This window comes from Phocoena sinus, chromosome 13 (genome assembly GCF_008692025.1).
Source record: "Phocoena sinus isolate mPhoSin1 chromosome 13, mPhoSin1.pri, whole genome shotgun sequence".
In the NCBI taxonomy this organism is placed as follows: domain Eukaryota; kingdom Metazoa; phylum Chordata; class Mammalia; order Artiodactyla; family Phocoenidae; genus Phocoena; species Phocoena sinus.
Window position 1 is genome coordinate 570,846 of NC_045775.1, and position 288,358 is coordinate 859,203.

At 48.4% G+C, this 288,358-nt stretch overlaps 2 protein-coding genes across 2 annotated transcripts; both read left to right on the plus strand.

Annotated features, from left to right (window-relative positions):
* The first annotated feature begins 17,354 nt into the window (after positions 1-17,354).
* SNTG2 (syntrophin gamma 2) lies at positions 17,355-225,453 on the plus strand. Its single transcript, XM_032652007.1, has 17 exons — positions 17,355-17,447; positions 87,930-88,067; positions 100,790-100,846; positions 100,935-100,992; positions 110,230-110,273; positions 110,386-110,427; positions 118,087-118,174; positions 123,409-123,500; positions 156,918-157,045; positions 172,745-172,874; positions 174,462-174,500; positions 183,187-183,303; positions 194,647-194,718; positions 200,819-201,025; positions 211,116-211,208; positions 218,681-218,791; positions 225,186-225,453. Exons 1-17 carry the CDS (start codon positions 17,376-17,378, stop codon positions 225,315-225,317), a joined length of 1,620 nt encoding a protein of 539 aa, XP_032507898.1. The 5' UTR covers positions 17,355-17,375; the 3' UTR covers positions 225,318-225,453.
* Positions 225,454-236,620: 11,167 nt separating this feature from the next.
* On the plus strand, positions 236,621-268,857 carry TPO (thyroid peroxidase). Its single transcript, XM_032653007.1, has 15 exons — positions 236,621-236,657; positions 237,483-237,577; positions 242,754-242,838; positions 246,285-246,454; positions 248,947-249,079; positions 252,222-252,351; positions 253,849-254,055; positions 255,161-255,676; positions 259,560-259,812; positions 260,357-260,527; positions 261,665-261,902; positions 262,416-262,624; positions 263,213-263,383; positions 267,889-268,020; positions 268,754-268,857. The coding sequence occupies exons 2-15, from the start codon at positions 237,484-237,486 to the stop codon at positions 268,855-268,857; spliced, it is 2,613 nt and encodes an 870-aa protein (XP_032508898.1). The 5' UTR covers positions 236,621-236,657; position 237,483.
* Positions 268,858-288,358: the final 19,501 nt, after the last annotated feature.

Genomic DNA, 288,358 nt, shown 5'->3' on the forward strand with positions numbered 1-288,358 from the left:
TGGACGAAGGGCCTTGCGAGCCACAGCCTGAGCGACGCTAGGCCTGCCCTCCCCAGGCTCGCTTGCCGGTCCTCGGTCGGGTGTGGCTGATGGGTCGTTCTCAGCTGGGGGCAGCGCAGGGTGATGAGCCAGTTTGTGGCGAGGCCCGTCGGCAGCGACAGCTGAGGATTTGCGAGTCTGCCGTCTGGTCTGTGTCTGGACACTGCAGAGAGGGACGTGGACCTGCCTTGCGGTGTGTCTGTGTTTCTCCACCCCAGGCTGAACCTGAGGAACCAGAGCCGCTGCAGGTGCCCTGCGAGCCTGCACACCTCTAGTTGGAAAAAGGCCTCACCTGCCACTGTGAGATCGTCCTGCCTCCAGAGTAATCAATACATTAGACTATGGGGCCCCTTGAGACAAAGGAGCCCTTCTCTGGCTGGTTTTAGACTACTAAGTGTTTGCATAAATCTAATATTCCTTGAATTCCAAGAACATTTACAAAAAACAAAAACGGAACTGCTAACGCCTGAACTGTACTAGACTTCAACAAAAAAATAAATAAAAAGAACAAACTTTTGAGAAACTGCTAGCATGAAAGTATGTTTTCCTGTAAGAAATCGATTCAAACAAAGATAAGCCTTGGACAGATCAATTTGGTTTGATCATTTTGATTTAAAATGTCGTGCAATATATTATAATTTTTCTTTTCTTTTTTTTAAAGATGTTGGGGGTAGGAGTTTATTAATTAATTTATTTATTTATGGCTGTGCTGGGTCTTTGGTTCTGTGCGAGGGCTTTCTCTAGTTGTGGCAAGCGGGGGCCACTCTTCATCGCAGTGCGCGGGCCTCTCTTGTTGCGGAGCACAGGCTCCAGACGCGCAGGCTCAGTAGTTGTGGCTCACGGGCCTAGTTGCTCCGCGGCATAGTGGGATCCACCCAGACCAGGGCTCGAACTCGTGTCCCCCGCATTGGCAGGCAGATTCTCAACCACTGCGCCACCAGGGAAGCCCTATAATTTTTCATTTAAGCTGTTATGGGGTCCGAGTTTTCTCATGACAAATCTAGATAATTTCTTACACTGATTTACTCTGGATAAACTAATAATACACCTATATCATCTTTAAGATTAAAAAAGATGCACACTTTCGATTAAATGCAGTTATGATTCCGACATATACTTTCATGGCAAGAGTGATTATGTATTGTGGTGCGTGACCTACAAAATAGTTGTCAAGATCATCAGTTAAGCAAAGATCTTGGAACAATAGAATTCAGTTTGCGCTTGTTTTTTTATGATGGAAAGGGGCTCTACCTCTGGGTCATGCTAACGAATGCATTCACTTTTCTGTTTCAAGTAGGTATTAAAAAAATGGGTTTGGCTGTAAAGAGTGAGATTAAGTGAAGAGTCTGCATTCCAGGGCCTTTTTGCTGATCTTCCCATTTGTGCATCTGAAGCCGTCTGTGGTTTTCAGAGTCCTCACAGCCACACAGCACGCGGCCAGGGCTCTGCTTCCTTCCCCACCGGCAGCCCCAGAGGCACCAGTTAAAACTCAGGTAGGGAGAGTGGGAGGGAGACGCAAGAGGGAGGAGAAATGGGAATACATGTATAGCTGATTCACTTTGTAATACAGCAGAAACTAACACAACAATGTAAAGCAATTATACTCTAATAAAGATGTTAAAAAAACAAAAAACTGAACTGGACAACCATAGCTCTAAAATTTCCAAAACTGAATTGAATGCTTATTTCAACTGGTGTTTTGAGGCTTCCAAATATTATCGGGAGCCTAAAATTGCCTCTGCAAAATAAGATTTTAAAATTAAGTGAGGTAAACAAATGATTAAAGAAAAATAACATGGCTTCCAAAGCTTCAAAAAATAAATAAATAAATAAACCTCAGACAAGCTGTACAGGGCCCAGCCTCAGCCACGGATGAGTCGCCAGCTTCTGTGTTTCAGGATGAAGTTCTCACCAGCGTGTTCCTCACCACAAATAACTTGATGTCCGTGTTAATCTGGTATCTGGAAATCACCACCTTGATGTATGTTGTGGATTGACCTGTTTCTCCATAGGAGATGTTGAAGTCCTCGTCCCTAATATCTGTGGATGCAACCTTATTTGGAAACAGGGTCAACGGAAGTACTATTAGCTAAGATGAGTTGCACTGGAGTGGCGTGGGCCCTAATCCAGTAGGTCCGGTGTCCTTAAGAGAAGCCGAGTGAAGCTGGAGCTACGCTTCCCAGGAGGTGTCCCCAGAAGGTCGGAAGGGGCGGGTCTCAGGGGGGCGCGGCCCTGCCTACACCTCGATTTTGGGCTTGTAGCCTCCAGACTTGTAAGACCTTAAGGTCTGTCGTTCTAAGCCGCCAGTGTGCTGTGCTTTGTTAAAGCAGCACGAGGACACGAAGCCAACACGGCAGGCGGAAGACACAACCATTTAGAACAGGCGCCTTTTAACGAAACTTCCGCTCCCAGAGCCTGCGGTGCGGAAGCTCTCTGCTTTCTTCAAAAGGCATTGCACAGGGCTTCCCTGGTGGCGCAGCGGTTGGGAGTCCGCCTGCCGATGCAGGGGACGCGGGTTCGTGCCCCGGTCTGGGACGATCCCGACGTGCCGCGGAGCGGCTGGGCCCGTGAGCCGTGGCCGCTGAGCCTGTGCTCCGCAGCGGGAGAGGCCACAGCGGCGAGAGGCCCGCGTACCGCAAAAAAAATAAAAAGGTATTGCACAAAACCCTTGAAAGAGATTCGGTCCAGGGCTTGTTCCCAAAGAAAATGTTTGGTAAACACCTCCTTTCTTTATTTTTAATGTCTGCTCTCTCTCTACGGGTCTCCTCGTTTCTTACATCTGTGATGTACATTTGTAAAGCTGGAGGGGTAAACTTCCACCCACCAGGCCGTGGATCATGCTGCAGAAATGACTGTTTCAACACGGCCACTGTATGAGGGACCATGAATTACATTATGGAAAAGGTTAGCTCCTTCCCTAAAGAAAGAACAGCTGTGATGAAGAGAAGTGATATCCGTTAACTACGCTTTCCATATTCACACATAAAAAAAGAGTTATTTAAAATAAAATTCAAAGTAAAGGTAATTAGTACCACTTGAAAATAAGAGAAGTAAGAGCATAATAGATTCACGGTTGGGTAAAAGAAAACTAATAATGAGATCTAAAGTAAATGAACTTCAAGATAAAAATCTAGGAACTCAGTAAATAAATGATACAATATTATAATTAAATAGTTAGAATATTAATGAGAGAAAAATTAAAATGAGAGCAGTGGGTAGAATTAAAGATTAAAAACGGGAGTTAAGAACCTTACAATTAAGATGGATTATGGAAAACATATCTGAAAAAAATAGAATAAGAAATTTGAAGATTAGCGAGATCAGTATACTAATTGAAATCATGTTATGAAAAAGAAAGATAAAATAGAATAAGCTGACAATACAATCTATAACAAGAGCAGAATGATAGCTTTAAACGTTACTTGAAGAACCGAAATATTGTCTTAGCAAAAACAAGGTGCCAGATGTAGTGTCATTAGTGTCAATGCCAGATGGTGGCAGAGGGGCCCATGACCAGATCTGGGCAAAGATGCACGTTCAGGGCCGGTGTGAGTGGTGTCAGGGCTCTTTTCCTCTGGTGAGGCCCACACGCATGTACATGCAGCCGGATCAGGAATTAAATCTTCATTGTGTGAGGGATGCAGATTTGGGGGTGGTGGTTAATACTGTAGACCCACCCTGACTGAAATAGGAAATGGGACTACAAGTGGGATGTCCACTGAGTGTGATCACAAAAATATATTTTAAAAGCATGCAGGGAAGAAAGCAAGCGCAGGTGGAATAATTGGTCCCCAAACACATCCACATCCTGCTCAAGGCCCGTGGTTACGTGCGTAACGTGGCAAAGCAAGTGAAGGTGGCCGGTAATCAGCTGACCTCGAGAAGGGAGGTCATCCCGGACCGTCAGGGAGGCGGCGCGGGCAGTGTGATCACAAGTCCACGTATGTGATGAGAGGGTAACGTGTCAAAGTCCAGGTGATGCAGGTGAGGCGGTGCTCCTGGTCCAGGTGGGAGGAAGGCCAAGACGCAGACAGCACGGCAGCCCCTGGGAGCTGGACCCTCCCCTGGCACCTGTGGAAGGAGGGCAGCCCACCAACACCTGGCTGTTAGACTGTAAACCCCCTTGGAGCCTGGCCTGCAGAACTGTAGGAATTAGGTCTGTACTGTCTCAAAGCTGGTGGACAAGGTAATTGAGAGGCCCTACGAGTTGTCCCGGGCAACTGAGGCTCCTCACCTCTGACCCTGGGATGTTTGCACCATCCCCCCCCGCAGACACAGCCTCGAGGTGAGGCCGTCTGGACAGTGAACCTGATGGAACCCAGGTAAGCCCCCTATAAACTTCTAAAATCTGGCGGTGGGTGCAGGTAGCCACTTGTCCTGCGGTCCAAGGCAAGCCTCATGAGTAAGCCCCCTGCGGGTTACACCTGCCACCCCCCTGTCTGGAGGTCTTCCAGTTTCTTTGGTCTCTCCCTGTCCTCCTGGGGACGGGGCCAGTTTATGAAGCAACAGAAGCCACCAGGGTTGTGACAGTCTGTGACGGCGACCACGGGAAATTGTTCTGCCGTGATGAATACTTAGAAAGACCGTCACTTACAGAAGTTGGAATGTAGATAATTTTAGCGGCCAACCTGTGACGCACAGCCTGGCAGGGAGCTGGTTAATTTCAGTGGGTTGGGATGGTGCCCTCTGAGTCTCCTCAATTACACGACTGTCTCCAGGAAACGGGCTAAGGATGTGGTTCCCACACACCTGCTGGGCGGCCCTAATACCAGAGCGTGGCTATTGTCGCAAGGAGCCCCAGATAAGAGGCTCGCCAAGAGTTTGAAATAGGTGATTGTAGAAGAAACCCTAAGCCTCAAGAAGGTCTGTGAGTGCCAGAGAATTTAAATCGATCCCTCTCCCACAGCGGTGCAGGCTGGGGGGAGGCAGGTTGGGGGTCACAGGCCGCGCCGGAGGTGGGGATGCAAAACCAAGGGCGTCCCCAAAGTGCAGCCACAGGTCACATCCAAAAGGGAGTGCCTGGCAGGGAACAAAATGGGGACCCATTGAGGACCTTTCCTCCCAGGCGGAGGGCCCTGACCTGGGTGCTTCTCCCTCTGAGGGTGCTCAAGGCAGTGAGTTTGCTCCCGTCCGGCTGCACAGAGAGGAGGGAAGGGAACCTTCTCCTTAAGAAGCAGATCCAGGTCTGCAGGCCGAGAGCTGCCGCAGCAGGAGCTGAACAAGAGGCAGCAGCGTGAAACCTCCGGATGCCAAGTCGGGCTTCCATCCCCGGGGTCTGAGGGGCCGTCCTGCTGTCCTGGGCCGTGCAGGAGCCCGTTCGGCCTTTGAAAGCATGTGAAGCTGTGCCGCGCACCTGGGCAACTTTGGAACTGGTCACTGCCCCTGCCGGTCAGGGCACAGGGCCGGTGCCCACCTGAGCAGGGAGGGGCTGCAGGACTAACTGTGGACATTGAGTGTTGGCAAAAGTGGTCGAGGTTCCTTTAGGACGAGCCTTTGATGACACTGCCAGACCCAGTCTGTCCTCACCTCCAGGCCTGTCTTCACTTCCAGGGCATGTGAATGTGTATGTACGTACATCTGTGCACGTGAGTGTGTGTGCATAATTTACACTAGCACAGATCATGTTTAATAAGTACCAGCCTAAAGGTGTTTACAGACGGCCACAGAACGAGGGAAAGTGCTAACAGTGGGAGGAGGATTTCTTGAAACCAGCCTGAATTTATCCTGAATTTCTACTCTCAATTTACAGAGCAAATGTATTAGCCATTTTATAGTCATGTATTTTTTTCTGATAAAAGACGTCTCATTTGTTTGTACTTTGGGCAATATTTGCCCGCAGGACAGAGCTGTGCGTTATGATCTACAACCATATATCTTATGCTTTTTCAGCTGGACTTAGGCAATTATAAAAAGATACAGAATGAAACAAACCCACAACAACAAAAACCCTCTAGGGCAGTAAAATGGCACTCCCCCACACTCACCTTAACACATTCCTACTCGGCACGTACAAAGCGTGTTGAGAAATAACCGCGCTTCGAAGTAATGCAACATCTGCAAAAACAAGCTGATGGCAATTTCTAGCTCAAGAAAAGTGTAGCTCAGTCCTTTCTATTTTTTCCACCATCTTAACCAAGGAAATGGGGAAAAAATGATTTTTTAAAAGGCAATTCTTAAAATCAGTTCAAAAAATATTATCAGGCAATTAAAGAACGTTAAAGATCTCCAAATTAACAAAACCCTACGGGGGTTGGTGTTCTGCTTATAAGCTTATCAACTCTAACGGAACAGGCTGCCTTTGTGAGCTCCAGCCATAACTAAGTAGGAGTTATACTCACAGCAGATCAGAATTACTTTCAATAAAGTAGAAGGGGCTCTAATACAGAGTCTGAGAATTACTATTAGGAAAACTTGTTTGCAAATCTCATGCCGAATAGATAGTTTTTTGCGTCTGGTTGTATGCCAGAGGCTAATTTTTGCTAAAGCAAACAATACTTTCTCCCATTGAGTTTTCACATTATAGTTTACTGAAGGGCGAGTTAGCAGAATTATCATAATACGTAATGAAATGAAGAGCCCGTTAAAAGCAAAGGATTGTGGGCAACACTGTAGATTGATTTCTTTTTGGCGTTGCAGCACACTTTCTGAGGGAGAAGTCATCTGTGTTTAAGGGGAGAGGATGTGACGCTTCTGAGTCAGGTCAGGACTCCCAGCCTATCTGTGGTGGCAGCTATTATGTCTACAATACGACTAGCTGTCACAGCAATTGATGAAATTTGTAATAATTATGGTGAGTAAACTTATTGAGCTCCTTTTATATTCCGGATGACACCAGACGTTTTACAAGTTAGTTATTATAGCACCTCTCCAAAGTAGGCGTTAGGATTTTGGCTTTGAAATCGAAGTTCAAGGAATAAAGTACGTCGATTCGTTACGCGCACAGACAGCACGTAGGGCTCCGTGCTAAGGCCACACGCTGTGCTCCAACCGCAGGTCCCTGCTCGCCAGCCCTGGGTCAAAACAGGCCTCCACCCCTCGTCTGTAAAATGGGATGAGACTGGCATTGAGCTCACAGGGCTCCAGAGAAAATACCGTGAGCTTATCCACAGACGACACTTAGCTTCTGGCCCATTGTATAGAAAGCTCAGGAGAACCTTAGTTGACCCTAAAATCAATTATTGTTACCACTGAAGGTATTCTGGGGGGGGGGGGTGGTGACATTAGGTCCGTGCAGCAACAATTTCTGTCCTGCCCAGCACACCACTATCACGCATCACACCAAACACCCTGCAGAGTTTTGAAAGACCAGTGCAACATTTCGGGCTCCACTTTTTTAATTCAAATCATTGACCACTTAAGAAAAGGAGTTAAGCTTCCATGTTCTGAAGCCTTTTCACAAAATCTGTAAATACCTCTCAACATTCAAAATTCATGTCCTCCTTCTTTAGAAATAAATTTGCAACGAGTCTTCCATTGTTCTTTACTTGCTGCCTTGACTCATTTTACAATCAAAGTTCCCAGTATCTGAAATTCTGGAGTGTAGTAAGCAACAGGCAGAAAGATCGCTGGGCAAAAGCAAAGCGATTGTTTATGAGACAGATTTGAAGGCTGGGTTTGGATTTTTTTTAATGTACCGGATTTTCTGTGTAATTTGTTAATACTAAGTGACTTACGTGTTTCAAAGACGCTCCTCAGGCATCCACAAGGAGAAAACGTGAAAGGGATTTTAATCACAATGTTGCTACGGAAGCAAAATTCATACGTAAACTAAAGATTTACCCTTTATTTATCTGGCAAATAGACAAGTAAACTAGTGGAATTGTATGAAGTACTTGAGATAACGCATTGTTTATGTGTCATATTAAAGCAGCTCAATATAAAAAAAAAAACCCAAAATCAAAAATGGGCAGAAAACCTAAACAGACGTTTCTCCAAAGAAGACACACAGGTGGCCAAGAGGCACACGAAAAGCTGCTCAGCATCATTAATCATTAGAGAAATGCAAATCGAAACTGCAATGAGGTATCACCTCGCACCAGTTCGAATGGCCATCATCTGAAAATCTACAAACAACAGATGCCGGAGAGGGTGTGGAGAAAAGGGACCCCTCTTGCACTGTTGGTGGGAATGTAGCTTGATACAGCCACTATGTAGAACAGTATGGAGGTTCCTTAAAAAACTAAAAATAGAACTAGCATACGACCCAGCAATCCCACTACTGGGCATATACCTGGAGAAAACCATAATTCAAAAAGACACATGCACCCCAATGTTCATTGCTGCACTATTTACAATAACCAGGTCATGGAAACGACCTAAATGTCCATCAACAGAGGAATGGATAAAGAAGATGTGGTACATATATATAACAGAATATTACTCAGCCATAAAAAGAAATGAAATTGTGCCATTGCAGAGACGTGGATGGATCTAGAGACTGCCATACAGAGTGAAGTAAACCAGAAAGAGAAAAACAAATATCGTACATTATTGCATATATGTGGAATCTAGAAAATGGTATAGATGAACTTATTTGCAAAGCAGAAATAGACACAGATGTAGAGAACAAATGCATGGATACAAAGGGGGGAAGGGGGGTGGGATGAACTGGGAGACTGGGATTGACATATATACACTATTGATACTATGTATAAAATAGATAACTAATGAGGACCTACTGTGTAGCACAGGGAACTCTACTCAATGCTCTGCAGTGAACTAAATGGGAAAGAAATCCAAAAAGGAGGGGATATACATAGAGCTGATTCACTGTGCTGTACAGCAGAAACTAACACAACATTGCAAAGCAACTATACTCCAATGAAAAATAAAATAAAATTTTACTAGGTTTAAAAAAAATAGTTCTAAAAACATAGTAAGGTGGAGAATGTTAGAAATAGAATGATTTCTACAGCAAAATACCACACACACACACACACACACACCCCACTACATATTTCCAAAGAAATACATATATAAATAAATATGCATGTAAGATAGGGGATGGGCATGGAGATAAAAGAAGAGGAATTATTGTGATATAAAGAAAGTCCCTCAACAAACCAATGTCGATTATTTAAGAGGAGTTGTCTATTACCAGCTCAATCCTGTCAACCTAAATCCTAAGCAATAAAAACAATGCTAGAATATGACAGGTTGATCATTCACACATTTCCCATCCTTTTAGAAATCCCACTGAAACAGAACTATACGTAGATTAGAGGAAAATTATAATCGTAGAAATAAAATAATAAAGAAATAGTGATGTACATGTCAGTAAATAAAGGCTGGTAAATCTCTCAGGATTGAATGTGGAGAAAAGGAAACTTTTGTGCGTTGTCAGTGAGTATGTAAATGGTACAGCCACTGTTGAAAACAATATGGAGGTTCCTCAAAAAATTAAAAATAGAACTGCTATAGGATCCAGCAATTCCACTTCTGGGTATTTTCCTGAAGAAAATGAAAACTCTAATTCTAAGAGATATCCACACCCCAGTGTTCATTACAGCATTATTTACAATAGGCAAGATATGGAAGCAACCTAAGTGCCCATCAACAAAAGAATGGATAAAGAAGATGTGAAATATATATATATATATTTATATATGCCAGACTATTAATAATGGAATATTACTCAGCCATAAAAAAGAATGAAGAATGAAATCTCACCATCTGTGACAGGATGGATGGATATAAAGAGTACTATGCTTAGGGAAATAAGTCAGACAGAGGAAGACAAATATGTTGTGTTCTCATTTATATGTGGAATCTAAAAGAAAAGCCCAAAGCAAAACAAATGAACAAACAATACAAAATGAGAAAAGACTCATAGACACAGAGAACAAACAGATGGTTGTCAGAGGGGGTGGGGTGGGGGAATAAGTGAAGTAGGTGAAAGGAATTAAGAAGGATAAACTTCCAGTTATAAAATAAATAAGTCATGGAGACGTAATACACAGAACAGGGAATATAGTCAATTATATTCTAATAACTTTATAAGGTGACGTATGGTTACTAAACATTGTGGTGACAGGTTTGTGATGTAAATAAATGTCAAATCTCTTTGTTGTGCATCTGAAACTACTATAATATCAATGAAGTATAGTATGTCAACTATACTTCAAAAAAAACGAAAAAAATATGTTAAAAATTTAATGGGAGAGCAAAACAACTGAGTATTTGCATTTGGTATATTTGGTGTACATTTTAAAAAAATATTATTTTATTTTTATCAAAAGGACTTTTAAAACAAAAATAAATCTACTCTCACTGTCATTTTTAAAAGAGAAAGGGAATTGTCTCTTTTAAACCTCACAATCTGGTGTTTAAAAATGTGTGTCCTCCAGGGTCAATATTGAGGGGTTTCAGAGCCGGGGCTCCAAATGTGACTACTGGGTGTGACTCCCTCCCTGCCCTCAGACCAGATGACCTCTGCAACTTACCTGCATCCTTCTTCCCAGGTCACCTCACCAGGGAAGTGGAAAGTGAGGGACCAGCTCCAGGACTAGGTGGGGAATAAGCATCACGACTGGGCCACTTCTGAGGTGGGAGTTACTTCTGTGGTGGTGATTTGTATAAATAGTCTCAAGAGTATTTATTCAGTTGGGTGGATCTATGGGTCAATTAACCTTCGGAGGTTCACAGGGGAATCAAAGCTTGTCAATATCTTGTAGCCACTCACCATGGATGAGAGAGTTCAGAGGTTCCCGACATGCTCCAAAATCTTTGTGTTTGGAGAAAATCCCAATTGATATTCACTCTCTATGCAAAAACATTCATGATGTGTTAAATACTTGCCACTTTTCCCATATTTTATATATATATATGTGTGTGTGTGTGTATAGAGACTTACAAAATACTGATGAAAGTCAATGAAAGTCAAAGAAAATGAATGACTTGAAATAAAAGTCTGTATTTTACATAAAATTTCATAAGGAATTGTAAGTAATAGTCTCCGATGAAACAGTATGCGTACTAAATCATGTTTGGAAACTTGCTGTAGAGTTCAGTTGAATATAAATTCACATGTATTTTTTCCAAAGGAAACAACTTATTTCTGGTAGTGTTTATCATGTAGTATTTACCGTATGTGTACTACATATAAAGCTATATGGTACCGATAGCATATAGAACTGTATTGATATACAGGTACTAGCTTTTCTCTTTGAAAAGTGAAAACTACAAATTTTATGAAGAATGAAATAAAAGTATTCTTCATAATCCCATATATTTCCAAGGCAGCCACCATCCTCACGTCTATGGAAGTACAGATGCTAACACGTGTACACACACCACCTTCTCAGGCGCTGGTACCCTGACTGGGGCCAGGCTGCCAACACGCCTCTCCACGCCCGGAGGACTTGGGGTTCTCCTGAACCTGTCCCAGAGCACACCTTACTTAATGCGTTCTCTATTACATAAATGGTACTCCATTTTTTCATAAAGTGTATTATTCAATATATACATTTTATAACTTTGTTTTCTCTTAACGTATTGTAGACTTTGTCTACTAGACATAAATGTAAATATACCTCATTCTTGGTAACAGCTTCATAAAAAATGTGTACGGATGACATTTTATGTATAAAGATGGTGTTCTGATATTTTTCTGTTTTAGTAAGGCTGTAATGAGCAGTCCTGTATCTACATGTGTGTGTGCAGTTACTTTTATCATGTACTATGATACATTCTTACGTGTGGTATTGCTGAGTCAAAAGCTTACATATCAACCTCTCAAGCCCTGGTTTTTTTCCTCAGATTGGGACTATGATACCAGCACTGAAAGTTACTGGAATGACTGGGTAAGTGCACGGCTGCGCACAGAGCTGTCCTGTGCGCAGATATGGACGCTACCTCTTCTGCCACCGTGCCTTCTGAAGGCCCGGAGACCAGACCTTCTTCTCTAAAGATGAGCAGGGAAACACCACGGACCTGGCCTGGGAGCAATGGAACTGAAAGTGTGTGTTTCCCTTTGTCCAGGTTAATCCTGACTGTTGGCCCCTTTCCAGGAAAAAGAACTCTGGTTTTCATTTTCTGAGGATCACCTTGTAACTGGGCCTTCAAGTAACTACAAAGACTTCGTCATTTTTCATTAATTGATTATTCAGGTTGATATTCACTCAAGTTTGATCAGATCCGTGGGGGACCCTGTTGTGCTGACCTGAATGTCTGGGTGGAGGGGGGCTGTCACTGGAGCCCTGAAGGAGGCTGACTCCTGGTGGCATGTGGATAAAGCCAGCTGGAGAGGATGGAGGAGAGCCTGAGGTGGGGAGTTAAAGCTCTTTGAGAATCTGGTTTGTGAGGGAGCTGAAAATGGGCAATTCCTCCGGAGGATGAGGGAGGGGGTATGGGGGGGGGGGAGGAAGGGGTACTGCAGGAAAAGGCGAAAGTGACAGGTTCCTTAGCAGTTGGGGTGCAGCGGACTATCTTCCATAAGGCAGGGCAGGTCCCCTGAGAAGGCCAGCAGAAAGTGTCCGTGGAGGGAACAGAAGGTGGGCGGATTTGATTATAGGGTGGGAGACACATGAGGTAGCTCCTATCTAATTGTTTCTAGTTTCTCTTTGAATTAGAGAGAATATCTGCAGCAGAGTGAATGGAAGTGGAGGGAAAGGGGGAGGCGGGGGGGGGGAGAGAGAGAGAATATGGGAGGGAGGAAGGAGGGAAGTTGTTTTAGAGCCTGGAAGTCAAACCCACCGGGAGGGGTGGCTGAACCACAGGAGTGACTGGGCGCCTGCTTGAGATGTGGTCCTGGATGGAAACAGACCAGTCGTTAGGGCTCTGTGGTTTTCCCTCACGGGGTTCAGGTGTTTGGGGAAAGGTAAGGGACAGGTGGTTAGTTGGGCTTAACCAGGTTTGTGGTTTCACGAGGCAAGTATGACAGCGAGAAAAACTGGGGGAAATTAGGAATGTTTGTAAAAGACTGATGACAGTGGTGGATTTTATAATTTAAATGGAATAAGGAAGAAATTGAAGTCATTTTTGAGGGAGGGGTCAGTGGTTGCCAACAGATTATTTGGCCGTAGGTGTAGAGTGAGACACAGGGGACATGCAGAGGAAATGAGCTGGGGGGAGGGGTACTGACAGTGGGACTGCAGGTGGTTGGTTCCTGGGGCTGGTAGGGCAGATGTGGGCGGTGAGGACCATGGCGTTGAGGGAGGGGAGACTGAGGAGACTGGACAGAATCTCGGGCATCCCGTACTCACTTGCCAACTAATGCCAAACCCCTTGGCTCCCACTGTTTCTGCTTACGCTTCCGGTGCTGTATTCTGCACACTGGACCAGAGCATGTGGTCTCTGTTACCATCGTGTTTGTCCCGTGTAGCACAAGCCTGATACATAACACAAGCCCAGTGCATATTTTTGAATAAATAAGGAAAGGGGTAAACAAATGATTATCTTATTAAATTATGAAACAAAAGGATCCCATATTCTTGGTTGTAGGTGGGTGTTTTACTAAAGCACTTTCTTATAAAGAAAAAAAACTGTAGATTGCAAGCAATTTTCTGCAAGAAAAAGTACATAAATCAGAAATTCAAACTTTTCAAAATTCATACACTTTGTACATTTCTAATGTACTTATTAAGAAAAAGAAAGTATTAAATGAGAAATTAGCCTCATTGTTTCTGTCACAGCAAAAGTTGAGGAGAATCATATCATGTTGCTCAAATTTCTATTCATTTCTCTTAAGCCTATGAGAATCAAAGTATCTTTGTGTTCAGAAACGAATTCTCTCCTCAGAGCCTCTGTACACTTATATAACTCTGAAAATCAGATTTGGGACTTGGTTATGAGTCAAAACTAAATGTATTCATGGTTTATTTCTATTTGGAGACCATTCTAAAAATTCAGGTACATATTTGAATATTACAATGCCTACTGGATATATTTAATATCTTCTCCAAATATTCTTACTCAGGTAAGGATACGTGACATAATCAGTTTTGAGTTCACTCATTCATTCTCAAAGATACTTAACACGTATGCTGAGAACCTGATTTGGGAAGGACATTTTTATTACATGGGTAATAAAATGTCTGTAATCCATCAAATAAGGGAGGCAGTAATTTTATGTCCGTGACCCACTAGACTCTGAGCTCCATGAGGAGCTGGTGGTCTTACATTCATCACATCCCCAATATCTACTAAGGCATCTAGACATCGGTCAGCAATCAATTGTTGTTGAATGTGTCAATGATTGAAACAAATATTGACTATTAAAAGCGGTAAAAGATATACATATTTACATATAGTTAGAGGCATTCACTGATCACCTGCCTAAAACCCACTCTTGGACCATGACTTAAAAGCCCTTGCGTTATCCTGCAGTTGCACAGGCCCCAGGACCCTGGTGCTAGCCCTGGTCAGTTTCTGAGTCCTCCGAGGATCTGCCGATTCTCAAGGGCCCCCAACAGCCATGGCTCCCCTGGGAGAGGTTTCCTACAGGAATCCCCTCCACTGCTGTGGAATCTTTCTCTCCTTTCTCCTTCTTCTCCTCCCTCCCTCCCTCCCTCCCTCCTTCCCTTCCTGTTCTTTGAGTAGCATATTAGTGTCGATTATATCACACCATCCTTTTTAATGTGAAATGTCATTTTTTCCAAAAAAGTCTCAAAAATAGTACTCACTTCAACTCCTTAGCACACAAATATTAACAAATTTCCAAAACAATATTAATTTAGCAGTAAAATTTATTATCTGAAGACTGGGAAAAAGTGATAGCTGCTCTACAATGTAGTTCTTGTGAGTTTTAGTTGTAATTCATATTAATATCAGGTTTAAAAATAGAAATATGGTAATGATCATGTGATGCTCTTTTTCTTAAATAATTAGTTGTTTTACTCTTTAGTGAATTTCTAGTTTAGACAACATCGAGAAATTATGGCGTATGTAAACACACTTCTTTTGTAGCAAATATGGTTTTAAAAACACACACAAAGAGCTTCCCCGGTGGCACAGTGGTTAAGAATCCACCTGCCAATGCAGGGGACACGGGTTGGAGCCCTGGTCCGGGAAGATCCCACATGCCACAGAGCAAATAAGCCCGTGCACCACAACTACTGAGCCTGCGCTCTAGAGCCCACGAACCACAACTACTGAGCCCAGGTCCTGTAACTACTGAAGCCCGCACACCCAGAACCCATGCTCCACAACAAGAGAGGCCACCACAATGAGAAGCCCGCGCACCACAATGAAGAGTAGCCCTGCTCGCCGCAGCTAGAGAAAGCCCGCACACAGCAACGAAGACCTGACGCAGCCAAAGATAAATAAATAAAATAAATTTTAAAAAACCTCTGTTAAAAAAAAATAAATTAAAAAAACAAAAACACACACCAGTTTTCTGCTCATAGGAAGATGGAGAAAGCAGTATGGAAGTACCTCGAAAAATAAATAAAATTATTATTATACCCAGCAATCCCACTTCTGGGCGTATAACCAAAGGAAAACAGGATATCGAAAAGATTTATGAACTCCCATGTTTACTGCAACATTATTCACAATAGACAAGACATGGAAACAACCCAAGTATCCAGCAACGGATGAATGGATAAAGATGTGGGGTGTGTGTGCCTGTGTGTATGTATATGTATTGTGATATCTATCAGATATATATGTGATATATATGTGCCTATGTGTATATGTATGTATATTATATGTTCATATAATGAATATTATTCAGCCATCAGAAAGAGGAAATCTTGCCATTTTGCAACCACATGGATGGACTTTGAGGGCATTCCGTTAAGTCAGAGGAAGACACATGCTGTATGATCTCACTTAAATACGGAATCTAAGAAAGCCCAACGCAGAGAAACAGAGTAGATGGGTGGGTACCAGGGACTGGGGAGCTGGGGGCTGCAAAGACGTTGATCAGAGGGTACAAACTGTTCAGCTATAAGATGAATACATTCTGGGGGTCTAATGTATGGCATGGTGATTATAGTTATCAAGACTGTATTTCCCACTTCTGAAAAGAAATGGTAATTATGTGACCTGGTGAACGTCAGCTAACCGACGGTGGTAATCACACGGCGGTATAAGTGTATCAAGTCAACACTTTGTACACCTTAAATTTACACAGTTATCCATCCATTATTTCGCGATAAAGCTCGAAAAAACCAGTTTGCCGTCAGAAAGAGCAGCGTCTCTCTTGTCTGTTCCACCGCCACTTGTCCGCCATGCATCAGGCGTTCCACTCGCAGAGACGGGGTCACGCCGGTCCTGCCACCTCGGCTTTGGCGCTTTCCCGCCTCAGAGGACAGCGAACGGGCTTCCGCAGATGAAAGACCGCGCGCGTCTGCGCCCCTGAGAGTTTGCGCGACCGGGAGACGCGGGATTTGGAAAGGGAGGAAAACCCACGCCCTTTGTAAAGGTTGGTAGCTTCGGGGGTGGGGGTGTTTTCCTGATTTATGCCAAACTTTCGTTTACGCTTGAACGAAGATGACTTGAGTCTACGCAGCCCGATACTGTCCTGAGAGAGCAAGGGAATCGCCGACAGGCTGCTGCCCCACTGCCGGGAGGTGCGCCCAGCTCCGCGCCCCAGGGCGTCCCCGGGTCCGCAGGGAGGACACGGGCGCCGCCGAGCCGCCAGCCCGGGGCGCGGGTGGGGCTCGCGGGCGCGAGAGGCGTCCTTTCCTTTTCTGGACAGTCCCCAGGGTCCAGCACCAGCTCCACGTGACGGGGAGACCCCGGCGGAGGGGTCCCCAGGGACCCGGCAGGCAGCTGCCCTGCGAACATCCGAGGGTGGGGAAGGCCCGGAGGCACCCGACTGCGGACGGGGGGACGCCCCAAGTCAGATCCACCGGGGAGCAGGGGCGGGGAGGGGCCGCCGAGCGGGAGGAGCGCTCGACCCCGGCCCGGGGGAGCGGCAGCCCCCACAGGCTGTCACCTCTCCTGCTCTCCCCCGGAGAGCCGCAACCCGGGACACGTCCCCGCCCCTCTGCAGCCGCGCTCCCCTCTTCTCCCGGCGGGTCGCGTGGGCGGCGCTCAGGGCGGTGGGCGGTGGTCACGGGCGGTGGGCGGTGCTCAGGGCGGTGGGCGGCGCTCACGGGCGGTAGGCGGTGGTCACGGGCGGTGGGCGGCGCTCAGGGCGGAGGGCGGTGCTCAGGGCGGTGGGCGGTGCTCAGGGCGGTGGGCGGTGCTCAGGGCGGTGGGCGGTGCTCAGGGCGGTGGGCGGCGCTCGGCTCCTCCCGCCGCTGCCCGCGGAGCCAGAGCCGAGCCCGAGCGGCGCCGGAGCGCAGAGGGGCGCGGACGTGGCGCCCGCGGGGCTCTAGGAGGCTCGCGCGGGGCCTCGGCGCTGAGCTCGCGCGGCCCATAGCGCTGGTCCCGCCGAGTGGGCGGCGATGAGCGCCGAGGGACCCTTCCCCCCGGCTGCCCCCCGCGGGCGCCCCGGCCGCCTGCTAGTGCCCGCGAGGGTGAGTGCCGGCCCTCCCGGCCGTCTTTTCTGCGCGCGCCCCTCCTCTCCCTGCGCCCCCTTCTCCTCTGCACCCCTTTCTCCCTCCAGGCCCTCCCCTTCCCAGCGCCCCTGTCTCTCCTCCGCGCGCCCTCCTTATCCTCCGCCCCCTCCTCACCCGGCGCCCCCTTCCCTCTTGCGTCTCCATCCCCATCTCCCGGGGCGGCTCGTGCGGGCGGGCGGGCGCAGATCCCCTGACCCTCTGTCCTCCCGGCCCAGCATCCCAGACGGAAACTTGTAGGGTCTGCCTTTCCCTGTCGTGAAGGTGCAGCGGCTCCGTGGCCCGTGGGAACCAGGTTCTCCAGTGTTGGGGGTTCGGGGTTCGCCCCTCATGTCTCCCTGCGAGCGGCTCCCGGCCTCAGGGGCCGCGGCGGGCGGCCTCCTGAGCTCAGCTCCGTCTTGGGGGGCCTCTGCCCGGTGCTGGGGTCCCCGCCCGGCCGAGCGCCCTGCTACTTAGGGGACAGCTCAGCTCTGGACGCCCACTTCCGTGATACCGATTCGTGCGTGCGTGTCTGTGTGACATCGCTTCTTATCCCTGCCCCAGACGACTCTCTTCCACCCTCTTACTTTTAAATAACTTAACTGTTGGGGGAAAACAGAAATGTGGCTCAGTCAAAAACGAAAAGTTCTTGCAAGCCTTCGCGTCGCCACCCCCAGCATAACCGAGTGTTCTGGAAACAGTATAGGAACCGCTGCCGAGGCTCCCCGACTGATTGACTAATCTGGCTGGAACCGCCTCCCTTCGGGTTTGTCCTCACAGACTCCCTAAGCCCGGGAGCGACAGTGAAAACCGGAGTGTGTCTAGCAATCCTTTTCAGGATAACCGAGAAATGTTTCGGAGACTATGGGTTGAAGGCTTTTATAAATTCTTGTGTGTCAGGATGCTTCTAAACCAGGGCAGTAGTACTAATGACTGTATGATTTTCTTAAAAAAAAAAAAAACCTTATGTAGAGACAGTTGCTTCTTCCTTCAAGTTGTACAATTTTGGGGTGTTTCCACAAAATCTTGAAATTAAATTTCATGTAAAGTTCCGCGCTGATTGTGTAAAGTACTTTGCCACAGAGTCGTTTTCCAGCTACTGCAGATGGAAATCAAACCGGGAAGATGTGCTTGGAGTAATTGGAAGTAAACTGCTTAAGAAAGAGAGGCTGGGAGTTCTGTCGCTGCCTGGAGTCTTGGAGCCGTGCCATCTGGTTAGGAGCTGCCCATCTGCTTGAGGTGCTCTTGCAGCCGTCCTGTTTATAACCACTGTAATTATAGTGGAAGAGCCAAGTGGGTTGATCACACTGCGTAATTGACCCAGTGGACGAGTTATTGGCAATAATTTAAGCTTTTAAAAAATATATCAACTGCAGGTTCTCAAATAAGTACTCTCCAGGGTGCTAAATGTTGACTGCATTAAGACACTAAATTGAGGGCTCGGAAAGGGGCTCCATACCCCATTTGCTGCGACTGTAATTAGTGCTTATTTGTAATAAGAACCTTGATTATAAGATGCATCCTATGTGCCTCATACTGGGTTTGAAACGACTTTCTTGTATGTCATCATTTTTCTAATTAGAAGCACTAAGTTCTTCTTAACTGAAATGATTAAATAACTATGTAAACTCAATGATGTTATGGATCGTTACTGATACGAAAAGCAGCAAATCTGCATGGTTGTCTAGATGCCAAGGATTCAAGTGAAAAATTTATGGCCATCAGAGGTCCATAGTGCAAAGATGTTTAGGGCCATTTTCCAGCCAAGGTTCCAGCCATGATTGTGTTCCAGCCAGGAAGTTCTGTCAGCACCAAAGGACAAGTGTTGGAATAGTAATATGGGTCCCGTAGTAGCAGGAATGGTCCCTCCGGTGTCCTAAGTAATCAGGTGTGCTCGGATGCTGCGTGCTACAGCCTACAGCAGGGCTCAGATTCTTGCCCCCTGTTAACTGTTCTGTCTACACATGTGTCTTTTAAAACAGGAGAGTTCATAGCTCACAGTCATGGCTGGAACCATGTTCTTTATGACTGCTGGTTTGAATCATGAGAATTTGGCCACATTTGAATGTCTCTTGCTCAGGATTGGAACTTCCTTGTCTCTTTCGTTTTAGGTAGCCGTTCCCTGTTACTTGTATTCCCTAAGTTGAGCCAGTTCATATACCTGTGTCCCTGAGTCTCCTGTGTCCCTGTGGTTAAACCCCTGGTGGAGAACCGCCAGTGCAGTGTGTAAAGGTGTCCTGCTTTCCTGTTCAACCACTGCTGCTGGTTTGTGCTGAATGCAATTTTCTGTTTTTAATTAACATCACTGCTTCAGTCCAGGGGCTGGAAGCCTGGGAGAGCCAGTCATATATGTGAGTTCTCACGGTGAGCTTAGCGACTGGAAGGTGAGAGCATGTCAGGTCATTTAAAGAGTGCATCTAGTAGTGTCACCACTTCGTCATCTAGTTAGAGATGTGAGTTATCGCAGGAGCTAAAGGAAACAGGTAATCTCTGGGGAAGGATGTCCGTTTGTTCTGTGCTTTTGTCACGTGTTTCTCATCCTTGCTGACTCATCTTTGATTTCAAGTGTAGAATTTCTGATGATGTCTATGATGTCATAAGCAAGATTCACATATTTTAAGATGGGGAATTACCTGATTTTACCAGGAGATAGGTTTCCTATCTTGGATCGGTTTCCAAGATCCAAGTTTAATTTAGTGCCATGTCCCTAGATGTCCCAGGAGACACACTTAAGAAGAGTGACAAGAGGGCAGCACTGATGTGAGTTCCATCAAAGGACTGAGTGGCAGACGGAGACATTGAGCTGCTTTATCATTGGGTGGAGGGAGGGGAGCTCTTGTCGGTGAGTTTACAGCCGGGTTCCCTCTCTGTCAAACGGGTACCCCAGCTGCAGAATTATGAGAGCAGCTCGCCTGCCACCACAGGAAGCAGGTGGCGTCAGGCACGTGAGGTCTGTCTCTGTACCCCAGGCCCCCGCGCTGTCCTTCTCCAAGCAGACACTCGCTCTGAGGTACGTGGACACGGGTGATGGGTGGCCGCTGCACGCGGGACGGGGACGGGAAACCGTGTGTCCCCTGCCTCCCCTTCACCCGAAGAACCTGTGGTCTGGGTTCTGAGTCACTTCAGACCTGATTCCAGCATCCTCAGAAACTCGCTAATTAGAATCGACCTGTATTTTTTGCAGTGTACCAAGGCAGGTTAAAGAAGTGCTTTTAGGGGAAAAGTGCATGCGAATTTCATGGAAAAAAGTATTTGTGTTTAGACTGGCGTGTGCTTTTCCTTAGTATCAGCTGGTTACTGCGTGTTGTCATTCAGATTGTACCTTTGGAGAGCTTTGGGCTTGTTTTCAGGGAACACTGGATGTCAGTTTCCCCCAGGCCACTGAGGTCCCCGCCCATTCTGTGCCGAGCTGCAGAGGCTCCGCGCCCTGGACGCCCACCCTCCGGGCCTCCCCGCAGCCCTCACCTCCTTCCTCTCTTGTGTTTCATCTTCAAGGCTGTTAAAAAAGTGTGGCGAATATTATGCTGTTGTGATTTCTCAATTAAACTTGTTGGTGAGACAGTTTCTGGTTTCTACGGAGGCCGTAGTTTTACATCCATAAATATTGTTAACTAGCTATGTTTTAATTAAGCAAAGAAGTAGGACTTTTAAAAAGTGAATGTGCCTCTTAGCTTGCTTAGCGGGCCGCTCAGCAGGCCCTGTTGGAAACAGTTAGAGAAGGCCAGTTACGTGTGGGCACCGAGCTGACCTGCCGTGGAGCCCTGGCACCGGCGATGACCTGCTTCTCCTGTGAGAGTTTCCAGAGCGGCTGTGTCTCTGCGTTTTGCACTCAGCGCTGTCTGCAGGTTATTTACAGTCACACTTATTATTCTGAGTGAATAAATCTGACTCTAAACTGTTGGCATTCGGCATCAATTCTAGTTTTTTTTTTTTTTTTTTTTTTTTGCGGTACGCGGACGTCTCACTGCTGTGGCCTCTCCCGCTGCGGAGTACAGGCTCCGGACGCGCAGGCTCAGCGGCCATGGCTCACGGGTCCAGCCACTCCGCGGCATGTGGGATCTTCCCGGACCGGGGCACGAACCCGTGTCCCCTGCATCGGCAAGCGGACTCTCAACCACTGCGCCACCAGGGAAGCCCCAATTCTAGTTTTGATAGGCACCAAAATTCATTTGAAATTTGGATGAATCTCATTGTCTTATGGCGCTGAATTGTACTATTATAAATACGATCATATAAATGGTAAGGTTCAGTATTGTAAATCTCATGGTGTTATTAGCATTCATACTACTTTATTTTTCGTGCTGATTTTAGTTGAAGGCTGACTCCCCTCCCCTTTGCAGTGAGTGGTAATTGCATTTAAGCGTTGACGAAAAGAGAGGTAACTGTAATTATTTATATTTTAATCGAAGTAGTTTGAATGACAAATCATTGTAAGAATCCAATTCCATTTCTAGAATGACTGTGAATGCTCTCAGCAGGTCTATATTTTATTGTCTATTTTATGAATTAGCATCAGTAAGAATATAACCACATGAATGCACCCAGATTCTACATTAGGACATTTTTGTTCATTGAGCTAGCGTTGAGGAGAATAATCTGTATTTATAAAGTGTGACATAGCTGCCAGTTATTCCTATCAGGAATTACAACACTTTCTATTGACAATAAATGTCGCATTTGACAATGTTCGCACACATTTTGCATGACACGACTTTCAGAAACTAAGTGCGGTGGCCGTCGGGTCTTTACAGGGAAACCAGCTTCCCTTGCTAAGTCAGAGTCCAGGAGGTGGAAGGGGAGCTGATCCCACCTCCCTGACTCTTTCCCTCCGAGTGTGTTGCCCCTGGAGCTGTCCCTTTGTGGTCCCTGCCCCCAGCTGACCATCTTCACCTCTGTCCCTTCGACACTCAGGCTGCCATGTCCCCAGGCCCCAGACCTGCTGCCCACTTCTGGCTTCACCTCTAAGTGGTTTGAGCTGCTGACGGCTCACCTGGCACACCTCCCTCCCCGACCCTCTGCTTTTCTTCCTTCTGTCTCCGGCTCTTTGGGGACCTAGTCCGCTGCTCTGCCTTTCAGAGTGGGGTGTACAGACCTTCTTCTGTAGGTTCTTTTCTCGCTTTATGTTTCCAGCTGGCCTCACCCACCTCTGGTTAACCCACTGATGCCCAACGCGGTGCCTCGGTGAGCCCTGCTTGGCTGTTCAGTTAACACTTCCAAGATCCTACACCTAATCTTAATCCTGAAACCCCGTTCTCTCCCTGTGTCTACGTGTCAGACAACGGCAGCACTGCCCACCCAGCTCAGGTCTTTGTCCGATGTGCTCGTGTCCTCGAGGCCGCCTCAGGGCCTCTCCCTGGACATTGACCCCATCCCTGGCCTCTGTCCCAGCCTGCATCAGCCCTGCTTATTCCCAGTCACAGTCACACCCCTTCTCTCCTGCTTTCAGAACCCACCTTTGTCTGGGTATCTGGTGACCGTATGTTTTATGGGCCTCATCCCACCCTCAGGTGTAAATATGGACCAGTCTAAGTCAACGATTGCTTGTGAGTGAGGAGGGAAGTTCCCCTTTCTTTCAGAAAGAGACACAAGACTGTGTGAATAAATTACATGCCTGGTACGTAACAGCTGATACGCACTGTTGAATCATAAGTATTTATCTGAATTAATGGTATGTCATGCTGTAAGAGGGAGGAAGATCTGTTTCTTGCTCTTGTACTGAGAATTTATATTTATGATTAGCTATTTTGTAAATTTATTTATTTATTTATTTATTTTTGGCTGCGTTGGGTCTTTGTTGCTGCGCGCGGGCTTTCTCTAGTTGCGGCGAACGGGGGCTGCTTTTCATTGCGGTGCGCAGGCTTCTCCTTGCGGTGGCTTCTCTTGTTGCAGAGCACGGGCTCTAGGCGTGCGGGCTTCAGTAGTTGTGGCACGCGGGCTCAGTAGTTGTTGCTCGCGAGCTCTAGAGCGCAGGCTCAGTAGTTGTGGCGCACGGGCTTAGTTGCTCCGCAGCATGTGGGATCTTCCTGGACCAGGGCTCGAACCCGTGTCCCCTGCATTGGCAGGTGGATTCTTAACCACTGTGCCATCAGGGAAGCCCTGATTAGCTATTTCGGGTTTGAATAAAATTGTGCCTTTATATTTTTATAATAGCTGCATTTTTTTTTTTTTTCGGTACGCGGGCCTCTCACTGTCGTGGCCTCTCCCGTTGCGGAGCACAGGCTCCGGACACGCAGGCTCAGCGGCCATGGCTCACGGGCCCAGCCGCTCCGCGGCATGTGGGATCTTCCCAGACCGGGGCATGAACCCGTGTCCCCTGCATCGGCAGGTGGACTCTCAACCACTGTGCCACCAGGGAAGCCCTATGATAGCTGCATTTTGATATCAATTTAACAAATCAGCATAACTGTTAATGGTAAAATATACCGTATTCTCTTCTCGTTTCTATCCTGCTGAATATTATCCTTAATGATTTCTCTTCAGATAATTATACTTTACCAAATGGCTTCAGTAGTTGACTCTTCACATTACAATTATCTTAAGCTTTTGTTATGTGCCGAGGAGTATAAAATTACTCATCATCTGTAAACCTGGGGACATTCGGACCCCATGAGGCGGCAGCAGTGCTTTGGGGAAGGTGTGTGGCCTCGGCGCAGGCAGTGCCAGTCCTGTCATCTTGGTGATATATCCAGGCTGTCATGGCTTGTGTGACAAGGTAGACAAGTAACAGCTTCTGCATTTGTGGCATTAGAAACGCCAGAGGTTTCACTGCCTTCCTGCCGGGGAGGGCAGCCAGGAGAAGTGGTGCCAGGCTGGCCTTTTTCGCAGGCTTGAGGCTTTTCCTGAAGGGATCAGGACTTTATGAACGTAAAATTAAATGTCATTTGGAAAAGTGCTTTGTGGTTACAGATGTGTACATACCTGCACCTGCGTGCACACCATTTATGTGTGTACATCATTAACAGAGCAAAGTCTGAGCACCTGTTAGGAGCTGTGTAGGCAGTTGAGAGGACAAAGCAGGGCAGAGGGGTCCAGACCCAAAGTGCATGCCAGCGAGCACCCCCCAGCTCCCCCCCACCCCCATGACCACTAGAGGAGGTAGATTCTGGAAGCGCAGGCTTTGGGGCGGGGCAGGGGAGCACGAGTGGTCGGCGACAGGTGCTTCCTCCCTGCCCCGAGTGTGGTGACTGCTGCTTGTTGCTGGGGGTACGACTGTGGCTGTGTGCACAGGAAAAGCGTGACACACGGAAAACATGATCGCAGATGTTTATGGCTGTTGTGAGGGAGAGAGACACGACCTTCAGAGAATATCGTGTGTGTTAATCATAAGTGCTCAGCTTGGCGTCTTGGGAGGCTGCCCTGGATCATCAGTTGCCCGGTTGTACCCTGGCTCTGTGACCCCAGAGTCTGGGGCCTGGATGCTCTCAGGTGACTGTGACGGTGGGCAGGTACCAACTTCTCTGTGACTCACCCGTAAGGTCAGGAGAAAAATAGGGAGGATACTCATATCACTAGAATAATGACTATCAATTAATTCTTTTTGGGGGGGGATTAATAACAAAAGATCCAGGTGGGATATAACTGATTACAAACAGGAGCCAGTGTGTGCGTGTGTGCGTGCACATGTGCGTGTGTGTGTGCGTGTGTGCTAGAGCACACTTGGAAAAATCATTTGCTCTTATTAGTCATCTATTTTGTACATATCAGTGTATATAAGCCAATCTCAATCTCCCAGTTCATCCGACCACCGCCACCCGCCCCCGCTTTCCCCCCTTGGTGTTCGTATGTTTGTTCTCTACATTTGTGTCTCTATTTCTGCCTTGCAAACCGGTTCATCTGTACCATGTTTCTAGATTCCACAAATATGCTTTAATATACGATATTTGTTTTTCTCTTTCTGACTTACTTCACTCAGTATGACAGTCTCTGGGTCCATCCACATCTCTACAAATGACTCAATTTCATTTCTTTTTATGGCTGAGTAATATTCCATTGCATATATGTACCACATCTTCTTTATCCATTTGTCTGTCAATGGACACTTAGGTTGCTTCCATGACCTGGCTATTACAAATAGTGCTGCAATGAACATTGGAGTGCATGTGTCTTTTTGAATTATGGTTTTCTCTGGGTATATGCCCAATAGTGGGATTGCTGGGTCATATGGTAATTCTATTTTTAGTTATTTAAGGAACCTCCATACTGTTCTCCATAGTGGCTGTACCAATTCACATTCCCACCAACACTGCAAGAGGGTTCCCTTTTCTCCACAACCTCTCCAGCATTTACTGTTTGTAGATTTTTTGATGATGGTCATTCTGAACAGTGTGAGGTGATACCTCATTGTAGCTTTGATTTGCATTTCTTTAATAATTAATGATGTTGAGCAGCTTTTCATGTGCCTCTTGGCCATCTGTATGTCTCCTTTGGAGAGATGTCTATTTAGGTCTTCTGCCCATTTTTTGATTGGGTTGTTTGTTTATTTTAATATTGAGCTGTATGAGCTGTTTATATATTTTAGAGATTAATCCTTTGTCCATTGATTCATTTGCAAATATTTTCTCCCATTCTCGGGGCTGTCTTTTCATCTTGTTTATAATTTCCATTGCTGTGCAAAAGCTTTTAAGTTTCATTAGGTCCCATTTGTTTATTTTTGTTTCTATCTCATTTCTCTAGGAGGTGGGTCAAAAAAGATTTTGCTGTGATTTATGTCAAAGAGTGTTCTTCCTATGTTTTCCTCTAAGAGTTTTAGAGTGTCTGGTCTTACTTTTAGGTCTTTAATCCATTTTGAGTTTATTTTTGTGTATGGTGCTAGGGAGTGTTCTAATTTCATTCTTTTACATGTAGCTGTCCAGTTTTTCTAGCACCACTTATTGAAGAGACTGTCTTTTCTCCATTGTATATCCTTGCCTCCTTTGTCATAGATTAGTTGACCATAGGTGTCAACTAATGGGTTTATCTCTGGGCTTTCTATCCTGTTCCACTGATCTATATTTCTTTTTTGTGCCAGTACCATACTGTGTTGATTACTGTAGCTTTGTAGTATAGTCTGAAGCCAGGGAGTCTGATTCCTCCAGCTCCATTTTTTTCCCTCAAGATTACTTTGGCTATCCGGGGTCTTTTGTGTCTCCATACAAATTTTAAGGTTTTTTGTTCTCGTTTTGTAAAAAATGCCATTGGTAATTTGATAGGGATTGCATTGAATCTGTAGATTGCTTTGGGTAGTATAGTCATTTTCACAGTATTGATTCTTCCAATCCAAGAACATGGTATGTCTCTCCATCTGTTTGTGTCATCCTTGATTTCTTTCATCAGTGTCTTAAAGTTTTCTGAGTAGAGATCTTTTATCTCCTTAAGTAGGTTTATTCTTAGGTATTTTATTCTTTTTGTTGCAATGGTGAATGGGATCATTTCCTTAATTTCTCTTTCTGATCTTTCATTGTTACTGCATAGGAATGCAAGAGATTTCTGTGCATTAATTTTGTATCCTGCCACTTTACCAAATTCATTGATTAGCTCTAGTAGTTTTCTGGTGGCATCTTTAGGATTCTCTATGTATAGTATCATGTCATCTGCAAACAGTGAGTTTTACTTCTTCTTTTCCAGTTTGTATTCCTTTTATTTCTTTTTCTTCTTCCAAAGAAGAAGCACTACATGACAGCACTATTTACATAGTTTCTTCCAAAACTATGTTGCATAGGAGTGGCAAGAGTGGACATCCTTGTCTTGTTCCTGATCTTAGAGGAAATGGTTTCAGTTTTTCACCATTGAGAATGATGTTTGCTGTGGGTTTGTCATGTATGGTCTTTATTATATTGAGGTAGGTTACCTCTATGCCCACTTTCTGGAGGGTTTTTATCATAAATGGGTTTTGAATTCTGTCAAAAGCTTTTTATGCATCTATTGAGATGATCATATGGTTTTTATTCTTCAATTTGTTAATATGGTTTATCACACTGAATGATATGCATATATTGAAGAATCCTTGCATCCCTGGGATAAATCCCACTTGATCATGGTGTATTATCCTCTTAATGTGTTGTTGGATTCTGTTTGCTAGTATTTTGTTGAGGATTTTTGCATCTATATTCATCAGTGATATTGGTCTGTAATTTTCTTTTTTTGTAGTATCTCTGTCTGGTTTTAGTATTAGGGTGATGGTGGTCTCATAGAATGAGTTTGAGAGTGTTCCTTCCTCTGCTATTTTTTGGAAGAGTTTGAGAAGGATGGGTGTTCTAAATGTTTGATAGAATTCACCTGTGAAGACATCTGGTCCTGGACTTTTTTTTTTTTTTTTTTTTTTGCTGTACGCGGGCCTCTCACTGTTGTGGCCTCTCCCGTTGTGGAGCACAGGCTCAGTGGCCATGGCTCTTGGGCCTAGCTGCTCTGTGGCATTTGGGTTCTTCCCGGCCCAGGGCACAAACCTGTGTCCCCTGCATCGGCAGGTGGACTCTCAACCACTGCACCACCAGGGAAACCCTGGACTTTTGTTTTTAATCACAGTTTCAGTTTCACTACTTGTGATTGGTCTGTTCATATTTTCTATTTCTTCCTGGTTCAGTCTTGGAAAGTTACACCTTTCTAAGAATTTGTCCATTTCTTCCAGGTTGTCCATTTTATTGGCATAGAGTTGCTTGTAGTAGTCTCTTATGATCCTTTGTATTTCTGCAGTGTCTGTTGTAGCTTCTTCTTTTTCATTTCTAATTCTATTGATTTGAGTCCTGTCCATCTTTTTCTTGGTAAGTCTGGCTAAAGGTTTATCAATTTTGTTTATCTTGTCAAAGAACCAGCTTTTGGTTTCACTGATATTTGCTCTTGTTTTCTTTGTTTCTATTTCATTTATTTCTGCTCTGACCTTTATGTTTTCTTTTCTTCTACTAACTTTGGGTTTTGTTTGTTCTTCTTTCTCTAGTTCCTTTAGGTGTAAGGTTAGATTGTTTATTTGAGATTTTTCTTGTTTCTTGAGGTAGGATTGTATTGCTATAAACTTTCCTCTTAGAACTGCTTTTGCTGCATCCCATAGGTTTTGGATCGTCATGTTTTCATTTTCACTTGTCTCTAGGTATTTTTTGATTTCCTCTTTGATTTCTTCAGTGATCTCTTGGTTATTTAGTAATGTATTGTTTAGCCTCCTGTGTTTGTGTTTTTTATGTTTTTTTCCCTGTAATTGATTTCTAATCTCATAGTGTTGTGTTTGGAAAAGATGCTTGATATGATTTCAGTTTTCTTAAATTTACCAAGGCTAGATTTGTGACCCAAGATATGATCTATCCTGGAAAATGTTCCATGTGCACTTGAGAAGAAAGTGTAATCTGCTCTTTTCAGATGAAATGTCCTATAAATATCAATTAAATCTATCTGGTCTATTGTGCCATTTAAAGCTTGTGTTTCCTTATTAATTTTCTGGTTGGATGATCTGTCCATTGGTGTAACTGAGGTGTTGAAGTCTCCCACTATTATTGTGTTACTGTCGATTTCCTCTTTTATAGCTGTTAGCATTTACCTTATGTATTGAGGTGCTCCTATGTTGTGTGCATATATATTTATAATTGTTATATCCTCTTCTTGGATTGATCCCTTGATCATTATGTAGTGTCCTTCTTTGTCTCTTGTCACATTATTTATTTTAAAGTCTATTTTATCTGATACGAGTATTGCTACTCCAGCTTTCTTTTGATTTCCATAGAATATCTTTTTCCATCCCCTCACTTTCAGTCTGTATGTGTCCCTAGGTCTGAAGTGGGTCTTCTGTAGACAGCATATACATGGGTCTTGTTTTTGTATCCATTTAGCGAGACTGCGTCTTTTGGTTGGAGCATTTAATCCATTCACATTTAAGGTAGTTTTCGATATGTTTGTTCCTATTACCATTTTCTTAATTGTTTTGGGTTTGTTTTTGTAGGTCCTTTTCTTCTCTTGTGTTTCCTACTTAGGAAAGTTCCTTTAGCATTTGTTATAGAGCTGGTTTGGTGGTGCTGAGTTCTCTTAGCTTTTGCTTGTCTGTAAAGCTTTTGGTTTCTCCATCAAATCTGAATGAGATCCTTGCTAGGTAGAGTAATCTTAGTTACAAGTTCTTCCCCTTCATCACTTTAAATATATCATCCCACTCCTTCTGGCTTGTAGAGTTTCTGCTGAGAAATCAGCTGTTAATGTTATAGGACTTCCCTTGTATGTTATTTGTCGTTTTTCCCTTGTTGCTTTTAATAATTTTTCTTTGTCTTTAATTTGTCAATTTGATAATTATGTGTCTTGGTGTGTTTCTCCTTGGGTTTATCCTGCCTGGGACTCTCTGCTTCCTGGACTTGGGTGGCTATTTCCTTTCCCATGTTAGGGAAGTTTTTGACTATAATCTCTTCAAATATTATCTTGGGTCCTTTCTCTCTCTCCTCCTTCTGGGACACCTATAATGCGAACGTTGTTGCGTTTAATGTTGTCCCAGAGGTCTCTTAGGCTGTCTTCATTTCTTTTCTTTCTCCTTCCTTTATTCTGTTCCACTGCAGTGAATTCCACCATTCTGTCTTCCAGCTCACTTATCCGTTCTTCTGCCTCAGTTATTCTGCTATTGATTCTTTCTAGTGTATTTTTTATTTCAGTTATTGTATTGTTCATCTCTGTTTGTTTGTTCTTTAATTCTTCTAGGTGTTTGTTCTTTAATTCTTCTAGGTCTTTGTTAAACATTTCTTGCATCTTCTCCATCTTTGCCTCCATTCTTTTTCCAAGGTTCTGGATCATCTTCACTATCATTATTCTGAATTCTTTTTTATGGAAGGTTTCCTATCTCCACTTCATTTAGTTGTTTTTCTGGGGTTTTATCTTGTTCCTTCATCTGGTACATAGCTCTCTGCCTTTTCATCTTCTCTGTCTCTCTGTGAATGTGGTTTTTGTTCCACAGGGTGCAGGACTGTAGTTCTTCTTGCTTCTGCTGTGTACCCTCTGGTGGATGAGGCTATCTAAGAGGTCTGTGCAAGCTTCCTGATGGGAGGGACTGGTGGAGGGTAGAGCTGGGTGTTGCTCTGGTTGGCAGAGCTCAGTAAAACTTCAATCCGCTTGTCTGCTGATGGTTGGGGCTGGGATTCCTCCCTGTTGGTTGTTTGGCCTGAGGCGACCCAGCACTGGAGCCTACCTGGCTCTTTGGTGGGGCTAATGGCGGACTCTGGGAGAGCTCACACCAAGGAGTACTTCCCAGAACTTCTGCTCCCAGTGTCCTTGTCCTCACGGTGAGCCGTAGCCACCCCCGACCTCTGCAGGAGACCCTCCAACACTAGCAGATGTGTCTGGTTCAGTCTCCTATGGGGTCACTGCTCCTTCCCCTGGGTCCCGATGTGCACACTACTTTGTGTGTGCCCTCCACGGGTGGAGTCTCTGTGTCCCCCAGTCCTGTTGAAGTCCTGCAGTCAAATCCTGCTAGCATTCAAAGTCTGATTCTCTGGGAATTCCTCCTCCTGTTGCCAGACCCCCAGGTTGGGAAGCCTGACGTGGGGCTCAGATCCTTCACTCCAGTGGGTGGACCTCTGTTGTTTAAGTGTTCTTCAGTTTGTGAGTCACCTACCTAGGGGTCATGGGACTTGATTTTATCGTGATTGCGCCCCTCCTACCATCTCATTGTGGCTTCTCCTTTGTCCTTGGACGTGGGGTATCTTTTTTGGTGAGTTCCATTGTCTTCTTGTCAATGATTGTTCAGCAGTTAGTCGCTATTCTGGCACTCTCCTCAATTAATTCTTGAAGACTAAAGTTTTTAAATATTTTTCCTTTTCCCTCAGAACTGTTTTTCTAAGTACCTTTGTTTCAGCATATTGAAAAATTCAAATTCAAACAAACATTTTCAAATTTCAGTTTAAAATTATAAGATCAGTTTAATAAATTTGGAATGGAATTTTTTGGAGAGTTTCCTTTATTATTATATGTTAAACATGTATTTGTAAATAAAGTATTTTTGTTGTTTAACTTTTACTCTCCATCTCATTGCAGTGATAACTGGTGAATACATAATGCAAGATCTGGATGTAAAATGTGGCATATTTTTAAATTCTGCAAAGAAGTGACATTTTAGTGAAGCTGGGCTGACTGAAGCTTTGTGAATTCCCTGTAATTGCTTTAGAGAAAAACTCTAAAGCCACTTATCTGATTTGGTGTTTAGGATTTGAAATACAGTGGGAACCAGGATTTACAGCTAAAATTTCTTGTGATTGAAATCAGTGGCATTTTAAAAAGAAATTGGTCCATTTAAAATCCGGAGAGATGTAAAAAAATAATTTGAGCTTACAAAATGTTTTAACTTTAAGATGCAATATAAGTAAAATGTATGTATTTTATATTTTGATGTTAATATAGTTAATAAGGTCAAACATTCTAAACTGACATTCAGGATTCTGGAATAATATTCACCTAAAACCATTGTATTTCTCTAAGATTTAAGAAATTAAAATCGAAATCTGAAATTGCTAATAACAAAAGATAATAAAAGATGAATAATGACATGATCTCTCACATACTCTTTCTCTGTATATAAAATAGATTTGTTCTAACTACCAAAATGAAATAGGAAGAAGTAACTAATGATATAAATGGGAAGTGCAATGCTTAGATAAGATTTAATCACATTTAAAAATTAATTTATAAATTGGATAATGTAATTTATTACTTTGTTATGAGCATATATAACGTGGTATGTTATATTAAGTAGCAGATTATTTAATAGAATGAAGAGGGAAAAGCTGGTAGCTAAGAAAGAGTGGAAGTAAAATTGAAAAGCTTTCCTGTCAGGACAAGATACAAAACCCTGGCTGCGTCTAAGAGTGACGTGCCTTGTACGTTCTCTTCCTGATGTAGGTGGGGAACAGCCCAGATCTTTGAAATTCTAAGTGCTTTGTGCATTAAAATTATTTCCTTCCTACGCTTTATCAAATTCCATTGTGACCTATAGGTTCTTTTCACTTTTATCAGGTGGAATCAAAATGCTTTTAGATTTGTAATTTCCATTTTCACAGGTGGGAAGGAGGAGGGGCAGGTTTGGGAGGAATCTGCACAGCGGGTTCTGGAATAACGAGCCCAGTCCTGGGAAAATGAGAAACAGTGGCTCAGCCGGGAGAGCCCCCACGGGACGGACACGCGGTGGTGTCACCACGTTGGCTGTGAAAGCCTCGGGCTGTGCTTGGGTTGGAGGGAGGAGGGGAGGACTGAGGTGACGGGGGATGAAGCTGGACATCCGCAGCAGGGTCACGAGGCCCCGCGTGGCAGCACGTGGACGAGGCTGCATTGAGCCCCCTCTCCGGTCCTTCCTGTGGGATTCTGGCTCTTTCTGTTACCTCCTTTGGTTTAAATACATTTGTTTCACATTTTGGTATTTGTGTGAATGGTAGCATAATATTCCTGCCTCAGCGTGGAAAGTGTGTAAAACATTGAACAGCCTAAGAAAGAGTGTGACCTGGACATATGTGTATGGCTAGCATTTCATACACCTCTTCTGGCCTTTTTTCACTATGTATCCTATTAGCTGAAACCATCCTTTAGATGCACTCTTTGTCCTGCATTTAAATTTTTCTCACTATAACAATGATAATTTTCACACTTTTTAGACACGTTCGTCAATATTGTTGAATCTCTGCTCAATATTCTATTGTATCAGCAGAGAGGCTTTGCAGCTGTTCTCATAAGAAGGGATTTAATGATGAATGTCTGCTTTTGTGTGTGGAAATCAGCACCAGCCCATCCAGATCCTTCTTGCTGGCTCACTTATCTTTGGCTAAGCTGACTGTGTTCCTTAGGAATACGTGTTAGCACTTAAGTTTACTCACAGTTTATAATCCCATGAGGAGAAAATTCCAGATTTCTGAATCCCACAAGGCTCGCCAGTTCTCAAGCTGTTTGTTTTCATTTGTCAGAAATGCATCAATAAATTATGTTTTCAGGGTGGATTTGTATGGTTCATTTTCTGATTCTGACATCTCACCACCGACTGGAGGGAAGAAGACAGTGGGATGGTGCTTTCCAAGGTGCTGATGGAAGAAGAAACATTGTTAGTCCTGCCTTTTATACCCAGTGCAACTGCTCATCAAAGCTGAAGGTGCGATAGAAGCAGGTCCTTGTGGACGAGAGGGGAGAGAATAGGTTCCTGGAAGGAGACCCTCAAGGCCACGGGAGACGGAAACCCATCGGCTCCAACCCACTCATGCCCTGCTGTTGACATGATGTGTGCTCTCTTGTTTTCTAACTTCAAAAGTCAGACTTAGGCCTGCTTTTTCTACAAGCTCCTCCCTCATCTTGCGGTTTTCTCTGTGCTGTTCCTCTGTGATCACAGGCATTCCCTCTGGGATCCCTGTTCATCCTGAAGGACATCCCTGGAGGTTTCAGTGGTGAGGGTCTATTTAGGACTAAAATCGCTCATTTTACCACACTCGCTTCCTGAAAAAGTTACAGAATTCTAGTTTATTTTTCATTGGTATGCTGAAGGTATTATTTCCTCTGACTCACTGTTGCTGTTCAGCACTCGGCCATCAGTGGACTTGTCGCTCTGGTCAGGTGACTGTTTAGTGTCTGAAAGACCTTTTTTCCTTCGTAGTCTTAGTGTCATGGTGTGTCTGCATTAGTTATGAGCAATCCTCAAGGTGCATTTTCTCTGAGAATTCTGCCCCTCTTCACAGTGCCTGTTCTCTTTGTGGGGAATTCCACCTGAGTGTGATGGGACCTGAAGCATCCTCACTGTCTGTGGCCTCTCTGCTTGTCCATGGAGGTGGGCACTCAGGTTTTCCCTCAACAGCACCTGGCTTGCTGCCTCCCCACCAGCAGGAGTCCTGGGGCGGGATCCCCTCACAGGCACCTTTCTCAGGTGCCCTGTTGTCTGGGGTGTTCAGAGAGCTGCGCTGGGGTCCCAGGCTCGTGCTACCCACCCTCCTTCCTTCACCCCTCGCCTCACAGCCCTCAGACCCCTACCTCACACCAAGCCTTCTCTGCCTGCTCTCGCTCCTCCCACCCCTCACAGGTGTGCCTGGACCCCTGGGTGGGTGTCTGCTTCTAGAAGGGACTGAACCAGCACACTGTCTTTTTTTCCCACTTCTCTGTCTCTCTGTGCTGCGTTCCATGTAATGGCTTTAGTTTTACTTTCCTGGTTGTCAAAACTGGTTGGTTTTGATAATTTTTTATTCAGTCATTTCACTTACAGTAACTTCTTTTATATGTTTAAATCTATAAATGTACTTATTTTATATTCTGCACTTGATAATTTTAACCTCTGTAACCTTTGATTGCCTGATTCTGCAGTTTGCTAATTTTGCTTAACTCCTGGAGTATTACTTATTTTCTTGTGTTTTTAATAATTTCTCTTTGTGTTTCTTGGAAATCTGATGGTGAGCATTCTTTAAGGAATATATTCCTTTACACTTTGTCTCTGAGGGTTCTAAGATTTGGAAAGGCTTTTATAATGTAGAAGCCATAAGGAAAATGCAGACAAATCAGATTACGAAGAAATGTTTTTTAATCTTGTAGGAAAAAATAGATAAATTAGAAAATAAAAACAAATTCAAAACAATGATATAGAAAATTATTTCTAATACAAATGACAGTTGAAGAGCTATATTTTTAATTTTAAAAGACCTTGTGAAATTGCAAAAAAAAAAAACCTAAGAGAAAAAAATGTACAAAGGATTTAAACTTGCCTTTAAACAAAAAGAATTATAACTAGTCATAAATATATGAAAAGACACATGCTGTCCCAACCAAAACAGTGGGAGAATCATAGATTCTGTGGGATTTTTTTTTATATTGATGATCGTGTTGTCTGAAAATAAGGATACTATTATTTCTTCCTTCGGAATCTGTACTCCAGTATTTATTTATTTTGTCCTAGTAAGTGGGTGGGACACAGGTACAATAGTGAACAGAAGTTGCCTTGTCTCTGATCTTTAGGAAAAAGCTTCAGTTACTCATCATTAACTATGTTAATATATGTCTTTTGTAGATGCTTTTTTCAGGTTGAGGAAAATCTCATCTCTTGGTTTATTGAGATTTTTATCAGAAGTGGTTGTTGAATTTTATGGAAAGTCTTTTTCATCTGTTGAGATGACATGCTTTTTAGGCTGTTGATCTAGTGAATTACATTAGTGATTTTGAAAGTTGAGCCAACCTTGCATTCTAGGAATGAATTCTACTTGGTCACTATCTTATCCTTTCATATATCACTACATTCAATTTGCTAAGATTTTGTCAGTGTGTATTTGTGTCTGTGTCCACGATGGGTATTGGTTTGTATTGTTCTGTTCATATAACACCATTTGGTTTTTTTTTTTGGTTTTGGTATCTGGGTATCAGTGTAATCCTGGCCTCAAAAATGAGTTAGGAAGTGTTTTTCTTCTACAATTTCATAAACTTTCTGTGGTTTTGTATTATTTTTCTGTTGAGTAAAATTCATACTGAATCCATGTGAGCCTGGGGTTTTATTTGTGGGATGCTTTCTGACTGCAAATTAAATTACTATAAAAGATAAAGCACTATTCAGGTTATCTGTTTCTTCTTGGATAAATCTTGGTAGTTTGTGTCTTTTAAGAAATTTATCCTTTTATCTAAGTTATAAAATTCTTTGCAATAAAATTGTTTGCTGTATTTCTTTATTAATGTTTTTGAAGTCTGTAGGTTCTGTAGTGCTGTTCCCTCTCGCACTTATAATACTGGTGATTTGTGACTTCTCTGTTTTTTTTTTTTTTTTTTTTAATTATTTTTTTAAAACCCCACAGTTGTTTATTTATTTATTTTTCTGGCTGTGTTGGGTCTTTGTTTCTCTGCGAGGGCTTTCTCTAGTTGTGGCAAGCGGGGGCCACTCTTCATCGCGGTGCGCGGGCCTCTCACTATCTGGCCTCTCTTGTTGCGGAGCACAGGCTCCAGACGCGCAGGCTCAGCAGTTGTGGCTCACGGGCACAGTTGCTCCCGCAGCATGTGGGATCCTCCCAGACCAGGGCTCGAACCCGTGTCCCCTGCATTAGCAGGCAGATTCTCAACCACTGCGCCACCAGGGAAGCCCGACTTCTCTGTTTTTTATTGATCAGTCTCTCCAGTGTGCTATAAATTTTAATGTTCTTGACAATGACACAGTTTTAATTCCAGTTTGTTTTTATCTTCACTGACTTGGTTCTTCTTATTTTCTTCCTAGAGCATGATTTTGGGCTTCCTTTGCTTATTTTTTCTTCGTTCTTAAGGTGGAATCTTAGACTGTTGATTTAAGATGTTTCCTGGCTTGTATTATAAGCTTTTAATCCTACACATTTGCAAGTAACCGCTATTTTAATTGCTTCCCACGGGTTTTTACATTTTGTGTTTTTACGTTTTACAAGAGTCAAGAGAGCAGGTCTGAGACTTCTGGTCCCTTAGAAAGGTCTTCTTGCAAGAGAATCAGACCCCTGCTGGGCCCTGGGGACTTGTGTTTCAGGGTGTCGCTACCCTTTTCTTGCTAATAAGGGCAACTCACTGTTTCTGGGCTCCTTGTCCAAACAGCACGACTTCTGTTGAGCACTTGCTCTCCTCTGGAAATCTGGAAATTTGGTGTGTGGCAGGCAGAGGCTGCCTATGTGACCTGCCCCCATAGGAACCTTGGCCTCCATTCTCTAATGTGCTCTGGACGCAGAAGGGTCATATGAGGGCTGCATCTCCTTTGCTGGGGAAGAGAGCATACCATGAGCCCCTCGGGAGGGTGAGAGCATGCGGGGGTCCTCTGCACCGTACCTATGTGTCCCTGGGACCCAGCTGTGCATCCTCCCAGTCCCGTCGTGACACTTCTTAGCCGTGAGCATGACTACATCAATACTTATGGTGAACCTCCCAACAAGGGCGGTCCTTGGGGATGCAACACGTGTGCATTCAGCCAAAATATTTTCTAATTTGCTTCTTGATTCTTTCAGTGACTTACTGGTTTACAAGGAAATACGTAGTTCACTTTCTAAATATTTGAGGATTTCTAGATACTTATGTTTAGCTTAATTCCGTTGTGAGTGGGGACATACTTTTGTCCACCCTTTGTCAGGGTAGAGATTTGTCTTAGGGTCCAGAATATGGTTTATCTTAGTGAACACTCCATGTGCACTTGAAAAAATATATATTCTGCTGCTGTTTGTTGATGGTTCTGTAAATGTGAAATAGATGAAGTTATTTGACAGCGCAGTTCATAGGTTCTGTTTCTTTTTCTATTTGTTCTGGTACTTATTCATCTCTGGAAATAATTCTTATTCTGAAGTCCACTTTTTTTTTTTTGCGGTACGCGGGCCTCTCACTGCTGTGGCCTCTCCCGTTGCGGAGCACAGGCTCCGGACGCGCAGGCTCAGTGGCCACGGCTCACGGGCCCAGCCGCTCCGCGGCATGTGGGATCTTCCCGGACCGGGGCACGAACCCGTGTCCCCTGCATCGGCAGGCGGACTCTCAACCACTGCGCCACCAGGGAAGCCCCTGAAGTCTACTTTTTGATATTAATGTATATACTCCAATTTCTATTAGTATTTGTATTATATATAATTCCAAAATTTTCACTTTATTAAATGAAAATTATAAAATGAAATCCATTCATTATATTTAAAGTGGCCTCCTGTAGATATGATAGAGTTGAATCTGGTATCTTTTTTTTTTTTAAACATCTTTATTGGGGTATAATTGCTTTACAATGATGTGTTAGTTTCTGCTTTATAACAAAGTGAATCAGCTATACATATACATATGCTCCCATGTGTCTTCCCTCTTGCGTCTCCCTCCCTCCCACTCTCCCCATCCCACCCCTCCAGGCTGTCCCAAAGCCCCGAGCTAATATCCCTGTGCCTTGCGGCTGCTTCCTCCTAGCTATCTACCTTACTACGTTTGTCAGTGTGTATATGTCCATGACTCTCTCTCGCCCTGTCAATACATTTCCCACTTTTTGCTGAAACTCTCCATCTATTTGACAAAGAAATCATAACAAAGAAGGTACTATGGGCTCTCGTTTGGTGGGGCCATTGTCTCATGTCTTTATTTTACACAAAAGACAGAAACAAAAACAAAATGGAGCCCAAATCCAAAGCTAATCTCTTCCAACTTCTTGACTCTTACATCTTAGTTACTCAGCACAGAGAGTGTGTGGAGCACATGTAGGAGGACAGTCCCTTGGGTCCTGGTGCACACGTGCACATGCAGAAAATCTGTTCTCTAAATCGTAGGCTCTGAAATTTCTCCACGGATGATGTCAGATACATCTAAGATCTCATATATAATAGGTTCTAAAAATAGATAAATTAACGAGTAAACAAATAAAACCGAAAACAAACCCCGAACAACCTCTTCTACGCGTGCACACACTCCCACAGTTTTATTGTTGACAAAAATACACAATTTTTTGAAAGTAGTGAAATAAACATGTTCAAAGACTAGAATTAATTATGTGTTCACCTTGAATGTATTTAGTACATTTTGGCCTTAAATATGTCAAATTTGTTTTTCAAACCAGTAAGTTGATAAGAAAGGTTATTACTCTCTATGGGCACAGCCCTCATTATTACTCATTTATTCTCCAAAGATATTCTTGAAAATTTTATGTTGCTGGCGGTAACCTTTATTAACGTGCTGTAAAGATGCCCTAGTATGTGACAAAGAAATCACGACAAAGAAAGTACGCTGGTCTCTCATGTAATCTTGGACATAAAACGAAATCTAGACAGAAGTTGTCTGGGTTGCATACAGTCATACCACACACCAGCAATATGAACAAGTTCTCCTTCTACTGGCATTTTTTTCTCGAAAGAGGAGCCTTTGGCTTGAGCTAAGAATAAATTGGAAGAGTTGTATGCAGTGGCTTTGGGGGCACAGATAATGGACCTGGTGTTTGTGGTTATTACTATCATTGAAATAATTAGAGGCAGAATATTTTTAGGGCAAATATAAGAAAGAAACAGTGAAAGGGAAATTTCTGTAAACTCGAGAAATGTTAATTACAAAATAAACATTTTTTGAGTAGTATTTTGTGGTATCAAGATTTAAACCGTTAATAAAATTGTTCGGGAACTTTATGAAAAGTTCCTTTCTACGGAATTGTGAAATTATCACTTTTTCTTTCGAATTTCGTGGGTAAAAGCCATCTGATGTTTTTCAGGGACCATATCCAAAAGGTTAACTCTTGTCCGATAGGGAACTTGTCTCCAAAGTTAAATGAAAGGGGCAGTTTTTGTGGATGTCATAAACTTAACTTAGCCTGGGTTTAATCTGCCTTTGCTTTAGTTTCCACCCCAAAGCTATTAAGATGCAAATCTTTTGCCTGACATTTTTACCCTGCTTTTGGCTAAGCAAAGCTTCCCTGTGGTCCGTGGCACTCACATGAGCTAAAGATCATTGGGAAGAGACTTTTAAATTAGAGACATTTTGACCATGTGGACGTTTGTGTGTGTGATGCGTGTGGTGTGCACCAGTACCGTTGTCCTGAGATTCGAACACATCTAAGCAGAAGGATGAATGGGCACTGGGCGGGGCGGGAACCCGATCTTACACTTACGCTCTCCACTCTGGTAGACAACCACGCAAGCTGGGGTAGATCCTTACCTTAGCTGTGCTAGTTCACTCATCTGTGAAGTTGTTTACAAGGACACACCTGGTTGGTGGTGTTAAGTTGGACTGTTGAAGGCTGCGTGTTCACGGGGCACCTGGTGCGTGGCTGCTCAGTGCCAGGCACTGGGGATCCATCAAGGGCCCTCTCGTTACCTCCATCTCAGGGGAAGGGCCCGAAGCACAACTCAGAATATCACCAGAAACCTGTGATGCGCTGGCCCCCTGGCTCCCAGGGCAGATCAGAGGGAGGGAACAGGCTGGTTCGCTGCGTGAGCTGATCCTTGTGGGGTCAGTGCTGTGCATGGCCGATTTCAGGCTGCCGGGGTTTAATTGCCAGTCGGCGACGTGCCTGCTCTCCTCTGCCGGCCCAGTGACGAATTCATCAGATCATCGGCCAAAGAAGGGGGCAGAGGGAGGGCCAAGTGGGCTCCCTGGGTCTGGGGCAGGTGGGAGCTTCCTCACCTGCTCTGTCTCACTGACCCCTTGACCCCGTCGTGCTGCCCGCGACCCCTTGTCTTCTGGATCGTGGACTAAACGGGGTGTCTCTGTCACTCGCCAAGTCACCTTTGGGGGGCTGGATGGCGTCTGAAACATGCCCCGGGGTTTTGTACTCAGGAGTGTCTTCTTTAAAAAGTGGTATTAGGAGAACCGCACCATTGCTTGTGATTTTTTTTCTGTTCTCCCTTAAAAAGATATTTCCCTTTCTCAAAACTGCAAGAATAGGAACAAATCAGTCCCACTTATTATGCAGATATGTGGGTTCCTTTCAAACAGCTGCTAGAGCAATTTTCCACTTAAAGATCTTTTAACTCTTAATGGCATATTTGCAACTTTCTAACCCAATGCCCGCAGAGTGCTGAAGCCTTCTAACCAAATTTTTGCTGAAATATACAGAAAGACTCTCATTCGATTTAAATTACATTCTATTAAATAACTTTATGAAAGTATTGTATTACATTTTGTTAAGGATTAGGTCCTTATTAATCCTTAATTATAATCCTTAATTATATGTCATCATTCAGAATTTCTAGTGGAAGAAATCTTTCGGAAGTCAGATCATTTATGATTTTGATGCTTTGTACGCAGTGTCCCTCACCTCCGTGGGACTTGCAGGTTTGATACAGCCTGTCTCAAATGCAGAGTAATCGGATTAGCCTCCTTTTTATTTATAGTTAATTCTTAATCTCTCACACAGACACCTACCAGTCTAACCAAGTGTCACTGTGTTAAATGCTCTGGACCAAGTTTTCAGTCACAGCTCAGGCTTAGGGTACCTATTTATAGGTGAACAGATGAGAGAGGATGATTTTCATGGTAAACACCGAAAACAGGAAGCGTCTAGGAGTAAACTAAAAAACATCTGAAGATGAATAATTCATGGAAAATTCTCTGTTTCCTACAGATGTGGGGGAAAGGCATTACCTGAAGGAACTGTAGTGTTTTTGGAGTCACTGGGACTCCAACACAGAAAACAATACATTTTGGATGATAATATCTGCCTTTTCATCCACTGTTTTATCTTTAATTTAAGGTAAAGTGAAATGTTGGCTTCTCCTCTGTTTTACCGAGAGTACAGTGGTCTCTTCAGAGCACATATTTTCTACCAGACGTGTAGCTGGAATTTTAGCCTCGTGAGCTGTCTGATACAAGTGTAATGAATGGATCGATCTGGTATTATTTACTTTTTAACAAATAAAAATAAAGGTATGTAATGAAACCTTGACTTAATATTTGACATCACAAAGGGAAAATACTTTTAGTTTCTCTTGGAAGGCATTAACTGACGAGGTGCTGAAAGATAGCAAATTTTTTACCCAATCCATCCCTCCCTCCAGGCCCTGGTCTAAGGACTGTTTCATTATCCTGACAGGCGGTTAGCGGACCTGCTCTTTCCTTGTTTTACATATGGTTTCCCAGGGTTAGAGCTGTGGCTTTCAGGGCTGCGATTCCAGCCACCTCTGCCCCGTCCTCAGCTCAGCCTTACCACCATGGCATCTGCACCCACCTGTGGAGTGTGACCCTGGGCAGCGGGCGTGAGCGAGTTATGGGGACAAATTCCCGTTCTCCTTGAGAACCTGCGGCATCGTGGAAGGGAGTGACGTGGCCTGGACAGGCTGCTCACAGGACGGATACTTCCCCTGCTGGTCTGATTCCTGTGTCCAGTTCTCTTCTCCCCCCGCCTGCTTTTTCTGCCTGTTAGGGCCACAGGCACGCACACGCATGTGTATACATAGGCATGCACACACGAGTGCACACAGGCATACAGACATGCACATGCAGGCATGCACACACAAGTACAGAGACGCATACATGCACACACAGGCATACGTACATGCACAGACACATGCATGCATACATGGGCACACACATGCATGTATACGTGCACACACGTGCACACAGGCAGGCATGCACACACAGAGACACATGCATGTATACGTGCACACACGCAACCAGGCTTGTCCTTGGGCTCCTCATCTCCTAACAGAACAGCTGTCTGCAGACATGAATTCCAGTCTTTGCAGAATCGAGCAGGGTTACTCGCCTGTGTTGGCATCACCCTGACTAGAACTCCAGTCTTCTCATTCCCATGAGTTTTATTTTTAAAATTCACATAAAAGTCACAGTCTCCTTCATACTATATAAGATTGTTTTAATATAAAACAAGGCTTAGAGTTACTTAAAAGTTAAGGGGGGTCTTCCCTGGTGGCGCAGTGGTTGAGAGTCCGCCTACCGACGCAGGGGAGACGGGTTTGTGCCCCGGTCCGGGAAGATCCCACATGCCGCGGAGCGGCTGGGCCCGTGAGCCATGGCCGCTGAGCCGGCGCGTCCGGAGCCTGTGCTCCGCAACGGGAGAGACCACAACGGCGAGAGGCCCGCGTACCGCAAAAAAAAAAAAAAAAGTTAGGGGAATTAGAGTTGACCCTTGAACAACAAGGGTTTGAACTGCATGGACCCCCCCTTTGTGGGAGGCTCTTCAGCGGTAAACAGTGCAGGGCTGCGCAGCCCGGGGCTGGTTGGATGCAGAGCCTCGAGTACCGGGGGCACCTGTGAGTTACACTCGGAGTTTGATGTGCAGATGGTGGGTCTCCCTAACCTCCAAGTTGTTGAAGGATCAGCTGTAGTTTCCCCCACTTTTCTTTGAGAATAATGGATGGTTCAGAGGTGCGCTGCGCTTCCTTGGCTGCGTCATGTACACCTGGATGTGGGGATGATGAGAGCTGAGCCCAGCGCTCAGCTCGCGGGTGCCAGTGAGCCTGCAACGTGCAGGAAAACCCTGTGGGTCTACGCTGCTTTTCTAGATCATCTTTGGTCCTGTTCCCTCGGGGTTGGGAGTAAAAGTGAGGAGGAAGTAACACACTCATGTAAAATAGGAAATGCCGTTCCAGCCGAAAACTTCTTAAAATCGTGAAGCTTACGCCTTAAACACAGCCTATGACAAAGTCAACAGTTCATACATTTCGGTTTCATTCTTACATTTCAGCCTGGGAGGGGTGCGTCCTCCATGCAGGCGCCCAGATCGCTCTGACTCGATGGCAGCCTTGCTGTTCTTGTCGAGCTTGCTGTGCGGCCCCTACTTAGCCCTGCGTGGCTGTAATCTGGTTACTCAGGGTGGATTTTGTCACTTGGTAGCCGGCTCCCCTGAGGTGGAAGCCCCCGGCGCAGGCGCTGTTTTCAGATCCGAGGCTCTGGTCCCTGAGGCTCGTCGACCCGTTCCTCGCACTGCTGGGAGCATAGTGAGGAGAGAGAAGGCGGCCGTGCGCTGATGCTGGTTCAGTCTGCTCGGTCTAGGGAGTTAACTTGCTAAAAGCCCTGCAAGCCCCCAGCGGGCGTGCTGCGGGAGCCCCCAGGCTCAGAGGACCAAGAAGAAGCCCGGGGTCCTGGTTCTTCTGCCAGTTCAGCCCACAGTCTAGAGAAAGCAACCGGAATGGGACGTAGTCCCCTGAGCGGGCCGGGGGAGGCCCCACATTTCCAGCTCGTTCCCGCCACTCAGGCAGGACCTCTGTGTTTCCGTCTGTTCGGACCACAGTTGGGGCCTCCTTCCTCTCTGCCGGGCATGACCCACCCCCTCCGTTCTCAGCGCCTTGCCCCCTGCATCACTGGCTGTTCCGTGCCCCATGGCTCTGTGCTCTAACCCCGCACGGCCTCCTGCAGACCCGCCTCTGCTGTGGGCGTCCTCTGTAACAGGCACCGTTAGGTGGGCAGAGCCTTGTCCCGAGGATGAAGGACAGCGCCGGGCGTGTCAGCAGTTCTGAGCAACGAAGCAGAGGCCAGGGGTCGCATTGTTCAAGCTGAGGATATAGTCACAGCACATCTGAAGATACAGCAAACATACACCTCGTTTTCAGTTCCTGAGCCCAGACCCGAAGTCTGCAAGTCCAGTGCCAATTTTATGATAGGAGAGAGGGAATTTTAGTATCAGAATTTAACAAGGATTGACGTGGACCTTTTTGTTCCTCGTACAGGGGTCTCTTCAGTAACAGTAGAAAAGAGATGTTATAAGCTACACAATTTGCTGGGAGAGATTTTCTGGGCACAAGTACATTATATGTCGTTTTTGTTCCCAGGAAACTTCTGTTCATTTTTTCCCGAAAGCAGTCACCTCAATTTGTGAAGATACAAAATCCAATCATCCAGTGTTGCCAGAGAGCCAAGTGTATATAAATCACATTCATTCTTGGACACAATCTGGTTTCTAAAGAAAAGAAATGTCTCCTGAAGAAAACTTCAGCTCCCATAGAGTAATTGCCTTTTCCTCAGTGAATATATATGAGATACCAAAAAAGAAAATCTACCAAAACGTGTGCGCCTGTTTCCATTAAACATAAAGACTAGTTGCTTTTCTTTTCTTTTCTTTTTGGCACATGTAGAAACTGGCAGGAAAGCATTTCATGCTACAGCAGCTTCTGTAATTAAGATATTTCCTTCCTCCAGAATAGCATGGTTTGTGTTCACTGACAGATGTGTCTTTCTGTTTCTCTCAGTAGGCCTTTTCTTTTCTAGGTTGTGGCAAAACCAGAATCTCCACTTGAATGTTGGGGCCGGTGCTGGTGACAGCCATCACCCCTTCAGCTCGCACGGTGGTCCAGGCAGAGATGTCCCCAAAAGGACTGAAATCTAGCACCCGAGGCCACTGTGTGATTTAACTTCAGCGCATGTCTACAGAATAATTTTCTTTTAAGACAGAGACTGACTCCTGGTAAATTGGCCTCTCAGGACTCCAGTCAGAGCCCGGCTGTCTGTGGTGATGTCACAGGAAGGCTTGTCCGTCCCCACAAGCCTGCAATGGCCCCTTGTCTGTGCAGGACCTGGGACCTTCCCCCAAGGAGCCCTTCCTGGAATTGACATAAATGTTGCTGCTTTATCATGAACCCTCGTAACTGCTTACCTGAATTTTCTCACAAGAATTATTAATACTGCTGCAGGCAGGTGTTATCAGAGCTTCATGGATGGGAAAGACAGAACAGAGAAAAAGGTCGTGTTCAAAGACCCAATCTAAGCAAAGCTGAGGAAAGAGGAGAGAAGGGGAAGTGCCTCTTATCTGTTTGCATCATTTCCAGTGTGTGTGTGTGTGTGTGTGTGTGTGTGTGTGTGTGTGTGTGTGTGAGTGTATTATGTATTATAAATTATAGATATAAAGTGTGTGTATTTTCCTGCAAATAACAATAAAATATAATTTTTTTGAGAGAGAGATGGAGCTGAGAGAATTTTGTATTTGCTAAATGTCCACTTTCCTCTCACACCCTGGGCTGGATCACTGGGGCAAAGCACAAGGACGTGTGGCCACGGGCAGGATGATGTCCGCTCGCTGCCCCCTTGGACCTGAGCCCTGCCAGGGGATCTTCTGGGATCTTCTATTAGGGGATCTCCTGGGATCTTCTATTAGGGGATCTCCTGGGATCTCATAGCAAGGATCTTCTATTAGGGGATCTCCTGGGATCTCATAGCAGGGATCTCCTGGGCTCTTCTATTAGGGGGTCTCCTGGGTCTCATAGCAGGAATCTCCTGGGATCTTCTACCACGGGATCTCCTGGGATATCATAGCAGGGATCTCCTGGGATCTTCTATCGGGGATCTCCTGGGATCTCCCAGCCACTCTTCTCACAGGCTCTAACAGGGTTGTTTTGGAGAGAGGAACTTTACCCTCAGAACAAGAGAAAATCTCACATGGGATCAGGTTTCTGTTTTCATTTTCATGTTTGTGAAGACGCCCTGTACGTGAGTTGACCTGGACTCAGTAGCAGATAATGTAAATTAAAATCATTAAACAGTGCTTTCCCTGGAGAGGCTGGTGTTTATCAAATGCCCTGAGTGAGGCCACCGTGCTTGGTTGCAAGGAAGGAGACGAGATGAAATAAAATACATAGAGCAGTATTTGGAGCTCGGGACAAGGCAGGAAGAAATCCATTGGCCGGGTGGTACCTGGGGCGGGCATCTTTTTAAATAGCCCCAGATCCTTAAAGACGCTCAGTAATTCTGTGAGAGATCCAGGGAAAATTGCTTCCTTACTGAGCGGGACACTTTTTTCTTCCGTAAATTAAAGGATTCATTCCTTCAGTAAAGACAAAATGTAGCACTGTTCGAATTAAAGCACAGACTGTGTTGTTTAAAGAAAATGTCCTTGGCACTCCTGAAAGGTAAAACATGTTAGAAAAGCTAATAAATGCTTAGCATTTTCAGAGTGAACAGCTAAGGGCTAAATTTTACAGAATATTCCTAAAATACAGTAGCTCTTCCCTCATTAATAGCTTTATATTAAAATGGAAATTTTTTTGTAGTTAGTAAATGAGTGACATATTATACTATACTATATTATATATATACGTTTACATATATTGTTTTTGACAAATAATTTTTGGACACAAATTTTTGGAATGTTGATTATTTACTTAACACTGTGCCACATGGTTTGGAAAATGCACAAGTTATGGAAAATATGGTCTGCATCCCCCGGGAGATGACACTGCCTGGCCAGGGAGGCATGTCGGAGTGACAGCCAGTGACACAGGCGCAGTTGGCAGGGCCTGGATGTCCTGTGTGAGCCAAGAGGAGATGGGTTTTTGAAGCCAGGAATGGTCGTGTAAGGATGGTCTGAGAAGGGACTGTGGGTCCAGATGGCAGGTTGGATGTGAGATGCCCACGTCCTAATCCCGGAACCTGCGAATATGTTTCTTTACATAGCAGAAGAGTGTTTGCAGCTGTGATGAAGGATCTTGAGTTGGGGAGGCCACCCTGGACCATCCAGGGGCCCGAGGTCACAGAGTCCTGTCACAGGGGAGGCAGGAGGGTCAGAGTCCAAGAAGGAGAGGAGAGGATGGACCAGGGCTCAGAGTGACACAGCCATGAGCCGAGGGACGCGGCAGCCTCCAGACACTGGAGGAGGCCAGGAAGGACCTTCCTCTAGAGACTTTAGAAAGAACAAGCCCCCCAGTCCTTGCTTCTGGGGCTTCTGTGCACACAGAAAAAAGTGTGTAGTTTTATAAATTCTGACAAATAGAATTGGGGAACCACACCATGACCAAGATAATCCCCTTTGCAGTTGATCCCCTTTCTCCACTTCCTGGCCACTGGTGACCTGATTTCTGTCCCTACAGTTGTGCCTGTGTCATAAGGTCATATACGTAAGAGTCTGACCGTGTGCAGCTTTCATGGTTGTTTGGCCAGGGTTCTTTCACATAACGCGATGCTTTTGAACTTCACCCAGGAGTTTGCAAGTATCAGAAGTTCATTCCTTCATTGCTGGGTGTGTACCACTGAATGGAAATGCCTCCCTTTATCTTTTCACCAGGTGATGGACTTTTAGTTGCTTCCAGTTTGGAGCAGTTACAGATAAAGTGGCTGCAGTTCTTCACGAGCAGACTTTCTGCAGACACACATTTTCGTGGTTCTTGGGTAAATTCTTAGGAGCATGATGGCTGGGTCTTTCTTTCGATGCGTTTATAACTTTACAGGCAGACTCCAGGCCACTCTCCACGGGGCTGGATGACTCTGGTCCCCAGCGATGTTTTCTGCCGGAACCTGACCCTTCCAGCTTCTTGGCTTCAGCTTTTCCACGTGGTGCGTGGTGCTACATCCCTGCGGTTTTAATCGCGTTTCCCTAATGAACTAGGACGTTGAACATCTTTTCAGTGTAAGTTGTCCACATGGGTAGCTTCTTTCATGAAGCATCTTCACGTATTTGCCCATTTTGTGTTGTATTTTTATAATTAAGTTGCAAAATCTCTTTTCATATTCTGATAAAAACACTGTATTTGATTATCTTTTACTCTTTTTTCTTCAGTACACGGGCCTCTCCCTGCTGTGGCCTCTCCCGCTGCGGAGCACAGGCTCCGGACGCGCAGGCTCAGCGGCCATGGCTCACGGGCCCAGCCGCTCCGCGGCATGTGGGATCTTCCCGGACCGGGGCACGAACCCGCGTCCCCTGCATTGGCAGGCGGACTCCCAACCAGGGCCGCCAGAGAAGCCCTACTCATTGAGTTGTAAAAGTTGTCTGTATGTTCTGGATGCAGCTCCTTTCTCAGACCTTTATTTTGCAAACTTTTATTCCAGTCTTGGTCTGGTCTTTTCATTTTCTTAACTGTGCCTTTCACAGAGCACACGCTTTGAATTTTGGTGAAATCCAATTTATCAAATTTCTTTCTTCTCTTTTTTCTTTTCTTTTCTTTTCCTCTCTCTCTCTCTCTTTTCCTTCCTTCCTTCCATCTTTGGGCTCTGGCTTCTCTTTTTTGTGTCATGTCTAAGAAGTATTTGCCTCACCTAATGTCATAAAATTTTCAGTTTTGGGCTTCCCTAGTGGCGCAGTGGTTGAGAGTCCGCCTGCCGATGCAGGGGACACGGGTTCGTGTCCCGGTCCGGGAAGATCCCACGTGCCGCGGAGCGGCTGGGCCCGTGAGCCATGGCCGCTGAGCCTGCGCGTCCAGAGCCTGTGCTCCACAGCGGGAGAGGCCGCAACAGTGAGAGGCCCGCGTACCGCAAAAAAAAAAAAAAAAAAAAAAAAAAAAATTTTCAGTTTTGTTCTTGAAATTTTATAGATTGAATTCTTATGCTTAAGTCTGGGATCCAGTGTGTGCACTTTCTGTATAATTAATGAAGTATGGATTGGGATTCTTTTTTCACATATAGTTCTCTAATTGTTGAAGCAACATTTTTTGAAAAGACTACCCTTTCCTCATTAAATTTCTTTGCCACTTTTATTAACAATGTATTAGGCACATCTGTGTGGGTGTGTTTCTGGCTCTGTCTCACTTGTCAGTGTGTATTTCCTGATGCCAGTAACACACACTGCCCATTATAGTAGCTTTACAGTAAGCCTAGAAATCACTTAATGTGAATTATTCAGGTTTATCCTTTATTTTCAGTATTGTTTTGGGTATTTTAAATTTTTTGCATTTCCATATAAATGTAGAGTCACTTTCTCCATTTCTATTAAAAAAATAAAGCCTGCTGTAATTTTAATGGAGACTTTTGTTGAAAGTATAGCTCAATCTGGGGAAAACTGATATCTTAAAAATACTTAGTTTTCCAACTAAGTTAAGTGCATGACATATGAACATGAAATAGTTCTTATTCAGGTTTTTCAGATTCTGCCAGCAATGTTTTGTAATTTTATGTCTATTCAATATACTTCATCCTATTGTAAAGTTTTTTTAGTTTCAGTTTACAAATTTTTCTTGTTTTTAGCATATAGAAATATAACTGATTTTTGTATATTTCCCTGCAATCCTGTGACCCTGTTAAACCAACTGATTAGTTTTAGTAGCTTTACTTTTAGATTTGTGGGGATTTTCTATGTAGGCAGTTATATGATCTGTGACAAAGACGGTTTTAGTTCTTCTTTCTTTACCAGTGGGTGATTTTTTTTTCTTTCCATGTTGCAATGGCTGGAATCTCTAGTAAAATGTTAAAAAGAAGTGAAAGGGGATATCAAAGCTTTATTTCTGACCTTGGGGATAAATACCGATTGTTTTCATCATTAATTATCAGATCAACTATACAGATTTTCTTTATCAATTTGGGGAGGTTCTCCTTCCATTCCTAGTTTACTGACCATTTTTATCTTGCATGTGTTGAATTTAGTGAAAAACTGGTTTTACATCTGTTGAGCTGTTCGGATGGTTTTAATTTTATAGTCTGATGGTCCATTGCATTGATTTTCAAATGTTTATGGAAACTTGCAATACTGGTATAAATCCCAGTGGACATTAGGTATGATTCTTTTAATAACTGTCAGAATTGATTTGACATTAGTTTGTTGTGGATAGTTGCAGCTGTGCATATGAGGGATATAAATCTGATTTTTTCTTTTAGTATATTCGTTTGGTTTTGATATCTGAGTAATTCTGGCATCGTAAGATAAGTGGGGACATTCTGTTCTGTTATCTTCTGGGAGCTTTTCAAAGAATTTACCAGTAAAACAACGGGCTTAGAACTTTCTTTGTAGAAGTAACAATTCCTTTAATAGACATAGGGCCATTTGGGCTATCTGTTATTGAGTGAATTTTGGTAGTTTGGCTCTTTTAACTAATTTGTCCATTTCATCCATGTTATTCAATTTAATGGCATAAAGTTGCTCACAATATCCTCTTATCCTCTCAGATCTTTGGAACTTCAGTTACGTCCCTCTGTGAACCCTGGCTGTGGTCATGTCCCCTCTCTGCCTCTCTTCCTCTTCCTCTTTTTCTGGGTCATTTAGCTAAACGGCTATCAATTTTGTTGATCTCTTCAAAGAACTCTCTTTACTGTTTTTCTCTATTTTCTAAAAAATGCTGATCTCTTTTATTTTAACTTATTTACTTCTTGTTGCATGCTTTAGGATGATTCTTCTTTTAGTTTCTTAAGGGGAAAATTAGATCACTGATTTGGGACTTTTCTTTGTTTTTAATTTAAATATCTAATTCTATTAATTTCCTCTAAGCAGTGCTTTAGTTGCATTTCACAAATTTTGATATGTCACATAAAAATTTTTATTCCATTCAAAATGTTTTCTAACCCCCCTTATGATTCCTTCTTTGACATATAGGTTGAACATGGTCCTTTTTGGTTCATATTTCACGTGCACTCAAAGGAATGTTTGATGTTATTATAGCCGTTCAAGCTTTTGATGGGTGTTTGACGGTGTACACTTTCCGGTCCTTAACAGAGTGTTATAGGAGGACTTATTGAAGGTTTGAAAACAATAGTAGGGAGGATGGGGGAAGGGAAGGATACTATTTTAAGGTTCTTACATTGTATGTGAGGTCATATATTATCTGAAGGCAGACTGTGAGATGGTGGTAAGTTAAAGATGTGTAGTGTCAATCCCGAATCAGCCACATACACATTTAAAGAATGAGTTATAAACATAAAAAGCCAAAACCAGAAATAAAATTAAATAATAAGATTACTGAATCTAAAAGGCTGGAAAACAGGGAGAAAGACAGATGGAACTAAAAAGCAATTACTAAACCATAAGGATAACTACGTTACATTCAATTTTAATGGCTTCAACCCGTCAATTTTAATGGCTTCAACCCGTAAAAGACGGAGAATGACAGATTGGATAAAAAGGCAAGATCGACTGCTTTTGCTTTAGACAGTTATCTGTTAAGGAGATTATAAGAAAGAAAGCCATAGCTCATGGATCCCCTTATTTCCGTCTCTCTGGTGCTCCGCATTTCCCTGTGTGGATCCACATCTCCGCCCTGTGTGAATTCACATCTCTGGCTGTGAATTCTCCACTTTTGTTCAACTAACACAGCTCTGCTTTGCCTTCACTTTGGAAACACACCTTCCTTGTGTGGAATCTGGTTTGATGCCTCCTTGTTTCCTTTCCGTGCTTTGATGGCATCGCTGGGTCATCCTCCAGCCTCACTGTCTGGGGACCGTGCTGTCTCATCTTTGTCTCTCAGAGTGGCACTCCTTGTTTCTCCGGATCTTTGGGTGTCAGCAATCTGACTATGATGTGTCTGGGTATATTCTCCTCTATTTTTCCATCTTGGTGATCTCTCTTTAAGGTCACAGATTTTTCAACCTGAAGCGTTTAGTGTGTTGACAACTCTATAGAGGAATTTTTAAAAAGCTGTATTACAGATTTTCCCTAGAATTTCCAGTGGACTTGTTTTTTTGTAATTTCGGTTTTTTCTGCTGAGATTCTCCTCCTGTTCATTCACGCATCCAGCTTTACCAGTGGATGTTCCTAACTTCTTCATCCTAGCGCCTTTAAGGCCGCGTCCACACTCACAGACAGGTGCCTGTATGTTCCACTGGTGACTTTATGTGGTGACAATGGCTTGTTTAAATCTCTTGCTTCTGTTGGGAGGAGCGCAGCCTTTTTCATGGACTGCTAGGCACCGAGCAGAAGAAACCGAGATGACTGCTTCCCTTTCCCTGGGGGGCTTGGCAAGGACAAGGGAGCTGACCCAGCCGGTGCTCGGCTCTGGGTTTCCCTCTTGCCATGGTCCCTTGCTCTGAGGGCTCAGCCAGCCTGCGGCAGCGGTGGCTTTACTTCGCGCCAGGTGTGATGCCCCAAGCACCCCTCCCAGCTCCCACCAGGACCCCGCTCACCCTGCATGGGGCGACCCCCCCCACCGCCTTTCTCCGTGGTCTGCCTCCTTGCCGTACTCCTTCCAGAAGTCTCTCGAGGGGTCTTCTCTCTCCCTTCTCCTTCACCAGTCTCTGGTGAAGCCCGCAGCCCCAGTCTCTGAAGCGCTGTGCTTAGACCCCCTCTTGGTGTTGCGGCCCTGCCCCTCTGGCAGCAGAATCGGGGGTGTCCTTCCCCCAGAGGCGGTGGCTTCCCCGGGCTGGGGGCGCCTGGGAGGTCTTCCTGTCGCTTCACCCAGGGACAGATGGTTCTGCTTCAGGGGAGAAAACAGATGCCGGGGGCTCCTCATCCGCTGAGCACAGCTGGGGTTCAGGAAAGCCCTGGAGGGCACCCCCTCCCCTGCGCCCCACTCAGCTTTATGCCCTTGTTGGCATTTCTGGGTTTTGTTTTTCCTGGTTTTATTTCCAACATCTTTCCTCCTGGTTTTTGCCAAAGGCAAAAAGTTGATGAATTCCACCAGCATCCAGGGGGGCCTGTCATCCTGCAGCTTGGTCCCGGGCGCCTGGGAGCCTCAGCTTCTGTGCTGGGGTCAGAGCCGTGGGCTCACGTGTTCTACGTCCTGACCAGAGGGGATTCCGTCCTAATAAGCTTAGTTATACATCGTGGGCATCTTTTTCCTTGTTCAGTTCCATGCATTGCTGATGTGCATCTTGTTATTGAAATTGAAGAGCGAGCACATTGCTAAAATACACCCAGTAAAACTGCAGTATAGTAACTCGTTTTATAATATTATTTTGGAAATGTCGTCCTAAGCTGGGTTCCCTTTTCCTAATAATGTACTTAATGAATTTTGTATATCCTTTAGAGCAGGGGCTCCCCAACCCCCAGGCCACAGACCGCTAGCAGTCCGTGTCCCGTTAGGAACCGGGCCACACAGCAGGAGGTGAGCGGCGGGCGAGTGAGGGAAGCTCCGTCTGTATTCACAGCCGCTCCCCATCGCTCGCATCACCGCCTGAGCTGCGCCTCCTGTCAGATCAGCAGCGGCATTGGATTCTCATAGGAGCTCGAACCCTACTGTGAACTGCGCCGGCGAGGGATCTCGGCTGCACGCTCCTTACGAGAATCTAATGCCTGATGATCTGAGGGGAGCTGAGGCGGTGATGCTGGCGCTGGGGGGCGGCTGCAAATACAGACTGTCATCAGCAGAGAGGTTCGACTGCACGGAGACCATCATAAGTCAATCGCTTTGTATAATTATTTCACTAAATATTACAATGTAATACGAATAGAAATAAAGTACACAATAAATGTAATGCACTTGAATCGTCCCGAAACCACCCCCACTCTGGTCCACGGAAGAACTGTCTTCCATGAAACTGGTCCCTGGTGCCAAAGAGGTTGGGGACCGCTGCTTTAGAGACTCCATGGAGATTGAATGTATTTTCTGGTATTTGACTGACTAAAGAGGAAATCTGCTTTTAAAGTCATCGACTTACTTTTTATTTCTGCAGACCAGAAGGAAGGTGTAGCTTATTTCATAAGTGAGATTTGTATGGTTTTTCATTTTACCACAGCTCACTGTCCTTTTTTTCTCTCTCCTATTTACTCATGGAATAGTTACCATCCAAAGACTAGTCACAACCTTCAGATATGCTGATGGCACATGCCTCTTGGCGTGCTGTTGAGAAAACTTGCTCTGAATTTGCATGTTTCTGCTAGTAAGCAGATAATTTAATACTAAAGACAGAGAAAACCAGATGATGATTTTATCGTTCCTTAGCTTTAGGGATTAGAGCTAGGTCTCCCTGGAAGTGTGTTCTAGCTATTAATACCTAATGAATTTCAGGGATGAATGCGAGTACCTCCGAGAAGCGATTCAGTTTCCTAAGTCAGGCATAACTGTTCAATCCAGGCAGCATGTTAATTGAAGTTCTCGGGAAATGGGGCTGGATGAGGGGAGGTATCATCTCTGTAACATCCGAAAACACGAAGCTGTGACTTTAATTCCGAACTGACGGGACAATGCAATGGTTCGCTCCCACAGCCTGCCTTCTTGTACTGGAATATTTATAATCAGCAACTCACTAGAGTCCTTCTGGCTTATTTTCCATAACCCTCTTATGGCTTTTGACTTAATAATCACGTGTTGGGTTGTGAGACAGTTTTCCCCCAAATAATGACAGTAGCGTGAACCAGTGCTGTGCGGCTTTGAAAATGCACCTACCGTATGTAACGTCAAAAATAGTAAAACCCATCAGAGTGGGTCCCCTTGGCTGCTCGTATAATGCGTATTCCCTCTAGAAAAGGAAAAACACAGACTTCTTCTGTTTTCCCAGGAATGATTTTCCTTGCTGTCATCATGAGACCGGGCAGCAGTTGTGAGAAGCTATCCCCATCAGTTGATTATAACCACTGATAAATGATGAGAAATTTCCTGAGAGATTGTACACGTCGCATTACCCGTAAGCTTACGTTTGGGAGGGGATTCACTTTGTAGTAAGACGGACTAGTGGGGAGAGGACGGAGCCCCTGGCTTCAGCTCACCCGCTGTTCAGGGAAGGAGCCAGAAGCAGGAGTGACTTTGACTCAGTGGGCGTGTGTGTCCGCGGTCCAGGCAGGCCACGCAAACGCCAAGGAACATCCAGCAGGATTTCCCACAGAACACGACATACTTTTATATAAATGATCAACACCCAGTATCAAACTGAAAAGCAGACACTTGACTACTTTATAAAACAAAAAGCTTAAAATGCAGTAGCAAAAATAACTAAGCAGAAAACAGACAGCCCTAGAAACTGAGTTAGAGATACTGAGAAGGTTACTGATTTCTGTCAATACGGAGGGAAAAGATATACACAAATATGAGAAAAGTAAAAGATACGGAAGGCAGAACAAATGATAGATATTCCTGTTGAGAAGGTCTAGTAATGGGACAGAAGCAAGAATCTAATTATAACTACAAAACGTTCTTGATTCAGAGTTTACTTCTGGCATCTTCAGAGATATAATGTTGACATTAGGAATCTCAAAAATAAATAGAATACTTGGGGAACTCCTGCAGGGCAAAATAAATAGATCAATAAAATAAAAAAGGAACTAGATTATCATCAACTGAACAAAATCCACCTTCCCTCGGAATTCGCCTGTGAAGCGCGGACCTTTCGCCTGCAATCTCAGCGGCTCTCTGCTGTCCCAGGGCCTCTGCTCGTGCCCCTGCTCCGCCCCACGTTCTCCCTCCTCTCCTCCTCTGCTCTCAGGTACCCGCCCCTGCTGCGTCCTCAGATAAGCCCGTCCAGGACTCTCTGACCCGGTCTTTCCCTCCCAGATCCCACAGCAGAGGCCGCGAGTCAAAGGCACGTGTCTGTGAGGTCACTCTGGTCGCTGGAGTCGAGCCCATGGGGAAGCTGTGCCCTTCCTCACTCACCTTGGTGTCTGTCATGCCCTGAGCGCTCGACACATGCTGACTGCATAGAAATAGTAGGTCCCACGCCACTTCCTGGAGGTCGACACTTAAGAACGCAGAAGGCGTCGGAGGAGGCGAGGCTGCAGGAAGAGGTTTACAGAGCAGGTGGTCCCGGGCAGCTGCTGAGGTGCGAGGTGCCGGGATGAGGGCTTGGGCGTCCTCAGCCGTGAGGGCGTGAGACCCATGTGGTCCCCTAAGGCTGCGCAGCCAAGGTGAGGCCAGCACGTTAGCCAAGAGCGCAGAAGCTCTAGATTTTCTTGGGATGGTACTGCCACCTCTGTCTCTGTCTTAAGGAAGTATAAAGAGATTCAGCATCTCTGTCCACGTGTGGACAGCCTTCCTTTCTTGTGCCTTAGTTTGGGTGTTTTGGCAGGTGAGAGTGGGGGAGATGACACTCCCAGGGGCTTCCCGCTTGTGACGGAGCCGTGCCCTGAGCCGTCAGTGGTCGCCCCCGCCCCCTTGTGATGGGCTTGTACACATCTCTGTAATGGTGCCTCTTAGTTCAGTTTGAAAACTTTATTGCTCGAGATGCACACTTAATGTAACTTTGTTGAAACACCATTTTTCTTTGTACATAGCCTTTTTATTTCTCAAATAAGCAATTGTGAATTGTTAAGCTCCTTGCTTTGATTTACCCCTCACTGTATACTGTACTGCACGCTTCTAAATTCCCAGTGCAAACTCAACACTTCATCTTAATACCTGCCGTGACCTAAATGGCTTTGCCTAGGAAGTGAGTTATTGCAAAGCAGATGCTGTTAGAAATGAAACTCTGCTGCCTAGTAATACTCATGCAAACCCCCCGAAAGATACAACATATATTAATTTTAATGTTTAGAAAATGATCCCTTTATATTTAATCATAGCGCTTGACATTACTGTCACGTGACAGAAATTACGTCCTTAGTCTCTGTAGCAGGGAGGTGGCTGTTCATAGGACTTAAATTTTAGTTTTAACTACTGAAGTCCTTAGGCTTTTGTAACAAACTCAAAATGATCCGTGCTCTTGCCACGTAACAGAGGAAATTTTCTCAGTAAACCAAGTTTGCAAGATAAAAAGCTTGTATTACACTCATGAATGGATTCCTGACGAGTTTCTCTCTGCATGGACCAGCCATGTGGCGTTTCAGGTCTGTTGATACGGTTTTATTGTATCTGTCACTTGGTCTCTCTGGTTAAACACTTAAAGGCTGATGTGCTGTGATTATTGTGGCTCTGAAGTCTCCTGGGGGTGTGTGTCTTATAAACACCAAACTCCCGTCTTCATTTGCCCTTTAAAAATAAAGGTGAATTATTTCCTAATATGCTTGAAATCTCTGCTTAAAAATAACACCTTTTCTTAGAGACGCAGATGCAGAGAGCAAACATATGGACACCAAGGGGGGAAAGTGGGGATGGAGTGGTGGTGGGATGAACTGGGAGATTGGGATTGACGTATACACACTAATACGTATAAAATGGATAACTAATGAGACCCTGCTGTATGTAAAAAAAAAAAAAACAAAGCTCCTTTTCTAAAATAATTACATGAGATTTGCAGTCTAAGGATTGATCCTATAATACAAGAGTTATTTTTTTTTAAGTTTTACTCGTTATAGCCGACAATGTGAGTTTTTACAAGTAGACTTAACACTAACTTTCCTGATATACTAGTTGGCGGTAGGTATGAAATTTGGTTGTGAGTGTTATTGGACTCTGTTTTTAGGTTGTGGGTACTTTGTGTTTTACTTGAGCGTAACTGGGTCTGCACTGTTTATCGGTGAGCCTGGTGTGCGGCCCGTCCACTGCAGAGTGGACCTCAGGACTGTTTATTACATTCAGGACAAATGACAGCTAATACAAATGGATGTTAAGTTTATCTTACAGTGATTTCCAAGGAGGATTCTTAATTTTATTGGAGAAGCTTCCTTGCAGCAGTTTTTTTCTTTAAAATCCATTTGCATTGTGCCCTGAGTCAAATCTAGGTCAAAATAACATACTGATCTGTGTTTCTGTAAGTAAAGTTACTTCAGTTATTTGGAATTTAGTGTGTTTATAACCTTCACAATCTCTAAGTGGATTCTAATAATCTTATCTCTTTATTTTATTTCACATTGGTAGATTAGTATCGCGTATTTATAGCCATTCTTGATTATTTTCAGTGCTTCACAAAAACTATAGTCATTTCTGTAATAGTTTTATCACTTTTTTTGAGATGCACAAAGAAGGATGTTCAGACAGCCCCCATATAAAAACCATCACATACCAATATGTAGCTCTAGTACTGTGAATATTTTCAGTTCAAAAACACAAGCTATACTGACTCAAGTACCAGAACTACAGACTAAGTGCCTGGGTGTCTACATGATTGAACAGATTTTATTTGCTATTTGTCAGCTTCACGGAGCTGACCAGAGGTGACGTAAATCCTCATTTAATGTTTTAGTCACAGTTTTGATTGTGGAAAAAAAAATACAATGATAAGAAAGGACATCTGATTTGGAGAAGATTTGGATAGTAATTATTTTTTCTTTTACATAAAAATACATACAGGCTTATGAATTGCATATATTTAAAATTGTTCTTAAACTTGATTTTTTAAAGTTTCCCACCCAACATAATTTTCAGTTCAATCTTCTTGGACAGACTCTAGGTGATATAATAGTACATGTGACAGCAAGTGCTCTTTCAAGTTATTAAACGTCAGTGTGGCAGGAAAGAACGGCATTTATGACAACACAAAATTACACACATATAATTGTCTTTCAAATTACCATCCTTAAGAAGGAAAAGACACACTGTTTAGAAAAAAAAAAAGCACCTAGGAAAATCTGCTTTTACAGAGAGACTACTGTTGCCGGGCAGTCAGCTCTGTGGCTGTCACACCTGGCCCTGGGAATGTGTGTGCCTGAGCCACACCTGTCACCACAGAAGACTCGGCTGCCACACACACACACGCATACACACACACACACACACACACACACACACACACGAGTTTATCTTCATTTAAGTTTGCCTAATCTCAGGTTTATGGTAGGGAGTGAGGGTCTCTCCTCCCACCCTCTCTTCATTCTTTCGGTTTTAAATCGGATGCTCTGACTAGCAGGGAAGAAGCCCCGTGAGGATGGTCCCTGTTCGCCGCCGTCGTGACTGGTGGTGAAGCGAACTTTCCTGGCTGAAAGGCCAGGGCTTTTGCTGGCGTTGTTGTGTCTGAGGTAAGAGGTGATGCGCTGTTAGAACATGGACGAGGGGGCGGCCAGCCCGAGGTGCACAGGACACGCGGGCTGGAAGCAGGCTGTGTCCCAGGAGACGCGGGCGGCCCCTCAGCCCTGGACCTGGTTGTCTTAGAGACCAGCTCTGGGGAGACAGCAGACGCCATCACACATGCCTTTTAACAGAAAAACACACACGTGTGTGTACATCCGTGTTTATGGTATCAGTGAAGATGTCATAAATCTAGTGTTGGATAAATAGACACACATCATAGTTTTAAAGTTTGCCTCTGAGCTCACACAAACCCGAAATGATTAACAGAAGTCAGTGGCTTTGTCCTCCTAGGTTTTGTTCCCCATCACAGGGAAGCTGTGATCCCTGGCAACTGAATATTGTCTAGTAGGATTGTTACGAGCATCAGAGATAAGATACACGCATAACCTTCCAGTTTAGATCATGTGGCGGGCGTTCTGGGAATGGCCGGTTGTGAGTTAAGTGCTGCGACGAAGAGGCACGTCTGCGTCCGGGCGGGAGGTGCCCCCAGCCCCACCCCCGAGCCCCCTGCACCCTCACCCTCCTCTCCGTACCCTGATGTGTTTCCTGGCGTGTATACGGCATCCACACATAAGAAATATGTAGCCACTTGTGGGTCAGTGAATTGTTTGGAACAGATGTGAAGCTGAGTGCAGGGTGGAGCCTCGGTTGACTCCCGTGCAGGACCGCTGGGCTCTCAGGGTCTGAAGACGACTAGACTCACAGAAGCTCTTAGAATCCCATTAGAGCTGGCTGAATTCTGAAGAGGCTCTTCAGTTCTGCTGAGCGCCAGAGAGAAGGAGCCAGGAGGGGCGTTCCTGGTGGTCCGGCGGAGACGGTCTCCCGGCCCCGTCTCAAGCGTCGCTGCTCCTGAACGATCTCCTGGGATTTAGGGAAGTGGCCGTGGATGTGCGAGGAGTGGAGGTTGGGAGCAAGGGGTGTCAGGTGCCTCTTAGGACCTGCTGGTTGGAGGCGGGGGTGGTGTGGGGGGATGCCCAGGCTTTCGGCCTGAGCCAAGCTGGGGTCCTGGGCCAGTCTCCACGGCACAGGCTGCAACCGCAGAGCCGGCGGCGGGCCTGGCTCTTCCGACCCCACACCTGGCACCTGCATGGGCCAGATGGCCACGGAGAACATGCTGGACGGGTCAGGCAGCAGCGCGGCTCTGGAGGGCGTCTCCGCAGGGCCCCGGGGTGACTCGCTCTTCCACAGGGACTGCTCACAAACCGTTCCTCACCAGCACCCTCCAGACGGGTCTGATTGTGCCAAGTCCATGTGCCGATTCCTGCGATTCTTCTCCAGATTTGTGTCGATGAATATTTGCTGAAACAGAAAGGTTGAAAAAATAATCCCAGTAAATGCCCGTAAACCCATCGCCCAGATTCCACACCCATGTTCGTATATACTTTCTTCATCCGCGTGCGTGTGTTTTGCTTTGTTTTTGCCCAAGTGTTGAAAAGTCATTCGCGTATGTTGTGAATCTCAGCCACAGTCGTGTCAGACTGCCCACCTCGCTGGCAGCTCTGTTATCCCTGATCTGAATTCCTGACTTGGTTCAGGGCGGGACTCTGATTACTCTGGTTTTAACAGTACAACTTTTCTTTTTTTTTTTTTTTTTTTTTTTTTTTTTTGCAAATACTAAGTGGTGGCACCACGAAAGCACACTGTTCACCAGCAGTTTTTCGACTAATGGATTTAGCATTTATTGATGATCTTTCTGATGAGCTAATCCATTGAATATGGCCAAATGGTGGCTTTCTGTTCCATTTATCAACGGCCTCTCTCCTCTAAAGAAGAGCTTTCTGTTGTCGACTGGAGAGGCACCACTGTCCCTCGTGAAATGTCAGGACCGGTGCTTGTTTCTGTCTCCTGAGTCACAGCTTTCACGGGAAGGAGGGGAGATGTGACCTGATCCCTCCCGTGTCTGCCTCTCCACCTCCTTCTCTTTAGCCTCTGAGAACTGTCGTGGGTCCAGGTCGCACGTTTGTTCTGTGAATCACAGTCAGGTATGTCTCTATAAGGTGGTCAGTGGAGGGTCCGCAGGCTGGTTTCCTTTAACCTTCGGGCAGGTAATACTTGTCGTTCTGACGATAAAAGATTATCTCAGGCTCACCCTTGTAACCTCTTCATGGATCTCCTGTTTCCTAAGGACTTGGAGTTGCTCTTTTTTTTCATTTTCAGCTGAGTTTTTAGAAACCAAAAGCTTCCAAGACCATTCCCTGGACAGAGTAAGGGAAAATATTTTTAAATTTTCATGACATGATATTAATAGTGTTTACTCAAATTTCACATGACAGGTTTCTTGCCTAGACTAGGTTTTTTTCTTTTCTATTTTGTATTTCTTCAATGAAGATCTTGAATCCTAATAACCTTTTCACCCTTACTTACTTATTAACCCCCTAAGTACGTTAAATATTTTCAAAATTATATCAAAATATGAGCTCTAAAATTATTGATCAAATATTTATTTATTGCTCATCTTTGATCTTTGGAATGTGATCAATTATGAATATACAGGTCAGTATAGTGTTCCAATTTTTTTGAGATACGTATTATCTCTCTGTAGTTTATTATGTAATTGGCTTTAATATTTAAATTATTTCTAATATTTGAGTTTTAATATTTTTCTTTTCACTTAATTTAATTTTTGAATTTGTAAAAATTTACATTGTGAAACATTAAAACTATAAAAAGAGAAAACTCAGAGAATTCTCACTTCAGTCCCTACGCTCTCAATCCTGACACTTCCTGCACCTGTTGGTAATCATTTTGGTTATTTTCTGGGTAAATTTATATTTATGATACTTTTGAAAAAAGTAACTATGTATTTTCTTCCTTTTCTTATATGTTCCTCTTCTTCAGATGCAAGGTTATCTGACTCTGTCGGCACTGCCCTGTGCCCTAGCATGTCTTGAACTTGAGTCCACGCTGATATGCTGGTGTCCCCTCATTTACGCTGGGCCGCACGGTAGTCATTGCGGGACGGTACAGTGTATGTATTCATCCAGTCCCCTATTAACAGACACTTGTATTCTTCCCAGGCTTTTGCAGATGCAAACAGTGTTGCGGTCAGTATCTCCGTGCATATGTTGTCTTCTGTAGGTGACGGAATCTTGAAGTTAGAATCCTAAAGGAGGTGTTGCAGGGTCAAATGATAGATGCGTGGTTTGTTAGGGGATTCGAGTTTCTTTCCCTGGGGTAGTAGGCTTTGCACTTAGCTGAACGATGTATTTCCTTCAGGGGTTCACCAGTGGGACTGTGGTCACATGTTTGTGTGTTTATGAGTCAGAGCTTTGACACACGGCTTCTCAGGTGTGGGCACAGGGTTTATGCTTCTGGCTGAAGGTGTGTATTTTCACCTTCCCGTGCAAATGTACGTTTACAGTATTACCTGTCTCCTGGTTACGCTGCTGATACATGGGCTGTGGGTAATTTTACCTGCTCTCCTTGCTAACCTCTAAAGTTTTTGAAAGATGTCTATCAATTTAAATTTTAAAAGCTACAGTTTTCCAGTGGGAATCTGAGATTAATTCTCTGACTTCATTGTGGAAAGGGGTTTTCCCATATCTATGGTAGCATTGCTGTGATCCTATCATTTAATTAAATGTTGACCAAACATGGCTCTGATGATAAATGTCACTATAGAAGGTATCATCTGAGGATTCTGATGGCTAATTCACTTCCGTTGCCTCAGACAGCAGGGAATTCCTGCTGCTTGTAAGGCCGCTGTGGAGCATGGACCACAGAGGTGGTGGAAATCCGTCATCTTCCAGGGAATCTTGGTAAGAACTTCCCAAGGTGGCTTCTGCTGTCAGCCTGTGTTCTCTGCCAGATATATTCTCAGGTATGAAAAGTCTGCTCTGTGCTACCAAGTCGAAGCACATATTTTAGAGTTAGTGATTATGTCTAGTGTACCATTAAGGAATTAAGAAATTTCATTACAGTATTATCTCTGGATGATTAATTGAGCAATGATTTAATTTATATCATAACATTATAAGCGATAAAGTACAGTGAAGTGGTTCCAAAACTTGCCATTAAAACTTCAATTTGCATTAGGTAGTAATTGGTCTCTACTGAAAAAAATGTTCAGAATTTGCTATCTCTTGAATTCTACTGAACCACTGTTTTTAATACTAAATGATAATGAATCAGGCAAAACCCATTTTTAGAATTCAAAATTACGATGATTTGCTGACACGTAGTCATACGTAATTAATAAATGCCTTTGAATTTAGACCATGTGATTTTTTGTTGTATGAAGTCTCATAGGAGTTTTATTTACATCACACAAAACAAGCTTTCGGGATGTTGGGAATGGTTTGGGCAATCATTTCTAGAACATGGGGAGTTTGGGGATATCCAACCCCACCCCCGTGTTTATATAATTAGCTGGCACAATGAAATAATTTTGGCATTGGTTCTACATTTGTACTTTGTACTTGAATCACATGTATTTGGAGAATAAAAGCTAGTATGTTCATTTCATATCTTAACGTCCGATTTATGTCCATAATTTTTGTTAAGAAAGAGTGAGTTCTCTAGTAAGAAGCATGATATTACGTGAAGGAAAAGCCCAGGACTACAGGTGTTACTGTCAGTGCCCTGGGATATTGAATTTTATTTTTAAAGTAAACTAGTGAAATGAAGTATGTGTGGTTAGTACTGCGTGGCACGGTGAACTATTTAAACGGTTTATTGAAAGTTAAGGGGGAAAAATGTCTAACATGAAGTTATCTAATTCAGTGTCCTGAGAGGTATGATAATATCAGTCTTGAAAATTAGCTGGGTTTTCTCATGTACATTTTCCCAAAGAAATTACAGAAACTGTATAGAAATTTAGTGACAAGGGCTTGCTTCTCAATATGGCAAAGGTTCATAACTAAGACAGTGTCTCCAGAAGAAAGAAAGCTATCTTCCATGACGTTATATTAGCTCACATTATCAGCACTTCCAAGTCAGGAGTTGTAATGATGTTAATTGGGAAAATGTTATTCCTTTCCTTCAAGTCAGAAAAACGCGCGTTAGATTTCCTTCCTTGGTTCAGTTCTGATTCTACAAATGAACAGACCGAGTTTTTGCGGAGCAAACAGCCAGTTCAGTGGAGAAGCGTCAGCTAAAGGCTGCCGAGTCCGAGCAGGTGGGTCCTGGCCGACGGCGTCCTTCAGGCTGTAACCCCGGTTTCCGCCATGTGGCCCAGGTCCCCACTGGCCCACGAGAAAGACCCCTGAGTGTCTGGGAGGGACTTACCTGCACAATGACCCAATTTGATCAGGAAGCTCACCCTTCTAGGACCCAGGGTCAAACCAGGCCCCCTGAGTGGGAAGCGAGGGGCGGTGGCCCTGGCTTGGTCCTGGGGGGACGGGGCCGCTTTCTGGCGCGTGTGTTGCGCCGTGTGTCTGGAACGTGGGGCAGCTCCGGCGTGTTTAGATCAGTGCAGGGTGTGTGCGTGCGGAGCCGTTTCCCCCGTCGTGCGAGGACCACACACCCTCCTCCCTCCTGGCCTGCGCTTCCCACCCTCGGGTCCCACCTGCCCGCCAGAGTCTGGGCTTGGCGAAGCCCATCTCATCGCCGTGGAGGTGGAAATAGACCTGCAGAGCGAGCCACCAGGGCACCTGCACAGTCAAGGTTTCCTTTAGGAAGAGAGGAAACTAGAGGAGGAGCCCGGGCTGGGGGGAGGCTGCGGACCCGCTGGGTCGGCGGGCGGCAGGTGGCCCTGTCTGCTGCCGCCACCGCCTGAGCTCGGACTGTGGTGGCGGGTTTACTGTGTCACTTTATGTCTGAGCCACTACCAGTGACGACGGGATTCGCTTTCCTTGCTTCTGCCGCCTGCCCTGTTGCACAGGTGGGCGTTGGGCGGGGTTCACCTTGCTTGTCCGCTTGGACTGAGGAAGCTGGCTTGAAGTTCGGAGCCTGGATGATTACTTGGCCCGGGGGCGTCCTCCCCTCAGGAGCCCCCCCCCCCCGGGGAGGGGGAGGGGGAGGGGACTAGTCTCACTCCTGGAATGTTCTTCTGCATTTAAACAGCAAGAGGTACTTTAAATTGGGTGACTTGCCCGGGCGTGCTGGGTGTGCGTCTGGACGGTGGGAAATCTATTTTTAAAGCAGCTCTCTGCAGTCAGAAAGTGCACATAGATGGTGTCGAGTCTTTGTTTTGGAACACGGAGATTAAACAGCTTTAATTTTTTTGTTAAACACAACGTTTTGTTAAAGTATAAAATATAAATGTATGCCTCAGGTAGGTAGTAAGTTACTGTTAGAATGTTCGTGGCGTCGTAAATCTGAAAGTTTGAACGGTGGGTCGTGCCCGCAATCCGATGGCCACTCGAAGGGTCGGCCTCACGGGACAAGCTGTCAGACTGACGGCCCCGACCCCAGTGATCATCCCACCTGTGAACAGCACCACTTGGGTGACCCACGTCATCCAGGCAGCTCTGGTGACGATGCTGTGGGACCAGCGGGCTCAGTGTCAGCGGTTCCCTGGGAAGGCCCCGTCACTGTGCCCGTACAGCGTCCCAGGTGTGACCGCATCTCAGCTCCATGACCTCTGCTTCCCGACCAGACCCAAAAGATGCTCTTGGAAGTCGGTGTGCGAACGCGTAGCTGGCGATGCGGGAAAGTTAGCATGTGGCTTGCACTAGTGGCAGCTCTTTAGGGCAGGGGGTGGCAAACTTTTCCAGCGAAGGGCCGGATAGTAAACACTTCCCACTGTGGGGCCTCTGAGGCAGGGATTCCATCCTGCTCCTGCAGGGGCACAGCAGCCGCTTTGGATGGAGAGTGAACGAGCGGCCGTCGTATGTGCCAGTAAAACTGCTCACCCGTGAAGTGTGCCTTTGCTTAGCGTTGTGTGCAGCGAAATGAGTCAGCCGGAGAAAGTATTTTCCGTGAGTCCTCTCTTACACGTGGGATCTAAAAGAGCTAAAACCAAATGCACACTCATAGATACAGAGGACAGAGTGGTGTCCGCGAGAGGTGGGGTGGGGGGTGGGGGTGGGGGAGGAGAAGTGGGCGAACTTGGTATTTTTTAATTTTAGTAAATTGAATAAAAATAGAACAGGTGAATCCTCACAGAGGTACAAAGCGAAGATTTTCAACAGGAGGATGAAGAAAAATTGTAACATTGGAAAGGTCGCGGGTAGTTGGTCTCTTCCCAGAAGTGAACAGGGATGAGTTGGTGGAGAGTCTGGGGACTGCTGTGCGGGGTTCATCTCCTTGTTCTGTGCAGGCACCTCGGACCCCTGCTGGGCAGACGACGTCCACTCCTCCCCGAGGTGCTTCTGGTTCTTCATCTCTCCCTCCTTTGACAGTTTTAAAATTTCAGTTAAATCAGTCGTTTAAGAGTTTGCTAAAATCACTGCTGGTGTTCAGATGCTGTATCTGAAGGCTGGATCTGCTGCCTCAGGTGCGTCCTTCCTCGTGTCTGAGGAGTTAAGGCATCAGGGGTCACAGTCTTTCCTTGTGTTTGCGTCAGTTTCTACCTTATCCTTGGAGACATTTTATCATCTTTACAAAAGTATCCAGGGCCTCAGGATCGATTTGTGTGTATATACATACAAATATATGTATTATATATATATATATATATATATAAATCAGGATCGATCCAGTCATCAAAACCTTTACAAAGGGAACTGTTATCATCTTACTGTAAGGATTTTTGTGCATTATTTATTTCCCTTAGAAAATTTAGGCAAGATTGTTTCTTTTGTAACTACATTCTCACAGAGTGAATCTGTAAGTTTCTATTACCAGATTGGAAAAAATACAACAAACAAATTATTGTGGCACAAAAAGCAGTTGGGGCACGGCTGATTCTGCATCTGAAATAGAAGGTGACTTCTCAAGGATCTTCCTGGAAACCCTTCCCTTGGAGGACGTCACGTGCTGCCCTGTCCTTGACCTCAGTGCTCGGTGGAGCCGGTCCTTCCCATCAGCCAGTCTCGTGCTCACGTTTAGTAGCGTCCAGGCTAGGCATTTGTGCCATTTTCTTTTGCGATATTGTGAGTTAAAATGTAAAGAAATTCAGTATAGTAAAGATGGATCTTAGCTATTATACAGGAGGATCTGTCTTCTGAAGAACTCGGTTATTAAATGTCTCAGCTGCATGATGGTTTTGACGCGTGCAACTCAAGTTTGCTTTGTAACAAGTTTACAGAATGTTCGAGTTGATGCCGTGAGGACTCTCCTAAATTCAGTAACTAAGGTTTTCGATATTTAAAGTGAGAAGCATGTACCTGATTTATTTTCAGAGTCAAATGTGAAGGACATCTCCACCGAAATGCAGGGCACACGTGAAACATTTAGACACATTGAGCTTTTTCTCCATTTCCACCGGCTGTTTGCTCTTCCCGCGTGAGCCCATATTTGTATGTTCGTACCTTTTTGCAGAATGAAGTCTTCACTCAGACTGTTAACCTTGACAGTTGGCTCCTTTTTGCAAGTCCATAGGTTCCTGTAAAGTGTGCAGAGCTGGTGCAGACCCCTGGCTGAAAGCGCCAGTCTCTATCTAATGGGGTAACGAGAGTCTTCGCTGCCACTTTTGGACGCAGAGATAAACCCCCTCTTAAAATACACAAAGACTTGTTTGAACAGCTTCGGGAACAGTGTCCGAGGGACTGACAGCTGAATCTGGTAATGAGAATCGGCGATCCATTTATTTTGCTGTGATCGTTCTAATGTCTTGTATGACTTTTATATGTGTATACATGTCTCTTTTTCCTAAGCTTTTTCTCACGAGTAGACTTCATGTATAACTGATTCACTTTGTTATAAAGCAGAAACTAATACACCATTGTAAAGCAATTATACTCTAATAAAGACGTAAAAAAATAAGAAATAAATAAAATACAGTTTAAGCAAGTAGATATCTATTTTAAATAACGTTGAAATGCTTTCTGTGTGTCAAATCCAAGTTATTCAAATGTTATGCCATTTTGGTGAGTCTTTTGATCTTTGGGCCTCATTATAGCAGTCTATTTTTGCAGAATTAGAAATCATTCAACAGCATGGAGTCCTACCTTTTTTCCCTCAAAAAGTGCATCCTAAGTAGGTCATTGTTGACAGATCTTGCTCGTTTCCTTTGATGGCTATAAATTCACTGGGATGATGGAATCAAGCAGACATCTGAGTGGCAGTTACAAGGTCAGTATCACTGGTCGAAGTTTGGCCCTAAACAAATTTTCAAACAGAAGATTAAAATACTTAATATGACCATGTGAGCTTTTTCCTGGATTATGGGAAAATATAAGCCCTGCTTCTCAGCACCACCGTGCAGCCGTGTCTCTGGGCATCACTCTTCCTGTGGAAGGACCGGGTTTGTGTTCAGTTCTCCCGCGACCTCGCGCAGACTGCTGGGGGCACTTGCTACTCAACCCTGCGGCCCGTCAGGCCGTGTGGGGGGCTGTCTGGATCTGAGCCATTGGGTGGATGGAGGGCGTGTCACGGAGGAAGTGAGGGCGTCTCAGTCAGCCCAGACCTACCCCGCGGGGCCCTCGTGCAGACCCCATGCCCGTGGGGGCCACCACCCTCCTGCTTTTCATCTCCAGCCCCCTCGGGGGGCCTCTTGCTGCCTCTTCATCCTCAGTTTCCAGCGGGGTCGTTCTCAGACCTTCCTGCCCAGTAGAGTCACCCAGGGAGTTTGCAGACCCCTCACCGCTGCTTGTGAGGCCAGGCTCTCTGGGGGGCCCCGGGGGCAGTGGTTTCCGAAGCACAGCCGGGACTGCCCCCAGCGCCCTCTCCTGAGCTCCTGGCCTCAGCTTTTCTCTCCGCTCTCCTTCTTCAACAGCTTGGCCCCCAGCCCTGCCAACCCCATCACCCCCAGCCTTTTCCCTGCGGCTCCTGGGGGCAGCCCCGAGGGCTCTTTGGTCCTACAGCTCAGAGAAGTGCGGGGGCTCCATATGGAGTTTCTATCGGCCGTTGCCGAAGTCGGGGTGGACCCACGGATCGCACGAATCTATCGGTGATAGGGAACCGTTGTTTCCTAAAACATGAATTTCCCTTTTTGTGTTCCAGATTAAAATAATTTAGAGATTTTCTTTGCAGTTAATATCGTACCTGATGGCATGTCTCAATTCCCAAGAAGTGATGGAAACCATCATTTCTGAGGAGGCTGGAAAGAGTGACAGTGTAGGCAGTGGAATAACCGCACTTTCCTCATCCTGCCGCCCTTGACTTTGACCTTTATGCTTCAGAAGTACGCCTGTGAGACTGAGCACAGGTGTGCCCGCAAACGAGCGTTTGGTTTCTGAGTTTGCTTCGTGTTCACTTCGCTTTTTCTGTCGACTTTCAGTCAAGCGAGTGGGTGGATTTTCAGCAGAAACTGATGTTAATTTAAACTCAGAGGCTTTCAGAAACAAAAGTGAGCGTCTGTTGTTAGGTGAATCCTGGGAGGCGGTCGGGGTGAGCTTCCTGCGTTGGCCCCGCAAACCTGCCCACCTGTGCCGTATGTTCCAGGCTGAGTTCTCTCCTGGGTCACGGTCCCTCTGCCCAGGGTTGGTTTGTGTCACCATCAGCAGGGTCCTTGGATGAAAGAACATTTAACCGTAGTGTATGCAACAGTTTCTCCCCACTTAGTTTTGGGTTTTGTGCCTTGTTAGGAAAGCATTCCTGAGTCCCAACCGTCCAGAAGATATTTATTTCAAGTTTTCAATTTCATCTTTAATGCACGCGGCATAAATAAGGGTCCAATGTACAGGTTCCTCGTGGAGTTAATCCGTTGTCCCAGCATCCTGTATTTTTGTTCCTCACCGTCAGCGGTGCCGGCCGACATCCAGTCTCCAGGTTCAGAGGGACTCTGGGCTCTCCTCTGTTCTTCTGGTCGTTTTCTTCAAACCCTGTATCATTTTTTCCACAGTTTTAATTGTTATAACTTGGTGATGCCGTATCCTTCAGTTATAAGATGCAATTAACATCAACATACCCCGTTATTTTTTGTACCACAAAGAACATCCATTGTAATATACACCTTGATTTCACAGATGCTAAATTATGAACAGAAATCCATGTTAGACCCAGTGGCAAACTTCAGATACTGGTATTTGACAGGGGGAGGGTCCCACCACTTCTTTTCCTAATGATGCTCTAACTCTTCTTGGCCTTGTTTTCCTTTTAATCAGCGTCTTTTTGTCAAGGTCCAAACTGATTCAGATTCTGGTTGGAATACAGTGACTGCATAGACCGATTTGGGGACAGTTTTCCCATTTACGGGCATTTCTCTATTTAATCAGTATTTCTTTAATGTCTTTCAATAAAGGATTAAATTTTCTCCTTCGCAGTCTTCAAGATGTTTTGTATATTCCTGGGCATGAATCATATTGATAGATTGCAGTTTTATCCAGCCGTATTGCTAGATGTTCATGATTTCTAACATGTCTGTAGAGTCTTTGCTTTTATTTGTGGATATGAATACCGTCTGTGGGTACTGCTAACGCCATTGAATTTTTATGCCTTTCTCCTCCTGTCTCATGGTAAGCGAGGTAAACAAAATGATGTTTACTGGAGGAGCTGTAACCAGCTGCTCCATTACAGACCCACAGAATTAGTATTATTCTTCCTGATTTTGGAGTTCTTTATATGTTCTGCATCTGAGTCTTTATCAAACATGTGTGATGCCAGAATCTCTCACTTGGTGGGTTCCTTTTTGCTCTCTTAATAGTACCTTTTATTGAACAGAATTTCTCGATTTTAATGCAGAATACTTTATCAATTTCTAATTTATGGGTAGAACTTTTTGCATGATGTTGAAATAAACTTTACTCCACGTTCATGACGATATTTTCGTTTGTTTTTTCTTTTAAACATTTTATTCTTTGCCTTTTGTTTAGATCTTACGTCCAATCAGAATCTTTTTTCTTTCTTTCTTTTTTTTTTTTTGTATGCCGTGAAGCAGGGTTCCAGGTTCACTTTTCTGTGTGTAGCAAAGATGATTCTTTCCAGACTTCACTGCAGGACCACGTTCGCGGCCCATGACGTGATCGTGTGTGTGTGTGTCTCTTTCTGGATCCTGGATTCTGTCTTTCCCATTGAGCTTTTTTCCTTGAGCAGATGCCCCGTTTGCTCTTGTGATAGTTCTTGATATCCGGCTGTGTACGTCTTACGCTTTGTTTCTCTTTTCCAAGGCTGCCTTGACTGCACTTGCGTCTTGTATTTCCATTTAAAATTCAGAATCACTTTATCAATTTCTAGAAACTTGCTGAGGTTATGATTTTCTATTGTTTTGAATCTTAGATTAACCTGGGGAGAAGTGACAACTCGCCGATATTAGTTCATCCGCTTCACGAGCACGATCTATTCTATGATATTTAGATCTCCTTATGTCCTGTGAATAACGTTTTTAAATTTTTCAGAGACCTTGGACGTCTCTTTTTTTTTTTTTTTTGGCTGCGTTGGGTCTTCGTTGCCGACCGCGGGCTTTCTCTAGTTGCAGTGAGTGGGGGCTCCTCTTCATTGGGGTGCGCGGGCTTCTCACTGCGGTGGCTTCTCTTGCTGCAGAGCACGGGCTCTAGGCACACAGGCTTCAGTAGTTGTGGCACGTGGGCTCAGTAGTTGTGGCTCACGGGCTCTACAGCGCAGGCTCAGTAGCTGTGGCGCACGGGCTTAGTTGCTCCGCGGCATGTGGGATCTTCCCAGACCAGGGCTCAAACCCATGTCTCTGCACTGGCAGGCGGATTCCTAACCACTGCGCCACCAGGGAGGCCCCAAAACCTTGTACGTCTTTTATTAAATTGATTTCTAGATGTTGGTGACTTTTTTTGTTAACATCTTTATTGGAGTATAATTGCTTTACATTGTCGTGTTAGTTTCTGCTGTATAACAGAGTGAATCAGCTATACGTGTACGTACATCCCCATATCCCCTCCCTCTTGCGTCTCCCTCCCACCCTCCCTATCCCACCCCTCTAGGTGGCACAAAGCACCAAGCTGATCTCCCTGTGGATATTGGTGACTTTTAATGCTGCTGGAAGTTGTATCTTCTTATATCTTTCAGTTGTTATACTTGTTGCTGATGTGTTGACATGTACTTTCAAAATATTGACGTAGTATACCATTAACTGGCACCTTTATTAATACCATGACTAATCATTTATCGATTTTCATACTTTAAGATTATCTCTGTGCTCAGTAATGGCATCTGTGGAAAATGCTTTGTTTTTTCCTTTCCAACCTTCAGGCCTTGTAAGTGTACAAAGGCAGATGCTGGCTGGGAGCTGCAGGGCATGGCTGCGGGGAGGTGGCGGGGTGAGCATCTATTTCTCAGTCCCCAGGAGGAAGTTCTCCGGATTCAACACTGAGGGCCACAGATGCTCTGAGTCTTTCTTAGAGGTTTTCCGGAAGGTCAGGGAAGGTACCTTTTATTAAAAGGCTTCGCCATGAATGACTTTCATCAAATGGCTTTTTGAGACTCGCTCATGGTCACAGGAGTGTCTCCGTGTTCTGAGCCAGTGACGGGGTGCCTCCCAGGAGCCCTGTCCGCCTGCCCTGTGTGGTCCTGTCCCACTTCTGTCCAGGGCTAGTCTGCGTGTCCATAGTGTTGGGCTGATGTGGCGATACTCAGTTACAGAAACCCCGCTCCATCTTGGGGGCAGGTCCTTTCTGTCTTGGATCACGCTTTCTGGGGGATGCTGTGCTGTGAGTGGCCAGCTGGAGCGGCCCCGGGGCCCAGACGGGGAGCTCCCGGCCGGCAGCACAGAAGCGGGTGGCGGCCGACCTGTCACCCGGAGCCCACTCCCACCTGACTGCTGCCCCCATGGCTGACCGCAGCCGCAGGGGACCCGCATCCAGATCCCAGAAGCTGTGAGGTGTTGGATGTCTTGTTACGCGGAGGTAGGTAACTGTTACATGGAGGTGCAGTTACTTTCAGATGAGAAACTACAGTCCCTTCCTTGATTCACTTGTTCAAAAAGTATTTTCCTTCTTATATTTTTCTGGATTCAGTTTGGTAACATTTTCTTTAGGATGTTTACATTTCTGTTCAAGAGGGTGTTCGGTAAGTAAATGTAACTTATTATAACCTCCTTACAGGTTTTAGAACTAGCTTAGCTTGGGGTTATAAATGAACTAAATGCTGTTCCTTTTTTGTTTCTCTGGAAGAGTTTGTATAACAGCATTATTTTTTCCTGAAATACGTGGAATTAACTGCTGAAGCTATATAGGCCTAGAGTTTACTTTGTGAAAGATTTTTCATAGTGAATTCAGCTTTTAAAACGTAGTAATATTTGCATGAAAACAGTGATGAACAGGAGTAACTGGGTGCGTGTGGCTATTCCAATAAAACTTTATTTACAGAAACAGGCCTTTGGCTGCCCTGTGATTAGATCATTGATTTTCAACAGCTTTTTAAAAATAAATAATGCATTAAAAGATGTAAATTTTCTTTGAAACACATTTCAAAGAGTTGTAACTTCATTATCCATTCAAAGTACATTTCCACTGTGATTTTTACAACATTGACCTGTGGTAATTTTGAAGTAGACTGCTTAACTTTGAAGGAGAGGAGATTTTATGTTATCTTTTTTGGCTCATTTTCCACTGTAGAGTATGTGAAAAGGACACAATCTGAGTGATTCTGACACTTTGACCTCCTCCCCCTCCTCTGTCCCTTCCCCCTCCCCCACTTCCCCTCCCCCTCCCCCCTCCCTTCCCCCCCCACTCCTCTCTCCCTTCCCCCGCCCCCTCCCCATCCCCCCTTCAGTTGTCCACATCCCCATGCCCCCTCTTGCTCTCCGGCACTGCACTGAAGCTCATCCTTACAGGGGTTTAACCCACACTTTGTTGGCCTACAAGCCCCAGATCATCAGATCACCCTTCAGGAATGTGTGCTTAGATTCAGAGAAACATAGCGTTCCAAGTCTGAGGAATTCTAGGTCAGTTGTCAGAACCTTTCCTCTTTTTTTGCTCAGTTTCACAGTATCTTGAGAAAGTGCATCCTGTGTTGTGATCTTTAGCTGTGCCATTTCTTTATTTCACCGCGGAGGGAGAGGGCTCGTCTGTGTGTGTTGCTGCTGGTGGTTCTGAGGGGGGAGTGGAGCTGGTGGTCCCTACGTCTCCTTTAGTGACGCCTGCCTGGGGTATAAGTGCTGCGCCCTCACTCACAGGCGGCAGTGGGCAGTGCACGCCCACCTCTCTGACACTCTGGGCCCCCTACTGTGAGGCCAGTGGTGTGGACAGATGTGGTGCCTGACCCTCTGGTGCTGACCTTGTGGTCAGATGCGGGGACCACGCAGGATGAGGAGGTGCTCCCTGGAGGCTGTGGTCCTGAGGGCAGCACCTCCGGCCCCAGCCTTGCTGCTGGCCCCCCTGGGAACCACCATCTCCTGGAGGCTGACCCGGGTCCGTGCCCTCTGTAGCTTCTTTACTATGAGTAACCTCCTCGAAGGTGTTTGGAGGGCAGCCCTCCTGATGCCATGGAAATGTTTAATTCTTCTGGGATCCGAGTTTTTAATGCTCTGACTCTCTGTTATAAGTAGAGGGCTGGGGTTTTGTGTACAGACATCACTTTGATGAGCTGAAGGATCCTGGGAGCAAACCTCAGCCCCCACTGCAGTTTCCACTGGTCCTTCCAGCAGGACCTGAGGTGCAGCCTGAAGTGGGTGGTGATGCTGACGAGCCTGTCTGGATGTGAGCCTGTGTGAGCCCTGCTGGGGCCTGCTGGGTCCTGGTTGTTGATTTCATGAGGGATTTTGTAGAGGTGATGTGTTTCCATAAATCCTCAAGAACAAAGCAGCATTAATGACCCCCGTAGCAATGAATAAATCTTCTATACAAACAAGTAGGCAATAATATCACATTTCTTATGTTATCTGAGGTTGAATTGATGTATTTTATGGATTTTCTTAGAAGGTACATTTTCAGTTGAAGAAACTAAATTAGGAAGACAAACAGGGTAAAACTGAATCATATAATAACTCATTTCAATTCAATAAAAGTTCACCTGAAATACACGTGATAAAAATTAGGCATTTTCGAAGTTAAAAAAAATAATACCTCCAAGATGCGCTGTTTTTTTCTTCTTCTTGATCCCTTTCATTTTTATTTCATTAAAAAAATGTTTGTTTCGCTTCCTGACTGTCGAGCCTGTGTAGGTGCCAAGTACACCAGACTGTAAGTGCTGTCACAGGGACCTCACGTTATAAGACATAATCCAGGACCTCACGCAGACCGTGCATTTGCTGACTTACACTGCTAACCAGTGAGAGAAGTGTGTCTCCTGTCTTCCACCAGCATCCGTGAAATCCCAGCAGGTTACTTTGCTATCTTGCAAGCTGGGTCAAACCTCAGAACCTCCGTCAGTGTCAGTGATAAATTTCTTGAATTTGATCATTAGAATGGAGTGATATAAAAAATGTTCATTTTAGTATTTAGATATATAATTACACATTTATGTATTATTTCATAATGTCTTTGTGTAACCAGAATGAACCAAAATATAAATTAAAATAGTACATAGATAAAATGATGTATTTTGGGGTCTGTGACATGGAAGTGACCCATGGGAGACCAGGAAGGACAGGAGGGAGTCAGAGGGATTACATTCTTACAGTGTTCACGAAGCGATGCCGCTTGGTGGTAGATGGTGATACAGGAAGATGTATGTTTCCATATCCAGAGAAAACACTTAAAAATAGAACAAAGCTATATGGTTAAAACAGTTTTTTTTTTAAATTGACGAAATGGAAAACTAGCACATACTTAAAATTCATCCAAAGATGGCAGGAAAGAAGGAACCAGAGGGATGGAGAACAGATGCCCAAACAGAAAACAAGACCAAACATGGTGGAAATAAGTCAGACCATGTGGACAGTCACCTCCAGGGCGAAGTCTGAGGGTTCATTTAAAAAGCTGGAAACTTGACAAGACCCCACTTTGCGCTGTTTACAGGGATCACATTGAGACAGACACAGAATGAGAGAAAAGGGTCTACTCAGACTTAGGTCCAGCTCCTCTGAGGACGACGGGGCTGGGGGTGAAGCTTCGGCAGGGGGAGGGCATGTACACGGGGCCTGATGACCTCTGAATCGGTCTGTCCTCGCGGGTGGGGAGGTGGCTTGACAAACCCAGCTCATCCTGCTTCTGCTGAGAGGTCACCTTGGTTCCAGCGGAGGGCCACTCCCAGGGTCCCGTTTTCAGGAGCTGTTGGGCGCCAGGTGTCCGCACTCCGCAGGGAGCCTGGAACTCACTAGGTTGGCCTTGTTTTTAGCAATAGTTTTCCTGCAAGTTGAGCTTACATGTAAGTAGACGAAGAATAAAACATTCCTCTACTCTCTGAGCGCCCTTCCTATTCTACACACTCAACAGGCCCTAGGAACACGACGGAATTAACATGCTTTCCACATCCAAGGTGTTGCAGTCAGGTGAGTGATTAAGGTGATTATTGTAATTGCTAGTCCTGGATCCATCACGGCATGATTGTTCCTTATGTGCTTAGTCTATAGTGTAGTGATAAAATGCTGTAAAAATCAGAAACACACTAAAGACAGTGGCAATTAGATGTTCTGATTTTCACAGCCATCTTCTGTTTTGTTATTTTCTGTACACTGACCTACTACCACGTTTCAGCTCCAGTGTTCGTAACAAAAACCGTTTTGGCATTTGCTTAAAAACACGCACCACTTACTTTAAATTCTTCTGCTGACAGCACTGGTGGAAGGCATGACATGGAGACTTGATTTTATTTATACATTCGGAGCTGCACGTGGCTGACGGTAGTGGATCATGTGGAATTAGCTTGTGACCTACTACAGCGCTCATAGTAATTAAACAAGACATTCGCTTTCCAGGCATTAAGATCATGTAGCTTGAGAGCCAGCTGTTTACCACTGAATCATTGCAAGGCCACTGCCTTCACTGGAAACGGCAGGGGTTTTCCTTGGGGCTGTTTAGAACGAAGCTTCTGAGCCAAAATGTGCATTTGAAAAGACAGACGTTGTAATACCCATAACACGTTTATCAGTGCATTACATTGTTTTATAATTTTGATGAGGGGTGTTCTGTAGAAGCTTTAAGGTGGAAAGGGCTCGTTGTAGTTGATCATAAAAAACATATCTGTGTTTGAACGTATATTCAGTATTTCATAAAATGCTAAATACCTTAACAAATAAGTCACGACATAAAGGCCCATCCTGTGACAAGACTGTTACTTTTTCACATGCTGAACACGGACAGATGTACCCAGATGTATGCGATGGACATTCAAATAGCCTGAGTGTCTTTTTATACGTTTAGAGTTTTTTATGTAAGTTTATGTAAGTGGAAAAATCTTTGTCTTCTAGTTTACATCCTAAAATTGTCTGACCTGTCTGTGAAAATGAACTATATTCCCATCAAAGTCCTGGCCACCGATTATGAAAGTGGGAATGTGAGTGTGGGCTCGTCCTGGAGGGCACCCTGAGTCTGGGAGAGCACCACGACCCAGGCCCCTGGAGGAGACTGATACCACCGTGGCCACCATGGGAGGGCGGATGGGTGTGGCAGGTGCTGGCTCTGGGGATGTGGTACCCAAGCAAGCTCTCATCTCTCTGCCCCACTTTTCTGGATGAAGGAGGAGGAGGTTGTTGGCTAGAGAGATATCCAGCTTCCTGGTGGCAGGTGTGAGGCAGGCAGAGCTTGGTCCATCTCAGATGAGCGATGCTTCCATGTGCCTTACCTGTGGGAAGGGTCGTTTATGGGGGTCTCATCTGCAAAAGGGGCCCTGCATACCTGCTGTTCAGCCTGGGGCCGCCACAGGAGATAACACCTGTGAAAACAGCACACTGTAAGCTCTAAAGCACTGTGACCTCACCAGCTTTGATGGGTTTTTTTTTTTTTTCTCCTGACATTTCTTTTTTGGCCAAAATATACTAAGTTAAGTCTGTTCCCCCTGGGAACTTGGAAGGGGTGGTTAAATGAAGAGATTTTAGGAGTGTCTCTATTTTGTAATTAACTGCCTTTAACCTGTAAACATCCCTAAAAAATTTAAAGGTTACTGTATATATAAAATGCCAAACACACCCCTACAATTTTACATTATAACTTTCTTAGGAAACATTTTTCAAGAGTAAGTGCAGTGTGAATTTAAAGCAGCTCAAATCCTGATTTAGCAGAACTTAAATAATTATTATAACAGGTACTGCTTAAATTAAGTCTAGCTTCAGCAAGAATGTCCTAACAGAAGCAATGTTGACAGTGTACCCCTTTAATTTTTATTGTACTTTGAAGTCTTTGAATCACTTTTTTTTTATATAAATTTATTTATTTATTTTTGGCTGTGTTGGGTCTTCGTTTCTGTGCGAGGGCTTTCTCCAGTTGTGGCGAGCGGGGGCCACTCTTCATCGCGGTGCGCAGGCCTCCCACTGTCATGGCCTCTCCCGTTGCGGAGCACGGGCTCCAGACGCTCAGGCTCAGTAGTTGTGGCTCACGGGCTTAGTTTCTCCGTGGCATGTGGGATCTTCCCAGACCAGGGCTCGAACCCGAACCCGTGTCCCCTGTATTGGCAGGCAGATTCTTAACCACTGCGTCACCAGGGAAGCCCCTGAATCACTTTTATGTATGTATCTTATTTAATTCATTGTTGCATTGCCATGTGGGTCAAAGATAATGTCCTTTTAAATCAAAATGAATAAAATAATCATGGAATCACATGTTACATGCAGAATGGACCATAAGGGTTCATTTATCTCCCAATATAGATGCCAAAACTGATGGCCAGAGAGGAGTGATAACTTACAGAAGGTCACGTAGCCAAGAAAAACAGGTCAGGTGAGCATTTCCGATTAAAGCTACAGATGTAGCTTGTGTGTGTGCATTTGTAAGCCAACTCCCGCCTGTCCGAGGCACTGCTCGGCTGGTGAGGACATGACCTCATGGTGGTGAGCTGCCTGGGGCGTCCTCCACAGCAAGTCTCAGCACGTGACCCAGCTTTCCTGGGGAGGTCGTTTGTGTCTTTTTAAAGAAGATGTGGCACATATACACAATGGAATATTACTCAGCCTTAAAAAGAAATGAAATTGAGCTATTTGTAATGAGATGGATAGACCTAGAGTCTGTCATACAGAGTGAAGTAAGTCAGAAAGAAAAAGACAAATACCGTATGCTAACACATATATATGGAATTTAAGGGGGAAAAAATGTCATGAAGAACCTAGGGGTAAGACAGGAATAAAGACGCAGACCTACTGGAGAACGGACTTGAGGATATGGGGAGGGGGAAGGGTGAGTTTTGACAGGGCGAGAGAGAGTCATGGACATATACACACTAACAAACGTAGTAAGGTAGATAGCTGGGGGGAAGCAGCCGCAAGGCACAGGGATATTAGCTCGGTGCTTTGTGACAGCCTGGAAGGGTGGGATGGGGAGAGTGGGAGGGAGGGAGACGCAAGAGGGAAGACATATGGGAACATATGTATATGTATAGCTGATTCACTTTGTTATAAAGCAGAAACTAACACACCATTGTAAAGCAATTATACCCCAATAAAGATGTTTAAAAAAAAAATAAACTTCAAACTCTTGCTTTTATGGACAGAATATTACCTGTTTCTCCAGTGTAAAGCTTTCTTTTCTGTTGGTTGGTATAAAATGAATGCATTAAGGTCCTGTTTTTCTTTACCCCTAAGAGGCAAGCAGTAGTTGTTTTGATGTATTTTTAGTGGAATATTGCCTGATTGTCATTTTTTCCCTCCGTATCTGAACTCTTTGGGGACATTTGCTTTTTATTTAATTGGGGTATAGTTGTTTTACAATGTTGTGTTAGTTTCTTCTGTACAGCGAAGTGGAGTTCCTTGCGCTATACAGCAGGTTCTCGTCAGTTATCTATGTTATCCGTATTAGTGTATACATGTCAATCCCAGTCTCCCAGTTCATCCCACCCCTCTTTCCCCCCTTTTCTTTCTAAAATCTTGGCTGTGGATTTTCCTGGCGCCATGGCGCTTCCTGGCTGTCTGCCCACTGATGCCTTTATCCTTTCATCTTGTGTGAAGTGCTGCAGGGCTAACGAAGTCGACTTTTTCTTTCTGGTACTGAAAGTGGCTTCATTTTTACTGATATGTAAATAGTGTGAAAAGATAACCTACCCGGAAAACCCCTGGATTGCATTCACCTTCTGCTGGTTTGAGACAGGCTATTAGAAACTTCCACAGGTAATGTCTCATTGACTCATTCTATCACCCAGGGAAGTTGGAATGATCTAATTTTACCCATCAGGAAACGGCGGCTCAGAGGAGGAAGGTGGATGGTCCAAATGTGTATGGCCAGCATGTGACAGAACTGGAATTAATTTTTATGTCCTCTGATGCTTTTTCTATGACATGACTGCACTTCTCTACAGGATCTTTTCCTTTTTTACATATTGCAAAAGTAATTGCTCAAAAGTACATAAACCTCACAGTTTCAGTTGTACCGTGTATAGAATGTCTACAGCCTTTCAGGGAATATTTTGTATGATCTTTCATATGCATTAGACCCAGTAAACCAAGATCAAAGAGACGATATTAGAAGTTTAGAATTCTTTATAACAAAGTACTACTTATAATGCCCTTAGGTATGTATTGCTAAAAACTGGACTAAATTAAAAATCCATCCCTGTCTTTCTCGCCGTGAATAAACTGCTAAGGGATACAGATAGACTGTCTCCCTCCTCCGTGTGTTTTCATAGCTCTTTGTCTTTATTTTTGCACTTGATATTCATTCTTTAATTCATCTGTCAACAATTCAGTGAAGAAAATATGCTTATTTCTGTATAAACAAGGAAAATGCATTAAGACTACTTGTGTACAATGCTCTTTGGTAGAATAGCCATGAGCACCTGGTGGGTGAGAGGTTGTCCACTGTGTTCTGTTACAGAACAGGCTTCTGTTTTGTGTGGTTCTCCTGGAAACCTTCAGCTTTGCCACACTCCTAACACATACATCACGGAGTGATTTGAGAGGGGTGTTCTTGGTTGTATAAGTAAATTAAAAAGCTATAAAATAGTTAAGTTTAGTTTTTATGATTTTTTTAAAATTAGCGAGCAGACTGCTTCTTGCCACCTCCACTCATATGAAGGGCAAGCCATTTTAGCAGCGAGTGTAAGAGTGGCCAGATTAAACCATCCATAATAGGTGATGCATAGACGTATATGAGAATTGTGGACGTTCACATAAAATGTTGGTTTTTTGTTTGTTTCTTTCTTTCTCCTTTGTTTTTTAACATCTTTATTGGAGTATAATTGCTTTACAATGGTGTATTAGTTTCTGCTGTATAACAAAGTGAATCAGCTGTACATATACATATATCCCCATATCTCCTCCCTTTTGCGTCTCCCTCCCACCCTCCCTATCCCACCCCTCTAAGTGGTCACAGAGCACCGAGCTGATCTCCCTGTGCTATGCGGCTGCTTCCCACTAGCTATCTGTTTTACGTTTGGTAGTGTATATATGTCCATGCTACTCTCTCACTTTGTCCCAGCTAACCCTTCCCCCTCCCCGTGTCCTCAAGTCCATTCTCTACGTCTGCATCTTTATTCCTGTCCTGCCCCTAGGTTCTTCAGATCCTTTTTTTTTTTTTACATTTCATATATATGTGTTAGCATACGGTATTTGTTTTTCTCTTTCTGAGTTACTTCACTCTGTGTGACAGACTCTAGGTCCATCCACCTCACTACAAATAACTCAATTTCATTTCTTTTTATGATTGAGTAATATTCCATTGTGTATATGTGCCACGTCTTCTTTATCCATTCATCTGTCAGTGGACACCTAGGTTGCTTCCATGTCCTGGCTATTGTAAATAGAGCTGCAATGAACGTTGTGGTACATGACTCTTTTTGAATTATGGTTTTCTCAAGGTATATGCCCGGTAGTGAGATGGCTGTGTCATATGGTAGTTCTGTTTTTAGTCTTTTAAGGACGCTCTGGACGCACAGGCTCAGCGGCCATGGCTCACGGGCCCAGCCACTCCACGGCATGTGGGATCCTCCCGGACTGGGGCATGAACCCACGTCCCCTGCATCAGCAGGCGGGCTCCCAACCACTGCGCCACCAGGGAAGCCCATCTTCTGCCCATTTTTGGATTGGGTTGTTTGTTTTTTTGTTATTGAGCTGCATGAGCTGCTTATAAATTTTGGAGATTAATCCTTTGTCAGTTGCTTCATTTGCAAATATTTTCTCCCATTCTGAGGGTTGTCTTTTTGTCTTGTTTATGGTTTCCTTTGCTGTGCAAAAGCTTTGAAGTTTCATTAGGTCCCATTTGTTTATTTTTGCTTTTATTTCCATTTCTCTAGGAGGTGGGTCAAAAAGGATCTTGCTGTGATTTATGTCACAGAGTGTTCTGCCTATGTTTTCCTCTAAGAGTTTGATAGTGTCCAGCCTTACATTTAGGTCTTTAATCTATTTTGAGTTTATTTTTCTGTATGGTGTTAGGGAGTGTTCTAATTTCATTCTTTTACATGTAGCTGTCCAGTTTTCCCAGCACCACTTATTGAAGAGACTGTTTTTTCTCCATTGTATATCCTTGCCTCCTTTATCAAAGATAAGGTGAGCATATGTGCGTGGATTTATCTCTGGGCTTTCTATCCTGTTCCATTGATCTATATTTCTGTTTTTGTGCCAGTACCATACTGTGTTGATTACTGTAGCTTTGTAGTATAGTGTGAAGTCAGGGAGTCTGATTCCTCCAGCTCCATTTTTCTTTCTCAAGATTGCTTTGGCTATTCGGGGTCTTTTGTGTTTCCATACAACTTGTGAAATTTTTTGTTCTAGGTCTGTGAAAAATGCCAGTGGTAGTTTGATAGGGGTTGCATTGAATCCGTAGATTGCTTTGGGTAGTATAGTCATTTTCATAATGTTGATTCTTCCAATTCAAGAACATGGTATACCTCTCCACCTGTTTGTATTGTCTTTAATTTCTTTCATCAGCGTCTTACAGTTTTCTGCATACAAGTCTTTTGTCTTCTTAGGTAGGTTTATTCCTAGGTACTTTATTCTTTTTGTTGCAATGGTAAATGGGAGTGTTTCCTTAATTTTTCTTTTAGGTTTTTCATCACTAGTGTATAGGAGTGCAAGAGATTTCTGTGCATTAATTTTGTATACTGCAACTTTACCAAATTCATTGATTAGCTCTAGTAGTTTTCTGATAGCATCTTTAGGAGTCTCTATAGTATCATGTAGGATAGTATCACATAGTATAGTATCATGTCATCTGCAAACAGTGACGGTTTTACTTCTTTTCCAATTTGGATTCCTTTTATTTCTTCTTCTTCTCTGATTGCTGTGGCTAAAACTTACAAAACTATGTTGAATAATAGTGTTGAGAGTGGGCAACCTTGTCTTGTTCCTGATCTTAGTGGAAATGGTTTCAGTTTTTCAGCATTGAGAATGATGTTGGCTGTGGGTTTGTCATATATGGCCTTTATTATGTTGAGGTAAGTTCCCTCTATGCCTACTTTCTGGAGGGTTTTTATCATAAATGGGTATTGATTTGTCGCAAGCTTTCTCTGCATCTATTGAGATGATCATATGGTTTTTATCCTTCAACTTGTTAAAATGGTGTATCACATTGATTGATTTGTGTATGTTGAAGAATCCTTGCATCCCTGGGATAAACCCAACTTGATCATGGTGTATGATCCTTTTAATGTGCTGTTGGATTCTGTTTGCTAGTATTTGTTTTTTGAAATTCTGTCATTCTAAATTTTCTCCATGCATTTCTTTACATTTATATTTATGTACAAACTTAATTTTTTGTATCTTAGGTGCTGCGTGCTCTTTTGCTCTTCGAGAATTGATATCTGTGGACACTTTCCTTGCCAAGAGATACAGAACTGATATTCTAAGTACATCAGGTGTGTTAAGTCTGTTAGGCTCACGCTTAGTGTCACATTAAAGGGTAACACATTCTAACCGTGAAGAGAGTGGGGAACAGTGGTTCGCATAACTCCCAGGGCGGCTGCCTGGCTGCGCCTGTGGGTGGATTCCTGGAGGCAGAGACACCCGATTCCAGATCAGGCATGACAGACGCCCTCGTTATTCCCGGACCCTTTCCAGGAGGCAGGTGGAGCCTGCACCAGCCACACGTGGGCCAGCTGCTCCTCCAGGTCCCGTCCACACTAGGTACTGCTGTTCTTTTTAAATGTTTGCCTATCAAATAGTTTAAAAATCATAAATCAGGGCTTCGCTGGTGGTGCAGTGGTTGGGAGTCCGCCTGCCGATGCAGGGGACACGGGTTCGTGCCCCGGTCCGGGAAAATCCCACATGCCGCGGAGCGGCTGGGCCCGTGAGCCATGGCCGCTGAGCCTGCGCGTCCGGAGCCTGTGCTCCACAACGGGAGAGGCCACAGCAGTGAGAGGCCCGCGTACCCCAAAAAAAAAAAAAAAAAAAAAAAAATCATAAATCATTGTTGAGTAACTGTGAGTCTTTGGGTTACTGGTGAGCTGGCATCTCTTTTCAAATGTATTGTTCATTTTATTCCTTCTTTTGGGAATTCCTTTTCATGTCTTTGACTCAGTTTTTATAGGATGTTCACTTGTCTGTCTTCGGTTGTAAGAATCTTCCTGTTAACCTCGGGTCTACAATATGCCTATATTTTTGTATATGGAGTTCTTGTCATACAAAATTTTATATTTCCATGTAGTGAATTCCATGAATCTTTTTCTCAAGAATTTCTGGCTTTTGTGTTAAGCTAACCTGGTTAGCTTAACAGTTTGTAGTTTTTCCACACACACGCTGATATTTTCTTCAAGAACTTTTGTTTTTCTGTGTTTTTACAAGGGTTGATCTCTCTGGGAGTGTTTCTGACACAAGGTATGAGAGCCATGTTTGCGGTAGTCGAGATCACTAGGCAACAGTCTCAGGGTATTTGGGGGTTCCGTGGCGGCCCGGTGGTTCGGATGCAGCACTCCCACTGCCGAGGGCCTGGGTCCAATCCCTGGTCGGGGAACTAAGATCCGCAAGCCATGTGGTGAGGCGACAAAAGCAGAATATATTATGAACTATTTCCAATGATGTAATCAAACTTTCTGGAGCCTTCCTTTGCCTCTTGCATCCGGCCGTTTAGCACCACAGTATGTGGTGGGCTTAATGTTTTATGGATCAGTTACTTCCCACAGCACCAGTCTTATTTCACAAAATGTAACTTTAGTTTATCCTGGTAAGTTTCACAGTCGTCTTCATGGATTGTTATTGGAATTGCGTGGATGTGAAGATTCATTTGTGGGAAGAGGGCGGCCTTCCTACTTCACTTGTTTACAGAGCATGCCCTGTGCCCCTGGCCGACGGCTTCTGACGTGAGAGTTGGGAACCCGGCAGTGAGGCCGGGATGCCTGGCTCCGGCACGAGGCCCACAGTCCCGTGGGCTGAAGGGGGAAGACGAAGCCGGGGGCAGGGGTTAGGGCCCTGTGGGTGGTGGGGAGGTCTGTCCACAAGGCCCGTCTCAGCCAAGACCTACAGGTGACGAGAGGGGCCGCGTGGGACTCGGAGGGACCAGGGGACGCAGGAGCCGAGGACCAGATCCTGGGCCAGGCTGGGGGCCACCGCCGGGCTGGGACGGGGACCCGGGCCAGAGGGAGAGACTCTTCAGGCAGCGAGCGGCCCCGCGCTTCTGGGAGGCCGTGTCCAGAGGATGGGTGGCCTGTGTGGACGGTGGTCTGACGGGGTCAGCCTGGGTCGGGCAGGGCTGCAGTGGGGAGGGCGGCAGCCCAGGTACTGAGCGCAGCGTGGTCTCTGGACGTTTCGTAGGCAGGGGCTGCGGGATGGGCCTCTGGCCTCACCGTGCGGGTGAGGAGGGCGGGGCACGGGGGCCGCCGCAGGACAAGGACACAGCGAGGGCTCACCACTCACTGAGGCGGAGGCCCCGCACGGCAGGTGTTCGTTTTGTTCTGCATTTGAGGGGAGTTTAGGTTTGTTCTTAACGTTTTTGCTTTTGGGTATAGTTTTGTTCTTAATTTTTTTGGCTTTTGAATGGCAAAGACCAACATGTAGTTTAAAGAAGTTGTTTTATTTCCGAGAAGTGTCAAGACAGTGTGTTCAGTTCTGTAAAGCGGGGACCTGCTGACCGCGTCTGGTGCGAGGTAAGAACCTGGCTCGGCGGTCCGTCTTCTGTTCCTGCCTCTGCGCCTCTGGGCGGGTCCCCTGAGGACGGCGGTGCTGGGATCCCGGGAAGGGGGCTGTTACGTTTATATTACGGGGATATTCAGCTCTGGCGCACTCGTCATTTGACAGAAGAGGAGTGATTTTCTAGAAGAAAGTGATGAGAAGAAGATTGTGGTTTTGAGTGGAATGCTGAATGCTCTCCAGCTTGGTCACGTTCCTGACTATTTTTCAACAGTTTGAGCAGCAGTTGGCTTTACTTCAGGCAGCGTCACGGGGTCAGATGGCACCTTAAGGCAACAGATGACTCGACTTAGTTCTCTACTGAATCCCTTTGCTTTCAGTAGCTGACTCTTTAAATGTCTAACACAGTTTAAATACTGTGTTTAACTTGTTAAAGCTCTGCCACCCTTCCTTTGTTCTCCTCGTGGGCCGGGTGGAGGGGGTTTCGTCCCCAAGACAACAGACTGGGAGAAACGTGGGTTGGTCGGTGATGAATTAGCTGGAAGTGAACACTGTACGTGAGCGTGTGCTTTACACATCGATAGAAATGGGTCGAAGTTGCGCCTCTTTGATGTGAACCCGAAACGGTTCTCCCTCTGAACGACACGCAAGGATCAGCCCTCTCACTGCGGGGCTGCCCTGGTCTCGGGTTCCCTTGGGTGCTGGCTCCCTCCAGCCCTGGCCCCACCAGCAGCCACCCCGGGTCCTCTCCTGAGTGTCCCCACCGACTGCACGTGGCCAAGGCCCCCAGGGAACGGCTGTTCCGTGAGGTCAACCCCACAAGCGTGTTCGTGGGTGCATCCGTGACTCGGGAGCCGGCGAACCTCCTGTTCCCACAGAGACGCCACGTCCTGCTGGATTAAAGCTTGTTCGATAAAAGGATGCATGATGACCTCTGACCCCGCAGTAGGAATAAAACACCTCCTTGCAGACACTGCCTCTTAGTCTTTTTTTTTTTTTTTTTTTTAATCAGCCTTTGGTTTTACTTTGAGTTCAGGGTTCCTGAGCTCACAACTGAGGGCTTGTCTGTGTGAGCCAAACCTCATCGTCCTGCCCTGAGCAATCACAGCACACTGACACGTATGCTGCGTGCCTCTGCGTGTTACGTGTGCGTGTGTGCATGTGTGCCTGCTTGGACGGCAGGGGGAGAGGCCGCACCTGGTCGCACCCTCACTCCAGTGAGCCCTGGGGCCGTCTGGTCCTGGCCTGAGGACCCGACCCCTGCGGCCTTTCCCTGCATCTCGCCCCTCCTCCCCCGCTCCTGGCTGCAGGGCTGTGTCCGAGGCCGTGTTGGCCGGAGCCCTGTGCAGGCACAAGAGGGACGGGAGGGCCGTCCGAGCGCTCGCCTGGGACCCGTGCCCACCTGTGTGACCGGGCGCCGCTCAGTCGGGGGTGGGTCGATGACTTCACGCGGACGAGGTGACTTCTGATTTATCCGAAGGTGCCTTTCTGACTCATCGTTCTCCACCTGCTAAAAACATGTTTTATACAAATCCTATAAAAACTATTCAGGAAGAAATATTAAAAATGCCATTATCTTGTGCTAAGTTAATCAAATCCTAGTCAGATGCATGGGTATGTGATAAATACACAGGCGTGTTTCAGGAGGTTGTGAACAGGGGCAGGCGTGTTTTGTCAGGGTCCGTGCTCTCCCGTCCTCACACCCTCTTCGTCTCTGTTTTGTTTCAGACTAAAACCGGGACTGCCTTGTTGCACGATGAAGGGTCTGGACACGCCTATGACATTCGCCTGAAGCTAACGAAAGAGGTACTGACAATTCAAAAACAAGATGTCATCTGTGTTAGTGGCAGCAGTCACAGTGCAAATGTAAGTGCTTCTGCGTCTGCAGGCCCCAGGGGTTTGTCTCAGAGCGTGTCTCGTAGATCAGCCCAGAGGTCTCCCCGGACGAAAGCCCCCTAAGAGTGGTCCTGCAGGACGTGGCCTGACAAGGTCCTCAGCCGTATCTAAACGTCCCCATTATTGCAAAGCAAAGCATCTTTTCAAGTTTGTATTGTTTACACTCTCCCTGACTTTCTTAATTTCTTCATTAATGTATTTTCCTTGAGCAGCTTTATATTAAAAATATCCCCAGACACCACAGCATGAGATTGGACATATTCTCATTGGAAACTAGAAAGACATGACTTGACAGATAATCTAATTCCTGAAAGAATAATAACTTGAGGGTTCCCATCTAGAACGACAGGCAATGAAAGATACAGCAGGTGTTTTTCAGTATCAGCCTGGTCCCTGCCTCTGTGGATACAAGTAGGGATTTTCACGTAAAGCTTGGTCCTTCTCAGCTTCAGTCAATTACAAGTGAAATTTTCTAAAGGGTAAGAAACTTATGTATTAGATGTGTTAGAATATTGAATAAAGATGAGGGAAAAATGCTTTTGCAAGTTTTATCCCCAAGTTTAACTTGGGACTATTGCAAATGATGTATATGTGTATACAATATATTATACTTGAAATTTCCTATTTTCCTTCCAGTGGACTTAAATGGCTGTGGATATACATGTGCATTTTGTGTTACATATCCGCATATATGACTATATAGAGAAATTATCAACATCAGTCATTACTCTTTCCTTTGAATAGACCTTCCCATTAGCTATGAAAATGATGAGCAGGAAACCATGTAGAAGAAAGGAGGTTCCCTCCGTGTATTTTTGGAAGATCCCTGAAGCTCTTCCATCCCCAGGTCACGGCTGGCTCTTCTGGAGGCTCTGGAGACCCTTATTTGTGTGGGTTTCTGGGTCCTCACGACCTTTATGTTGGAGATGACGTAAACAGGTCCATCCGCAGTCCTGCAGTCAACGTGTCCTCATCAGGGTTCCCTGACGTCAGGTGACCTTGCCTCTGTGTCCACACACACAGCACTTTATGACCCTCAGCACTCATGTCTCCACCTGGATGGCATCCTCTTCCTTCTGTCCTGGAGCCCAAGGCCACCCTCCACGTCCCGTCGCCTGCCTGCTGCACCCATTCTGGCCGCCGGCCTTGATCGAGGGCACCCCTTTGGGTCCAGGGCGGTGGAGCCACACGAGGAGGGCGAGAGAGAGGACACCGTCCTTCCCAGGGCTCCTCCCTGGAACCTCAGGCCCGGATCCTGCATCCCGACCTCCAGAGCCCCCGGTGCGCCCTGCAGAGCCCCACCCCGGCGCCGGCTCTTGCTAAGGCTCCTGCTGGCCCCCAGTCTGATCTCTCTAGAACAGATAGAGGAGTCTTGTGCTCACCTTCTCTGGCCCCGTCACTGACCTTCCCTGTGCTAATTTCCCTCCACGTGTTCTAAATACCACACGGGACGGGGGATGGTGGGGAGAGGGGGAAGCAGGGGCATTTTGTGAACACTTAAGTGTCACCCTTCTTAATAGTGAATTTGTACCCTACAGAAAATCGCAGACAAGTTACAGTAAAAGCAGGTAATGTTTCTGTGCTGTATTGTCCAGGAAAAATAAATTACACTTTTTAGAATTCAGCGTTGGATTCTCTGCCCAAGGTTATGTTCTTGATGAAAATTATCGGCTCCTTCATAAGAAAAATGGGTGAGTGTTCAGACCTATAAATTTATGTTTACAATTTCAAGTGATTTATTGGCGCCTAAAGCTCGATATTAGAACTCCCTGCTCTAAGTTAGAGGGTGGGTCACGTGGATTTGTTCCCGGTCTCTGCCAGCTCCATCCCTACTGGTCTCTGCTGATTCCTTAGGAAGCCCTCCTTTGTAGGAAAGGAGGGAGTATCTCCTTGAGTAAACATGCCTGTCTGGGCTGGATAATTGGGAGGGAGATTCTGAGGACATTTTTGTACCTAGAAGAACATACTCAGCTACTGAGATCAGAGTGTCTACTCCACCCCAGATACAGAATCACATTGGGTTCAATCCCATTACTCTGAGGAACAGCTGAAACCCTGTGTTCTTCAGATGATTATAAAAATAAAGCTAACCTGGACATGGGAGTTTATCGTGTGTTTGGAGAATGAGAAAGACGACTCTTAACAAAGGCCACGGCTGTTGGTACAGAACCAGGACACCTCTAAGGGGGTCGGACCATAGCGATTCTCTTATATTCATATCGTTGACTGTTTCCACGTTAACCTCCGCCAGAGAACCTGGTGGAGAACGGTTATTTTCCACTGAAAATACGCTGAGGGGCAGGAAAGGAAGATGGAATCGTGATGATTCCTCAGCCGATCAGCAGCAGAAATGAGTGTGAATTTTACATCTCGCCAAACCTTGAGTCCCTGGGATCCCAGGAGATGAAAAATGTATCATCAGATTCAGTTCAACACACATTTACAGATGGTAAAGTCAGGCAGTACCTGGCTTGTCGCTGGGACCCCAAGGCCCAGTTAGTGCCTTAGAACAGGCACTTCACTGTTGTGTGGACGGCTCACACCGGTGCTTTGATTTTCAAGATCAGTTTTCTTAATAGAAAATAATACTGATGGTCGATTCTTACATTTCAAGCTCTATTCTCAGTGGGAGGTATATGCTTGCTTCAAAATCAACACACTTTGTTATCCAGCACTTACTCAGAATGTGAGCCTGGAGGGAATTTGGTTCTCTCAAAACCTAAGAACTCTACACCTTGGGTTGCACTTATATTCTTTTTTTTTTTTTTTTTTTAATTATTTAATCATTTATTTTGGGCTGTGTTGGGTCTTCATGTCTGTATGAGGGCTTTCTCTAGTTGCGGCAAGCGGGGCCCCTCTTCATCGCAGTGCGCGGGCCTCTCACTATCGCGGCCTCTCTTGTTGCGGAGCACAGGCTCCAGACGCGCAGGCTCAGTAGTCGTGGCTTACGGGCCTAGTTGCTCCGCAGCATGTGGGATCTTCCCAGACCAGGGCTCGAACCTGGGTCCCCCGCATTGGCAGGCAGATTCTCGACCACTGCACCACCAGGGAAGCCCCTGCGCTTATATTCTTGATTGTTTGAGAAGTCAGCATTAAGGAGTAGACTTGTATTTTGTTTTCTTGAAACTGCTGAGAAAATAAGCATGATATCAGTTAAGAATGGATGTTACTCTTATCAGGAAAGAGGGAGAGGAAACTCAATTTATTCTTTAATAAAAACCAATAGATTCTCGAATCTGCTGATTCATTATCAGACTTTAGAGTCGGTGACTTCATATTTCGCTTATATTCCTATCCGTTCAGATCACCGTGGCACTTTGAATGCTTAGAATCTCCGGGTTTTCTAATTATCTCCTAAAGAGAGTGTGTGCTTTGCACTATGAAAGAACTGGCTTGTTCTCACATTTCCGAGTTTCTGTCTAGATTGCTTTATTTTTGACATACTGTATTTTTCTAAACTGTAAGTTTACATTTGTGGTTTGAGTATAGTGAGGGAGTTACATGTAAAGAAAAAAATTTAGAAGATCTCTGTGTTGCGTTTGGCCCTTTAAGTCATGGCACATTTATGGTTGGAAGGTATTCTGGAGAGTTCCATACCCTCATTTTACTGTTTGGGAAATTAAGATTCAGGAAGAGGACGTTGTTGGTCTGAGTTCACAAAGTTAATTACAGAATTAGGCAGCATCTTAGCTATAACGTGCAGTCCAGGGATGCTGCCTGGTAAATTCTCAGGGTAACGCAGAGCCGTGCAGACAGCCCAGGGCAGCACAGGCATCACTGAACCCTGAAAATGCTGGGCGGCCGTTCACACAGTGTGAGCTGGACTGGGTTTGCCACCCCACGCGAGCTGGGTACGGCCGTCAGAGTGGACATCAGGAGGCAGCCTGGGCCAGAGCCAGAGGAGGGGACAGACCGGACTCTCCTAAGCCCCACCTGGAGGAAGAAAGCCCCAGGTCACAGGTTTAGAGTGTGAACTTGGGAACCAAGTCCTTCCCACAGAAGGGGCAGTAAGAGTTCTTGCCTGGCTGGGATTGGCTTCAGAAGGAAGAGGGCCAAAACCAGACAATTGTCCCCTGAGGACCCCTCCCCGACCTCCGCTCACTTGGGTCTGGTGCTGGAGTTTACACGTCCCATGTGGCATGAAGAACCTCAAGCTGAAAACGAAGTTCGAGGTCAGGTGTGTGGGTCCCCAGGTCCACACGGAAGGAAGATGCAGGTCCCTTCTGGAGGAACACACTTTCAGGTCTGAGACGACTCCCAGCTCCAGGTTCACGGGGACCTGCGGGGATGAAGCCACAGGGAGGAAAACCACCGTGAACCAGAGACGCAGAGATGGGCCTGTGGAGACTTGGGGTTCTGAGAGGGTCAGGTGCATTGCATGCAAGGTGCACGTTCATTACATATGAAGACTAAACGGGAGGTTCTAACAGTCGGACAAAGGAAGGAGGGTTGTAAAAAGGGAGCCAGCCGATGCGAGACCAGCCACAAATGGTCAGTGAAATCGGAATTTCAACGTATCAGTTAAATAAGAAACGAAGCGTCCGAGCTGTGAAGTAGATCTGAAGAAATCTCCGGGATGAAACATCAAGAGCTGGAACACATAGATGAGTGGTGTGGAGGCCCCGTGGGCAGCAAGGGAGCTGGTGGGTGGACGCGTGGAGACGCAGGGAGAAGATGGGGGGAGGGGAGTCGGGACCAGACGCCCCACGAGTCCCTAGTTGGTGAAGGACCTGGATCTGGGGTCTGGGACCCCAACAGATTCCGAGAGGCGGAGGCCTGCTCTCCTTTTCTGTCCCCTGCTCCTCTGGTTTGCGATCAGGGACCTCGCACAGAGCTGGCGGTGTCTGCTCTGGTCTCTTTCCAGAAGCGTGTGTGTCCTGTCCGTGTTCGGTCTTCTTCATGGGTCTGTCTGGCTAATATCACGAACCTGCGAACTGATTGTAGAAATCAGAATCGGGCCCGGAAACGTTTTGCTCTGTGTTCCAGGCACTGTGTACGCTGGCCCTGACCTGACCTCACGGCCTTCCACTCGCTTGTCCCCTGTGGACACACATTGGGTCGTGGCCCCTGTGCTGTGGACACGTGGGCGTTTGCAGATGTCTGTGAGCTGGCCCTGCCGCTCTCTGGGGCTGTGTGCACCCTCCCACCCAGGAGCTGGCTTGCTCCCTCCTTGGTTTCCCACTTGCATCTTTGCACCTGTGTGGGCAAGTGGCGTTTGAGCAGAAGTAGATGCACTTCCGATCACGTTCGTGAGGATCGCTGAGCACAGGTGATGCACTGATTGGTGGCCACGTGGTCCTGAGCCCGCGAGAGGCGTCTGCAGATTGTCCAGTACATCCCGATGGTCCACGGAGCCTGTTAAAAGCATTTTCAAAATGTAGGTTTATGGCTTACGTAACAGATCCTGTGAAGAGTATCAGCAAATTGCTATTTTGGTGTATTTAGTGTATTGATTAAAGAACTAAACTTGGATTAAACTTTCTGAAACAGATGAATTTGTTCTCATGACACTGCCAAAGTAGTGGCCATTTCTGAAAGCTTCTGTACATGGCGTACAATACACACAATTCGATAATTGCTTTTTGTTGTACAATAAATGCCTTATTACTGCTTTTATCCACTTAAACTGATACCCTTTCTGTAGTCCGCTTTTGCTTCCTATTCTTTGGGTCCATAAATCAGGAGTAGGTACCACCTCTATCTGTTTTAGTGTTTAATTAAATTTTTTTTTGAATTCTTTAATTTGAATTGAATTAATTGAATTTAATTTCTTTCTTTGAATTTAATCTTTATTACAGTATTGTATTTTCTTACACTAGTAATTATTGATTTCCCATCAGGCGTTTTGTCATTCAGCCAAAGTACCAGTGACCTAGTAACAAAACACTCCTCTGAACTCATTGGATACATTTCCTCAGCTTTATATATTTCCCTGTTCTTGATATCTGTTTACTGACAAACATTCATTAGTTTAATTTTTTCCAATTTTCCAGGACCTCAGCTGAAAATCCATTTTCTTTTAGTTTCTGAAAATTGGTTTCTATGTGTATATTCACACTGTAAACTGGCTCTGGGTCTCTAAGTGCTGCCTCCTGGGTCTTAGTGAGTTCCTGGTCCAGAAGGTTCCTGCATTATCCTGCCGGGGAGGAGCGAGCCCCAGTTAGGTCTGTGAGATGCAGGTCACTGGACCCCTAGGCCATTGCTCCAGCCAGTTCATCGATGCCGGGCAGATACTCCTACTTGCAAAGTGAAACACCACATAAGAAGGATTGGCGATCGTTCCTATAAACTAGGATACCAAAGACAAAACCACCTTCTGAGTTTTCATTTTTCGATGATTAACCCACTAGTTGAAGAATTATATACGATCTTTGGGGTGGGCCTGTATGAAAAAGTTAATATGAATGATTCACTCATTATTAGTACCGTTTTGTCCCAGAGGAAATCTCTCTCTATATATATATTCTTGTGATTGACTGACTTACTTTTAGTTGGAAGCAATCCTGCTCATGGAAATCACTGACTAGCCCTCTGCACGTGCTGGCGTTAGCGATTCGTTCCTGTTTGAAATCTGTGTGTCGTGGAAAGGCCGCCTTTTTGCTCGGGAGGGTCATTTCCAGAAGAATCCTTTCCATAGCTGAGGGCTGGGTGGTGAGAGAGGGTGCCCTTGTGTGGAAACAGATCCAAGACACAGAAGGAGCCCTGGAGAGTGCAGGTCCGTCCTGAGAAGCGACCTGTGAGCCCTCCCGGGTGAGGGAGTGGGAGCCGCGGAGTTTAGCCAGCGCTGCCAAAGTCGTGCCCTCAGGAGGAGGGTGGGCAACCTCTCCAAGCACCGAAGTGCAGGTGTCAGCCAGTAGCCAGGAATTCCCTCCTGCCGCCAGGACAGTGGCTGACTCCTGACTTGTGGGATTCTCCCGGGCCCTGGCCCTCAGTGCCGTGCATTTGCTCATTAATACGCTGACGATTCGCCACGTAGTCAATTCCACCGCAGTAGGGTGGTTCTGGCTTTAAAAATGTGAAACCTTGAACTACGGAATGGATGGGGCGAATTCGTTATAAAGGTTTATACCGCGACTTAGTTGAAGGGTAAAATAATAATTTATACATGTTTGTCTGTGCTTGTGTGCACACAGCCACTGTGTAAGGAAATGAAATGCGAAAATGTCATTCAATGAAACTTTGAATAACTAAAATCATAATAGCAATGTATTTTGCGTAATCTAAACATTTTTATTACTCTTTCCTTTAATTATGTAATTCTTCAACATAGAAAAAGTTGAAAAGTAATACGCAGAACCCCATGTAATTATCATCCATATTTACCATATACCAACATATTTGCTTTAAATCTCTCCACTTTTTTTAAAGAAATGAAATGTGCAGATACCTCTGAAGCCCCGCCATACTGATACTCGTATACACTGTTCCATTTAAATTTTCATTCTTACTTTACGTGGACTTTCCACAGCCAAATGGTGCTTTTCAAATTTATACGAGTGGAATGACATTGTTCCTTCACTTGCAAATACTGTGCTATTTAAGCTCACCCGTGATGCTATGGCGACGTGGTACCTGTGGATGGTTACTTCATCCCTGTGGTGACTGCAGACTCCCCTGTGAATAACCCAGAGCTGACTGATGCCTGTCCTGCACATTCTTGTTTGGGTTCAAGCCCCCAAGAAGAGTCTGTGTTGTAAATTCAGCCAATATTTTGATCTCAGGTAACTTACTTCCCAATAACGCATACATTCTTCCAGAAGCCATCTTTGACCCCAGTGCGGTGAACTCTCTGTGTTGAGGTTTTGAGGGATGAACAGGAAGATGACCGTGCAACGTCTGCTTAGCTGCCGCTCAGCTTCGTGCGAATAGTAACCAGCCGAGCTCAGAGGAGCTGGCCAATCGGATGCCAGGGCTCAGAATACCAGTCAGGGCAACGAGCGGACAGTGAAGGCTGAGCCTGTATCACTTGCTGTGATGGCGCAGGCAGAGCTGGCGGCGGGGGTGGGGGGGGGCGCCCCCCATGGCTTCCGATGCCGGGTGGCTCTGGGAGGGTCCCTGCCCACCGGAGCCCTGAGCAGAAAGTTCCTGTGTTTCATGGGTCCCGGGGGTGTTTGGGGTGGGAGGGTCCTGGGTGCTGGCCCAGCCCGGGTGGAGCATCTCCGGGCTCCCTCCGCCGCAGCAAGGCCTGGCCGAGGCCTCAGACGAAGGGCCCCCGCGGACGTGCGGGGCAGGGCGTGCAGAGTCGCGGTCGTGTATGAGCCCGGCCTCGGGGCGCCGTCGGTGCGCGGGTCCGGGGTGTGGAGGGCCGCTCCCCCGTCACTGCCGTGGTCAGGCCTGAAAGATCACACGTAGTGTCTGGCAACTCCTCCCGAGGCCGGACTACTGTAGGGGGTTTCGGTATTTTTAAATTCTAGGGATTGTGGTACATTTTTGGAAACTCCGAGTCTGGTATATTGATTTTTAAGTCCTCCTAAGGCGGATTTGAGGCCGTTGCCGAATTGAACGAATATGCACGAGAGTTTTCAAATAACTATCATTGTTTTGAAATACTTACCACAATTCATGGAGGAATAATTTACTCATTTCAAGTGGCAAATCCAGACTCTTCACAGATTGAGGGAATTTCACTTGAGTGGACGGTTTAAAAAGAGTGGAGAGAGGCCCTGTCCTGAAAGACACCTTCCAGGTGTTTGCTCCCTGGAGAATCCCAGCCCTGTGGACGGAGGCCCCTGGGGTCTGACACCCCTCCTCTGAAACCCTCCTCAACATCAAAGTCCAGTAACACTTTATTTTCTAGAAAAAAAATAATTTTTAAAAAAATGTTTGTGTGTATGTGTGAGAAAGAAAATACTTCAGAAAATTCTTGCCCTAAGTTGCTAATTTTAAAAGTTGCTCTTTCAGGCCCTTCAATTATGTCATGGAAACTCGGGCTCATGCCTCTGTCACTGTTTTCCCAGCTGCTGTCGCCTTTCCTCCTTGAGCAGCAGGTGTGGCTCAGGTGGTCCCGATGGGGTGCAGGTGGGAGCCCCCCGGGGAGGGGCGCAGAGGCCGCACTTGGAGTCCTCCACTGATGGGAGGTTCTTGAGTGAAGAAAGCCCAGACTGGGGAGAGGGTATCTGGCCGGCTGGCACAGTCCCGCAAAGGCAACTTTTATTTTAACCGCTGTCTGAAACCCATCTTTCTGGAGACCGCAACAGTCAGTCTGAACATCTGTTAACAGCTGTGACAAATTTGAAGTTAGTGTTAAGTCCGCACTTTAAATGCCTGAGTAAAAACGTGTGGCCAGATCGTACATATGCTGCAGCAGTACCTGAAGATCAGTAGTCTAGAGCAAGACAGAGTAGGGAATCCAACTTTCAGTATCCCCAAGTCGCTTTCTCCTATAATAGGTAAGAATTGTCTCAAAATGTTTACAGGCAGAAGATAACATGGGCGCAGTGGAGTCTTGCTACGGTGATGGCAGCTCCAGCATGCAGACGTGAATGACCGTCAAACATAGCTGGGGGTCAAATGATAAAGTGCAGAAGAATATTTGCTGAAGGACCTTACCTCTTACGTTGGTGAAGAAAGAAGCGCGGGACTGAGCTGAAGAGAATCGGTTGGATGGTTATTTAGGTTCCACAGCTCATCCTCCAGAGGTCACATCAGTCAGTCTGCTATGCTCCGGACCCTCGGGCTGGCGGAAGAGCCCGGATTACAGGGAGGGAAGACGCGTCTGAAGGGAGCGGAGGCCCCTCCCACACTGTGTCCTCTTATAACTGAGCCTCTCGTTGGGTCATATCTGGTTCCCGATCTTTTGGGCAGTTGATCCTGCAGAGTGTGTACTGAGTAAACTGAAGAATGGCCGTTTGGTTTAATTAGAAGATGCCTTTGATAACATTAATTCTGCCTGGATCGCTGACAGAACCACGATGGAGCATTCTACGCCGGACCTTAAGTCAAAAGGATGAGCCCTGGCTTGGCTGTGAGGCCGTGAGTGTCAGGACGCAGAAGGAAAAGTGACTTTGGGCTGTGCCGTAAAAGGTTTCAGTTAAAAGCTGCAGAACTTTTGTTTCCTATTTAGTTTTCACCATCCACTAATTTTTACAAATTGTGTTTTGAAAAATAAGGTGCTTGTATGTGATACTGTTCCACTCTTTTAGAACCTTAATATCGGTACTTATGTAATCTTCATTGAAGAGAGCATGGATTAGCTGAGCCTCTTCTCCCAACTTTAAAATATTAGATTCTGTGATGCTTGAATGAGGGGGTTTTAAAAGATAAGGAAGAACAACTTTTCATAAAAGAGACTCAACATCCCGGTGTTTTTATGAAACTCGACCGTTTGCAACATTCCTTCCCATGATTCTCTTGCTTGGCCTCTGTCTTGTCAATTCAGGCCGCCCTGACAACATACCGCAGACGAGGGGGTAGACGGGGGTGGGGGTGGGGGTGGAGCTTGAACAACAGACGTTCCTTTTTCTCACTGTCTGGAGGCCAGAAGCCCAAGGTCAAGGGGCGGGCCAGGCTCTGGCCAGGTTTCTGGATGCCCTCTGCCAGACGTCTGTCCGCTTGCTCTTCCTGTAGGACCAGCCCCTCCGTGGCCTCATTTAACCTTAGGTTAAGCCTCTGAAAGGCCCGATCTCCAGATACAGTCAGCAGGTGGGTAGGGCTTCAGCATAGGGATCTGGGGGACACAGTTTGGTTCACAGCAACTTCCTGTGTAGGAAACTCAGAAGCGTGCAGAAACTCAGCTTTGCCGAGCTTTAGATGCCGGGACCACGTGTGCGCAGAAAGGACATCTCAGCAGGTTGCATAGAGCAAATATTTGGATAAGCAGCGTTCTGGCTTGGCCGGAATAAGCAGCACACAGAAGAGCTTTATGGCATAATTTCCTGTCCTCACCAGTTAGGCATATGAGAACAGATCGCTGGTGTGCATTCACACGCTTTGCCACAGTTGTGGCCATTTCCTGACATTTCCTTTACATTGTCTGCCCAAGATCGAGAACATGAATAAAATGATGGATTGGAAAGGGCATTTTTTTGGTGAGGTCAGTTGAGGCAGAAACCAACTTACTCCTTCTCAAAATATATTTTCACCAATATTTGCCCTCAGTGAGGTTCAAATGCTTATATTAATGGCTAAAATGAAAAACATTATCGAATGTTTTGAGAAATACTGTAGAGATTCCTGGTTGGTAATCCAACTTTCTCATCTTCTGATGCTCAGGAAGTTTCCTTTGGAAGCATCAGTGTGACTACGTCACACACGGGAACTTCCTTGTGCCCACTTTGGGCACAGCTGGACCCAGAGTTCCCCCCTCCGCCCACCGTGTCGGCTGTGCTTTGCCTCTGTGTAGGTGACAGGAGTATTCCTGGAACGTGGTCTCGATGTCACCTGGTGTCCCTGTCACACGAGTGTCACCTGCTGGTCTCCAGTGTCTCACTGGGAGTCCAGCCCAGGACCAGGGAAAAGGCAAAACGATTCTTCTGATGCCAAAGTCCCGAATTATAGCTCTTTTTCCATGTATGATTATATAAGTATTTCATCAGTTCAAAATGTTACATGTGCGAAAGAGCTCAGAATTATAAAATGTGTTCCACGTTTACACTTTAAAATAGTTTTATCTGCTCTAATTTTTGGTTTCTTTACTTTAAGCTTATAATGTATCCGCTCCTGAGAATTAAATTACAAGTGGATTTTAAATACTAAGATAATAAATAAAAATAATATGATAAATACAAATAAAAACTTGTAATAAGATTACAAGTGGCTCTACAGTTTCCGCGTCTCTTCTCACTGGTGGTGAGCGGGCCCCAGGCTCGGGCAGGACCCCCCAGGCTCGGGCAGGACCCCCGGCTCTTCCCGGACCCCTGACTCGCTCTCTGCTGTTGCTTTGCAAACACACAGGCTTTAGAGTCATTGAGTCTAAAAGCGCTTAGTTTTCCCTTAATAATCACAGCAACGCATGTCCCTGTTTTATTCCGATAGTACCTTTTGGAGGTAAACACACTTCCTACACCCCTTCATCTAACCCCAGGCCGCCCTACTCATGCCCTCTCAGCTTCACAACTATCAAATAGTCGGTTGAGACCAAAATAAAATACGTTACATGATTGAGCATGTAAGAGATGGAGACCCTGACCAGCCCGTCAGACCACAGGGGCAGCGTGGATCTTGGCTTCTCATCAGCAGCGACACCTTTAAACAAGGTCAGGACGTGAGATAATCGATCGTTCATGAGTTAACATTGATTACTTAACAAGTGGACTAAAAGCGATTGAAGTGTACAGAGAAGTGTGGAGCAAAGGGAGCCCGTTTTGGGATTAGTGGAAAGACGGATTTTAGAAACAGAGCTGAGTGTGTACTCTGCAGCCTCACCGTCTGTTACCTGGGGAACCAGGGCCGGTATTTCCCTCAGGGGCCTCACTTCCTCGGACGAAATGGGGGTAAGATGACCCCAGCTTTGCAGGAATTTTGTGTAAAGAATGCCCCTAATAGGGTCTGTTCTTATCAGTATCTTTGTTTCCATGTAATACTGCAGATCGGAGATTTGAAGTGGTGCCATCACTGTAGTAACTAAGCAACGTCCCTTTGGAAGTATAAACAGTCACTAAAGTTTTAATTAAGAAGTTATATATACGTTTTGCATTCACTTTCTGATTGTGCATTTTAACCTAAACTGGGTTTGTTTTCTAAATTTCTTAAAGCACAGAACTGTTACGCTTCGCAGACAGCCCGTGGGCGGCTTGGGCCTGAGCATAAAGGTATGAGCGCACTGGATGTTCCTCGACGCACTTTTCCATGAAGGTCCCCGCGCTGATCTTGACTGCGCTCCTGCTTCCTGTCTTGCAGGGCGGCGTGGAGCACGGAGTCCCGGTCGTCATATCGAAGATACTCAAAGACCACGCAGGTGAAAGCCGCTGAGTGACTGTGAGCATGGCAGCAGTCTGGACGGCAGTGCACTGTCTTAAATGAGAAGATAGCAGCTGTGTGTGTTGCTTGGTTATCTGCCTGCCGTCTTATTTTGTAGCTGTCCGCTCTCCCATCCCTGGTGCCAGGCGGCCCTTTTTCGTTTCCCCTGATCCCGTGAGCCCTTAAGAGAGATACTGACTCGCAGCGTGGTGTCAAGTCATCCCCAGGAGACACGGACACGGCAGTGGTTTGAGCTCTGGTTTCTCAGGAAAGACAAAGCACTGGGGGGATGCAGTGTGCACAGAGTCGGTGGTGGTGAGGTTTCTCGTGTAAAATGGCATCACAGCCGTGAGCGAGAGGCCTCTGCGGTGCTGACGGTAGCTCGTTAATCGCTGACACAGTGAATCGATGGCTTTGGGAGCGGATCAGTGTGTGTAGAAGTGAGAGTGGGGATGGGATTCCTTCTTGTAATGGGCAAGTGGAATGTTGTACAAACCAAGTGCAAACAGTTGTACAATCAAGCACTGCAATCGAAAAGCTTGCAGGAGCTCAGAGGTCCCTGCGTTTAGAGTGAGGGTCTACGGGGAGAACGAATCAGTTCGGCACTGAACCCGGAGTGTTTAATCATTTCTGCGAGACCGTAACCACCTGGCTGGCTGATTAATACTTGAAGGAAGGATTTGCTCAAATCTGCTTCTGCTCCTGTAATCCTGTGAGCATTCTCAGTTCTTTTTTATAAGTAAAGTTTTAAATTTGTGGATATGAATATAAGTTTCAGAAAAGAAAGGGAATAAGATTAAAATCAGAAAAGGATTTCACGCTCAGCTCAGGAAGCGCGTCCACCTTCTCTGCAGAGGTGTGAACAGGCCGAGGAGGCCGCACACGGTGACAGGTGACAGGCTGCACCTTCTCTGTGGGCTGGGGAGCACACTGGGCTCCCGGCCGCCTCAGCAGAGTCCAGTGGTGCAGATACGACTCTCTCTTCTGAAACGGAGACTCTGCAGCGTCTGGGACGCATCTCGAGCAGCTCAGACCCAGCGAGTCCCCAGAGCAGGTCCCCATCGCCCCCTGCGTCTCCTGGCCCCTTGTCTCCATCACCACGTCCTGCCTGGGGCCAGGCTGGCCAGCAGGCCCTCCCCTTCCCTCTGGGGTCCTCTCCATCCGCTGCGGCCAGAGTTAAGGTGTTTCCCACTGATGTCTTCCTTTCTTCACTGTGGGCTTCTTCTACACCCGAAACTCTTGCATTAAATGCTTAGTGAACTGTGAGCTTTCAGGGACCTGGGCTTGGTGTAACTTAGTTCGTATGTTCAGGGTCTGGCTCAGGATGTGTACCTTACAGGCAGGGAGCCCCCTGGCTGAGCTGCCGCGCACGTCGGTGTCAGGAGGGACCGTAGCGTGCGGGAGCCTGGGCTCCGGGGAAGCTGGGCCATGCACAGGAGGCGGGCGCACACGGCACTGGTAACCTGATAACCATCCCACTGCAACCAGCAACCCACCGAGTCAGGGTTTCTCCTGGGAGGCAGAGCGCTCAGGGGAGGTGACAGAACTGGGGTCCCTACTGCTCCTGTGGGGGCAGCACCCTGCTTCAATCCCCCCCCCCCGAGGAGGGCAGGTGCCCAGTCGTCCCAGGAGAACAGTCCAGAGGGGGAGAGTTTCCCTCCAGCGCTCACCGTGGGGACCAGCGAGGTCGGCGGCCTGCCATCCACCTGGCACTGCGTCTAGGAATCGGGCAGCCGCGGACTGTTAGAGCAGAGCAGAGTGTAACCCGTTTATTCAGTCATTCATCCACAGACGGACCTGGCCGCCTTCAGCAGCCACCGTGCGGAGATTGAACTCTGCTCTGGGCATTCAGGGCGAGCGCTGCCCGCTTCCGCCCACCCGTGTCCCGTGGGAGAAAACAGGCGGTAAATGAACAGGTCATAGTACGCGTTCAGACAGTGCCAGCTGCTGTGAGGAAAATTAATCAGTGTTGGGGTGTGCACAGTGATGGATAGAGCATCGCTGTTTTTATAGGGCGGTTGGTAGGAATCTCTCTGTGGGCGACATTTAAGCAAATATTTGAATCACCCAGAGTAAGGGGTGAGCAGGCCCCGCCGCCTGGCCCCGGGGGGGAGGAAGGGTGACAGCTCGGTGCAGGGAGGGGCATGTTCGCTCAGAAACAGGAAAGCCAGCGGGGCAGGGGCGGCTGAGGTGGGAGGCGAGGGGAGGGCATGAGATTCGGGGGGGTGGGGGCTGCAGCAGGTCATCGGGCCTCGCGGTCCTGGGGCAGGACTTGGATTTTCTTAAGGAGGTAGAGGGGTCGTTTGAGGACTTCCCAAAGCAGGGTCATAAGGTAGGTCTTTCGTTAAAAATATCAGTCAGGCTGCTGCTAGGAGAATACGTTCCAGCGTCCAGGGCGAGTTAGGGCACCAGCAGAGAACTGGCCTTGGAGTCTGGAAGGAAAAGCCCAGTGAGGTCCTTTGCCCAGTTGTGGCTTCATGCCCCTCATTGCAGGGTCACGTTTGGGTCAGGTCATGGGGTCCTTCTCGCTGAGGGCAGGGAAGCTCCCCATCTTGGCCGGGGAGCCGGACGTCGTTCCTGGGTCCTCGGGCCTCACAGAGGCTCTCAGATGGCCTTGTGACCGTCCACCCGGAGACTCTGCTGGAGAAGCAGGTGATGGTCTCGTCTTATCCCTGTGAGAGCTCGGCCCCCGGCTGGGCTCTGACCAAAGGCTCTGCCCGTCCAGGCCCTGCTGGTGGTCCGGGGTCCTGCTGTTTCTGGTGGATTCCAAGGGGCACAGGACTCGTTGCTGGCAGTCCTGGGTTCTGTGTGAGGTCCGGCTCAGCTGCTGGGCCTGTCAGTTCTCGGGTGCACCCTGCACAACTGCAGTCCCGCTCCTGTGAGGTGCTGAGCGCCCCTGCCCAGGCCCAGCTGCTCCAGGGACAGACGTCCTTGCCCACCAGGGCGTCCTGCCCAGGTACCCATCAGGGCCAGTCACCAGGAATGCTGTTAAAACCCTAGAACCACCAGGGGCCATAAGATTTAATGCCAGTCTAGAAAGGTCACTGCCTAGGTTTTGTGTGAGTGTGGTGCCCATACTGAGAACGCAGACTTATGGCCTCTGTCCACATTCTTTGTACTTAATGCTTCTGTGTGGCTCTTCCGTCCCCTTGCCCAGAAGTCTCCCCTGACCCTCTGCTGCTTACGTGTTAAGTGCTCAGGCTGGACATCTGAGCCCTTCTCCGTGTCACTGGTGATTCTGCAAACCCAGACGTGAGCCCTGCCCCCGTGTGAGGCCTGGCACCCCGGTGCCCCTCCTGTGCCCCGCCTTCACGCCCACAGAGAGCTCTGCTTCCCGCACACCCGACCTCGCCCGCAAGGCTGCACACGTGCTCTGTGATAAATACACGATGGGCACGCGCACACGTGCACACACATAGGTGTGAGGTATCTTGAGTTAGACACACATCTTCTTAATAACATTTCATGTTTCTGGAAAGCAAAAGCAGTGTTGGGCCGTTCTCCAGTCCTCCTTTTAATTGTTGGTCACAGTGGCTCGCTGTTAGTAATTACCACTTTGTACTTTATAAAAATAAGCAAGAATGAGGAGTTTTTCTACAACTGAATGAAATTTAAATATATTATTTCTAATACTGCAAAAACTTAGAAACCCAAAACAAACTGTATGTAGCAAACAATGAAGAGAAACATGGATGACAAAGAGGCTTAGAGTTAGAAACTGTCATCTTAACAGCAATATCTTACATTGGAATAATGCTTGTGTGACATGGAAAGGACTTTCGTTTTCTTTTTCTTTTTTTAACTTTTATTTTATATTGGAGTCTAGTTGATTGACCATGTTGTGTTAGTTTCAGGGGTACAACAAAGTGATTCAGTTATACATATACATGCATCTGTTCTTTTTCAAATTCTTTGTGTTTTCGTCGGGTCTTCATGACTGGACAAGGCAGATGTGGCTGGCTGTTCACACTCGTAGGTCAGGGAACAGAGAAACGGTGGTTCGCCCAGTCTCACTCTGCCAGGGAAGGGAGGCTTAGTTATAAATCAGATTTTTCTGTCTCAGAATCCAGTTCTTCCTCCATACCGTGTCATCACATTATGTACTAGTAAAAATCCGTTCACAGCCGAGGTTTAATTCAGTTATCATCATAACGTTTCAGTAAGGATTTGGACGGGCAGGCCTGCACCCTGTGACAGGTTTGGTGCTTGTATCCAGGAGACAGATGGGACAGTTAGAATATATCCAGAAAATTGAACTAAAACGTAGGGAGGGGGGAAGTTTGTCCCATTAGGACGGTAAAAAGAATTAGGATCCTTTAGCCTTTTTTATGTGGAACAGTCACCATTACCTGCAGCTGGATGGTGGGGTCACAGAGGACGTTTCTGTGACAGCTGAGTGTGGATGGAAATGGGGCGGCTGTGTCCCTTGTGAAGACGCTGCACATTTGCACAGAATGACCGTTACTATCATCCAAACACAGGTATCACCCCAGGGCGAGAGGACCAAGCCCATGCCGAGGAGCTGCACGCTCACCCCGACCGTCCCAGGGCCGGCGGGGTGAACCTGAGTGCAGGGGACCTCCGCCTTTTGAAGCCACGGCCTCGAGATCTGTCGAAACGGGACTCCTCACACTTGCTGAGCCAACTTCAGGGGGAGGTCGGAGCTTCCTGGGGTGTGAGGTCCCCTGAGACGCCCACTTTTTATTTTTCTCTAGAATATTCACCTGTATTTGGTGTCTTACAGCCGTGAAATGCCGCCGTTATACAAGATTTGTGATTAACTTCTTTTCACATCTATGGCGTTTCATTAATTTCATTTTGCTGAATTCAGTGGAAACCTTTATCTTCCCCTTGATCTTTGCATCCCTCTGGTTCCCTCCCCTCCGTCTACACGTCAGCCCCTCATCTGTGTTAATTCTGAGGCCACGTGGCACCCCTCCCCACTGCATAGTCCAACTACGTGGTCCAGGCTTAGGGAAGCAGAGGTTGCAGAGCCCGGGCGACCTTTTCAGAGAATGCGATTGTCTCACTGCCTGTCCCACTGGTGTCGGGGGTTCAGACAGCGGGCCTTTGCCTCTGTCCGTGTTAACTGTGCAGCCCCTGACCCCAGCAGCAGGGCCTGCTGTTGCGCCATCTCATTTTTGTGCTGCAAAGGACACAGCTTTGGAAACGTTAAGATCTGACACAAATATTCGGGCCAGTGTGTCTCGCCAATAGTTGCTGACTTCTTTCTAGACTCTTAATATTTAACAGAGTCCTATTTTAGACGGTGTAGCCCGGATCCGACTGAATTTACGTAGACGTAGAGAGAAAGTCCTCTCACCTCGGGAAGAGATTGTGGTGCCGGATTTGGAATTTTTAGGTCAGGCTTTCCTGACCCTGCTTCCTAGAACAAATCAGAATCTGCTCCTTTTGCCTCAGGAGCTGGATATAGGGTGAAAGGAGACCCTTCCCACACCCTGGATCCAGGTGGAAGTGCAGCTCCTTGAGTGAAGAATGTTTCAGCATTCCTTCTCCTTCATTGTTAATGAATCAATGAAAATATGCTTTTAAAGCTCTCCAAATAAGTAGAACTTGGAACAGACAATAAAAATTGACTTTGTAGCCGAATGAGGAATGTTGGAACCTGGACAAGACATACTAGATATATCAGGATCTTGGAAGGATGCATGTTAAATGTTGCAGGTTTAACTGAAATTCCACGTGGGAAGAGCCGTCACCTTCGGTAGCTGATCGCTGAGAGCGAAATGTAGCAGAGAATCTGGCTGCCGGGCTGCCAGTGTGTTCTTACTGTTGAATTCTTACTGTTGAAGGAACACTTGATGTTAGGATCAGAGGGAGGCAGGTTGGCAGCGAAGAATCCAGTTGCTATGGCTACGGAAGGTGTGTGAGAGGCTCTCCGTACAAGTCCTTTCTGTCCTGGACCCACTTTGTCGTTGCTCCTTGACTCCTCCTAATACCATCCACTGTGTCAGCTTCCACAGTTGAGGGCCATCCTGGAAGATGGAAGTGCTTTTTAATTTTAATTTACAAGATACTTTGAAATGGCTGAAATCTCTTGAGTTACTTAAGGAATTTAACTCCCCCCATTATCAGTAACACATAACCTCCCGGGGCCCCTTGGAAGACGGGAAGAGAAGCCTTGTTCGCACTTCATGGATCAACCTTTAATCCCCACTGGCAGTGAGGTAATAGGATAATCTCCCTGTGCAGGGGGGCAACGGAAGGTTGGAGAGGGAGTGAGCCAGGGCAGAATGTGGAAGTGAATCCTGCGCCCCTGAGTCTGCTTCTGAGGCAGAGTAAGCGGCTGGCCCCTCGGAGGTCTCCCCAGGGTGGGGTCAGCCCCGTCCCTCTTCCCATCGACCGCTCCGTGGTGACGATGTCCACACGTGGCCGGTTCTGGGGCGTAAAGGACTCGGTGTTTGTAAAGGATGACGAAGAGGGTTTTAGTCATTATTAATCCAGATGTTCAGTGCACGTAAGACTTTTTAAGAAGGGTTCTCATTTTCTAATACTACCCAGAAGTTTATGTGAATGAATATTTAACAAGCGTCTGAATTTTACAAAGACTAATTAATTTGCAAAAAGAACAGTTTCTGTTATAACACACTTGTATTGCAAACAATGATTAAATTTACACAGTCTCACATAACACTGTAGTAATAGCGATTAATTTGACTTGAAAAGGCAAGTATAACAGAAATAGAAAATACCTCGTAGCTAGTTTGCATGTTTGAATATTTATGTGGTTCAAATACATTACGCTATATTTCCATTTTACGTCCTGATGTAATGGTAAGATTACCACAGAAATAAACTAGAGCCATTTTACAGCTGAAATCTCCAAACCTAGCTTAATCTCACCAAAGAGTTTATTTAGGAACATTAATTAAAATTTTTAATTAAAATCAAATTTCCATGGTTTTATTTTATCATCCATTTTACCACTTTTTAATTTGTCTCTTTAGGACTAAAAGTGTCCTACAAAGAGAAAAACATTTCAAAGATTTAACTGGGAAGTCTTTTTAATTAGCTTTGCTTTAACGACAGAGACAGAGAGACAGACGAGAGACATAGACAGAGACAGAGAGACAGGCAGGGAGAGACAGAGATAGAGACAGAGATAGAGGCAGTGAGAGACAGAGACATAGAGAGGCAGAGACAGAGAGAGGGACAGAGACAGATAGGGAGAGACAGAGATAGAGATAGAAGCAGTGAGAGACACATAGAGAGGCAGAGACAGAGAGAGACAGACGCAGAGAGAGACAGACGCAGAGAGAGAGAGAGAGACAGAGACAGGCAAAGAGAGACAAAGACAGAGAGATAGGCAGGGAGAGACAGAGATACAGAGATAGACACAGTGAGAGACGGAGGCACAGAGACGTAGAGAGGCAGAGACAGAGAGAGAGGCAGAGACAGAGAGAAAGAGTGACAGGCAGAGAGACAGAGAAGACAGAGACAGAGGCAGAGAGAGACAGAGACAGAAAGAGACAGACAGACAGGCAGAGACAGAGACAGAGGTAGAGAGAGACAGAGGCAGAGAGAGGCAGAGTCCGAGAGACAGACAGAGACAGAGATACAGGCAGAGATGGGGGAGATTCTGAAAGGGCCCCCCTGTGGAGCTAGAGGGAGTGTAGATCTCATCTAGTGGGTGACAGAGGTTTTCTGGGCAAAGGCTCAGTGTAAATGATAACTTTATTACCTAAAACCATACCATTAAATTCATTAATATAAAGACTGTACTTTATTTTCAATAAAATTTAATACTAGTTAATGACTAGAACTAATATTAACAATTGACATTAAATATTTACCTGGAATTTAAAGAATTCCAGTGTTAATCACTTATTATTTCCAATATTTGACCAAAGACTTATAAATTAAAACAAATCTAGAGGAAGGCAAAAAAACCTGTGAAAATGTGTTTTCTGCAGGTCTCAGCCTGTCTCTAACCCGTGCTGTGGCGGGACCAGCCCTTGTGGCTCTTATTATGGTCGTACGATGCCTTCAGCAGTAGCCATGAGGGGACTGAAAAAATAAAGGTTCGTTGCTGACAGGACCTGGAAATCACACAGCACCCCTGGGTCACACGGCAAGATGGAGGCTGCCAGCAGAGAGCGCGAGGCCCGGGGTCCTGCTTTCACTGGGGTCGAGGCCGGGGTCTGGGGTTTCCTGGGATCACTCTTTATTGGTGAATTTAAACATAAAGGTGGGAATTTAAAGCACAGGAAGAGGAAAAACGAGGGGCCAAATGGTCAGTTACTGAAATCAACCAAGGTCTCTAAAGCACAGGGGCCTCATTGCGGCTCAGGGGCCGGGGCCCTGGCTCTGTCTGGTGTGTGGCTGGCAGACTCGTCGAGGGGAGCAGAGCTGAAGTGGGCACTTGGCGTAACAAAAGAGAAAAAACAGCTGTCAGTGTTTACACTGCAAAACGCTTTACGTTTGGTGCGAATTCGTTCAGTCTTATTATTGAAAGGAGTTATCTCTCTGCCTCTATGAAAATAGAAAAGTGAAGTGGAATAATGCTGTAGAGATTATACTCAAACTTTACAATACAAAGGTTTTCTTTCCTTTTTCCTTTAATATTCTGGGCACATTTTCTTTAATTAAAGCAGTCTATGTAAATGTGTTCCCGAGAAAGGGGAAAATGCTGAGTGGCTTCTGGGATTCCTATTTTATTGTCTGTGTCGACTTAATGAAAAATGGGGATCAGACTTTCCACACATGTAATGAAATCCTTCATTAGGAGGCAGTGACATTTGTGCTTCTCATTGAACAAGGCTCTGCGTTTACAAAGTAACTCTCTTAACGTGCTTGAAATTAGCTGAATGTTTAGCTTCACCAGCCGGGCGAGGGGGGCGCTGGGGCTGTGCTGTTGGCGTTTCCCCACACTGTGTACACACGTGCATGTGAGCACACACACACACACGCACACGTGCTCACATTCTCACACGTCATGCATGCGAGCGTGTACACACACATGCACGTGTTCACCCACAGAGACTCCTGCATGCACAGACATCCACACACACGCACACATACCCACACTCACGCACGCGTGCACGCACACGTGCTCACACATGCACACGTGTGCTCACACCCACACTTCCAATGCACACGTGTGCGCGCACACACAATGCCAGTTGCTGCAAACTCTGACCCTAAACCACTGCCAGGAGGAGCACGATGTCTCTGAATCTCTCTTAACACTGTTGCCCCTTTTGCGACCCTGCAGCCCACCAGACAGGGATGTTATTCGTAGGGGACGCCCTCCTCCAGGTCAGTATTTTAAACTTCAGTCCTTGGCTCTGTTGCATGTTAGTTCTTGTTAGTTTTGAATTGAGACTCATCAATTATTATCCTCAAAATTCTTAATTTGTCATCTTTTCAGGTTAATGGCATTAATGTAGAAAATGCAACCCACGAAGAAGTGGTAAGTGTATGATATTTTATGTTTTTTGTTCTTTTTATTAGATAGCCTCTTATTATTTTTTTCTCTGAAAGTCCATTTCACGGAGTGTATTCATAGAGACAGAGCTTCAGAAAAGCTTAGAAAGTTTAGCAAGTCGTGTTTCAAAGGGGCCTCTGTGCCACGTCCCTTCACAATCCACACGTCGTGGGCCCTCTCCAATGCTATAAAAGGTAGATTTGGTGGCTGCTATTTTAAAGATGGGAGGGTTGAAATTCAGGGAGTGGGGACCCCGCCCGGGTGACCGGAGTGGAGCCTGTGAGGGTCTGCACACCGGCTCCCTCTGGCTTTGTGTGCTCGTCGCCTTGGAGGACGTCTCAGGACGCTCGCCTCTGGTGTGTGTCTGGGATGCTGGCCTGTGGACATGGGGGTCACAGGCTCCGCCCCAGCACCCCTTTCCAGACATGAACCTTGCCCAAGGTAAGATCAGGCTCCAACACAGCATATTAGTAGGTCGTTAACCAGGTGAAGAATCCCTTTAACTTGCTCCAGGCACGGAGGAAAGATTCGCAGGTGTTTCTTGGTCTCAAGGGACTTGCAGTTTTAGGTTTAGGTTCAAATGGATGATGTGCTCTCATCTATTTACTTCCTAAACTTAACATTTGGGTTATTTTTCAATCTCTGCAAAAGTTTGCTTTCTTAAGGTGAGAAAATACGTAGTAATTCAAAAAGAGACAGTGTCCACCTAGGTAACTTTATCCCAGCCCAGGGAAAGTAAAAAGCGTTCGTCTGAAAAGAAAGACTTTTAAATTAAGTAAATGATGTGTAAAGCTTATAAATGGAGCTATTCCAATACTTGACTGATACAAATATACTTTTTGGACCAAATTATCAAATTACAAGTCTACAGTCTTCTGTGACGCAAAAGCCATGATTGGAACACTGCTAGTGACATACAGTCTCAGCTCTTCAGACTTACGAACTTCGTAAAAATATTAGACCTCATAAATTACAGGTGCACGTGGTGAAACTCATTTTTCAGAGTAGATCCTAGGTTCACTTAATCCTAGAAGAAGAAAAGTCAGTTCTGCTCCACACGGAAGATCCGCAAAAATGAGCGTCATCCTGCATGTGGGCTCCTGCTTTGGAAAAGCTGTACTGCTTTTCGGCGACAAAAGTGTGTTTCTTTCCCTCTTTTTAAGGCACCGTGTGTCCTCATCCATATCAACATATAACATCGTAGCCGACGTGGCAGAGAGTAAACTTTCCATAATTTTATCGGGCAAGTTCTGAGACATCTCACTATTCAGAGAGGAAGGAAAAATGGTGTTTGGAAAATCACTCAGTCTCACCTGTGTGCAGAGGTTAGGGATGCCTGGCGGGAGGTGGCGCCGGGCGCAGCTGGTCCCCCTGCGGGACCCCCAGGCCCACACGTGTGGCAGGAGACCTGGCAGCAGAGTCCCCACAGCAGAACCCAGACCGATGTCCGGTGAGAGTCAGAGCGGGGTCAGCGCTCCGTCCTGAAGGGTCTCAGAACGAGAAACATTACAGAACTTCATTTTTATGCAACATGCTCAGAATTTTTTTAAAATATCTCAGATGTTAAATTAACTTCTAGTCCAGAATGGCAGGCCAGGGTTTTAAGTCCCATTGATTAAGAACTGCCCTAACTGATGAAACTCCACAGACTTGTCTTCTGAGGCCCCCTTTTCAAGTGGAAATGAGTCCTTTTTATACACATTTTATCCATGCACAGCAGCTCGGTTACACCAAGATCTCAGGACAGATTCTGAGTTCGGGTGATTTTGAACTCGAGAACCCTTAGAAATAAAGTCTTCGCTTGTGTTTAATAAATGGTAGAAATGGAACCTTCCAGATCACTGTTCCAAGCAGCAGCCAGGCCGTCAACCCCCAGACCCCCAGCTCACGGCATCTCGTGGGCCGTCACTCAGCAGCTCGCAGCTGCGTTTGACAGAAGGTGTCCTGAGGGAGCTGAGGCCGGTCGCCTGTTTCTCCAGGTCGTTTGGCAAGTACGTGTGGACCCTCCTTCCCCCGGGTGCCGAAGCATCCGTCAGGCGTCAGCAAGGCCTCTGCCCTCAAGGATGAGCCTCCGCTCTCGGGCCCTGGGCTGTCTGGACTTCCTCTTCCCCGCGGCAGCCGGCTTACTCCCGGCCCCCCCACCTCCTCACGTCTGCCCTCCTTGGGCGATGGTCACCTTCTCTCAGTCCCTGCTCATATGAGAAACTGTCCCGAACACAGGAGGTTAAGGCAGCGTTCCATCTTGTTGGAAGGAACATAAGTGCTATGGAAAGAAACAGGCTGGAATAAGTAGGTTAGGTAGAGGGAAGATGGACGGATAGAAGGTAGGTAGATAGGTAGACAGATAGACAGACAGGTAGCTGATAGAACATGGGTGGTTGGGTGGATGGATAGAAAACTAGAGAGATAACCGACCAACAGTATTTTCTCATGCATGAGTTGGAAAATTGTTCAGAGACACGATTCTCAACCCCCATGTGCATGAGAATCACCTGACACCCGCCGAGGTTTCAGCGGATGTAGCTTTGGTTCAGCATCACTGCTCCCTAATTCCCGGGCCTCGAAATTAGCAGGGTTCAGAGCCCTTGGAATGGGGATCTAAACTCCCAGTAACGTCTCCGGTGTGCCTTGTGGGGCTTCGTTGGTGCGGGAGCACCGGGGGCAGGGGAGTCTGGCTCCTGTTCACGTGCCCACTTCCTCCCCTGGGGCCCGGGCCAGGCCGGCCTTGTATAAACGGCTGCCCTTGGTAGCAGAGAGGCACGTGTCCAGCCCCTATGGCCTTGGGAGACAGAGGACACTCAAACTCTGACGGACGGGACTCTGTGTTGTAGCGTTGACCACGGTCGAGCATCCAGACCCCACCTGAGCCCAGTAACCAGGTAGGAGCTTTTCCACGAGGAGAGCAAGCACAAAGCTACGTGTGTGATTATCCCGCTAGCCTCCTCCAGACACCGCCTAGAATCCCATCTGCCACGGACACTTCCGGCACCTGAGGTCATTGGGCGGCGGGCCCGGGTGGCAGCGTGGATATAGTGCAGAGCCGTCACCGCGTCGGTAGCACGACGACCGTGAGGCGCGTGGGAAGGGCAGCGTGTCCAGCTGTGGGCCACGCCCCCATCGGGATCCAAGCCAACCACCAGCGGGCCTTGCCGTCTTGGCGGCAGGGGCGCTCCTGCGGCAACTCGTTCTCACGTCACAGGTGCCAGTCCCAGCCCCCGTCTGTCTCTGGGGCCACTTCCCGCTGAGACACTCCCGCGTCTTCACAGACTCTCTAGGGTGTTGCCTCATGCCCCCGCAGGTTGAATACACACAGCGTCACGACGCGGCTGACCAGCGGGGGGCCGCGAGGGCTAGTGAGATGCTGGGGGCGGGGCGACAGAAAGACGGACGACCGGCCTGGAACGGATGCCGGAGAGTCAGGGTCCACTGTTGCCGCTGCCTCTGCTGGCGTTTGCTGACAGCCAGAACCGCCAGGGGAGGGAAGTGTTGGCTGTGTCTGTAGTTGTAGCCCAGGTACCAGGAGTGTGCTCTATTTGTTCTGGGAAGGAGAACGCATCTGGAGCCCCGGTTGTCGTTGTAGTTCTGTGTGTTTATACTTACAGTAAAGGACGGCTGTTACTGACAATTCACGTGCTTTCTGCGGGGCTAAGTACCTAAGTCGGCTGGGAGGGTGGAGGAGGCCGCATCTTCCAGGTCTTCCGTGCAGCACGGCTGTGGTTTCCTGTTTGACCGCAGAGAAGCAGTTCTGGGGGCTCCCACTTGACCCTTCTTGCCTGCTAGGCCTGAGTCAGGAAAGTAGCCTGGAGATTCTACCAGTTAGGGAATATGTCTGTTCAACCCTCTATTCAGGGAAGGGAAAGAGAACCACAGGGTGTGTTAGGGACCGATGTGAGGTGGGTCCAAGACGAAGGGCACTGATCACCTGGCAGACATCAGCCTCCTGTTCTGACTGGTGGACCAGGGCAGGTGTTGGGTGTCCAGGCATCAGCGCAGACCCGGCGTCTGGAAGCTTTGCTCTCACAGTGCTGTCACCGGTTCCGCACGTCATTTTATAGAGGATGGGGGGATATTGGCAGACGTCGACAGTGGCGGTGTTAGTGAGGGAGGGTCGGAGGGGGGACCCAACCCCGCAGGCGACGGCCAAGGGGCTGGCAGGCCGGCAGGTGCAAGTGTGTGTGTGTGTGTGTGTGAGTGTGTGAGTGTGTGTGTGTGTAAGCCTATGTGTTTGTGTGTGTGAGCCTATGTGTTTGTATGTGAAGGAGCAGGACAGGTCTATGTGCTGACGTGGGGTGAACTGCAGATTCAATTTTAGGCAAAGAGAGTGATTTGTCTAGTGGACATGGTTCCACTGACGTGAAAACAGGGCCAAAGAAGAGGACAGACAGCACACGTGGTGTAGTGCGCTTTCCTGCATGTGCCTCTTTGTCCCCACATGGTCACGTACCTACACGTGTGGGCACGGGGCCAAAAGGCACACAAATTGTGAATTCTGCTAGATGTCACCAAAACGCCCTCAAGAGAGAAGGCATTCTTGCAAATGCGTAGACGATTTCCGGAAGGACACGCAAGATACACCAGTAGCCGTGTGTCTGAGGTGTCCATCCAGGGCTCTGGCATGTGAAAGACACCCATGCTTTCATCGTGTATCTGTTTGTTACTTCCTGTTCTAAAATATCCAGTCATCATATTTCAGTTACAACATTTTAAAGCTGCGCTGGCTCCTCAGACATAACCATATGGGATGATTTCTTCACTCGCTGGAAGGCGTCCCGGGTGAGACAACTTCAGAGACTCCCTGGAGAAACTGCTGTGAGGCCGCAAGGCTGCCAGCCCCTGTCCTGGACCAAGTGTCTGTGCCCCAGATTCACAGGTTGGAGCAGTAACCCCCGGGTGATGACGTCAGGAAGAGGAGCCTTTCGGAGGAGAATCCGGGGAGATGAGGTCATGAGGGTGGGGCCCCGTCCAGTAGGATTAGCGTCCGTGTGAGGGGGTGGAGGCGCCAGAGCTCACTCTGTGCCCTGTGAGGACACAGCGAGAAGGTGGCCGTCTGCAGCTAGGATGAAGGCCCTCACCAGAGCCCTGACCCGGCCGGCACCCTGACCGCGGGCTCTGCCTCAGAACTGTGGCAGACAGTGTCTGTCGTCCAAGCCCCAGCCTGTGGCTTTTTGTTGTGGCAGCTCAAGTAGTTTACCTGAGACACCCAGCAGTTTAAATGGCTCGAGTGGCATTTTAAAAGCTTGGGGAAAGATTCATACGAGAGTTGAATCCTTCCTAAAAAAGAAATATGTCTGACTCACCGGTAAAACTTGGCGGCCCAGCAGGTGAGTCAGAGGTGGGAAATCGGAACCTGCACCTACTTTGTCAGAGCAGAGAAGACGTGCCTGGTGACAGGGACGCAGGCGGGAAGGTGCCGGAATTGCTGGTCTTAAATAGATGCAAAAGCAAGTCCGTGTGGCTCTGAGGCAGAGCAGGGGCGCCGCCATCCAGAGCCGAGCGTGGAGTCAGGCTCCCTCCCGACACCCGTCAGTCCGAAGGTTGTGGTCTGAGGGACAGACATAGCTTTGAGATCATTCGTTGAATTCGGAGGCATTAATGGTCAGTGGTCAAAATATTTTCTCAGACAACACATACATACTTTGAACTAGATTGAAAAAAAAGAAACTGGCGATGAAGTAAAACCTTTGCCTTGTCCTAGCATCTCAAAGTCTGGAAGCATCAAGGCAGGGTAGACACTTGGGATTTGAAAAGCAATAATACGTTGAAGTTAAGCCCACTCTTTCATCAAAGGTGCGCCTGCCTCACTCCTTACTGTTGTTCCCGGATAAAACTAACTTGTCCAAAGTGGTGTTTCTTCAAGGGCCTGGGGAACAACGCTGAAGGACTGAGCCGTGTAAATATGTGAGCGAGTCTTCTGGGGGCTAATTAGCCTTGATTAGATAGATTTTAATGCTTTAAACTCCATTTTATCTCCAGGAAGACTTGTAAAATTGTTAAATATATGCTCACTTATTGAGGTAGGGGTGGGTGTGTGCGTGTGCGTGTGCGTGCGCACACGTGGGCAGACCCACATAACAGAAGCAGCGGGAGAACTTGACCACAGACAGGGGCGCACATCTCAGGCTCGTGCTGTCCACGTGACACCCTGGTCTTAAATTTAAAGCTCCATGAGCCCCCAGGACGAGGCAGGTTCTTCGGCGGCGGCGGCCGTCCCCTACTCAGATGTGAGCCACACCCTTGCAGCAGCCACATCTGGAGAGGACGGCGCTGCAGCTCGGGGTCCCTTCGATGCAGGAGGAGAGGGCGCAATGACACCACGGTTTTGTGAGACTCGCCCTGGGTTGCCCTCGGAGGGGGAGGTGCCTGGGCCCCGTTGCCCTTGACGGCCTGGAGGAGCTGAGGCGATGGTCATTGTCTCCGGGGCCTCGGGCCGGCCGGAGGGTGGTCCCAGCTGGGCCCCAGCTGTTGAGTCGTCCGAGCAGAGCGTCCGTCTCATGGCCGCGTTGCTGGGTTCGGTGGGAGGCTTTGAGCCCTCCCCTTCTCGCTGCCGTGGGCGGCAGCCCTGACTTAGGGAAGGCAGACCCTGGGGCGTTTCATCCCGTGTCTGCACCTGCACCCACCCAGCAGGAGACGAGGGGGCTTCGGGAAGGCGCGCCAGGGTAGGCTCGCCTCAGGGCTCCCGGGGCACCCGCCTGGTGAGGCGTGAAATGGAGGAAAGGCCTCAGGGTCACGAGATTTGATACGTGGAAGAGACACGCCGGCGCCCGTGGCGCAGGAGGCTGTGGACGCAGGGCCTCGGGGAGAGGAAGACAGACGGATGCGCGATGAGCCGGGGGCGCCACTTCACGTTGGCTGGCCCGGGCCGAGGCAAAGGGGAGGAGCTCAGGCTCGGGGACACGGAGGACGTCCCCGGGGTGACGGGAAAGGCCTTTCTGTGGGTCTCCAGGCAGAAGCAGGTCGTCAGCAGGGGCGTGTTCAGAGGAGGGCCGGGGCCGCGTGGAAGCATCGCACGCGTTCCCGATGGGACGCTGGGGGCGCGAACACGTACAGCTTCTTACTCCGGGCTTTGGCTGATGTGTCTGAATCACGTTTGCTTAAACGAGGCAAACGTTGAGCGTTAAAAGCTGACCCTAGAGCTAAAAGAATGAGCTGTTTGGGTTACAGGGGAAGGGCCTGAACCGTGGGGATGGTGACGCTGTGGCCGAGAAGGGCGAAGTGCTGCCCGCTGGTTTCTCCAAAATTAAAATGTCGTCTAAACTCCGAAGCTCATATTTGCGGTTTGCAGTGTCACAGTCAACCCGCTGGCGTGGGTTGCCAGCGCCTGAAATTTGTCAGTTTGCGCGCCACGCGGATTTCTCACATGACTTGAGTTTCCGGGATGGCGTGGGTAGAGTGTGCAGGGAGCCTGGCCTCAAACCTCTGCTGACGTGTGAACATGTGTGTAGCTGAGGCTCCAGAGTCCTGTACCTGGGGACATGCAGCCATCCTTTTGTTACGGCAGGTAAAGCTCGCAGGACTTCCAGAGTTTCAAAGGTAATCGTGAACACTGAATTCTCGGGAGACAGGCGAGACGTGTAGGGATTTATTTCTATTTCTGTTCTGGTCACTTTGTGATGGTAAAGTAGCTGTCTTTTGTCACATTGACAGGTGCATCTTTTGAGAAATGCTGGCGATGAAGTGACCGTCACTGTCGAGTATCTCAGGGAAGCGCCATCATTTCTGAAGCTCCCATTAGGTAAGGGGGAGGGGAGAAGTTCAAGGGTGCCACGCAGCACATTATTTATGCAGACGATACGGCACTGGCAGGAGTGTAGATCGTTTCCTGAGCTCATATTCTGAGAGAGGAAAGACGCAGAGAGCGCCTCAGCATTGCATGTTCCTAAGACGTCCTACCCTTTAAGATTCGTCCACAGACTTTTAAAATAGGGCGTCCCCAGACGGCGCTTCGTCAATGAATTAACTAAGTTGCCTTCCTCAGGTCGCCTCACTGTGACTGCATTACCTACACACACACATGCACACATATAGGAACAAAGTTTGTATTTAAGATGTCTGTGTTGACATGAGAAATACTTAATGTAAAAGAGGAAAGAACAGTAAATCTGCACCGTGATGTGTCACCGTCGCCCGTGTTTTCCTGCAGAGCTTGTAATTCTCTATTATACCTGATGTGATCCAGCCAGGAAGTGGATCAAAACAGGTGTTATGACTGATTCTGTTCGGGAGGATGGCTTTACAGAATTTATGAAGTTACCGTCCTTCCTTGACTTAGCGGCAGGGCCTCTGTTGGGTGCCGACCTGGGAACCAGAGGGGCTCTGGGCTGAGGTTGGGCCCAGGGGCTGCAGCTCTGCTGGAGGCTGAGAACACTGTCCGGCTCATGGGGAAGCGGGGCCCCCTCCCCCCGCGGCAGCCCCTCTCTTCTTTCTCCGGCTTTTTCTCTCACATGAAGGAACAGCTTCTCTCTCTTGGGCTGACCTTATGGCCGGAATCTTCTCTCTCTTTTCCATCGTTCCCCAGTTGTCGGAGCCTCTGCTGCCTCCCCCGGGCCTGGCCCAGCTCGCTGGGGCCACGGCAGCTGCTGAGACCCGATCTCACGTTCGAATCCACGGCCACAAAAAGGGCCATTGAACTTCTGGCCCTGCTCCCATCCATCTTCCTGAGTAACCGAGCAAATCGGTTTCAGCAGCTCGATTTTTGTCCCCATCAGACCTCAACCTGGAGACCATGCTGCTCACTGATCTAAGAAAAACTGACGATCCCCCCCATGGGTATGAAAATACATCAGTAGGATTCATCACACGTCCTGCCTTCTAAAAAGACCAACGCGAGAAATCAGGCCACATGTTCAAAGAGAAATAAATGCTATACACAGCACAAGAGTTTATTCTTCCAGAAGAGGGTAAAAGGCCCACGGACAGCCAATCCCAAGCGTTCGCCTGGGGCCCAGGTGTGTGGCGCGTGTGAGTTTACAGCATCGTGTAGCCATGGGGGGGCGTATGCACGGCTCTGCCTGGACATCTCTCCTGCGGGCACCTCCCCTGACGGTGTGTCCGGGAGGGCACAGGAGGCGGGAGGGGTCTCCTCTGGAGACAGTCAGTGCCGACTTTGATTATTTTGCATAAATTCAGACTCAAACTTTTTATGAAATAGAATTCACATAACATAAAATTCACCATTTTAAGGTGCGTGCTTTGGCAGTTTTTAATTTTTCACTGTGCCGTGCAGCCATCACCACTCTCCCATTCCAGAATATTTCCATCACCCCAGAAAGGCACTTTGTACCAATCATCCCCTCCCCCAGCCCCTGGAAACCACGAATCCACTTTCTGTCCCTGTGGCTTTGCCTGTTCTGATCGCTTCACGTAACGGGTCGCGCAGTGTGTGGCCTTTCGTGTCAGCTTTCTTCACTCGCCATGTTTTCCAGATTCATCCACATGGTACCCCGCATGCAGGTGTTTCATTCCTTTTTTTAACTGAATAATTTCCATTATTTGGAGAGACCATGTTTTGTTTCTCTCTTCATCAGCCGACGGGCAGGTGGCTTGTTTCCACCTGGGGACCGTTGTGCCAATGCCGGTGTGAGCGTTCATGTACAGGTCTACATGAACGTGTTTTCAGTTCTTCCGGCCACACCCCTGCGAGTGGAGGTGCTGTGTCATACGGCAAGTCTGGGTCGGATTGTTGAGGACCTGCCACACTGCCTCCATGCCTCCATCTCACACCCCACCAACCCTGCACGAGGTCAGTGTAGCTGCTATAGATCACAGCTCATTTTTTTAGGTTAGGTGTTTTTGTAAATACTCATTGAAACTATTTGTGTTGTATTCTTTTCCAGTAGTTGGTGGTTTGTTTTTGTTTTTTTTTTTTTTTTTTTTTTTTTTTGCAGTACGTGGGCCTCTCACTGTTGTGGCCTCTCCTGTTGCGGAGCACAGGCTCTGGACGCGCAGGCCCAGCGGCCATGGCTCACGGGCCCAGCCGCTCCGCAGCATGTGGGATCCTCCCGGACCGGGGCACGAGCCCGTGTCCCCTGCATCGGCAGGCGGACTCTCAACCATGGCGCCACCAGGGAAGCCCCCAGTATTTGTTTTTTGACACTATTTTTATTATTAATAATTATTGACACTGATTTTTTAAAAATAACGGGTTTAAGTAGTGATAAGCAGAAACAAATATTACAATGTTCAGATTTCTCTTTTGGGATATAGATGAAAAGATGCTCATTCACCAGCAGTAAGTTGATAGAAACCTAGAGCACTCGCTCACTCAGCCTCCCCTCGGGGTTGATTTGGAAGAGTTAGTCCCTCCAGTGAGAGCATCTGGAGAATGAAGGAAATTAGAAATATTTTGATTTCGCTCCCAAGTTACTGATGAGCTAGTTATGGAAATAACACATGTGCCATCAGGAAGGAGCTGCAGTAGAAGATGTAGTAAGAAGTAGGTAGAGGTGCTGGCAGAACAGACTCTGGGTCCAGAAGCAGTTCTGTGCGTGGGGAGCTGGTCTCAGAATGTTTGGAGGGTTAGGAAAACGGGAAGGAAGCTGGGTGGTCAGATGCAGTGAGAACTACCGTTCAAGCAGAGTTAAGTTGTTGTCATGTTCTCAAGCCTTCTTGGAGCTGTTCAGTCCATTTCTCCACCTGCGGGGATGCGGTGTGGAGTGTTTTACAGACGTGTCGGGCCTCACAGACGCTCTGGACACCGGGGTGGGGGTGGGTGCACAGAAGTGCATCCATCGGATTCCACGTCAGCTTCACGTGCTTCTTCCCTTAGGAGTGTGGAAGCGGGAAGCATTGCCTACTTGTTACGACTTGTCCTGCTGCCGGGCCCGCCTCAGTGTTTCTTTCCCCTCCTCAAGCACCCAGGTGACCTGTAACAGGCCCTGGATTTTACTCAGAGGTCAGTAAGGGTCTCCTTTACTGTATTTCCCAGGTGCTTCCGCTTCTCACAGCAGGGAGTTTGCACAGTCAGGGTGCCACGTGTGTCACAGCACCCCAGAGCGAGTGGACGGAAAAGCTGCCCACGCTCATATTCTGGCCAGAAAACATTCGGGTGGGGTCGTGAGGACGTAAAGGAGCACAGCCTCCCTCTTGAAGCTGTTCGCCGACACTGGAGGTGGCCTGGAAGCATCAGTATGAAGACCCATGAGTTTATCTGATTTTGTTGAGAGGTTTAAAGCTCTGGCTGTCCTGTGTGGTGTTTAAAGGGAAATTGGGTTGATGGAGCATCTGCTTGACCTGAACTGTGCCGGCTGCTTTGAAGGTGAGCCCATAAACGCGTTCACGGCTTTTCAAGGAGAAAACTGACATCACTGAAGTAACTTGCACGATACCCCACTAATTTTCCTCATCTGTGAACTGGTGATAATAATAAGTAACAAGCACACCTGAAGCTTGTGTGTCGAAGTAGTAAATATAACAACGTCGCGAGGCTTTCAGTTCTGTCCTCAGCGACACGGATGCTGGTGACATGCATGCTGCAGACCCTCGGACCTGACGGAGAAGATTGGGCAGGACAGGACGAGGAGGGCTGGGGGCGCCTGCTGTGAAACCCTTCAGCTCCGGCCATTTACTGTCATTTGGGAACTTTACCCCAGTAAAGCTTTTTGTCATTTTCCAAGAAAGGGAAGTCTGGATTTTTAATGCAGTGCCTTGGCTTTGATCAGACAAAACCGATTTGCAGGTCAGACTGAGCTTCACCTGCCAGTTTGGAGCCTCTGCTTAATGTGATTTATCCCCCGAGTAGTTGGCTTTTGAAGCCTAACGCTGGCTTTGAAAATTTTCAAGCTAAAAGAAAATGAAGGACCCGTGTATCAGGCTGGCACCCGCTGCGGCCGGGGCACCCCTGACCCTGCACAGCCCATCGGAGTCCTTCCCGTCGCCCATTTTGATAACGGGAGGTGCGGGGTCACTGGCTTCTCCCTGAAATTGCCGACTGAGTCAGGAGGGCAGCGGGTGAACCCGCCCATGGCGGCACCTGGGGCCCGGGGCCGCCGAGTCGGTCTTGCTGGTGCGTCGTGGTCAGGAGGAGGGCTCCCTACTCGGGGAAGGGGCGCGGACCTCCTTCTGCCTGCGGCGCTGGTGCCCGTCTGGGTTCCCACGAGGGGTCCTGGGCACGTGGTCAGGGCCGATGTGCGCTGCCCCTCCTGCTGTCCACCTGGAGCGCTGGTCTTTCGGGCGAGGCCTGGGGGCAGCTGGTGCCGCCCCACCTCACCTGGCGCGTCCAGGGCCGCAGTGGAGGGCGGGGCGGGGGCTGAGCGGTGGCAGAAGCGTGGGAACAGGACCCGCCTGGTGCTGGAGCGACAGGACGGAGATCCCTTTCCATCCCTGTACTTTCTGAAAAGAGGACTGTGCTCGGGAAGGGCCCTGACTTGCCCGAGACAGACGCTCGACTTGGACCCTCTGTTCATCCGGGACCCATGTTCCAGGCCCAACGGCGGCTCCCTGCTCCCTCCCCAGTCCAGAGCTGCTTCCTCTTCTCATAAATATCACTTTCCTCAAACTTACCTGATTGGTCCTTCTATTTTTCACTAAAGCAACTTGCGGTGCAAAGATAATCAGAAAATGTCAAACAAATAAATAATGCAAAAATTAACGTCGGAAAGTCAAGAGTAAGTGTGGGAAGTTAGCATCGTTATCCTAGTGGTGGGGAGGGCAGGTTCATGGAGCCCCTGGGGCCAGGGGACCGGCTCGGAGAGGCCGCTGTCTCTCAGCACCTGGACCTGGTGTAGCCCCGGCGAGAAGCCGGTCCTGCCCTCCTTCTGCCAGGCGTTTTGTGGGGTGCAGACGGGGGCATCCACATGGTGGGTGGGCGGCGAGGGGCCAGCGCTGGCTGCACAGCCCGTACCAGCAGCTGCTTCCCCCGGGGGCTTGTCTGGGGACCTCCCTAGGTGACCCCCGTAGGTGGACCTGCAGGTAACGCGCTGCAACTCCTCTGGTGGCTCCATCTGCAGTGAGTCTCTGTTTGATTTGCAGGGTCCCCAGGACCGTCTAGCGAGCCCGGCAGCGGGACCTCCTCACCCCTCTTTGACAGCGGTTTGCAACTGAACGGAAACTCCAGCAACACAGTAAGCTCGCTCGGGCACACCTTTGATTTAACCAGAAGCTCCCCTGGCAGATTTAGAAAAGCCCTCGCTGCCCATTTCAGAGGGAGGTTCAAACATGGGTGTAGGATGTGCTTACGTGCGCGTAATTCCCACGTGGACGCCTGGTCTCTCACCGTAGGGTACTTTCAGCTCCTAATTCACAATATCTCGTGAACAGGCCTGAGTACGTAATTTTGAGGTAGAATGTGGAGTCATGGCTCCAATTTTCCTCAGAACCTGACGGTGGGAACTGCCGGGGTTTGTCCTCAGGAAGCTTCCTCCAGACTCACAGGAAAGGGATTCATTCCCAGATTAATGGAATCACCTAGGAAGCGTGATGCTGTGTATTTGCAGTGAGTTTCCGTCATCCTCCAAATCTTCACCTTCCCAAGAAAACCAGGGTTGAGCAGAAAGAGAGGGCTGCAGGTGACCTGGGTTTGGACGGCTGCCCCTCCCCCAGGGAGGGCTGGGTGGGCCCTGAGAAGAGCCAGCGTCCAGGGTGTGGTCTCATCAACCACTGAGCCGTTAGTGGATATGGATTAGACTCCTGTAAGCAGCTTGAAAAAATGTTTCCTTGGAAATCATATCCGCTCACACCTTCCGACCACCACCTACCTGACCGGCAGGCGGAGCCAGAGGAAGTGATTCACGTTTGCACAGTCCGTTCTTAAAATACCATTCTTTTCCATTTTTAACCCTTTAATATAGTTCTTGATATTTAAAAATTGCGTTTAGGGTCTACGTGAGTTATGAAACAGAAAAATAAAACAAATGTCCCTGAACTCAAGACTCAAATCGGTACTAGGAACATTGTCCCCAGCTTATACGGCCGCCTGTGTGTCACTCCCATATCCCATTTTCTGGCCTTCCCCAAATAAACAGCATCCTGAATCTCGAGTTTGTCACTGGCTTGATAAAAAAAAAAAAAAGGTTATCCATATGTATAGATCCCTAAAATATACCATTTCATTTTGAGGCTTATAAAATGTTATTCTGTCATAGCCTTCTGGGATTTACATTTTTACCTGCTATTATGTTTTTGAGATCCGCAGATGTTACGTAGGTCCCTGGCTCTTCTTTGCTTGTTTGTTTTTTTCTGTATTATATTTAATTGTGTGAATATACTGCAGTTTATTTACTGATTATCAGTCATCACTAGACACTTGGCTTTTGTTTCTTGGTTTACTCTAGTCTGCTGTCAACTGAAACCATGCTGCCGTGAACATGCTTATAAATATCCCTTGGCTACAGACCCAGAGCTAGGATTTCTGGGCACAAATGATGCCAGTGTCTGATTTTCAAAACAGCGACAACTTATTTTCCCAGGCGGCTGTCCCAGGTCACCGTCCCAGCAGCAGGAGGCATTGCAGGTGGCCATGGCTTCCCAGGGCTCCATGCTCTGGGTCCATTTTCCCAAGCACAGGGGTATTCGGTGGCTGCTCCCGGGGTGGCTGAGGAGGTCTGCTTGCCTCTCCTGCTTGCAGTTACTTTGCTTTCTCCCCTTCCGTGACGTGCGTCCACTTTCACCCCTTTAACTGGAAAAGCTGTTTGTCTTTTCCTTCCTGATCCCTTGGGAATCTCCATACACACTTGGGATTAATATTTTGTTGAATTTGGGTCTCAAATCTCTGCTCACAATTTACAGCGTGTGTTTCGTTATATTTATGCTACCTTTTGATAAATGGAAGTTAATCTCTGTGTAGCCAAGTGTGTCCATTTCTTTCTGGTAGAGGTTGTGGTTTTAGGATCTGGTTCAAGACATCCTTTCTTATCCTAAGCTCATAAAGATGTTTCCTTGTGTCTCTTTTCCCAAATATTTTTAAGCTTTGTTTTTCACTTTAGGTCTCCAAAGCATATGAGGCTTACTTTTGTAAAACATGTGAAAGGCTGGGACCCAGATTCATTTTCCTGGGTAACCGGCTGCTGTAACCCGTGTCCTCGGTCAGTGCGATCACAGCGCGTGTTTCCTGGTCTTGGGTTTATTGCTGAGACCTTGGCTGTATTCTGATTGCAGTATCAATACCAGAACCACACTGCTTAGTTACTCTGTATTTATAATAAATTTTGTCAGTGTAGCCTACGCTGTCTCACAACGTCCTAAGTCTTTGTATTTTTTCCATTCTCTCTCACTTACCTTTTTCTTGTGGACTGTATGTAATCCACGTTGAGTACAAGGAGTGACCACAAAGCTTTAGTCTTTGGAAGACTAGGATCTACCGTATCTCTGGATTGGTGAAGGAAACGGGCTCCGCTCTGCAGTTTGTTTTATCAAAGGAAATGAGTTGGAACCTTCCTCAGACACAGAGGGTTTAGGCAGTTTTCGTTGGCTGCACTTTCAGACATGCTCACATCACTTTCCTTCTCCCAGGACCAGACGTGATGGAGCAAGAGGCAGAGTTTGCCAAGTTCAGAGCAGCTTTACAATCACAGGAGCCCTGGAGGCTGTGTTTCCCCTTCATGACTGTGTGCCCCTGACCCCCAATACATTTGTAACCCCTGCTTGTGGAGTGGGGGGAGCCGATAGAATGCGTTTTCACTCTGTCTGTGATTCCCAGAGCCACTCCCAGTGCTACCTTGTGTATTTGACAACTTCCCTGGGTTCTCATTTGAAACTAAATTATTAACTGCTCCCTCCCCAGATGCTACATCTTCTCCATCTTCCCTACCCTCCATGAGAAGGAGTCTGCTCACGGCTTCACCCCCAGGCCCCACGTTCTCCTCCAGACCCAGGAACGGCTCACACACCTTAAGATTCTAAGTTCATCACTCATACTGCACTATTTTCGTGTCAGAAAACGTACTGAATATTTATAACAACAAAAAGTCTCATTCCCGTCAGTGTCACTCATCTCAACTGAACGTGTATATTGTCAGGTTCTTCTCTCCCTCCACCCGTTTCCACACTCCTGCACGTCCCGTTCTGGCTCCCTTGTTAGTGGGTTAGTGTTCATGTTTTCCTTCACAGAGGGAACATAGAGGGGTTATTCCTTGATTACCTGGTTGTCCAAAAATGTTTTCCTTTTTCCTGAGAGATAGCTGGTGCTTTCACCTGGTGTGCTTGGAACTTGGGTGCTGACCCGGTCCTTTGAGGGACTTCAGATGCCAATGTCTCTGCTTTACCTGTGGCAGATGCAAGGCTAAATTGTGTCTGACTAGTTTCCCTTTGTTGGAAAACTTTACCAAAAATAAATAAGGAGCTGCAATTAAAAAACAAAGAATTTATGAAAGTAAATAAATGCCTGATTTTTTGAGTTAAGAATTTCAAAAGATTAACTCAAAAGATTAGGGTCATTACAGAGAATTGAATGCTCAAAAGTGTACAGAAACAATATATCAAAACACAAAACAGAAACAAGATTTTACAGAAATTATAAGGAAACAGACACAAAACTTATAAATAGTAGTTGCAAAAGAAAAGCAGATATAATAAGAAAAATAAACGAATGTATTTTAAAATATTAAACAAATAAGCACATAAGTTAAACATTGAATTGAGTCTTCTAAATGGAAGGAGGGATGGTCTCCCAGGCAGAGATAATGAATGAGTGAGTGATATTTAACTGTTTAATTAAAGTATAAGGCACATGCAGGGAAGTATACAACTCTGAAGAAACAGCTCAGTAAATGTTATAGCACCCTGGTCAAAATATAGCACATCACCATAATTTCAAACTACCCTCTCCCTCAAAAAATTACTATTATTTTGACCTCAATTACTATAGATTAATTTTACCTGTATTTGACTTTCATGTGGATGGGGTCGTACTCTTCTGTCTGACCTTGTTGCCAAAAGTCAATCTTAAAATCAACTAGCGAAAGCATAGATCACTTTGAACAATGACAGTTTTATTAACAACACATTTCTCAATAGTGCCAATGGAAGCTAGATAACAGCCCAATAATATTTTCAAAATCATGGAGACAAGAAAAATAACTATTAGTCCACCTTTGTGTTCCTCACAAAACCATCCTTCCAAAACAAGATAAAAATAAAGACTTGTTCATAGGAAGAGAATCTGAAAGAGTATATCACTAACAGAATTTCTAAAGGCCACATGTCAGGAAAATAAAAATGATCCCAGAAGGGAGTTGGAGATTAAAGGAGGGGACTATGTATGTGAATCTAAACAAATGTTCTCTGCAGAAAGTAATAACATCACTTAAGTTAATGTCTAATATCTTAGGTTAAGATAAGAGAGCAAGTACAGAATACTGAAAACAATGTATGTGGTTCAGAGTCAGTGGACTGGATGTAAAGCATTCTAAAGTCCTACTGTTGTTAAGACACTTCACGAATTAATAAAACACCAGTAAAAATAAAACATCCAATGATAAAAAGCAAATCAATAACAAAAAAATCCTTAACTAAAATGCATTAAGAAAAAAAGAATAGAAAAATAAGATAATGAAAGAGCCAAACTTAAGGAGGTAGATATAAGTACAGACATAGCAGTAATAAAATCAATATACATAGACTGAATTTACTATAGTTAAGAGCCACGGATTTACTTCAGTCTTTAAAATGATTCAAGTCCTGTCAAGCATCTTTTCTGACCACAATGGTATGAAACTAGAAATCAATTACAAGAAGAAAACCGAAAAATCCACAAATATGTGAAGATTAAACAGCATGCTACTGAAAAACCAGTGGATCAAAGTAGAAGTCTCAATATCTTGAGACAAATGAAAATGGAAATACAGCATACCAAAATTTATGGGAAGCAGCCAAAGCAATTCTAAGAGGGATGTTCATAGTGATAAATGCATATGTTAAGAAATAAGAAAGAGCTCTTATAAATAACCTAAAACTATAAATCAAATAACTAGAAAAAGAAGAACAAACTAATCCCAAAGTTAATAGAAGAAAGTAAGTAACAAAGGTCAGAATGGAAATAAGTGCAATAGAGACTAAACAGACAATGGAAAATATCAGTGAAACTAAGAGCTGGTGTTTTTTTGGAAAAGACAAAATAGGCAAAGCTTTAGCTAGACTTAGCAAGAAAAAAAGGCAGCACTCAAATAAATAAAAGTAGAAATGAAAGAAGAGACATTACAACTGATACACAAATACAGAAAATCATAAGAGACTTCTCTGAACAATACTATGCCAACAAATTAGACAACTTAGAAGAAATGGATAAATTCTTAGAATATAAAATCTAAAAAGACTGAATCATGAAGAAATACAAAGTCTGCACAGACCTATTACTAGTAAGGTGATTGAATCAGTAATCAAAAATCTCTCAGCAAACAAAAGTCCAGGACCAGATTGCTTCACTGGTGAATTCTACCAAACATTTAAAGAAGAATTAATACCAGTCCTTCTGAAACTCTTCCAAAAAATTGAAGAGGAGGGAAGAATTCCAAACATATTTTACAAGGCAAGCAGTACCCTAATACCAAAGCCAGACAAATATGCCACAAAAAGGAAATTACAGGCCAATATCCCTGATAAACATAGATACAAAGGTTCTCAACAAAATATTAGGAAACCCAATTCAACAATATATTAAAAGGATCTTATGCTATAATCAAGTGAGACTTATTCTGAGAATGCAAAGATGGTTCAGTATCTCCAAATCAATCAACATGATGTACCACATTAACAAAATAAAGGATTAAATCATACGAGTATCTTAATACAATAGATACAGAAAAATCATTAGACAAAATTCAAAATCTTTTCATGATCAAAAAAAAACACTCAGGGGTACTTCCCTGGTGGCACAGTGGTTAAGAATCCGCCTGCCAATGCAGGGGACGTGGGTTCGAGCCCTGGTCCGGGAAGAACCCACATACTGCGGAACAGCCAAGCCCGTGCGCCACAACTACTGAGCCTGCACTCTAGAGCCCGTGAGCCACAACTACTGAAGCCCGCTCTTCTAGAGCCTGTGCTCCGCAACAAGAGAAGCCACAGCAATGAGAAATCTGCACACCACAATGAAGAGTAGCCCCTGCTCGCCGCAACCAGAGAAAGCCTGCACGTAGCAACGAAGACCAAACGCAGCCCCGCCCCAAATTAATTAATTAATTAAAAAACTCAGCAACTTGTGTATAGAGGGAACATACCTCAATATAATAAAGGCCATAAACGACAACTGCACAGCTAACATTGTACTCAATGGTGAAAAGCATAAGGCTTTTCCTCTAAGGTCAGGAACAAGAAAAGGCTGCCCACTCTCACCTCTCCTATTCAATGTAGTGCTAGAAGTCCTAGCCAGAACAATTAGGCAAGAAAAGGAAATGAAAGACATCCAAAGTGGAAAGAAAGAAGTAAAATTGTCTTTATTTGCAGATGACCTGATACTATATTGAGAAAACCTTAGCGACTCCACTAAAAAACTCTTGAGTACTAATAAAAAAATTCGGTAAATTTGCAGGATGGAAAATCTATTACAAAAATCAGTTGTATCTCTATACACAATAATGAACTATCAGAAAGAAAAACTATGAAAATAATCCAATTTATAATTGCATAAAAAAGAAAAAAATACCTTGGAATAAATTTAACCAAGGACATGAATGATCTGTACCCTGAAAACTTTTAGACATTAATGACGGAAATTGAAGAAGACACAAATAAATGGAAAGATATTCCATGCTCATGGATTGGAAGAATAAACCTATTGTTAAAATGTCCATACTAACCAAAGCAATCTACAGATTCAGTGGGATACCTATCAAAATTCCAATGGCATTTTTTCACAAAAAAAACAGTACAAACAATCCTAAAATGTATACACAACTGCAAAAGATCAAAAATACCTAGAACAATCTTGAGAAAGAGAAACAAAGCTGGAGGCATCACACTTCCTGATTTCATACTAAATTTTGAAGATATAATAATCAAAACAGTATGGTATTGGCATAAAAAAGGCACATAGATCAATGGAACAGAATAGAGAACCATGAAATAAACTCACACCTATATCGGCAATTAATTTATGACAAAGGAGTCAGGAATATATAGCGGGGAAAAGGATAGGCTCATAAATGAAAGGTGTTGGGAAAACTTGATGGCCACATGCAAAAGAATGAAACTAAGCCCCTGTCTTACACCACTGACAGAAATTAACTCAAAATGAATGAAAGACTTGAACATAAGACCTGAAACCATAAAACTCCTAGAAGAAAACATAAATGGTAAGCTCCTTGACATTGGTCTTGGCAATGATTTTTTAAAAAATTTAACCCCCAAAACAAAGGCAACAAAAGCAGAAATAAACAAGTGGGGCTACATCAAACTAAAGAGCCTCTGCACAATAAAGGAAATCATCAACATAATGAAAATGGAGAAAATATGTGCAAATCATGTACCTTATCAGAAGTTAATATCCAAAATATATAGAAAGAATACATACTACTCAATAGCAAAAAGCAAGCGATTTAAATCAAAATTGGGCAGAGGGACTGAATAGATATTTCTCCAGAGAAGGCATACAGATGGTCAATAGGCATATGGAAAGATGCTCAATGTCACTAATCGTCAGGGAAGTGCAAATCAAAGCCACAATGAGATACCACCTCACAGTGTCAGAATGGCTGTCATCAAAATGGCAAGAAGTAACAAGTGTCATCTGGGGGCCTGGGAGCAGATGGCAGTGTCTCCAGGTGGTCTCAGGTTTCTGTAACGTCTGTGATTTCCCCTGCATCACACTTCTAGTCCCATGGGATGGTGTTTGGGCAACTGTCTGTGTTCCAGCTGAGGGCAGTTTTGCTGGGGAAAGATTTACTAGCAGTTCTTAGTGCGTTTGGATTTCCTCTTGTGTATGCCTTACTTTTGTATTCTTTTTCTTAAAGAATCCCCCCTTCACGTTTTATCGCCTTTGGGCTTTATGAAAACTGCATCGGCTCCAGGGTTCAGGGTACTGGTCACGGGGGAGATGGGGGCCAACCGAGCCCACGTGGGAAGGCAGGAGGACGCAGAGGGATGCAGCAGCGATGTTCTAATTTGTGAGTCCCCTGGGAGCTTCAGGGGGCTTCGTTTTAGTTTTATGTTTCATAACTTCCTCTGGGATTTGTGTACATAAGAATATATGTATTACACTCTGTATATATCAAATACCACAAAAATTTTAATGTAGCAGATTGAAGGAGAAAAGCTGCTAGAAAGACATTTAAATAAATAATGTGGAATCATCTTAAAACTTGAGAAGGGTTATTTGGAGGAAGACAGTGAATAGCTACCTTACCTCCAAGGAATTTAGGCAAAAATAGCACAGTTATATACAAACAGTAGGTCTGTTACAGACCACGAATGGGCCAGCGAGGCAGAAGGACTGGTCTCCCAAAAGGTACTGAGTCAGAACTGGTGGCCGGTGTGTAGAGGTTCAGCAAAGTCCGGGCGAAGATGACTCCACTGGTCCTGACCTGGGGGCTCTGCAGAGGGCGTTGCAAAGTGGTCCCCACAAAAGCTGGCCTTGTGGCTGTGTTTTCCGTGGGGATGACTGACAAGTGCAGTGCAGCAGCGTTTCTGGAAAGCGTCTGTCAGCAGGTGCTAACACCGCTGTGGATCCTCACACCTCAGACATAGCAGTTCCACACCCAGAAATGTACGACAAGCCGTGTTTCGGAGCACATTCAATATGTGCTTAAGAAAAAGTGACTTCAATCTGGCTTCTCAATAATGCGGAAATAATTCGTTATATGGGGATAGATTCATGCGATGAGATCTTTCAGTGTTTTAAAATGAATTTTACCAAGATTGTTTAGTGACTGGAAAACACATCATGTTAATTTTCAAAAGTGTATATCGTGAGGAACACGATAATTTACAAAGGCATTGGAAAATAAATGATCTATGCCAGATGCTGAAATGACTATAGAAGGAAAGAATGCGGGTCACCTTAATTTTCCTCCTTATATGTATAGATCTATTTACTAATAATAGTATTAACAACAACAATTTACATAGCAGTTATTACATAGCAGGAATCTTTCTAAATATTACGTATCTGTCATGATTCCCTTTTTTGTATGGGAGAAGGTAAAACTCTGAGGCACAAGAATTTAACTTATTTACCAAGGGGACACAGCTAGTGCCTGCTAGTATAGGAAGGAAACACAGCTAGTACATGCTAGCACATAGGAGGGAAACACAGATCGTGCCTGCTAGTACATAGGAAGGAAACAGCTAGTACATACTCAAGTCAGAATTTGAACTCCATGATCTGGTCCTGGAGCCCTGCTCAAACCTGATGGAACAGCTCAAGTAACTATTTTTGAAATGGATCTGTTTTTCTCCCATTATCAGTTCACGAAATGTTGATTTTTCTCTCTTGTAACTCAGAAGTCATTTTTCTCTCGTATAATTTCTGTGCCATCTTTTTCACGTGAACCAAGTCTGTTCCTAATAATCTTGATACAGGAAACGATGCACCTTTGCTTGCATTGGTGCCTCAGCTCTGCGGGTCATAGGATTCCATTAGGGCATCGTTCCACCTCTGAAGCCCCCCAGTCCTGTTTAATAATATCATGTTTTTCTAAAAATGTACACACTCCTCTTACTTTCATCCTGTGCATCAGCGTTTTATTGACCTGTATCTTAAGTAGATTCTGGTAGCTCTAAATCTTCACTTGGCTTCCAAATTGGCCTGATTTACCACCACTCAGTGAAGAGTTTAAGAACCAGGCCCTACTTTTACTCCATCATTCGTGTTTCATAAGATACTTTTAATCTTATCGTAATAATGATTTCAATTTGAAGAATATAACAGTAACCTGTTGTCAGATACGTTCATTTGCTTTTAAATTACTGTATTGCTGTAATATTTTAAAATTTATATGACTTAAATACTTTAGATACTTGCTGTCTTCACAAAATTAATGAATTAATTTCATTAAGATAACAAGCCAAGCATTTCCACTCAAAATATGTCAAATTCAAATAGAAAAATTATTTACATATTCTTATGGCATGCTGAGACCATATAGTACAGCACAGCTGTTTCATTCCTGAGATATAGGTCTTAAATTTGCTGCAGAAAAATATTTTAGAATGAACCTTCTCTCTCAATGATAATTAATATTTGATGGTTAATTGAGTCTTTAAGAGCTGCCCTTTGGAGAGAAAGCAAAAATTATTTTAGTGAGAAACACACTTGATTAAAAGTTGACAGATATGACACTTCTGTAGAGTATGTGAACATAGTTTGTGCAAAGCTGCCTGTGTTTGCTTAAATTACTTTCCTGAGATGCACTTGTCATTGATCCCCGTAACCTTGGTGACCTGTTGATAGGTCGCCTCCCAAAAAAACCCCAGCACACATGCTGCGCTGGGTTTCCGGTGGCGTCTTGTCCATGCGCACCTGCTCTGTCCAGGGCTTCATGCAGGACAGTCCGACTGTCCAGGAAGGGCCGGGCCCCTGAAAGGTTCAGGGGCAGCTTGACAGGAGGCATTTTCAAAGAAAATTAGAACTGGAAATGCCGTAAAAGCTGAAGTTCTGTTACAAAAATATTTTAGTTCTGGGTCTATTTTAAAAAGAATTGGGGGGACTTCCCTGGTGGTCCAGTGGCTAAGACTGCGCTCCCAATGCAGGGGGCCCAGGTTCGATCCCTGGTCAGGGAACAAGATCCCACAAGCTGCAACTAAGACCCGGTGCAGCCAATTAAATATTTTTTTAAAAAACAGTTATTTCCAAAAAAATAAAATAAAATAAATTAAGAATTGGGAAGAAGAGGATGCCTCTGAAGCCTCCACAGGGGCCCAAGGCACTTGTTTTCCGTTTCCGAGCGAAATTACCACCATCAGGAGGTGGCCGGTGAGAAGCCAACACCGAAAGTGTTCAGGACTGACGCCCAGCAAAGCGTATTAAGGCCGCTTTATCGGGGCCGCGGCCCGGCTGCCACCGGCCTCACGGCTTCCGTGGGACAGAGCGAGACTGTGCACTTTCTCCTTAGGAGCTTGGTGGTCCCCCCGAAGCTCTTCCCTGATACGAAGTCCCCCCACTTGCTGGGCCCGAGGCGCCTTCGCTCTGCTGCCCCCGCAGCTGTCGCCCTTAGGCCTCTGGTCTCAGTGGGTCATCCGCCAGGCTGTTCCGGACGCCGGGGACACGGCCGGCCTGTCCCAGCGCCCCAGGGCCCAGCTCACGGGAGGAGGGAGCAGGGCCAGTGCTCCCCGGGACCCTCCGTCCCCAGCTCCCCACCGGTGGTCCTCAGGTGATGCCTCTGGCTGTCAGTGTGGACGGCCAGCTTGGGTCCGGCCGTGGCCCGGGTCAGCCGGCCCTCTCTGGGCACCCCAGCATCAGCCGGCGACACCTGCACATCCAGTTGGCGACACTGCAGGCAGCCCAGGCTCCCGGCCCGAGGCCCTGTGGGACAGTCTGCTTGCGAGGGTTCCTCGCTGGAGATTTTCAGTAAGAATCCCTGTGTCCTAATGTGTGAAAGACTGTTTCCCCAGCAGAGCGAGTGACTGGCCGGGGAGATGGATTCGTAGCCCCTGGGACGCTTGGGAAGTACACCCAGTGCCGGCCGCTTGGCCTGCACGGACCCTGGGTTCTGTGTGGCCGGGCAGCTCCCCAGGAAAGGCCAGGATGTGTCCCTGGTGCTGACCCTGAGAGCAGCGGCACAGGGTGGCCGCCCAGGCGCGGTGGAGGGCCGTCCCTTCCTCACTGACTCCAGAGCCTCTTGGAAAGTGACGAGAAGACAAACGAGGGGCGGGGGCAGGCAGGGAGGCTGCTTCCCCAGGCCCGGGCCTCCTTTCCTGTCCCGCCTCACACGTGACCCTGCAGCCCCTGGGAGCAGGCGAGGCCCCAGGGCTGGAAGGTGGGTCTCGTCCCTCTGATGTCACCAGTATGGTCCCTTCACTCCCCACCTGCCTCAGAGATGGATGTTTCATTGTTGCAGTGATGGAAAGACAGAAACATGTAGGAGGCCCGTCAGGGTGATGCACTAGGTGTCTCCTCCTGCAGCGTTGCTTGTCTCTCCTGAAAAAATGTCTTCGTAACAAAGTCACCTCCGGCACTGGGAGCTGTGAATACGTTGCCACTCTGAGGGTCGTCAGGAGAAACTTGACCATACAGGTGAGCACCGTTCAGCATGTCAGAGGAAGTGACTGTTTACGTGGATCACTTACCCCACGCTGCGCGAGAATAGAAGCCTTATCGTCTTCTCAAGCTTCTAGATATTTAACAGAAATGTAAAGGGAACACTAGCGTGGACGCCCTGCAGCTCTGGCTGGCGTCTGTGACGTTAGAGAGAAGAGCTCAGGTTAGACCAAGTTCAACGGCCATGGGGGGTGAGTAACTCAGAGAACTAACTGTACCCTGAGGATCCAGAGTTTTCTTCTTGGGCAAAATGTTCCAAGTATGTCTCATCCAAGAGACATTTCTTGAGTGTGTAAATAGGACAGTTTTATTGGTAAATTTACAGATTTAAATTCAGAGAACTCGAAGCACAGAGTAGTGAATGCTCTCTAAATGAGTCCTTCCTCCAAGCCGGGCTCCGGGCGCGTGTGCCGATGGATGCCAGGCTGGACCTGCCGGAGGCCGACCCGCCCGGGCCCCTAGGGCTTGAGCCGCACCAGGGGCTTTTGAAATACTTTTGGCAGAGATGATCACGTCCTGACAGACACTTTGGTCCCCTGTGATTTGGGTTCCGCGGCAGTGTTTCAGGTCGTGGGACCGTCACACCCGTGAGGACCTGGCTCAGATACAGTGACCGTCTCAGTGCAAACCAGGGATGAGGTTCTGGTGGAAGAAAGTCTTCTCTGCACAAAACTCACTGGCTTCATCTCATGGACCTGCGGCTGCCTTCACTGCACAGCAAACACGGACACAAACCCAGACCGTTCCCAGGAGACTGGCATGCGGATTGAAAATTGTTAAATCTGTGGCTTTGTGGAATGTATGTATTTTAAAACGCCTGTAAAATATTGACCAATAATTTATTTAATTTAGAAAATTGCAAGAATTCTGGACTAAAAGTCAAATTTTGTAGGAATCCTGGGTCCCTTCACTGAGCCTCTTTTAACCCTCGTTGATTTTCATGTAAAACGGGGCTTAGATACACTTTCACTGCTGCCTTACAGTGCTGTTATATTAAATATTTGTTTGTTTTGTGTTCAAAGGCTAAGACCCCAGGCTGCACCGGGGATCAAGCCCCGCCGAGCCCCAAGTACCCTTCTTCCTGGGGGGGGCGGCCGGGGGGCTGCGGTCCTCGGGCCGAGCAGGGCTGTGGCGGGAGTGCGGCTCGGGGCCGGGACGGGCAGGCTATGGGGCAGCGGCAGGTGGCTTAGAAGGTAAGGAACGGGGCCTGGACCGTCACACACACCAGAGATGAAAGCACGAGGAGGGTGATTTCTGGAGTAAAAATTACCGCGGGGAAGTCATGACAGAGCGCTGAAGGAGAAATTACAGTGGAGACACAGCGTGACCACCAACTCTTTCCCCGGAATGAGCGCAAGGCCTGCCGTATGTCAGCGTGATTACAGTTTTTAAAAATAAGAAATACAGAAGCATCGCCTGTGAATACTGTTCCAAAGGGGCCATCCTACTGCAGTCAGAATAATCTGCCATAGAAACGTTATGCTCTCATCCCAAATTAGATACTGACAGTAAAATTAATTATATAATTATAAAGAATCTTCCCGTAAAGAAAAACTGTTCTCTTAAGAATATGCTGGGAAACTCTGAGCTAACTGCTCAGTCTATTGTGTCTGCCTTTCTGTCCTAAATCTCTGAGTCCTGAAAAAAAATAGTATTTCATGTTTTATTGTTTTTGACAGTTCAGGTTTAAAATTCCAATCTAGTATCTGGGTCAACATCCAAAATGCAGTGTGACTGTTTCATATCCAATTTTAGGTCTTTCTAGTTGGGGAAAAAAGTAATCTGTTTTCTCAGATGATGTTAGATTTTTATTTTCAATTTTTTAAAAAGTATAGATTTGGTGCATCTTGTTTCCCTCAAGAAAAGAAGTGTTTATAAAAGTTCTATATAAATAATTTTGTTCTAATCAGTTGCACTTTTAAAAACACTAACTTTATGATACATGGTCAATAATGTAGTAAGGCAGGGAGTATTTTCAGAATGTGTCTGTTTGGGGGATGGTGATGGAGAGTAAATTTGGATGCATCTACCAAAGACAAGGTGGGGCTGCGTATCGATTTTGAGGTCACTCACTGCAGTTTCCGTAGTCGAGCTCCGACTCCCAGCTCACACAAGGAAGAGCCACGTTCCGAGGCATTTACTCGGTGCGGACGCGCTTTCCCCCCAGGGTTTCTGGTTTCTCAGCTCTGAAATGAATACGTGGACGAGATTATTTCCGGAGCAGGTCCTGGTTCTCTCTGCCGCTGTGATCCCCTTTATCGATGTTACCACATCGCTAGGTGATTTCTGTTCCCCTGGTTCTCCTTCCTCTAAAAGATACTAAAGGATCTTGTGGGGGCGGAGGACCCTGATAAAATAAGCCAGGTCTAAATGGTAACGCCAGCTTCTTTAATGCAGGAGATCTGGGGCCACAGGAGTAGGGGCAGCATTGCTCCAAGGCGAAGACGGCCTGGAAGGGTGCCCGCCCGTGAACAAGGCTGGTGGGGAGACGCCCCCCCGGGGCCGCCTGATGCTGAGGGGCGGAGCCAGCCTGTCCTGCTGGACTCGTCGTTTTTGAGCAAAGTCCGAGCAGGTGAAGGGGTCTCGGGCATGGGGGTCGCAGCGTCTGGGCGACGTGAGACCCATGGGGGAGGCAGAGTTCATGCTGAAGGGGCAGGCGTGGGGCACAGGACCAAGGACAGAGGGGGAGCTGGAGGGCAATGGGGTGCTCTGCCCGCTTGTCCCTCAGCAGGCGTGTGGGGCAGCCCCGGACTCCTTAGCCCCTGTTTCCCGTGAACCTGGGACCCCGCATCCCCGTCGGTCCCTGAATCAGGCCTGGCGACTCAGAGCCGGCATGCCACATCCCCTCGGTGTCGCAGTCCAATGGGAAGACCCAGGGCTCCAGGAGGTGTCCCTGCCGCACCCCAGGCCCCACCGGCCGCTGCTGGCTCGTCTGCTCTTCGTCCTGAGACGGACCGACACGAGGACGCAGAGGTTTACCCCTTTGGACACCAGGTCTCGGGAAGGACTGTCAGTGGACGAAAACTCTGAGCTGCGCTGGATTTCTCCAGAAGCGCAGAATTGACTCTCCCAGGGGAAGGTTAAAAGCAGGCGTGTCCGTGGGTTCCCAGCACTTCTCCGAGGTGCTGGACCCCACTTGGCGGCACAGGGAGTTGTAGTTCCTTCCATGAAGACAGTCAGGGCCTGCAGCCCACCGCCCGTTTCCCGGGAAGCGCGGTGTGCGGGGTCGCTGACCGAACTTCTCCCGACTCCGCTAAAATGACTCAAGACGTGGAAACGAAAGGGCCGCAGGGAAAACGGACTCGTGGCTCACAGAAGCCGGACCTGCCGTGTTCGGGGAGCTGGTGCAGGCGCGGGGCTCGGGCTGCCGTCCACAACCGCGGGCGGCCGGCATGCTCGGGCCGGAAGGGCGGCAGCCTCTCCACGGGGCCGGTTACTGTTTCATGAGGCAGCAGACGGCGGTTTGCACTTCCCGCCACATCACCTGTCACCCTCTCCTCTTTAGAGGCCAAAATGCCCAGAAAATCAAAGGGGGAGAGGGCAGGTGGGGCTGTTACCTGGGCCCCGGAGCTGGCCTGGCGGGGTGGCAGCAGGGCCCGGGGGCTGCCGTGCAGGGCTGTCCCCTCCCTGGGTGTCCTGCCTGCTGCTCACAGACCCCGGCAGCACCCTCAGTGGTCTCACCCTGTGACCGCATAAGGCCATGAAGTTCACATAACTCTCACGAAGTTCAAGTGTCGGGGTAATTGGGACTTTTCACAGAAATCCTTCCTTCTTAGGACTTACTAGATGCTTAGAGATTTCAGATCCCCTCTTGCGGCGAGCCGCTTCTGACCAGCAGAATGACGAGTCACCACACGCTAGATTCTTCTCGTATCACACTTTATTGGAGTACAGCTTGGTTTCAGACGGATGGAAGGAAGACCCCGAGCCTTGTTCACACTGGCTTTTTATAATGCACTATACCCTGTGGCACCCTGTGGTTGGCTGGTTAACTCAACAAGATATGTGCTGTTCACAATTTATTGGATGCAATTCTGATCCTTCATTAGCATATTGGCTCGTCGTGGCGCATGTGTGGCACATAGCCTTTGGGCTACTCCCTGATAACCGTTATCTGCGACATGGCAGAACAACGGCTTCCCACATCTCCCCCTTTTTGTTTTCTTAGACCCAGGAGCTGAACTCGAACAATGCCCGCACAAGCGCTCACCCCATGGGATGCTCGCTGAGCAAGAGTTGGTTCGAGAAGCTGGCTCATCACCCTCCCCGTCGTGCAATGTCCACACAGACTGCGGAGTGCAGGGGCTGATGTGCCTCGTGATTCCCATCAAAATTGCAATGGTCATAAACCGTTTTGTGCAAGGGCAATCACTACGGGTCGTTCAAGATGGAGATCCAGGCGCCAGGGGAGTCGCCTTTACTAATGGCCACCAATGCCTGCGTGAACAACATCTTATCTCGCCTTGTCCGAGTTCGCAAACGACATATCAACCACAGGCACACCACAAGTCCTGCCATGCAACACACTGCAAACATCCCTACACCGACCCACTCCTTAAAGAAGGCAAAGGTAGAGGACAGCCAGGTAGTAAAGTCCCCAAGCGTAACGGGGTATAGCCTAGTAGCATTTAAAGTCTTAATCTGTATCTTCTGGTTTAACAGCATCAATTCAGCCTCTCGGGACCAATTGCCTCTCAGGAAATTGCCAATCTCCCTGCTCCGGTTCAGGGCATCTGAAACAGGAAGAGGCGTGATACAGAAATGTTCCAGCTTTTGTACACATCCTACTTGTAGGATGCTGTAAACATCCTCCACGGTTTCTTCCAGCAAGTCTACTCGCTGATTAAGTGATAAAATCCCATTCATCAGATGGTTATTAAATTTATTTTGATCCTCCAAGATCCGGGAGGTTCGGGAGACTATAGTATTTACCGCCTGTGCAGTTTGTACTTGATTAGCCATGGTCACTCCAGCGGTGACCGCTGCAGCAGCAGATATCGCGACCGCGGTGACTATGGCAGCTGTTATGCCAAAGTCTCGCTTTTCGCGCAGTAAATTCAAAAGAGGAAAATTATTGGGGTCTGCCTGGACTGGGATGGGCACAAAGGTAGGTACCCTGACCAATAAGGCAGTCTGCACCACAGAGCCATTCCAACATTGTGATAGCTAGCATACACTGTCGTTACCACAGTTCTGACTATCATTAGTTAATAAAAACATAAATGGCGACTGTACACAAACCGAAGCTGCTGCTCTGGAATAATTATATAACCTAGATGCATAAGAGGTCACATTAAGTTTGTATCGTGTCCCATTGGACATCTTTGCCACTCCACTAACATTAAAAAGGGTGCCATTACTATCTTGTAACATAGCAAAAGGGGAAATGTCTGTACTTGCCCCTACTTGATTTCTCAATAGCCAAGAAAAGAAAGGCCACCCTTCATAGTACCAGACCTTCCCTTTTCTCCCTACATAAGACTTTAAACCTGGGAAAAACTGAAATCCAGAGGTAAGCTGACACGTAGCATAAGTTTGTTCCTGGCAAGGGGTAAAAATTGGAGGCGTATTGACAATGGCAGTGCAGTAAGGAGCAATCCTAGTCCGGTTAGACTCAGTGCAATTTTTTGTATTGTTCAGTAGGGGGATCACGCCCTCATGTTTCAAAAGTAAGGTGGTAACATTCACTGCATCCTGGCTAGAATTCCCTGTACCAGAGCCAGAACGTTGACCCTGTGATATTTTGGTCAAGGCTTCATTTAGCATAGACAGAGGAACCTGATTTCCCATAAGTGGGTTATTCCAGGCAGTCAAGGTTTTTCGAGCTAAACGAATGCAGCCCACAGAGGCATTCCAACTAAAACAAAGGGTATTATTTAAAACAAAATTTGTAGCATTATATTGCACCCATTCATCGTCTAACGATACAGTGCAGGCTGTATTCATCTCACAACTGGTGGAATAAAATATTGGAAGCACTCTGCTATGGGAATGGACCGGTAGAGGAACTGGCCAGGACCGGCTAATTCCCCAAAACATCTTGTCCTCCGCCTTGAGTAGGGAAAAGCCCGTCAACACCATCCAGCTCAGCATCATCCCTTGAGCGCCCTGCATTGCCCTTGGGATCCTCTTCCACGACTCTTGTCAATCTTGTCGGGACCCAAATTGGATCTTGATCCTGCGGAAAAACACAAAGAGATCCCCTGGATCGCGCAACAACGCGATCCGGGCCGTTCCATCGATTGGTCAATACATCTTTCCACATCACTATACCATGTTCCTTTTGTTCATGTATAGTATGGCGTTCAGCAGAAGTTTCTTTCTCATCATGTAAATTCAAAAAATTAATAGTAAATAAGGCAAGCGACAATTTCTGCTTCGGGGTGCAATTCTCCGCTATTCCCCCTTTTTGTTTTAAAAGCAATTCTTTAAGTGTGCGATTAGTTCGCTCTATTATACCTTGGCCTTGTGGATTGTAAGGCAGGCCCGTAACATGTTCTATTTGCATTTTGTGACAAAAGAGAGCAAAGCTCTTGGAACTATAAGCTGGGCCGTTATCTGTCTTTAGTTTAGCAGGCTTGCCCCAGGCTGCCCAGGCTTCAAGGCAATGAGTAATAACATGTTGAACCCGTTCTCCAGAGAGAGGGGTAGCATGTACCACCCCGGAATAGGTATCCACACACACATGAACATACTGGAGCTTCCCAAAGGAGGGAACATGAGTGACATCCATCTGCCACAGCTCGTTTGGGGACAAACCTCTGGGATTTACACCAGTCTTTTGGGCCGGCAAAAATTGGGCACAAGTGGAACAAGACTTAACAATATGTCTGGCCTCGGCTCTAGTAATGAAAAACTTCTTTCTCAACACTGCAGATGATACATGATATAGCTCATGAAATTCTTGTGCTTGTTGCTTTGGATCCAAGGATAAGAAAACACGCGTTGCCATATCAACTTGTTCATTGGCTTTTGCCATTGGACCAGGCAACAGGGAATGAGCCCGTATATGGGTAACATAAAAGGGGTGTTGGCGGCGTAATATCTGAAACCTTATTCCGGCCAACAAGGATGCCACTGTGCTGGATGATCGAATATGGGGGGTCACTTCAAGATGTTTCACTGCATTAACCACATACAATGAATCAGAGATCAAATTAAAAGGTTCTTGAAATCGTTGAAAAACTTCCAAAACCACATGACATTCCACCACTTGAGGAGCATCAGGTCGATAGTCTATAACGACAGGATGCTGACCCTGAACCATATAAGCCCCTTTTCCGGATTTTGATCCGTCCGTATAAATGGTCAGGGCATCATTTAGTGGTCGCTCTACAGTGACCCTTGGAAAAATGACAGGTTGCTGGATAATGAATTTCAAAATTTCACTCTTGGGCAAATGGTTATCAATAGTTCCAGAAAAGGTATAAATAAGTACAGACCACTCAGAGGTGGTAGCAGTTAATATTTCTATTTGATCTTTAGTATAGGGAACTACAAGTTTTTCCGGCAACATTGCAAAGGCGGAAACGCATTGTTTAATACCCAAGAAGGCAACCTCAGCAACCATAGATGGATAGTGAGACAGTGTCTTCATCCCCAGGGACTTGGTATGGATCCAAAGCAAGGGCCCATCTTGCCAAAGAACACCTGTTGGAAATCCTAAGGTTGGAAGAACACACATCCAAATAGGCAAGGTACTGTCATAACGCTGTAATTGTGCTTTCATAAGAGCCTGTTCCACCTTCTGAAGAGCTGTTTGGGCCTCGGGGGTCATCTGACGCGGGGAATTAAGATCAGGATTACCTTCCAATACAGCAAACAAAGGTTGTAATTCAAAGCGAGTCAGACTCAAATACGGTCGAAGCCAATTAATATCCCCAAGCAATTTCTGAAAATCATTCAAAGTTGTTAAATGATTAGTTCTAATTTCAATTTTTTGAGGCACTATTTTGGTCTTATTTATAACAGCTCCTAAAAAGTTAATGGCATCTCCCTTTTGAATTTTTTCAGGGGCCAAATATAAACCTCTATTCTCTAAACTCACAGATAAATCTCCCAAGACCTGCTCAAGCAGTGTCATGCTAGGGGCTGACAGCAAAACATCATCCATGTAATGAATAATTTTAACATCCGGGAACTTATCCCGTACTGGCTGTAAGGCAGTGTCAACATAAAGTTGACACATGGTAGGGCTATTGGCCATACCCTGAGGAAGCACGACCCATTGATACCTCTTATCAGGCCTTTCATGATTAATTGAGGGTAATGTAAAGGCAAACCTCTCTTTGTCTTTGCTATTCAATGGAATGGAAAAAAAGCAATCTTTTATATCAATGGCAATAATGGGCCACCCCTGCGGGATGGCTGTCAAAGCCGGTAGGCCGCGTTGTATGGGTCCCATGACCTGCATTTGTTGATTTATTGCTCTTAGATCATGGAGCAAGCGCCATTTCCCTGATTTTTTCTTAATAACAAAAATAGGAGTATTCCAGGGTGACTGAGAGGGTTCTAGGTGTCCCAATTGTAATTGTTCCGCTACTAATTGCGATACTGCTTCCAACTTTTCTTTAGACAACGGCCACTGAGGGATCCACACGGGCATTGTGGTCTTCCATGTAATAGGAGTCATTAACTCAGTGACCCCTGAGAAAAACCCAACCCCCTGCGATTGGGGTTTCCCTGAGCTTCTATAGGAGTAGCAATACCTTGTAAATTTTTCCCTATCCCTCTGCCTGGTATAAAACCAGACCTAAGCATCATTTGCTGTGCAGCCTCGGAATAATCATTAGTAAGTTTCAATTTCATCTGGCTTTGCACATCCCTTCCCCACAGATTAAGTGGCAATCCTTCAACCACAAAGGGTTGAAACTTCCCTTTCTGATCTTCAAAAATCCAGGTCAGTGTTTTAGAGCTAATTTGGGGTGCTTTGGCATACCCTAAACCCTGTAAGGTCTGAGAGGAGGTCTGTAAAGGCCAGGATTTTGGCCAGTAGGTGGCAGTAATAATACTGCGATCAGCTCCGGTATCAGCCAGACCGGAAAATACCTTTCCCTCTATAATTAAATCCATCATAGGACGATCATCAAGAGACAATGATAAACAGGCCAGATCAACCCCAGTAGATCCAAATCCGCGATCTCCTCGGTCCTTGGAGCGAGCAGGGTAGTTTTCATGAAGAGATGGCAACACCAACAATTGGGCAATTCGATCACCGGGATTTATAATAGCTACTCCTTTTGGGGATTGGCACATGACCTTAATTATTCCAGTATAATCAGAATCAATTACCCCGGGTAAGACTATGAGCCCTTTTAGAGCAGAGGAGGATCGGCCCAACACCAATCCGACCGTCCCTTTAGGTAGTGGTCCTTTCATATCGGTCTCCACAGGCTGTACACCCATAGTCATTGTTAGTACCATTCTGGAGGCGGCACGGAGGTCCAACCCTGCGGATCCTGACGTGGCTCGCCTCGGGGTTTGGGTGGTTGGAAACTCACATTCTCGTGGGCCCCAAAAATTTTCGGGCCCTGAGACCGGGGGCCCTTCATCCCGTTTTTTGAACTGGAGGCATAAGCATTCCCTGAATCTGCAAACGCTGTAGCGGACGGGATGGGTTGTCCATTAATATCCTTAACGGATCTACATTCATTTGCCCAATGCTTCCCTGTTTTACATCTAGGACAGGTTCCTGGAGTCTTTTGAGGTGGCATATTTGGTTTTTTGTTCATTTCTTTACATTGTCTCTTAATGTGTCCAGGCCTCCCACACTGGAAATAAACCCCTGATTTCCCAGAGGGCTTTGCATTATTGGTGGCAGCCATTATTGTTGTCGCTAACCCAGCATTAGATAAAGGCCCTCCAATTTCTCTACACATCTTCATCCATGCTTCCAAAGACTTTCCTTTAATAGGCGTTATTGCCCTGCGGCACTCCTTTGTGCTTTGTTCATAAAGTAACTGTTTTACTAGAGGCAAAGCATCATCTACACTTCCAAAAATCCTTCCTGCAGCTTCCATCATCCTAGCTACAAAATCAGAAAATGGCTCGGTGCTTCCCTGTATAATCTTAGTCAAATTCCCTGTAACTTCTCCTTTATTTGGGAGGGCACGCCACGCTTGCATGCCAATCTGGTTTATTTGGCCATAAACCTCTGTCGGAAACACCGTCTGATTATTTAACCACTGGCCCTGTCCTAGCAGCATCTCGGCATTCCAGGCAGGTTGCCCATTGGCGGCATTCTCTCTCGCCTGGCTGTACGCCAAGTCAGCCACAATTGATTTCCAATCTAAATATTGCCCCATGGACAGGCAAGCACGAGCAATATCATGCCAATCTGTGGGCGTCAATGCATTTCGCGTAAGGCGCTGCAATAGCATCAAGGTATAATTAGCAGTAATCCCATATCCCCTGGCAGCCTCTGCAAGATCCTTAAGTATTCTATGATCCACCATCTCATAATGTCTTTGACGCGTGGCTGGGTCTTCAAACACCGGAAAAGCTGTAGGTACCTGAGACCAGACTTCTCTGGGTATGAATGTACACTTTGGCGGTTCCCGAACCGCAGCGCCAGGGGAGGCGCTAGCAATAAAAGCGGAAGTCTGAGTACATGTTAAAGCTTTTGATTTAGCAGAAGCACAAAATGGCGGACGAGCACCCGCAGAGGCACAAAATGGCGGACGAGCACATGGGGAACTGCCATATCGTCCTCTTTCATATTCGGCAGCTGCTTCTTCCAGATCCGCCTCCTCCTTGGGATTCAACTCATCCTGAGACAAATAAAGCACTTTAAATTCATCTAAAAGTGGATACAATCCTGGCGTTGCATCCGATTTTTCTATTTGTTTTTCTCTCTTTTTCCTAGGATTCTTAGGCCTATCTACCGTAGTCCCTATATTTTCACTTTCTGACGCACTATCTTGATATATGCTAAGAGCTTTACGGCCCATCTGTACAATATCCTCGCATTTCCCATCTCTTAAACACGAATGTATCATCCTCCATAACGGAAACGTGCCTCGAGAGAGTTCCCCCATTTTCTGACGATCAGCTAAGTCCTTCCCCAATTTTTCCCAAGATGGAACAGTCAGGCTTCCAGACACCGCAAACCATGGGGCGGCACCATCAATATCCTGCAATAACTTACTAATAGCTTTGTGCGAAAGCTTAAGTCCTCGGCTGTTCAAAAGAGCTTGAATGGGTTCATGAAATCCAGCAGACGGTTCCGTAGATAAACTGTTCCCCATAGTTCACTCTCCTAAACAAACAACTTACTAAAGTGGGAAAGTCTCTGATCTATCTAATGGCCAGGGGAAACACACTCGGTCAGGCTGATGGACCCGCAGCTACACGCAGACAAAAAATGCGAGAACCACAAAAGGACAATAAAAATCTTGAGCGTCATGGGATCAAAACATACCTGGACTACTCACCGACGGTCCACTCCGTGTGTCGAGTTCTGAATCGGTCTCCCACGCGGGGTGCGAAGCCCCGGGTTTCGGCACCACTTGCGGCGAGCCGCTTCTGACCAGCAGAATGACGAGTCACCACACGCTAGATTCTTCTCGTATCACACTTTATTGGAGTACAGCTTGGTTTCAGACGGATGGAAGGAAGACCCCGAGCCTTGTTCACACTGGCTTTTTATAATGCACTATACCCTGTGGCACCCTGTGGTTGGCTGGTTAACTCAACAAGATATGTGCTGTTCACAATTTATTGGATGCAATTCTGATCCTTCATTAGCATATTGGCTCGTCGTGGCGCATGTGTGGCACATAGCCTTTGGGCTACTCCCTGATAACCGTTATCTGCGACATGGCAGAACACAGGCTTCCCGTTATCTGCGACATGGCAGAACAACGGCTTCCCACACCCTCTAAGTCCTGAAGTCCTTGCAGGGATAGCTGTCATCTTGGACAGTGGTTTACAGTTCTGGTCACTTCCAACTAAGGCACCCTCACAGAGTTCTGTATCTGTTTGCAATACTGAAATACTGTTCTTTGCCATTATTGTACCATAGTAGAGTCTTAAATTATATAGGAAATAGGCCCGTCCTCCAGCAAAATCTATAAAGGTAGAAAGTACAGACTGCGGCCCACAGGCATGTGTGTCTGCTGGGTAGACACCTTGTTTGAATTGAACGTGACGTGGTAAATATTTAGCTACTTGCTAGTTTTTGAGTCTTTCCCTTAGGTTTAATAATTGTCTTTATTGATCAAAACTTTTAGAAGGGAATAGAAGTCACATTATTGGGCTTATCGAAAAACAACATCTGGGCATTACAGCATGCCATGAAGAAGGACCTTCTGAGAGCCATGCAGAATAAAGCCGGGGTTTGGAATTTCCTGTCTGCTGTCTGTGTCACTGAAGGCTTCATGTCACATTCTCAGCATCTCCTGTGAGCAGTCAATTCATAATGTTTGCACTGTGCTAGGTCAGAATATCCGAAATCCAGACCTTCAGTAATACCACCAAATACCTGCTGTCCATTCTAGTGACTTACTAGTTAATTTCATGGAAATAAGCATTCTTATTATTATTTTATTATCATTATTACATGGCTGTGGAATGTAACCTATGAGCCCAACCTGCAAATTATCAAGCTGGATACAGAGAGCACACGAACAAACACAAATTACATAATACTGCCTTCTCATATGAAGCCATTCTTGATAATCATTTTAGCCATCATGTTTTATTCTAAGTAATTTTTAAAACTGCAGTTGATACAGGCACACCTCACTTTATTTTGCTTTGCAGATTCTGGGTTGTTTACAAGTTGAAGGTTTGTGGCAACCCCACCCAAGCAAGTCTGTCCATGCCATTTTTGCAACAGCATTTTCTCACTTCATGTCTTTGTGTCACATATTGGTAATTCTCTCAATATTGTAGACTTTTTCATTTGTATTATGTTTGTTATGGTCATCTGTGATCGGTGGTCCTTGAGGTTACTGCTGTAATTGTGGGGGGCAGGGTCACAAACCTCACCCATATGACAGTGAACTTAATCGATAGATGTGTGTGTGCTGACTGTTCCACCAACTGGCCATCTCCCCATCTCTCCCCCTCCTCGGGCCTCCCTATTCCCTGAGACACAATATTGAAATTAGGCCAATTCATAACCCTACAGTGGCCCCTAAGTGTTCGAGTGGAAGGAAGAGTCACATGTCTCTCACTTTAAATGGCTGAGCTTAGTGAGGAAGGCATGTCAAAAGAAGCCGAGATAGGCTGAAAGCTTGGCTTCTTGCGCCAAAGAGTTAGGCAAGCTATGAATGCAAAGGAAAGTTCTTGAAGGAAATTACAAGTGCTACTCTAGTGAACACACAAATGATAAGGAAGTGAAACAGCCTGATTGCTGATACGGAGAAGATGTGAGTGGTCTGGATAGAAGATCAAACCAGCCACAACATTCCCTTAAGCCAAAGCTAAATCCAGAGTAAGGCCCTAACTCTCTTCAATTCTGTGAAGGCTGAGGCAGGTGAGGAAACTGCCGAAGAAAAGTTTGAAGCTAGCAGAGGTTGATTTGCGAGGCTTAAGGAAAGATGCCATGTCCCCATAACATCACAAGTGCAAGGCGAAGCAGCAAGTGCTGATGTAGAAGCCGCAGTAAGTTAACCAGAAAATCTAGCTAAGATAATTAATGAAGGTGGCTACACTAAACAACAGGTATTCAATGTAGAGAAACAGCCTTCTGTGAGAAGAAGATGCCATCTAGGACTTTCATAGCTGAAGAGGACAAGTCAATACCTGGCTTCAAAGCTTCAAAGGACAGGCTGACTCTCGTCAGGGGCTAAAACAGCGGGTGACTTTCAGTTGAAGCCAGTGCTCATTTACCATCTGAAAATCCCAGGGCCCTTGAGAATTATGCTAAATCTACTCTGCCTGTGCTCTGTAAATGGAACAAAGCCTGAATGACAGCACATCTGTTTACAACATGGTTTACTGAATGTTCTAAGTCCACTGGTGAGACCTACTGCTCAGACAAAAAGTTTCCTTTCAACATATTACTGCTCACTGACAATGTACCTGGTCACCCAAGAGCTCTGATGGAGATGAACAGGAGAATTCATGTTGTTTTCAGGCCTGCTAACACCCATCCATTCTGCCCATGGATCAAGGAGTAATTTCAACTTTCAAGTTTTCTTATTTAAGAGGTACATTTCATAAAGCTATAGCTGCCATATACAGTGATTCCTCTGATGGGTAACGTCAATTGAAAACGATCTGGAAAGAGTCATCATTCTAGATGCCATTAAGAACATCTGTGATTCCTGGGAAGAGGTCAAAATTTCAACATTAACAGGAGTTTGGAAGAACTGTTCCAAAACTGTTTATAAAATTCTCCTGTTCTGGGGAGAATCAGTGAACACCCAAAGGATAAGACGAAGATGCACCACGAGAAACCAACCCAGTATATCTCCTGCAAAAATAAATATCCTGTTACACTGAAAAAATAAGGCATTTGTTCTCAGGTGCTGGGCAGCTGGAAGTTCCACACAGTGACCCTTGAAAAGAGAGAACATCACAAGTTAAGTACCACCTGGGGACAGTGGAACTCAAACATAGTGCATGGTCCTGCTGCACTGAGAAGCAAAGATAAGGATGTAGGGCTTCTGAATCAGCTAGAATCTGGGCAACAAGGCACCAGAGAGTCATAACCCAAAGGAGGTGGCAGAGGGGGAGTCAGAAGATTTGGGGTGTTGGGCCTCTCCCTGGCTGAATGTAGGATACCCATGCACAGGGAAATACTGTCAGTGCCCACCCAGGAAAGGCTGCTGAGGGGTAGGAGCAAACGAAGATGCTAGAGGTCAAGCAGTGGTGATGAAATTGCATATCCCCTTTGCCCGGAATGGGGAAGATTTACACACACACCCCCACGGACATGGCAGCTGAAACCCCAGAAAGGCTACACCTTTATCGCTGAGACCACGTTAAACCTGTCTTAACAGAGTCCAAAACCAAGCTTTGAATACATCTGCAGAGACAACAGAATTTGGGGCTGATTCCTCTAAGTTACAGAGTTTAGTAAACAGCTTAGATTTTCCAAAAACCCACCTCAACAAAGTTTAAAACTTCCTAATTTTAAGGTGCTTAAATAACTGAACTGCCTGTTGAAAAAAAATCAGCTCTTTAGAGGAAGATAATATAATCCATAGTCCCTGCCTTAGGTTACAATGTCCAGTATGCAATCAAAAATTACTAGTGATGCAAAGAAGCAAGACAGTGATACAAAGCTAAGAAAAACTCAGTCAGTAGAAATAGACCCCACATGATGTTGTATTTAGCCAACAAAGACCTTAACACAATAGTTATTGATACCTTCAAGGCCTTGAGGAAAATATGGTTTTAATGGTTGAACAGATAGGAACTCTCAGTAAAGAAATTGAGATTTCAAAAATGAAACAAATGATAATTGTAGAACTGAAAGTGCAATAACTAGAATTTTAAGAAAAGAAAAAAATCTACCGGATAGGCTTCATATGAATTAAAGATGGCATAAGGCCTGGCAGTAAACTTGGAGACACACCAACAGAAATCTGCCCATCTGAAGAACAGGACAAAGACTGAAAAACAAGGGAGCACCAGTGACCTGTGGCATAACTCAGTGGACCCAGGCTATGTGTACTTGGAGTCCAGAAGGAAAATGGGAACGAGGACAAAGCTGTATGAATACAAAGAAAACTATACATCAGCAGATCCCAGTCAAACTGTTGAAAGTCAAAGAAGAGAAAACCTAGGTAGAAGCCAGATTTTTAAAAAAGACATATTATTTACATAGGAACAGAGAAATGAATGAATATCTATTTAGAATTCTATATCCAGGGGAAAATATTCTTCAAAAGTGAGGGGATACAAACATTTCAAAAGAAACTTAAGCTGAGAGAAAATATCACCAGCAGACCTGCACTACCCAAGATACTAAAAGATGCTCTTCAGGCTGAAAGGACAAGACACCAGATGGAGACTTACACATACAGGAAGAAGTAAAGAGCAACATAAATGGTAAATAAGTGGGTGTGTGTATAAAATATCTATTTTCCTTATCATAATTTCCTTTAATTATAAATACTTCAGAGGACAAAATTATAAGACAGTAAAATGGAGTTGATAATGTATGTTGAAGTAAAAGATGTAGCAAGAATAGCACAAAAGATGGGGTCAGGTAAATTGAATTATTCTGCTGTAAAGTTCTTGTATTTGTGACATGAGATGTAGGAACAGTGATGTGTCAGATGGGAAGTTTGCAGTGATACAATATAATAAATAAGCATTGATAAATTAAGAATATGTATTATGATTCCTACAACTAATGAGAAGATAAAAGAGAATAATGAAAAAAAATGATCAACCCCTTAAAAAGAGTATGTTCAACAGAGCAGAAAAATCAAGAGGAACAAATAGGAATTAAAAAATAATTAAACCTAGTGACATAAGAATTACAATAAATGTAAATGGACTAAATGTTCCAATTAAAAGGTACAAGTTGTCAGACTGGATTTCATAAAAGGAAAGGCCCAACTCTATGCTTTCTACTGAAATTATAATTTAAACATAAAGATGCAAATAGGTGGTGATTAAAAGAGTGGAGAACATATATTTTATAAACAGAAACCGAATAATTGTGGCTATATTAATATCTGACAAAGTAGTCTTTAAGGCAATGAGTGTACAAAGAGGAATGTTGCATTATGATTAAAAGACCAATTCATCAGGAAAATATAATAATCCTGGATGGAGTTTGCACTTAGTAACAGAGCTTCCAAATATAGGAACCAAACCTGGCAGAAATGGCAGAAACAGACAAACTCACAGTCATACTTGGAGATTTTGATACTCTTTGCTCAGAAGTTGATGGGACAAGTAGACAAAACATCAGTAAGGAGATAGAGGATGTAACCAACCTTATGAGTCAACTAACTGACTCACAGCATACTGTGTCCAAAGTCTGTAGAATCAACGTTCCTTTCAAGTGAACATGGAACATTCATCAAGATGGATCACATGCAAGGCCATGAAAGACTGTTCAGGGCAACAAAGGTTTATAGAAAACTTAAGTCTTCTGTAATTGGTGAATCCTGTCAAAGAAATAATATGTCAATTTCACAGACACTTTCAGAAAATAGAAGATTTGATGCATCCCAGCTAACTCTATGAGGCCAGAATAATTTTACGAGAATCTTTCAAAGGCGTTACGTGTAAAGAATATTACAGACCAATGACCCTCATAAACGTAGATGCAAAAATCTTCAAATATATGAACAAATCGAAGGAAGAATAATGTGTCATGAGCAAATGAGGTTTATCTGAGGAATGCAAGCTTGGCACCCTAATTTAACTGATAACCCAGCACTTTTATTTATATTGTTCTTAAACTGGGAATGATTCAGATCTCCTTCAACAGGTGAATGGATAAAGACATCCTGGCACATGCAGACAGTAGACTACTACTCAGGGATGAAAATGAATAATCTGCTGGAATACGCAGTAATGAGGATCCTCTCACAGACCTCCTGCCGAGAGAAGGCAGCCTCACACACAAGTATGTCCTGTAGGATTCTAGGCATAGAAGACCCAAAGTCATCTATAGTGACAGAAGTCAGATCAGTGGCTGCCCTGTGCAGGAGGGGAGATGCCTATACACAGGCGCAGGGAACTTTTCTTGGTGGCTGGGGTGGAATTATTCTGTATCATAATTTAGGGCTTGGTTGCGTGAGGTGGATACATTTGTCAAAACTCATCAAACTGTGCACCTAAATCAGTACATGTCATTATACGTAATTGACGCCTCAATATAGCTCAGTTAAAAATAGAAGAATAAAGTGGAAAGTCCTCAACCATTCAAAGTAGAAATGTGGCAATACCTAAAAAGTTGGCTTCAAATTTCTTAGTTAAACATCAAGTACTGAACAGTGAACATTTTTCATGAAAAAGATGACTTGAAGACGTATCCCAGCACCCAAGAAATGAGACAGGTGAGGAGAGGAAGATACACAGGTAGAACGTTTGAGAACAAGAAGGTCCACCCTCACTAGTCTGCCGCTTGTATTTGTGACGTCAGGGAAGGCGTGATCGTGGCTGTAGTGCAGCATCCCTGGCTGACACTCCTTCAGAATCCTCTGGTGTGTAGCCCTGTGCAGGCAGTGGGTTCCACGAGGTGCGTCCCGTCGTGCTAGGGATCCCAAAAATCAGGTGAGATGCTGTCCCACGAGGTAGAACCTCCACTGAGCCATCTCAACTCTGAATCTCCAGCTCAAAGAAACTAAAGTGTCCTAGAGTAAACGGTTCTGTGAGTTGATGGGTCACATATAAATGTTTTAGAACCAGGACGGCCTTCTTTTCCTCACTCCTCTGACACCCTTGACTGCATCATACATCATATGGAAGGAAACACGACTTGTCCCTGCTCCTCTAAAATCGATGTCTTGGGTGGTGGGTAGTAGTAGATGGTGTCGTAAGACCTGAGTTTCCTGGGCTGTGTGGCACGACCGGGAGAGCTGACGGGTACAGCCCACGGCGTTTCGGTTCAGCTGGGGGGACCACGCCTCACGATCTCTGCAAGCTCTAAAGCTGAGGTGCCATTTCGGGCTGAAATGAGAATTATGATCCGCTTCCTGCGGGTGATGGGCTCCCCTCAGACGCGGACTTGCACGCACAGGGGAAGCCTGCCCAGCCCTTGAGCGGCCCCAGCCTTGACCACAGGTTCTGGAAGGTCTGTCTGGGCACAACTTTACTGGTGTCCCATCAGGTGCGGGAGCTCCGGGCTCCCGCAGTGCTGGGGCCCCCAGTCTGTTTTCCCCCAGACCCAGGGGCTCGCAGCTGCAGAGGGCAGGCAGCTAGTGTCCTGCAGCCCATGGCAGGAGTCCAGGGATGGAGCAAGCTTGGAGGGGACCCCAGCCAGGCTCCTCCTCCTTTCCCAGGCATCCCCTGAACCCACCATCAAGGAAGCCATGTGAGCATCACAGAAACCCCCACTGATCCACGGAGACCTGGTGTCCTCCTTCAGCCTCAAGGTTCTCAGGATTATACAAAGTATTTTTCCAGAGGAAACACTGGTCAAATCTGACATGAAACTCTGGGCTTGTCAGTGGCCCCTGAGGTAGAAGCTTTCTAAAGCAGAGGGAACAAAAAGCTTCCTTTAAAAAGTTGTAGTCTGGTGCTAAAATGTGCCCCGTAAGTTATGAAATGCAACCTGATTTTATAAAGGAAAAAATTGTTTTCCTTAGTGGGGAATCGCTTTTTATCCTACATTTTGAAAAGCAAATTTAAAATGATCTTATTTAATAACCATATTCTTGTGCTCATTTAAATACTGCTCATTATATACGGAATCCATTATGACATTTTAAGTGGTGGTTTTGCAGGATTATTCTCATAACTCTGACTGTTGATGCCTGTTGTCGCTTACAAGTTTGAATCAGTGAGAGCAGCAAACCGCATTCAAAGAAAATGCACAAAAACGTTATTCCTGATGAACTCTGATACCTTAAATGGAGTGTTGTGAATGCAAATAACAGTGATAAAACTCAGTGAAAACTGGTAACTGAAGACATGCCGCAACGTATAATAAATCATGGCGAATTCTTACACGCAGCAGCAGTACCTGTAGGCAGACGGGTATCTCAGTAAAGCCAGTATGAAATCCATAGAAAGTAATAAATCTATAGGCCTTCCCGTGCTGTGTCATGTGTACACCAAAAGCAAATATTCTAGCGGACACTAGAACATAATGCAAAAAGATGACAATAAATGAACATTAATAAAATCTAGTTTAATCTTCTAATGTTACATTAACTTTGCTTTTGAGCTATTGGCCGTGGAATTAATAAATTTAAATAACGTTATGAGGACAACCCAAACCCAGCCTCTGGTTGCTTGGAATCCAGGCATTGGCAGGGCTGCTCCTTCCAAAGGCTCCCGAGGAGGGTCCTTCCTGCCCCCTCCCGCTCTTGGTAGGCGCCCCCCACCACGGCATCCTGGTCGTTCGGCCATGTGGCTTCCGTCTCCGCCTCTGCCTTTACGAGGCCCTGCTCCCTCCTGTCTGGGTTCCCCTGTATCCCTCTGGTAAGGATAGATGCCACAGCATTGAGGGCACCCAAATAGTCCAGGTACATACCCTAAATTTAATCACACACGCGGGGACCCTTTGTCCAAATAAGGTACCAGGTCCCGGGATTAGGCCCCGATGTGTTTTATCCGGGGGTGGCCGCTGTTCGGCCTGAGACAGTCAGACACTAGACTCGTTGGGAGTTTGGCCTGGAAGGAATCCTCACCGTAAGAGCGGTTTCAGGTCTTGTTGGAGTCTTAGAGTGGAGGTGGGTCCACAGCATTCTAGCACCGTGCGTCCCACGCAGCCTTAGCCGTCCCAGTAAGAGCCCGTTTCCAGCGCTCACCATTGCCGCCCTGCAGGCCCTGCTTTCCTCAGCGAGACCCTTCCCGCATTCCCGACGGCCCCTGTCAGGACAGCACAGAAGTGGCCTCCCTGAGCTGGGGGCCTTTCCAGCGCTCCCAGGCAGATCCAGCTTTGCCATCCTAACTAGTGCGTCTGTTTGCCTGTGCCCCGGGGACTTGCACCTTGCTTTGGCTGCCCGTCCCTGAGCTAGAAGGTGCTGAGAAAACCCGCCCTTGTGGCTGGATGCCACGAGGATGCTTCCGTGTGAAGGAAGCCGGCATCCCGTGAGGTGCGGCCGCGCGGGCCGGGGCTGTCTTCTCTGAGGGGGCGAGACGGGCCAGCGTACGACCCTGTGACTAACTGGGCGCGCGCGGCGTCCTGTCTGGCGACCTGGCTGTTCGCGTGGCTTCATTCAGGCGTTCAAGCGTCTTCCTCTTCCCTGCAGGCCCCGCCGAGGAGGGACCGGGCCACCCCTCCCCACGGGCTCCCTCTCTGCTCACCTTGGACAGACAGTGGGGACTTCGCCACTGATGAACAGGCAGGGTCTTGTGACCTAGGCACCCGTTAGCGTGTCGTCAATATTATTATGTATTAAACTCGCTCTGATTTGACCTTCCAGGTGGACGCGGTCGTTCACAGCCTTCCTGGACTCAGAGCCTTCGTCGTGTCCCTCAGGTTCCTTCCAGCTTTAGCCTCTTTCCCCGTCCCCTTCCCTGGGACTTTTCTGTCTTTGGAGCAGTGTGCTGTGTAAAAAATAGAGGAAGAAAATCGTTTACGTCGAAATAGAAGAGCCGTTCTTTCTTTCCAGAGCTTTGAGAAAATGATCACACGTGCTTTTGCAGCAGCTGAAATGTGTCTCATTTGCATTTGGGGGACGTGATGTCTGGGCCCGTCGGGGCCTCCCCCTGTATCTGGTGCCTCCGCCTGATTCTGTGACCGTTGATTCTCGTCTGTTTTGCGCAGGCTCCGTCCTCGCCTTCTTCGCCCGTCGCTGATGAGCCAAAATATGAGAAGCGCTGGCTGGACACCGTGTCCCTCCCTCTGTCCATGGCTCGGGTCTCACGGTGCAGAGCTGCAGCACAAAAAGTAAGGTGCGTGACCGATGTCTGGAGTGGGAAGCGCCGATAAACCCCGAGGTGCGTGTCCTTGTCTCCAGCTGGATTTAGCATTTGCAGAAATAACCATAATCATATTAAAAGTCAAGCATCATAGAAAACACTAGTCAGAGCAGGGGCTGACTTGTGGTCAGGACGGTTCTGTCCGGTGGTGACTGTGTTCATTCTTCTGAGACATAGTCATCCGAAGAAGAAATTGTATTTTCCGTTTGAGCTGTTCACAGCATTAGATTGGAAATGAGACTGTACTCTTCTCCACGTTGCATACAATTACAGAAAAGTCACTTAAACCCCACGGGCCTCCTTTTCTTCGTTAATAAAATGAGAAGGTTAGACCAGCCCCAGTGTTCAATGACTGCTCACTAGTTTTCGAGCCTGGTTAATGAAGTAACTTCAGAGTTTCACCTGTAAAGGTTGTGTGTCCCTCACTGTTTTGTGGAATAAGGTAGCATTTTTCCCTCTAAGTCGGTGCAGTGTGTCATCTGTGGCCAACTGTGCTGTCCGGTCACTGTGGAAAGGCTGAGAAGTAGGTAGGTGGTGAGTTTCCTTTCGTTCTCAAGCAGGTGGGGAGAGAACCGTGTGAACGAAGGAAGAGTGCTCGTTGTCCTGGAATTGAGTACTTTCTTGATGAGACACGTGTGCCCACGGAGGCCGGGTTCGTGTGGACACAAAGCCTCTGGAGAAGGCGCCCCTGGGTGGTCACACGCCCCCCCTTTGCCCTGGGAAGTGCTGTCAAATCCTAAGAGCAAACCAAAGGTTTCCGTGTCGTTTTATGGGAACAAACATACCTTATTAGCTTTGCTGACTCTCTCGTGATTTTAATGTGGGCAGGAAGATGCAAAAAGTAAAATGAATGACGAAAATTCTGCATTTCATCGAGTGTGTTTGACTCACATCAGTATTAACGTGCACGTTTAGAGGGGATGCTGTCCCCTCCCCTGCCCTGTAGCCCTCTGGTCGCACATTGAAGAGGAGGGGAAGAGGACAGGAGGCCTGGGCACGTGGCCTCAAACAGCCTGAGTTACTTCTGCAGCTCCTGTGCTCTCTCCCGAGGGACCCTCGCTCTGGGGCGTGCAAGGAGCAGGTTTAGGAGTCGCCAGCTCTAAACCAAACGCTTTTCAAAATCTAAAAGCCAAAGCTCTAAACTGTAGCCTGGGGAGGATTTTTAGGAGATCCTCTGAGTGGATGAAAACAAGTGGGACGAGCGTGTCAGGGGTCAGCGTCCTGGGGCTTCTGTCATCATCCAGTTGCAGGACCAAAATTTGTCACCAGCTGCTCTGCGGTTTCCTTTTTTGGAAAGTGCAGTAATTCGGCCAATGATGGTTGAGGTTCCTTAGTTTTCCGAAAACGTTTCAAAAGATTCTCTAAAGAGTAGACACATATTTAAACCTAACATTTGGGATACGTATTGAAATGACAAAACTCAGTTGTAGTGAGTATGACGGTTCCCATGTCCCGTCGCCTCCGGGGCTGCAGGGCTGTCCTCTGCCGGGGTCCTCTCGCACCTGTTCGCTGTCAGGTGGACGTTAGTGTCAGCGGTTCTTGGGCACAGTGGGAACTAAGCTTTTACATAAGTTATACATCACTATTAATGAAGGTCGAATCATTGACTGCCCAGGACAGGAAAAGATGGTTCCATAAGAATTTGGGGGAGAGCATCTTGATATGAAACGAAAACAGGCGTAAAAAGAGCACGATGCCCAGTGAGGGTGACAGCCGACGCCTTACAAAGCAGGGCTGCCCCTCGAGTGCTCACGTAGGAAAATAGACCACGTCTGCAGACTCTGGGAAGTAGCCACGAGACGTCACAGATTCCTCAGCAGAAGCTCGTGCTTTTGGCTATTAGGTAGTTGTTAGCACATTTCTCTGACACTGTGAGGAGGAAAGCGTGCTTCCTGGGGCGACTGACGGTTGTGAAGAGGGCGAGAGTTTTCTGAGCAGGACCCTCTCCGTTTTCCGTTGCTACATAACCGGTTAGTGCAAACTTAGCTTCAAAAGCGCGAGCGTGTCATCTCACAGTCTCCACGGGTCAGCTGGGCTGTGTGTGCCGGGGTCTCCAAGCCGATGCTGGGGTGTGACCGGGCTGCGCTCTCGCCTGAAGCCGGGGCCCTGCCCAAGGTTCTCGCTGGTTGTTGGCAGAACTCAGGCCCTCGAGTCTGTAAGGCTGGGTTCCCCATCTCCGTGCTGGCTGTCACCCGAGTTCCAGGCCACATGTCCCCTCCCCTACAAGGCGGCAACAGATGACCTCTTGGTCATGGAATCTGACTTCCTGTGTCTGACCTTCAGACCCAGATGTGAAGGGCATGAGACCACGTCGGGACACCTGGATAGTCTTCCTAATTTAAAGCCAGCTGATTTCAGGTCTGAATTACTTTTGCAGAATCCCGCCTGGCAACACCTAGCTTTGTGTCTGACAGAGTAACTGGGCGCAGCTGCCTGTGCCCTGGAGGCTGTGGTCTGAGCTTACGTGCAGGGCGTGCTCAGACCCATCTCAGGGATCTGTCCCTCAAAGACGCACTGAGCCTCGGTCTGCGCTCGGCTGTGCTTTCACGTCCCCATGACGAGTCCGGTTAGGGTCCCAGACCTGGACTGCACAAGGTACCGGCTTAGTGTGTGTATTTTAGGAAGCTGAGGGGTCGGGACCTCCTTAAGAACAAGAGAAACGTGTGCTTGCCAGACAGTCAGTCCAGCCACAAGGGAGCTTTTACGAGGCAGCCTCAGACCAGACGATCTAAAGCCTGGGGCTGTGGACTTGGGCAAGAAGAGGGGAGGCGGATGGTGTGGAGGAAAGAACAGGGTTTGGAGGGAACCATCTCTAATCCCGCATTGCCTCTGGGCCTCCTGGGGCCGCGTGACCTGCCCTCAGGGAGCCCCTTCCTGATAGCCAAGCGGGCAGGACATGATGTGAATTCTCCACCGCTTCCTAAGATGGTTTATGGAGAAAGCGTAAAATAACATGAGGTTTAAGGGAGCTTTTAAACCCCTTTAGAAGTGTGCTGCCAGGTGTGGGGTTACCGTCATTGTTAACTGTTTGTGGGCTGAGGAATATGCCTGAACGGGAGGAAGGAGACTCAGATCCGGGCGATCGCTGCAGTCGCAGGCTCACCGGTGCCGGCAGATTCTTCACACGAGGCGCTGCTTTCTGTGCTTCTGCTCCGATGGGCCCTTCCCAGGGCTCTTGTTCTATGTTGGCCTGAAAAAGTGTAAGGAGTCACTTATCTTCCTTTTTCCAAAGGGACGGGAGGAAACTAAAGCTTTAGTTCTATTCGTCCCACATCTTTGGTATTTGTGAAAATAACAGTGGATGACGTCTTTTCGCCGACAGTAATACCCCATTTGGCTTTGGAGGAGGTCCCCTTATTTCAGAGTAAAGAGCATGGAAGGGACCAGACGGGCTTTGCAGCAGCCATACTGGAGACATATTGCAGATAAGCACATTTTCAAAAGTGATGCTACAAGTCAAAACTACCCTGCTAAATACTCTGATCTGTTTTGCAAAGGATGGCTTCATGCTTAGACACTTGTGCCAAAACCCGGTCTCCTGTAGCTGGGAGATCCTCAAAGTGCAGCTCTCTTGATGCCGGGGGTAGAGCAGAGCAAGGGAGACAGGATCCCAGGGCCGTGGGCGTCTCCACAAGAGGAAGGGCTTCTGTGGGGTGGGGTTCGTGCTGGGGGGGACCATAGCAGGGTCAGGAGCTCAGGGTCTGCTCTGCACTGGGGGCTCGGAGAGTGGGCCCCCGGGGTCATCGTTGAGTTTGAGTATATCCAGGAGGATGCAGGGTGGGGTGTCTGGGAGCAGGGCCGGGCCTGTCCTGGGGGAGCACCGTCGTCAGGGTGGGATGAGGGAGGGTCTTGGTGGCTGGACATCCTTTGTGTTTCCGTCTGCTCGGGCAGGATTTCGAGCCCTTTTCTGTCTTGTTCCTGGAGTTCGGGGAGAGCCCTCGCCTGCTGTGGGCGGGCTCGGAACTGTTTATGTTCAGCAGAAGAATCCCACAGCAGGTCTGGGAGCTGTCGGGTGTCAGTCTGGAACGGAGCACGACCCTGTGGCCCTTCCCCAGCCCCCGTGTCCTCCACCTGCCTTTTGTCTGTAGAAAAACTTTAGTCAAAGAATAAGTTTAATCAGATAAGTGAGAAAATGCAGAAGCAAAGGAAAACAAATAGGACAAAATAATAAGAGTCTAGTCATTAGCAGAGTCAAGGACCTTTAGTCCCTCCTCAAGGGCTATAGATCATATTCTGAGCCATATCCTGGGAGCCGTCCTGTAGACACTGAAACCCCGCCAGTGTCTGGTGGAAGAAGTGAACCCCACGATGACCAGGCTGTAGCCATGACACAAGCTGCCACAATTCGGAGACTTGGCCTCAAGGGAATGGGAACAAACCGACCCTGGAACCGAAGAGTAACTGTACTTAAGACAGTCAAGATGACGCTGGTCGGAGCACGGCAGCACCGATTTCAAGGTGACCGTCGGAGCGGGCCGTGCTGTTTCTGCAGGGAGCCCCTCCCTCCGTCTATAAAAGCTCTTGCCCACTGATTGTCAGTGGGGAATGGGGGTAAGTCGGCCTTTGGACAGGAGTCCACCCTGCCCCGAGGTTGCCAGCATCCAAAGTAAAGCCAACTATCCTTTCCACTTTCCTGGCCTCTCTATTGGCTTTTGAGCAGCGAGCAGCCGGACCCCACTTTCAGTAACAAGGCTGCTGTCTTTCTCAACTCACCGTGTCTTTAATTTTTTCTGAAATTTCCATCGTGGGGAGAGAAGGTTAGGGCGTGTGTGCTTATTAAGAGGGAATGATGCCCTTCTAGGAATGTTCCCCAAACGTCCGGGCCCTGGCCGCGCCCTGCACACGGGGTGTGGACGGCCTGGGAGCACGAGGTGGGCCAGCTTCTCCGGGGCAGGAGCTGCCTGGTCGGCCGTGTCCGCAGAGTCGCGGGGAAGCCCGGCCTTGTGACAGGGTCATGACGGGACAGTGGCTGGGGTGCCAGCCGGGCTGTGGCCACTGCGGAGGGCAGCCTGGGGAGGAGAGCCCGCTGGGACGGCCGTCCCGCTGTGGGTGTGGACAGAGGACGCTGCCCCCAGACGCCGGCGGAGAGAAGTGGGCCTTTCACTTCACCGTGCGTTCCTGGTCCTTGATCACCGGCTTTAACCCCGGAGGCCAGCCTGCCTTCTCTGTGATCATCTCCAAACCACGGGCCACGTGAGTCGCCCCCGTGTAGACGTGCTGCCCTGGGACGGTGGCTTCTCACCATGGCCGGAAGGCACGGCGGGTCTGGATGGTCCCCGGCAGGAGTGGTGACCGTCTAGGTCGCTGTCCGGCCCTCTGGGGCCGGGGGCTGCCGGGGGTGCCGCTGCTGACACGTGGAAGCCTCAGGGCCCCTCCCTCCGCGGCTCGTGGCAAGCGCTGCCCACTTGACCGCCGAGGACCGTTCTGTAACCTCCCCTGGTCTGTGCTGCTTAGGACTCGAGCCGGGTGACCTGCACAGCCAGGCCCCTCCTGGCGCAGCCGGCGCAGAGCAGCTCTGAGTCGCCGTCTTTGGTGCAGGTGGCAGTGCTCCCGCTTCTCTTCGCTGGGTCTCACACTTGTCCCCAGCCCGCCGTCCCACGCGTGTGGTATCGAGACTTATCCTGGGAGACGCTCCTCGTCTCTGCTGGATTCGCTGCCTCAGAGAACGCTTTCTCTCTCTCTCTTTCCCGGTGCATCCAATGGCAGTTTCTCAAAGTAGCACCTCTTATCTTACCTCCGAGGATTATCCATGGTGACCGTGAGGGGACCAGAGCCCAGCTACTGAGAGATGCTGCAGAGCCTCAGCCCTCGGGTGTTCGGGCCTTTTCTTCTTATCTGAGTAGGGTTGGTGTCATCACAAGTCTTCCCCTTGGAACGTTTAATTGATTTTCCTTTCCTTTGTGTATAGAAATTTAATAGGCTCTCAAAGTTTGAAATGACAATGAATAGGAGGGCGTTTTAAGGTGGGAGAATGGCGTCGCTATAGATGAGGGGCCTCCTGTGGGCGCCCTGCGTTCCCAAGAGCATCTCCAGGGTTGGCTGTCGCCTCTCTCAGACCCTCCATCTCCACCAGCTGCTGAGGGATCACATGTCTCTGTCCTCATTTCACCAGCATCCCTATCGTCACAACAAAGCAAATGAGCTGAAGTGACAGAGTTTCCTGCTGCTGAGAGGAGAGGGCCTCAGGGACCTCGTTCTACCGGATCAAACTACCCCGGGCACAGGGAGCAGGCAGGCTGCTGTCTCTAGGAACATGTCCCATTGCTCCTTAGATACTGACCCCAGGCTTGGGGGTGTGCAGGGGAAGCCTGCTTTTTATGAATTCGACCAAACTTTCTAATTACTTTTGAGGTCACACTCTCAGAAACTGACCCAGTTCCGTCTGCATTTCCATTCCTGCCTCTACCTGGCGGGTGGTCCTGGGCATGCATGTGACTCTTGACTCTTGACCCTTGACCCCATGCCTTGCCCCGTTTGTCAGTCAGTCTGCTTCCCTCCTCTTCTGACAGCCGGCAGCCCCCTTATCCTCGTGGCCCCCGCTCTGTTCTTACCCCGAGACCACGGCTCCTTCCCCAGACTCAGGACCAGCGCTCCCAGGGCTTCCTGGTGGGGCAGTTACCAGTGGGACTGTCCAGGATGCAGGATGCTTCCAGTCATGTCTAAGGGGGTAAAATACCGTCCTGGCTGAGTGACGTCCTGGCATGGAGATTTGTTCCTTCGCTGCACTCAGCCCGGCCGCCAGACTGGTGTTGGGTCTTCGGGTTAGAGTTTGCGTTTCCAGTGTCTCTTTGAGATGCAGTGTTTCTGTCTCAGAAGAAAGATCTAAGTGATGAACACTCGAAGTGCAAAAAATGGTCATGTTACTGGAGTCGTGGAACCGTTCCAGCAGACTTAAACAAACGTGTTTAAAGCAAAGCATCAGGTATTGAAGGAATGAACTCTGCAGAGTCCTAAAGGCAGGGAAACAAACGTGTTTAAAGCAAAGCATCAGGTATTGAAGGAATGAACTCTGCAGAGTCCTAAAGGCAGGGTCTGCGTGGTTTTACTGCACAGAAGAGGTGCCGGCAGTTTTCACGAGGTGGCCTGATGTTACGGTTCAGACTGTGGGAGACCCGGCGAGTTCCGGGGTTCCAAGACGGGGTCCCGCACTGCTGCCTGGAGAACCACTCACCCTCCTGGTGTTGGCCACCTGAGCCCCGTCTAAATGTCCCCTAAGAACTTGGAAAGATTGAATCTCCACCATGGAGCTTGTCAGGAAACATTCCTTAACCACCATTTAGTGCCACGTGCTACAGAGGGGAAGAAACCTCCTTTCTGTCATCCAAGTGTTGATATTCTAGCAAACAATTAAGTTGGAAGAAAAATTTAGATGTCCAAAAGCTGTGAGGTGTTACAGCGCAAGGGTGGGAAGGACCGTCGGACCTGGAGGACGCAGGTTGTTAGAAGGGCCTTTGGGAAGGAGAGACGCAGCTCTGAAGGACGCAGAGCACGCGCGGATGTGACGAGCAGGGGTCGCTGGCAGGGGGGCCACGTGCACGTGTGTGTGGACATGGGTGTGCGCGCATATACATATGTATATACACTCACACATTTATACACATATCCATAGGGTTCACAGCTAAAAACATTACTTCTGGCTAATTTGGGAAATACAAATGTGTGGGGAAAATGTTAATACGTTAAAATTCTACCACGAGATAAAGCTACATTATCACCTTAACGTATGTTTGTCTGGACTTTTCTATGGAGAGAGAACATTGTGGATGGGTGTCTGGATGTTGGGATTTAATGAGACTTTTGTCCTGTCGGTGTGCATAGTGCGTACCCACTATTCCTTTATACTGAGACCAGGGGCTTATTTTTCTTTTAAAACATATTTTTGGGACTGCTCTGGTGTTGTTACGCATACATCGTTATTCACATTACCCATCATTTCATTAGAATAGGTAGTATGGTAAGATTATGGAATGAAAAGGTTAAAACGTTTTAAGGCCTTTAAGACATTTTGTCAAACATCTAATTTACCACCAGAAAGTTCATCCCCATGTCCATTTCTCTTGAATAAGTTCTTAAGTTAGCTTCCTATGGAATAAATAAGAAAATATGTTTAAAAATCAATTTATTATGCAAATAAAACTGAAGGTTGAAAAGTGAGAAAGTATTAACCAAGGAATCCATTGCCTGACACCAAACTTGCCTATTTCACAAACATCCATTGATTCAGTTGCTTTCAGGGTCTAACAGGCTCTTCGTTTAGATGAAAACAACAAGGGTCAAGTAGTTAGAAGTATGGATTTGAATGTAGAAATAAAGGCTAATGAGCACGGGGAAAGTGGAGGGCTGTGTGGATAAAATGTGCATTTTTCAAGGAAGGAATTTTTACTCAGAGCACTCCCCAGTGCAGATTACAGGCTTTCAGGAAGTTCATGTATTTTCACCCAGTAATTCAGATTTTCCTAGTAGATAAATCAGCAGACGTAGACGTAGGAACTGGTTGTAGTGTTTGCTCCACATGGCACCTGCTGCAATGTTATGCTGGATCAAAGGTCACTCCCATTAGAATGGCCCCCCGTCGACTTTGAAGGAGGTATCCAGGGATTTGAAAGGTTTGCTTCATGGAAGTGAAAGCCTTCGAGGGCTGATTAATGCCTCCTGGACACAGAAATCCTGAGGGAAAGACAAAGAAAATGCAGAGAGAGATGCAGTGTCTGTTATGTCTGATTTCCTTATTCATAGGATAAAGCTGCAGGTTCCATTATTCAAAGCGGTTGTAAAAAGAAAACGTCAAGACTTAGAAGTGCCAGTGATTTTAGCCACCTACGAATCTTTTAGAATGTGTTTTATTTTTATAGACAATAAAGATATTTCTCTGTTCTCGACTTACAGTATTTTGAATTTGTTCAAAGCAGTTTCAATCATTATGTAAAGGGGAATTTTCAAATGCATGATTAATTGTTCAAACATGAAGAATTTAAGAATATAAGGAAGATGATTGCACAGGTTCTGCAAACATCTCTGACAAGCACAGGGCCTGGGCTCTCTGTCCCATTTGCTGCCTGTCCCCGTGCATTGAATACATGTATAATATTCTTATATTTATGTGCACGTGTGCCGGCTGCAGCGCTGTCGCTCCACCTACCTCGCCAACCTGTCCCCACGGCCCAGCGAGCGGTCCTTCAGTTGCCTGCTTTCAGATGAGGAGGCCGCGCCCCTGGCCGGGCTGGGAGGACAGCGGTTTCTATATCAGCGGGCAGTGGGCATGGGAGGTGGGAGCCTTTTCCACCGTGCTGGGTTTTCTCCAGCACTTATTGACGCGACAGGTATTCTAGCATGCCTGCTCCGTGCAGCTCTGCCGTAGATGTTGCAGGCTGAGGGTGTGCAATGAGCAAACCCAGGAGTCCGTGCTCTCTTGAAGCTTCCCGTCCGGCAGGAAATGCAGGCAGGAAACAGGCATAAGCTCAGACCAGCAGGGAGACCTAGGTGAGGTGGTTTTACCTCCGCTTTCTTTCAGTGGGACCCCTGGGAGGGGCTCCGCCATCTGGCTCCGGCGCCGCCCACATGGGACCCTCCGCCCTCACACCTCTCAAGCCCCTGCTCCATGATGGGCGAGGGGCTCGGAGGACTCGGACCTGGTCTCAGGATGGTGATCGGGGTGACAGAGGAGGACAAGTTGGCCTACGGGGCAGCACGAAGGAGAAGTTATCTTTCTTTCCTGGACTTGCTGGACTTTTGTTGTGCCTGGAATCTTCCAGGAATAGTGACTTTTTAATAAACAAACTGATACAGGGAGAAGGGTGCCTGCATTTAAATTGGGTCTCTTTGTTACTGTTTAATATGGAATCTTTAGAGATGCTGCTGCATGGTGGGGAAGCAGAAAGAAAATATTTCTCTGGCTTCCATGAAAAGATAACACACATGCCACAGAGGCAGGCTTGAAATGTGACATGTGAATGGCAGTTGGGAGATTTTTTTCAAATTCTGAGGAATATGCACGTTTTTCTCTCATTTTGTCTGGTGAATGTTCGTAACTCTCGATGTGAGTAAAATAAACAGACACCGACCCTTCAGCTTCCAGAGCAGGGGGGCTTCAAGTTCACCAGAGCAGAGATGCTGTGTGCAGTCAGTCCTCCCTGGATGCTGTCCAGGTGTAAAGGGTCAGGATTGGCCGGAACCTGGGGGCCTGGATGGCCGTGAGCCGTGACTCGTGGGTAAGAGGTTCCGTGGGTCATTTTGGAAGCTCGAGTGTTTTCGTTCCTTAAAAAACACGCAACGTGTTAAAAAGATGATTTATAAACTTTGAGTTCTTTTTCTCCAATGTCGAAGCTTTGAGGGGCAATTAAGGATGCTCGGTACCTGGAGCCCGATTTGGGTCATGCTGGAGTTCCACGGCACAGCTGAGGTCGGTGTGGGAAGATTGTCTGTTGCCATAGGATGCGGACGTGGGATGCAGACAGATGTCCAGCGTTAGGCCTGTAAAATAACTGAGATGAGCTGTGAGGTTACCGGCAGCCTCCAGCAGCTGGCCTGGTAAAGGCACTGATGCAGAGCGTCTCAGGAGGGACTGTGGGAGGGTCTGGGCAGGGCTGGGGGGCTGGCGTCTGCGGGGGCGGGAGGGGAGCGGCAGGACGCTGGGGGGAGCTGTCATCTGAGGAGAAGTGGGGGGGGTGAAGGGGCAGGAAGGGAAGGTGCAGACCCCTCCTCCTCCAAAGGCAGTGCGGACTCAACATGGAACGTTCAGTTCCTCAACCTTCTAATAGGTTAAGATACGCGAACTTTGAATCTTATTGGAATAGATTTCTTTTGCTTAGCCAGAAACTGTGAATCAGCTCATTTCCTACGGTATGAAACTGTCTTACCAGTTTTCTCTTCGAAAATCAAAAATCCTCTCAGGGCTCGAAGGAATCCTGGAAGAAGGTAGGCTTTCCAAAGGCACGGGCAGGGTCATTTCTTCCCTGGCCCTTGACAATGGTGTCTGGACCTGGCTTGGTTTCTACCCGGGAAACTCACGCACCAAATACTCTACCTTCTCTGGGTGTAGGTTTTACTGCTGATTTTTTAAAGCTGACACGTGACCTCACAGAGCACGCCGAGTCCCGAGCAGCGAGTACTCTGGGATTTCTAGTTCTGACTGTGACCTTGACCATAGGATTAAAGTCCTGAGAATCCTGGGCAAATGCCATGACCGTAGAACCGTGAGGCAGGATCCGCCTGTGGACGGGGGAGGGACGTCGTAGGGGAGCCTGAACACCGCACACGTGAAAAGCTGAGAAAATAAAACCTCAGAGTCAATCAGGAGACACGAATGTCCATCCATCGTTCGGGCAGACACGCACAGAGTTTGTATCATTGCCTCTAATTAATATGACGTTTGTACAATAAGCCAAAGTGCGAATTTGTTTTCATACTTTGTTGGTACGTTGGCATCTGTCATCAGCATTCGTGCCAACACTTTCACCGTTTCTGCTCATATAATGTTTAATTTGTATTGCTTTGCTTGACAGATAACCTCACTGGTAGCAATGTTTGTGTAGGATCTGTGGGTTTGGTATAACCATATTTACGTTACCCCGCTCGTTTCTCCCAATATTTCCATTTGTGGTATAATTGGCATTTCAAGACCCGTTGTGTAGACAAGGATCTTTTAAAGGCTAGGCGTCTAGCTTGTCTCACACAGCTGGAGCATGAACGTACTGGATTCAGATCTCATCCATTTTCCTCAGAGCCGACTGTCTACACCCCCTACATGGGCTTTTGTAGAAGCTCTTTATCAGACTGAGAACACTCCCCTTTAGTCGTAGTTTGTTGAGTGTTTTCTAGCATGAGAGCATTTTGGATTTTGTCAAGTGCTTTATCTGCATCTGTTGAGATGATTGTGTGATTTTTGTTTTTTATTCTGTTGCTGTGATGTATAACATTTCCAGATGTCAAACTGACTGAATTCCTGGGGTAACTCCCATTGATGGTGGTGTATAATTCTTAATAGATGTTCCTGGATTGAGTTTCCTAGTATTTCACGGAGGAGATTTGCATCCATATTCAAAACAGATATTGGTCTGTAGTTTTCTTGTGATGACTTGTGGTTTGGATATTAAGGTTGTATTGGCCTCAGAAACTAATTTGGGAAATGTTCTATTCTATTTTGGGGAGAGTTTGTGAATAATCGTTATTAATTCTTCTCTGAATGTTTAGTAGAACTCAGTGGTAAAGCCATCTGGGCCTCAGCTTTTCTATGTGGTTAGTTTTTCGGTTAAAAATTCAATTTCTAAACTTGTAATATTGCCTATTCAGATTTCTCCCTGAATCAACTTTGGTAGTTTGTATTTTCTAGGATTTCATCTAGTATATCTCATTTATTGGTATACAATTGTTCAAGGACTCCTTTATAATCCTTTTCGTTTCTGTAATATTGATGGTAATATCTCCACTTTCACCCCTTATTCTAGTATTTTGATTCTTCTTTCTTTTTTCTTGGTCCATATAGCTAAAAGTTTGTCCATTTTGCTGTTCTTTTTAAAGAACCAGATTTTGGTTCCATTGATTTTGTCTGTTGTTTTTCTCTTCTCTGCTTCATTAATTCCAGCTCTAATCGTCATTATTTTCTTCCTTCTGCTTTCTTTATGTTTTGATCTTTATTTGTATGTATATACACATATATATTTAAAATCATTAAAGAAATGTAAATGCTTAATTAGAAGATATTCACATACTATAAAAGAAAGAGGGAAAGAGGAACAAAAAGGATTTGAGACATGTAGAAAATGAAAAGTAACTTGGCAGACATAAAATCTAACTATACCAATAATAAAATTACATTTGCACGATTGAATAATCCAGTTAGAAGGTGAAGATTTTCAGACTGAGTAGAAAAAACAAGATCCAACTGTATTCCGTCTTCAAGAGACACACTTTAGATTCAGAGAAACGAATAGATTGAAAATAAAAGATGGGAAAAAATATACAAACACAAGGATGGAGTGGCTTTACTAATATCATAGAAAATAGAATTTAAAACTGAAAATGTTATTAGCAATAAAGAGGGACATTTTAAAAAGATGAATGTTTAATCCATCAGGAAGATATAGCAATTATAAATATATATGCACCTAAAAACAGAACACCAAAATACATGAAACTATAACTAACAGTATTGAAAGGCAAAATAAACAATTCAACAGTAATAGTCAGAGGCTTCAATACACCAGTTTCAACAGTGTATGGAAAAACCAGGCAGAACATCAGGAAGAGAACAGAAGACTTGAACAACACTGTAAACCAAATAGATATGGCAACATTGGGGGACCCTCCGTGCAGTAACGGGAGACCTCTTCTTCATTTTCCAGCTTGAGTGTCAGAGGTTCTGACAGTTTCTCTGCACTCCTCCTTCCGTCTCTTACTTGGATCGCGTAAACTATTGATCTGTCTTCAAGTTTGCTAATTCTTTGTCGGCTGGAGCCTCCCGTCAAGCCTCTCCAGTCAAATTCTTTTCCGTTATTATACTCGTTCACCCTAATGCACTCATTTGCTTCCTTTTGTAGCTACTGTCTCGTTACTAACATTCTGTATTTGAAGTGACGTCGTCATTGTACCTTTACTTCTTTAAGCAAGCTTTCCTCTAGTGTCTTGGACGTGTTTACAATGACTGTTTTGAAGTCCTTCTGCCTGATGTGACGTCTGGTCACCTCGCAGACACCTTCCGTGCCTGCTTTTCCCCAGGCGGCGCGGCGCACTGTCCTGTCTCCAGCAGCTCCGGGCGCAGGTCCTCACCCCACACCCCTGCCTGCGGTTTGTTGTTTATTGTTTAGTGACCGGCTGGGTCATTTTAGTGGAGTCTGGGCACCGCTCTCCCCGCAGTCCTGTTAAGCCTGAGGTTGATTTCTTCCTGTGACCACACCCGGCTGTTCAACTTCACTCATTTCCAGCGGATTGGTCTATCATTTTCAGCAAAGCTTTGTGGTGTAAATGGATCGGCAGAATATTCCAGTCAAATCTGGGTTCCTTTGAAGAACTTCTGACCACGGGAGAGCTCCTTCCAGCTGTTTTATTCTCGGGTTTTCTCCTGAAAATTAGCCGGCCAGCAGTTCGGCCTGTATTCATTTAATTTACGAAACTCTTTCTAATCGCCTTTCACCGAAACTTCCACTGTTTTTGAAGTGCCCGTGACCTTGAACTTCTCCACATTCTACTGCAAATGAAGTCACTTCCTGTGGAAATTGACCAGGAGCTGTAGGTTTTGTGGCCTGTCCCTCACCCCCTCGCCAGGTAAACTCTCTGAGCCGGGGCTCTGGCGCGGGGTGCAGGGACAATAACACACTTGTCCGTAAATGAACCTTGTGTTCTGATTCAAGCGGTGCCGATTAGGGTGGGAATGATACCTAGTCAGGGATATCTACTTATAAAAAAGACAGACGGATTGTTTAATCGGAGAAACCCTGGTTCGTAGATTTGGCCCAAGAACACGCAGGGCTGGTTTATAATGTCTCTACTTCCTTCTCCCGCCCTTGTATCCTTTCCTGTGTGAAACCACGATTGAACACACATCTGAAAGACTATTAAAACATAGTTTAGCGCCAACCTTGTTTAAAAAAAGTTTGTTTTGTCATTTTTAGCCGTTCAGTTGTCTTCTTAAGGCCGTGGAGATACAAGCTGCATGGGTTAGTGTGCAGAGTTTTCTTGAGAGAAAACGAACAGACGTGTAAGTGACATTCTTCTGTCGTAAGGGTTGTGTTCGTCAGTTCAGGCTGCCTTACCAACTACCAGACGGCGGAGCGGGCAGGGGGGCGCTCGAACAACAGCAATTTATTTTCTCACAGTTCTGGAGGCTGGAAGTCCAAGATCTAAGTTCCAGAGGGTTGTGTCTGGTGAGCACTGTCCTCCTGGCTCGCTGACGGCTGTCTTCTCACTGTGTCCTCATATGGAAGAGTTCTGGGGCCTCTTCTTCTAGGGCCCCCAGTCCTGTTGGATCAGGCCCACGCTTCTGACCTCACCTAAGCTTCTTTCCTTAGAGGTCCCATCTCCAAATATACCCACACTGGGGACTAGGGCTTTAACATGTAGGTTTTGGGGTCTATAGCAATAGTTATATGGAAATTATCTCTGGAAAAACAGCTTGCATGATAGGGGAGAACTACTGAATTAGAGACAGTGATGTCGCCGTTATGAATGATTTGCCATGGGTGGGTTTGTGGCAGGTTGATTCTCATGGTTAAAATTAAAGGAGAACCAACTTCTTCAAAAGCTCTGTTGTAAATCAGACGTATACGTGTGGTCCTAAAACACCATCGACGCTGAGGAATGGTGGTGTTTGACCTGCTCCATCGTCACGGGGTCAAGAGCCTTCCGACCATGATAAGTGGTCTCTGAAAGAATCACTGCTAAGGACCCCACAAAACAGTAACTCCAGCACTGCTCTAAGAGCAAGTGTATTTCCTACAGGAGCTGCCTTTCGTGTTTTTATTAAATTAGAAATAGGGATTTCAGCGTTTTGAACTTCATTTCAGTAAACCTACCTAAGATACGGAGACGGGTTAGGCTGTGCCCACGGCTGTGAGCTGTGTTTTCCGCGGTGACTGCAGGTCGGTGCTGAGCAGGGCGGAGTGGGCGCCGCCTTCTCCCGGGCCTGGGGCATCGGACCCCAGGGGCCTCCTTCCAGCATCTCCTGTCCTCCTCCTGCAGGTCCAGTGCATTTGAGGTGCAGGCCCTGGATGGGGCGAGCTCGGGAAGCCTTTGGTTTTACACCGCGCAGGAGTGCACCGCCTGGCTGAGGGCCGTGTCTGCCAACATCAGCGACCTGACGCTGCAAAAAGTGAGCACGGAGACTTTCCACTGTCCCTGCTTTTGCTCTTTAATCCACGAAAAGAATTACGATGTTTTGTTACTTATGATGAATCCTGAAACAGTTGGTAATAACATTAAACAGAAGAACATGCACTTTTTTTTCAACGTAACAAAGCTTTGACTAAAAAAGTTAAAGATTAAGTCATCTAAAAGTTTCCTGGTGTAAGAGTGTAGACTGAATCAAACCTCTGGACACCTCCCCGCTGGTTCTGGCTCTCCCTCTTCCTTTCCACGCACCTACACGGAAGTATTTGTGTGCATGTAATTCTATATACACTCTATCCAAATGCATTGATGTAACGTGACATTTTTATTTGGGGAACCCAATTGGGTTAAATATGCAATTCTCCAAAACATTAAGGAAACTTATAAAGAGGCACCTCCACCACAAACATCCCTTCTCAATGGCTCACCGCAGGCACCCAGGAAAGAAAAAGCGCTCTGTCTCTTTGAGTGATCTGTTTGATGATCAAAGTCAATATGAAACTTCAAAATGAAACAATAAAACTAGATGGGGTGAGAGTAAAACATGAATAAAGTACTCAGTTCCCTAAAGCAACCGCTGTATCCCGGCAGTAAGTTGATGGCCACAGCTGCGGGCAGCTCATGCAAGGACCAGCCCTTGGCCCGAGGAGGCCGTGGACCCGTTTCCTTGTTCTCAGTCCCTGCGGGTGACTTGCCCCTTTGTCCACGTTTGCACCCCAGGGCCTGCTGTGGCCCAGGGCAGCTGGTGGCAGGAGGACCCCGGGGGTCTGGATGCACACGGCGTATTCTCACACCTGCCTCGCTCCTGGAAACTACTAAACAGAGCTCGCCTGAGCACTTTGAAATATCAGGGAAGCAGCAATGTGAGATTTCTATTCCAAAGACCTCAGAGGCTCTCAGCTACAGAGGAGGTACTAGACCCTCTCTAAGACCTCAGTTTTCCAACTTGACATTTTGAATTCCAAAGGTATCTGGGTGGATAAAAGGAAAAGAAAAAACCAGGTGGTGGTAGCTTGATATTGGCAGAAATGCATGGTTCTAGATGAATCTCACACATTGCAGCTACTGGGCAGAGCAGAGGAAGGGAGACGCAGACGCTTTCGAGCTGGAACTGTGGATTCAAATCCACTTTCCAACTGGGTAGGCTTGACCTTGTTATTACTCTGGACCTTCATGTCCTCACTGGTTAAATTTTGCAGGATTGCTGGGAGAATCAAATGTGAACTGTGAAAACTGTAATTACCTAAGACCATGTAGTACAGAAATCATCTTCCCCAGTTATTTCAGACGTGGAAATTTAAGCGTCCGCTGCCCCAGAGCTTCACTTAGTAAAGAGCTGATGCTTGAAACAGTAGCGTCAATACGCTAGTCTTGGGTTTTCTGTTATGAGAGTCATTGCCAGACATCTGTACGTGCTCTGGTTTGGTTTTCAGGTAAGAAATGCCTCATAAAGGAAACGTTTCATGCAGGGACACTTCATGCAGCTAATTAAATCCAGTTGCCAGTTAGGTTGAAAAATTATGGCATCAGTACATTGTCATACTGACTCCTTGCTTCCCTCTCTCTGCAGATGAAGATGGCAAATAAATGCTGCTCTCCTTGTGACCAGGTAGGATTTGTGGGTTTTGTGCTGATTATACAATGTCCCCGAAGGGAGCCTCTTTCTGTTTTTGAGATTTGGTTTGGAAATTTTGACAGGAAAGCATTAGCACACATCGGACTGAAGTCGATCCTCACCCTCAGTGTTAACTCCAGGAAGCTACTCGTTTGTCCTGGAAATAGTGCAGGAGGAATCGTTCTGACCTTGAGTGTGCCGTGTTATCAGTGATCTATCGGCACTTACATTTTCTAAGGAATCGTGATCAAATGATAACCTAGATGTGACTGTTTAAGCTCAGAGGGTTTGACAGCTGAGACTCACCTGTGTAATCTGGAGCCCTCAGCATCGTGTGATTTTCTTAGCTCACGTCCTCGTTCAGGAAGTTTCATTCTGGGAGGCTTTGACTGGGCAGCTGCTGTTGCAGATGGGAAGGAAGCACCCCACCCCTGCGCCCCGTGCTGGCCCTTATCCACCTTGAGGCCGCGTGTTCTGGTGGTGGTAGCCCTGCGTCTTCAGGAGCCTCGGCTCATTCGTTCCGAGAGCAGAGGCCAACCTGTAATACGCCTGGTTTTCTAGTTCAAGGACTGCTCATGTACTAGGTCTGTAAGTACTTAGCTGTGTATCAGGTAAATACACTTTGAAGTGACTACATTATTTTTCTGTTTCCTTTTTGATAAAGTCATAGTTTAAGCTGTAAGTGTGAACTTTTTAAGATGTATAGCTTCTTAGCTTTCTGGTTGTGTCTTTCATATAGGTCTGAGGCAGTATACCTTGTAGGCTCGAGTTAAGCAAACTAAAGGAATGTGTTCAGTTTGCTTTAAATAGCACTCAGAGACGCCCTTCACATAGAGCTGAGTGATAACATTTACGTTAAAATGGAAGGCATTCCGGAGAGTACCTGCCAATCAAATGTTTCTGCAAAAAGATAGGAAATTAGGACCATGTTTTAAGTTAAACCCCTCTAGTCAACATTTCTAAATTAGATAAGGAACACTAAGAGAGGTTCTTCTAACTTTTATTTGTTGTAATGTTTTCCTAAATTTATGAACAGCTATTTTTGTTTACATAGCTAAATGAGGGTGGCTAGCTATTTAATGAGTAATGGTCCCATAAATGTCTTCAGATTACTGTAGGACTCATTTCATATTCTTACGCATAAAATACAGCTTTTCTGCTGGGCTTAGTGTTTCTAAGACAGAAGTTTCTCTTGGACTTTTCCCCTGAGGACACACCTCCCCCTAGTTCACACTTAAAGCCTGTCTTCTCTGGATTTATTTACCAAAGCTGGTGGGCCAATAGACCAAATTGGTGTTTTTGTCTCCAAGAATAATTTGCCATTTGAAATTGGATTTCTGTTGGCACAAGCAAAACTAGCAAAGTGTCCCCCGGGGATCCTTTTTGTCGTGAATCAGAGACTCTTCCAAGACTGCTACCAAAAATCGGCCTCTGTACACGGGCACCGAATTGAATCTCAGAGACAGAGTTTGGGTAAAGTAGGAAAGAAGAGCTTTATCGCTTTGCCTGGCAAAGCGGGCCACAGCGGGCTAATGCCCTCAAAACAGTGTGTCCTGACCTGGAGGCGGTAGTGCGGAGTCTTATGGTCAAGAGGCAGGGCTGCTGGAAAGGATCAGGGTGCCTGCAGGGCTTGCATTCCTTCAATCCAGAGATCATCTGGCTTCAGGTGATGGTGGGTGAACTGTGACCTTCTCTCTGGAATGAGGAATGCTTCATCAAGAAATTAACATCTTCCATTTGTTGGGGGTTTTAGTTCTGCAGAAGAACTCAAAGACATTGTTATATGTATCCCTTGAGGGGAACCAGGGCCCTGCCCCAAGGCTGCACTATTGTTTCCTGACGGCTCCTCCCTTGTCTCTGCATCCCCTCCCTTCCCTGATTAGCAGCTGTTTGAACCTGCCCTTTGGATCGCAGGGAGGGTCTTGGAAGCTGAATGCAGCCTATTTCCTACAAACGGGAAACGGGAAACGGGGAGCACAGAAAGGCTTCCAGGCCCCGGAGCCCCACGGGCCCTGCTCGTTTCAGGAGCACAGGAGAGAGTGCCCTGCAGGTGGAGCCCTTCCTTCAGTGTCTCCATGTCCTGTCACAGAGGGGAGTCGTCCTGTCCCCGACTTCCCAAACACATCATGCATGGTCAGTGGTTTGGGAACAGTTACGTGCAGGCACACGTGAATGCCCATTGCCCTGAGACCTGAGCAGCTCTCACAGGACCTGAACTTGACGCATTTGGAGCGCACGCTGCGTTTCTGCGGCTGTACCTGACTGCCCGGCTGGCTGGGAAGAGCACCAGTCTGGAAACCGAAGCGTGTTTTGTTTTGTTTAGAAATTTAAACTCCTCTTTCCCACTGACTCACAAGAGAGAATCAAGAAGTAAGGTTCAGGGGAAGTTAAAACTATCTGAGGAGCAAAACTCCCAACACAGAGGACGTGGAATGAATCATGGTTCAAAGGCAGTGGAGTGATTTCGCTTTGGTTTTATCTTAGTGAAATTTTGTCGTATATGAAGCCACGTTTGTGTGATGTCAGTCTTGGTGGCCTTAGGTGAATCAAACCTGGATTCTAATCCCACCTAATCCCTTCTCTGGTGGTGCAGGTGGAACACATTAACACCTGAGCCCTAGTTTCTTAATCTATAAGAGAAGAAAGTTGCAAAGGGTAATCTAAAGTCTTTTTTTAACTTTAAAATTTCTATGTAACTTTGAATTTACTTAAGGGCTTGAATTTGTTTATCTGGAAAGAAACATCAGAGACAGGCCTCACTATGTGAGGTTGTAAAAGAACTAACCCCTGCCCCAATTTGCCCAGATTTCAGTAGAGGATGCTTTCACATTTTCTCCAAAAACTAAACATTTTGTGTGCATTATAGGAGTTTAGATTTATGGTGTTGGGCCCTATTTAAAAACAGGAAGGGGCTTCCCTGGTGGCGCAGTGGTTGAGAGTCCGCCTGCTGATGCGGGGGACACGGGTTCGTGCCCCGGTCTGGGAAGATCCCACATGCCGCGGAGCGGCTGGGCCCGTGAGCCATGGCCGCTGAGCCTGCGCGTCCGGAGCCTGTGCTCTGCAAGGGGAGAGGCCACAACAGTGAGAGGCCCGCGTACCGCAAAAAAATTTAAAAAAATAAAAACAGGAAGGATTTTTTTTCTCATTTTGAACAATTAATTATTGATTTTGGTATGTAGCAAAAAATAATATTGGATAAATAAGACAAAAATAAAGATATTGACAACCACTGAAATTGACAAAACCCAAAGAAAACAGAATTAGAAGGATAATACAAAAGGCATAAGTATAGATTTTTAGACTCTTATATCTGATAAGTAAAATGACTGTGTAATTTGTCATCCAAACTGGGACACTTCTGTCTGGGATGGAGACTGACCTAAAAGTAACACTAAGACAACAGGAGTAACTTTAGAATCATCCCAGGAAAACCAGGACATGTGTTCACCCTGCGAAAACAGCGAGAATCTATTTTCCAAAATAAATTTCTTCCCGAAAACCTGAATTAAAGGAAATATGGGTACCTTAATCACCAAATCCAAAAGAGGCTTAAATAATTCAAGCTATTCTAGCTTTTTCTGTGAAAAGGAACAGAGCAGTTGTACAATTATTATCTGATGGACAAGTAGGTGTTCATAAAATTATAATATACATTTCTTGGATTATGTAATAAGCCATAGAAAATTCATAACGTAAAATTTAAAAAAGATTCATAAAGCAGCCAATGTTTCCAGTAATAGCTAAGCGATAACTTATTTCTTTGCTAATTAATGTAGGCAGAATTAAATTACATATGGAATTTCATTAACTTCACATCCGATTTATAGACGTTTCAGGTTATTCACAATCTGTATGTTTCCATCTTGGCCAGAAAAGGAGTCCCTAGTTCGCTTCTCAGTAGGTAACTCCTGTTGGATGCTGTGCCCGGCACTGCATTAAGCAGACGTGGGAAGGAGAAGCAGCAAAATAGGACACTGCCCCAGCCCTGGAGGAGGAGGACGGCAGGACCGAGGGGCAGGGGGGCTCCACAACCAGTGTCTGTGTCTCCAGAGAAACAGGGCAACGCTCAGCTGAGTGAGAATCAGATGGAAAATCTCTCCCTTGACAAATTGTCCTCACAAAAGAACGCTTGCTGCTGCTATGCTAGGAAAAGAATCCCAGCTTGTCCGTTTCAGCCTGGAAGTTACACTTTCAGCTTTCTACCCACCCTTGACCAGTCTGTAATGTGAATCTAATCTACCCATCCGTCCATCGTATCTATCTACCTCTCTACCTACCTGTCATCTAGCTATCTACCTATCTATCATCTAGCTAGCTAGCTAGCTGCCTATCATCTATCTGTCTATACCTATCTGTCATCTATCATCTAACTATAATCTATCATCTAGCTAGCTAGCTATCTACCTATCATCTGTCTGTCTATACCTATCTGTCATATATCTATCATCTATCATCTATCTATCATCTAGCTAGCTAGCTAGCTGCCTATCATCTGTCTGTCTATACCTATCTGTCATCTATCATCTAACTATAATCTATCATCTAGCTAGCTAGCTATCTACCTATCATCTGTCTGTCTATACCTATCTGTCATATATCTATCATCTATCATCTATCTATCATCTAGCTAGCTAGCTAGCTGCCTATCATCTGTCTGTCTATACCTGTCTGTCATCTATCATCTAACTATAATCTATCATCTAGCTAGCTAGCTATCTACCTATCATCTGTCTATCTATACCTATCTGTCATATATCTATCATCTATCATCTATCTATCATCTAGCTAGCTAGCTAGCTGCCTATCATCTGTCTGTCTATACCTATCTGTCATCTATCATCTAACTATAATCTATCATCTAGCTAGCTAGCTATCTACCTATCATCTGTCTGTCTATACCTATCTGTCATATATCTATCATCTATCATCTATCTATCATCTATCTAGCTAGCTAGCTGCCTATCATCTGTCTGTCTATACCTATCTGTCATCTATCATCTAACTATAATCTATCATCTAGCTAGCTAGCTATCTACCTATCATCTGTCTGTCTATACCTATCTGTCATATATCTATCATCTATCATCTATCTATCATCTAGCTAGCTAGCTAGCTGCCTATCATCTGTCTGTCTATACCTGTCTGTCATCTATCATCTAACTATAATCTATCATCTAGCTAGCTAGCTATCTACCTATCATCTGTCTGTCTATACCTATCTGTCATATATCTATCATCTATCATCTATCTATCATCTAGCTAGCTAGCTAGCTGCCTATCATCTGTCTGTCTATACCTATCTGTCATCTATCATCTATCATCTATCTATCATCTAGCTAGATAGCTAGCTACCTATCATCTATATCTATCATCTAACTATCATCTATCTATCTTATCGTTATCTATCATCTATCTATATTTCCATGTCTGTGCATATTACAGCCCTGTCTTAAATTAAGCTCCTATGTATCAGGTTCCAGTACATCATTCATCCCTTGTGGAATCTACATTGCATCTATGACTAAGTATGTCATGAAGAGAAAGAGGATCATGGGAGACTTGTCAGCATTTGAATATATGATTAAAAAATAAAGGAAAACCCAGCAGAGTTTGTCCTCCCCACAGCCCCCTTTGAGACCCAAAGCTGAAGCTCGGTCTCTTCGGAGTTCTTGGCAGAGAAAATAACGTGTTTACAGGTTTTAGGGACCCTCACGCCGTACTGCTGGAGACCCGCTGAGGGCTGTTTTCTTCCCATTACTTAGTTTCTCATCCGAGTGGCAATTACTTTCTATTCGCAGCAGCCCTCACTAGCTTAGTAGTTTGAAAGTATCTTGGTACGATTCCAGGTAATAAATATAGTATCAAAGCAGATAGTTGAGCTTGCGGCTGACTTTACAATATGCAACAATTTAGAATTTAAAGCACTTCTCGTGCTTTCTAGAAATGCTGGTTCCACACTTTGAGGGTAATCAGTAAAACAAAAGGCTCCCGGTCCGCCAACCTGATGGATACAATACGCAGGTCCTCCCTGCTGTGACTATTTAACTTCCCATAAAGTCACAGGTAGTGATAGATGAAGAGCCACACATGGGTTCTTTCAAGAAATTTTGGGGGACGAGCCCTCGCTGCCAATCCTGCGGGCGCGGGGCAGATACAGGTAAAGACACAGGTAAAGACATAGGTAGATACAGGTAAAGACACAGGTGTCATCCTCAGAGAGCATGTGGTCTAACGCAGACCCAGCGGGAAGCAGTGTGAGAGCCCCAGAAAAGACAGCCCCGATCCTGCTTACAGGTGCCGAGAGGATCTGACATCATGTGATGCTGAGTATCGCCGTGCAGACGGCTGTGCCTGCCCTCAAAACAGGCGAGTGCAGTGGCATCGTCCACTTCTGAAGATAAGGGCGTGGAACGCAGAGCCCTTGACGGGCCTGATGTGGCCTGACGTCCAGAGCTCCTGCCCCCAGGGCTGCTTTCACTGAGTGTCACCTGTGGTCCCCACCCCACTACTGAGAAGGCAGCCCTCTCAGAAATAGGATAACGGGCTGAATATTGTCCAGAAACACAGGATGTCTCATGAGCGCTGATAAACGTACACTAAGAAAAAAATATACCCATGCTGCTAACCATGCCGTTTGAGACCTACAGTGATGACTGGTTTGTAAAACGTTACCAAACACCCACTGCCCCTGGGTGATGCTCAGCAAGGTGGTCTTGTACCAACTTAAGGTAACTAGGACGGCCTCCTAATGCCACACGTCCCGTCTGCGTGGAACAGAGGCTGATCTCTGAACGAATCCCTGTTTCTCACTGTGTAAAACTCAATCCAGTTGCAATTCATTGATTTTAGTAACCGAGCTTAAAATGGATCTTGTCTTCTATAAATATACAAATCACTGTGCTCGTGCAGTGGTGAGTGTGGAATTCAAACCACCCGTTGAATCTGTGTTAATTGTAGAACATCAAGGAGCTGCTGAACTAGCTAGAGAAAATGAAATGTTTCTTCCCCCAAATATGCAGAGAACTCTTAAGACTCAGCAGTAAGAAAACAAATAACCCGACTAAAATGAAGCTCGTTTCAATCATGGAAACTGAGCACGTCTTAGATTTACAGCAGTATTAATGCTCCTGTTATAATGAACAAAAGTGTATCTGTGTGAGCCTACCAGACAAAAAGGAGGAAAGTCAGTCAGACATTATTAAGTAACGTGTGTAATCTGTTTCAAATCCACAGGCTGTTCAAGCACTCAGTCCTCTTTGTGTTGTTTCCACAGAGTTCTGATTCCATCCGAGCAGTGTGTTACTTGCCTCCTGCCTGCTAGTACTTTGGGAGGGAGTTTTCTGTGGTCCAGCGTTAAATTCTCGAAATTACCATGTGAGGGAATCCTAGTCCCATTTTATGACAAGAAAACGGACCCAGAAACGTTAAATGAGTCCAAGGACACATGAAATAAGGTTGTCTTGTATACTAATAATAAAACTCTCTGTTATAACGTTAAAACTGTGTCACACTGATGTGACCCTAAGCCTTCACAAGACAATAGCTAAACCGAGAGGGAAGAGACAAGTCCATGAGCCAGTGGAATATTTGGGTCACCTTACGAAGCTCTGTATCTAGGGCACTGATGCACTAGACAACTTCCGTTCAACACCTGGACTGGTTAGCTGTGGCTACCACTCTCTGTAGAATGATACTCTTTAATTTTCTCTTTTCCATCACCAGGAACACTGTGAAAATAGGATTTTTGTAAAATTTTACCTGGCATCCTGACCTGGGAAGTCTTTCACCAGGCGTGAGTGAAAGCTGTCAGCGATTTAGCAAGTAAAAATGCAAAGGAAATGACCTTCCTTGAGCCCCCCGCGGCTCGAGTCACTTCACGCGGCTGCAGTGAGGGCGCTTCCCGAGGGCTGCGGTCCCCAGACCTGGAGGGCAGCCCCCTTCAGACAGCGCGGAGGACTGTTCATCCCCTAAAGCCCTGGGCCTGTCTATGATCGTTTACCACCAAGTTTGTTTCCATGTGCAAAGTACATGTCACATTACAATTTTAGCTGAGACGACACGGGGATTTTACTTTAGTATTAGTTTAACTTCGTGCATTCAATTTTTAAATTGTATTACCATTTCTGTTAACTTTTTAAACATTTGCTGATATGTTATAGTTTGCATTCTGTGTCACTAGACAGTCAGTGCCAGCTGTGGGAATCTAATACTGTTGTATTGTTTTCACTGTTGTTAGGAAGTTGAGCTGTAAAGAAGCAATCACTCCTCCCACGTGCATTAACGATATATTTACTACAAAAATGGAAAATACAGTAGTCGCCTTTGCAACCTCATAGACAGATTACAAATACTAACCCCTGATAGGACGTAATTAAATACCGTGGTTGTAAAAATCTACGTATGGGAGGCACAAGTGTGAGGCAGCTGAGACGTCCAGCATTGGCCCAAACTAAGAGAACTGAGAAGCTCAAATTTCGAGCCCGGCCCAGTGCAGAAGCCTGGACGTTTGACCCCAGATATTACACATCTTTGTGGCGTCCACTTGATCGGAGGTTGGACATGGCTGAGGGCTCCCCCGTCCCTGTCTGCGGCCCGTGGTGTGTTGCCTGCTCTCTCCGCCCCGGTAGCCCTGTGCTTCTCCTAAGGCCTGGTTGTTAATTCTGAAGGTTTTGCTCCGCAGGTCCTCCACGTGGGGTGGGTCAGCGAGAGACTGGGAGGGGCCAGCTCCTCTCAAACCTTCAGATCCAAGTTCCTGGCCCTGAAGGGCTCGTCCTTCTACGTCTTCACCTCTCCTCCGGTAAGCAGGCCTCCGGGGTTCTGGGAGGGATGCCGACGAGGCCATTCTTGTAAGAGAAGCAAGGATCTGATTTAGCGCTTGGAAGAGGCCAGAGCGGGTGCACGACCAGCGGCCGTCCTCCTCCGCCCCTACGTACGCAGATGGAAAGGGCGCCTGTGTGGACCCGCTGGCTTTTCTTACTCTAAATCCGTAAATCAACCAGTCCATGGTTTTCCTTCCATCGAACAGCCGTTAAGACATTAGAGTGTTTTCCTGCTTAAAATAGCTGGCTGGGACGTGGGGATGTAAAGGCTAAGATGTCTTAGAGAATCACGTGTATAGCTGAAGAATCCAGAACACAAACAAAACAGAAGAAAACCCTTCTGTTAAGACATTTCTAATTTAACGGTCAAATAATGAAACTTAAAAAGCTATTTTTCCCTCATATCTTCCAAGTTTTATAAAAATAAACAGCCTGATGTAGTAGGGCCCGTGATAGAAATTTAACGGTGAATGCTACAGTTTACAATTTATTTTCGAATTCCTACCAGTGCCATTTTCCCAAAACTGACCAAATATAATGTGTGTGCCCTGCCTCCAAGTTTGTCGATTAAAGCAATTTCACCTTCTGTGAGTCCAAACATCAGAGCTGCAAAAACCAGCAGAACCTGATAGCTTCAGGCCTCTAAACAGTTAGATGCCGTTTTCCGACAGTGCTGTTACTTTTCTGCCATTACAAATAAATAAAGGGATTCCCTTCCTTTTAAGGCTGGATGCTGTGCCATTGTCTGCACACAGCACATTTTGTTCATCCACGCATCCGTCAGTGGACACTGTGACTGTGTCGTGTCCTGTCTGCTACGAACGGTGCTGTGATGAACATGTAGGTGCAGGGGTCTTGAGGCTCACATTTCATTTCCTTTGGGTAAATATGCAGAAGTGGGATTGCTGGATCATACGGCAGTTCTGTGTTTAATCTCTCTGAGGAACTTCCATACCATCTCCACAATGGCTGCACCATTTTACATTCTCACCAACAGTGCGCGAGGGTCCCTTTGCTCACACCCTCACAGCACGTGTCCTCTCTGACTTCGGAGAGGAGGGATGGATGCGTTTATGGCAAACACGGGGGTGATACTTTCTGGGGTGTTTTCTCATCTTCAGATTCATCAGGTTGTATACATTAAATTTGTATAGCTTTCTGAACGCCAGTCATACCTCAATAAATGGTTTAAGAAAAGATTGACAGAGACCTTGCGCACAGGGTAGAATTCCTCCGTAGCCTCCCTCCAGGTTTCTGAGGGCTGACCCCGTACAGAACTGTGGTCTGTTTGCTGAAACTGAAGGATTACCAGTGACACAACACTGGGAACTAAAGCACGGATGCCACCAGACCTTACCATTCTTCCCACGGACTTCTTTTCTCTCCCCAGGACCCAGGCCAGTATTGCACCAGGGACTCGAGCTTTTCATAAACCAAGGCTGTGAATTTACTGATGCTGGAGGGTTATCTACAGACTTGCATAATAATTGAGTTCTTCTCAAATGCAGTAATGTTATTTAGCATTTGTTGCTAAATGTAACTTTCTATGGTTTTGTCTAACAAAGTAAACATAAGAATAACCACAGATAACCCTGATGGCCTCAATTCTGGCTACAGCAGTGAGTGACGTAGAAGGCGGCTGGGGCGTGAGTGGTGGATCAGGGAGGGGCATCGAGAGTCAGTACCGTGAGGCTCCAAGCAGAGGGACCTCCCGCTGGCCTGTGACAGTTGGGAGAGGAGGAAAGGGTCACCCTACCTGCACCCGATGTACCTGGAAGGAGGGTTCCCCCCTGCGGAACTGGAGGAGGAAGTGACTGATGTCCCAGGTCACACGCCTGAGAGCTCTCCTAATTTTTCTTTTCTTGTTAATTAATATTCTCAGGGTATAAGTTTTCCCTACATAGTACAACATTCTAAATTATGAGAAATGCTTTAAATATTTAATCAGATTTCTATACCTGTTATAGTGAAAGATGATTTCATCCACTTCCCATGGCCGTTTCAATTTCATGGACAGAAATTCTAATCTGGGGGCCTCAGGGGATCTCCACAAGCACCATATGGATAATGTCATCTGTATTAACACCAGGCTTGGCTTGTTTACTTTAAAATCCCAGGGCCCATCTTCTTGCATCGATCCGTGTCACCAGCAGCATATATCATGCGAATGAATTGCTGGCCTCAGCTGCTCGGGTTTCCCCGGAGCAGGCCTTCTGCTGCTGTAAATAGCGTTCTTAGAAGTTTGAAATCTCCTCAGCTTTCTGCTCTGGCCTGGCCGAGGGCTGAGTCCTCCCCATGTGCCCCCGTCGCGGCCGGGGTCCCTCCCCGCCCGGTTTCCCCGGCACTGGTGAGCAGCTTTCACAATCTCCTCCTCCCTTTTGTTTGGTTTGGCGACAGCGTCTTCTACGTTACAGGTATTCTAGGCACACACGGGATGCACCGCGTCTTTTCACAGACGCCTGCCCCCCCCTCCCCGATTCTGGGTGCAGCTGGTGGAGGTGCTCAGGTGACCCTCAGAGATGGAAAGGGCAGCGCGAGGAACCCTGGTTTCCTCCGTGAACCGAGGTGAACTGGCCCAGTTCTTACCAGTAAATTGAGGTTTGGGTGAATCCAGGGCTGGGCCGGCGGCCGCTCCTTGGATTGCCCGTTAGCGTCTGTGCCCTGGGAGATTTCGCTTACTTTGCACGAAATCCTGGCAAAGCCACTCCACTTCCCTGCAGCTGGACGTGAGCCTCCCGGGTGAGCTTATAGTTACATGTGGCCATCAGCCCCGTATCGCGAAGGTTCTGGAAATCCGGAGATTTCCGGTTCTGGATTATGTGGGATCCGGCAGTATATTGTCTCTTCCGCGGGGCCCGTTCAGAAGATGTTCGCAGAAAGCAGGTGCTTTGCAGGAAATGCTTGTCTGTCTGTCCGTCTATCGCTCTCTTGTCTCTCTGCCCACTCTTCTCTCTGCCCAGGGTCTCCTCCCTTACCTGATTTCTAATTCCACGGAGACAGAGTTGCATCTCTGATATGGAGAAAGGGCGGCGTTACCCTGTAGTAAAGAAACACCTGTGAAAGAAGCCAGTCACAAAAGACCACATATAGTATGATTTCATGTATATGAAGTATCTAGAACAGGCAAATCCATAGAAACAGGAAGTAGCGTAGTGGCGGCCTACGGCTGAGAGGGTGGAGAAGGACGGAGGGTGACGGCTAAACGGTACAAGATTTCTTTGGGGGATGATGAAAACCTTCTACAATTGACTGTGGTGATAGTTGCACAACTGTGAACATACTAAAAAACATTGAATTGCACAATTTAAAAAAAAAAAGAAGAAGAAAGAAACACCTGCCCTCTCGTCTTTTCCTATAACTGACATCTCCTTCTCCCAATAAAGACGTTTCCTGGCAGGTGCATCTTTCATTAACTCGCATTCCTAACAGTTTCTGCAGGAGATACTTTCCACCCCGCCCCCATCTCTTCTCAGAGTCATCAGCAGCAACATCTTTTGATAATTATAGTTTTGTCGACATCAAAAAAAGAGGGAGGCCTTTTTTATGTATTTAGCTCATGCCGTTACTTGTAAAGGAAAAGCAAGACCCCAGGGGAGTCTGGAAGTGATGTCCAGGATGCAGACCTGTGAGACTGAATGAGCCCCGCGTTCATTTACGGATCACACTGGAGTTAGGGTAGCCAGAGGCTAATGTAAGTTTCTCGCATCCATTCAAACTTGCCCGCTAACAGATTAGAGTCTCACATCACTGAAATATGAAAACTGCCTTGTCCTGAAGAAAGCCTGTAGTTTCACGCTGTGATTTTTAGGTGTAAATATAAAATCGTACATCCCATCAGTATAGCACGTCGCAGCCTCTGAAGCCCTAGAACGCAGCAGAATTTAAGAAGCCCACTGAGACGTGCACACAGGTGCAGACCACTCGGAGCCTGTGGCTGTGGTTCCAGCCGTGTGGGGATGCCACCGGCGCCCCAGACGGAGCCCCACGGGGGGCACAGTAGCGAGCGCTGGGGGGTCCTGAGCCGGAGACATCTAGAGATGCCCCAAGGAGATTTTCAAGTAGAGTTAGGTACCCTTGTTTCTAGTGCAGGGACGACATCTGTCTGGCAGGATGGAGTTTGGAGGCATCAGTACGTAGATGGTCCTTAATGCTGAGAGACCAGATGAGCCTCCATGTCATCTCACTGGATTCTGCATGGTCACAAGTTGCAGAAGCCATCTGCTTCTCCTGAATCTGCATAATTTCTATTTTCCAGGTAATCAATACTAGTAATTCCCAGGAAGAAATGAAAGGATGAAGCCAGTAGTATTTATAAATATTCGCTCCAAAAATTAGACTGAGTTGACTTGATTTATTTGTGTACTTCCTGATGTCTTCATATAATTTTTAAATTTCCTTACTAAATATCACCTGTAAGCAAGTACAAAGTAAATGGCTACTTGAGAGGTGCTGTGAGATTGAAAGATGACTTATGGAGAATTTCTCTCTATTAGTAAATGCTGCAAACCAATTCGTTTATTTTCCGCCGTCCTGGGAGCTTATTGTGGCTCCCGTTGAATCTACATCACGCCAAACACGAAGACGATGCTCCTTGGTTACTGGCTGGATAGTCTGTAAAGCGAATATTAAGTATTTAAATAAATATCTAATGTATCTATTAATATAAATATTTAATAATAAGCATTAAAGCTCTGTGACTGAGCTATGTGATTTGGAAATATCATCAAATCCTCTAAAGAGAATACAATTGACCCTTGAGCAATGCAGGATTTAGGGGCTCTGACCCTCCACACAGTGGAAAATTCAGTATAACTTATAATCCACCCTCCTTATATGCAGTTCCTCTGTATCCACGGTTCTGCATCTGCAGATTCAACCAACCTCAGATCACATAGTGTTTACTACATGCATTTACTGTTGAAAACAATCCACGTAAAAGTAGACCCACGCAGTTCAAACCCGTGCTGTTCACAGGTCAACGGTATAGAGGAAAAATCAACCCTTTAGATTTGGGGGGGCAGGTGAGGGCAGTAAAGCCAACAAATCTCTAAACAGTTTGTGATGGAAACCCTCAAATAACAACGAGCAAATTCCACGAGAAGCAAAGACAGACTACGTTAGAATCTTTCCAGCCTTTGCAGCTTAAAGGAAGCGGTGGGGTGAGGGATCGTGCATGAGGCCCCCATCCAGGTGCCCACAGAGGTGGAGGCTTCAGCCCGTGCACTTGCTAGCCCTAGTTCTGCACGGCGAGTTCTCAGGTGTGGAAGTTTCCCTGCCGGAGACAGTGTGATGTGGACTGTCCATCTCCCAGACTTTTGGAAAGATTTTCAGGAGTTCATTCATATCATTTAAGGTAAAAATGTTGGCAGTTCCATTTCTATTTTAATTAAATAAAGAAAACAAGTATGTAAATATTTTCCTACTAAAGTCAAATGTTTTGAGAACGTTTGAGTACACAGTGTTAGTACATACAAGAGTTAGGTAGAGATCAGAAAGGTATGGGCCACAAAAATTTCCAAAGTCAGCATGGAGGCAGGATTCTCATGGCTCCTTCTGGGGTGTGTGTGTGTGTGTGTGTGTGTGTGTGTGTGTGTGTGTGGATGTGTGTGTGTGTGTGTGTAGATGTGTGTGTGTGATGCCATAGTATGTAGTTTAGCACATACCCACTTCCAAAGGTAACCACGTGACAATAATTCACCTTGTAATTTGCTTTGAGATGAAAAGGCTGTGTATTAAACACAACATATAAAGACATGAAACAGCCTGGGTAATTTTTTTTCAAAGATTTTATTTTTAGAGCAGTTGTAGGATTACAGTAAAATAGAGGGGAAGGCACGGAGATTCCCCTCTACTCCCAGGCCCTACACATCCCCATCATTAACATCCCCCCAGATGGTACATGTTTTACCAAGGATGAACCTGTGTGGACACCTCTTATCACCCAAGTCCACAGTTTCCATTACAACTCACTCTTGATGTTGCACATTCTATGAGTTTCGACAAATGTGCAATGACGTGTGTCCACCATTGTGGTTTAGAGAGTAGTTTCACTACCCTAAACATCCTCTTCGATCCACCTATTTGTACCTCCCTACCTACCAACACTGACAACCACTTATCTTTTTACTGTCTGCAGAGTTTTGCCTTTTCCAGAGGTCACATGGAGTCATACAGAATGTAGCCTTTTCAGGTTGACTTCCTTCACTTAATAGTATGCATTGAAGTTTCCACCATGTCTTTTCATGACTTGAGAGCTCATTTCTTTTTAGCTCTGAAAAAATATTCCCTTGTCTGATGAACCATAGTTTATTTATCCATTCACCTACTGAAGGACATCTTGGTTGCTTCCAGGTTTGGGCAAGTATGAATAAAGCTGCTATAAACATCCATGTTCAGGATTTTGTTTGGACATAAATTTTCATCACCTTTGGGTAAATACCAAGGAGTGTGATTGATGGATCATACGGTAAGAATATGTTTAGTTTTGTGAGAAACTGTCTTCCGAAGTGGCTGTACCATGCGGCATCCCCACCAGCCATGACCGAGAATTCCTGTTGCTCCGTGTCCCTGCCAGCATTTGGTGCTGTCGGTGTTGGATTTTAGTCATTTTAATAGGTGTGTGGTGGTCTCTCAGTGTTGTTTCAATTTTCATTTCCCTGACAACATATGACATGGAGCACATTTTCACGTGATTATTGACCATCTGCCTGTCTCCTTTGGTGAGGGATCTGTGAAGGTCTTTGGTCCATTTTTACTCAGGTTGTTTTCTTAGTGCTGAGTTTTAAGAGTACTTTGTATATTTTGGTTAACAGTCCTTTATCAGATGTGTCTTTTGAGATTCTTTTCTCCCAGTCTATGCCTTGTTTTATTCTCTTAACTTTGTCTTTTGCAGAGCACAAGTTTTTAATTTTAATGAAGTCCAGCTTATCTATTATTTCATGAGTGGTGCCTTTGGTGTTGTATCTAAAAAGGCATCACCACACCCAAGGCCATCTAGGTTTTCTCCTGTGTTATCTTCTAGGTTTTTTATAGTTTTGTATTTTACAGTTAAGTCTATGACCAATTTTGAGTTACTTTTGGTGAAGGGTGTATGATGTATGTCTAGATTCATTTTTTGTATTTGTATATCCAGTTGTCCTGGCACCATATGTTGGAAAGACTGTCTTTGCTCCCTTGTTTTGCCTTTGTTCCTTTAGCAAAGATCAGATGAGTCTATTCATCTGTTTCTGGGCTCTCCATTCTGTTCCATGGATCTATTTGTCTTTTCTTTCACCAATACCGCACTGTCTTTATAGTAAATCTTCTAGTTAGGTGGTCTCTGGCCTCTGACTTTGCTCTTCTCCTTCAAATGTGTTGCCTATTTGGGGTCTTTTGCCTCCGTATAACCTTTAGAATCAGCTTGTCAATGTCCACAAAATAACTTCCTGGGAATTTGATTGGGATTGTGTTGCATCTGTAAATCAAGTTGGGAAGAACTGACATCTTGGCAATGTTGAGTTTTCCTGTCTGTGAACATAGAATGTCCCTCCATTTGTTTACTTCTTTGATTTTGTTAATCAAAGAAGTTTTGTGGTTTTCCTCATATACATCTCGTATGTTTTTGTTAAACTTGTAACTAAGTATTTCATTTTGGGGATGTTAATATAAATGGTAATATGTTTTTAATTTCAAATTCTGATTGTTCACTGTTCACATGCAAGAATGTGACTGACTTTTGTATGTAAACCTTATATTCTGCAGCCTTGCTATAATTGCTTATTATTTCCACGAGGTTTTTGGTTTTTTTCATTTGGTCAACTCCTTCAGGTTTTCCACAGAGAAGATCTGCAGTCAAAGACAGTTTTATGTCTTCCTTCCCAATCTGTACACCTTTTACATGTGGTTCTTGCCATATAGCACAGCAAGGACTTCCAGTTAGATGGGGAAAAGGGGGCATCCTTGCTCGTTCCTGGTCTTAGTGGGGAAGCTTCGAGTTCCATTCTCATGGTTGGAGGTTGTGAGTATTTGCCTCACATGGTCTGATGCTGTGTTGTTAGGGGCACACATGTTGAGTATTGTTGTGTCTCCTTTGAGAATTGACCGTTCATCTTTATGTAATACACTTCTTATCCCTGATAACATTCCTTATTGTAAAGTGCGCTCTGTAGGAAAGTAATAGTCCTCTACTTTCCTCTGATTGTCTTAACATGGAATATTTTCTCCATCCACTTGCTGTCAATATATGTGCTTGGGGGCCATGGTTGGCCCTGTGTCCTCCCCTCTGTTATGCATCCAACAAGAGTTGTTGATTTTTCCACCCACTCCGCTTCATGCTGATTGTTACTTAGGAGTGGTGATGCTCAAGCTCCTTACGTGCAGAACCAGAAATATTGTAGCTTTTTAAATAGAAAAAAAAAAAAATCAAAATTACCTCTACACAATGGCATTGTGCTGATTTAAATCATTTTCCTATACTATCCAGAATAACAAAAGCATATTTGAAAATGGGGCCTGAAAGATTTTATAAGACAATGGAAATATTTACTCTGCAAAATGCTAGGGAAAAGAGCCGAAGTAGAAAAAGTTGTAAGTGAATGATTGGAAGCTTTGGGCTGTAAACAGAATCTGTTTCCTGGCTGTGGGACCACAGGCACTAACTCACCCTCCATTCGGCACTTTCTTCAGTTTAGGGATGGGGGTGGTAAATGCTAGCTGAATACCTCACAGGATGAAACGGAGCGCTGAGGGACTTAACGTATGAGGGACTTAACGTATGTGTTCATAAGTGTGTCTGAAACTCCAGCGCATTTGAATTTAACAGAAGAAATTTTACCCTTAATGCTCAGCAACTTCTCATTGTAAAGGCAATACACAAAATATGGCGAGTGAATTTACACCTAAATATTTGCACATGTTTTTGTCTGACCTTGGATTTTTGTATCCTCGCGCTGGAGGCAAATTGCCCAAATCGGAAACAACCGTATGTTACGTTTTTAATACATATGTTTACTGATCTCCTTTATTCTGACATGAAATGTGAGGTCGTGGCTGTGAGGCGGACTGTTAATTAGTCACAGCATCTTCCCTCCGACCGGGCCTCACGGGCGGGCGGGTGAGGCTGGTGGGCTCTGTGTACACAGAGGTTTGGGCCACACGGGAGGGGCTCGAAGTCCTTAAGCCTCTCTGAGCTCAGGTAACATAAACAGCTCTCTTGGGAGGGCGTGGGAGGCGGGCCTCTGGTCCATTTCTCTTTGGAATGAGAATAAGTGGCTCCAGGGGAGTGAATCTACAAGTGTCCCTGCTGATTTGCTCTCAGACCCCCCCAGCCTGGGTGCCTCACTCCTCCATCCCCGGGCCAGCAGTCTTTGCCGAGAAAGCCCGACCGCACTGATGGAGCCTCGTGGCCAACACATTGTGTCAGAATATCTAAATGAACTTTTAAAAGGCCCAGAGATACCGTGGCAAATAAATTAGGAAAAATTAAAGAGAAAGTCCTGTCTTCAAGGATGGTTTCTGAGCTCCTTCAAGATGAGGGAAAGGGAGACGTTGAAGGCAACGAGGAAACAGAAGGGAGAAGGGCTGGAAGACAGGAAAGGAGCAGCGTGGGGCGGGGGAAGGTGGTGGGTTTTCTGGAGCTGAGTTACCTACGAAGAGTAAACAGCCAGCGGTGAGGAGTGGTGACCCCAGGTCTCTCCTGTGTGTTGATGCAGGCTGGAAAAGCTGCAGTAAACCAGGATTCTCCAGCCTTTCTCATGCACTCAGCTCTCCTTCCTTAGCGTGAATTGTCATTTCTGATTTGCAAATTGGAATCTGAGAAATAATGTTTTCAGACACCATTAAAATGTGTTAAATAACACTTATAAAACCAATTTTATAGCATCTTATAACGTTAACATATAAATTACAAAGCAGTTACCTATGAATATGCAAGAAATACTAGAAGTAATTTTAAGGATGTCAATTAGGGGAGTATATTCTATCATTTAAAATAAAATATTTACCTGGAAAGAAGTAATTTAAGTGAAGATTTGTAGACTGAAGGCATATTAGACAATTATGTATCTAATATAGAATATTTCTCTGTGTCAGTTCTGGGGCCACACAAGTGTTCCACAATAATGTTAAAATATGCCAAGATACTACATCTGAGTATGATACTACATCTGAGTATCTCTGCTCTATTTCAAATCAGGTGTGGTCAGATAAATAGAAAATTGTCAAAGCAGAAGGTGATGAAGAGAAAGACCTGCTTTTGAAAATTAATTAATAAACTTTGTGTTTTAGGTTTACAGGAAAGGGAGTGGCAGGTAGAGAGCTCAGGCCCCCCATCTTCCCTGTTCTCACCATCCTGCCTTAGTGGGTGTGTGTGTGTCACAGCTGATGACCAGTGCGGGTACATCGTAGTGACTCGTGGCTACATGGTCCCCACACAGCTTCCAAAGCCTCTCAGGGTGGAAGTGTTTCGCTTTAAGTCCACGGAAGAAGCGGTCCATCCCAGAAGTCCGAGCATCTTCTCAGTGTCAGCTGTGTCTCTGACTGTGGCACATTCTCCTTGAAACAGTCACCGTGGCCCAGAGCGTGAGACGCACGGACCGACTCACCTCCGAGGGCACCTCCACCCTGGGCTGAGCAGTCACCCACCAGGAGCACGGGAGCCGGGCATGGAGAGGGGGTCTTCCAGGGGGGGAAGTTTTCATCAGCAATGAAAACTCAATGGAAGGGGACAGCTCCAACCACAGCTGGCCATGCAGACACACAGATAGTAGCTGCTTAACAGAAGTTAGGAGCGTAGCAGAATGGGTGAGGAGTCTCTAAATTTAACCTAAAACCGGTCCTTAAATTACTGTAAAAGACATCCAAAATGAATTCCTAAAATTAGCCCAATTGTGTGTAATAGATAAGTTCCACCATTACTGGGTTCTTGTGTCAATAATGTATCTAAATATCCTCATGCTTCACGCCAACAGCGGGGACATGCAATTACTCAGGAAAACTTGCTATGGCATATAGTTTCGTTTTTCAACTGTCCTGCTCCTGGTTTAGAATTTAGTGAAGGTGAAGACACATTGACTAGCTCCATTGTTGTAAATGTTTAAATTCTCATACTAAAAATAGCATGTGTCTTTGCATGTATACTTTACATTTTTTTTCCAGTTTTATCGAGGTACGATTGACAAAAATGGAACATATTTAAAGTGTAGAGTGTGATGATTTGATATCCATGTACATTGTTAAGTGGTTCCCACAATCAAGTTAGTTAGCACCTCCGTCACCTCACGCAGTTCCCCTTATTTTGGGTGAGAGCACATAGGATTTATGCGTCTGTTTTATATTTCTTGCAGGTGAGCACATTAGACTGGGTCCGAGCGGAAAAAACCTATAACCTCTGTGAGGTACTATTTAAAGTTCACAAGGTAAGTTTCCTTTGCACATTAGATGCTTTCATATTAACAAGATGATCTTTGGGCTTAAAGAGTGAGAGGAATGTTTGTTTCCCACTGTCTGTTGAAATAGTAAAATAGCATGAACATCTAGCTTCATCCCACAATCATTCATCAGAATTCCACAGAAGAGTATCATAGAGGAACTTTTAAGTCCTTATTCTTTTTTTTATGTAGGTGCCTTATTATTTCATTCTGGCCTTTTTATATTTTCAACTAGTTTATATGGCTTTCCAGACACCTGAGATGTTCATTTGGTATTGGGATGTCTTCATAGGACCATGATATTTTATATGTGTTCTTCATTAATAAACTATCGAGCCTCTTCTGTTTTTTTTTTTTTTTTTTTTGTGATACGCGGGCCTCTCACTGTTGCGGCCTCTCCCGCTGCGGAGCACAGCCTCCAGACGCGCAGGCTCAGTGGCCATGGCTCAAGGGCCCAGCCGCTCCGCGGCATGTGGGATCTTCCCAGACCGGGGCACGAACCCGTGTCCCCTGCATCGGCAGGCGGACTCTCAACCACTGCGCCACCAGGGAAGCCCGCCTCTTCTGTTTTTATCCAGCATATCTTTTTAGAAAAATTGAAAAAAAAAATTTAATCAATAAACATGATATGAAGTAACTGAAATCATGAAATTAGCCAGGAGGATGGATGGCTACAGCAAAAGTATTAAACTCAATGCAGGGTAAATAATAATCATAAAAAATGTACAGCATTCAACATTTTAAAAAAGGAGACTGAATTCTGTGTCTTGTTGGGAGTCTTTAAACAGTGATCTTACAAAATCTCCCCTTTTCTCAGGTGCCTTTAATTGTTGATGTTGGTCATTTTGCACGTATGAATTTTAAATTATCTGTAATATTTACTTCAGTTTTCAAAAATTGAAATAAATGTATGATTATTGTAAGAACTAGCACTTTAGTATAGAATTTTTTTAATGATTTGTTTTCATAATCACCATTTCAAAGTGTAGTCATTAATATTTAGTCCAGAAATCAAATTTTGTAGCTGTGGTGGTGTTTTTCTATGACACTTTCTTCTCTCCCAAAATTCCTTTTTCCAGTTCTTAGAATTATGTGTCTGTATTTCACACTCACCATGAAAGGGATGAGAAAATTGAATCAATCAGCCTTGATTGCAATCGTGACTTAAATCATAAACAGCCTCCACAAAGTGAATCAAAAACACTGCTCAGCAGTGAGGCGCCTCCTGCATAAGTATTCCCTCTCAACGTAAGAATATTCCGTTTGCATTTTTCAGTGGAACCAAGTTTACTCATATGTTTGGCAAGGGATCTTGATAATAATACCTTATCTTTGCTGAGTGAGCCTCCTGGAGCCCTGCTAAGTGCTCCATTTACATCCTGAGCTAATCCTGTCCCCAGCTGAGGACTTAATCCTTGTCATCTCCACCTGACAGGCGAGACCCAGAAGCACAGAGGGGGAGTAAGCTCCAGAAGCCTCACTGGAGGCAGGTGGGGTCCGGGTTCCCTTGGCCTGAAGCTCAGCTAAATCCGATTCTATTTTTTTTTATACGTACACTGTTCTTTCTTCCCTCTGCAAATGGAAGCATACACACCATTCCACACGTCACTTTTTGCTCTACAGTTTATCTTGTGGATCTTTCTTCAACATACACAAAGAGATGATCCCACTTTGAAACCGCTACCTAGTGTTCGATTCCATGAATGTATCATATTTTATTTTACCAAGCCCTTATCAAGGAATATTTAATTTGTTCCCATGTTTTTGCAATTACAAACAATGTAATAAATCAGTTCACACGTGTGCAAGTGTATCACCAGGAAAAATTTAGAGAGGTGGAATTTCTAGGTCAAAGGATGTGGACTGTTTACATTTTGATAACCGACAAGGACCTACTGTAGAGCACAGGGAACTCTGCTCAATACTCTGTAACAACCTAAGTGGGAAAAGAATTTGAAAAAGAATAGATACATGTATATGTGTAACTGAATCTCTGTGCTGTACACCTGAAACTAACACGGCATTGTTAATCAGATATACGCCAATATAAAATAAAATTTTTTTAAATGAAAAAAAAAGACATGCAAGTGGAAACCATGAAATAGTATGTTTGCCAATTAGACTGTCAAAGATGAAAAGGTTGGTGACAATGCGAGGAAGGGTCTATCAAAAGGTAAACGGTCCACGACCTTTGACCTGAAATGCCACCTCTCTGAACCGTGTTCTGCCTCACCTGGCAGAAGCGCCGGCCTCGCGGGAAGCTCTCTGGAGTGTCCTCCTGTGACCTGTTCTCCAGCCGCCTCTCAAGTGCAGCCTTGTGAATAAGGAAAATACAATTCTCCTCAAGTCCTGTCAGAGAAAACCTGGACCCATCGAAGTTAAACAGACAAGGAAGACGTCACTGGGGTCAGAGACTGACCTCAACTCCACTGAAACAAAGGGCAGGGGTCCCCGAGCTGGGTGAGGGGCGAGTGTGGCCCAGGTGGGCCCCTCCCAAAGGAAGATGAGCCTCTCTCCCGTATTCGTGGAGGGAAGTAGCTGTGCAGCCTGGCCTGGGTCCCACGGAGGGAGGCTCCCGCCCGCAGAGACGGGAAGACGGGCCCCATTCCTGGGCATTCAGGCCCCAGGGGCGTGGATGGCACCCAGGCTCGCCCTGTAGAACCGGCGGAGGCTTTAAAAAGATCTGCACTTCCAGGGGGCAGAGAGAGGGTTTAGAGGGATGGGTTTCCTACCGTAAATGCTCCGCGGATGGCAGGGGGGGCCCAGAGTCAGGAAGGGGCCTTTGCCACTGGTCAGGCTGCGGGAAGTGATTTGGGGGGTGCCTCAGGCACTTGCGGTCTCCACAGCAGCTCAGGGACCTTTAATTTTGTAATCACTCCCGATTTTTAGTCTTAACGACACGTTGCAGTGCATGAGAACTGAGTTCCTGTTTCCAAAAGAAGCTACAGAAGATATCCGGGGCAACGAGCTGTGTGTGGATCAGTGATTTCACTCACGTCGCAGCACTTATAGCGCGTTAGCTTTTGTGAGGCTCAACAGTTTGAGGTGCAGAAAGTAATCACATCTATGAAATCCTTCAGTGTCCTTTCTTGGGATTTCTCAGGTGGTTCAAACGTTATTTTTAACTCTTCTCTTTGTTCTTGTGCATAGAGCTGAGGTTTGTCCATTCAAATGAAGACTCACAGACACTTCACTGCTCCATCAAATGAGCTCACTCCCCAGAACTGACTCAAAACAAGGAATTTGCAAGAGTCAAATCGCTGTGAGCCTGGCAATATTTAATGATATTCTTAAGTAGTGAACATTAGGAAAATTGTCAGATGACCCCTGAGAAATAAAGACCTAATAGGGTCGTATATTTCAAGTCCTCCATTAAAATCACATTACACATTTATAGAATTATGTGTACAAAGAGACATTGCATGCAGGAAATATAAAAACAAATTAGATAACAAAAGATAGATCATAATAGAATGATCTGTCTTTTAAGTTTCCTGTATTGTTGCTATAATCGTCTCAAATAAATAGAAGCAGGAAAAAATCCAGGTAATTTTCTAAAATAGTCTTTGCATTTTGTTTTCTGAAAAGTGAACCCAGGATGGTTTCTGTCTTCTCACAGTCTGGGGCAGGGGGGCCACGTCAGGAGTGGGTAGCTGGAAACTTCATGCTGGATTGTGTAGTCGCTGACTTTGTCGGGAGAGAGTTCGCTGTACGTTAGATGTGAAAGTTCAGTCTACGCCAGACTCAGCACTGCCTGTGGACGGTGGGCTCTACGTAAACAGAAACGAGCCACATGCGCGAGGGTGCAGGTGCTACACGCTTCATCCGTGCTGCCCTTTAAACCCATGACAACCATTCTCTTACACCCCATTTTATGGTTCAGATATTTAGGCTTAGAGAGAAGTGAAAAGCTCAAGGTAACAGCTGATAATTGGCCAGGAAGGTCCCAAGCGTTGTCTGTCTGACTCCAAAGCCTGTTTTTCTCCTACAGCAGCGCACAGCCCCCCACCTACACCAGTACAGGAAAGAACACAGCCGTACCATCGACGGTGCCACCTGCACAAACACTTGCTAAGAGTCCTTCTTTGGTGGTCAGTCCTGACACTCAAGGTCAGTAGTTATGGACGGAGTTCCTGAGAAGTCAGGCCAGTGACTCACATCTTGCTCTTCTCGACTTAGGACCTGCTATCCTATTTCCTGAAGGGTTTCCGTGCATATGCCAGACTGAGGCCGAGGATCTGGCGGCTCCAAAATCCAGGTGCAGCCCCGGTACCGTGTTCACTTAGGATCAGGATAGATGCACCAGCACACACCACACCCGTGTGCACACACGCACGCACACGCACCCTCACGTCGCACACCACAAGGCAGCAAGTGTCTGAGTGACGCGTGAGGACAGGTCCCTGGGCGGCGGAAGCGGGCACAGCGCGGATCGGGGCCTGCAGAGCCGCCGCGAGGCCCTGAGAAGGCAGGGGGCACCCAGAGCCCGTGCACCCATCTCCACCCCCCCGTCAGCAGCCACTGCTCTCACAAGCCTGGGCCCAGTAGGCAGAAGTGTATTTCACATAAAACCAGCCCAGCCCACAGGTGGGGCACGAGGATTCTGGGAATGAACTCTGGCCACCAGTGTGAGTCGGGGGGTGAAGGCCTGTGTGCTCGGCCCCGGGCGTCCCCGGGAGTCCCGACCAGCAGGACAAATCCTTGTGAGTCCGAGGAGGAACCTGTAGGGGTTGAAAAGAGAAGAAGGGGCAGGAGACGCGAAAGAATGGAGGCAAGACAAAATCCTGATCAAGCCTCAAACTTTTATTGCTGCAGTAGCTGTATTTATACAGTACAGAGAAAGGGGGGCGGGATCCAGAATAAGGGAAGTACTTGGCAAATTATCATTGGTGCTGCGTGCGCGGGCTTTCGTTTTAGGCGCGGGCTTTTATCTCATTAAGCAGGAAGAGAAGCAGGATGTCGGCCATCTTCTAATGGCGAAAACTTCTTGGCTCCCAACAGGCCTGGCCTGTGGGCAGCCTCTGTTCCTGCTGCCACCGGGCTGTGGCTCATGTCACGTCCCCTCAGGCTGCTCAGCAGCCCTGGCACGATGTCCACCTGCTTCCCCTTCCCCGGGGAGGCCGTGTGGGCAGAGGCCACCCTAGTGCAGGGCCTGGCGCGGACTCTTCAGGGTGTCTGTGCAGTGGGTGGGTGAGCGGGAGACGAAGACGGACGTGAATCTCCAGGGGACAGAGACACAGAGATGCAGAGACACACGCACACAGAGACAGAGAGACACAGAGGAAGGTAAGAGCAGGCTCCAGCCTGAGACGCGGACTTGTTTGAGGCCCCAGGCCCCATCTCTCCTGATCCCTGAGTGAAGCCCGACACAGCTGCTCCTTGGGTGGGTGCATTCATGACTCAGGCGAGGCTGTGGCGGAGACCCCCCGCCCCAAGGTTCAGAGCTGCCGGGACATCCGCCCGGTATGTCTGTGACCCACGGACGCGCTGGGGCTGATTCACGTCTTCTGCTTAAATGTTTAATCAGGAACTGAATAACGGCTCTTTTTTCGTTTCAACCTTTGCTTTTGAAACTATTTCTAAAACACGTCTTCTGTGTGGCCAGGACCTCTGGGCTCACATAGTTAGGTCTCAGTGGCCCAGTGCCCCTGGGGGACCCGAGATGCTGCGCACGTGGCTGAGGGGTGGGGACCCTTCAGGGACCCCGGCAGAGCGGGCAGAGTCGTGCGGTCTCGCTGTCTTCAGTGTTTGCTGATTTTGTGCTCAACTTAAGCACAAACATCTCGTGACTTTTTTCTTTATCTTTAAAGCTAAGCATAGAAGCAGAAGTTGTGGCCACTGATGGTTTAGGTGCAAGATGCTTGCAGAGCACTGGCAGGTGGACGTAACTGACCCCCAGATATTGACTTACAGGCCCGTCTCCATGGCAGCGACGTCGGGGGACGCCGCTCCTGAATCCAGGCGCGTGGCCGGGAGGTCGCCTGGTGGAGTGTGGCCCCAGCCCCCAGCCTGGAAGAGGCCCCTCTGTCCCGGGCGGTCACCCGGGGGGCCGTCCCCTTTAACCTGCGTGCCCCCCTCTCTGTTTCAGTTCTGGCTTCCAGATGACTGCTGGGCCCAAACCAGCCTCTGTCTGGGTCTCCAGGACCCCACCTGCGGGGAGCACAGGCCCTTCTGCTTCAGCGTCCTCGTCGGCCACGGCAGGAGCCACGTGTTCAGCGTGGAGCTGGGGAGCGAGCTCGCAGCGTGGGAGCTGTCCTTCCAGAGGGCCACCTTCCTGGACGTGCAGAGGATGGGGGTGAGCGACTCGCTGTCGTCTCTGATTAAACCTGCTTGGGCACCGGAGACGTAAATTAGAGCAGCTGTAGCGAGCATTCCAGAAAGCATTCCAGGCGTTGTCAGGAGCTGGGCGCTTCTCGTCGGGGTCCCTACATTGGGAGCGCCCAGAAGATGAACAGGGTGAATTTAGGGGAACGTCAGGTAGAGCTTTCGGCTCGTTTGCATCAGTCTTTCTACTCAATGTGAGGGAGGGGCCTCCAGCGCCGTGTAGAGGAAGCGCCCTCAGCCAGAGGCGCAGTCAGGTCCCTGGTGTTTGCTCACCGACCGTGTTTACTGTGAGTTCACCTGGACCTGTGTCATAGCTTAAGGCACTTAATGGCCCTTCCTCTCAAACTTAATGATCCGACAGGAACATAAAACAGCTCATGTGTCTGGGTCGCTTCTCCCTTGTCAGGCCAGCAAATAAATCTCTCCCAGATCGGGGTGTGTAGGGACTAAATGGATGAGGTAGTGTGGGTCATAATCCGCGTTGTTGGAAGTAGCAGCTGCCCTTCACGGGGGAATTCGCATGGCTAGAAGTGAGAAAACAGATGCAGCATCGTGGGGTAGGTTTAACTCCACACGGAAATTCTGGGTTCCTTCTCCTTCCTGGCCTGGCGTCAGTCGCTCTGGGTGAGGACTTGGGAGCGGCTCCTTCATTGATCAGCACTGCTTTGAATGTGAAAAGATTCTGTGTCGTCATTTATCTCTCGTTCAGGATGTAAAAATGTACGGAGTCCCCTGACGCTCAGTGCTGGGAGGGAGCAGGGAGCACCCCTTCAACTGTGTGATGTGCTCTGAAATCTGTGGTCCACACGGTGGGTCCCACTCAGACGTTCACGGAAACCAAGCCTGGCCCCTTCTGGGGCCCCGAGATACCCTTGCTCACTTGTAGTTGTCTCTGATGATGTGAACTTCTTCCCAGGGAATCTGTCATTCATTTATTGCTCATGAACTGACAACTCTTTCAGTTGGAAACACTGTGGGTGTAAGAAAGTGCAACTGTGTGCTTTTGAAGTCAAAACTCCGGCCAGTATGTTGAGGAAGCCGGGCTTCAAGGTGGGCTAAGTGGCATCTGTGCGGTAGAGGCTTTAAAATTATAATCCTCCCAAATTCTACCAAACAAGAGAATCCAGCTTCTGTATCTGCAGAATCTCGCCACGCATAACTCACTGTGGCTCTCCCTGGCTTTACAGCACAGCCCTCTCTGGAACGTCTTTCCAGCCCGGGTGTCTTTAGTTCCTGCTCCTCGAGTGTTTTCCCCCTTCACAGGCAGCCCCGTCAGCAGAGCACCCCTGCATTTCCTGGTGTTGCCTCTACTTTTGTTCATTAAAGTGAGTTGAGCCCCCATTGCTCATCCCTTTACCACAAAGAACTTGCACGTCCACTTTCCAAGTTATGTTTAAAATATAACCAAGATGCTCCAAATGCAGACGTTAAGGCAGACGTGGCTGTAGGAGGTCTGCGGCAGAGCTGAAAGGAGCACCGGGGCTGGGGTTTCAGATCCTCCGATGCTGGGGAAGCTGCTGCCCAGAAGGCAGCCCGTCCTCCAGGCCTTGCAGGTGCCCCCGAGCCCCGCCGCAGCCAGGAGGACGGCAGACGGTCTGTGCCCTCCCCTGCGCTGATGCCCTGAATCCAGGTCTTCCCGAGCATTCGAGATCAGGCTGTGGGTCAGGGCTCTACCACCCTGTCCTCCTGTCTGCCTGAGCCCCCTGGACCTCCACTCTGGCCTGGGGGTGCCGCCCGGCTGTCCTTCGGCTGGAAACACGAACACACAGCAGGGAGACCGTCCCAGGCTCCTGTGTGTCTCCTGTCCACCCCCAGATCCTAACCTAACTTGTCAGTGGCAGAGAGCGTGCGTCCTCGTGTTCCTGCAGCCCTGCGTCGATGCAGCCGGGGACAACGCTGCAGGCAGGTCCAAGCGGGCCGCTCGGGCCCACGAAACTGCCTGGGCCCTGGACGGACTGTGGGCCTCGATCCTCAGGGCACACCAACCACCCCATGTTGCGCCCCTGACCCTCCCACACTGCAGCACCCACGCGGCTCCTTCTGCATCTGCGGCCCGTCCTCCGCCCACACCCTAGTTTCCCATGCTTTCCTTTTGGATGTAGTGTGACCCCCAGGCCTCGAGGACCCTGGTCACCCTCGGGATCAACCCGTGCAGAACAGATAGCCGCTGAGCAACGTTTAGGGATTCCAGTGGGCTGCCCCATCCATGCCGTTTGGGGATTAAACAGTTAAAGAGCCCGTGTTCCTTCTCCAGCTGTTTGAATGCCAACAGAGCCACTGATGAGAAAACATATCTAGACTACTGGAGCTGCGCTCTCCTTGGAAATTTTGTTTGAAAAGCCTAAACTGAGTAATCTCCACAGTAAATATTTGCAGGTCTTCAGAGCGAATCGCCGACATCTGTGTGACTGTGAGAGGTGCTATTTAGTGCTGTTCTTGGCCCGAATGAGCTCTTCTGAGGATTTCCCAGGAAGATGCTGGAGTACGGATTAGGTTACAGCTCAGCAACTCATTTCTCTAAAAACCGTCACAGCTTAATTTAATTGAATGAGAACTCAGAGCGCTGCTCGTCACGTTTCCATTTCCGCTCCTGAATTTATTTGGGGGTCAATCTTTGTCCTCCAATTAGCATTCCCGTCGTGGAAGGGCACAGCCAAATTAGCTTTTATTAATTGTTCGCATTTTAAACTTTCCTCTTTCCAGGCTGTAACCATTCTGGTTCTGATGGACGAGGACAGAAAGGGAACACTGACGTGACCTGAAAATGTGGCTGAGAATCACAGGTCCAGGCATTTATCTGGAATCCAAGCTCAATAATGGGGGGATCCTGTCCTAGTTTTTCACTATAAACCCCAAATCTCCAACATATGATATCACAGATCAGCTGCCTCCCAAAACGGATAAAACATCTAAAAATAGGGTACGTTTCTTGACATCTACTGCCTTCTGGCGTAAGACTCCAAAGCACTTTCTTTTAAAGGTTATGTTTGTATCCCTAGAAAAAGAACTCCATGTAATCTTGAGTAAGACAAGACTAACTTGGGTTTATCTTTTAAGATTTCACTTAGAGCTAAGTTTTCAGAAAACAAGTAGAACATTAAAGGCACTGCCAACAAAATCACCAATTCCAAATACTGCATCCATACATTGTCTTATAAAATAAACATTTCTGTTTTTGATGGAAACACTCAGCTTTATTTGTAAGTCACACAACTCAACACTTACTAAACATTCGCTGTGAGATGTTCATCTATATATATATGCATAAGCACTAGCATTGAGATATACCCGGTCCTTTGGCATCCACACCTATACATGTGTCTCTGAGTCCCTCCCCTCCCAGAACTGCTCTGTCACTGATCTCTCGGCCTCAGCTCAGCTGTGTGAATAACCTGTGTTCCCACATCCTTCGGGCAGTACCCATCATCTGCTGCTATTGCCTAGGCTGCTTTGCTATCCCCGATGCTCTCTCTCTCCTCCTCTCTCTCCCCGCCCCCCGATACGTAGACAGATGATAGATGGCATATAGACAGACAGACAGACAGACAGATAGATCTGGTAACGTGTCGCTTAAGGCTAGTACTTTCTTCTTGTTTGTCTGTCTCATCTGCCCATTGGTGTAAGTGGGGTGTTCAAGTCCCCACTATTATTGTGTTACTGTCAATTTCTCCCTTTATGGCCGTTAATATTTGACTTATATATCGAGGTGCTTCTGTGTTGGGTGCCTAAATATTTACAATTGTTAGATCTTCTTGGATTGATCCCTTGATCATTATGTAGTGTCCATCTTTGTCTCTTATAACAGTCTTATTTTAAAGTCCATTTTGTCTGATATGAGTATGGCTACCACAGCTTTCTTTTCATTTACATTTGCATGGAATATCTTTTTCCATCCCCTCACTTTCAATCTGTGTGTGTCTTTAGATCTGAAGTGAGTCTCTTGTAGGCAGCATGTACATGCGTCTTGTTTTTGTATCCATTCAGCCACTCTGTGTCTTTAGATGAGAACATTTATTCCATTTACATTTAAAGTAATTATTGATGGGTACGTACTTATTGTCAGTTTGTTAATTATTTTTCTGGTTGTTTTGTAGTTCTCTTTTGTTCCTTTCTCCTTTTGCTCTTCGTTTGTGGTATGATAACTTGTCTTTAGTGTTATGTTTTGATTCCCTTCTCTTTTTTGTGTGTGTTTCTGAAGATTTTGGGTTTTGGTTACCATGAAGTTTATGTATATATCAACATATATATGTGTGTGTGTGTCAGTGTGTGTGTGTGTGTGTGTGAGAGTATGTGAGAGTGTGTGTGTGTCTGTGTGTATGAGTGTGTGTCAGTGCATGTGTGTGTCGTGTGAGAGACTGTTGTCTGTGTTGTGAGAGTGTTTGTGTGTGTGTGTGCATATGTGTGTGTTGTGTAGTGTGTGTTGTGAGTGTGTCTGTGAGTGCGTGTGTGAGTGTGTGTGTGCGTGTGTGTTGTGTAGTGTGTGTGTTGAGAGACTGTGTGTTGTGTAGTGTGTGTTGTGAGTGTGTGTGAGTGCGTGTTTTTGTGTGTGTGAGTGCGTGTGTGTTGTGTGAGAGACTGTTGTGTGCGTGTCTGTGTGTGTGCATTGTGTAGTGTGTGTGAGTGTGTGTGTGAGTGCGTGTGTGTTTGTGTGTTGTGTAGTGTGTTGTGTGTTGTGTGAGAGACTGTGTGTGCGTGTCTGTGTGTGTTGTGTAGTGTGTTGTGAGTGTGTGTGAGTGCGTGTGTGTGACTGCGTGTGTGTTGTGTAGTGTGTTGTGTGAGAGACTGTGTGTGTGTGTTGTGTAGTGAGAGTGTGAGTGTGTGTGAGTGCGTGTGTGAGTGCGTGTGTAGTGTGTTGTGAGACTGTGTGTGTGTTGTGTAGTGTGTGTTGTGAGAGTGTGTGTCTGTGAGTGCGTGTGTCTGTGCGTTTGTGTGTGTCTGTGAGTGCGTGTGTTTTTGTGTGAGTGTGTCTGTGAGTGCGTGTGTGTGTGAGTGCGTGTGTGTGTGTGTTATTTTAAACTGATGCTCTCTTAAGTTGAATGCATCCTATGCACCCTGTACCTTCACTCCCTCCCGCTATGTTTAAGGGTTTTGACATCATATTTTACATCCTTTTGTTTTGTGTATCCCTTAAGTATTTACTGTTGATATAGATGATTTTACTACCTTTTAAAAATCTTCCTACTAGCTTTATAATAGTTGATCTACTATCTACTGTATGTTTGCCTTTACCAGGGAGATTTTTCCTTTCATAATTTTCATGTTTCTGGTTGTGGTCTTTTCTTCTCCACTTAGTGAAATCCCTTTAACATGTCTTGTTAAGTGGTTTGGTGGTGCTGAACCCTTTTAGTTTTTGCTCGTCCGTAAAGCTTTTGATTTCTCCATCAAAGCTGAACGAGTGCCTTGCTGGATAGAATGTTCTTGGCCGTAGGTGTTTCCCTTTCATCACTTTAAATATGTCCTGCCACTCCCTTCTGGCCTGCAGAGTTTCTGGGGATTCTCTTCTATGTTATTTGTTGCTTTTCTCTCACTGCTTTTAATATTCCTTAACTTTAATTTTTTCCATTTTCATTACAGTGTGTTTGGTGTGGTCCTCTTTGGGTTGATCCTGTTCGAGACTGTGCTTGCTGGGCTTGGGATGTCTGTTTCCCTTCCCAGGTTAGGGAAGTTTTCAGCTATTATTTCTCCAGTTATATTTTGAGCCCTTTTCTCTCTCTCTCTTCTCCTCCTGAGACCCTTATCATGTGAATGTTAACATGCTTGATGTTGTCCCAGATGCTGTCTTAAACTGTCCTCATTTTTTAAAGTTCTTTTTTCTGTTCAGCTTGGGTGGCCTCCACTCTTCCGTCTTGCTGTTCCCTGATGTGTTCCTCTGTATCGCTTAGTCCACTGTTGGTTCCTTCTGCTGTGTTTTCTGTTTGTTCTAGTACCCTGCAGCTCTGTTTGGTTCTGCTGTATATATTCTCTAGCTCTTTGTTAAGCTGCTCACTGTGTTCGTTCTCCTCCCGGGTTCTTTCAGCATCTTTATGATCATTACCTTGAACTCTTCTTCAGGTAGATCGCTTATCTCCACTTTGCTTAGCTCTTCTTCTTGGGTTTATCTTATTCCTTCTTCGGCACATCTTCCTTTGTTGCCTCACCGTGCCTACTCCTCTGTGTTTACTTGTGTGTATCAGGTGGGTCAGTTACTTTTCCCGGTCTTGGAGACATGGCCTCATGTAGGAGACATCCTGAGGGTTCTAGCAGCACACTCCCCTCTGGTCATCAGAGCTGTATGCTCTAGTGGCGCCTCCGTGTGTGGGCTGTTTGGCTGACTGCCGTGGGCACGGTCACAGGCTGGGCTGGTCCCTGGCCCTGTTGGCTGCCACGCCCTGCCTTGTGCAGAGGTTGCTGGAGGCTGATGGTGGGTCTGTGTCCCGATGCAACTAGGTGTAGGGCCTGGGGGTGCCCAGGGCTGGTTCAGGCCTGTTTGTGGTGCCAGATCCCTTGGCGGGTCCCAGTGCTGGTGCTGGCTTTCTGGTGGGTGGGCCTGGGTCCCCACAGGATTGGCTGCTCAGCCTGGAGGGTCCCAGAACTGGTGCCGACTGGCTGGTGGCTGGAGCTGGGACCTGGCACCAATAGACTACAGGGAAGACTCCACAATGGCACTCACCAGCGCCAGTGTTCTTGTGGTCGAACGTGCTCCCAAAGAGGCTGAGGCCATCTTCCCCATCCCCAGGTGAGCTCCAGCCTCCCTGGAGACTCGCCAAGATCAGCAGGTGGGTCTGGCCCAGGCTCCTTTCCGATTAACGGCCCAGGCATCAGAGGGACAGACGCCACACACAGCAGGTCAATGTGTCCTGGGCCAGCACAGCACCTGCGCACCGAGGATTCCGCTCCCCGCTTACCTGGATAACATCAACTTCCCAGCCTCATTTCCCCAAAGGGTGCAGAGACTTATATGGGGAGAGAGACTCTTTTAAAAGGAAATGTCCTCTTCAATAAGTTACCCATCGGGCTTCCCTGGTGGCGCACTGTTTGAGAGTCCGCCTGCCGATGCAGGGAACATGGGTTCGTGTCCTGGTCCGGGAAGATCCCACGTGCCACGGAGCGGCTGGGCCCGTGGGCCACGGCTGCTGAGCCTGCGAGTCTGGAGCCTGTGCTCCACAGCGGGAGAGGCCGTGACGGTGAGAGGCCCGCGTACCGCAAAAAAAAAAATAAAAAAAAATTAGTTACCCATCTTCCTGCCTCGAGTATTCCTTAGTTTTAACTTTCCCCAAAGGCATTATATAAGGACATGGAAAATGTACCCCCGAAGTGCCATGACAGGAGGAAATGTCTCCTGAAGTAGAACTTGCCGAAGGCATGGCCCTCTGCTGGGGGTGGAGAGCTCACCTGCAGCTTCTCCCTAGTGAGCCTGGCAGTGCCTGACATCACCCACCACTGCGTTAGGGTCTGTTCACCTAGCTTAGAATTTGACCGACTGGCACCCACAGAAGCCTTTGCTCACCCATCTGGTGCTCACACTTACCAAGCACGGCTATGAGCTACGCTGGTACTGATCACCTGATCTTCACAAAACCCGAGCATGCTGGGGCCACCGTCACCCCTTTGTTTAGGGGACGAAGTGCAAGCAGCCCACCCGCACGGACCACCTGCCTGTCTTCCGGGGCGGCCCCTGGTTCCTGAACCCCCTGCGCTGTTCAGCCACCCACTGACCCGCCCGAAGCACCGTCCCTGGATGCCCTGCCGGCGTGGGAGCTCCGCTCGGAGGGAACGCGCGGCGGGACGCACACCGGCCCGGCCCGGGGTCTGCAGACAGATCACGTTTCTCAGAAAAGCACGGTCTTTGGAGAGTGTCCCTGGAAACAGGTCCTCACGTCAGAAGAGGGCTGAGCTCACGGGGGCGGGAGTGAAGGGAACGTGCCCCCGGCCTTCCCACTCCGAGCCCAGGTGCAGGACACACAAGGCGATGGACACTCGCCCCAGAAGCGGGTCAGAACACGGCCCTCCCGGGGCTCCCGAGACGCAGTCCTCGCGTGACACCAGCACCGGGTTCCTGCCCAACGCGGAGCCTCAAGCGGCAGCTCCGGGGAAATCAAAGCCGCCTCTGGCTTCTCCCTCCGCGCCTCCCCTCAGGGCGGTGGCGCGTTCTGATCCACCTTCATGAACAGAAACCTGGGCCCCACCGTTGAAGGTCGTGACTACTCCTGCCCGCTTCCCCCTACGTGTCCCCGCGGGAGAGGAGCCGGGCTGCGGGAGCATCAGTCCTCGCGTCCCGGACGGCGTGCAGCGCTGACGTCACGTGAGCACTCGTCTTCACGGGGACGCGCACGGCTCGGCGCTGCTGCGTGGACCCCGTCACTTGCTCTGCCGCCGCCGTCCTGCGAGGACCCCGGTCAGGGTGGGTCGAGGCCTCCCTCCTCCAGGGTGACCTCATGCGCACCTGACCCCATGCGCCGGGCTGGACGAGGCCCCCAGCCCTGACAGTGCTGTTGGGGGGCCGAGTCAGGAACGCCCCCAGGCTGTCCGTGGGGACCACGTGGCCGATGCCCATCGCTGCCCGGCAGGAGAGGGAGCCCTGCGTCTCCAGAGGCCAAGCGGGGAACCCGGCTACAGGGCGGCCCCCTCCCCTGAGGAAGATGCGTCAGAGAAAGTCGGGTGGAACAGAGGGTTTAGAACAGATTAAGGGTCTCGAAATTCAAAACCAGCCAGGTGTCCATCGACAGTCACTGCTCCTGCCAAGAACCTGAAAGATCTGGAATGAACGGAGACGACCACAGAAGCCAACGTGAAGCCCATAGGTCAGAAGCATCCACAGGTGCTTTCCAGCAGCCCCGATAACCGCACTTCCAAAACAAGAGCCAACACGTTGAAACAGATGGAGACTGGAAAGTCTCAGCAAAGCGATCAAGGCAGTGAGTTACAGAGCAGACACAGGGAAGCTTCAGGGCGAAAAGCAGGACGGCTGGAGGCAAGGCTCAGGGAGTAAAGGGGCGGACGGGGGATGAAGCCCCCGTGTCATCGGACAGGGGAGACCCAGGGCAGGCCTGAAAAGACAGTGACTCACACTCCCCAGAGCCAGCAAGTCACAAGCCTGCGGGTTCAGGGGACGGGGCACTGCCGCGTCTTCCTGTCCAGACCGATGGTGAGGTTCCCCGCTGAGTGGAGCGTTTTACCTGCAGGTTAACCTCAGGGCTGTAACTACTGTGCTCCCGGGACCTCAGGGTTCACCTTCCTGCAGTCACACCTGATGTTAAGAGCGGTGCCCAGACGGTAGAGCACAGGCCTGTGCGTTTCTGTGCTTTTGCCTGACGTGGCTGGAAGTGTGGACGTGCGCCCGCGGCCTGTGTGCACGTGCGTGTGCCTGCGTGTGCCCGCGTCCTCACAGCGCTGGTCCCTGGAAAGCAGGTGGCCCGTGGAGTTTGGTTTGGGCCCACAGAAGTTCACGTGACAGCTGAGGCCGCCCTACCTGAACCAGCCCCAGAGGGTGGGATGCTGGCCCCTCACAGCAATCTGCCACCTGTGAGGGGTCCTCGGTCCTTGGTTTGCGTTTTGGTGACGTCGCTGCTGCCGTTTTTTCTGTCCTTTGTTCTCGTTTTACAACAAACTCCTCTCGGACGGTTTCCCAAGAACAGCCGGGTCTAGGTTCTCCTGGACACACTTCCAGCCTGGCCTGTCCCGAGGCAATTTGTAGGAGCAAAACAATACCCCCCATTTGTGCAACAGGGATGGTCCTTCTGGAATGAGTCCCAACAGGGATTTACTGATCTGGGATGTGTTTCAAAGAGGCTTCAGCGAATGGAACCCTGTGTCCTCTGCTGGTTTATTTCTAGTTAGAGTGACGCCCGTGCAGATGGTCCAACTTCTACAATTTGCTGACAGACCAAAAGCTAGGGACGCTGCCCGTGTGAGCCGTGTCCCAGGTTTCGTGTGACCGCGGGCCTCCAGGTTCCCTCCAGGTGGTTGACACGTTAACACTTTTAAAAAAATAGGTTTTGACTGGGGGAAGTATTGTAACTACCCGATTAATGTTAAACCTCATTATTAAAGAATGTTTTCTCACAGTTAATACTTTTTTCTAGTCCAAAACGTACATGTGCAGCTGGCAAGGAGACACTCTGTGCTTCACGGTGGATTTCGCTCTGGGATTCACCTGCTTTGACAGCAAAACAAAGGTAAGGGCCAAGCATCGGGGGGTAGGCGCCCATCAGCGGTGCGTTTTGTTACATTTCAGGGCCATTAACACCTGTGTGCGTCTCAGCCATCACCAGCCCCGACAGTCTCGTGTCCTGTGCAAGTTATCCTTCGTGGTGGACCTTCTCTCTGAAAGCTCAGGGTCCCAGGATCTCACAAGCCCCAGAGCCGGGCAGGGCTGACACCACACCACGTGGTGCCCGTGGGCAGGTGCCCAGGGGTCTGGAGTGGGGAGGGGGAGGTCGGCAGGGCTGTCCCGCTCAGGGGGAGGACCCTCCGCACCGACTGAGCCCTTTGGGGAGACCCCTTACCCCTGCCGGACCTAACACCTGGGTTGTTAGGTTGGGGGGTCGACACCTTGGTTGGGGGGTGGACGCCCCACACCTGGTGGGGCTGACCAGGTGCTGATTCCACACCTGTGAGCCGTGACGGGATTTCAGTTTCACTGGACATTGAACAACCAGCGTGAGGGATGGGAAACGAGACCCACTCCCATAAGCATCTCGAAGGGGCCTGGGTGTTCACCCAACCACACAAGCGCTGAGAATTTTGTCACAAACATGAAGCCAGTATTTTGTCCTTCGATATTTTTTAAAATCCACTGTCTGCTAATTAGGAGCAGAGGTGAGGGGAGAGCACCGGCGTGATGGGAAGAGGAGTGAGACCTGCCAGGGACACGGAAACGTCGGCTTGGAAGGGAGTTGCTACCAGCATCTAGTCGGGAGGGGAGAGCGATGAGGTCAAACATCGGCAATGCGCGGGGCGGCCCCGCAGAGCGAGCAGGGAACCCCGTTCTGGGCAGGAGTCCACACCCGTCACAGAATTCTGGGCCGGAAACCCACTGTGCTCTTGTCACTTTCCTTCCTCCCAGGAAGATGGCTGTGATGTTTCCCCAGTAGGGGTCCACAGACCGTTTATAATGACGAGAGGTCTGCTTGCATAGAACTGGAGTTGAGAAGGCTCTCCTGTCTGCCCTCCGACATCAAGGTCACAGAGGGGACCAAGGCTCCCGACCCCGTGCGGGCATCCTCCCACGTACCTGGTCCATCCATGGTTCCCACCAGCTCGGGCTCCATGACTCGCTGTTCGTGCTGTCTGGCCTTTAGCCAGACATGCACAACCTCCTTCCACGTGTCCTCGGAGACAGGGAAGTGACAAAGCACCTCCCCCAGAGAAGGGAGAAGCCCTGAACACAGTTGTTAACCAGCAACTCTGATTTATAACGTCTGTTTCTTGCTTTGTGGTTCAAGGAATCCTGTGTGTCAGGACATCTAAACCGAGACTTTCCAGAGTTCACCTTCAGGGTGCGTTTCTGAAGCCAGTACCCATTCCCCGGCTGCTCCGGGCTCTGTGCAGGCCCACCTGTTCAGTCCAGGAGCAAAGCCTCCACTCCTTGTCAGCTTTTCCGTGCGCAGGTTCTTCCCAGCCGGCAGGTCTGGTTCTTTGGTCACGGTTGGCATAATACCCGGCGCCCAGTGAGCTGGCCGGGGTCACGGTGTCTCCCGCGGGGTCCCCACTGTGCGGCCTCACTCTGTCGGGGCCACACCGCACCCACATCCCGGAGCCAGGCCAGGCCGGGGAGGGGGTGTGAGTGATTGTGAGAGGTCGGGAGCGAGTGCCTGGCACTCTCCCTTCAGGGGACCCCGAGGCCCAGACGCTGATGTTCCCAAGGCGCCCGCAGAAGAGCCCGCTGGCACGGTGCCGAGGACGGGAAGCCGCTTCCCTAAAGGCCCCATGTCCCACAGGCCTGCAGCCTGTACAGCCGCGTTAGGTCTGGCCGCGTCGGAGGGGCTCCCCCGGAGCCGCTGGGGGGGTCTGGGGAGCCCGTGGGTGGCCTGCGACGCGCACACCCTCTCTCCTACCTGCCCACTGAGCTTCCCTGACTCCCTGGCTGCCGCGGGTCTTTCTGTCTTTAGGGCGTCGCCCTGTGCGTGGCCCGCTGTTTCCCGGCGGCGGGCAGGCAGGTCCAGGCCCGGGGCCCTTGGGAGACTCTTCCCAGCCCTGAACCCCGCACGTTTCCCCACTTCGCCTTCACGCTAATCGAATAAGACTTGAGACAGGCACACTATGTCCTTACTGCTGTGCACGGCCGGGCTGCCCTGTTAAATGTCCCGGTAACCGAACCGCGTAACTCGACGAAGCTCTCCTAGTTGAAATAGTATTTATGGGTGGCCCTGCCCGCCTCGCTCTGCCCAACACGCGGGGCTGCCCGCGGCCCCCCTGGTGGAGAGCGAGCGGCTTCTGCAGCCGCTGGGCTTGCGGGAGGCGTGGGCAGCTGCGGCTGTTCCCGGCCAGCACGTCAGGGCTGAGCCCCGCCTGGAGCTCGCCCGCCGCAGGTTCCGGGCACCGCAGGCTCTGCGTCCCTGCCGCGCTCAGCGGAGCCCTCTCCCACTCGCGTCCGGTCCACTCCTGTTCAGTCACGTTTTCATAAAGTTCCAACTAAGCCTCTTCTTTTTGCTCATCCGACCCTCTGGTTCAGACTCCAGAACCCTCTCCTGACCTGTTCCCCTTTGAAGGTGAACTCTTGACTCCACATTTTTCTTGTGATTACTTCTTTATTTCAAGAAGTTCTGGCCTAATACTTATACATCTATTTACACAGTAAACAGTAGACAGTAACGGAAAATGAAACCAAAAACTGTCAAAGGAAAAAAGAAGGTTATTCCGGAGGCTTGTTTCATGGATTCCTTTTGAAATTTTATTTTCAGAACTTACAATTTTGAATTAATTTGAAAAACAAAGCTTTCTCAACCTAACAGTGAAGAGTATACCAGTGGGTTGTAAATATATAAAATATTTATACTTTTACTTCATTTGATGTATCTTCAATCTTTTAATGTAGGATGACATTTGCAAGTCCAGTACTAATAGGATTTCAATATTCCTAGACTGATATGAAATAACTATGAAAATAATTAAATAATGACTGAATATGAAATAATTATGAACATTATGAAAATGAGGTATTCTCCATATGCCCTTTATGTAAGTCATCATGGAAAAATTGGGGGGGGGCAAAATATTTAGATTGGGATTTATCACGCTTATTTTCACAAGATAATTAGCACTCCTATACCACATTACGCTGTTAGATCAGACCGTTTGTGTATGATGTGTGGGTCAAACTAAATACACAACGTGGCGGTGCTACTTACTAACCAAATGCTTTAAAAAAGCCCCTAGAATTCGATAACAGCCCAAATTTTGATGCTGGGCATCTGCTTGGCACCCACCTCAGAAGCGCGCATGAGGTCATATTTCTTAACTCCCCGCCCCTGTGCCTGGCAGAGGGGAGCTGAGCAGTTATTTCCAAGCATGAATTAATTCACCATCAATTCTCCTTTTCAACACTGATAAAGATGAGTTAAGCTGAGAAGATCTGAAATCACAGGGGAGAAGAAATACGTTTGACCTGGAAATTTTTTCTGCACTTACAAAGTAAGTAAGAAGATCATTATCTAATATTTTTAAATGTCCAAACTATTTTTAAAATATTAACCCAGAATAAACTAGAACTCCATCTTCGGTGGCCCCCGCACTTCCATGATAGAAATGAAGTACATCTCTGCCCATTTCCAAACTGACCTATTTTGTATTGATCCCTCTGGTTTAGGGCCAACCAGTGCCCCATCTGCGCTGTAATTAAGCAGAAGTGGGAGAGGTCGTAACAAGACTTAGAAAACGGCGTGTGGACCTCGGACCACACGTGGACGGGGCCACGGAACAGCCCCTCCTCCGGGCTGCGTGTCCTCCACGGGCCGCGGACTCTGCTGCTGCCCGTATGCAGGGCATCAAATGTTTGGGACCTGGAAACAAAGGGAACTTCTCTCCATGTTTACTTATTACCTGGGGCATTCGCCTTGTCTCTAAATGTCAACGTGCATCCACATTTTCTTGTTACCTTCTGATGGTCCCCGTGCACAGCAGAAAACTGACATCTCTGTATCAGGGGGGTGGGGGTGGTCCTCGTCATGGGCCTCAGCCCCTGCGTCACCCGCTTGTTGGGCTGAAACTCGATGATGCTGTAGGGCTGAGCTGAGACCGAGGTGGAGGAACAGAAAGAATAGTTTTGGGGAAAGAACCGGGAATTGACTTTCCCATAGGAGGGGAAATGAAGAGTTGGCTTTGGCCTGACTGGAGGAGTGAAGAGTGATTCCACAGGACCGCCCAGGAAAATGCCAACCGGTGAATCTGCTCTAGTGCCTCATCCTTTTCTCGTAAAGTCTCTGGAACCGCTAGTTGGGTTATCTGTTGAATGTTTTAATAATTATCAATTTATGTCAATTATCCACTATCAGTGTGTAATAATAATTAAAATCAAATTTGCTACAGAGGAGTGTTACCATCATTAATCTCCTGCAGTCATAAAAATAAAACATAAACGTTAGCATGTTTCCTGTAACACTCGCTTAACTGTTAAACTGTTCCTTAATTACTGAAATGCTGGAAAGACATTTTCTGTCGTCCAAGATTGAGTCCTAGAGATCAGGGTTCCCTGCAGCCTTCAGACAGCTGGCGGGGAGACCCAGGGCCCCTCCAAACACATCCCGAGGCTGCTGAACCAGCCAGGACGTGGCTGGGCTTAGCGGTCAGTCAAGGCGGCATCTCTGAGCTGTGAGTGGACGGCGTGTGAGGTTCTGGCCTGGAAAGTCCAGTCGTGCAGAAAAGCTCAGAGTCCTCAAGTTAGACTGTTACCTGGAACCACTTGTAGATAAAATGTGCAGAAATGTCATCCATAGTGGCAATGGAAAATTCTTTTTTTTAATAAAAATTACCATTTATAGGTACTTAGAAGTTGAGAAGGAGTTCCGAGAGGCCACCATTAGTGACTTGAAGATTCCTGGTTGCGGGAAGGGAAGGGGGCCGCCCCCGAAGGCTGTCCTCCAGCTCCCACATTTAGGACATCTTACCTCACCCCAGATGGGCCACCCTGTGACATGAGTACATGATTTTAAGCAAAGGAGCTGTGTGTGTACGTCTCACCAGCTGCATTTCCCTCATGTCACCTTGCAGGACAGTTTCTGTGTAAAAATAACGTACCAAACAGATAACGATGATGCAGCTAAAGGACTTCATTGTAAGGACCACTGTGGATTCTTTAAACGATAAGCAGGGCTTTCACATAGGGATTTCTGTACTTTTTTGTCTATACTATTTTTTTTCCCCAATATATCCTGCCTGTAGTTTCCTTTATTATTAACAAATTACATTAGTATGGTACATTTGTAACTATTAATGAACCAATATTGATAAATTATCATGAATGAAAGTCCACACTTTATTCAGATTTGCTTAATTTCTACCTCATGCCCCTCTTCTCTTCCCACATCGCATCCAGGATACCACATAACATTTAGCTGCCATGTCTCTGGGTCCTCTTGACTATGACAGTTTCTCACACTTGCTGGTATCTGATGATCTTGACAATTCTGAAGAGCAGTGGTTAGGTGTTCAGTATTTTGTAGAATGCCCTCTATTGGGATTTGCCTGATGGTTTTCTCATGATTAGAATGAATATTGTTAATTTTTACCTTAATCGAAATTATACGTGTACAAAGTGTTAAAAGGCTTATTAGTACTAACAGATGTGTGATGGAAAAGCAGTCCTCTGAACTGCCCCTTATCACTCACTCCCCAGAGCACCCTCCGTCAACAATTTTAGCTGTTTTCCCGCGTTTGCTGCCATGTTTCCAAGTCCTGTGCTGATCTTGCCTTTTTTTTTTTTTTTTTTTGACAGCCATTTATGATACCATGTAAATGATGGTTGGGTGGGTTATTCCTAGAATCTTACGACCACTGAGCTGTTCTTCTTCATAAGCAAATTTGAACACCAGGTGATGTTCTCAGAGCAGTCCGGGTCTTGCTTATTTGGTGAGGAATTTCGCAAAACCATTCTATGCTATCAGAGACCTCCGGCTCCTCTGGATACACGCCCTTGTGATCACAGGTTCCTGGCAGGACAGCTGGAGGGTGGGTAGTTTTAAAGGCAGGTGAGATTTGGGCTGTTTCCACAAAATCCTTGAGGCTGAAATCACAGCCGTCTTTCCCTGCCCTCCAAGGGCAAGCCGGGGCGACGCCCTGGGAGATGGGAGCTGCCCGGGAGGGGGCGTTGCAGGCGGCCTGAGAGCTCTCCCCGCCGCCGCCGGTCTCATCACCGGTGCCGGGCCCTCCTGGCTGGGCTGTGCTGTTGCTGTGGTTCGTCCTCTGGCTTATCTCAGTGGGCCAGCAGCCCTCCTGCAGCCTCTGCTACCGCAGTGCTGATGGAAGCGGCTTCTGAGCGGTTTCATTCTGGGTGGGTCCAGTGACTCCGACCTGCGAGGGCCCTGGTGCCCGAGTGGGAAGCAGGGCGCAAGGACCCCAGTGACGTAGCGTGAAAGTGCAAGCACTGGAGTCACTGTTCCCCGAGACCGCACGGGGTTCCAACTCCTCGGCATCGAGAAGGAACATACGTGGTGACACTTGACCACGAGCTGCAGGGCCTCGGTTCGGCAAGATTCAATGTAAAAGAAAGATGTGCCAGGAGCCTCGAGGCCAGTGCGGGTGTGAGTACGTGGGCCGAGGAGCCGATGGGATAACGGCGCCTCTGAAATTCTCCCCACGTCCCAGCCTCTTGGCCTTTTGTGATACTTAGAGGAACGTATGTTCATTATTTCAAAATAAACGCTTTTAATACAAACTTATAGCTTGCTAAAAAATAATTGCTGTCCTCTCTTGGGATTCTTTCTGGGAAGATAAAGATTTATTATCATAACGAGTCTATAATTAAAGGCTATCTTCTGTAAAAGGCAGCCATTAAATCTTTATTTGCTGCAGCCTTTCTTTTTTAATTGAAGAGTAAGTGTTTCTAGAGCACACGTCATCTCTAAAGCACCTTAGCAAACATGAAGCGATTGTTGCACTAGTATTAAGAGGTAATAGCACCTACGTTTTTCAGCTTGGTTCAGGAGAAACCAACATCGAGTGATTTGAACTTAACCTGGTGGGGGGGGGGCAGGAGAAAGGTTTTCACTTTCTCTGCACTGCTGACCGTGTCTCATGTACTCTATGTAGCCAGACCTGGCCCTTGGAGTGGATTCTTTTAAGCTTTACAAGAAGAAAAGGGAGCAAAGCGCTTATGATGCTTTTAAACGTTAAGGAAAACCCAGGAGAAAGGCGGTGCGGGTAGCACGGAATTGAAGAGGAGACCACAGGGGCCTGGGCGCTCGGGCACCAGGACAGGCTCCCTGGAGCTTGACGGGAGGGACCCCCAGGAAGTCCGGTGGTCTGAGGGTGTCAGTCTCTTATACTCGGAAAGAGAAGGTGGAGATTCTAAGTCATCACGCGCTCAGTGTACATAAGATAACGGAGAAAATGTCTGCATTTATTTAAATAGATTATTTAACATACTGACAGATGTTAATGAAAGAAGTGAGCTCTTGTGTCTAAACCACTAGATAATTGCCTTCCTTTACAGAATGTGCTCTGGAGGTTTAAATTCTCTCAGCTGAAAGGATCTTCAGATGATGGGAAAGCTCGGGTGAAGCTGCTGTTTCAGAATCTGGACACCAAGCAGATCGAGATGAAGGTAGGAACTCATCCACCTGAGCCCAGCCTCACCCGAGTAACCAAGTGTCCGAGGGTGGAGGGAAAATAATCAGAATTGGAGTGGGAACCCTCCTCAGAAATCAGCAAGGATGTCACAAGAGCCCATAGTGTGTCTCCTGTTAGAGGCTTTAATATCCTAAAATTGTAATCATCGAAACGATTTGATTCCACTGAAACTCACAACTTGCTTAGTCAGTATTAGCAGAAAACAATATTTAAAAATACAGGGGAAGTCAATACTTAAAGGAAGAGTTTTACAAACTGCCTTAAGTGATGGATTGTCTGTGGTACCAGGAACAAACTACTCTATTAATTCAGAGGATCTTGACATAACTTACAAATTCATTGCATTGAGCTGTCATTTTACCATCAGCAACTGTTGATTTTTTCCTTACTTTATGTATAACTGTGTTGTCAACAGCCCAGTTTTAATATAAACTAAAGACAAACTGAAGGATAAGTTCCATACACAAAACCAAAAGAAAGAGAAAACAAAAATGCAAAACCTACAAACACATATTGTTTGGAAGCTGATTGTCAGCACTTTGCATGCGCTTTTTGATGAAATTCTTCAGAGGGACACATCTCATGTGACATTGTTATATCCGAATACTGCGTCAATTTTTAACACTTCTTCACTGAGGTTAATGAAATGCACCACATCTACCTTTTAAGTACAACTGAGATTGTGCAGAAACGCTTGACATTATTATATTTAGGGAGTGGATAAAATCAAAATCAGACTGTAACCACTGTCAAGGCTTTTGGGTCTGGAGGTGTACAACAGGGCAGCCAATGGGACAGTGATGCTGGCAGGGACATGCGTCCCAGGGCTGTGATGGAGAGGTGGCCACGCTCAGTCACGCCACCCTGAGCGGAGTTCAGTGGACATTGCCACCAGCAGAGGGGGGTCTGAGGAGAGCGGGGAGAGGGAGGGAGGCTGGAAGTGATTGTACCGTGTGTTTGGTACTTGATCTGCATGGATGCGGCTAACACAGCAGTTCCTCCTCTGCTGATGCATTGATTTGCCCTTCACCCTAGGGACTGCAGCTGGGAGGAGCCCCAGGACCCCTTCCAGGCTCAGGTCCTATGCCGTCCGTGTGAGCCGGGGGGACACTTAGGAAGCTAGCCCCCCAGTGCGCCTTGGGTTCCTGTGCTGGCGGGTTCCAGGGACTTTGCCAGAGCACCTGATGTCCCAGGACACGGTCACGTGACACCTGGATTCCCTTTTCACAGGGACTCCTGTTTCATTCGATTTAAAAGTTTTTATTTTTTGATGTTTCGTCAACTCTTGGTTATCTGTGTTGGTAAAGGGGGTAGAGGCATTGGATGATCTAAACCAGACAGTCTGAAACAGATGGCGTAGACTTTGGGGCGTGTGTACTGAAGCAGACTCGGTTTCTTTGTGGCCCTCAGTTTAGTTAGCTTCAGTTTCCATTTTCAGGCAAAGAGAAAGTCCTAGAAAGTTGTGGAGGCCACAGGGGTGGATACAGGATTTGCAGAGTTGAAGCTCAGTCTGCAGGTGTCTCTTTATGAAAAAAAAATACAAAATTGCAAATGCGGTAAGCTAACTAGACACAGAAATGAGTGTGAGACACATCAAACCTCCCAGGAGACCCAAACTGAACCCATGTCCACGTGAACCCTTCCCCCAGATCCCAGGACCTCCGGCAGCCCCCCTGCGCCTCCCCTCCGGGGCCGTGGGGTGCGAGAGAGAGTAGGGCAGAGGGGGGCCGGGGTCTCAGCAGTTAGCACAACGACCAGGGGCCCCTTGCTCAGGCCCCTCCCGGGGCCTTGCAAGCGGGGATGAAACTGGGGACAAAAGTAGTTTCCATGTTGTCACACGGAGCAGGAAACATGCACGTGGAGAGCCTCTAATAAACACGGGCGGCGGCTTGAACAAACTGCTTCAGGCTGAGGTTCTGCGTTTATTACAGCTTGTGAGACAGAGGGAAGGTTGGAAATGCCAGTTGGGAATCTAGAACACCTGTAGCTACCGCTGGACTTAAACCAAGAGCCGGGCACTGAATTCTGAATAGGACCCAGGGCTATGGCCAGTGGAAGGGAGAGTGACGTGATGTCCTCAGTGAACCAAGAGTTTCAGAGAAAACTATTCCTATTAATTGAGCTTTTCGTTACGGGAGTGAAAGTCGTGGAGCAGTTAACCTTTGAGTGTTTATCGAGAATCTTTCTGGGATGTTTAACGGATCGCTGCCTCAGGAATGAGAGTAAAGAGAAAATGCATCCGAGGGACGATTTCTGGGGCTTTGGGAGCACAGAGGGGAAGTTATTTTTTCTATCCATTATTTACAAAAACGTCATGCAGTTCCGGGACTTGGGCTGACCCCATAGTGAGGCCAATGGCTGGAGCTTTGGGGTTGCAGTCTTTTTTAAATAAAGTGTTTGTTTTCATGTTTTCTACATCTTTCTCCTAAAAAAAAGAGTGTAGCATAAACAAGCTTTCTGAAATGAAGGATTTACTTGCCTACTGATCTACTTAATAGGTTATAAGTGAACTACAGTTAAGTTACAAGGACTGAATTCGGGGTCCACTGCAGGGAGGGACGGTGCCCTTCTGCCCCCCGACCCCTTTCCTATGCCCGTTGTTTGTATTTTACGCGTTCCTCTATGATTTCATTTCTGCCTCTAGACTGAGCCGTCAAGGGCAGCTTTTCTTTATCTTTTTATCTTCAGAACTTAGTAAATGTGTTTTAAATGAATAAATTAATGAAGAAAGAAAGAGCAAGTTAGTATTGAAAGAACTACCAGATACACTCACAAAAATTTTTATCAGTTTCCAAGGAAAAAATTGTTCCAATTATCGTGAAAATCCCCGACGACTACAGACCTCTGCACGCGAAGGCTTCGGCGAGCCCAGCTGAGAATCCACGGGGCGGACGCCGGTCGTTGGAGGCAGCACACTGCCTTTAGGAGGAACAGAGGCGGGTGTTCTTCACTCTGTGATGATCCGGGAGGATAAACTCCGCTGGAAACTATGCCTCGGCGCCGTGAGTCGCGCAGACGGTCAGACGTGGACGGCGGGGGCCGAGCGGGGGTGCATCACGCCGCTGCCGCTTCAGCGAGTAACCGTGGCGGCGTCGATTGTGGAGAGATGGTGGAGGGAGCCAAGGCCAGGTTCCTCCTGAAGATGGAGTGAAGCGGGGCCTCGACAGAACAGGGGACACGCGAGTGCAGCCCCTTCCAAATATGGGTCTGAAACTGGCCTTAGTCTGTTCTCCCGGAAGCTGGAACGGAGCAGAGCTTTCCTTTCTTTGCTCTTCTTTTCCCTTCCTCCCTCCCTTCCTTCCCTCCTTCCTCCCTCCCAGGTCCCCTGCGTGGTCGGTCAGTAAGGTGCCCCTCCTCCGCGTGGGGACAGGGAAGGTGCACCAGCCGCGTCCCGCTGCATCCAGGCTAGAGCCCAGCATCACCCGGCCGCCTCGCCGCTTCTCACCTGCTGGCCTCTGACTCCGCTTCTCGGCTTTCTTCCTGGACATTGTGCTTCCCGTAGACATTTGCTCGGAAAACGTCGGTCAAAGGTTTGCTGTGTCCAAGGGTCTCTGTGCAAGGGTCGTCTTGGCTACGACACCTGCCTGGGGACCCACCCGGCGGGCGGGGGGGATCTTTTATCGCACCCGTTACGTTACAAGCCGCCGCTGTGCTCAGTCCTTCCTAAGCACGACTGCCTCATCCCCACAACCAGCCCAGGAGAGAAGCGCTGGCCTCACAATATATGTTTAATATGGCACAAAACAGATTGTTCAGGTCGGCATAAAGTTTACGTTGATTCACGTACAAGCCAGAACGACCTCCCCAGACCTCAGTATGTGACTGTTTCTTCCACCAAGAGTCAGCCTGTCCTTGAAGCTTCGAAGCCAGGAATGGACTTCTCCTCTCCAGCTTGCGAGTCCTAGGTGGCGGTCCTTCCAATGCAAGGCGGTTCTGTCTGCATATGGAAGATCAGTGGTTCAGTGTAGCCATGCTATGGATTATCTTCTCTGGACCTCCTGGGTGACTCGCTGCAGCTTCTGCGTCCGTCGGCGATCGCTGCGTCACCTTGCACTTGAATCCTTCTCCCTGCCCGGCTCCACCCGCCGCACGCTTGCTGGATGCCTCCAGGGCAGCTCAGCCACAGCCAGCCCCTCCCCTCCACCCGCTCTGGGGCCCCAGCCGCGCCCACTGGACGCGTCTCCTCCGGGGTTGATGAGGCCCAGGTGCCTCTGTGAGGCGCCACCCTGCTCCCTGAGCTCCTCCAGGACGACATCCCCTCCGCAGAGCCTCCGTCTCCGAGGGGCACACAGACCACCAGGCACCGAGAGGGATGCGGCCTGAGAATGTGCTTTTCCAGGTCGCTCCCAAGAGGCGCTGATGCCTCAGGACTGCTCGGTGTAAGAGCTAGTGCACTAGGTTTCTTCTGGAAGGTTTTGTCAGGAAACAGCGAGGGCCCATTGGACCGGTTTGTCCTGGATTTCGGTGCCAGTTCTGTGACTAGTCAGCCTCGTCACCGCACAGAAGTTACTTAAACCCCTAAAACCACCATTTCCTGCTCTGGAAAATGAACTTGGCGCTTTACTCGGGGTGTCCTACTTCACTTTTGACCTTTGAGGCTGACGATGCTCTATTAACAGGTGGCTGGAAGAGGACCGGCATTGGCTGGGTACCAATGTTGTACCGGAAGCCACGGCCTCCTGCGCTGGCCCGGCTCCGTCCGGGGCCGTGTGGGTCACATCCCACTGGGAGCTACTCGGCGAAGTTTCAGGAACTTTGCCAGCCTGTCATCAGTCCGTGGGGAGTATTTCCAAACGCCACAGCCATCAGCAAGTGCTGCAGCTCAGAGGCCCTGGCACAGCACTGCCTGGGCCGCAGAGTCCACAAGTGGGAGACCCGTATCTCATCCCCTCAGCGGGCCTGTCTCCACACTCAGTGGCCGGGCCCCGATCTGAGTTCCCTGTAGATTAACACATGGTAATTTGTGTTCTGTGCGTGGTTACCCCTGCTAATTGTCACATCCAATTATACTCGTTTGGGGCATTTTCTAAGAGAAATTACAGCACGTATTCCCTTATTCTAGAGACTCGTTCATTTATTTAACAATCATCTCTTTCAAGTATGGCTTTGATCAGCTTCCATGTTGAATTCTTTGGGAAGGGCAGTGGTTAAGGCTCCCCTTGAAATACAGTCTGTGTCTGAATTGCTACAGCTGAGTGGAAACTGGTCTCTTAAACGGTTACAGACTTTAAAATTTCCCCCTCGTGCACTGGGCCATTAGATGACAATTAGGGAAAACTAAAAGGCCAGGATGGCTACCGCTGCTCGGAAGAGCTGTCTGTCATCTCACAGACAGTTTTGGACACATGTCTGTAGTTTGCGCAGCAAGATGGAAATAGAGGTAGTGCCCTAAGGAAATGTGATTTCTGCGCGAGGAGATGTATTGAGGACATCTGGGCGACGTTAACACTTACACGTTCATTGAAAGTGTCACCCTTGTGATAGATGGGACATTCCTGAGAGTAAAGATCATAAAAGAAGAAATGTTTTCTCAGGTTTGGGTGACCTCAGTCTTCATAGTTTGACGAGCCCAGTAAAGACCCTCATGGCTTCCTGAGAATTTCCGCTGATTAAGGAAAAGATCAAGGTATTAAAACACTTAAAATTTGATAATTATGCCAAGCTGTAGATCATATTTAAAATCAGTGTTTCAGCCACCACGAAATGTTAAAAGACTTTATAAAAATCGAGGTCGTTGGGACAAATAAATCGCAGAGGAAAGTAACTGGGTGACAGGGTTCAGTGGGCGAAACTCACAGAACATGAGAGAGAACTTGCTGGCCATGAGCCCCAGCCTCTAGCTCACCTGCCGAGCACGCGGGGACACACATCCATGTGCACAAACACAACACACGTGTGCACGCACGCGCACAGGCACGCTTGCAGGCAGAGCGTACACACGGGCACATAAGTACAGGGGCACGTGTGCGCACGCAGGGTGTAGCACGATTCATTCTGCTGAACCGGGGACACGGTGAGCCCTGCTGTGTGAGAGCTCTGACAGGCTTCAGTGGAGGCCGAAGTCCCGACCTGGTGCTGCTGGTCAGGTGACTGAGAGCCCGGCCCAGATGGAGTCAGGATGCCAAGCGAGGACCTGAGTGCTGACCTATGTTAGTTACAAGAAAATCAAGAATTAAACCCGATCGTCAGGATATCAGTGCAAAACACCCAGGGTGTTCATGTTTACAGCCGCCTTTCTTAGTTCGTGTGTATTTGTGCTGACTTGAGTAACTTCCTTGTGCTTCTAAGAACATAGAACCTGTTAAATTTTCTGTAATGTGTTTTTCGAATATTTATAATATATAAGTACATTCTCTTTCTTCTTGCAGGAGCTGGAGTTTCAGGATCTGACGGCTGTTCTACACTGCATCCACTCCTTCCTAGCAGCGAAGGTGGCCTCGGTGGATCCGGTATTTATAGACAGTCAGAGTATTGCCAGAAAATACATGTATAGCAGCTGAGCAGTGCTTCTGTTGAGTGCTGAAATTTAAATTATTTTCTTAAGAAATGAATATTTCCTGCACAGTATTGAGACTTTGTGTGATTTTATAATGATCCCATAGTTGTGATACCAATAAAACATGTCACTAGTTTCCAGAGATGGGTCGGACTTGTTGCATCTGACGAGGAACACAGCCTCCGCTCAGGCAAAGCTGTGGCTGAGAAAACTCGACTTCCCTGTGAAAAGCCACGTCACAGCAGTCCTGCAGATCACGTGAAGGTGCCAACAGCACACACGCTGCTAAAACCCACATCTCATTTCCATTTCTATTTCCTTACAGTCGAAAAGCCCCAGAGCTTCACCACTTTCGTTTTCCCCAAGAATGGCAAGTTCTCCTTTGGATTTCCACCGTGGTTTATCCCAGGACATTGGATACAGTTCTCTGTGCTGTACAGCAACTAGGGATGATCCTACTAAGTGAAGTAAGTCAGAGAAAGACAGATATCATATGATATCACTTATATGTGGAACCTTCAAAATGTTCCAGACGAACTTATTTACAAAACAGAGACAGACCCACAGACGTAGAAAACAAACTTACGGTTACCAAAGGGGAAAAGGTGGGTGGGAGGGATAAATTGGCAGTTCGGGATTAACAGATACACACCACTATATATATATATATATATATATATATAAAGAGAAAGATAAAAAGATGCAGTGGTCATTGACGGCCAACTCGATTTCACTCAGAAAAGCCTTTTCCTCTCAGTGGCCAAGACCCTGCTGGACACAGGGCTGTGGATACAGGAGTCCCATCTCAGGAGGCCTTTCTGCCCACCATGGCCACCGTGGACAAGTGAGCACTGGGCCACTCGGCAGCCCTGCAGACTTGCGGTTGGGGGGAAAGGGACACAGGCCACCCATCAGAAGCATAGCTAAGTCAGAAAGAGAGACGGGATTGGTGAAAACACACCCTAGAAACTTTGTAAAGCTCCCAACTGGCTAACCCTGGGATAAAACTAGCACAGCGTATGTTCTAGAAGATATCACTACACTGAAGTTAAAAGACTCTAAATCCAGGGAGACAGAGTCAACAGAGCTAGTGTGAGAAAAACGTGGAGGTCTGAGGTGAACAGCTGATGGTAGGTTTATTTATTCAACAAACACCTGTGGAAGGTTCTTCGGGGCAGGCACTGTGGCCGGTCCTACAGCCACAGCAAGAGGCGGCTGAGGACCCAGTGCAGCCTGTGGGCTCGGATGAGGCCAGGTGGCCTCAGAAGGCCAACGTGACAGGTGACGGCGGCCGAGGTAGCAGCCGAGATCCATCCTCATGGGTCAGTTCAGACATGGGATGAACTGATGAACCTTCATGCTTCCAGAAGAACGTTGGCATATTGGTTCCAAACTGACATCATTTTGTAATATAACGCGTTTTGTATAAACCACGACTGTCTACCACAGGTTAGGAATTCTAGATTTTTGTGTAGTAATTAGGAAGCTGGTTTACTTTAAAGCCCTGGACTGTTCATAAATGTGATGGTAATTGTACCACGTTAGCAGGATTTCCATAATCTGGCCTGTAGTGTCCTTTTCTGTGTGTTTTTATTTTAAAAACTCAAAGGCAATACCCACATGACTTAGAATTTCCTCACTCTTGATAAAACAGTGCTTACCTGGAAATTTGGATAAGACTGAGTGTCTTATTCTGTTCGGGCTGCTGTAACAGAAACCACAGACTGGGGACTTATAAACCACAGACATTCATTTCTCCCAGTTCCAGAGGCCGAAGTCTGAGATCAAGGCGTCTGCAGACTCCAAACCCTCTTCCCTGTTCAGATGGCGTCTTCTCGCTGTGTCCTCACCCGGAGGAAGGGGTGCTATAAGGTCACCAATCCCGTCATGAGGCTCCACCCGCGTGGCCCATCAGCTCCCAGAGGCGCTGCTTCCAGACACCAGCACCCTGGGGGCTTGGCTTCCATACGTGAATTTGGGGGGCCAGAAACAGTCATAGCAACAGTCATGGCTTTATACAGCTTTTGTATTTTTTTTCTCAAAGTGGTGACAGTCTGGACAGACTCTCGTGACTTTCTGAAGTGCAGGTGACTGACAGTTCTGCCCTAGAAGACCTTCTTTTCTTTGTCCAGGAAGCACTGAGAAATCCCTGCTGTGCTCGGGGCCATTAACCATTAACTGTTGCAGGTAATTCGGGCACAGAGAGTTCAGGGTCCTGTTCACAGCTGTAGGAACTCCCCGCCCAGCCTTCAGTCTCACTGTTATTCCCCTTGTCATTAATTTCTTTTTTTTTTTTAATTTTGTTTTTCTCCGTTTTTTTGGTGTCATTAATTTCAAAGGTCAATGGATAATTGAAGTCCCCAAGCCTGAACGTATTCCAACATGTGCACTGACATACAGTTGTTGGTGATGCATAAAACCCCAAACAGTGGTGAGAGGAACATATATAGCCTCCGAATATTCAAGGAAAATAGAAACGGCGTTCTAAAAGATAAAGTAAGCTGCTCCCTACAGTATGTCTACAGCATCCATTTCAAATCCATAAGTAATATGCTAAGTGGGATGAATTAGCATCATTTTTATGCTAATAGGTATAGAAACGCCTGTGTTGGTTTAGAACTCTTTTCTCCCCTTGGGAAGAAAAACCACCTTTGAAGACTCTTGAGCCGAAGGGAAAAAGCAGCTCCACCGTCACCCACCTGGCCTCTCTGCTTCTCTCACCCTTTCCCTCTCCCTGCCCACTGCACACATTCGGGACGCGGGTAGAATAACGCGGAGAAGAACCAGCAGGCTTCTCCCTGCTCAGGATTTCAGAGCCGTCCAGGGCTTCCGCTCACGGGGTTGTGGGTGAACCGCTCTCAAATGGATTTCTGCCCCTAATCAAAGAGTGTTCTAGAACCAGGACTGCAGCGGTGAGCCAAGCAGACAAAAACCTTTGCCCTGTTCCCCAAACTGGAGCCACAGTTCCCACAGGGAATCCTGAAGACGTATTCTGGATGCTCTGAAACAAGGGAGCGAGGACTCCAGGACGTTGAATCAGCAACAGGCCTCCTCGGACAAACTGCTCTTGGGGTCAAGGCTTCGGGCGCTCTCTGCTTCACAAGGTCACGAGGATCCGGTCTGGACAGAGACGTTCTTTACGCCCAAACTGCTGGAATGCGAGGAACTGGAAACGCCCTCGAGTCCAGTTCCCGCGCTGCGGCCGTGTCCCCAGCTCCTCCCTGGCGAGGACCTCTGGTCACCTCCATCAGAAACCCTCCTGCCCCTCCGGCCACGGGACAACCCCGGCCAGCCCCAGGCTTTTGTGTGTGTGTTCCTTTTTGTTTTCACCGACCCGGCTGAATTTTTGGCTGAGTTCCTCTTTTGTTGTTAGTCGTGGATGATGAATTTTCCAAGTTGTTACAGACTTACCAACCCACGACCTCTCAGGGAAACAATCCCTGCTGTGTTGGGCTTTTCCTATCTAGTAGAAACAAATGTTGGCCCTTTAGGGGTCTAACTTTCAGCAGAGAATATCTGAAAACATTTATGCAACGTTGTTGACAGAGGAATTCTTTGGAAAGAACAGCACACCTGAAAAGGTGAGCGCTTTAATTTGTAGATTTATCTTTTAAATAGATGCATGCGAATTTTAAACACCGAAGCAGAAAGATTGATGAGTGAGTTTTTTCATTCTTTTTTTTCTCATTTTCAAATTTTAAAAAGGAAAAATTATCCTGAAGTAAATTGCATCAAATTACTTCCATCACAAACTGCTGATAGAACACGTAGACGATAGAAAACATCACGCTCTTAACTCGGGTTAAGACTCGGGTCGACGTTAGCAGAGCAAAGTGGCGAATTAAAAACTCGTCTTCGTAATGGAAGAGAGGCTCTATTTTGGTTTACAGCATCTACACCATCACGTGAAAATGTATTCAGAGGCAGGAATTACTCCGTATTTCCAACCCTACAGATCCATCAGCCTTCGGATTCTAAATTCTACTTCTGTTTTCTGTTGAAGCTGCATTCTAACCACGATTCTGCTATATTCCCTTGTTTTGATAAATGGCCTCAGTTGCAAAACGCAGCATGAGGTAAAATTAGGGCAAAGATTCGGCCAAATGCTGTCCAGTTTGTCTCCGGAAGGTGAGGAAGAGCAGACGAGATGAGGACCCAGGAGGCTATTTTCAGTCACAGGTGACGCGTGTTTCCCTCAGTCCCTTGGGAGTGAGGTCCTGAGTCTTTCATTCAGGACGCTTGTGTCCCTCGAGTGTGTCTCCTGGGCATTGGGTGCAGGCTGAGCTGTGACAAGTGCCTCCTACCCGGGCTGGGGTGGGAGGTACGTCAGCTCACAGGTCTCCCTACACCTGGGAAGAGAAAGAGGAAGGAGGCCCCGGCTCTGCCGTCCGGGGGCCAGCTGTTCACTTAACTACAGCCCGGCCCCGAGGCCCCTGGAAGTGGGGTGCACAGCCCCCTTTCGCCCGCAGGGCCAGCCTGTCCTCCCCAAACGCCTGCCGGGAGCGAAGCCCAGCTCTGACCTTCAGCCGGTCTCCCGGTGCCAAGTGCTTTTATAAAAAGTGTGCCCCTTTTCCACTCCTTGCAGGAGAAGCCACCGCACGAGTCCACACAAACGGGACTGAGCGGCCTTTCTGCCCTTTCAGACAGTCCACGAGGGACATTCCTACAAGTCTGTCTGATTTGAGCAAACAGGTCATTAAGGGGCTTTGGCTCGTGTCCTCAGAGGTTCCATTTCTGCCTAGAAATGACCCGGGACGGCCTTCCACTTATCATGGAGCAGCGATCCTCCTGGAGCTCCTGGACCTGGGCCCCGTGTCCATGTCGCCCGCAGGGCACCGGGCACTCTCAGTGCCGAAGGGCCAGGGGTGGCGGCCAGGTGACGGTGCTCCTGCCAGGGGGGCCCAGAGGTGGCCAGGGGCACAGCCCTACTGCGCGGCCAAGGCCCAGGCCGTAAACGAGCAGGGCCGCGCCTTCTGAGCCAAACCCAGGCCCGAGCCCCCTCCCCACTGCCCCTCTCTCCCCAGAGTGGAGAATTAAGGCATTTAACCACAGGTAACGTCCCAAGATCAACCAATGGTATTTCAGAACTGAGCAAACTTAAATGCTTCTGGCAATGAACAAATGCACGTTTCTAAAGAACTTCCCGAGGGCCGTGGCAGCGTGACAGACAGCGGTACAAAAACACGAGCACAGCTCTCCTGAAAAGTGGTTTATATTCTGGCAATGACAACATAGGTAATACAGAGTTTGGTTGGAAAAAGGATATATGCGTCATTGGTACCTAACAGTAAATTAACACCACAGTAAGAGACAAGAATATTAAGTAATACATACTTTTCCTGAGAAAAACTTTTCTCCTAGAATAAACTGTTCCTTTAAAACTAGAACTCAGAGCGAATGCAAAACAGAAAGAACATCCACTTGTTTCCTCCAGGGAACTCGATGTCCCGGTTTCCTCCAGGCAGGCAGTATTTTCTACCTTGACTCACACGCAGAGAGAGCCCTGCCTGCCCCGAGCACAGTCTTTGTCTCGGATTTGGCGGGAGACTCACGAGCTCCACAAGGATGAAATGTGCCTGCACGTGTGTGTGCCATGTGTACGTGTGTGCACAGATGTGTGCTCCTGCCTGCATGTGCCTGCACGAGAGCCTGTGTGTGTGTGTGTGTGTGAGTGTGTGCGTACGTGTGTGTACGCATGTGTACGTGTGTACATGTGTGAGCATGTGTGTGCATGTATGTGTGTGGGTATGGGTACACATGTGTGAGTGTGTGCGTACATGTGTGAGTGTATGTACGTGTGTGTATGGAGCAGGGGGAAGGCAATTTCAGAAATAAACATGGATTCTGTTTCCAGAACCTGGAGAGGTGACGCTGAGGACACAGCAAACATCTACCAGCCCCACCCGTTCCCCGGGGCAGACTCTCGGTTTGAGGATCTTCTAACTGAGAAGCAAAAACAAATGTCGCCATCGGGTTGGATGGCGTGGAGCGGCTCGGACACCAAGGGGCTCACAGTCACAAAGCCGGCCCGATCCACGGGGCCGGGTGCACCCTCCAGGTACGGTGACAAGCAGGTGACGGGAGAGGCTGGGGAGAGCGCGGGGTTCGGGCTCGGGGGCCCCTCCTGCCTCAGTGCCCGGAAGCTGACCCCTGGGGAGCCTGGCTTCTCCCTCTGAGCTTCCGGGACTCCGGCAGAGCTGGGATCCGATGCCCCCAAGGCTCACGCAGCCCTAAACTCTGACCCCTGCGGCCAGGGCTGTGGGCCATCCCACCCCTGAGGCTGGAGGCTCAGCTGCTGCTTCCTCGGGCTTTTATTCTGGGAAGTTGGGCCTCTCCTGGGTCAGCAGACGCTATCAGCACTGAAACGGCCTCAGGTCATTGCTGACAGTGACCAGGCTCAGCAGTGACAGAGACAAGGTCAGCACTGACAGGGATGGAGGTCAGCGGCGACAGTGACCAGGGTCAGCAGGCACAGTGACAAAGGTCAGCGCTGATAGGGACGGAGGTCAGCGGTGACAGTGACCAGGGTCAGCAGGCACAGTGGCAAAGGTCAGCGCTGACAGGGACGGAGGTCAGCGGTGACAGTGGCCATGTTTGCTACAGCATGTTGCCTCTGTAGATTCTCTGAATTAGGCGATTATTACCGCTTACCAGGAAAGTTACCCGCTTTTCCCACAAGAAACCACAACCTGGAACGCGGGGCTTCCAGCTGGAGAGCCCTTTTCAGCCTGGACACCGTGGACTTTAGTTTCCATCTTCAAACAGCACTTGACCTTCTGTCCTTGTTAGCAAGCTTCTTACATTCAGAAAACTCATTTTGCAAAGTTATGAAAAATCGGTAGTGGGACTCCTGGGTTACAGAAAACACGTACAGCTGTACCTGAAAACCAGAAATACTTGTGACTTGAGTGTGCAAGTGTCTGAGAAGAAGAACCGCTCCATTGTACTGTGTGAATCCGCCCAGCGGTCTAAGTGAAAATGTAAGTTTACTTCCCGTCTCAATGAAACTGATGATACGTCCATCGTAGGTGTGAGTTTGTTCAGGATTTTTATCGGCAAGAATCAAATATTCACACAGACTCTCTTCGTGTCTTGGCAAGTCAGTCACTAATGACTAAACCTAAAGGAGAACTTTTTAAAAAATTCCTCTTATCTTTAACAAAAATATAAATAGAGAGACCGCTTTCTAATCACGTGTCCTGGTGGCAACAGCTGCGAGCCACACAAGTAAAATGAAAAGCCCTCTTACAGAGTCTCCCCTGTCCTACCCGTCCTCAGGCCTGGTGGGGACTCTGGCTGGTCCCCTGGGCCCTGCGCTGTGGGCGTCTCTCCTCGACCTGGACAGAGCGCCCCCTTCCTTGTCCGAAAGGCAGAGAGCTTCGGTCCAGGTGCCCCCGCGTGCAGGGAGCACAGCTGTGAGATCGCAGAGGCCTCCAGCATTTGGGCCCCAAGTTGGCCCAGCAAGGCCACCTCTGGGGACGACTCAGCACCGATGTCCCCAGAGGAGAAGACCCTGCACAGCCGTGCCCGTCCCCCGCTCCCTGTGCCCCATGCCCCTCCGTCCCGCTGGCGCCCAGGAACACCCCGCACCTCCAGTGGGAACTGGGATCTGACACCCGAGGGCACGGCTGCCCCACCCGCCTCGAACCCGGCCACCGGGCTCCACCCGGGGACGACGTCTCTGCAGGGTAAATTCCAGATTCCTCCGGGGGGCCGGGGGGAGGGTCGGGGTTGGCGGGAGTGGGGAGCCCCAAGGCGAGCCTTTGCCCAGAGGCCCTGCTGAGCTAGCACCCCAGAGAACAAACCACAGCGGGCAGGCGGGAGGGCCCTCGGGTGCTCGAATCGCAGAACGCGGTGTCGAGGCGAGGACCCCAGCTGCCTCGGCCGAGCCTACACCTGTGGGCCCATCAGCTAAGCGGGCACGGAGCGCTTTTCCCACTCAGAGCCCTGGGCGTGGACCACTAGCCTCACCCAGAACGTAGACCAGTGATGTCCCCAGGCTGGCTCTGCCCACGTGGCCTGGGGGCCAGAGTCCGGGAGGCTCGAGTGACCCGGGCAGGACCACGCCGGCATCCCACAGGAGGCCGCCATCACCGTGGGCGGGAGGGTCCACCTACCTACACATGGCAGGAGGCCACACACTTCCCCGGCACAGATCACGTCCAAGAGTCACACGTGAACTGGTAGCGGAAGGCACGGGGCCCGCGGACACACATTTCTTCACACGGAGTCCATGTGGGCAGACCGGCCACGCGTGGTCCCCGGATCCAGCTGCCTCTCGCACACCGCCGTGAGGGCGCATCTTCTCCTCGGCGGGTAGGAACGTGCACAGCGGCTCTGCTCCCTTTGGTGCTGGAGCGAGAGGACACTGGGCCCCTGCGCGGGGACCCAGTGGGAGGGGACTCGCTGCACCTCACTGCAGCCTGGATGGACTGCACCACGTCCCCCCAAAGTTCACATGCCAAAACCCTGAGCCCCAGAACCTCTGGACGTATGTGCAGTTAGGGTCTTTAAAGAGGTAATTTGGATAAAGTGAGCTCTTCAGAAGGGGCCCCAGCCCAGGAGGACAGGTATCCCTGTAGGAAGAGGAGGTCAGGACGCAGACACGCAGACACACAGAGGAGGACAGTAGGGACACAGGGAAGATGCCATCTCCAGCCCACGGGACACGACCCAGCGCCCTGGGGTCCGGGAAGGAGGTGAGGCCACGTCTCACTCTGGACACGATGTTTTCAAAGGAGGCGGATCACGTGACCCCGTCTTCATTTGGAAGGTCGTGGGCACAGAGGGAACATCCAGATGTATTTAGCTGTCACCTCCGCCCATTTCATATGTGCTCAGGGGACGACCAAGAGGCATCCACTTCTCCAGGTGTAGAGATGGAGAGTCACACACAGCGTGGAGGGGACCCAGGTCCTGGGGCGACGGACGGCGGGCAACACAAATATTAATGTAGGACGCATCCTTCAGAAGCTTCAGGACACACGTCCTGGGGCTTTCATTTCTGTGTACGTGAACATGGGCAAATCATATGCACCATGACTTAAAATACCCTTAGAAAGACGGTCACGTCAATAAATTCCCACAGTCCTCGTGACCGACTGGGATGTGTGCGTATGTGCTGAGGGGCTCTCAATGTCTCACTACCTGAAGCTGGAGAATGTTTTATCAGAACATTGAAAAGGGCACACGCTCTGGGCCCTTCAAAGGCAGCTGGAAATGCAACGAATACCTCTCGAAAGTGCAACCCTGAGCTGGTTTTTCCAGACTGACCAAGCAGATAGGTTTCCTTGTGTAACTGTTACTTTAACAAAAGCCAAAATGTTTTCTTTATTTCTTTTTAAAAAGGGCGCAATTGCTTTTTAAAAGTCTCCCCAAAGATTCCCTTTCCTAGATTGTCTTTAAGCAGTTAGTTAAATGATACAGGTATTTCAAGAGAGTCCTATAGTTTTTTGTCCATAACTCGCCAAATATCATTGTTCTTAATGCACGATATAAAACTGAGGTCGTCAGAACGTTTAATAAACCGGAAAAGCACATTGCCGACTTAACACCCGCTAACATTTCTATCATCCCTTGGAGTGATTCAAATTCACTAAAGGAAGAAGAATGATGTGACCTTCTTCTGTCTCTTTTCTGGAGGAAGAGGACCTTTGTTTGGGACCCTCCACTTCGGGGCAGGGCTGGGAGGGTGAACAGTAAAAGCCTCAGAGCTCCGGCAAGGGCGGAGCGTCAGGTCCAGGATTCCATCTCAGGCTGATGTGTTTTACTCAACCCTGCGCTATTCTGACCCGTCGTGTGAGGACGTGGGGTGGGGACACCAGTGAGCTGGAACCTCTAGAAGGCTCAGTGGGACGTGGGTGCTTCATCCCCACAGGGCACCACGCAAACTCCAGGCTCTGACGCGAGTCGCGGAACATCTCGGGCCCAGTCGTGGAGGGTGACTTGAGCACAAGGACCTGCTGTTCCTGGGTGCAGCCAGCCGGCACGAGACGCCCGTGGAAACGGTTACGTCAAGGCACTGGCATCCGAGGCTGTGTGCACAAGGCCACCCGTCTGAGCGTCTGCCCTGAGCCAGCCAAGGACTCAAAGGAACATTCGGTCTCCACTGGGATCGTCCTCACGTCCAGGGCCCTAAACACAGGCCGACACCAGCTGGTGTCCCAGTAAAGAGACTCCTCTGGGCCCCTGCGTTCTCCCTGAACCACCCCGTGTGTCACATCCAGCTGCCTCATCTATGTTCACGACCCTCTTCAGGCACATTCCACCCAAGGTTCCAAAAGTGTGTTTCCAAATGCCACCAGCTGGCTGCCTGTGCACAGCTCCAATGCCTCAAGTCCAATGTCCAAACCCGAACAGTCACCTCTGCTTCTCTCACCCGGTTCGCCTCCTTTCCTGGCTTCCCCAGAGTCAGAAGCGGGATCTCCATGACTTCAGGCCAGCAACTCAGCCTGGCGGGGCCCTGGCTCTGCCCCCTCCCTGCTCCCAGGGAAGTAAGTCACCAAGTCCCTGCTTTGCTGTGAAGGGGCCTTGGAGTCTTGCCCTTCATCTCACTGTCTCAGCCTGCTCCCACCATTTCAGGGAGAAATTACCGTAACTGTTGACGATTCCCCACCTGCTTTTCTAACTCATTTACTGTGTTACTTTCAAACTGATCTTTCCTATGCTAATCGTGACATTCTAGTGCTTCAAATATGTCCTGATGTCCCGATGCCTTGCATACGTGTTAGCATCTAACCTCAGCTTTCCTGGAGGGAGCGTACCCCCAAGTTTGAATGAGGCACCAAGAAGAGAGCGAAAAAGAGCAGGAAGACGAGGAGTGATTTTCATGTAGAAGAAACCCAAGACTCAGACGGAAAGTGGAGAGGTTCAGAAACCCCACGCTCTCCACAGACCAGGAGATGCGCTTCACCCCCTGTCAGAGATGGGATGCAGGGCATCGGCGGGGCTCCCTGGAGCCGCTGCCTCTGAAGATGAACCTGCTCTTTTGCATAAGGTGTTTAGCTCAGAGAAGCGAGAGAGAGGACAGTGCGAGCGTTACGAGGGGCCGGTTGTACTTGGTTTCTTCTTTCCCGACACATACACATTCTTTCCCTTTCTTCCTCATTCCAGGACCAGAGGCTCAACCTCACATGGACGCACAACTGGCCAGCACACAGCCTTCTGTGCAAACACAGAGGTAAACGTCCAGCCAACCCAGGAACGGGAGCCGGTCCAGCCCGGTGATGTGGGCGGGGAATGGAGCCTGGAGCCTCTTTATAGCAGGAGGTCAGGCCCTGGGCAGACGGGCACATCCAGGGTCACCTGTCCTGCACACCTACCTCTTGGCTGAGCGGAGGAGAGGGTCTGGCTGTGAAACATTTTGGCTTTCCTTTTTCTGAGAGAAATCCATCTGAAACTTGTAAAGCAGTTCAAGGGAGGCTGTTCTGTGGGCTCAGGGCACATCTGGGAGGCTGTCTGAGCAGAGCCGCGGGGCTGACGACTGTTAGGTTTCCTGTAACCTCAGTGCAGAGCGTGGCCGGCACGTGCGGCCAGGTCGGTTCACAGGTCAGCAGGCCCTGACACGTACTCCACTCAGGAGGCCCTGTCAGCCCCACCCCATTTAACAAAGTTCGTGGCCCCAAAATAGCAGCAGAACATCCGAGGCTAGGAGAAGAAAAACTGGGAAAATGGAAATGATGGATTTGGAATTTTTGCTTTGTCTTAACAGCTCCGTAATTCTGAAATCAGTTTATAGGCAGGAAACAGAATGTTGTAGGAAATCCCATGTGCATTTAGAAATTTTATTTACCTCTTTTCTAAAGGCTAAATTCCTTGTATTATTCATTTTTCTAAATGCTACAGAGATGTGTTATGGGAAATAGATTTGTTTTATTCCCTGTAATTATCCCCAGAAGTTTTACGGCATTAGGGCATCACCATGAAATAAAACAGGCTGTCACTGAGCTATTCTGGTGACCACAGCTGCCCAAGAGGAGGGATCAAATAGTTGGGCTGGTAAGACCTGTCCACACCACAGACATGTGGGTCAGAACCCCCCAGCGCTCAGACCCACGCTTCTGAGAGCAGCTGCCTCACAGGGACTAGCGCGTGGAGCGTCGTCGGCAGGGACGCTAACCGAGCGGCTGACCGTGCCCTTGACCACCTGACGCTCTCAATTCCTCTTCAGGATGGGAGCTCGTGCCGTGCTGGGCACCACGCTGGCCGTGGCCTGTGCCGGAGCTGTCTTCTCTTTCATCCTGAGACACAAGGACCTCTTTTGGGGTGAGTAACGATAAATTACGGTCTTCCGAAATCATAACCTTATTGCTCCCAGCAACCAGAACAGGAAGCATCGTGGGTTCTCCAGAATCAGGTAAGACCTCTTCAGTGTCTCTTTCACTTTCCAAGAAAAGAACAAGAATTCTTGAGTTGATTAGAATACGATTCTTTCTGAAAAATAACTGATTTTCCTATGATTACACAATAGAAGATTTCCATTTTTACCTACTCATATATTTGAAAAACATTTCTTTGGGCGTAGTTGTTTGTTCCTGTATCACAAAATCATTTTTCATTAAATCACTTCTGTGCTGTATGTTCAGGAATCGGGGTGCTACAATGTCAAATTCAGTTAAGAAAGGTATAGCTATGCTGTGGTTGAAATCATCACAGCTCAAACTCTGCTTCTGTTTTGGAAAAAAGGTCCCAAACACGGAGAAGGGATGTGACTGGAGCAGGGTGTCGGAGGGCTTTTCGAGGATGCTCTCTGATCTGCAACACGGGCCCCCTGCCTCTGCAACACGGGCCCCCCGGGCAGGCTCGCCCCTCTGGGCTCTTCAGGGCTGGACATTCTGCTCCCCTGGCCTCTCCCCCGAGCCCCGGGCCCCTTGATCACCCTCCAGGCCTGATGAGAGGCCTGAGTCCACGCAGCCACGTCCACCCCAGGGTGTCTCCTGCTGAGAGCCACGGAGTCTCCAGTTTCATTGAACACGGGGGCCTCAGGGCCACACGAACCGTTGCACCAAAGTCCTTTGCAGACCCATATGCTCCTTGAGAAAATGGCCTGGCCATCAAGGCCATGAGGAGGCCGGGGTCAGGCTCTGTCCCCACCCACTACTGACTGGGCCACTCTCCTGTCTGTAGAATGGAGAAAACTGGAAGATTCTCCACCACAGTTCTCTTTGTGAGTGTCAATGAGATGCTCCGTCTAAAGTACTGAGTGCACCGTGTCTGGACAATACGAACTAGAAAAAAACAGAAACCAATTCCATTTAAATACCCTCGCAACGTGGTCCCCCTCCTCCCAGCCCAGCAAACCCATCACAGCAAATGGGTGCAGCAAATGCTTCGCGAATTGGTCATTGCATTCGATATTTACTACAGTCTAGTTCTACAAAAGCATAGTGACAAAGGTGTCATGAGTAAGAGCCACTCAACAGAATATAAATGTATCTGCTCACTAGAGGTTTTAGTTTTAGAAATCATATATATTTTTTAAATTGGGAAAGGTGTATCTACAGCTTTGCTAGAGCAATTTTTTATTGTTTCCCCATCTCTAAGAGGTTATTTTTCCCTCAGGCTTTCAGTATATACATAACTAATGCACAGAATAGCATCTGATAAAGACACTGCAATTTGGAGCCTAATGTTTTGCTCATTAGAATATTTTGAAGCTGGCTAATGACTTGTTCACTTTGTAAATTAATTATTTAGAAAATATCCTTAGTCTTGCAGTGTTTCACTTTTACAGCCTTTAATACAATGATTTTTTGTTTCCCAGTTGACAAGCCAATGGTCATTTTAAACAAAATAACTGCGCACTGGTTAACTTCCTTTTTTATTTAGTTATTTATTCATTTATAATTGAAGAATAGCTGATTTACAATATCGTGTTAGCTTCAGGTACAGCAAAGTGATTTACTCATACATATACACTGTTTCAGATTCTTTCCCCTTACAGTTTACCACAAAATACTGAGTATAGTTCCCTGTGTTATATACAGTAGGTCTTTGCTGGTTATCTATTTTATATACAGAAGTGTCGAACTTTCTTTGAAACATAACTTTTATCAGTCACATTTCTCCGTAGGCAAAATTTCAATGGCGATCCCACCAGACTTTTTGTCTGCATTTGGGTTTGTGTCACTGTGTTCACAGACTTTGTGACACGAGCTGTTGGATTGCTCCCTGTCACTTGTTCAGAACCGGCTGGGGGCCCCGGGCATAAGGACCAGGTCCGGGCTGGACCACAGACGTCCATCTCCACCTGCCTGTGGGGTCCAGTCACCCGTTCACAGCTTAGAAAGTAGAGGTCCCAAGGGTCTCAGAGACGGCGGAGCTGTGGCCATGCTCACCCTCACCTCCCAGGTCTGCACGTGGAAACAACACACACGTTTGAGCCTGGTTGATAAACACTCAGGAACAGCTGTCCTCAGGTGTCACATCCGTTTGTGAACCATAGGCAGGTTTGCACAGCAGGAGTTCAAGTCCTCTCTCAAAAGCTCCGAATAGCGCGTTTATCATGGAAACCACGTGAGTTCATCACCTCACGGACTGGGGTTCGTTTCTTGTGTTCGTGCAAAGTCAAGATTTGAGTGCAATCATCTGTGTGTTCCAACACGTCATAGCTGTTCCAAGAGAATCAGATGCAAATGAACAAGAGGCAGCAGAGGCGTTGCTGCAGGTGGGGGATTGGGGAAGCCAGCCTGATGAGTGGATCTGTTTCACGAGGAAAGCTGGCAGACTTACCCCAGTTCATTGGGTTTCAGCAAACAGGTATCATTAAAGTCAGGACTGAACACAGAGCTCAGAGCAAAACCACGTCCTCGGAGTTAGTCGAGAGTACAGCTCAGAGAGGGAGAGTCCAGCACTCTTGCCTTGTTATTTTAGTAGTCACTCTTTGGAAATAAGTGACTTCCTTCTTTCTGGCCTGTAGTGTTTTCTCGCATAACGGCTTCCTGAATTCCAGCTCTTTCCATATGAGATGAGCATGTTTGGAGGGAACCTTCTATGGGTAGCGCACCCCCTCGGGGGGTACCCATCTTCAGAAGGCTGATGTCTCCAGATCAGATGAATCAGGAAACTCCCTCGGATTTAGTTTTCAGACCTGAAAAGAAGAGGTTAGGTTCCAGGTCTCCCAGTCTGTGGTCCTACGGTCGGATGCTGCGTCTCTGGACGCCACCCCGTGCCCCGGTAGCTGCCCAGCAGCAGCTGAAGGAGGTGATTGAAGAGCCAGGAAGGGAGGTGAGCCTGACCCCCCACACGGTGAGGAGGAGACGACACGGGTCACATCCGCCCGCTACCGGCAGAGACTGGAGGCAATTCAAGACGAGAACTACACTTTTATGGGGAATTTTCAGCCCAAAAATATATTTCTTATGCAATATCTGAAGAGATAATAATCTGCAAGCCTGTAACACTATCTTTAGGAACTCGGTAAACTACTTCCTAGTAAGGAAAGATACTGGAGAATAAGTCAAATACAATCGATTACGCTTAAATGACAATATCGTCAAGAAAAGGAAGGATCTCTCTAGCAACTGTTAATTCTAAAGACAGTGGTGACAGACAAACATTTTTCTTTTTACTGAATCTGTTCTCAAATAACTGCCAAGTGCTGCGAAGAGCCAGCAGTTGATCTCATTGCAGGAGACCTAAGAGGCAGGGGGGTCAGTGCATTCGGCCAACGCAGGGCCAGGCTGACCGCAGAAACGAAAATGTGGACGGACGGTTTGGACGGGAACGAAAGGAAGTACGTGAAGGTCACAGGGCCTTAAACCCCGAGCTTTCGTGGGGCTCCCAGTCCTGAGAGCTGAGTGAAATCCCCTCCAGCCCCAGGGCAGGGGTCCCTGAAAAGGCCGGCCTCTCCTGCAGCCCCAGGCTGGTGGCCCCTCTGGGGTCCCCCTGACTCCCCCGCTCCGCCCCCTTCCTGTGCTGCACGCCCGCCGGGTGCTTCAGACCTCACGGCACGAACCCATGGCCGTGGTGGCCTGGACCCAGCCGAGCTGAGGCCGCTTCCGCCCCGTGTGCCCTCCACCAGCCCGGGGTTGGAGGAGCGCAGGGGGCACAGAGGAAGGACCAGAGGGAGTCACGCTGTGGAATGTGCGCTGACGGCTGGGAAAGGACACTGAGGGGCTGCAGGCGAAACCCGACGTCCTTCAAGGTGCCTTTGTGGGTCCACCGGGGGCGAGACCCCACGCTGGGCTCCTGGATGCAGGATGGACTCTGACAAGGTCTCCGCCTCCCAGGAACCTGCCGTCTGAACCTCCCAAACTTTTCTTACAGTTTCGAGTCCCTTTACTTCTTGCAACAAAATCTTCCGTTAAATTTTAGGACAAAAGCTATCCGGTAACTTAATCCTCCTAAATTTGCTCAGGAATTTAATGTATTTTTCTGCAATACGCTATGCTTACGTAATTCCAAAGATATGGAAATTTACCATTTTAAAAATAGCTTTCTTTCCATCTAGGTGTGTAATGTTCAAGAACATTCTGATATTCTATTTATTCTTAGAAATGAATGCATTTCCTTTGATGAAGTATTGATTATGCAAAAGGTGATTTAGTAACAGAAGTTACTTGTGTGCATTGGAAGGAGTTGCCTCCTTTATGATATTCATTTGGGACCTCACGTTTTAACCCCAAGACGGAATCTTAAATTATTGTCTTAGTCTATTTGGGCTGCGATCACAGAACCATGGACTGGGGGGGCTTATACACAATAGACCTCTGCTTCTCTCAGTCTGGAGGCCGGAAGTCCCAGATCAAGCTTCCAGCACCTTCAGATTCTGGTGAGGACCCTCCTCCTGGTTCACAGACGGGCTCTTCTCACTGCGTCCTCACCTGGAGGAAGGGGCGGGAGCTCATGGGTCCCTTATATGAGGGAAGGTACCCCATCATGGGGGCTCCGTCCTCACGACCTCATCACCTCCCAAAGCCCCTCCTCCTGACGCTGTTCCATTGAGTGCTAGGATGTCAACATACGAATTCTGGGGAAACACAAGCAGTCATACCACAGAACTTGTTAAACATGCCATGCACTAAAAACTAAAATAAAAAATAAGGGTCTTTTCACTGCAAACTGCTGGTGTATTGGAGTAGTTTATCTTCTCTTAAATGCACAAGTTAAAATAGGCAACTATTATTATGAACTTTCTATACCACCGGTTTAGGTAACGAAAGCGCTCAGAAAAGAAGTTATTCAGAATCCCTGGAGGTGGCCAGGGCAAGTGAGAAGTAGGAATGGCCAGGCTGCCCGCGTAAAGATGGTGCTGGGTCCCTCCCCTCCCCATCCCCAGGGTCTCTGCCAGCGAGGAACCAATACTCACGTAAGATGGGGAAACAGACCCAGGACCCCACGGAGGAGGGGCCCAGACGCCCCGTGGTTGTCACCACATCCGGCTGCGCATGGCAGGGAGTTTGCGAACTTTGCGTTTGACGGTGTGATGCTTTGTTCGTAGGAGAGACGGAGGAGTGTCGAGTCAGGGGCATCGTGGAGGCGAGCAAGCTGCTGGTGGACGAGGCCGTCTACTCCACGACGAGCAGGTACCATCCCAGGAGTGGGAAGAGGTGCGCCGGCTCCTGGGGCTTAGCGGATTTGCCCACCGTATTCTTCACAGTTTCCTCCACCTTACAAATTAGGGGCTGAGACTCACGTGAGCTTATTCTCGTTTCTGGGGTCACATGCAAACACCCGAGAGGAACCGTGTTCAAATTCTCCCTCTAGCAAAACAGAGCAAAGGGCAGTGATGCAGCCAGGGTTCAATATATCCTGGTTCAAAAGACAGATGAGGGAGCCTGGCTCCTGCAGAACTGGCCTCAGACCCAGGGGGCAGGAGGGGTCCAGACACACGGCCCCAGCGTCCGGGCTCTGTGACACAGCTGTAACCTTACCTAGGAATTAAATCTGCCCCGCATTCCTTTTAAATCATTAAGAAACACCTTCATTTTAAATATAAAAGCGACATCAATATTAAGAATATTATAGTCTCACATTAGATGTTTGTAAAGCAAACACGACAAACACACAAGAATCTAAAAAGCAGGTTTTATCTTCACAAGTGTGTTGTTTTACTGGAATCTGACTAATCATTATTTAAGGTCTCAAGATACAAAATATCACAAGGCAGAAGCTGGTTTACTTCAAATTTCTATTATTCCACCAGAAAAAGGCCCTATTGTCCATACTGGCTGCAACTAAGTTTTGCTTATTTTATAAAAACTTCAATTAAAGGGGAAAGAAAGAAGAAACCTCATGAAGTCTGACTCTGTGAGTGTGTCCACGACTATGATATCAGCTATCCGTGAAAAGGGGGAAGAGCTACTGACAACCCGCATGGAGAGAAGGCACTGAGCCTCCTTGGACCCCCCTGCAGGGAAGGCCTGCACCCCTGAGGTGACCTGCTTTCTCCCGAGGAGGAACTGACCTTCTGCAAAGCCTGTGGCCTGGGGGCTTCGTTTCATATGTAAATGTTGGAACAAAGGCTACTCGCCGACCGTGCTGCACAGTGGATTTTAGTAACAGCAGAAGAAAAACGCTAGAAACCTGGGAATGAGGCTGTCCCCGCTGAGACCTGAGCAAACGGGGCGGTGAGTTCCAGGCCGGCACAGGCCCTCCTGCTGCCCTGGGGCTCCGGCTGGCCGCAGCCTGGGGAAGGGCCCGGGGGCTGGTGCGCGGCGGCCCAGGAAGATCCTGTCTGTTTTCTAATACACCAGCTCTCCTGAGAAGGGGCCCTGGCCGCGTCTCTCCAGACGGCTCTCCAAGGGTGTCTACACAGCGAACAGCCTTGGAAGACAGAGTTTTGTTCACTGTCCGACGTGCGGTTAAGGACTCCTTCCAGTAAAGGCCAGGCTTCCTGTCCTCCCAGAAAGACCCGGCTTCCTCTGCAGGACCAGAGCCCGCGGCCGCCGCCACCGTAACAGATCACCACAAACTCAGTGGCTACAACAACGCAATGTATTACCTTACCGTCCTGAGGGTTGAAGTCCAGCACGTACCTCACGGGCCCAAAACCACGGTGTCAGCAGAACCGTGTCCTTCCCGGAACTTCAGGGACAGATGTGTGTCCTGCCTTTTCCACGTCCCCGAGGCCACCTACATCCCTTGGCTACTGGCCCCTTCCTCCGTCCTGGAGCTGTCACATCCATCTCCCGAGCTCCCTCCACTGTCACCTTCCCCTGTGGCTACCCTGGGCCCACCTGGGTCATCCAGGATGAGATCCGCGTTTATGATCGCCTGAGAAGCAACCTGATCCACCTGCCACTTAACTCCCTTTGCTGTAGAAACGAACACGTTCACAGGCCTGACGATCAGAACTCGGATGTCTTTGGGGGCCAGCGTCACATCTACCGCGGCGTCCAGGGTGTGGAAACACACGCCAGCATGGGTGGGCAGCCCTGAGCAACGGCCTCATTCGTCTCTGAGCCTGGTTCCCGTGGGAGCTTGTAAGGAAAAGCTCTGCCCCTCAAAGGTCACGGCCTCACAGTACCTTTGGGAAACACGCTGGCAAGTCCAGCACGCTCCCACGTTACGTTCTCTATCGTGTACGTCTATACGCACACCGGCTGGTGTCTAGCGTGCCGTGTGCGTAGGATCTTCGATTCTCAACGCCGTCTCCGTCAGTCACGGGCGGTCATCCTGGTGCACCGCCTTCCTCATCTGTGAAATGGGCCCGCCTAGCACTGGTCTCCTGCGCTTTGATGAGCAGTGACTGAAGACGTGGAGTAATGTGGGTCAGTGCTCAGCCGGCACCTGCACGCCACCTCCGCTCAGTGGGCGCCGCACATTCCAGGTTGTTAGTAACAAGGGGAATGTGTGAAGGATCCACTTGCTCAGAGCTGGCAGAACGACTGAAGCACAACTGGGCCATTTCCCCAAGACCTCAGGGCTGTGAACCAGAAACCCAAGCAGCAGTGGTAGGGGGTGTCCTGCCCCCGAGCTCTGACCCCGCGGCTCTCAGGTTAGGCTTAGAGCTGGTCCTCACACGGGCTCCTGGGGCCTCAGTGGTGCAAGCCTGCAGGGGCCACCAGGTGACGGCAGCTTCCCGCACAGGCCACCTGGGTCCTGCCCCTCCAGGGGTCCCCGGGCCCTGAAATGCTGGTGGGCAGGTGGGTCCCCTGTGGTGGGAGCTGCTGGAATCCCGAAGGCCAGGGACCCTCGTGAGAGGACAGAGGGACGGGAGGGTGAGGGGCGCCCACGGCAGGACTTGCAGTTCTCGCCGCCAGCAGCTCTGTCACCTGCTCAGCTGTGCCGTGAGATGCGTGACTGACACGGACACAGCAGGGTCGCAGCCTCAGCACATCTGGCCTGGGACCAGGACAGGCTGCTGGCTCTCAGAGCCCCATCCATCAGCTGGAACCCTCACGTCTAACTGGGTTGTTTTCTCAAGTTACAAAATCAATTTATTTATCCACAGTAATACTCTCAGTGAAACATTAATTAGCACTTAAAATACCCTTAAATAACACTAAAAATCAGTATTGCACAATAAGCTAGAAAAACTATCAACATAAAAAGTGAGACGACCTCATCTCAACAAAAATTTAACGTATATTACAAAGTGACCAAGAAGAATGAATCAGCGGCACACATACACAGATGAGCCATTGTCAAAAAGGGTTCTGAAACCAACTTAATTTAGTTTTCATGGCAATGTATGGTACATGTATAGGCAATGTTAGCAAACCCGCTTACTAACTGGACTTTGATGAGAAGGTTGATCTCACACAGCTGTTACGAGGGTCAAATGAGTTGGCTACGCAAGTTTGTAAAAGACAAACATTGGTCATTCTCCTCACCTTTCAACACTGGAAGATCGTCTACACTTGGGTCCCATCCCTTCACTAAATCCCGCGGTCCTTGTGGACGGGGGTCCTTGAATCCCCACCTGCCTGTCACCTGGCAGGTACTAAGTAAAGGTGTGTGTGATTGATTAGCAATTACCAAACACCATAAAATAATAATTGACTTTACATCTCCTCTTTGTGCCCAGAAACCTCCACAAAAGAGAAACCATTTCTCCATCACAGCTTCTGTCTTTTTCCAAACTCCCTGAGCCCACCAGCCGCGCCGCGTCCCGGGCGGCGGACATCATGGAGGTGTCGGTGCAGGAGGCAATGAGGAGGGCTCACCTAGGGTCTGCACCGTCTGGGCCACCCACAGGTGAGCACCCGGGGGAGGGGGGCAGGTCAGGGCCCGGCAGGGCTGCGCAGGGGCCGGGGGTGTCCCCGCAGGGCGCGATGCCCACTCGTTCACAGGACAAATGAGCGGTTCTTTAAGAGGCTCAGTAGCTTGGTTTTGTTGTTCTGGGAAACCACTGCTTCTCTGCTGTTCAGATGGGGTTTGGAGAAGCAGCTCAATAACCTAAGTGTCCCGCTCTGTGGTAAGAAATGATTGAGGGATACTTTCAAGGCCCCGACCGACCTGGTTAAAACCTGGGGGAAACTCACTTCTGTGGGACGCAGTGTGTTCCAGGGAGACGGGGACAGCAGCCCCGCTTCTCCTGAGAAAACTGCCTCAGGGTCCTGCTCAGGCCTCTGGGAGCCAATGTGTTCCTCCCTATGATGGGGCAGTCACACTGGCCGTCCACTCGGCTGGCCACAGGCCAACCAGCAGACACGAGGGGCGAGCTGCATCCCATCAAAGGCTCTGTTGATGTTAAGATGCTGAGTGAAAGTGATTTCGATCATAGGCGTATTTCTAAGTCCAATGATGAGGAATTAAAAAACAAGATTATTTTTAATGAACTTGTGGAGACTTTTTTCCATGTGGTGCCGTGAGCTACTTGGTCTCTGAGTTTTTCCTCCCAATTAGCTGTAGATGAGTTTCATGCTGATTTACTTAGCTTTTAGAATGAGACAGACTCAGCTAAACCGGGATTAACCTGAATTCTCAGATACTAAACTTAGAAGTTAAGTTGAATCAACTTTAGAGCAACCAAAGATCCATTTGAAATGTTTTTATTGAAGCAGTTGAAAACTGTCTCTAAGGACTGTTGGTCCGCGGTCCTGTCCCGGTGCAGCTGGGACTCCGGTAGCCGTGACTGCAGTCAGAGGTCCTGCCGGCCTCGGGTTCACGGTGTAGAGTCGCAAGGCCATTGCCCAGGTCTGCAGCTGTATTCAGCTGATGAGTTTCGGCCAGGCTGTGGTGCAGAATTGAAGAACCCCATAGTCTAGGATGTTTTCTATTATTTCCACTATCAGCATAGCCAATCTAGAAATTTCAGAATTAGTAAAAGTGAAAGGATCCAAATGTTTCCCCATCAGTTCGTCACCAAACAGTATCTACAATCAAATGTTGGCACCCCTCCCCTAGGGATGTTTCCTAGCATTGGTTTTGTATTAACATAGCTAGGATCGTGGTTCTTTTTTTAAAAAAATAAATGTATTTATTTGTTTATTTATGATTGCATTGGGTCTTCGTTGCTGTGCACGGGCTTTCTCTAGTTGTGGCGAGTGGGGGCTACTCTTTGTTGCGGGGCGCGGGTGTCTCATTGCGGTGGCTTCTCTTGTTGCGGAGCACGGGCTCTAGGCACGTGGACTCAGTAGTTGTGGCACACGGGCTCAGTAGTTGTGGTGCATGGGCTCAGTAGTTGTGGCGCACAGGCTCAGTAGTTGTGGCCCACGGGCTCAGTTGCTCCATGGCATGTGGGATCTTCCTGGACCAGGGCTCGAACCCATGTCCCCTGCATTGGCAGGTAGATTCTTAACCACTGCGCTACCAGGGAAATCACATTGTGGTTCTTCTCATGGACTTTGTCTGTTAGACACTCCCATGTGCTTGAGCGTTCCCTGGTGCAAAGCCTCACCTTGTTAAGGAATGTGTATTTCTCTATCGACTAAATAAAAATTGTAGTCTAAGCTTCATTTAACTGTCCACATACAGTCATTCCATAGAGGTTGTTCAGTGAACATTAATTAAGCTAGTTTTGTTTCTCTCTAGTTTGAAAATGGGATGCGTGTCTTCCAGTGTTTTTCTATCTTGATTTCATCGGGATCTGGCCAGTTTTATGGCATTATCTTTGAAGATTTATACAAACCATCTTGGGGAGTAACCAGTGATTCCTTCTACCAACAGACAAGAAAGTGGTCCTTGCTTTGATTTGTCAAATAAACAGCAACAAAACTGGCAAAAAATAAGAGACTGTTTCCTGGGGCCCTAACCTAGAAAGATTTATGAGAAGGAAGCAAACATCAACATGAAGGAGAAAAGAAGGGTTTTGTAGATGGACACGTGGATACTGTTAGGAAACTTGACTGAGGTAGGGTTTGCGGGGAGGACAAAGGCCAGGATTCGCCGTCTTCTGAGGTCAGGGCGTGGGCCCCCAACCTCAGCCGAGCAGCAGGGCAAACGCTGGAGATTCCACGAGCGAGGCTGCGGATGCCTCCAAGAAGTGCTCGCCTCTGGGGTCAGAGCGCTCAGAATTGCTTTTCTGAAAGATCACAAAGCAAAGATACATTTTAAACCCCACATTCCTAGCAACGAGGACACTCAAGGCGGTTAAATGAGAGAGGATTGATTTCAAGGAGAAGGAAGGGCTTCCTGCAAAGAATGAGGAGGTTTCTGTGTGAATCCCGATCACATTAGAACATTTACCCCGTCAGGTAGGTTTGTTATTACAATCGAGGGCTGAAGCTTTGGTGTTTGTTCCTTAGATGTTTTATCAGAAGATCTACTGAAAACGATTGCAAACCTGTCCGGATGCCAGCCCTACATGCTTCCCCCCAGATGTCCAAACACCTGCCTGGCAAACAAGTACAGGCTCATCACGGGCGCCTGCAACAACAGGTAATTCCTCAGCGCCCTCGGTCTCACCTGTAAGTTGTATTTGAACATGACAGGTGTCATCAGGGCAGAGTCTCCATAGATTGTTTGAGGTTCCATTAAAGAAAGTGGACAATACTGACTCCATTATATTAAGAAGTGGTCAAGCCTCTTCCTTACGCCCATGTTTCCAATAATTCTGTGTGTATCTTTAATAAGACACAGATTTTAAAGGTCTTCAGCTCCCTGGCAGCCAGGTACCTCTTTCACCAGCGATGCTAATCATAAACCTTCAGGTGTCCCTGAGGTCATCCCAGCTTTCTTCCATTTCTTTTTCTGCGTATTTGCTGTCCACTCTCAGCCACCGACTCAGGCCGTCTCATACTCTGATCGCTCTTTCCAGAAGGTCAGTCCATTCTGGAAACCCCCAAACATTCCAGGTGACCCCAGCCACCTCTGGGCCCCCGGCGCCCCCAGGGCTCCATGTGCCGTGTTCTGGGGAAACTGTACTTGCAGGTGGATGTGGGGTCACGGACGGCAGGACCAGGGTCAGGGGTCTCCTCTGCCCATGGCGCCCCTCCCGGCTCCGCTCTCTGCTGTCAACCCCACCGCCCGCCGAGGAGGGGACAGCCAACGTCCCCTGCTGATGGGCTCTGGGGGACGCACCTTCCAGGGAACTGTGGGTGGAGGCCGAGTCCCTTTCTTTCCTTCCGTGATGACGATTGAATCTTGTGTCACAGTATTTACAGCAACTAGATCCAAAGGACCAGCAGGGACTTCATACTTCTTTTCTGCCCCAAACATAACATACCTGCTCAGAAACTCAAGTGATACCACCCTGAAGCCTCGCTAACTGTTTTATAAATGAGACACAAGGGCCGCTGAGTATCGGCCCCAAGGTGGCCGATTCTCTCTGCAGGCTCAGACTTGCTAGTTCAAAACCTGCCCACACCAACCTCAAACGTTCACACATCCACTTGTTATAAAAATAGCCCCCGGAGCAGATTTTCAGCTGCCTGGTGTCTGAGAGACAGGAGCTGGTGTTTCAAACAAATCCCAGTAACGTGGAGCCGCAGGGGGAGCAGACACCTGTCTCCCTCGTGAAACTCTCCTCCAGAGACGTGTCACCTGCTTGTTGTCAGCTTTGCGACCATTTCCAATGTGGTCGTCGATCCACATCTACCAAAGGAACCACGTGCTGGTGAAAGCTGACCCTCTGGGGCCGCCGCGGTTATCCTGCTCCAGCCTAGCAGCATCGTAGAGCGATGCCGGAAGCCTGGAGGGGCCCCGCCTGGTGGCTGCGAGGTCCCCACATGGTGCCCCTGCGTCCTGCCGAGCAGGCTGGGCTCTGACCCGACCAGAGGGTGAGACGGTCACAGAAACCATGTGATGTCCCGGGAGCTGCTGAAACATGACCGTCGATCAGAAAAAAACACAAACAAACAAACAAAAAAACCCAGTCCCCTGAGCAGTTAAATCAGCGTTCTCGTTATTCTCAACTGAGTGAAAGGGATGCGCTTTATGGAATTTCAATAAAGACAAGCCAGCTGTAGCAGGTCAGAGCTCCGTATTAAAGCTGACTTACTGCAGCTGATTAAATGCATTACTATCCACATGGTTTTGCAAATTAAGCCACTCTGGAGACCAACGGAGTATTAAAACTAGAATTAGCCCCATTTACTGTCCCTTCAGACGTGCCAAAGTAACCATCATCACCTACTGCTACTCATCATTCCTGAGTGGCCCCTGGACACAGCGGCAGGGCTGGGAGTGAGCTACAGAAGTGCCTTTTCTCCAGCGTCAGGAACCCTGGGGTGTCCCTGCCTGAACTGTGGGCTCTTGCCTCAAACAAGAGCTTAGAAGGTTCTCGGCAGCCCGTGGTTCCTTTACTTCTGGGCAGAGCATCCAAACCAGCCCCATTTGTACAAGAATGGTGGGCAGACATTGTGTCTCAAATGGTGTAAAATAATTTAGTGTCAAAACAAAGCAACTAATTCTTCAGTATTTACACTTACAAATACTTTAAAAGTTTTAAAAATCCTTTAGCTTGCCATGATTCCTATAGACTTCGCTCCCTAAATGTTGTGTCTACACATCAGATGCGAGAAAGAATATTAGAAAGCCTAGATCCCAATCTTTTCCAATTCAAATGCTTTTGCTACATGACCTCAAAGAACCCAGCAAAGTTGTCTCCTGTCCACCTGCAAACTCCAGCCTCGCTCCTTTCTTTCTGGAAGATTCTGCAAACACCAAACACCCCCATGGCTATTATTGCCATAGGGATGTGTTGATAAAGGCCGAGGGATCTCGGATACCACAACAATTTTGTACCCAGATAATCCATTTTTGAAAAACAACAAATTTTTCTCTAACAGAAAATTCCCCTTCTTTTCTTTTGTCTTTGAACTAACATTTCCATTCTAATTTGTCTGATGGTTTTCTTCTAAATGTAGGATATTTTACGATTAAAGTATTTTATTTTCTCCTTTTACATAGTCCTTTACTTTTACGTATTCTCTCTAGGCTTTTTATTCTTGTATTTTCTAAATGTTACATAGTCACGTATTTATTTTATACATTTACATATGTGATCACATACGTATATATTTACTATTCATATGTGATTTGCACAAGGACTAGTTACCAATCATTTGTCTCTCATTTCCTCATTGCTGGAAACATCTCTGGGGCACACTGATTCTTATTGATACTGGTCCCTTTGACGTAAAGGCACCTGCATGACTCAAAAATCATGCTCAAAAATAGTCTGTAGGGCTTCCCTGGTGGCGCAGTGGTTGGAGCCCCAGGGAGGTGCCCATGGCGAGCTCCCGAGTGAGACGCAGCCTTCAGAGGAAAAGCAGGGAAACTGGGCAGCGAAGGTGGGAGACACAGGGACGGGCAGGATGCCCCAGGTTCAGGTGCTGAGGAGGGAGGGCACGTGCATGTGGGCTTTGGGAGTCAGCTCCCTCGAGACCACCTGCACCCTTACAGCCCGGGAACGTCTCAGCACCACAGGGGCGTGTGGTCCCCACTGGACAGAGGGCTTCACCCTCTACAATCACCCCAGGGGCGCCGGCTCCACTGTGTCCCTGGGGACAGTTCACTGCATCGGCCCTGCTGCTTTGTCCCTCCTCGACTCAAACACGGAGCCCTGCTGTCTCCACAGAGACCACCCTAGGTGGGGAGCCGCCAACACAGCCCTGGCCAGGTGGCTGCCCCCCGCCTACGAAGACGGCATCAGCGAACCCAGAGGCTGGAACCCACACTTCCTGTACAACGGGTTCCCCCTGCCCCCGGTGAGTGCCGCAGAAACGGGGCTGGAACTGGTTTCCCAGGACGGAGCAAACCTCCCCTCACCTTGGAGGGAGCCAGGCTTTGATGAGATCTCGCTCAGTCGGGCCGGCCCCTGCGCGGGCGCCTATATGATGGGCCTCCCGGCCCCTGTGGGGTGGAGAAGGTCTCCTCCCCATATGGCTCGGACACTTAGCTCTGACAGACCAGAGCCACTCAGCCAGTGAGTGGAAAAACACAGAGTTAAGCTTCCTCCAGCTTTCGACTCTTTACAAATAGGTACAAGACCAGACACGTTCAAAGACACTTATAATTGATTAATTCACTCATTTAAGTGGCAAAGATGATAATTGCTACCCACTCCCAGAGGCAAATCATTTGCCAAACAAACTCATACCTAATCTACTGATCACTCGGGTCCAAAAATGGATCATTTGTCCCCAATTCGACTGCTCGCTTCAGTGAATAAACCAGTGGGTAGCCACCCACATTCCTCGGCTTATACCCCCTCCCGGAGCCAGCAAGGCTGCGTCTCTCTGTGCCTCTTCTCTGAAGTTACATCTCTCCTGAGTCAAGGAAGGTCTCAGAGTCTAAGGACCCATGTGGTTAGATCTGACCCACTGGGAATCCAGGCTCACCCCCATCTCGAGGTCCTTAAAGTGACTGCGTCTGCCAAGTCCCCTTTGCCATGCGATGTATTCACAGGCTCCAGGGATGGGGGAATGGACATCTGCAGGGACCATTACCCTGCCTACCAGTCCCCCTCTGACCCCAGAAGTCATATCCATTCCACACGCAAACTGCATGTACCCCCATCCCGAGGCCCCCCAAAGTCTCAGCCCGCCACAGCATCAACTCAAAATCCCAAACCTGATCTAAATCGCACCATTTTCAGACCCCCAAATCTCATCCTTTGAATAATCTGAATCAGGGATGGGGAAGCTCTGGGTGTGACCCCTCCGGGGGCAAAACTCCCCTCTTTTGGGGCCTATGAAACCAGAAAGCAAGCCTGCCCCCAAAATGCAATGGTGGGACGGGCACGGGATAACAGCTGAGCTGTAGACGTCCTGGTTCAGAAGCAAAAAAGTGGAAAGGAGAAAGTCACCGATCCCAAACAATTCTGACTCAGGCCAGGCAAACGCCACTGGGCCTCAAGGCCTGGGAGCAACCCTCGGGCTCAGGGCTCTGCCCCTCTAGGCCCAGCATTAAATGGCACTAATCGCTAGATGACTCAATTTAACCTCCACGACAGTCCCCAGAGGTCAGCGTTTTTATGTTTATCTACAAGTGAGGAAACTACCACTCGGCCCTAAATCACCACCCGTGCACGTCGGGGAGGAGAGCCGGGGCGGCCCCAGGGACCCTAGCCTGCCCCAGGAGCGCCAGCGTCCTGTGAATGAGCGCGGAGCCCTGAGCCCCCGGGCTAACCGCACCCCAGGGGTCTGCTTCCGCCGGCCCCGCAGGACGGCCTCCCACACGTGACCTCTGGTCTGTCCGCCCAGGTCCGGGAGGTGAGCAGGCAGGTCATCCACGTTTCCAACGAGGCTGTGACGGAGGACGGCCAGTACTCTGACCTCCTGACGGCGTGGGGACAGTACACTGACCACGACCTGGCCTTCACGCCACAGAGCGCCAGCCACGCTGCCTTCGGGGGCGGGGCCGACTGCCAGCGGACCTGTGAGAACCGAAGCCCGTGTTTTCCCGTACAGGTAGAATTTTTACACTTCCTCATTTTTACTATGAAACTAAGAGGTGCGGTCTTCAAAACTCAGACACAAGTCCCTTTTGGTCCCGTCCCCAGGGCGTAACAGCCATTATGAATTTCCTGTGTTTCCTGCCAGAAGTTATCTGCACATATATGTGTATAAGATTACGTGTGTGTGCTTATACCTTACAGTTTTTGTGTCCTACTATGCGCACGTCCTGAACCCGGTATGGGTCACTTGGCAATAGTTCTTACACTTCTCTCCGTCTCGCTAAACGGACAGAGGCTGGGTTTCATGACCCTCCCTATCCCACCGCGTTTGCATTTTGACCTGTTTAACCCGATTTCCTTACTGACGAGCACCGGAGTCGCCTCCAGTTTTGCTGCTGTTCCGCTGTCACAAACAGCGAAACAGAGAACGCGCTCTGACCTGAATCTCGGCCGCACGTGCGTGCCTAACAGACAAGCCACTGGGGATACAGCCGCTAGATTCAGAGCAGGCACCGTGAACTTCCGACAGAGATTTTGCAGAACTGTTGCCTGTTAATATTGCTCTGGTTTTCCCTCCGACCTGCAATGTAAGAGACATACAGGCAGGGTTTTTAATTACTTCTCCTAAGAAAATATCTCCGAGGCTGGCAAGGGGCATTTTCCACCTAGGAGCAGAGACTGCTTGGGGCTGGGGTCCTCCCTCACGTTTATTCCAGAAACCTTGGCCGAGCAGCCAGGATTCCGCATGTGGCGCCCTGAGCTAGGAAGGCCGGAGGAGGGGCTTCCTGGTGGGCCAAGGAGAGCCAGCAGGCGGGGTACCCCTGGCGTCCGCAGAGGTGGCCCCCCAGGCGAGGCAGAACACACCAAAAGGAAGACCTGGGGGGCCGGGGGAAGTGGGCGCCACCACACGGCTGCATGAGTCAGAGCAAAGGGAATTCCGACCAGTCTAATCGCCCAGACCCTGGGAGGAGAAGGGCTGCCCGCTGAAGAGCGGACGGGACCCCTGGGGCGCTGGCAGAGGAAGGCCGGTGCTGGAGGGAGGTGGGCGGCCCGGGGCGCCTAGCGTCTATGAGGAGGGGGCCCAGGACCCCAGCTGACCCGCCGTGCCCTTCCCGCAGCTCCAGGCCAACGCCTCGCCGGCCGCGGGCACCGCCTGTCTGCCCTTTTACCGCTCGTCACCCACCTGCGGCTCCGGGACCCAAGGCGCCTTCTTCGGCAACGTGTCCTGGGTGAACCCGCGCCAGCAGATGAATGGGCTGACCTCGTTCCTGGACGCGTCCACCGTGTACGGCAGCTCCCCGGCCTCCGAGCAGCGGCTGCGGAACTGGACCAGCGCCGAGGGGCTGCTGCTCGTCAACGCGCGCTACCGGGACGCCGGCCGCGCCTTCCTGCCCTTCGCGCCGCCGCCCGCGCCCCCGGCCTGCGCGTCCCGGCCCGGCGCCCCCGGGGCCCGCGCGCCCTGCTTCCTGGCCGGGGACGGCCGCGCCAGTGAGGTCCCCGCCCTGGCGGCCCTGCACACGCTGTGGCTGCGCGAGCACAACCGCCTGGCCGCCGCGCTCAAGGCCCTCAATGCGCACTGGAGCGCGGACACCGCCTACCAAGAGGCGCGCAAGGTGGTGGGCGCCCTGCACCAGGTGCGCGCAGGGGCCTCGCGGGCGCCCCGCGAGGGTGGGTGCGGGGGTCTGGTGGGCCCCCCGCCTGGGCGCTCAGAACCTTGTGGGTGGACGCCCTGCGTCGAGATTAACCCCGCTCCTGTCTGAAGCCCTGCATCCCTGGCGGTCCCGTGGGAGCTGCTTGTCTGCTCAGGGGCTGGCGGTGATTATCCCACCAGGAGGCTGACCGCAGTAGTAACAGGCACGGCTCCTCCGGCCTTCCCCGGATATCCAGACCGTTCTAAGCGCTCTGAGGGTTCTAACTCATGTAGTCCTCATGGCGACCCTTTCAGATAGGTGTCCACCAGTGATTTTGGTATTTTGATATTATGGAGAGAATGAAAAGAAACACAATCTGTATGAGATCTGCAAATTAGCAAGTTAAAGTAAGGATTTATTATGATATATTTCATCTCGACTCAGAGGATACTGGGTGGAGTGTCAAGTTGGCCAATTATAACGGAGCGAAGTTGGAAAAATTCCTTACGTCCATCAAATAACCTTACTAAGTCCGCTGGTCTCACAGGGCTGTTATGAAGGTGGAGTGCTTTGTTTTAAACCAGTGGTTGCTAGTCATGTGTCTCTGATCCGGGTGCTACAGCAGGCCCTTGATAGCATCCCTGTATCCCCTCAGTGACCCTGTAAGTCCTGTTTTACAAAGGAGGAAGTTGGGTCTTGTCCGAGTTCTCACAGGGACCACATGATGGGATGGGCCATCCCCAGGCACTGCCTGTCCCTTGCCCACCTTTGGTCCACCGTGGCCCAGCCACACAGGAGTTAGAGCAGAGGCTACAGAGCCCTGCTGTGCCCGGCGCCACCCCATAGATGTTGGTGGGTTAGGGGACTCGGACGTGGTCCAGGAGAGGCTGGGCAGCAGTTGGGGGCTTGTGATTCCTCCACTGAGGAAGGACGTCAGTGTTTTAATACCAGGGTGCTTTGGGTGAGCCCTGGCCCGGATGACTGGGCTTGTGGAGTGTGTGCGCATGTGCTTGCATGGCGCGGTGCATAGACTATAACCCGGGCATCTGATACACAGTCTGCCTGCTGCCTGGATGAACACTGCAGTGTAGTGTAAACGAGCTGACGGCTGTGAACACACAGGATGGATAAAGTTAAGATAGAAGGACACAGGAATCTGCGAAGGGGGATTAGTGCAGCATGGCCAGGAGTCTTGCAACGGTTTTCGGTAACAATCAAGGACCTCATCCGTCAGCCCTCACTGGACCCCCTTGAACAGAGTGGCCTGGCCAGTCAGGAAGCGTTAGGATGAGGTCCCCGCTTCCGAGCCGTCCTTCCCCCTCAGCAGGCTCACTGGTGAAATAAGTCCCGGGATCATTCCTCTTTCCGGCTTGCTGTCACCACCCAGATATGCTTTGTTTTGGTTCCCTCTGTGCCGCTCCCCCGAATGTAAGCTCCAGGGAGACAGAGATTCCCTATTGTTTAATGGCTTCTGGGCACCTGGACCCAGCCTGGCTCTAAGAGGTGCTTCCCAATGTGAATTCATGAGTGAAGACCAGATCCCAGGAACAGTCCCGGGAGCCCTGCCCTGCTGCCTCCCCGAGAGCCGGGACGTTCCTTAAACTTTCTTTAAACACAAGAGCTCAGTCGGCACAGGGGCCTGAGCTGAGCGGCTGGATCTCAGATCCACGTGGACCCTCCCGGAGACGAGGCTCCACGACCACCGTGTGCCCCTGCAGTGGGGAAGGCGGGGTGGTTATCTGGGTGCACGCGGCCCTAGACTCGTACATTAGAGGTGCTTGCATTCGAGAATTCTGAGAACACCTGCTGGCCTGGAAATAACGTCATGTGGCACCTGTGCTTCTCAAATAGTGAGATAATAAGTACGGCCGTGGCCCTGAGAAGCGGCAGGGAGGAGTGCTTCGCTGGGCCATGACTGTCCCAGTGCACGCGGCGGGTGAGGAACCGCCGCGAGGGTTTCAGCATCGTCCTGGCAATTCCAAAGGAGGGTTAGGGCCCCGCCGATCAGAGTGAAACGGTGCTGCAGCCCTCACCCTGGGGAGAGATCCAGGCTTTTCGGCAAAATCGCCTCCAGTTACATTTCAGATCAGATCGCGAGAGACTGGTGATGGGGGCTGTGCTCCAAGGTCGAGCAGGGATGATGTGTGGGGTGGACTGCAGGGCACCCTCTGCTCTCTGAAGCAGCTGCTTCGGGGGCAAGGGGAGCCTTGCCAGCCTGTGACGGCAGGCTCTGCGTCCTCCGGGATCACAAGTGGAGCCTGAGTTAGGGAGCGGGGGAGGGGCCGCCACTAAAGTTTCCACTCGAGTGTGAAGCTGTCTCGCGTCCCTGGTGGAGAAGAGAGAGGATCTCCCGTCTGCTGGGGGCAGAAGGAATCAGAGCCGAGCGCTGGTGGGAGTGGAAGTCGCTGCTGTGTCCCCTCGCGGGGTGGGGAGAAGGCACGGCTGCAGCCCCGACTGGTGGTGGGAAAAGCTGCAGCGTCTGAGGCGGTGGCTGCTTCTGTGTGATCACATCCTAACTCTTCCCGAATGCCAGTCGGGTACGTGGGTGTTTTGCTCGGATCCTTGAACCAGCTCAGGGATGGCACCTCAGTCTAGAGACCCCAGCCAGGCCCCTGCTCCAGTCAGCCCAGGTCTCGGAGGGGACGGCACGCAGCGGTGCGAGGGGCTCCATGGGCCCTTCATCTAGAGGCCGCGGCCTCCGCTGGCCTGGGAAGTACCGGCTTGTGCACTTAGAAGACACACTCCGTCGTTTGGAAGGGATGGCCCACAAGGACGCAGATGCTCTGTTGTCACCTTCATGTTGTTTCTGAGAATGGTACGTGTTCCCTTCCTACACTCATAAGCTGAAATTCAAGACCTTTCCCTCTAGGATAGAATCTTTCCTACTGGTTTATATTCCTCATTTAGATGTGGCTTATGGACCCAAATATTCTCTTAAATACCAGACAATTCAGAAGGGAAAAAAGGAATAACACAGGGATCTCAGCCCCTGCTTACATTTTAATTCATGGAAGCCATTCCGACCGTATATGATCTTTAGGTTGTGTATCATTTCCTTTAAACCTGGGGACAGGTAGTTACCCATGCATGGATGTATACACTATATACGATATATGCATCTTCTCCGTATAATGTCTATATATGATACCACATGTCTGATACGTATAAAGCCATACGGTATATAATATATACATGTACTCTATAGAGTGTCTATATAAAATACCATGTATCTAATACATATAAACCCATGTATATTTTTTATTCTCACAAAAACTCAAAGGAAGAGGTTTTTCCAGCAGAGGAAACAGGTTCAGAGAGGTCAACCTCCCAGAGTCACGTAGCTGAGAAGGGGGGGATATGGGGTTGCAACTCACCTTGGTCTAAATCTTCAGCCTCTGATGCCCAAACCCAGCGAAGGGACTAGATTTCTGATTTTTGCTTTAGGTCCTGGTGTTAACGGAGGGCTCGTGGGTGAAGTGGGAGTGAAGGGGGGCTGATTGTTGGACAGAAACCTTTTCATGTTTCTGAAAGAGTGCAGGGGGGCAGCAGCCTCCTTGGTTCGTCTTCACGCACTGAGGGTCCCCCTCATTTTACGTGGCCTGGCCTGGCCTGGAGGGTGTCTGGGGGCATCTCTGACATGCCCTGTACAACCCCGTAAAAGCCGAGAGCTCGGGACTTTTTTTGGAATAGGGGGTGTTCCTGTACCTGCTCCCCTGCTTCCCTGTGCCCCCAGATGACAAGACCCCCGGTGACAGCTCTGGAGATGCAGCAGCCCCCAGGCTTGTGCGGGAAGAAGCCCCCCAGCCCGGCATCGCTCTGACTGAGAGCCTGCATCCAGCCAGGGGCTCCACTGCCCCGGCTCCCACCCACTCTCCTTTCTCCGCAGATCATCACCCTGCGGGATTACGTCCCCAAAATCCTGGGCCCCGAGGCCTTCGGGCAGCACGTGGGCCCCTACAGGGGATACGACCCCGCCGTGGACCCTACGGTGTCCAATGTGTTCTCCACGGCCGCCTTCCGCTTCGGACACGCCACAGTCCACCCGCTGGTGCGGCGGCTGGACGCCCGCTTCCAGGAGCGCCTGGGGCTCCTGCCGCTGCGGGATGCCTTTTTCCGGCCCTGGCGGCTCCTTGAGGAAGGTGCGCATCCCTGGGCCACGCTTGGGAGGGGGAGCCAGGTGTGCGGTCACCTGCCCGCTGGCCGGAGGTGCTCGGGTCAGCAGCGGGCATGGAGAATATAAATGCATCCACAGAGGTTTGAAAAGTGATCCTGTTCATCAGACGCTTTCCCTGGGGTTTCTGAGTCTCCAGAATCCGCAGGGGCGGCCCCGGGCTCCCTCAGCCAGGCTGGGGTTTGTTCACTGGTCTAGGCTTTAGACTCAGCAAACACCTCCTTCAACTGTGACGTTTCTGCTGCTGAAAAACAAGCACAAAACCTCCACACCTGAGGCTCCTCGTTTCCTTCAGACACACGTCAGGGTCCGGCCCGTTGGGGCCCTGACGGGGCGAATCCACCACGAGGCAGCACCCTAAGGACCCAGGAAACTTGGGAACCCCTGGAGGTGAATTCCTGAGATTATGGGAGGCTTTTGTGCAGAACCAGCGTCGTTTACGATCTGAGACCGTGTTCTGTTTCCCCAAGACTCACCTGAGAAAGCACATCCCTCCTCTGTGCTGTTTCCAGGTGGTGTGGACCCCATCGTGAGGGGCCTGCTGGCGACACCAGCCAAGCTGCAGGTGCAAGACCAGCTGATGAACGAGGAGCTGACAGAGAGGCTCTTTGTGCTGTCGGACTCGGGGACCCTGGACCTGGCATCCATCAACCTGCAGAGGGGCCGGGACCACGGCCTGCCAGGTGGGCCCTCCCGGTTCATTTCCTGCGGGAGCTGCCAGATGAGCTGCTGTTCTAATGTATCTCGGACCTACTGCCAACGTCTGAGAAACGGCTTTGAAAGCCTCTGTACCCCTCGCATTCTAACTGGAAACAGGAGATCCTTTCCTCTAGTTCTGTTTAGTCTGAGCGCAAGCCCTCCCCCGCCAGTTTTCTGTGTCCCGCTGCCTCAGCGCCCTGTGGGGAGCTGGCCCGGTCGTAATGCGTTTCCTTGTGTCCACGTGTTGATGCGGCACTTCTGTCGGGGGTCTGCTGCGTCTGAGGCCCCGGGCATAAAACGAGACCCAGTCTTGCCAAAAGGACCGCGGACGGCAGAGCACATAACCAGAGAGGAAATGACAGGGAGCCTTGGCGAGCTTCTGGTCAGACCCAGATAGCGTGTTAGGCTTGGGTTCACGCGCCATGAGGAGGGTTGGAGGTCTGGAGGAAGCGGGCCCCAAGAGCAGTGGGACGCGGAGGGAGAGGATGGGGGACCAGCGGCCCAGCAAGCCGGAAACCAGGAGGGAGCTGCAGCCCAGAGTCACACAGATGTGGTCCTTTCCGTGGCTCTCCCTGTGTGTGCGTGTGTGTGTGTGCGTGTGTGTGGTCTGTATGTGCGTGTCTGTATGTCTGTGTGTCTGTGCGTGTGTGTGCCTGTGTGTGTGCGTGCCTGTGTCTGTGTGTATGTGTGTCTGTGTGCCTGTGTGTGTGTGTGGATGTGCGTGTGTGTGCCTGTGCGTGTGTGTGCCTGTGTGGAAGGAGGGGTGCTGGTGCCTGTGCTCCGGCCGCTGCCGTGGGAACGTGGACATGGCCGGTGAGCGCTGGCCTCACTGCTCAGCAGAGATGAGAAGTGGGTAAAAGTGTGACCCACTCGGGTGTGTAGGGTTCAGCCTGGTCCCCAAGCACGATGCCTGGCTGGTTTGTGAGCAAACTCTCAATAAGGCCCTGCCGCCCGTGCTGGAATATTCCGACAGGGAGGTCTGCAGGCTGTGGGGCGGCAAGGTGGATTTGAGGCGGGGACCCTGTGGCCACAGCCCCAGGTCTCGATGGCCCACAGCTGGCGGGGTGGGTGGGGAACGTCCGGATCCCGAGTAGGGCGGCCTCGGCCCTCTCCCCGCACAGGTTACAATGAGTGGCGGGAATTCTGCGGCTTGTCCAGGCTGGAGACCCGGGCCGACCTGAGAGCCGCCACCAGCCACGGGAGCGTGGCCGACAAGATCCTGGACCTGTACGGGCACCCGGCTAATGTGGACGTGTGGCTCGGGGGCTTAGCCGAGAGGGTCCTCCCCGGGGCGCGGACCGGCCCGCTGTTTGCCTGCATCATCGGAAAGCAAATGAGGAACCTGAGGGACGGGGACCGGTAGGTGCCCGGGACAGGCGGGGGCGCAGGGGCTGTTCGGTGCTGACGGCGTTCCCGCGCCGGAAGCGGGGCTTTATGTGGTGAGAGGAGCGCTCTGTGGCCTTCGGGTCAGCAGCTGTGGGCTTTGTCAGCGATGCAGCCTCTTGGGAGGAACGTGAGACAGTTTCCCAGAAGCTGAATTCCCCGGCGACGGGGCCAGAGGAGAGCCTGCGGGGAGGGGGCCTCAGGGCACGTCCTGCAGGGCAGGCGCAGAGCCCTCCTGAAGGCTGGGTTCTGTCCTCGTCACTCTTGTCGTAGAGGCAGCTCTGCACCCAGGGAAAATCAGTGCAGCCGAGCGGGTTAACTGGGTCCCTAAATGGAAAGAACGGTCCTCCCGGCGCCGTCCGGGCCTCTCTCCTCCCCTGGGCGTGCCCGGCCTTCGGTGCCGCGTGGCGTGGGCACAGAGGGTGGGCAGGCGTGGTCGGCGTGGCAGGAACCGGGCTCTCACGTGTCCTCACGTCTGTCCTCCTGGAGGTTCTGGTGGGAGAACCAGGCGGTGTTCACGGAAGCCCAGAGGCAGGAGCTGGGCCGGCACTCTCTGTCCCGCGTCATCTGCGACAACACCGGCCTCTCCCGCGTGCCACGCGATGCCTTCCGGGTCGGGACGTGGCCCCAGGAGTTCGAGTCGTGCGACAGCATCCCGGGGATGAACCTGGGCGCGTGGAGGGAGGCCCCTCCTCCAGGTAGCCGCGAACCGGGAGCATCTCTCCTACAGGGTCAAGGACAGGGTCTCCTGGGGGTCACAGCTTCTGAGAGAAGCTGCTTCAAATCCTCTCGGGGGTAGGAAAGAGCCTCCCGCCCTGCTGGGTCCCAGGCGCGACCTCCTCGGCGGGGAAGGCGCAGGTCTGAGGCGAAGCCCCCCTCGGCCCCTCCTGGGGACCACACTGGCCTGTACCTGCCAGCAGAGCAACTGTGTCTCGGGTCCCAACCTCGGGAGGGTCGGCCGACGGTGAGCTCCCCTGGGGTCAGAAGAGGAGAGGGGCTGAGATCCAGCCTGCCTTGTGCAGTGAGGACCGTGGTCGCCCTCAATTAAAGCGGTTTCGTCGTGGTGGGTGGGGAAGCCTGGTCACGGCCGATACATGGGGAAGGGTTAGAGGCGTGACTTTGCTGCAGGGGGTCAGTGCTGAGAGGGGCCCCGTGCTGTGTCCCACCTGGAGGGAAGGAGATTGCTGACGTGAGCCCCTTGGGAGGCCAATCGGGGGATGCAGCCCCAGAGGAGGGCGAAGAAAGGGGTCCGGCGTTGACTGTATGTACCTGTCAACCTGGCCCAGAGGATGCCTGTGGCTTCCCGGACAAAGTGGAAGACGGGGACTTCCTGCTGTGTGAGGAGTCTGGAAGGCGTGTGCTGGTGTTTTCCTGTCGCCATGGATTCCAGCTCCACGGGCCGGAGCAAGTTGCCTGCACCCGCCGAGGATGGGATTCCCAGCCTCCGGTCTGTAAAGGTCAGTCGTTAACAGGTGTCTCTTCGTGACTTGACCCTGGAATCCGCATTTTTCAGATACAAATTAAGAATAAATGTCCTTGAAAAATAAATAACCTTAAAAATTGTGAATCACTATACTGTACACCTGTAACTTATATAATACCGTATAGCAACTGTCCTTCAATTTAAAGAAACACTGAAAGGAACCCCCAAATGAAAACATACATAAATGTCATTCAACCAAAGGTGTCTCCGAGTATAATTATCTTCCAGGAACTCTCTGGGTGGAAATAAAGTATCCGCTCCCCCGTGGCCCATGTTCCTAAGTCGATGTCTTCGTAGAAAATGAAGCACCAAGACGGTCACCTCACGACACGCCCGCGGGGTGACCAGGGAAGGACAGGAGGAGGAAGAGGCTAGAGCTTCAGGGAGGCCTGTAGGAAGGAGCTCACAGAGCCAATGCTCCAATGAAACACGAGTGTTTCCACAGGAGGCATCAGTAGAGCAGGCCCCCCACCTGTGGTGGCCCGTTTCTGGGGAGACCTCAGCAGGCCCTGCCTGCTCTGGGCCCCAGTCTGCCTACACCTGGGAGGACCCGGAACAGGGACCAGGCAAGCAGAAGCAGGAAGCCTCCCTCGTCCCCTGGGAGAAGCTCCCTCACGTTTCCCTCTAAGCTGCACGAGGAAGACCCTAGAGGAGCAGGAGACGGACTCATGCAAGAATCGGGCTGGTTTACAAGAAATGAAAACAAGGCCCAACTTGTTCAGTTCTACAGTTTCGATTTGGGAAGATGAAACAATTCCAGAGATGGAGGGCGGTCATGGTTGACGACCACGTGATCGTACTTAATGCGACCAAAAGGCACACTGACAAATAATTAAGATGGTAAATTTCATGTTATGTATGTTTTACCACAGTAACAAAGTTTTCACTTCAATTCTGGGGACTCCAAAATGGGTCCTGGAAAGTTACAGAGGCCACACCCGCCTCTAGACTCGGAAGAGTACAGGAAAAGCCCAGGAGAGGCCGGACCCCCCAGGACCCTCAGGACTCAGCCCGGGGCACCAGGCTCAGGAAGGTCCCGGCCGCTCCCTCCAGGTGTGAGGGAAGGACAAGGAGGCAAAGAAGGAGGGGCTCCAGGGCGACATCCAGGCCACCACCTGGAGGAGGGCGGACGGCACAGGGAGCTCATCGGGAGAGTGAGGGTTTGAGGGAATCTACGGCCAAATCCAGCACGCTGGGCCGGAGAGCCCTGGTTAAACGGTAAGGCAGCCTTCACACACCCAGGTCTGCACCAGGAGGACGTGGGCTGCAGCTGAGCGGGCACCCCACACATCTCCTTGGGGTTTGGGCGTGAACGACGGTGGACTTGAAGCAGAGGGGGCCGGGCAAGGCCGCGCAGAGAGTCACATTCCAGGAGCCTCCCGTGACAGGAGCCCGACCGTCCTGGACCGCGGTGGCGTCCGGACGCGCCTCTTCTGTCCATCAACCTCCTCCCGATACTTATGTTCTGTAGACGGTCCCGCAGGAGCAAAAGTAGGACAAATCTGGAAGTTTTTAGTGCTGTTTCCACTTAGCGCTGGTGCAGAATTGAAACATCCCTGTTGCCCAGGGCTGTGGTCCTGGTGTCGGCGGGGCAAGGACACGAGCCCGGATCGGGGGAGGGGGTGAGAGCCCTGCGTGCTCCAGGCGTAAACGTCATGTGTGTGCCTTCCGTCTTTACTGAATAAACCCCTGGACCTTTTATGCTGCATCATGCTGGCTACTTGTTTTAGCTATTTATGACCCCGAAGCTCTATTCATAGGGGTCCACAAAGTACAAATAAAAAAGGAGAAAAGCTTAGAACCGGAGAGTAAAGGAAGGTCAGCGCCTCGAGCTCACCCGCTGCCCCTGGATACACCCTGACGCCCAGCTCAGACTGTCTCCCCCAGGGAGGCCTCCTGTGCCCTAGCAATGCTCCAAACGATGCCAGCATTGCTCTTCTACTCCCAGCGTCCTCCCACCTCCCAGTCAGCTCCCCCACCTCCTGTCTTTTTCTAACGTAATTTTTCGTACTAACAGCTAACCGCGCCCTGAAAGCATGTGCAAGGCACGTGTCAGTACATCACTAAGTAAAAACGCGAGTTACAGAGCTGTGTGGATAGTGAGAACCCACTTTCCAACAAGCAGTGGGTCCTATTTATTTCGACATTGATAAGCATCCCATGGAGACAGGAGCTCCTTAAGCTCGGTCACGTGGGCACAGCGAGATAGGACCAGGGAGGAGGGTACTGACTCTGTTTATAGAACCCTGTGTCTTTGTCTGGACACATCGATAATTAAGGCAGAATATCTTTAACGTAAGTATATGACAGGAAGCAGGATGAGGGCCACCCCCGGTACAAATGCACTCGCTCCTTTACACAGATATTTTTCGCCTGATCTGTGCCTCTACTAGAAGTTTCTAAGCCAAGAATTGCGAGAAAAAAATGACTCTGGAATGTAGCAGGGAGGGAATTTTACTTCCACTGTGAATTGATGTGACAGAAGGGCTGCAGCCCGTCCTCAGCGGAATCGCTTACCTGCACGTCCATGGCTGCAGAAAGGGCAGCGACAGCTTTTAACTGAACATCTAATCCACAAAATCTAAGGACACTCGTTCTCTCTTCTCTGCTCAAATCCTGCTTAGCCCCCAAAATCATCAGATTAAAAAGAATAATGAGCAAATGAGTGTGATGAGTCTCTTTAGAGGGCTTTAAAGTCGTGAATCCAGGACGGATAAAGAGCAACGTGTCCGTGGCTCTTCGCTCCAGTTATTGCCGAGAGGTTCTGTAATAAACGAGCACAAATAAATGTTTCTGCACCTACAGGGAGAGTGAGGTGTGCCGTCGGCACAGACGTGCTTAGGGAAATGGAACATCGTGCAGATGTTTGTAGCTGGGCCCGGGGGTGTGGTCTTCAGCTCTCCTTGGGAGGTAACCTGTGCCGGTAGGAGCAGCCACGGCCATGGTGCAGACTGACGTGGGGATCTGGGGACACACAGGCTTGAGACGGGCCTCACCACCCGTGTGGGGCTGCCACACATTCTGGGTGGACTCCCCGGACCAGGAGACCAGACCCTACAGTCCCCGCTCTGGCTTCTGATGGGAAGAACCTGACCATGGAGTGAAAGGGGTTGAATTCTGTCCCCACAAAAGGTATGTTGAAGTCCTAAACCTCAGGACCTCAGATGTGGCCTTATTAGGAGTAGGTCCTTTGCAGGTACAATCAAATTCAAATGAGGCCATCAGGGTGGGCCCTGGTGCAGTAGAACCGGTGTCCCTCTAGGAGGAGGACAGGCACAGAGGGAAGACGGCCACGTGAGGATGGAGGATGGGAGAGATGCAGCCAGGCTGAGGAAGCCGAGACGCCAGCAGCCCCGGGAGTCGGGAGAGACCGGGAATGATGCTTCCCTCCAAGTGAGTTCAGGGCCGCGTCTGGACTTCAGGCCTGCAGAACTGGGAGAGAAGGAACCTGCTTTGTTTTAAGCACCCTATCTGCAGTCCAGTGTCCAGGATGGAGTGAGGGGCTCGGCCAGCAGCAGAGGCTGAGCCCACGTTCACTTCATTCCCTCAGAACAGGGACCACCTACGAGGACACGCGCGTGTGGCGCCTGCTAATGTGATGTGGCTGGACAGCATGCATTCAGGACACATTTCTTCCTTTCGCACTCTGCTGCTTCCTTCCTGAAATTGGCCAGAAAAGATAGCACGTCATTTGGAAACAGGAACCTGGGGTCCGGTCGTGGTTATGGGTTCCGACAGAAGGAGACCGCAGGGGCCGCACACGCTCCTTGTCTGGGAGGACTCACCACACCCACCTGCTCTGCGGGCCTGGGTGTCAGGTCCCGGCTCCTGGCGGCACGGCCGGTGTTCTCCCAGCGGTGGGTGGAGGCCCAGGCCCAGAGCCGGCTGTGTGGCTGGAAGCTGTCTGCTTGGGGTGGGCGGACTCGCTCCCACCGGCCCTCACCCGCCTCCTTCCCACCCACTCTCGAGTCCCGCCCGGGGTGGAGTCCTCCTCAGTGTGGAAAGCACCAGTGGCCTCCAGGGGGAACACGTGCCCGCGTCTGAGCGAGGCCGCCGGCCTGTGTGGCCTGAACCTCCGGGGACCTGCCTCACGCTCGGGCCCTCGCAGCACCTAGCAGAATTTGAACGAACAGGACTGACTCTGGATCGGCACCGGCACCAGAGGGATTGCGGGCCTGAGGCGGCCACTGGGGGCGGGCCAGGAGAAGCAGTCAGGCCAGCGGGGCAGAGGGTGGCCACGGGCCGGGCTGTCTCCTGAGTGGCCGAAGGGCCGCTGTGAGCAGAAGTGGGGAGGGAGGGAAATGCCCGCGGGACATCAGGGGACGTTCTCTTTTCAAAGGTGCGGGGATCCAGGGGAGACGCAGCCCCGACATGGGGTGACGTCCCTCTGCCTCCTGGACACGGGACAGAGCTGGGAGGGGCCGGCCTCGTGGGGAAGGGAATCAGGAGGCTGTCCCTGACCTCTCGTCGTGTGTGCAGACATCAACGAGTGTGAAGACGTGACGGAAGCCCCGTGCCACGCGTCCGCCCGGTGCAAGAACACCAAGGGCGGTTTCCAGTGCGAGTGCACCGACCCCTACGTGCTCGGCGAGGACGGCAGGACCTGCGTGGGTGAGACCACGGCCCTCGGGCATCCAGGCTGGAAGGGGGTGTCAACATACAGGCAGGGATGACCTAAGGGTCACCCTCCGGCCATGTGTGTCCGCGCTGCCACGGCCTCTGATGCTGGGTGAGAGCAGGGAGCCAGCCGGTTCGTACCTGAGGCTAGATCGTGTCTGAGACACAGGACCACTGTGAAACCCTGGGCGGGGCGGGCTCGCTCCAGACCCTCAGCTAGTTTCACACACCCACCCCCCGTGAATTATCTCCGGGAGGGAAGCACGAAGCTTGATCCCCATGTGCAGAACAGAGAGGGTAAGTGCCTTGCTCAGGGTCACACAGCCACTCAGCTGCAAATCTAGGAATCATAACTTGGCTTCCAGCTCCTGTAAGAAAAATTTTAAGAAAAGAATACTAAGAAATCTATTTCATAAGCGGTCATAAGAAATATCATGCACCGGGACCTGTTACAATGGCAAGACATTTTATTAAAGCTCCTGCAGTAGGAAAAGGAGAGCTCAGTACAGAGCAGAGCTCAACTCCAAGTACAGCAAAGACAGCAGGGGATGGACAGCCCACGGGGCAGAGCAAGGAGGTCTGTGGAAGGAAAATTACCCAGAGGAACTGGGTTTCCAGGGTCAGGGATGCTCGGTGGTGGCTGGGGGTTGGGCTGGGGTTTGGGAGGGCGCACTGGCCACTGCCCTCAGCCGGGCAGGCTCACCGGCTGGCTCTGTCCTTGCTCCAGACTCCGGGAGGCTCCCGCGGGCGTCCATGGTCTCCATCATGCTGGGCGCTGTGCTCGTCTGTGGCCTGGCAGGCCTCACCTGGATGGTGGTTTGCAGGTGGTAAGTCCCTGCTTTTCAGCAACTTCCGCTCCTATGGGCCCGGCTGGAGATGCTGCTTCTTTATTTTTCTGAAACCAGTAGAGAGCACCGGCGTCCAAACCCACCTGTCTCCAGAGCTACTTCGTTCAGTGTTAGCCTTTCTGGCTCTTTCATTCTGCTCCAGATATGAAAGTGGGGTGACCGTTCGTACACATTAGAGGGTGTTGAACACCTGTGGGTGGAGATTCGGGGATATTGGATTCTTGGTCACATTAAATGATTGTATTGAAAGTCTCTTTCGTTAGGAGTAAAGGTTCTTACAAAGGTTTCTCAGAGAAAAAAGGTCATCCCTGGATAAAAACCTATTCTTCATTTCTCTCCCCTCCCTCAAGAGCAAACTCTGGGGAAATTGGGAAATTGAAAGGTGAACTTTTATGTTAAAAATGGCACAGCCATTGAGGCCTTTGGCGTTCGGATCTGCACGTTTCTGGGGGTGAGAGCCGAGCCAGGGCTTCCTTTGGGGGACTTCACTCCGTCCCCACCCTTCGCTGCTGCTTCTCATCTGCCAGGTCTTAGGAATCAGACCCGGCGCTGCTCGGTTTTCAAACGTGTGCAGTTAATAGAGACCACGTGGACGCCACTGTGGGCCAGCAGCAGACCCAGGCCCTGTCCTCTCTGGCCTCTGAGCTGGGCTGACCTTCTGGAACCCTCGGGCCGCTTCCCCTCTGCCCAGCTGCAGAATCCCTGGTTCTGTGCCTCAGGCGCAGCACCGGCCCTGCATCCATCCTCACGTCACCCTGACCTTCTGCTCCCGGGTAGCCTTTGGTTCACGTCCCGTCTTCCTGGTGAGCTCAACGCTTCACACCCCCTGTCGTTTCTAGAGACTCCTTGGCACGTTCAGAACCGCCAGCTGCTGGACCCCAAAGGGAACGTCCCCCCCGTGGAGTTGCTCATCTTACAGGAATGGGTTTCTAATACTCAGAACCCTGGACCTCAGTGATCAGGTCTCAGGACTGACATCACGCCTTGTGGTCAATAATTGAGTCTCATCAGTAATTGAGGGTCACGGCCTTTTCGTTTATTCCGAGAACCTGGAAGGGGGACTTCTGTGTCTGTGACCCCCCCGGTCCTACTCTGCTCCCTGCCAAGATGCAGTAGTAAATCCGGGTCCGTTTCTTTCATACTCCAGGACGCTCTCTGCCACCCAGACTTCAGATGACACAAGGCTGTGATCTCCAGGTGAATGACATTTAGGTGACACACTTGCTAATGGACTCACAGCTTCTAACTGCGCTAATATCTGCCATAGTTCAGATGCCACGGAGAAATTCCTTCTCCAAATCACAAGCTTGTAGAACAGCCGCAAGCCACGTGTCAGATACACCGAGTAATTCTGGTCGCTGTCTCAGTCTTCCTTTCCATGGCGAGCACTCATTACGGGCTGATGGTGTCCCCAAAACTCATGTGTTCAAGTCCTAACCTCTAGTATCTTGGAATGTGACCTTATGTGGAAACAGGGTCATTGCAGATGAAATTGCAATTGGATGAGATCGTGCTGGAGCAGGTGGGTCCTAACCCTACAGGACTGGTGTCCTTATAAAAGGGGAGTTGGGACACAGATCACGGGGAAAGGCCAGTGAGCATGGAGACAGAGACCTGTGTGACGCCCTAGAGCCAAGGCTGACCCAGGCGTCAGCAGAGCGGCAGGAGGGAGCAGGGGACCTCACAGCCTCAGAGGAACCAGCCCTGCCCACACCTGGGCCTCATGTCTAGACCCCCAACTGTAAGAGAGCTGGTGCTTACTGTTCACACCCTCCAGCCCCAGCACCCGCAGACCCCGAGACACCTGCCTGAGGTGGCCTGGGGCTGAGGACTGCGCTCCTGGCCACGCATCGGGCCTCCTCTGGTCCTCAAGGTCGACTTTGGCTTGGGGCGATTCATCCTCAGGACTGTTATTTTGACTAGTCACTGACTTCTTTACACCTGCCTTGTCCTCGAGGCCCCGCCGCTCCCCTGCACTGGGAGAAGATGAGTTACAGTGACTGCAAATGGCGTCTGGAGTTTTAGATGAGGGTGGTGTCAGAAAATATCGCCCACGTTTTCAGAATCACTTGGCCTTAAAAGCTTAGATATTATCGATAATTAAAACCCTTAGGTAGGGCTTCCCTGGTGGCGCAGTGGTTGAGAGTCCACCTGCCGATGCAGGGGACACGGGTTCGTGCCCCGGTCTGGGAAGATCCCACATCCCACGGAGCGGCTGGGCCCGTGAGCCATGGCCGCTGAGCCTGCGCGTCCGGAGCCTCTGCTCTGCAACGTGAGAGGCCCGCATACCGCAAAAAAAAAAAAAAAAAAAAAACCCTTAGGTAACCATGAAATCAATTAAGCAATAAAAATGAGATGGGCCGTAGGCGAACACCCCCAAACTAGCTGGGTTCTATAATCATATCTACTAAATGCTCCCATTGTGAAAAGCTGGTATTACTGTAAGTTAGTATTCGGATACAATGTTGTATTTGCAGACATCTCTATTAAACATCAATCACCTTATTATTATGAAAAAGTTATGCCTCTAGCCCACACACTCAAGAAAAATAGCTGTTTTCTTTAAGACTGACAGCCACAGATTAAATGAACAGCTATCTGAGGAAGTATGGGAGGGAAACATCTACCACCCTTGATTGTAGACCCTGGAGCCTGAAAAATATGCCCTGACACCACTTTGGTTTGCAAAGTACCACTTACCTGAATGACTTGTGAACCCTGCGGGGGGAGGGGAGGCCGATGGCAGGGAGGGGGAGGGGTGGGCCTTCTTTATGGGGCCACACGGGGGCCTCTCTGCACTAGAGCCTGAGTCACCGCAGCTCCCTGCAAACACTGCGTCCTCAGAGCCTGATGGAAGGAGCCACCTGGGTGGAAGGAGCCACCTGGGTGTCTGCACGCTGCTGCCCCGAGTATTCCAAACCTGATCATTCCAGCCACAAGGATGCCAGTGGGAGACTGACGGGAGAGACAGAGACAAACGACAGAGAGACACAGAGACAGAGAGAGAGACAGAGACAAATAGAGAGACAGAAACACAGAGACAGAGAGACAGACATACAGAGAGAGACAAAGACACAGAGAGAGACTGACAGAGAGAGACACAGAGACAGAGAGAGACATAGAGAGATAGAGAGACATACACAGAGAGACAGAGACAGAGAGAGGCCGAATGGTGGACACCTGTCAGGTGCTCCATGGGCCTTGACCTTCATTCCGTGTTGATTCTCTCACCCCCCCCATTTATACTTCCCCTACTATTTTGGGTCTAAGGCTATATATTTTGGAGCAACAACTATTAACATAAATATTTCAATCAGAAGTATACCAACATTGAAGTGTTTTCACTGAAAGACTCTGATCCAGAGTTAACCCCATTAAACCAACTCCTCAATCAGCTTTCTTTACGCAATTAAAATACACCCCAGTTTGACATTGTTTGTCTCATTGAAATTATATTCACCAAGATAAATCCTTTTCTGTGCAACTTTTACACTAAAAACTTGATTCATGGCCCACATCCATTTCGCTCATTGGTCTCCAGCCCAGGAGAGCTTCCTCTGCACAGTTACTTCTGCGGGTCTGAACTTCTCGGGTCAACCCCATCGGTCTAAATTTCACGCAGACTGTGTTTACCTGTCGGTTATTAGTCAGTGGGAACTGAGGTTACACGTCAGCTCCTGTGACGGGCTCTTGCGTAATCGCTCGTCCCGTCAGTTTCAGCGTCTGAGGTGTGGGTCTTCAGTTCCTCTTTGTTTAGGGACCGCTATGCTGTGCCATCGGTAGATGGCAGCTGCTTTTTGCACTGTCTATTTCTACTGGAAGTATGATTGCAACTTGGGGAAAGAGGGTGAGTTGGCATTATTTCCCACTTATCCCTGAGAGGTGATGGTCCTGCCCGAGGCCAGCCTTGCGTCCACACCGCGGGTCTGTGCGTGTCCTCCCGCACCTCCCCCTCTCTCGATGACGGGATGACCTGCTTGGGACAGACCCACGGGGAGGTCGGCCTTACCTGCTGTACCGCCCAGAGCCCAGAGCTGGCGAAACAATACGTATATTTTTCACTGCCGTAAGAGTGCTGCAGGTCAGACGGCTGAACCTGGAACGCAGAGTCCTGCTGCTTTGGTTGCTGTTCATTTCTTTGCTATTTGTCAGCTTCTCTTTAAGGAAAACATAGCTACGCCTCTTGCACTGAGGGGCTGAGGGGAGGCCCGCCGTCCAGAGCGGGTCCAGGCATGTGACTTGGGGTCCCGTGCCCTGTGGGGTGCCGTCTCAGTCCCCTGTGCTCCTTCCCTGCTGTGCCCTCACAGGACTCCGGTTCCCGAGGCCAGGCTCCCGACATGAGACCTGGTTTCTTCAACCCTCAGTCACTTTACCCCTACCGTCCCCTCCCTCAGAGCTCCTGCAGAGGTGAAGGTCGATGGCCTGCACCACGTTAGTTGTCCTTATATCCTGGGACACGTTTTTAAAAGTCCCCCATATCTCAGTATTAGATTGTGTCTTAGAAACAGATTGAAGCCACTTTCACGCTGTGACCTTCCTGTCATCCCCGTTGTTTGCTCCTGGGGAGGTGAGGAATTCTTTGAGGCAGAGTCTCAGCAAATACCCCAGCAGGGGGTAAGCATCTACCTCCAGCTGTGCTCCATGGAATTTTCAGTTTTGTTTTCTAAACCGAGGTGTTTTCTTGAATCTACAGGCATTTCTTTGTCTTTGCGGGGAGCGAGCCGGTGACCCTCTGAGGTCGCATGGCTTGGGGCTCCCTCTGTTTCTTGTAAGCAATGACAACAGTGTGCGTCCACAGGACACATGCCGACCCTGAATCCTCGCTGCCGATCCTGGAGGGAGAGGGAGAAGGGACTTCCCAGCTGGGACACGGGAAAGCCCAGGACGTGAGCTATCCACAGCACCACACTCCTGCTGGGGACTCAGAGCAGGTGGGTCCACACCTGGCCTTCCTGAGGTTTGCAGTGTCCGACGTTCCCCTTAAGACCCCGGAAGTCCCTGGGAATGCCGGGGCTGCTGGCGCTCAGCGGGAGTGCCTCCTGCATTTCTATTTGGCGCTGTGTCCCCATCCCTTTTGCACCTTCCCGCTGCGTGTTTCCCTCTCCTACAAACTGTATTTGCAGGAGAATGCTAATTTGTCAAAATGTTAACCTACTTTTTAAAAAGTAAAGACAAATTGGAATCAGTGAGCCAGGGTGAAAGGAATGAAAATGCCTTTCATTTGTACGAAGGGCTTCAACCCCAAGACTAACTGTGGGGCATCCGTGGCAGCACGTCTGAAGTACGGGCTGGGGTGATGGGAGAGGAGCCAGGGCTGAAAGAAAATACTGACTTTCAAATGTGCTCTTTTTAGAAAATGGAGTAATTATAATCAGTGTGACAGACTCAGTCTAAACTCGCTTTTCACTGTCTTTATGCACATGACCCCAAGCGGCGTTATATTAAGAAGTTACTGCTGCTCCCTGGGGCCTGCCTGAAATTCAGGGCTGGGTGGGATTTAGAGCTAAAATGATGCTCTCCTTGGAGGCAGAGTGGAATCAGCCTTGGCACCTGCCTCCCAAGCGTGGAACCAAAACTACGGCACCCGGAGTGAGGCGGCGCCACCGACGTGCCCAGACCAGGCCTCTGCAGCCACGCCAGGGACCGTGTACCCGCCGCACACCTCATCAGCCCGCCGGGACCCGGACCAGGGCGAGGCTTCCTGTCGGTCTGAAGCTCGTGGCGGCTTCTCTCCTGCAGGACCCGGCCTGTGGATCCCGAATCCTTCTCTGCAAGCAGGAGCCTGCACGTGCGATGCGTGCACAGCTCTTGGAGCCCGAGCCAGACACCACTCTCGTCTGTTTTGATTTCCAAGGATGGGGACCGGTGGAAGCGGCAGGACGCCCGCGCGCTGCCCGGCGTCTGATCGGGACACGCAGACCCAGCGTGGATGAAAAAACCCCACCACCTTGCGGTTGTCTGGCTGTTTGCAAAAGCTGCCTGATTGTTTCCTCCTGGGGGGCTTGCCATGAGAACGTATTTACATGTTATACATATTTATAAACCTGTCCCTCCAACCAAAGGAATGGAAGATTATTTTCACCACCCTCACATCCCAGGCTCACTTTTTCTCCAGTTTTCATGTTGCCTCTTATCCTGTGATTCCTTTTCCCCCCGAGTTTCCTACCCACTCAGCCAGCTTCTCAGCTGACTCGCAGGATGGACAGTGCGAGCCCAGCTCATCTGTCTCTGCAGATGCCCGAGCCTGCGTCCCACCCCTCCTCCTGGGAGCGGAACTCGAGATTTCCTGGAAGGACTGTGATTCTGAGGACGGAACAGGATATAAGTGGCTTGTCTCCTCATCTGAGAATCTGCCGCCGGACTTAGAACCGATCCTCCATTCCCAGCCGCTGCCCCCCCCATTTCCAGGCCCCGTTTCTGCCCCTCCATCTCTCTCCCTCGCTTGGGTACCTTAGCCTGATTATCCTCTGAGGGACCCCCTCCGGGCTCGCGGGCAGTCCTGGGGGAGCTATTAGTCACATCAACCATAAAGCAGTCGTCACCGGGGCCCCTGTTTCACACGTGAAGTCGTGAGCCCGGGGAGGCCAGGCAGCCATAGCGACAGCTCTGAGGTGGGGCGGGGCTTGGCTGCAGTAGCCCCCACCTGTGCTGGCCCTTCCCTCACCCAGGACACAGGGAACCCTCCTCCTTCCTCCTGAGGCGTCCGTGCCCTGCACCTGCTGTGTTCCAAGACCACGTGGTAGGTAGGGATTGACAGATGAGAGCCTACCGCCCGGCTCTGCGCCAGCAAGGAGGAAAACCGCCAGGGGAACTGAAGGTTTGCTCTGGACGCTTTACACCGGTGTTACGTGGGGAGACAGGTTTTACCATTCGTCACCTAAAAATACTGCTTCTCGTAGGTCCTGGGCCATCCTGTTCTGTGTTCCCAAGTTCTTATCGTTGCTAATATAAAACCCGTTAAAGACTTGATTGGACCAGTATGGGAGACGCTCTAACCACCCTCCCATCGTGCCCCTGGGAGATGAAGCCGGTTTCTGCGCCGGAGATTTTTCCATCAGAGGCGACGTAGCGAAATAACACGCATTGTAAGTCACTGCGCCCGCTACGGGAAATGAAGTGTAGCAGCTCTGAGTCTCTGAATGATTTCTGCTGAGGAGACAGAGGGATGGCACTAGCTGGTTGGCAGACGGCTCTGTTCTCCCCTGGAGCCTTGAGCTGACATCACCACCAGGAACCACCGGTCGGCTCGGCTCCGTGTAGCTCTCAGCCTCTGGCCTCTGAGACTTTGTTTAGTTCTTATGTGTCTGTTGGGTCCTGTGTGCTGCATCCGGCCCCTGAGCTGCGTTAATGACCAGCTGGCTGGAAGGAGCTTTGATTTCACAGAGGAAGTAGCTGAGTCCCAGGCGATAGAGGTGAATCGCTCGGCAACACACAGCAAATCACAGTCAAGGAGAGACGGGACACGGCTCACAGGCAGCCCTTGGTGATGGAGCCACTGGCGGCTGCCATGGGACGCAGGGCCCGTCGTCTCTGCCCCAAACCCAGAAGCTGTGCGTTGTGTTCATGGCATCTTCTTCCTCCTCGTTAAACCGTCTGCTGTTCACGACTAATCTGGTCAGGCTGACGAGAACTGAGCCTCGCCCGGGCCTCAGAGCATCAGTCTCGCCTCGAGGCAGCCCCGAGCGGACGACAACCCAGGACTGTCGCCGAGGCCTTTCCTTTACGGAGGTGGAGGGGGCCGGTTCCGCGGGCGCACAGCACCGCCTTCTGGGAAGCGGGGGCATCGCCGATTTGCGGCTGCTCTTTCCGCCCGGCACCTCCTCTTGTTCTGCTGAGAGGACTCTGTCTCTGGTTCCAGGGCACCGACCTGTGCCTCATACACGGGCAGCCTCTGCTTCACCTGCTTCCTCTCCTGAGAGTTGAGTATCACCACCGTATGTATCACTCGGCCGCGACCCTGAGGGGCCCGGTCCCCTGCGGCTCACGGGGCTCTGGGACCAGCTGGCAGAGGCTGAAGCAGCCTCCTAGCAGCAGCCGCTCCGCGCCTCCCAGGGGCCCAAGACCCCAGACGTGCTCAGCAGACCCTCCCTCAGCACTCAGTAACCCGAACTCACAGAGCCCCTGCCCGGGGTGGTCGGGGGGGGATGGCTCCGGGCATCACGTCCTTAGAGCAGATCCTTGGTTTCCCTGCACGTTCCTTCCATCCCTGGCAGAATCCGGGCGTTGACTTGGGGCGGAAGCCACAGGGGCACAGGTGCCCTGGGTGGGTCAGGCAGGGGCAGGGCTCACCTGGCAGGAGAGGACCAGCCAGCTGGGGTGAAGAGCTCAGGTCCCCATCCGGAAGGCTAAACCCCCAGGGCCACAGCCAGCACCCGCGCCGGGAAGGGGAAGAGGGGCCTGGGGCCCTGAGCTCTCAGACAGGATGCAGAGGCGTGTCCCGGAGCAAAGAGCCCAGCGTGACCTCCACCACCAGCCCCTCTCCTGCACGTGCAAAAAAGAGAATGTCACGTGTAAGATCAGGGAAGGTTAATTCCCAGGTCGGGTCCTGCCCAGGTTTGACCCCCAGGCCCTCCCCAGCTGACATCGTTATTATATAAGCAGAGCTAAGATGTTAAATCTAGAGCAAGACAGTAACCAATTAATAAAACATTTAAACTATCAGGCAAACAGAAAGGTCTTTGGTGTGATTTAGCTTTAGCAAAATTGTTGATAGATTTTCAGATCTTTTTTTTTTCTGACTCCTCTTAGGGCTTAACTGCTAAATGTTGTTTGAACAGATTACTCTTTAAAATAGTTTTTAATTTGTTTTTAATCTGTAAAAAGAACATTCTCTATCTGTCAGTGCGGTGACAAAAATAGTCCAAACTAAAAAGAAAGCTCTATCCCCAAATTGTATAATTTTCTCACAACAAAGTACATCTGACAGTTTTCATCTCTGTTGAATTGTCACGACTTTTGGGGAAGGAAAAGTACACTATGTCAAGCAGTCTTTCGTTTCAAAGGAATGAAAATTACTTTGTACCTTCTATATTTCCACAGACGACTTTTTTACCTATTTCCATTAATTTACTTAGATTAATGCAAAAAGCCAGGAAAAATAATTTACCCCTGGATGAGTCTTGTCTGCCTGGGTGATTCCTATGCAATGAGAAGATGGGAAATGATGCACTTTCCTCAAATTATTGCAAAATATCACAGTCTCCTCCTCCTAGCCTAGCAGTAGGCAGGAGGAAATACGAAATACTCTACACCTTGGTGAAGTTTTAACATGCTGAGTTTTAAATGGAAATGCACCCAGTCACCCCATAATCTGCATGTGACGACACACGTCCATGAGCCGCGGGCTCTGAGCGGACCTCCTGCCGGCCTGTGCCCACCCGCCTGGGTCCTCGGATCCCAGGGCTTCTGTACGAGACCAGACACGGGCTCCACAAAGAAGGAGGCTTAGAGCAGCCTCTCTTACCAAGGCCACCACCACCTCGGGGTGTCTGGAGAGTCTGCAGGGCCTGGAGGGCCACGGTGATCAGGGGGATGCTGGTGGCTTTGAGGGACAGAGCCCGGGGGTCCGACGTCCTGGCTGCTCCGGCAGCCCCAGCCGTGGAAGAACTGGCCCAGCTCCCACGGGGCTTCTGGCCGTCCCACCGGACCCTGATACAGGAAAAGCACTTCACACCCGTTTCTGGTGTTCTGATGGTCTTAATGTAACCTGAAACACAAACACATTTTTGGCACAATTTTAACTGCAATGAACTTTAAGGGATGATGTCATCGTGCAAACCATGATGTTTCTTCAGAACTTTGCCAAAAGTTCTCCATCGTTTCAAAAAAAGTGTTAGACTCTCCAAAACTCTGCTCAAGGTCACTCATCCAAAATACTTGTATTCGAGGTGATGGCATTTGTACTTGTATGAATATATGATTATCGTTTTCAGACGTGGGATGGAAATAAAAGCATTGACAGCATCCAGCTGAATACTGTTCTGCCGATTTTCAGTCTTAATAAATCCCTTCTTCTTTGCTCTTTATATTACATTTAGGGCACTATCCTGATTTTTCATTGTATGTGCAGGTAAGTTCTATTAGTTGTAAAACCCATCCCAGGATAGTAAGGAAGCACCAGAAGACACCCTTTGCAACAAGGGAGGAGTGAAGACTTCGGGCTCAAAAGTTTTGTCCTAAAATTCTCACTAACCGTATTTCTACCCTCAGAATGCGCTGTGACGGCGGGACGGGAGTGGGTGGTGGGATGCGTCTGGGGGGTCACAAAAGCAAGGCTGGAGCTGAGGACGGATCGGCTTCCTGGGTATCATTTCTTCTTCTCCAAAAGCTTTTGGCCTTGAACGCGAAGGAAAACACTTACCAAGAAAGGCCTTGGGAAGGGAGATTTCCAAGGAAGCAGGACATGGTGAGAGTGTGTTCCGATTCCCCAGCTGGAAGTTCAGTTTTAAATCCAAGGAACCAGAATACTCCAGGTGGATACCCCGTGAGAAATCAGGACGTACGGTAACAACACTGACATCTCCCATTAGCTAACGGGTCTCAGTTTTAAGTTCTCACCGTGGGAGCCAAGGTGGCTTTGGAGAACTTCCTGAATAGCAGCCTGAGAGCAGGGGGGTTTTGGGAGGAGAGGCCCATCTGACGTGCGCTGGGGAGGCCGGCAGGCCGCCTCGGCGTCACTTCCCACCCCGACGCAGCTCTGCAGTCCTTGCGCTGGTGACCCGCCAGGCACACGAAGAGCCGCAGCACGGCAGCAAGGGCCCCGTTTGCTCCCCGGAGGGCCCGGGAGGAGTGAGACTCGGACAGCAGAGAGGAAGGAAGAGCTCTCCAGGGACGCCCGCGTAGGGGTGACAGTGCAGGGGCCGCAGGCTGGGCCTGACCCGCTGTACAGACGCCCCGCTGCCTCCCGAGAGTCCCCTGCCCCTCGCCAGGCTCCCGCTGCCCCTTCCTCTTCTTGTGCCAATCCTGGCTCCGTCCTCCTGTGCCCTCTCCCTGCACACGGCTACTCCTGCCCACTGCCGTAAATACCAACAGCCTCAAGTTTAAATTTCCTGCCCAAACGTCCCCCCATTCATCTAATTGTCCCCCGAATCCCCACCCGACTGTCTCCCACGAGGACCAGGCGGGATGTTTCATTCCCCCTAAACACAGCCCCCCGTCCTCCTGGTACCAAGCACAAGCTAGTACTGCTCGCCACACGACGGGACAACAAATCAGCATACGAGGGGAAGGGGAAGGAACAGTGACTTTACTCGGAAGCCGGTAGACCAAGAAGGTGGTGGACTAATGTCCTAAAGGAGCGTGTTAACTCGGGGTCGAACTCAGGCTCTCTTACGCCAAGGGAAAGGGGAAGCAGGAGGTTCAGCGTTGAAGGTGGAGGTGGGCTGCAGACTTTGGAGCCCCGGCCTTCAAGGAAGCACAGCCTTCTTGCTCTTCTGCTTGTCCCGTGAGCCGGATCACGAGGTCCTGCAAAACCTCAAGGGGTCAGCAGTTACTTTTCCTTTACCGCTCTTATCCCTGCAAGGTTTCCAGGCTGAAAGTGAATGTATCTACAGCGAGCTTCAGCCGTCACTAGCCTGGGACGTGGGATGGAACTTTCTTTGGGAAGCATTACGTGCTTTCTGGGCACAAGCGATGTTTCTCTGATGTTTAGCTCCCGACGTGTGGGGCTTGAGTGACCCAACACAGGGGCCGAAGAATGAGGGGGGCGGTTCCAACGTGGTGTTAGTTCCCTTCTTCTCTGTTCCCCTCCCCCCGCTCTCCCTCCCGCCCAGGCCCCCAGGGACCCCGCGGGCGTGCCCACCACGAGGGCGCGCTGCCCCCGCCTCCCCCCGCGAGCACGGCCCCGCCGGGAACATGGCGCCCCAACCTCGGGCACGGCACGCACCGCACCTTAGAGAAAATGTCCTCATAGAGGTTCCCGTGGGAGTCGCTGAGAGTTTATCTCACTGTAAACATTTTCAGAGTTGTTTTTAATCGGTAATAAACTCCAGGAGCCATTTTACCTGAAGGTCTGAAGAGAAAGTGAAATGCTGAAATACCCTGAGTGTCCCCTTCTGCACGAAGCCCTCCTGGCCCCCTGCCCCCCACCCCCGTTCCCGGGGACCAGTCTGAAGGGCCGATACGCTCACCTTGGTTGGACGCCAAGCTCATGAGACTAAAAAGAAAAAAACACAGTAGATACACAACAGAACTGAGACTGGGTAACAAGTTGCGTCAAAACATCCAAGGATGGAGGTCGGGGGGGGTCTCCCCTGCGGATGGGACACCCACGGGACGCAGGGTAGCCTGCCCACGGCTCACAGAGCCACCACGTCTGCACGAAAGTGAAGTATCTGTGATTCGCTCTCAAGCCCAGCATCCTGTCAGCACCGGAATCCGTACGTCTTCACGACGAGGAGGTCGGGGTGAGCCGCCTGGGCCTGTATCCCTCCCGGTGCCAGAGGAGCAAGCGTGAGGTGGCATTTCCAAGCTGGAGCCGCCGGGCACCGGGCTCAGCACAGCTGCCGTGAGCGTCCAACGGCACCGCGGCCCGCTCGGCCTGCGAGGAGGGAGGCAGCAGTCACAGCCTCTCACATTGGCTCGTGCGGCTCCGGATAAATCACCTCGACACTCACGTCTGAGCATCAGACGAGGTGTCCGTCCCCGAAGCTGGTAAGTGGCCACCAGTGGGTGGCGTGGCCGGGGCCTCACGTAAGGGCAAGGCTGGCAGCTCAGCCTCTTTCTGTGCGTCCCGTCCTTGTGTCTGTCCACATCTGTCCTTGGGCCGTCCACACACCTCCCAGCTCCCTGGACCCATTCCCCTGCGGTGCTGTCTCCAGGAGCCTAAGCTCTGTGTCCGTGTGAACGAGGCTGTGTCCCAGCTCGGCTCCGGGAAGCTCCCGTCTGCACTGCTTCGGGAAGAACCGATGTCCCGTTAGGCCAAGGGCAGAAATGCGTCCACAGACGTGCTGGGCACCGGGCCCTGTGAAACCCCGCCGGACTGAGCACATTCAAGCCCAGGATCCGGGTGACTTTTCTGACGAGCCGCTCTGTCCGGGCCCCTCTGTCTGGTGTGGCCTCCTTCCCTTCCTCCCTGGAGGCCCCCTGTCCGTCCTTCAAGAATCAGATGACACGTCACCTCTTCTTCTCTGGAGCCCATACAGAGCTCAGACTGGTTGTGGGAATGTGAGCAGAGGAACTTGGGTCTGAAAGGCCCTGCGTGTTCACTCAGCGCCAGCTGCCCCTCCTTCAGAGAAGCTAACTGGAGGGTTAGCACGGAGCCTGGCTTCTGGCTGGAGGCCCATCCCGCCCTCATCACACCTCCCCCCACCACCCCGCAGCCCCGTTCTCTCCCGACGGCCCAGGCCTGCTTGTCACCGGAAACCACAGCCCACGCCCCATCCCCAGATGACGCGACGTGCACTTGATTCCACGGCTGCGGCGCAAATCACCCCAAAACTTCAGGATGCAAAATACCCAGAATGTGTCCAGGCCACCTGTGGGTGAACTGTGTCACGGGGCAGGAAGGGGGCTTGCCTGGGCTTGCAAATGCTGTGCCCTCGTGGTTGGCGTCCATCTGGCAGGGGGCGGCTGGAGGGGCACCAACGTCTCTCAAATGTAGGGAATTTGTGTGCTGCTTGAAAGCAGGCTGAGATCAGCAAATGCCACAAATCAGGACACGGGCGAGCCCAGCATGGGCGGGGAGCATCCCTCTGTGGCGGCAGCCCTGGATCCGCCGCTGAGGCCGGCGGTTAGCTTTCCCGGGTGTGGTTTGCTCCTCTCCAAAGTTTGGGTGCTAATGACCCCGGCACGGGGCTGCTGTGTGGGCAGCATGGTGCGGGGGCGGATTTCACGCCGTGTGACAGGGGCCGGCAGGTTTGGCCGTGCCCACCGGCGGTGTCCCCATCACCCCAGAAGCACCACTCTGGTCTGTCTGGTGGGAAACCAGAAACCTTCCCCAAACACCGGCCCCACTGTTCAAATAAAAACCTAAGCGGGGAAACCTATTTTCTTAGAGGGCGGAGAACACTCCTTGGGAATTTTCCGCAGACCTAAGGAAGTGGGATCCTTCCAGGTTCTGGAACTCATCTTGGGGCCAGGAAGGGACGCTTCGAGCCCAGCTTGCCTGGTGGAATGCAGACCGGCTCCATGGGCACCGCAGGGCAGGAAGGTGAGGCCAGCATGGGGGACACAGCCTCTTCGAGGGACCCGCCGTCCAGAGGCCTCTCCCCTGGCCTGGCCCGGCGATGGGCGGGTCAGGGCCCAGCCCCATGTGGTCAGAGGTGGGCGAGACAGGATGTTCTAAATTCCAGCGGAGAGAAGGCAAGCGGGTCCTCTGGACGTGATCAGGTGGCTCTGGGGGGCACGGCCCTCACGTGCCACTGTGTCCCCTGGTCACTTCCCCACCCGGGCCTCAGTGGACCACCCCTCCTCCCAGGCAACTTCCAGGCAGTCACCCCGTGTCACGCCTGTACCACGGCGGGCCCCCTGCCCTCCAGCCAGAAGGGCCTTCCCTCCCCCATCCAGCAGGAGCCAGGCCCACATCCACAGCCCAGCCTCTTCTGCCCAGCGGCCGGCGGCGCCCCTGGGACTGGACGGCAGCCTCCAGCTTGTCTCTGCTGAGGTACAAACCTAAATCAATGTGCATTTGGGTTGCTAATCACTAGGGGAAAATGTCACTATTTATAAAAAATAATTTCCTTCAAAAACATTAATTGCTAGTACCGACCACAGAAAGTCAGAGAAAGTGCAGGAGGCTAAGGCAGCAATGATTTGCAGCCAGAAAAAGAAGGTTTTGGAAAAATATGAAGGTGGAATGTTGAGTCTGACAGAGAGAAGGAAAAGCAATTTTGTGTAAATGCTTCATCATGAGCTCCGGCGGAATTTGTTTTTGAAGAATTATAAATGGCTTTACTCTCATGTTACAGAACCGTCTGGGGGCTGAGAGGGTGACTTAAATTTGTGGTTGTGTGTTACTGAATTTTATGGGAAAATTACACGGTCTGGTGGAATCTGAGTCTCAGAAGATCTCCTCCAGTGACGGGGATCCTGGCGTCCTCGGATCACCCTCCAGGCCCCAGGCTCGCGGCCGGCTTGTCCCTGATGGGCGGCCGGGCCCCTGGGGAGATCCCAGGTTGCATCACGCTCTGAGTCCTGCCCGAGGTCTGCTTGGTGAGGCCCCTCCAGCAGACCAGGGACCTCAGGAGCTGCTTCCGTCCAGCTGTCACTGCACAGGCCTCGGTACAGACAGACGGACCCGATTCACCAGCGTCCGTGGGAACCAGGAAACGTGAAGCCCGTGGGCTGGCCAGGTGTGCAGAGTGGCCCCAGCATGAGAAGCTTTGGGGATGTCACACAAGGATTAAAGGAGACAGCTTAAGTGATACCAACAAACTTTATCCAACACGGCATGAAGCAGCCGGTTTTCTTTGGGAGAACTGACAGCGGGGTGAAGGGAGGGCAGGAAGCTTTTGTAGGACGAAGAGTAAAGAGCAGGAAGAGAAACAGAAACTCTCCGAGTGTCTAGGGCCACCGTCTGCCTTATTTGGGGTGAGACGGCCCAGAGCTGGCCTGGTGGCTGGGGTCTGGCTGACCAGGGACGCTGGGCTTCTGGGCAGGGGAGCCTTTACAGGAGCACGGACGTCACCAAAGGGTCCCATGGGGAACGGCTCCATCAGGGGCCTAGGAGGTTATTTCGAGACAGAGAGCTTGCCATTTCATCCCAAAAGGTTCGCAAAGCTCCAGAAGGTTCTGAGAAGGAAAGCAGGGAAATCTGAAGCTTTAAAGGAGCTTTTCTGTGAGCCGCGAGGAGGAGAGCAGGCGGGTGGCTGGGTATCTGGGGCCGGACAGCAGGGGGCACGGTGGGATGGCTGATCACTCACTTACCCGCCTGTTATCGAAGGGCAAGTTCAAAGCAGGTTTCCCTGAGCACCGATCTGATCGCTGAGCCTTGAGACCTTGTGTGGGGTGCAGACACTGCCCCCTCCAACCGCCTGGGTCATTCCTAGGTAATGTGGGACTGCAGTAATGGTGATGATAATAATAAATTTGAAAAGATACATGCACCCCAATGTTCACTGCAGCACTATTCACAATTGCCAGGACATAGAAGCAACCTAAGTGTCCACCTATGGATGGATAAAGAAGATGTGGTGCATATATACAATGGAATACTACTCAGCCATAAAAAAGAATGAAATAATGCCTTTTGTAGCAACATGGATGGACCTAGAAATTACCATACTAAGTGAAGTCAGGCAGAGAAAGACAAATATCATATGATATCACTTACATGAGGAATCTAAAAAATAGTACAAATGAACTTATTTATAAAGTAGAAACAGACTTACAGACATAGAAAACCAATTTATGGGACTTCCCTGGCGGCACAGTGGTTACGAATCTGCTGCCAGTGCAAGGGACACGGTTTCGAGTCCTGATCCCGGAAGATCCCATGTGCCGTGGAGCAACTGAGCCCGTGGGCCACAACTACTGAACCTGTGTGCCACAACTACTGAGCCCATGCACCACAACTACTGAGCCCGTGTGCCACAACTGCTGAGCCCACGTGCCTAGAGCCCGTGCTCTGCAACAACAGAAGCCACTGCAATGAGAAGCCCACGCACCACAACAAAGAGTAGGCCCCGCTCGCCACAACTAGAGAAAGCCCGTGCTCAGCAAAGAAGACCCAACGCGGCCAAAAATAAATAAATAATTAATTAAAGGAAAAAAAAAAAGAAATCAAATTTATGGTTACCAAAGGGGATAGTGAGGGAGGGGTAGGGGAGATAAATTAGGAGTTTGGGATTAACAGATATAAAATACTAAATATAAAATAGATAAACAGTAAGGACCTACTGCACAGCACAGGGAAATGTATTCAATATCTTGTAATAATCTATAGTGGAAAGGAATAAAAAAAGGAATATATATCTCCATATATATATATATATATGAATAACCAAATCACTTTGCTGTACACCTGAAAGTAACACAATATTGTAAATCGACTCTACTCCAATAAAAAATTAATTAATTAGTAGTAACGACAACACACTGGGGCATCCCACGGAGACTCGAACTGCAGGTGGATCCAGGACACTGGTGGGCTTGTAATTGTTTCTCATTTCTTCGTTCTACAAAGGCCTCAGATGCTGAATACAAACTCATTCAAATCTCTCTACAGTCGACTCTGTGCTGTAAAAATCCTTCTTGAGAAAATAGAGCTGTCTAAACCTGCCATGTGAAATATTTTTTGCTGGCAGCATTTAAATCCACTTTCCTCCAACCCCCAAACTGGGAAAACAATTTTTGTTTGGAAACGCTTGGGATGCCACGGTTGGGGAGAGCAGTCTTTCTCAGGGTTTGCGGTCTCACCGCAGGAGTGCTTCCATATGTGCGCTGAGCTTCCACGGTTTCGTCTTTTCCAGCCAAAATGTTTGCATTTCCTGCTCCGACACAGAGTATGACGAGCTGGGAGGTGGCCGGTCCACCCCAGAGAGCTTGGGAAGCCATCACACCTGCGGCTCTGTGGACGCCTGCTGGACAGGCCGGGAGGAAAGTGGAAGGATGCTGGGTCACGTCCAGGGAGCTCAGCTGCTGCATTTAGCAAAGGCCTCCTGGACCCGCTTCCTCGGAGGCGTTCCTGTTCCCTGCTCCCCCTCAGACGTTAGGGAGCTCGTGGTCCCCCCAAAGGTGAAACGTTCTTCTGCGGAAGGCCCTTCGACAGCTCCCACCGGGCAGTGAGTCAGGGGTCTGTGATCAGAGCTGCCAGGACGCCGACACTGAGGCTCCAACAGATGAACCACGAGGCTGGAGAACCACACGCACGCGCTCGGCTCCCGAGGGTCACAGGAGACAGGACGCGCCCGGGAGGAGAAGCGCCGCCTCCGCCCACGTGACCGCCCCGTCCCCCTTCCAGGGCTCCTCCTTAACCGCAGACTCCAGGCCTGCAAACATCCTATTCTCTGAGAGGCATTCGTGACCCCAAATGGATGCTCACAGTATCGCGAGGGCACCGATAGGCACCACAGCGCAGCACCCGTTCCCAGCTGGGGTGCAAGCTCAGCCTCTGCTCCAGCTCGTCCCAGGCACAAGGGTCTCCATCACGGCCCAGTTGGCGCTGCGTTGTCTTTTTGTGCTTTGGGTGGTGATTTCTCTATCGAAAGTGGCCCCAGGCAGAGTGTGGCAGAGCTGCCTGGGGCCTGGGGGCCGGGAGGCTGCGGGATCCCTCAGGGAGAAAACACACGTGTCGGCTGAGCATCCTTCAGGTACCAGCGCCGCCGCTGGCGCAGCGTTCGCGGTTAAGGAACCAACCATCTGTACGAAATACGGTGTCATGACACAGAAACGCACAGAAAACAGGTTGGGTGCTCATCTGTTGATGAAAGGCGACCGCAGGCTGGCCCCAAGTCAGCTGGAGCGGGAGTGCCAACTACTGTTTCATCACCTGGAGGACCGTGATTGTGTTTCTCCAGCACTTGGCCTGAACTCAGAAGCACGTCAGCCCTGACGGCGGCCTGGGGACTCCAGCCGGCGCCCAGCAGCTCCGAGGGTCTGTGCGTTTGTCTTCACAGACCGCTGCCCTGCAGGCGGTCCCACTGGGGGTGTCCAGAGCGAGCCGCTCATGCTGTTCTGACGGTCCTTCACGATCGCATCTGCAGGGCCAAAGAGGACGAGGAAACTCTGGCTCAAGGAATCGCACCACTGGGAGAAAAGTCAGCCTTGCACCCACCGTGGTGCACGCCCAGCCCCGCTGACCTCCCGACTGGACCGGACCACTTTGCAAGTTGTTCCCTGAATGCACCAGCTTTATGGAGGGCAGGAAGCACCTCGTGCGCCACTCGATGTCCGTGTTTTGGAGGCTCCCAGGGTGACCCAAACACCCTTTGTGTCGGCGAGAAGCAGAGATAAAACTAAACAACAAAAAGCATCTGCGGAGGCCCCTGCCAGTGCCACCAGTCACCCCCACCCCCGGGGACCCCGAGGCTCTGCCCCTCCCCAGCACCATCCACCCCCTGAGACCAGGAAAGTGACACTGAATACTTACAGACAGAGTCGACTCACAAGATCAGTGCTGTGCTCAGCCGGACAAGATTCAAGGAGGCAAAGGGGTCAAGCCCTGGATGAAGGTTCACCCAGCAGGCTGATTCATGCCTGCTCTCTTACCTCCACGCCCCTGTCCTGAGCTGGGTGCTCAGACAGGGATTAAAGGAAGAAGGCCAGGGCATTCTTGCACAGAAGTCTGATTAATGAGTATAGGAGACCTTATTTTCCTATCCTGACTGTGAAATTAACCAGGCTCCCAAACTGAGCCTTGTTGTTACAAAAATCCTCGTTGTTAACACAAAGAAAACCACGCACGCGGCCCAGATTTACCAGTTCAGCACTAGAAATAATGAATTGTTATTTGTGAACGTTTGACACTTAGAACCGTGAAATTGCTCAACCAGAAAATTTGGTGCAATTACGCATTGCAAAAATAATATCTCTAAAATGGTATAAAG

Bases quoted from the DNA above. Each gene is read 5' to 3' on its own strand.
- SNTG2 (XM_032652007.1), top strand. From the start codon at position 17,376: ATGAGCGCCGAGGGACCCTTCCCCCCGGCTGCCCCCCGCGGGCGCCCC. The intron at 17,448-87,929 runs GTGAGTGCCGGC...GTTTTGTTTCAG, and splicing joins GCCTGCTAGTGCCCGCGAGG to ACTAAAACCGGGACTGCCTT. The intron at 194,719-200,818 runs GTAAGTTTCCTT...TCTCTGTTTCAG, and splicing joins TACTATTTAAAGTTCACAAG to TTCTGGCTTCCAGATGACTG.
- TPO (XM_032653007.1), top strand. From the start codon at position 237,484: ATGGGAGCTCGTGCCGTGCTGGGCACCACGCTGGCCGTGGCCTGTGCC. The intron at 242,839-246,284 runs GTACCATCCCAG...CTTTGTGCCCAG, and splicing joins GTCTACTCCACGACGAGCAG to AAACCTCCACAAAAGAGAAA. The intron at 263,384-267,888 runs GTCAGTCGTTAA...TCGTGTGTGCAG, and splicing joins CCAGCCTCCGGTCTGTAAAG to ACATCAACGAGTGTGAAGAC.